The 245000-nt window shown below is 40.2% G+C and overlaps 10 protein-coding genes and 1 long non-coding RNA gene across 23 annotated transcripts in view; 6 read left to right on the top strand and 5 right to left on the bottom strand.

The window, feature by feature from the left end:
* Nucleotides 1–637, top strand: part of u2af1 (U2 small nuclear RNA auxiliary factor 1) — a 7852-nt gene extending 7215 nt beyond the window's left edge. Inside the window, exon 8 of the mRNA XM_029458999.1 lies at nucleotides 1–637. This exon is cut by the window's left edge and continues 125 nt beyond it. Coding sequence (XP_029314859.1) covers nucleotides 1–62 — 62 coding nt within the window. The 3' untranslated portion in view covers nucleotides 63–637.
* Nucleotides 638–9070: 8433 nt separating this feature from the next.
* On the bottom strand, nucleotides 9071–10407 carry LOC115026260 (uncharacterized). Its single transcript, XR_003834276.1, has 3 exons — nucleotides 9990–10407; nucleotides 9306–9428; nucleotides 9071–9123 (listed from the first exon to the last, which is right to left on the bottom strand). It is a non-coding gene; the product is annotated as an uncharacterized LOC115026260 (long non-coding RNA).
* A 19200-nt stretch (nucleotides 10408–29607) lies between these two features.
* Nucleotides 29608–40373, bottom strand: sik1 (salt-inducible kinase 1). Its single transcript, XM_029458963.1, has 14 exons — nucleotides 40093–40373; nucleotides 39372–39575; nucleotides 39154–39270; nucleotides 35537–35600; nucleotides 35228–35389; nucleotides 34767–34891; nucleotides 34546–34669; nucleotides 34220–34440; nucleotides 33828–33977; nucleotides 33468–33578; nucleotides 33138–33363; nucleotides 32765–33019; nucleotides 32481–32670; nucleotides 29608–32355 (listed from the first exon to the last, which is right to left on the bottom strand). The coding sequence occupies exons 2-14, from the start codon at nucleotides 39522–39524 to the stop codon at nucleotides 31842–31844; spliced, it is 2412 nt and encodes an 803-aa protein (XP_029314823.1). The 5' UTR covers nucleotides 39525–39575; nucleotides 40093–40373; the 3' UTR covers nucleotides 29608–31841.
* A 24412-nt stretch (nucleotides 40374–64785) lies between these two features.
* ankrd10b (ankyrin repeat domain 10b) lies at nucleotides 64786–80173 on the top strand. Its single transcript, XM_029458992.1, has 6 exons — nucleotides 64786–65205; nucleotides 66132–66284; nucleotides 67368–67459; nucleotides 76657–76922; nucleotides 77648–77755; nucleotides 79512–80173. The coding sequence occupies exons 1-6, from the start codon at nucleotides 65008–65010 to the stop codon at nucleotides 79739–79741; spliced, it is 1047 nt and encodes a 348-aa protein (XP_029314852.1). The 5' UTR covers nucleotides 64786–65007; the 3' UTR covers nucleotides 79742–80173.
* Nucleotides 80174–81424: 1251 nt separating this feature from the next.
* Nucleotides 81425–86010, top strand: ube2al (ubiquitin conjugating enzyme E2 A, like). Of its 2 annotated transcripts, XM_029459001.1 has the most exons (7): nucleotides 81425–81793; nucleotides 82608–82697; nucleotides 83683–83763; nucleotides 83886–83911; nucleotides 84031–84120; nucleotides 84200–84288; nucleotides 85221–86010. In XM_029459001.1, exons 3-7 carry the CDS (start codon nucleotides 83738–83740, stop codon nucleotides 85347–85349), a joined length of 360 nt encoding a protein of 119 aa, XP_029314861.1. In that variant the 5' UTR covers nucleotides 81425–81793; nucleotides 82608–82697; nucleotides 83683–83737; the 3' UTR covers nucleotides 85350–86010. The 2 variants fall into 2 exon arrangements, with proteins under 2 accessions (XP_029314861.1, XP_029314860.1); XM_029459000.1 differs by lacking the exon at nucleotides 82608–82697.
* Nucleotides 86011–87268: 1258 nt separating this feature from the next.
* ing1 (inhibitor of growth family, member 1) lies at nucleotides 87269–91781 on the bottom strand. The gene is made up of 4 exons (XM_029458993.1): nucleotides 91466–91781; nucleotides 90206–90385; nucleotides 89138–89286; nucleotides 87269–88236 (listed from the first exon to the last, which is right to left on the bottom strand). Exons 2-4 carry the CDS (start codon nucleotides 90342–90344, stop codon nucleotides 87595–87597), a joined length of 930 nt encoding a protein of 309 aa, XP_029314853.1. The 5' UTR covers nucleotides 90345–90385; nucleotides 91466–91781; the 3' UTR covers nucleotides 87269–87594.
* Nucleotides 91782–91920: 139 nt separating this feature from the next.
* On the bottom strand, nucleotides 91921–100380 carry naxd (NAD(P)HX dehydratase). 9 transcript variants are annotated; one of them, XM_029458972.1, is made up of 13 exons: nucleotides 100068–100339; nucleotides 99861–99935; nucleotides 98972–99600; nucleotides 98411–98851; nucleotides 98006–98156; nucleotides 97860–97905; nucleotides 97660–97748; nucleotides 96907–97015; nucleotides 96732–96782; nucleotides 96535–96639; nucleotides 96318–96438; nucleotides 96078–96201; nucleotides 91921–92439 (listed from the first exon to the last, which is right to left on the bottom strand). In XM_029458972.1, exons 3-13 carry the CDS (start codon nucleotides 99483–99485, stop codon nucleotides 92289–92291), a joined length of 1902 nt encoding a protein of 633 aa, XP_029314832.1. In that variant the 5' UTR covers nucleotides 99486–99600; nucleotides 99861–99935; nucleotides 100068–100339; the 3' UTR covers nucleotides 91921–92288. The 9 variants fall into 9 exon arrangements, with proteins under 9 accessions (XP_029314832.1, XP_029314833.1, XP_029314835.1 ...); XM_029458973.1 differs by lacking the exon at nucleotides 99861–99935 and having other exon boundaries at nucleotides 98972–99518; nucleotides 100197–100293; XM_029458975.1 differs by lacking the exons at nucleotides 98411–98851; nucleotides 98972–99600 and having other exon boundaries at nucleotides 100068–100380.
* Nucleotides 100381–101877: 1497 nt separating this feature from the next.
* On the top strand, nucleotides 101878–106216 carry rab20 (RAB20, member RAS oncogene family). Its single transcript, XM_029458998.1, has 2 exons — nucleotides 101878–102422; nucleotides 104969–106216. Exons 1-2 carry the CDS (start codon nucleotides 102233–102235, stop codon nucleotides 105568–105570), a joined length of 792 nt encoding a protein of 263 aa, XP_029314858.1. The 5' UTR covers nucleotides 101878–102232; the 3' UTR covers nucleotides 105571–106216.
* A 111-nt stretch (nucleotides 106217–106327) lies between these two features.
* col4a2 (collagen, type IV, alpha 2) lies at nucleotides 106328–177271 on the bottom strand. Of its 4 annotated transcripts, XM_029458955.1 has the most exons (49): nucleotides 177245–177267; nucleotides 177072–177148; nucleotides 176725–176863; nucleotides 176586–176637; nucleotides 150672–150752; nucleotides 130218–130352; nucleotides 130079–130123; nucleotides 129861–129977; nucleotides 129695–129763; nucleotides 129530–129565; nucleotides 129333–129386; nucleotides 129128–129163; nucleotides 128955–128996; nucleotides 127856–127927; nucleotides 127656–127700; nucleotides 127504–127551; nucleotides 127376–127411; nucleotides 127236–127280; nucleotides 126597–126660; nucleotides 125964–126077; nucleotides 125271–125420; nucleotides 123532–123603; nucleotides 123202–123353; nucleotides 123036–123108; nucleotides 122740–122846; nucleotides 122405–122588; nucleotides 121973–122014; nucleotides 121673–121747; nucleotides 121482–121580; nucleotides 121156–121377; nucleotides 120829–120990; nucleotides 120545–120715; nucleotides 119698–119841; nucleotides 116139–116264; nucleotides 115877–116058; nucleotides 114824–114887; nucleotides 114644–114718; nucleotides 114419–114526; nucleotides 114213–114320; nucleotides 114045–114116; nucleotides 113500–113625; nucleotides 113223–113339; nucleotides 112235–112396; nucleotides 111884–111982; nucleotides 111632–111778; nucleotides 111429–111545; nucleotides 110598–110789; nucleotides 108914–109200; nucleotides 107345–107599 (listed from the first exon to the last, which is right to left on the bottom strand). In XM_029458955.1, the coding sequence occupies exons 3-49, from the start codon at nucleotides 176772–176774 to the stop codon at nucleotides 107345–107347; spliced, it is 5031 nt and encodes a 1676-aa protein (XP_029314815.1). In that variant the 5' UTR covers nucleotides 176775–176863; nucleotides 177072–177148; nucleotides 177245–177267. The 4 variants fall into 4 exon arrangements, with proteins under 4 accessions (XP_029314816.1, XP_029314815.1, XP_029314817.1 ...); XM_029458956.1 differs by having other exon boundaries at nucleotides 106328–107599; nucleotides 176725–176845; nucleotides 177072–177270; XM_029458957.1 differs by having other exon boundaries at nucleotides 125271–125405; nucleotides 176725–176845; nucleotides 177072–177271.
* An 86-nt stretch (nucleotides 177272–177357) lies between these two features.
* col4a1 (collagen, type IV, alpha 1) lies at nucleotides 177358–217073 on the top strand. Its single transcript, XM_029458959.1, is given in 53 exon segments — nucleotides 177358–177597; nucleotides 195954–196007; nucleotides 198623–198712; nucleotides 198901–198945; nucleotides 199082–199126; nucleotides 199368–199430; nucleotides 199539–199592; nucleotides 199944–199970; nucleotides 200086–200160; nucleotides 200343–200405; nucleotides 200644–200679; nucleotides 200768–200806; nucleotides 202353–202448; nucleotides 202592–202627; nucleotides 202746–202805; nucleotides 202911–202946; nucleotides 203035–203079; nucleotides 203191–203223; nucleotides 203907–203967; nucleotides 204076–204111; nucleotides 204231–204377; nucleotides 204584–204667; nucleotides 204890–204964; nucleotides 205172–205242; nucleotides 205344–205535; nucleotides 205681–205849; nucleotides 206022–206114; nucleotides 206730–206834; nucleotides 206961–207058; nucleotides 207325–207475; nucleotides 207598–207711; nucleotides 208022–208189; nucleotides 208983–209072; nucleotides 209200–209352; nucleotides 209495–209571; nucleotides 209573–209594; nucleotides 209791–209880; nucleotides 210117–210256; nucleotides 210909–211035; nucleotides 211178–211258; nucleotides 211465–211563; nucleotides 211943–211993; nucleotides 212085–212270; nucleotides 212426–212559; nucleotides 212669–212741; nucleotides 212886–212957; nucleotides 213151–213279; nucleotides 213376–213474; nucleotides 213560–213772; nucleotides 213880–214057; nucleotides 214665–214779; nucleotides 215137–215309; nucleotides 215452–217073. Coding segments are annotated over 53 exon segments (4917 nt in total). The 5' UTR covers nucleotides 177358–177525; the 3' UTR covers nucleotides 215534–217073.
* A 20330-nt stretch (nucleotides 217074–237403) lies between these two features.
* The window catches only part of irs2b (insulin receptor substrate 2b), a 12772-nt gene continuing 5175 nt past the window's right edge, over nucleotides 237404–245000 (top strand). The window contains 2 exon segments of the mRNA XM_029458604.1: nucleotides 237404–240256; nucleotides 240258–241170. Coding sequence (XP_029314464.1) covers nucleotides 237815–240256; nucleotides 240258–241170 — 3355 coding nt within the window. The 5' untranslated portion in view covers nucleotides 237404–237814.

A 245000-nucleotide genomic window follows, 5' to 3' on the forward strand; every position in this document is an offset into this window, starting at 1 on the left:
GAGGTGGCCGTGACCACGAGAGACGTCGCTCCAGAGACAGAGAGCGCTCAGGAAGATTCTGAAGCACGAGCCTTGACTACTTGTCCTTCCCTCCCCGTATCCATCCCCAGTCTTTTTTTAAGTTTGTACCCTTCCAGAATTATTCTAGGACTTATTAAAAGGTACCTAATTTTGAAGCTGTGACAGCATTGATGAACATGTTTTTTCTTGATTTCTGAAAATGACTTTCGCCTCCATTAAATTTAACATTTTTACTTAATATGACTGATTCATGAATCGTGCTTATTACATAGCATAAATCATTTTCTTATACGCTGGCTACTTTATCGGACAAAGTTAACAGTCACTTAAAAAAACAGAAGACGGCCAAAGATTAATTTCTGTGGGTCTTGGCACTTTTGAAAAACACCAGATATTTTTGTGAACACGTCATCAGAGTAGGTTTAAACTTTAAATCAGAATAAATACACAACTGCTTTAGTTTCTTGTCCACTTGCACTGAACAAGCACGAATCATCTCTGCAGCCACAGTTTTTACTTTACATATTTGCTAAAGGTGCTGTGTTTGTTTTACATTTACACTCAGGTTTTATACTGTCTCAGATGTATGACTGAAATAAAATGATTTTCATGGCTATGGTGATTAATACAGACTAATATACACTCTGACAAACATAAACCATATAAATTGAAGTTAACGTGTAAGGTATAATGTATTTATCACTAAATGAATAGATCAATTTGAAGGGTTGATAAGCCGAGCAGCATGTGGACAGAAAAAACAAAGGTATAATAAAGCCACGTAAAGTACAATTAAATAACACGGGGATAAGATATGATAAATAACTTGTTAAGCGTAAAGTAAGTCATTTTCTGTAGATGTGTTTTCCCCCAAAACAAACGGACCTGCTAATTAAAACCGGTTAAAATACTGAATAGAAGGTTCACGTTAAAAATCGGTGTTTCTCTGGCGCAGTTCTGCAGACAATTGATGTACAGGTGCATCTCAATAAATTAGAATATCGTAGAAAAGTATTTGTAGATTCACGGTGTCACACTCTAATCAGCGATTGAACTCAAAACACCTGCAAAGGTTTCCTGAGCCTTTAAATGGTCTCAATCTGGTTCAGTTGGCTTCACAATCATGGGGAAGACTGCTGACGTGTCATTGACACTCCACAAGGAGGGGAAGCCTCAAAAGGTCGTTGCTAAAGAAGCTGGCTGTTCCCAGAGTGCTGTATCCAAACATATCCATAGAAGGTTGAGTGGAATGGAAAAAGTGTGGTAGGAAAAGGTGCACAAGCAACAGGGATAACCGCAGCCTTGAGAGGATTGTCAAGCAAAGGCCATTTAAAAATTTGGGGGAGCTTCACAAGGACTGAGGCTGGAGTCAGTGCATCAAGATCCTCCACGCACAGACGTATCCAGGACATGGGCTACAACTGTTGCATTCCTCGTGTCAAAGCCACTCCTGAACCAGAGACAACGTCAGAAGCGTCTTACCTGGGCTAAGGAAAAAGAACAGGTCTATTGCTCTGGTCCAAAGTCCTCTTCTCAGATGAAAGTACATTTTGCATTTCATTTGGAAATCAAGGTCCCAGACTCTGGAGGAAGAGCGGAGAGGCACAGAATCCAAGTTGCTTATAATCCATATATATATATATATATAGTCCAGTGTGAAGTTTCCACAGTCAGTAATGATTTGGGAGCCATGTCATCTGCTGGTGTTGGTCCACTGGGTTTTCTCAAGTTCAAAGTCAACGCAGCCTTCTACCAGGAAGTTTCTTCTTCTGACAAGCTTTATGGAGATGCAGGACTTTGCACCTGCCCACACTGCCAAAAGTGGTTTAATAACCATGGAATTACTGTACTTGATTGGCCAGCTGACTCGCCTGACCTGTACCCTATAGAGAGTCTCTGTCAAGAGGAAGATGAGAGACAAGAGACCCAACAATGCGGACGAGCTGAAGGCCGCTATCAAAGCTTCCATAACCCCTCAGCAATGCCACAGGCTGATCGCCTCCATGCCACGCCGCAGTGATGCAGTAATTCATGCAAAAGGAGGCCCAACCAAGTACTGAGTGCAGACACATGAACATACTTTTCAGAAGGCCGACATTTCTGGATTAAAAATCCTTTTTTTCATTGGTCTTATGTAATATTCAAATTTTCTGAGTTACTGATTTTTGGGTTTTCATTAGCTGTAAGCCGTAATCATGAAGATTAAAACAAATAAAGGCTTGAAATATTTCACTTTGTGTGTAATGAATCCATGTAATATATGAGTTTGACTTTTTTGAATTGAATTAGTGAAATAAACAAACTTTTCCACGATATTCTAATTTATTGAGATGCACCTGTATACTCGGCTTGTTCCTTTGATGACATAAGAAGCTGAAATTGGCACACATGGTTAATAAACATTACCTTCTTAATGCAGGATGTTCTTTGTGTATTTAGAAATATTTTTACTTTTCAATATTTCACAAACGTTCTTTGGGCCTAATAGTCGCTACATTTAGCATTACAGTAGTTGCTGTGCACACATAAAGACTTTATGACACATCTATTAAATTACTGATTCTTCCTTGTCCTCTTTTTTATTATGTATGAATCTTCAAAGTAACTTCAAATAAATGTAGTTGAGTAAAAAGGAAATGGAAAACGTGTAGCCTTAATCACTGAAGACATTTTGACATGTCACAGTAGAAGAAATCACAGGTGTAAATAATAATAATAATAATAATAATAATAATAATAAAAATAATAATAATTTAAGATGTCTGTATTTTATTTAGCTGCTTCAGTTTCAGGGTCCTAATGTGCATGCTGACAAAATGTGTCCTGGTTTACTTAATTTAAACAGGTCAGGCACAAGACCTTTCACTTTAATTAACCTCTTCTTTCATAATCTGCTTGACACAATTCTGGTTCACTTCCAAGTGGCTGAAATAGGCAAGAAGTGTAGTCCAGTGTGGACCTTTTTCAGAGCAGACGTTTTGACTTCGTAGGAGACGCACACATGAGCCTCTCAGAGTCTGGATCAAACACACAGCTGAAGAGATACTGGAGCAGTGTGGTGGTTTGTGCTTTTTGACAGATAAAATACATTTTAAGGTCCTCTGCAAGCATTACAAACAGGTCAGTCAGTAGAAACACAAACTGTGTGCTTGCTACACACATTACATGCATTCAAAGTGCATGTAATGTGTGTAGCATGTTTACATGATTGTCCAATCTCCCTACACTCCGGTTCCCAGGTACACTTGCAATACAACCTGGTGTAAAGTACTTTTTTCTTTTAGGTTGGAGTTAAGCGTGTTGCTTTTCTGCAGCTCATACAGGCAGATGGATGAAGACCTCCACCTAGTGGCTGAAAATGTCAAATTAGGCAAACTTGTGATTGTTTATCTAATGACAGGAATCTGTTGCACACTTACTGTAACATTTAAATAAAGGAATGTGACATCCTTGTTGTACAAAATATGTATGTATTGTTTAAATATCTGGATATGTTTAACCACACATAATAAGGCAACCTTTGGGTCAGTTTTTTTCATTACAATGTCTCCCTCCACTAAAAAATGTATTGCACCTTTTGTGACTTTGCATGGATGTTTGAGCTTCACCGGACAGAGTGATGTATGTGCTGAGTTTGATACTGTTTTTTTACATTCAGCTGTTGAAGGGGGAAAGTTTCTCTGCATTCACCATGTGTACATATGAGTATGATGTGGAAGCCAATTATGGTCCAATAGCATTTTCTTTGACATTTTGCATTTGATTGATTCAAGATAGTAGATGTAGGTGTCAGGAAATGAGGGGAGAGATGACATGCAACAAACGACCCAAGCTGATCAGAAGACACGATTCAGGTTTGAATGTGATACAATTGCTGCTTCATTTTGATAGTGTTGTCCACTTTAAAAGGTGCTTGTTGATTTTGTTGTCACATAAAATTAATTGAAAATAATGCACATATAAGCAAATAAATAACAATGTGATAATTCCCTTTTAATTTAAATCATATTATATATCACCCACAAATGGGTGTTTTATATACTCTTTCTAATTCAACATCATTTATCAATTTTGTTTAAAAAAAATGTAATGATAAGTTGTTAATATTAAATCATTAGAGCTTTCAATTCCCTTGAGCACCTGCTGCTCTGAATCATGTTTTTGTGGAAACATCTGTGCAGGTGATTCATTGACTTAAGCAACAATCTCTGTGTACTATTTAATATATAACATTCTGAAATCAAATTTAAAGGATACATTTGGCAATATTCTAAGTTTTCAACTTAAAAAAAAAAGACATACACTGCACTGCTGAACTTTTCTGCAAATGCACTATTTATTGATTATTGAGTAATTTGTACAGACTTCATTATTCTCAATCAATGTTATTAGATTATCATGAGTACATGATTTTCTCATCATCATTTTTAATGGTATTAATTATTTAAAATGCTTTTTAAACGTAGTGTTGTGGTCTTACCTTCTGTTTACCTTGCAGCTCTAATGGGTAGAGTAAGGCCAGCTTTCTTGATGGCTTTGTTGGAAACTTTGTACTTACTTTTGAAGTTAAGCTTGTCGCTTTTCTGCAGCTCAGTTGGTCTAAAGGCAGGTGGATGAAGCCCTCCACCTAGTGGCTGAAAATCTTAAACCAGGCAAATATGTCATTGTGTTCTAAATGACAGGAATCATTGAAAAACCATCAGGTTTTATAAAAGATCAAATGTTCAGCTCATTTACTGATACAGACCTAAAAACATGCATATTATCATACAATTGTCTGCACTTGGTCAAAAATACAAAAGTTCACCCGATGATGGCACTAAATACAATATTACAATTCAACCTTTCACAATGTACATTTCAAAGTTGATATCACAGGTAAAAGAAGTGCATATTGTAAAGACCAAGACCAACTCCACGGAGACGTAATTATGCTCCGTCCCTGCATTTCACCGCTTTGGTTGGAGACGAGACCACGACGAGTCAGCGCCAATTTTCTCTCCTCATGCAGTTAATAGGGTAAGTATAATTAGGTTATACTCCCTGAAACAATTATACATTGTTGATATGAACTGTATTCTTTACTGTGAAACATCTACAGGGAATCTATGCCTCGCAAAGCCTTGTTTGGCGGTCTGTGGTAGTTATCATAGATAGCTAGCTAACCTTTTGTGGTAGGTAGCTAACCTTTCGTGGGGGCTAGCTAACCTTTCGTGGTAGTTTGCTAACCCCTAACATTTTGTGGTAGCTAGCTAACCTTTTGTGGTAGCTAGCTAACCTTTCCTTTACTAAAACCATCTCTTAAACAACAGTTAACATGAAAATTCATAGCTACAATAAAATCCTGTTTGCGGCTGGAGCTAAACTGTGTTTATTTTACATCCCTCAAATTCTCTGAGATTGAAGTAACATAATAACATTTCTAAATGATAATAAATATAAAATTGTTAAAACAGTTTTTACCTTCAATTGCCCTAATATGCCATGTACCCACGGAGTACAAATGCAACGGTAAGACGTTTGAGATTCAAACTTTAATATAATCGGCGCCCCCCCTGAAATTCAAGGTGTTTATAATTTTTTATATATGTATCACTTTTCACATTGAACAGGTGCTCTTTTATTAAATAAACTAAACACTTGTGCACGTTTCAGTGTCTACTGCGTTGCTTTGCGCATTCACATTCTCTCCTCTGCTCTGGTTCGCGAAGGGCGGGGCTCCGCTCCCAACACACACACACACACACACATGTGCACACACACCCACAGTCAGAGACAGAGCGGAGGAGAGGAGAGGAGAGAACTACAAAGTGCAAAAAAGTAAAAAATCCAACACATTAATTATAAATGGAGCGACACGGGTGTCAAACTCAAGGCAATTATATCCGGCCCGTGAGAAAATATCATGTCTGTCATAACTGGCCCGCCGGTTTTGGTAATTAAATCAATGCATGGCACAAGCACGGGAAAAGACATATTTGAGGAAGTATCTAAATGTGTGAGAAATGAAAGTGCCCCAAACTGACGGGACTGACGACAGGTGGAGCGCCTGTGATGCGGTGAAAAGAGCAGATTAGTGGTGAGGATGCAGGAGAAGATGCAGCTGACGGTGTATCACTGCATCATACACCAGGAAGTGCTGTGTTGTAAAGCTCTGGAGATGGAACATGTGATAAGCACCGTAACACAGAAAGGAAACTTTATATGAGCCAATTAAATTATCTTCCTGAAGAGATACATTCTGAACATGGTGGTGCGATGGCTGAGTCGAGGGAAAGTGCTGAATAGATTTTTCGAGTTGCGTGAGGAAATCTGCCCGTTTTTGGAAAGCAAAGGGAAAGACACCACAGATCTCTGGGACGATGTGAGCTGGACTGTTTGTGCGACATAACGAAGCATCTCACTGTTAAACCTCCAGCTTCAGGGCCGTGTGATCACGGACATGTGTGATGCAGTGAGAGCTTTCCAAGCCGAGCTGCAGAAGGAAACTATGGTCACTACATGTTTCCAAACACTGACAAACCATCTCCACCGCTTGTTCCCCACCGCACATTCTGCCGATTATTATTATTATTATTATTATTATTATTATTATTATTATTATTATTATTATTATTATTATTATTATTATTATTATTATTATTATATCTTTTTGCACTTTATCCAATATGTGTATCCTGTTCAATGGACCGTGTTTGGCCCTCAACGTAGTCCCAGTTTTTAATTTTGGCCCTCTCTGTGATTGAGTTTGACACCCCTGGCTGCTTGCTTTGCGCAGTTTCTCCTCTGCTCGGTTTCGCAAAAGAATGGGCTTCACTGCCGACACACACATGTGCGAACACACTAGCACAGGAGGTTTTGGGCTGCTGGGAGGAGGAGGTTTCTAGGCCCAGAGTAGGGGGAATATTGGCGGGGAGCGGCGCCGTTGTCGTGCCGGAACCGGTTCTGGGCTAGCGTGCAACGGAACCGAGTTCAGGAGCCTCTACGGACTAGTAGGCTAAGTTATATTAACGGGCTTGCTATGTCTTGTGTTGTTGCACTTGCTTGATGGTTGGCTGTGTTAGCAAAGTTATCGACTTGCTGGTATTTGATTATTCGCTAGTAATGTATTTATAACAAATGCACTTGGAACATTACAGCGGTCCATATTTTTGACAGAGGTGTACACAATACCAAATGTTACAAAATACCAAATGTTACTGTGCAGAATGATGTTTAGAGTTTGACACCAGACATTGTTTTCACATTCAGCTGCTGAAGGGGGAAAGTTTCTCACCTTAAATCTCAGTTTAACATGTAAACATGGTTTGGTTTGGAAGCCAATCACGGTCCAAGATGCAAAAAGTGTGCTTTGGAAACTTGAACTTCCAGCTCACAAACACTGAAATCATCTTGTGTCCCACTTTTAAACATTTCAAATGAAAATGTATGCATATTCATAGATTTTGATTATTTAACGAGGCAGGAGATGCAATTGTATGAATTTCTAACTTTGTTGGTGGAAAAAAACCCACCAGACACAAATTATTTTTAGATTATAAGCACATTATTTTTATGTTTTAAAATAAGCCTGGAGGGGATTGTTAAATAAAAGCAGTGTGACAGAAGAGTAACCTTTTCTTAAATTAGCCAAAAAGAAAAATTGTAATTTGGCCGGTTGTTACCACGTGTAGTGTCTCAATAGACCAGAGGGAGGCAGTACTGACTCACTGCAGGGACACAGGCAGTACACAGTATGTAGTACATTACCAGTCCAGCTCTCAACACACTGTGCTGTATATTCAGTTCCTCATGAGAACATTGAGTTCTTGGAAACTGCCATGCAACGACACACTGTCTTCATCAGTAACAGCATTTATTCTTCTTTTAAGTACAACTTGATGCCTACATACACAATACCTCATAGCAAATAGGGGAACAATCCTTTTAATTATGGAGCTTTTAAAAGGCTTAGTGTAAAAACAGATTAAAGACGCAAAACACTTGAAATATTCTGGCATTAAAGACCCGTTTTAATTAAGACCTAATTTAGCTTCATCATCTTTTCTTGAATAACATTTTTTATTTAGAAGAAAATCACAGCATGTCACAGCATTGATGTTTATTTTATTTTAATATGACTAAGTATCCTTAGATGATAAGTTAAACCACATTTAGCTTAATTAAGTATAGATTCAATGTTTATAACAGGCTTCCCCATTTTATTCTGTAGTTTGAGTAAAAGCGTGAGTCGATTTAACTTTTAACTATCACCCTATTATTACAGAGGTATTGAAACATTGGTGAATGAAGCCACTGACAGAACTGAGGATACCTGTATGATCAGCGACCATCTATTGGACATCCACACTGGGGAGGAAGCTGTGTGTACACCAGTAAGTATACAGACTGTACGTCGTCTGTACATTACAGTTGTAGTACCAGTAGACCTGCACATGATGTGTTAAACATACAATCACCACATGCATGTACATAATTCATATATTTGTTTAATTTGATATCATTGCTCTCTCAATCAATTCAACCACATCTTTTATTATGAATGTTATTAGATATTTTCTTTACGCAGACATGTATAAACATGCAATACAATTCTGTACATTTCAGACATGTCAGAATGAAATTGCTGTGCAGACGGATCCCCTCTCCACAGTCACACCACACAAGTCCATGCAGGCGCAATATTGATATATAAGATACAGATACACATATACATACACATATTATATATTATATATAATGCTTGATTATAAAACATATTTTTTGCAGAGTATGTTACTGGACTCTTGACCGAGACTCTACTCTTCGTGTCAAGACAATGTTGATGAGGAACCTTTCAAAGTCCCAGCTCCACTCAGCAGTCGGTGGAAGAACCAAACAAGATGGATGCTGTTGTGCTGTATAGAAGCAGATTCAATCACTGAACTGACATTGTGTTTTGTTATTGACTCTAATAAAGTGCTGGATTCTTGAACGACAGTGTAGTTGTCAAGATGGAAACGTAGCACAGATCTTTTGAATGGCACATGATGGCAGTCTGTGGTTCTTACCAAGTATTCCCCGGCAGAATCTCACCGGCGGTATGTCATATAGTGATACATTCTGTAACATACAAGATAATACATGTACTCCAGTGAGGTAAGTATCAGCAGTAAAATGAGCTCATTATGTAGAAAATACTGTAAATCCTTAAATAAGAAATAAATAATTTAATAAAAATCCTCTGAATTGGTCGTAGGGAAGTAATTAAATAATGTTAAATGATAAATAATTGATCTTTTTACCTGTATGCTTGCTCGTTTTTTTGGATTAGTTTGCCTTCACTGATTGATTGTCTGCTCTTTTGCTAATTTTAACCCGCTTTGTCCTCAAGTCCAGCTCTTGAGTCAGAACATCAACTACCAAACCTGTAAGAGAAGGTTGAAAAAAATAAATGTAAGAAAAATAAATCTTCAGATAAAGTTTGAAATGCAGATTAGCCTCATCTCTTTGAAACTTCTCTTTAGCCTCTTGAAGCCTTGACATCTTGAAATTGTTGACCCCTTCACAACCCTTAAAACCACATAAAAGCAGAAAAACATCCTTGTACTTATTGACCTACAGTAATCAGGGGTGTAATTTAATCCTGTCAGAGGTCTGGCCGGGTTTAGCTAAGCCTGTCTGCCCTTTGGTTCCCTACAACCACAGATCCAACACCACAACAAACTGATTTACCTCTGCAGTCTGCACATAGTGATACTGCCTAGCCAAGCCTTACTACAACAAACAATACTTTGTTTATACTTCACATCTTTCAAATAACACACCTCTCTCTCCAACAGCATGACCGTATGTCACACAGTGTGTAATACATTTCTGCACCACTGCAAACACTACCACAACAACGGACGACACCAGATGCATTCCAAGCTGCATAAACAATTTAGTACATTAATGTTACAATAACAAGCATTAATTAACTGACTTACCCTTAGAAGTGGCTACGCCTGTTTTCTTTGCAGAAAGATTCCTGATGAACTCTTTGAAGTGCAGTTCCTGAATGGAAATTAGTGTCAGATGGCTCAGTCTCTCCTGTTGCATGGATGAGCACAATCTAGTCTTGACCAAGCATTAAGAGAACCATCCCTCCCCCTAGGCACTAGTCACAGGCATTGTTGGGAGTAATATATAATCCTTTTTTTATCTCAACCTTCTTGGATTTGTTCTCCAATCAATTGACACCAAACTGACTTATCAGTAGCCTACACAAGATTTATGACATTAACCCCCCCTTAGTATTCAAATGTTATTATAATAGTATTATATTATTAATAGACATCTCTCAGTCTGAAGCCTGGAGGCAAACAGTTCATCAAACTCGGCAGGCAGCTGTTTCTAAGCCTGAGCGCTGCTACTTCCTTTGTTGTGGAAACCATCACGTGATTTGTGACATCAGTGAGTCACATGAGTGGTACTTCTGAACTTGTGGTATTTTCTATTCAAAGTCATGAAACAAAACATCACACTAATTTTAGAATAATTGACTTGAATTAAATTGAATTATGTTTAACCAACCAGTTTAACCAAATGGTGATTTTCGCCTCAGAATGTTTAATTTAAATAGTTTTAGACCCCTGAAGTGGTGAAACTATCCAGAATGTCCCAATAAAAACAATAATAAAGTTAAATCAACAAAACATATACACTGTATAAATATGAACAAACTGAGAAACTGAATCTTTCTTAAACTGAATAAAGATTTTAATATTTTAGCATTTTACCTCTATTATTATACCTAGTACATGACGTTTACATGAACCGTGTTACAAAACCACACCTGCGTTCTATATACTGTGTAATAACTTAATCTCTATTTGTAAATCAGGCATCCCATTGTTTATACTTTATTTATTGCATTGGAGTCAGACTATATGCTATACAAGTAAAACACAATGTTATGTTCTTACACTTCAGTCAAATTTCAATTTGCAGAATGATGTATGTTTTCAAATCCCATTTCATAAATCTGCTTGTGTGTCACATATTCAAAGGTTGAACCTTCGAGGTCATGGTAACAAACTGTAGTTCTGCCCTTTTGATAATATTCAGCACACAGTGTCTGTGTTTCTCTACAGTGAATAAATGTTATATTTTCCCTCGCTTTGTATAACTCTATTCTGTCCTGGCTTAGTTTCTACCTTCTTTAAAGTGTTCTAACATAAAAAGGTAAATACAATTAATCTTTTTCTCATTTGGTCTGGGGTCTGATCACATCTGGCTGCTTCTTGACGCAATGAGAAAATTAAACCATTTTCAGAATCAACAGGCCACTCAAGGCGCCACAATTGCTGCCAGTGTATGACTGGCGACTGAAAACATTGGGTGCGTTTGGAAATTAAGTGTGACGCACGTCCAGGTCCTTCTCAGCCTTTCAATGCTTTCTTTGCTTGCTGAGAATAATTGCAAAATTAGAGGTTAATTATTTGCCTCAGGCCTGAAGCAATAAAGGAAGGCGAAGTCTCAGTTACTAAACAGCCCTTTAAAAGCTGGAAGCAGAGCCGGAGTTAAAACAATATTTATCTCTCAAATGTAGTGGAGTAGAAGTATAAAATAGTACAAAATAGATTCCCTCAAGTAAAGTACAAATACCTCAAAATGCTACTTAAGTGCAGTAGAGTAAAGTTACTTTCCACAACTGGAGAAGATGGATACCACTCTCTTGGTCTGTGTGGTCAATATATTATATTATGTTTATCTTACCACAAAGACTATAATCAGGGGGCTAAACGTTTGCCTGGCTCTGACCAAGGTAACATAATTTGCCTACCAGCTCCTCTAAAGCTCATTACTTACTAAATTACTTTAGCTTCTTTTGTGCTGGATTATTGTTTTTGCTGGGAGCATTTGCCAGGCAACTGACCAGTCGGTGACACAATCCCTTATAAAATGAGAATTGTAGTTTTTACACCCTAGCTTTTTCAGCTATTATTAATAAAGGTTTTCAAATGATCAAATCAGCCCATGACTCTTGACACAGGCCTCTCCATGTTGGAAAAAAAACATTCAGTCTTGCCATAGCTTTAACATGTCCGCACCACTTTTATCTCTTCTTCTGTTTTTTCATTCTTTCTCTCTCCTCCCTCTCCTCAGGCCTCACACTCTGGGAAACCACTGAGCCTGACCCTTAATGCTGGCTGACCGCTTTACATGCACATACAGCTACTGTTCAAACACTGGCTACATGCAAGAACACACAAACCTGTGTGAACCGAAGACTGTATGACATACACCACAATGTTTCTCCACAAAATATATTTTGAGAATAATATTTAATTGAGTCACACTAATTTACAAACATATACTTTAAAAAAAAGGTAGTAAGTATATGTACAAAGGGATGGCTTCTAGGGATGGCAATGTTGGTTGGTTGATCCACCAGTTTGATCCAGATTTATCTCAACAACTATTGCACGAATTAAGACATTTTGTACAGACATTCATGGTCCACAGAGGATGAACTATTCTGACTTTGGTGATAATCTGACTTTGCCAACATCTTCACATTTGAGCTTTTTTGTGAAATGTCTCAAGAACTGTTGAATGTGTCACCACAGCATTTGGTACTGACATTATTATCCCCCTCAGGATGACATCTAATAACTTCCTGTCTCTCTCATGTAGCACCATCAAACTTCTCATTTGTCAAATACTTTAGTTTATGACTGTGACTGTGACCTCTCTATGATCCTCAGCTGTAGTTTCCTGTTAATACTAATGAGCAAATGTTAAACATTTCGAGATAACATTTGGCTCAAAACCTCACAGAGCAGCTGTAACTTAAGACTCGTAGGCTGCGGTGGAAAAATCAAAGAAATTCTGTCTGGTCTTTTTCTAACAACTTCTCCTTGACATCACTGGAAAATGTCACAAGTTCTAGGAAAGATGTGAAGGAGAATTCATAAAGACTTAGGAAACGACAACCACAGTGCTGAGAAAGAAAGACAAAATATCAACACTTGCTTGAGAGTGACACACGCACACACACGCACTGTGGTGTGAATGACATGTCTCTGGCTAAGTGGCACAAATTGAACCCTCATCAGTTTCAAAGCCAGTGCACAGCTACTGGCAGTGACGGAGGACGCTTGTCACTGGGCTGTTGCCTACGGTTATGTCACCCAGTCGGACTCAGGCCTCTTGTCCCTCGCTGCCAGTGTCATTAACAGCCCTGCCGGTACCGCCCCTCACACCTCCCGTCCTGCGTCAGCGCTCCAAATGGTTCAAGCTCTGAGCTATTCTCATTGCCATTCCTCTCTGAGAAATCAATAGGTTTAAAAATGGCACAGTTCAGTGTTAAATGATGAAGAATACACAATGTCCAGAGAGCCACTACTGAACAATAAACTGTGTTGTGTTCCGCACTGAAGACCCCGCGGGTTTGTTCCAGCTGTTTAAAAACTGTAAAAGCTGCTAGCAAACTTCAGAACAACAAATTCTGAGAAATGAAAAGCGCAAAGAAAAAACTAAATTTGTTCCAGATGGAGATGTTTTCCTGTGCTGGATATACAAGTGTATGTATATAAATATATTGTAAATGTATTGTAACATTATAATATTCAAATATGCCTTTCTTTGCTTCCATGTTATGTACAATATACTGTAAGTAGAGATCCTGTAGCATCCTCTTCTTTTTGACCCACTTCCCAATTGTTCTTGTCTTTTTCTTCTTGTTGGGATCCTGCACATACACAGCTGTGTTGCTCCTCAAAGAGTTACATATGTAAGTACTCATAGTTGAGAGTGAAAGTGTAAAAGCTCCACAGTTATAATCTTGACCTTTGCACATGAATCATTTTCTTTTAAGAAGGAGTGAGGTGAGGTGAGGTAACTGCACCAGGTTAAGGTCAGATGATTTTCAGTTTTCTCTCAGGAAAAGGAGTCCAGGGAATCCTGTGCTTGACTCCTGATAGGAAATGCCTCTTTAGCCAACAGGAACAAAGCACAATGGAGGACATTGTGAGGAATCACAGGGTTATGATGAGTCTGTGCAGTTGGAACAGGAGGTGGCGAAGAGGAAGAACATGTTCTGGTTTTAATTTTCTCATTTTGCGTAATTTCTACGTCAAAATGTATAAATCAGAAGCCTGTCAGCTCGTGAAACTATGGAAACTCCTGACAGATAGCTGGAATAAATACAGATTTACAGACAGACATGCAAAGAGAGTACGTGATAAAATGACTGAATTAGAGAGAAGAAAGTCAAATGAATGGAGGGTAAAGCAGCTGTTTGCTCTGATTTCTCTCTTGCGTCACACTCAGGCCCCTCGGGGGGAGGACAGCAACTTGAAACTAACCTTTGCACTTTAGTGGAAGTTGCAGGGTGACACAGTTTGGTGTTGTGTTGGTTGCCAAAATGTGTTTATTGTTTCCCATATTTGTTTTACAGTGACCCTTTGGAGAGACTAAATGTTGAGTACTCATGTCTCTGTTTCTGTTTAGTGCTCTGATCTCTCTCCGAGCTACAGATATCAGCCAAGTGTTAAACTATTCCAGTGCTAAAGACACCACGGGTTGTTTTGGTCTATTGAAGTGATTTCATATGGAAGCGCAACCCATTCACTTCAAAACAACTCACAACACTGAGTACGAAGTGCTCAAATAACAGATGGGCCTAAGTAGTGTCTGTCCCCCTATAATAATAATAATAATAATAATAATAATAATAATAATAATAATAATAATAATAATAATAATAATAATAATAATAATAATAATAATAATAATAATAACAATAATAATAATAATTATAATTATAATAATTATAATAAAATAATAATACAAATAAAAATAATAATACAATAAAATAAATAATAATAATAATAATAAATAATAATAATAATAACAATAATAATAATAATAATAATAATAATAATAATAATAATAATAATACAAATAATAACAATAATAATATATGTGATATTATCAACTATTTTCAGTGTTCACCCACAGATTCGGCACCATTCAAATTACAGTGTGAACATAATCAGTCACTAATGTAGGGTTTTACCGGCCGTCTGACCCTTGCCTTTCTCTTTACTGGCTGTGCATGAGTGTGCTGGGCTAACTTACGCTTGCTCACGCCATAAGCTCCGCTGTAGCCTGCTCCGAAACTTACTCTGTCGCCTACGGTTGTAAGGTTGTCAAATGTTTGATGAATAGTTTTGAGCATCACAACCCTGAAATGTTCTCAATTTGTTCTGATAGGCTCCAGAGGTGACCAGTTTTAACAACAGCGTTGTAAACCAAAAGGAGGAACCAGCAAAATGCATACAAACGTACTGTCCCGTTCTTTGAAGTTAAACACCCACACCCACACCCACACCCACACCTACACCCACACCCACACCCATACACACAAGCTGCTAGACAAGAGAGAGGAATCTGGAAATGTGAAAATGATGGGTGGATACATTTACAGGTGCTTTCTTTGTGCTAATAATCAATCACAGGCACATACACACACACACACACACACACACACACACACACACACACACACACACACACACACACACACACACACACACACACACACACACACACACACACACACACGCACTAACACACTGCGGCCGTGCCTCTGAGAAGGGTTTGATGCTGATGTGCAGTGAAGGGCAGAGGTGGTGCATTAGATGGAGTTTAGAGCTGCTGTGAGTCAGACTGTGCTGCCGTGTCAGCTTGTCCAGACAGACGCTGCTCTCCAGGCTGTGTGTAGGTGTCTCTCAGGGGACAGTCCAGCTTTTCTGTTCCGAAAACCAGAGTTCAGGCCGAGCAGTTTTTCAATACTTCATGACATGCAAGGGGGCCGCCTGCCTGGTGACACAGCGGAGTCACAGTGACTTCAAATGTTTTTAAATCTGACATCCATCAACAGATTATCTCTGGCTCTCAGTGTTTTCGAATGGCTTTGTTGCATGATATAATCACAATAAGCATTTTAGTCTGTATTTCAATTATAGTTATCAAGGTCTTTCCTCAATCACAATTTAATACAACCTCCTGATGTTTGCTCTCTAAAATATCAATGGTTCGTATATATGTGACTTGATCCAAAACCATTTGTTGTGACTATGATTAGTAAGTCTGCAGTGACTCACTCAACCAACTCCTGTTTAATATTTACTTCCTGGCTTTCCCTGAAATGCGATGCTTGAAATGGTGTCAAATCTGCAACCATCAAAATTCAGTAAAATCTAATATTTCCTTGATTACTTTATTTGTTTATTTACCTTGCCATTGGCATGAAATGTGTAAAAAAGTAAGCATTAAGAAACAACATACAGTCAATTCAATTTAAAATGATGAGATATGTTGTTTATCATTCTGTGCAGTAATAGATACCAATACTAGGAAAGAAACCCCTTCTATGGGAAAATCCATTAAGTTTTGAAGCTAGCAGCTAGCTACTTTGTGTCTTGTTGCTCAAGCTGTTGTCTGTAGTGGGCTTTAGGGTTGCATGTACCGGACACTAACTCCTGCTCTTGCTCCAGTGGATCTTAATGTTTGTCAGTAACCTTATTCTGTACCACACTATGTACTCGGTATGAGCTCTGCGATCAGTGACCTTACATACAACAGGCTTAAAGTAACTGTAACAGTCTCTGTTTTCATAGACGTGTAACCAGTGGCGGGCCGTGCATTTCACACCTAGGCCTTCAGTGATGTCCTACACAGTCCTACCTGAATTATTCCCCCTCTTAATACCATCATTATGACGCCATGGCGCTAGAAACTATACATTTAGACAGAAACGCAGTATAACCGGGCGGTGCATCACCTTAACATAGTACAACAGAGTTATATTCATATTTCCGAAGCATTTATAATCAATAAATCCGCATTTACAATTAAGAGTGTTAAACTACCAGCTTTAGGATCGCTAGGATACTGTCAACACTTAAAAATAAAAGGCGCTTTTAAGGGATTAGTCTACAGTTTTATTAAGTCCACTAAAAGTAAGCTTTAACAAGTGTGTTCACTAAACAGCACATTGTCGTACCTAAAGCAGTTACATTTAAGAAACGTGACGATAAAGAATAAAGACACATCAACTATTCACTGAAAATAAAAGAAAACAAACAAATAATTTGCATTTGTTCATGAAGATATATTTGCGACAGTGGTGAAAGTGTATTCCTAGCCTTGAATGTCCACTTTGATAAAGGTTAAACCAAAACAATTCAACAAGTCTGCTTGAGTACTGTTACTGCACAGCTGAGCCAGTGCGCCACACACATCTCTACATCTCTTGCAGAAGCATCAAACATTTTATATATTTGTCAAAAAACAAAATGCTTGTTACCAAAACAACTGATTATTTGAACACAAAATCCATCCTCCTTTCTTTCCTCAAGAAGACTTCAATGACTCTGTTGTACAGTTTATCTGTGCGTTTCAGTTCCACCAATAAGTCCTTTTCTATAGACACGGAGGCTAATGCTGACTCTTTCTGTTCAATCAATTCAATTATATTGTACTTTTTACGCCACTACATTTATCTAACAGCTTTATTTACTTTACTCTCATACTGTTAATGTCCAGTGAAAACGGTGTCTCTCCAAACGTGTTGTTTCTGTTCAAATGAAGGAGCTAAAACAACTATTCAAAAACCCTCTTGGATCAGCTGGAAAATGCATCGTCACATAGCTGAAAACTGATGCATGGTTCTCACAGTACAGCAACACTTCAAACATATGGTGATCTTACAGAATTTGATGCCTGGCTGTAGATTTAACCATTAAAGAGTATATAAAGTAGTTCAAAAATAGCACAACCTTTATTATCTAAAATAAATGTAAAATGCAACAAACACATTAATGAAGCATTAATATAAATCCAGAAACATCACGTATAATAGTAAATACTGACGGGGAACATTTTACTGTACAATGACTCCTTTTACTTTTCATACTTAAAGTAAATGTTTCTGATAATCCTACCTTTACTAAAGTATGGGTTTGAATGGAAGAGTTTTACTTGTGGTAAAAGTTTAGTATTAGGCACTTCTTCCACCACTATGCTCCTGTATGTTTTAATATGTGCGCCAAGGTGTTTGTCGAGTTGTGTTTGTTCCAGATGATGGGAGAGATTGTTGTTCTGACTCAGGAGCTTTTCCATTTTGGGATCCCCTGTCCTCTCATGTGTTTTTTTCATCTCTTACGTCAATGCCTCCAGACTGTCACTGAGTGAAAGGGTTTTCCCGCTCGATGCCCCTTGAGAGCTGCTGCCAGCCCTGCTTTATTAATGCAGCCCCTTTTACAGGCAGCGCTGGAGAGAAAACTTCAGAGGAAAAACTGAATCAACTTCCTGACTAATCTAACCAACTTCCTTGTCTCCTTTGTTAGGGCCCTCATTTTCCAAACAGGTGTTGTTTGTCCAGTGACATAGTAAACTAACTTGTAATATTTTCCCTTCAGTGAAATGGCAAAAATGAACATAGGATCCTGACATCAACAGGATGTGCGTTCACTTCCTCGGAACTAAGTGCTTGTTCCTGTCATTTGACTCGCGGTCATGCAATAACTTTGTGCAACAGAAACGGGAAATGGCTGATATGTAACGGAGCCACTTTGAAGTGTGGGTCGAGTCTCGCAAATGAAACGAGACACAGCTGAGCAGAGGATTTTCAAAGTGACAGAGGATTTGGCCGAAAATAACAGCAGTGGACAAATGGGAAAGAAAAAAAGAGAAAAAGAAGAGCAAGAGGCACAAATCACTTTGACACGACTGTTAATTACCTCGACAAGTTCCCCCGGGCCTCATGACTGCCGGGCTGGAACAAAATATTGCTTCTTGTCTCAAACAATCGGCTCTACTAGTGCTAACCCATGCCCTCTACTCAACCCATTCCCCTGCCCTCTGCATGGTTGTGCAAACACACATGACCCACTTAGAGAAGCCCACACTCTCTCTGTCACACACACACACACACACACACACACACACACACACACACACACACACACACACACACACACACACACACACACACACACACACACACACGCTGCAATCTTGTATAACCAACAGTTCAGAGCAATGAAAGAAGGACTTGTGAACATCTTGCAGACTGTTGGCTGTATCGTGGAGCTTGAGTAGCTGACGTCAGTGCACAAGGATGACTTCATGTGTCCCCTGCAGGCTGGGGGGGGGGGGGTGACAGACAGAAAGGTGACACAGATAAACAGACAAGCTGCATCCAGACATTGCAGAAAGGAGAACATTGACAGAAGAGCGTGAGGTAGCAGTTTTGACCTATAACCTCCAGAAAAAACATGGCAGTTTATGTGCGTGTGTTTATATTGGAACAGACAAATGCTAATTTCTGCTGCACGACAAGGTGGAGATCCTGCTCACTACAACATTTGTTCACAACTCTTTAATGATTACATTTGAGGGGTTGTTATGAAAATGTGTTTATATCATGGAAAAAAAACACATTAAGATCTTATAATATATCATTTTTAGACTTTTGAACTCAAATATTGGTATCAGAATTAGCTTCAAAAGTCCAGTATCAGTCAGGCTCTAATCATTAGGCAAATAGTGGGATGCAGTAGGTAACTATTTGTGAAGTATGTTAAATGCAACAGGTATCATGTGGCATTAAAATTTGAAAGACAGAAAGTCAAATGCTGACAATTTCCAATGCCCAATTTTAAGTTCAAATGTTGTATTTTATTTATTTGCATTTGAATGCAAAAATAACTGTAGCATGTTTTTGTCATGCAATAGACTTATTTTATCTAATTATAACTGAAATACCAATACTGTAATCGTCCCAGGTCTCGAGGTGATGTACTGTACCTGCAATTAGCTGTTCGAACAAGCAGAATATTTACAGTATAAAGAAAGAAAAAAGAAAAGAAAAAAGACTACGACAGCAATGCTCGTGGCTCTGTGAGTTGCACTTGGTGTTTTAAGCTAAATGCTAAGTTTAGCATGCTGACGAGCTTGCAGTGTTATCATGCTAACGTCTAGCAAGTATAATGTTTACTATCTTAGTTTAGTGTGTTAGCTATTATTGGACACATTTAAATGTTTAATGACGTTAAAGGTGCTACATGAAAGTCTGAACCAACTTTAATGGCTATCTATCTAACAGTTGTTAAGACATTTATTTCCAAATCACAAATGTCTACTTCATGGTCGCACTAGAGGAAAAGTCAGCTGGATGATAAAAGGCATCAGGATTTCATGGTAATCCATTCATGGTATTCCAATTGTTGTCGAGGTTTTTCAAATATTTCAGTCTGGACCAACCATCCGACAGATCGTCCTTAGCCACGCCGCTGGGATGCTAAAATTTTCTATAAAGAGATTCGGTTATAAACCTTCTCAGAGGGTTTCTCTGTTGTGCATGAAGCAGGTGATAGTGTTGGTGAAAGCCATGATACCCATGATACCCACCTGCAATGTGTGGTCACGTAGCAACAAAGTAGTAGCACTATCTCTGGTGTCACAAGCCTAGTGTTACAGGAGCTGGAGGCCCTGGAGTCGGGCTCAGTGACGCACCCACCATCTGACTTCAAGTCCTCAAAGTTTCCACTGAGACACAACTTCTGACACTTTGTCATGATACAACCACATGGTGTAACCAGGCACTGTGACTCCTTTCTGATCATTGTTCCTCTTATTATTTCTCCTATGCATGTTGTTCAAAGTCCGTGCAGAGAGAGATCAAACACTGAAGTGAGAGATTAGAGGAGGAGGGTTTTACTGAACACCAGAGAAAGGTAGAAAACATGCAGTGAATCACATGATATAGAGACACAACTCTGCAGCTGCTCCACTGCAGCTAACCCAGAGAACACATGGAGTTGAAGGGTGGTGGTGGTCAAGTGGTTAAGTGGTTAGACTTCCAAATAAAGGTTGTGAGTTCAATGCCAGGGGCTGCCACCATTGTGGTAAGGCTCTTAACCCTGAGTTTCTCCAGGGGGACTGTGTCTGTAGTCCCTCACTAAATCGCTCCAGATAAGAGCGTCTGCATAATGACTAATGTAATAAGGCTGATAATATTCAAAATGTTGTCAACAAAATGAACAAATCCCATGAAAGGTTGTTTAGCGAGGTACTTGTATCCATCAGGTCATTTTTAGTCACAGCTACGGCTTTGAGGGAAAATGTGTTTACCATCTGTATAAAATGAAATGTATATATGTGCAATTGGCTGTTGGAAAGTTAAAGTTGTACATTTATGGGGAAAAACTTGAAAAAAGACAAGTCACAAAAACTAAATAAATTAAATTACATTTTTTGTCAAGGACCCATATCGCTCCACTTTGCAAGGTTTGATCAACCTCATCACATACCAGACACACGCCTCCGGTAAAATGGGAATGCCACACGCAAGTGAGGACATGCACAGTATGGAACATGAAGATGCACCTGTCCAGTTCCTGATACACAAAAGCTATCACCTCCTCCAAATCAGTATGTTGTGTTCTACTGAATAGGCCCAACTCAAGGCAATGTCTCTTTAAAGTCAAAATCCTTTATTGCAATATGGGGATCTGGCCTAAAATCACAAGTATATCCTTATTGCTCAATCTAATTGCAAAGTACAATCTGATTAGATCTACTGACAAAAACCTTCCACTAGTTTTTCTCCCAAATGTATCTCTATATAATCTCAGATAATATTTTTTCTCGTACATTTTTTACTTTAATCTCACATAATTTCTAAAAAAATTCTCGCAAATGTATGATAATCTCTGAGAATAAATCCCCTCCCCCTCCCCCTCCCCCTCCCCCTCCCCCGCTTCTGTATTTGTTTTTATTTGTACTTACCCTAATACCTTAGGGTTACCATGACCTGCTGCACTTTTCTCAAAAAGTAAATATTCTAGAGTGGCTGCAGAAAATAATTCTTTGTAAAGACAGGGTGAGAGTCTAAGCACACAGGCTCACACACTCACACATACACATGCACACACATACTCACACATACACACGCACACACGCACGCACACACACAGCTGCTTTGTGAACTGAGCATGAGAGAGTAATGGAATGGAATGCCTATAATGGAATGCTCACACAGACGCCAAAGCCTGCTGTACAATATCAACAGAGCCCAAAGTGCGTCATAGCTCTCACAGCTGACACTGTGTGTGTGTGTGTGTGTGTGTGTGTGTGTGTGTGTGTGTGTGTGTGTGTGTGTGTGTGTGTGTGTGTGTGTGTGTGTGTGTGTGTGTGTGTGTGTGTGTGTGTGTGTGCTATGCGCCTTCCTTTAATCTCTCTCTACTGTAGTGCCACACCAGTCTTGTTCTGATGAATGAGGCTCCAAATCAGGTCCAAGTCGTGGGTGGTGTCACCACAGTGAAGGAACAATAGCAGCACATTAACCTAATATGAAGTATGTAGTGTGAGTGGTATGTGGAAGATTAGTGTCATGAATGGAGCGTGAGAGTGAAGCCAATTTGTCATATGGTGTTTAGGTTCTTCAGGCCTCATTAATGACATAATAGTTTCTTGTTCATTTAAAACTTTTTGATGAGAACCAGTCAATTCACACAACATTATATTCAGGAGGATAAGTTTTAAGTCACTAATTCAAACCTTTTTAACAGGTGACACCTTTTGTTAAAATGCATTTATCAAGTAATACTAATGTACATATGTGTTTCAACACGGAGACAAAGTTGCAACACAATCTCCAGAGGTGGAAAGCAACTAACAGGCACTCCTTTTTTTACAAAACATGATGAATTTCTAAAATATGATACTGTGCTTGAGGTCAAACTATCCAACAGTATACAAAGTAGGTACAACGTACTCCACCTCCACGAGCTGTAACATTAAAATGCTGTTTACGTGTAAAAGCGTCAGTAATAATATTCCAATAATATAACTCTCTGAAATAGATCATCCTGCCCAACAAGTACTTTTACTTTAATACTTTCAGTACATTTTGCCGATAAAACTTTATTTTTACAGAGTTGAATTGCTGCTTTTACTTAAAATACATAAGTACTTCTTCCACCACTGACAAACTCAATAATAGCGAGAGATTCGTAGTATACCCCACATATTTGGTAACCACCACCAGGGCCATATCTACCATTGAGAACAGTGAGGTCGTGTTCTCAGAAATAATACTGTAAATTAAGTTGTTTTTTTTATTAAAATTGAAGAAATGTTGTATTTAGTACTATTTAATTTATTTGAAACAAATAAATAAATAGTAAATTGCTCAGAATTTGGTTGGTAGATAGTGAAAAAGAAAATCTTACGTGAGTTATGCTAGAGGGAATTTGTGATAATTACAGAAATCCTGATTACAGCCCTGGTCATCTGTAGGCGATAAGTAACTTGACAACCTCTTGTCAGACTTCTACAACACCCAGCAGTAATTACTAATTCTTTGTTACTTCAACGACATGATGCTGCTCAGCTACAGTCGTTAGCTCTGTCCTAATTTTGGTATGGGTGTGTGGATCTAAATGTCAGGCTGAACCTGCCCCTCCTCCACAAAATGAGACACTCAAGCTTCACAGAAACCAAAACTACTTGTGTGGTCATCATCAACAAGTGTGCTAAAAATTCCCCAAGTATACAATATAACCACAACGTTGCTCTCAAACATCCGACAAAGTGAAAAACAAGTCCAATGCTTGAGTTTACAGTGTCCTGACATTTTTCAACGAATGTCAAACTTCCATTCCTCGGCAGTACCATGTGATGCTGTTGACAAAAACAAACAAGAGAGTTCTTTTCATGCCTTTGTTATTCACTTCCTCCAGTGGTCCCATGAGCTCAGGTCAAGTCAGTTTTAATTTTACAGACCACAATCACAGATTTGTCAACAACATCCAACCCTCTCTATTCTTAGACACTCGATGTGGTTTAAAGAAACTAACTAAAAAATATATTTACGAGTGAACCAGGTTAAAACGGCTGGTAAACATGTAACATGATACTTTGTTTTGTATTTGGAGCTGTGTTTGTGGCCACCTGACATTCACTCTCTGTTAGCTCTGTCTTTGGTCTCTACCAGCTCCTGAGGGGAATATTGAACAAGTTTCTGACAGCGGAAACAGCTGATCAGTCAACTGAGTTGAACGTATGCTTCGTCAGAACTCATTTAACAAAGGCGTTTCCATATCCCATTTACCACATCATCTCTTTTTTCGGCAAATACTAAACATTTTCTAGCGCAATTTAGGAAGTTTTATCTAATTTTGCAATTTCCATAAAGCTTTTCTTCAATGTGTGCATACACATACGTTTAAGGAAACACGGCTAGTGTAATTTGATGAATCGTAGAAATATCGATTATGGCTGCTTAAATTAATTCTAGCACTAAGTTACTGTGGTCTCAGTACTATGACATCTTTTCCTCTCAGGTTTTCTGCAGATTAAGGTGGTGCTCTTTGTCTTCTATGGTCATACTAACTTCTCAGTCTTGGGAATGTTATTTTTAAAATGTGAAAACTAAAAGTTTACTCTAACTGCTGACTTTCCCAGAAAGATCAGTGAACTGACTGATGCAGCAGCAAACTGTTTTATGAGTTGTGTCGGGCACTTCCGAAAGTTGTTTATTTATTCGCTCTAAACCTCCACAAGTTCCACAATACACTGTTATTCATACTCGTCTTGCCAGAGAGCTTGATTATTGGCAGTGACGCATGTGTACAGTTTCTCACTCACGTTCACACAATTTGGAGGGTGCTAATCTCACATCGAGGGGACAGATCCAAAAAAGCCCACTACAGAGGCTTCCTGAGAATATTTCTGAGGGTGTTTTTATATGCTGTACATCAGGCCAGTGGGTTTATATGTACAGTGTCTGTGACACCACATAGTTTCTTATGCAACTGTTCTCGGGGCAAATACAATTCAATTGACCTCATGAGTCTGAATTTCCCTTTTGTCATCAGACCTTAACTTCCTCTCTCACCCGTGGCTGATCACTGAGATGGTATGTTGTTTTTCAAATGTTCACAGTTACTTGTTTCTTCCCAGCGTCTGCTTTTATTCCCCTAATCTTCCGTCTCTTCTGCTTTTTCGACAGAAATACATTCTGGAAAACCTCTCTGCTCAATGCACTCAACTTTTGATAACCCAAGTTACTTATTCAAAACACTCTGAATGTTTTATAGCGAGCTACGTGCAACCTTGGTTTCTCTTTACTTCCTGTGTGTGTGTGTGTGTGTGCGTGTGTGTGTGTGTGTGTGTGTGTGTGTGTGTGTGTGTGTGTGTGTGTGTGTGTGTGTGTGAGATCCATCAGAGTCACACTTGTGTGCGTAATAGTCACGTCCTAATCTCAAAATGCTTTGCAAGTTCAATTTTCTGAATGGGAACCTTTATCTAACCAAGTTGTGAATGTTTAATTTCCAAAGTACCGTGAATAAGGCTGCTATTATTCTGTTTCTTATCGTCTACCAATCCCATGAAAGACCAATAATGAATTGATCCTACTAACAAGTATCGTCTGTGTTTCCAAAGCCTAATGTACCTTATGGACTGTGTGCTACAGACCTCCATTGTTGTCCAAAAACAATTAAAAAACCATCAATGAGTCATATAATGCTCTGAGACTATGTTATTATAATACAAACTGTAGTTTATTTTAATTCAGTCGCACATTCACTGTACTGCTGCTGTAAATATTCCCTAGTACACCAAATGTGTATTCATCCACATTCATGAAAGTAGTTCCCAACAAATGCATTGTTTACTCCTCTTTGAGTAACGTTTGCTTAAAAAAACTACAATGACCAGCTGTTTTAGGAAAAAACCAATGAGACACTATATTTGTTAACATTTTTTAAAAATATATAACTTGAATGAAAGGGCTTGAAGTATTAGTCGTAAAGTATTGAGACAGACGGATTCATGTTTGTTTTGGTATTTTCCTGGAATTTGTCGACAAAAAGAAAAATTGTATAGAATAACAAGATTACAAAACATTAACACACAAAAATCATCAGTAAGCCAATATTAGTGTTCAAAAATGTAACATGCAAATAAAGTAAACTTTTATTAACGCCACCCCTCCTGGCTGTCTCTGCACTGGGTGACCCAGTGACAGACAAACACTGATTTGTCCAAGGACAGTTCAGGAAGGCTTAAGCCCAAGTGGAAGTACAACTAATCATCTTTGCAATGTGATTACATAAGCAAACAGCATATCAATTCACTCCAAGTGTGATAATGTCAGTACATCAGGTGTCAGTCTATGTCTAGATTTAACTGCAGCCTCTGACAGTCACAACACAGTCACTGATATGCATTAAAGAGACATCTCACTCACAGCTCTGGTTTGGTTTCAAACTGTGTTACGAGCTGGCTGACATGGAAATGGAGACACAGTATATGATGTTTTAACAAAATACACTTTATTAAACAAATTAAGCCAAATTAAAGGGTCAACTTCAATCATTTAAGTATGAGGTGTTGATATCAATAAAGTCAGTAATGTGTGGTGTGCATTAGTGGAAGATGTGGGTCCAAGTGTTGAAAATGTGCATAAAAGAAAAGCAAGAAACTAAAACAACATGACCAGAAAATGCCAGAAATGGGAGAGGAGCAAGGCAGCAGCATCTACTGCAGAGTGGAGGGTCAGCCAGAGAGAGGGCTGCAAGCTGCAACCAGACTTAAATAGGTTCCCAGTTGCTCTAACGGTAACCTGCCGAGAGCACAGAAATCCAAAGATGACGCCACAGGGGGTCACCACACTTGTTTTAGAAGTCTAGAATTCCTTGTGAGAATAAATGTTCCTGGTGGAGTGCCACAAGGCTCAAATTTAGGCCCACTACTCTTTATTTTTTTTATATGCTACTATTATTATCTTGCACAAGCTCACTATTCATTTTCATTGTTACATGGACGACACCAAACTGTATTTAATGATTGCTTCAAAGGTTCCTAGCCCTTTTGATGACCTAAAACCTGAATATCTGACATTTATGTGCAACATTTGTTTTACTGTTGGTATGCGTCTATATATAACAGACAATTGTTGGTTTTGGAGGGAAGAAAATGCAAAAATGTGGGTGTCATGAATAGAAATGTAACATATCTTTATCTTCCTCTCTTGTTACACAAAGACATTTATATTATTTTGTTACAAGAAGGCTTGATTACTGTACTGCACTTCTTTCAGGTCTGCTGAAAAGTCACACACACATTAAAAACTACTTCACTGAAAAGTCTGTAACACATTATAAACTCATTCACTAAGCTGCTTGTATCATGTTATACACATAACAGTGTAACATGAGCTGTTTACATGATGTACGTATGAGTGGTGTGTAGAAATGTGACATCATGAACCAAACCGTACATGGTTTTGGTTCACAACTCACCTATGTTAGCTTTTGAAAGAGCTCTCCTGTAGAATACAGTATTATTGAGGCAGATCACAATAGTAATAATAATAATAATAATATATTGCCATTAAAAAAACAATTTTTCCCATGATATGTAGCGATGTTACGTTGAAAAATAAGCCTATCACAAGTTACCTCAAACATATCTTTGGCATTTCTGTACTGACATTTCTTTTTACTCGTTAGTCCATATATACACTTTACACCAGTGGTCCCCAAACTAAGGCCTCCACATTTGGCCCGGCCCCCTGAACAATACCAGAGACGCATTATGATTTTTTTTTCAGTCTGGCCACGCGAATCCTAGACTAGCCCCTGTCAAATAGAACGGAATAATGGCGAAAAGGTTAGGTAAGAGAAAAATGGATTCAGAATGCAGGGTATTTAACCGATTATTTTTTTGTTCAATGCAAAGAAAAGGCTGTTTGTCTCACCTGTCAAGAGGCGGTGGCGGAATTCAAAGAATACAATCTGCGCCGACACTATGATTCCCGTCACAAAGACAAGTATGATAACTTGCAAGGCCAAATGCGAGCAGACAAACTCTCAAAGCTAAAAAGTGGACTGTTAGCTCAGCTTGATTATGTGTGGCTTTCTGGAAAACAGTAAATGTTTACGTTTAGGCACCCCTGCGATCGTCACACTTTTTCTGTTACAAACTGACCCCGGCCCCCATCAGAGAAGGGAAAAGTTATGTGGCCCTCACAGGAAAAAGTTTGGGGACCCCTGCTTTACACCAATACTGATATATCTGCAATATGCTAAAATTGGCGGATATCTTGGTCCAGCCAATTTATGGGTCTCGCTCCGTGAAAACCTGCAACGTTTCTTAAAAAGCAGTCACTTTTATTAGCAGTTTGCTGTTGCCTCCTGTTTAGTTCGATGTCAACTAAGCCTTTGAATTGTATTACTTACATCTTCTGTGACTAAATGTATTCAACGTTTTTTTTACATTTTGTTATAATGTAAATTTGTGTTAGTTTCCCTCCTAAGACGGTACCGTCTCACAATCAGTGGTTTTGAGTTTTCTGTTTTCTGTTGAACTCTTAGCTGATATTCATACATGACATATGCTATCACAACACACACACACACACATATTCATACATCTATAAATCAGATGGTCACACAATGTTGTTGAGAGCATGTTACAAAAAGCTTGTTAGCTAATACAAGGTCACGTCCGCAGCTGGCATTAGCTGATGACTGATGTGTTTGTGGCCTCTGTACTTTAAATGCATGACGTTCCTTTAACGCTCAATCCACACGAGCAACTGCCCCGAGGGTCATATGCCAAATGTCATGCCATATGTTACATGTGTATATGTGTACATGTGTGTGAGTGTGTACGTGTCAGTGAAGTGACCCCTCTGTGTAAATATGTACGTGTAGTGAGCCGCAAGTCAATACATTTGTACATTTGCAGGAATTAAAATGTTTATTTCCTTTCTCTTGTCTAACTGGAGATGACGAGCGAGCAGAAAGAGGAGAGCAGCAGAGTTCACTTGGCTCACGGATGGTTTGGCTCCTTATTTTGCTATTGCTTCACTTGACTCCCACGTAGCCTTTCCTGTTAGACGTCAGACACCTGTCCATTCTCAGTTTTATGAATAACCGGCCAGCAGGAAGGTCATCAGGGTCCAATGCATCATCACTCTGCATCACAGCATTATCATAGGGTGGCAGTGACTGCATCATCAGCGTGCCTTGTCATCAGTTAATGGAAGAGGACGAGGCATAATTAAAAGTGTTTTGTGCAGAAAATGCCAGTATTTTCTGCTCCTCTATTACCCCTGTAGTAGTGAAACTTAATCAAGCTGCTATCAAATTATTATAATGATAAATAAAACAGTATTTATGAATACATAATGGAGTTTGTGTTGCACCACAATTATTACAAGTGGTCTTTATTGATACTGATGATTACGAGTAATATTGACAGGTATTTATTTAAGAGACAGTATCACTTTTATGGACGTACTTTAGAATAAACTCACATGTTTTAGCATATGAAGGTTTTATTTGACACACATGCTCATGCAGCATGTGCAGTGAAATGCAGATTTGCATAAGGCTGTACTAAAAGATAATTAATAGAATTAAAGTAAAAACGAGTCAGTAAAAATTATATAGAGAATATAAATTCATAGATTAAAATAACGTATAATCCAAACATATATTTTAACAAATAAAAATATAAAATGGACTTTGCTTCAGTGGTAATTCTTTATTTAAGTAAAGTAAAGTTATCTGCAATTAATACATCAATAAATATATCCAATTTATGATAATAAAAAAAAAAGCTTTAAACAACAGACAGTTAAGGAAGTGAACTTTATTTAAATAAATAGCAACATAAATACACAATCGTTCTTTAACTAACATTCTCTCTCCTTTCTCTTCCTCCATCCACACACTCACACAGACATGCACATGCTCACACAATCAAGTAACAAATCAGGAAGTAAAAATGAAATACTTCTTATTATCCAAAGTCTTTTTAAAAAGGGTCATCTTACAGATTTGCATCAAGGGTCTTAGTGTTTCGATAGTTTGGTGAATTTCATCATGAGAAACAAAAAAATATGAATAAAGTGCAATTGTTGCTTCTGTTTACACAGAAAGCTCAAGGGTCAGATTCAGAGAAGAGAGAGAGGTCCGAGAAGATACCAAAAGGGCCATTTATCTTTCTTTCTTTAATGTAGAGATCGGAGAAGGAGACCTCTGATCGTGGGTTTGTTCAAAGGCACAAGTGTTGGTAGTGTGTGCAATCAACAAAAAACTGTTGGATAGAAGTATCAACACTGTTTCCAACGTAAAACTGGGTTTGAAAAAACAATGCTCTTCTACAAGTTGTTTCACAGATATGAGAGGACTTAATAAGCTTACAATACTACACATCTCTTGCAGCTTTCTAATGTGTCAAGTTCAACTTCCAGCACAACATGGTAGTGCTATGTTCAGATTTTTTCTTCTTTTCTAGAAAAGTAAAAAAATGAATACCACCATTGTCATAATATTAAAACCTATAGATATTGACAACTTATGTAGCGTTGGGATTTGGTGGCAGCGGGAGGTTTCTCATGGCAAAAGCTAAGGAGATCATGTGAAATATGCTCGCTAACCACCATGCTACATTTTGAGACAGCATTCAAAGTGAAAAGTCAGTAGTGTATCTGTGATAGATGACCCATCTCTTGTGCTGTTCGCTCTTTGGTAAAACCCAAATTCTTCCTTTCCTTTAGTTGAAGAACTACAAGCATGCTGTGAGAAGAAACAGCATTTTGAAATGTCTTGAGTATTTCCTCTCAATGTCTACAGTATCATGTTATTATGTTACATAACTAGTACCTGTTATAGTCAGCTAGCCAGCACAGCAAACAGACACATTAAACGTAATAACACAAAAACTAAATTTTGACCATCCTATGTAGAGACTCATGTAGAGACTCATCCTTCCTTTATATTTCAATGTGAAATATTTCACTATTCCCACTGTCTTTGTTCTGTTTGGATGAAAATCTTCATTCCTCTGATATTCTGAGATTGACGACATTTGTTAAGGGATTCTTTTTTTTACAGGTTTCCAAATTCTTGCCTGTGGAGGTAGTAAAAGCATCTAACAAGAAGGTGTTTATGAAACAAAGGAAATACAGATCAATGTATCCACATATGAAAGGCGCTACCAAGCTGACTGATGTACCTGTTGTGCTTTACCTAATCAGCGAGACACCATCGTCCTTCAATTTTGGCTAATGAGGATTTAGCAGTCTGTTTGCGGCTTGAGGTAAAAGCAGCATTTGCGTAGCTATAATAAACTTGCACAGAAAAAAAATCACAGTTTCAATACAAATCAACTCCTTCAGTGAAGCTTCGGGCACTATACTGCATGTTCATTGCACTGCTACAGAGAAATGTCTCTTTAAAAAGGCGAACAAAGTGGGAAAAATGTAACAGAAAAACTAAGGAATATTTGTCTTCTGTCCAGTCAATTGAAAAAACATAGAGAACAGGAAATGACACAAAAAGTGTCTACAATAAGAATAAGGAAGCGGGAGCCTTCCTGTATTCAACAAAATCAGTACTCAAAAACAGCATTAAAACATTGGACGAGTGTATTGTAGCGTCAGCTCTCATTTCATTCAAGTGAGTCCATCGGGGAGCTGAATGAGTCTTGAGTCTATTATTGCTTCTCTGGCTGTCTGATACGGGTTTACGGCCTTGTCCAGAGTTTGGTTATTGCTTAGTCTTTAGCTTATATGCTATCAAAAGTATACACAACATACACATTCTTCCATGTGTATAGCATGTTGTTAAATAATATGTGCATTTGTCGCTTGCATCTGCTTTTTGTTCTTCTCCTCAGTTGTGCTTTCTTTTCTTCTTGGCTCCAAATCAAGTGGAGGTTTTTTCTTCCACAGAGGAAACAAAATGGTCTCGATGGTTTTACTTCACCATCACACAGCTACTGAGCTGCTGCTGTGCAGACGGGCACAACTCCTGCATGTCAGGGTCTGTGCTGGAGGCCGAGGCCATGCTCCACGCCGCTGGCTTGGACATGGTGGGGAAGGTGCCTTGTGTTGTGGACTGGGGCTGCTGTTGGAGCCCGATGTGGGGGTGAGGGGGAGTTTGCTGGCTGATGTGCAGGCGAGCCTCGAGAAGGTAAGTAGCGGAGGCCACGGGGGACAGAGAAGACGAGTAGCAGGATGAGGACGATGATGAGGAGCAGCCAGAGGTCTTGAGGGTTTGTTTCCAGGGGCCGTGCTGTAAACCCATTGAAGCTTGCTGAGGAGGCAGAGCAGGGGGGGTGGGGTTGTCAAACATGGAGGAGGAAGCAAACACTGTAGTAGATGGAGGAGAGGGTGACTGCTGCTGGGCAAGAAAGAGCAGGGGATTCTGGGTAGGTCCTGTTGCAGCGGCCTGCACCTGAGGCTGGGGTTGGTGCTGGATCTGTAGCATCCTGGAACACAGAGACAGAAGATCAGACTCTCTATTTACATCAGGGCTTTTCAAAGTTTGACACTAGGGGCCCCCTAAGACAAAATCAACAGTGTGCTTTCGTGTAATAATGTTCACATGTCTCACCTTTGCTGGTGCAGCACCTCCTCCAGCATGCTGCGGTGCTCAGAGAGAGCCGGACCCAGAGATCCTCGGCTGCCTCGGTTACAGGAAGGAGGAGGAACAACCTGCCTGGTCAGACCCTTGATCTTATTTAATCCCAGAAGCCCTTTAGTGCGTGTGTTTTTCCTCAGCTGCTGGCGGAAAGCTTTGAGGCCTGTGGAAAGGCATAGGAAAGTGTTACACAATACTCCTTTGATGGTATAATATGACACATATAAAAGACGATGAAAGGGATCATGCTCCTGTACCTTGTGTGAGGGAGGTGTCGGAGGCTCTGCGACCCTCCTGGAAGCTGGCAGCAAGCAGGCTGCCCTGGACCTGGGGCAGGAGGTGGGATGAGAGGGTCAGGGGAACTCCAGCAGGCAGCAGAGCCCCACTTTCAGCTCCAGACGCCAGAAGTGTTGACATCTCACTCATAGCAGCCTGTAAAATGGGGGCTGGACTGGATGAGGACTTTAAACAGCCATCCGAAGAGGCACCTTCTGAGGGACAGACCACAATACCTACAGAAACAGAACAGGGAAGAAATTAAGACTCTGTATATGTAACGGAGTGGGGATCGATATGTGCTATTGTATAATTAGGCCTGTCAAACTAATGGTTTATTTGTAACATACTAACATGGAGGGCTGCACTGGTGAAAACGGGCAGACACCTCAGCCAGTGTATGTCTGCGGGAAGTAGTGGTTGGAGGGAGAAGAGGTGCAAAAGTCTGTGTTGCCTCCTCCTCCTCAAGGTCTCTGGGTCGCACCTCTTCACTGATGCTCGTCTCCAGCAGGCTGTTGGGTGAAATGGAGCGGTTCCAGAGCAGTCTGTTCAGGCTGGCCTCCACTGGAAACACCACACGCTGAGATAGAAGAAAGAGTCGGACTGTTAGTAGAAGATAATGGTGAAGGGTGAAGTCTCCTAACTCTGAGCTGCTGAATGCTGTCAAGTTTTATAGCCATTTACCTGGAACAATCCAGCTTGGTCATACTCCATCTCCGGGTACACTGGAGGAGGGCTTTTGGCAGAAATTGAAAATGGTGTGGTTCTAAAGCTGTCTGCGGACTCCATGGTCATCTAGAGGCAAGCAGAAAGCACACATCGTTTTAGACTTCAAGTATAAAGTTGCAGGTTCGATCACATCACAATGTACTAGTAGGCTACTGGAGATGGACAAGCCATAACAAGTCACCCTTAGCAAAAAAAGAAAGTGCATTTGTGATCTAAACTGAGATACGACATGATTTCAGTCTGAGGACGTTTCTATAAGGAAGCCCAAGGACTAGGTACATCTTGAAGCTCAATACACCCAGATGGAATGCTCACCTCTGGGCCGGGGGAGTCGGAGGTGCTCCTGGGTCTCTGGCTCCAGGTACCACACTGGCGGCTCAGCTGCTGAGTGCGATGCTCTCTCACTCTCTCCAGCAGCAGGTAGTAGATAGCAGAGAAGTGATTGTAGCTGCTGCTCTGCAGAGACTGAGGAAGAAGACATACAGCAGATTAGTGGTGTTGCTACTTCCGTGGGTCTTTATGCCAGCTTATATCCAGCTCTTCCTCGCCTTACAGCTTCCCTTTAACTCTTCCCCTCTATATTCTTTGAATGAAAGCCAGGTATGTGTTCAGCCTTGCTGCCCTTTAAGTATAATTTCTTTGGAGATGACAGAGTGAGAATTGAGTCTCCTGAAGCTTTTCATAAAAATGTTATTGCGTTCAGTCACCTCGATAGTCTTCTGGCGGTCGATGCCCAGTGTGTTCATGATGCCTAGCACTGGTTCACTGTAGTCCCCCAGGTTGGAATTGTACTCTGTCAGGGAATGGCTAAGGGTCTGGTGGGCGGCTGTTGGGTCTGCCAGCATCCAGCGGTGCTGCTTGATCTGGGCCATGCTGATCCTCCTGGCTGGGTCCACCACTAGCATCTTACGGATCAGGTTTTCACAGTCTGGAGGGTGTAAACAATGATTGAGTCTTGGATTCTGAGCACTTTAACATTTTTTGACAAAATTGGTAATTAGCATGAATATTTATGACTTTGTCGCCATTATACCTTGAGACATGAAGAAAGGGATTCTGAATCGTCCCTCTGTGACTCTCTGTCTGAGTGCAGGAAGGCTGGGTCCATCAAATGGAAGAGAGCCGCAGACGAGAACGTAAAGCACCACACCAAGGCTCTGTGAATAAAATGGCAAACAAGGAGAACTTTAGCATAAGAAAAAAATGAATGCTTGATTGAATAATTCGGTCTCTATTTTCCTTCTGTAAGCCTACCCAAATGTCCAGCTGAGGCCCCTCATACTCTTTCCCTTCAAACACTTCAGGGGCAGCATAAGGCGGGCTGCCACACCATGTAGCCAGTGGCTCTCCTGCATTGTAGAAGTTTCCAAATCCAAAGTCTGTAAGACACAGGAAGAGATACAAAACTATTTTGTTATTCAAGTTGTATTTGCTTTCAGTGTTTTATGTGATTTCCTTATCATCGTCATGATGTTCAGAGACAGTTTTAGACCAGATCTAATCAAGCCTTAACTTATCATCTTTCACACAAAAGACTAGTCTTTCAACAACAATCATTTCATTCAGAACAGTTGAAGAATCCCAAAGCTGCAAATATTGCCTCAGGCAAAAATTTACAGAAGAAACAGCTGGGAGGTACAAAGACATAATGTCGGATTCAAAACATTATTTTCTAATAAAAACAAGACTTTAATCTTGCAAAACACCAGACCTACCAGCTAGTTTGATGTTCATGTTGGCATCCAGCAACAGATTCTCGGTCTTAAGGTCACGGTGAACGATGTGGTGACGATGGCAATAGTCTACGGCTGTAAGAATCTGCCAAAACTTCTTTCGTGCCTCATCTTCACTCATGCGGCCATTTGAGGTCAGGTGGTCTGGAGGGAGAGAGGATGTTTTAATTCAAACCCATGTTTGAGACAGAAAAGTTGTGGTGTTTTATCTATTAGAGTATAATGATCAACTGAATTAGCCTACGTTCATTTTAAAAGTAGAACATAAATACATTTGAATGCTGAACTCACCAAACATTTCTCCATTCTTTGCATACTCTGTCACAATGTACAGCATGTCTTTGGTCTCCATGACCTAAGAGAAAAAAAGACAGAGTTTAAACAAACTAGGCCATTGGCAGCTGGTGATGACAGAGAGTAAAACTTGTTCCAAGTTCAGCCCGCTCCAGGCATCTATTGGCGAGGAATGTTCTAACCACAAAAATCCCCATCTCATTCTTCTCCATATACTTGTTCCAAACACACTAAACACCAACACCCTGACTTTCCTTGAATACCCTGTTGCATTAGCCAGCTGTCACTGACTTCCTGCATGCATATAAATCAGCTTTTAAAACACATTTATAGCACAAACCCTGAAGGGAAATGTGTAAATGCATGTCATAACCAGAGATAAACTACTATCAAATGGTTGAAAATGTTTACCCTGAGTTTGACCCTAGTTGGCAACGGATACAAGAGTTGAATTTCAAGCTCCCCCTATCTCTTCATTTCTATGAAACAGAGGGACAAATTCACATGGGCTGTGGCGACGTGTCCTTTCTAGTGTATCAAAACACCATAAGTGCAACCGCTTAATGCCTGAAGGACTATGTACGCCGGAAAGACGCAATTCCCAATTCTTTCCTGGAGCTCATAAAAAGCTTCCATTTTCCAGGAGAGCCCTCAGGGACAGGGAAGCTGAGCAGAAAGGTTGCAGAACAAAACAATTTTCGTCAGATGACAAAGCCCCGTCTTTGAATTAAATGTCACAAAATTCCACTGAATAGTGGAACCTATTTCTTTTCAGCAACAAGCACCTTTAGAAAACCAAGAGAAGAATGATTCAATACACCGACGCCTCAAAGCGGGAGTAGTCTTTATCTGTGCGATAGGGCAGCTCTCCAGGGCTCTGTCACCTTGAGGTGCAGCTGACGTCACGGCTCTAAAGGACAAGCACGGCACGTCAAAGACCCTCAAGCCAACCCAGAAACGAGATTAACTCCTTAACATCCATATAAGTAGTTTGAAATATTCAAACTCCATGTTTTTATGGCTGCACCTTTCCATCACATGCTAATATTTTATAAACATTTCTCATAATTCAGCCTCACATATTACATGTGTGTGGAGTTTGCATGTTCACCATGTGTCAGCATGGATTTTCTCCTGGTTCCCTGGCTTCCTCACACAGTTTAATGACATGCAAGATTATGGTTAGGTTAATTGTTGACTCTAAATTGTCTGTAGTTGTGAATGTGAGCCTGAGTGGTTTTCTGTCTTTATATATCATATTTGTCAGCCCTGTGATAGTTAAGACTCCAACTAACCATTATTTTCATTATTGATTAATATGCTGATTATTAGTTTCTCAAAGTCCAAGGTGATGTCTTTAAATGTCTTGTTTTGTCAGTCCAAAACCTAAAGATATTCAGTTTAATATTATACAAAAAGAGAAAAGCAGAAAGAAATCCATATTTGAGAATATGAAAACAGCATTTTCTGCCATCGATTATCTAGTTGGTTATTTTTCTGTGAATCGACTAATCAATTAGTAGGCTAATTACTGCAACTCTAGTGATAGTCTGGCGACATGTCCAGTGTGTAAAACCGCCTTCGCCCGCCTTCAGCTGGGATTGGCTGATACAGATAATGGATAGATGGATTTGTGTGTGTTTGAGAGCAGCAGCGTATGTAATGCCCCACGGTGTGGTGTTTAAGACGTTAAGAGGGGTGAGATTGATACAAGGTCAAAGAGAGGAGACAAGGAGAAAGGGAGAGGCTTCAATGATCCTCGACTAGAGAGGAAAAATAACATTTTACTCTCATGAGACGTGAGAGAAGCGGCAGCTGATTTATCAGGCCAGACTGCTTGCTTCCCTCATCGAGTACCAACCATCTGATTAGCATCCCCTCAGACAACACAAGGGCACGGAAAAAAAGGCTGAATCACATGAACGATACAAACAGAGGTCAACCATGTTAGATTTCAGAGCTATGATAGCACCTTTAACAGGGCCTGGGCGATGATAATCCAATCTTATTCAATTCATCTTTATCATTGTGTTGGCAAAAGATGTGGGATAAACCCTGATTGGAAATCAAATGAATCTATCTTCTCAGTTGGTGGAATATCTCTTTCCATTCAGTTTTTTTTACACATTGCACATATCCGAAAGTACACGTAGGGCTGGGATATACTAATGTAATATTGATTTTTGGCTATCACAACATTGTTATACTTTATTTCTTATATTACAGTTAATTGATTACATTTTCTTAACTAGATTGACTACTACAATATAAAAATGTTCTCACAGATCATTTCACCCATCCTTAATTTTGATCAAATTGCATTTAAGCACCATTACAGTAATATTAGTAATATTGTTGCATTATCAATATCCATATAATTCTTTTTTTCCTTTCCTCAATTAATCATTTGGTCTATAAAATGTCAAAATAGTGAAAAATGTCCATCATCTTTACCTAAAGCCCAGGGTCAGGTCTTTAAATGACTTGTTTTCTCTAAATGACTATACTATTACAATTACATTTAGTTCACTATCACATAACACAAAGAAAAGCAGCAAACTTTCACAACCGTTTTTTTGGCTCTACATGATGGAAAATACTGTTGGAGTTTCCAAGGAACAATGTCATGCTCTTCTTCTGATTGAGACATGATTTCACAGTACTAATACTAATACTGCTCAGCTGCTTGAAAAAGGAAAATGAAGTAGGCCTAATCTTTAAAAGTAGCACAGAGCTTAACATAGAACAGAAAAAGTCTGAAGGAAGAAAATACAAAGGGCATTGTGTGTGTGTGTGTGTGTGTGTGTGTGTGTGTGTGTGTGTGTGTGTGTGTGTGTGTGTGTGTGTGTGTGTTTGTTTGCGTGGATGTGGGTTTTTGTGTTTCTTGCCAGACGTGTGCAAGAAGTCAATTCTTTTCACTGAGTCTTCAATTTGATTTGCAGTTTGTTGAGGTGCCTTCATGTGACACGCGGACACATTGCACCGACCTTTAACAGCTGCTAATTGGGCTTGGCGTTCAGACCTGTGGATGCGTATTTAACCAGCAGCCTCCTGACTGTTGTGTGCTTCCCATTTCTCTGCACTCTACTATTTTACAACTGAAGACATCCTGCATGGCTTCCAACACTGACAGGTATCCATTAATATCCTCATCCTCTCGCTCTAAATCACACACAAATGCAGACACACACCGAGGGAGGTCAAACGGGATTGCCCTAATGCTGTTGTGCTGTATTTATGAGTCAATGTGCTCTGGGAGTCCGCAGCTCACCACACGCTGGTACAAAACTTAGATAAGAAATGCCCATTATTTGACATTGCTGCATCCACATATCAACAATAACGAGGCCCAATGCTCTGCACCACAACATCGTTACTGGGGGAAAATCAATGCATCCATCTTTCGCAAAGCTTTCCCCACCATTGCATTTTTACTCCCAGATTCATGCGTGCGTTCAGACTGGCTCCCTGCACTTGGAGCCGTCACATAACCAGGCTTCACACTTGAGGACGAATACAGGTTGAACGATCACTGCTGCACACACACGCCATTCTGCACACATGCAAACACATGCATGAAGCAACACTGCACAGAAATGAAAGATAATACACACCTGGTAGAGTTTGATGATATGAGGGTGGTTTAGCAGCTTCATAATCTGCACCTCCCTGTAAATTTTCTCCAGGTTGGAGGGGTTCAGTCTGGTCTTGTCAATGATCTTAATGGCCACCTAAAAAAAATGTTTTAATTTAAAATAATTTAGAATTTGAAAGATTATGCATCTTTAAGAAATCAGCAAATTCAGTCACAATTAGGAGGAGGGCTGCTGACCTGTGTTTTGGTGACTTTATGTTTGGCCAGTTTCACCACTGCAAAGTTTCCCTTCCCCAGTGTACGGATGATCTCGTAGAAGCCAACCTGCAGGGGCCTTCCCTGGGCAGGGCTGGACTGAACCCCCCTGCTGTTTTCTGTCATAATTACCATGGTGCATCAACGGTCTGGAGTTACAGCGTTTGGATAGGTTAAGGCTAGTATCTGCAGAGACAAAGACATTACTTTTTAATTAACGGCATATTAACAGATTACATTTTTGCATTAAATTAATTTGGGCAAATGATTTTGTGATAAGTACAAGTATGTATATGTGTACACCATAGATAGGCTTATACATCAGTGTGTAATGTGATGCATAGGCCTATCTATTGTGCAGCAATGTGAAAAGTTGCTTGTATAACAAATTAGTTCAGTGGAAGTGAGTCTGATCTTACTAGCCTGGAGTGAGGGAGGTGCTATCAAAATGTTCTTATTTTAAGCTAGTTCTTCATAAGGCTTACAAACTGATACCTTTCTCAAATTGTTAAATATAGGTATAATTCAATTACAAAATGTTAGTACATTTGTTACTGTGAAATAGAAAGTAAAACATAAAACGGCTCGACTAAAAACAAAAGCACCTTTGGGTTGTGTAAGAAAAACGCAAAATTACAGAAAAGGAAATTGCCTATCAGGTAGTAAAAAAGAGAGTGTATTGTAGAGAGGAGTCTTGTCTTACCTTAAAAAAAAGCCGACATAAACCACCTTCTCTCACAGTTCAGAAAGCTCTCAGAAGAAACGTAAACCATTCCACAAGCAGAGCGAAGAAACAACAACGACAGGGAGAAAAACACAGTAGAAAACACGCACGGAGCAACTTTTTATCTCCCCGTCTTTACTTAAAGTTCATACAACAAGTCTTTCTGCCCGGGACTCTGCTGCGGCCGGTGTGTGCCTGTGCGCTCCGCCGGAATGCAGAGCAGAGAGCTTCGGCACTCACAGGGGGAACTCCTCCTCCTCCTCCCCTCCCTCCGCCACCATAACAAATTGATACCCACCTTATTAACGTCACACTCACGTCAGAGCTCAGAGCTGGGTGCAGGGCAAGGCCGGGCTCGAGCGCAAGGCACGGTTGCCAAGCAACGGCGCGGCTCGGGCGCACAATGACGCGTGTGCTGATGGAGGGGTTGCTTGGAGATGGGGACGGTGACGTCAGTAGTAGAGATGTGTCACCACGTGATGTTTCCCTTCTGCCTCGCGCTCTCACTCCACACAGCCCCGGTGTGCGCGCGGTTCCAGGAGAAACAGAAACAGGAAGCAACTGGTGATCGTCAGTTAGGTTATTTTATTTTTTATTACGTAGCCTAAAACACATTTTATTTTACGTGAAAAGATTATCCAAACCATAAGGCACTCAAATATATATATTAATTCACATGTTTGTACTACATGTCTTGTGTTTTATTAAATATGTTTTATTTTGTTTTGTTCTATTCTATTCTGGTATAATATTCTAATCTATGTGAAAATAATCTAAACCAAGAAGTAGGCCTATGTATATTCATCATATTCATCTACATATATGTAATAAATGCATGTCATATGTTTTATTTAATCTGTTTTATTTAATTCTAATGTACATTAAGTTGTATTGTATTCTGTTTTAATTCTATTTGATCGATAGGCCTATTATTTATTAGCTATCTATCTTTGTCATCTACAACTCAAACTAAAGTTAATGTGTTCACAAATAAATCACAGAATAAGCCGTTAAGTGTAGGCATACTAAATCTTTCCGATTTCTCTCATTAAAACATGCAATCGTTTGCTGGCTCTGCCTGGCTCGTCTCATATTAGGAGAGGATTATTATAGCACAGAGAGTGCAAGAAAATATCTCCACTCTGAAATGACTGAAGTGAGGGAGGCAACACCTGAACACACAGAGGGAGAACAGCAGTTTGTGGCGGCAGTAAAATAAGGAAGGGGCGAATGTTACCAAATTATGAGAAAAAGAGTTGCACGAGAACCAGTAGGAGTCAGTTTCGATACAGACAACACCCCCCCCCCCCCCCCACACACACACACACACACACATGGAGATATTTCTCCATAAACTCAGTTAAGAAAGCATTGCAAGAATAGAGGCTAGGTATATCTGACTTTCTCTGTTAATAAACTGGACTATATTAACCTCTGAATCTGTATCTGGATTGCTTGCAAACCATTACTTACACTGTCAGACATCTAAACAAGCATCCTTGTTATTGATGCATCGAAACTAGCGGCTACATACTTCACGTGGAGCTGCCATTTTGCCAATCCAGATGAGGAGAAAACACAGCCATTAGTACAATATCAAAGAACACAGGTGATGTCCAGGAAATACAAGATTCATTACTTGAAACAGATGTAGAGAAATGCAAAGCAAACTGCTCCTAATTATTAAGCAGTCAAGCTGAGAACATATACAGGATTTCCAGGGACATCAAGTCACACAAAGATCTCTGGACTATCTGGTCAAGAGTTCAGACCAAAGAACAAATTACAAAATTAAAAAAACTAGTTATAACATGTTTCAGATGGAGGACATATAGTAACCTTCTATACCGTGTGAATAAAAGTAAATGCGGGTGAGTGTAAATACCAAACATCAACCTCAGTGGAGAGACAGATTGTACCCTCCCACAGTCTGAAATGTTAAAGGAATGCAAACTGCATGCAAAGTGCCTCAACTGAAAGGTCACGCAATATTTTGATGCATACTTACAACAAAACCACACAGCCCACTCGACTCCTTGTCTCACTGTTTCATAACCAAATGTCATTACCTGGTACCATGAGAATATTTGTCCCGAGAGTTGTTTTGTGTGCAAAGCAGACACAGTTATAAAAACTGTTTTTACTTGAGTACTTGAGATTGTCTGAGCATGATGGGAGACTTGTTTTAAAAATAAATTCCACTTTAAGTGGAAGATGAAAGTAAAAATCTTTCACTTTCACTCCTACCCGTAAACAAATGAACAATTATTTTAAATTGAAGAGAGCTACAGAGGTCTCAATAGTATAATTTAAATGACTGATGTACAAAAATAGGGGAAATCAAATCCACTGAGACATGTTTTAGAATAATTGTACAATACATAATTTGTTATGATGGAAATCCCCTTATTGTGTTTTTAATTATTTCCTTTTTCTTTACATTTCCATGACTTGCTAACTTTCCTTTTATTTCCCGCCTTCACATTATAATCTTTACTGGAGATACATTTTTTAAAAGTGCACACAAAGAAAATATTAAAGTCATATGTGTTTTTGCAGATAAAACATAAATGATAAAATATGAAGATAAAGAAACAACAACAATATGTCAGATGTAGGGCAAATCATTGTATCTGATTGGCTAGATTCTGCTTTAAGAACACGATCACTTAATATGTTGAACGTGAGCCAAACCACATTGAACCCAAACCAGTCTCACAGGCACAACCTCCTATTCCTGGTAATGTCATGAATACTGCCCTCCCACACTATCTCACTCTCACTTTCTGTCTCACACACACACACACACACACACACACACACACACACACACACACACACACACACACACACACACACACACACACACACACACACACACACACACACACACACACAAACCTCTGCATGACTTCTGATAATACCATTTGTTTGTTGGAGTCGCTTCACTACAGTCACAGTCTACGCACATTTTTAAATCTCTATAAGTGTGCGGATCTTCTTATATATTCATCAAAATGAACTGCTGACAACTTGTTGTAACAGTCAACAATAAAGCTGCGAAGGTTCAAGAATTTTTATGTGTTTGCAGAAAAGACAAGATTGTTATTTCAGCTATCAGTCATGTGCTGAGTATCTGCAAAGAAATACAAATATGTATGGTTCAGCAGTCATTGTTTTGGCTTCAAGAGTTATCAGCATTTACTAAAAACAGGTGACTTATCAGGCATGTTTCACTGCACATTCATCCACAGCCACAGAGAAGCCACAGGCCTTTTTGGTCTGTTGTTTGTGCACTTTGGGTGACATTTTATCATATGTGGGTGCACAAAGGTCAACTCAAAGTGTATTTTAGCCTCTTTTAACACTTAATTAAGTTGAGGAATCACACTTTCCTCTGTGGACTGACAGTAACAAGGGGTGTATGACAGGATGTAATGAGTCACGCTTTTCAACCGAGGACTTGCTGTTTACATAAACAAGCATATATTTACATCGCATCTTTTCACTAGTACTTGATGTCTACATTATTGAAAGTGTCAATAATGGCAGGAATGCAAGATTCAAAGATAACCAAAGAAGGAATTTCTTCAAAGTGAAGATTAAAACATTCACTTCTGTTAATATGGTTTCACACAGTTATGTCTAACTGTCAGTTCTAATTACTGTAAATGCACATGTCCCCTGGCTGCTCTTTTCAGACAATACATATCAAGGTCAGGATCACAAGGATCATAATTTAAATACAGCAACTATTCATACATCTAGCTACAACTGGACGACATTATTACCTTCGCCAAGGAGGTTACGTTTTTTGGTTTGGTTTGTTTATTTGTCAGGATTACCCAAAAAAACTACTGCTCCGATTTTTTTTAATAAACTTGGTGAAAGGGTGTACAATGGGCCAAGGAAGAACCCATTACACTTTTGGAGCTGATCCGGATCACAGGGCGGATACAAGAAAATCTTTCTCTTATGGAAACGGCCTTAGCGGAGGTCTGTGCTCTCTGAGTGCCTTTCCAGCTAAACATTAGGCTACAAAGGCTGTTTTTAAAATGTTACTTTTCACATCCACAGTGATACTGTGTGCTTTCACAACTATTGAAGCTGACCTTGACTTACCAAAGAGTCGTCGTGGCTCTTTTCTGAGTTAAAACACCCCTGCAACTCGTTCCATGCTGGCTGCACATGTTTGATTACATTTGATATATTGTATAATAAAAGTGCAAGGTCGATATTTTAGAACTACGTATCCGATTTATATATATATATAGATAGATACAGGTATAATTTGATTTACTAATCATTATGTTTAGTGATATTAGACAGGAGTAGAAACTGTAAATGTGGAATAACTGCAGATAATAACAACGCTGATGTTTTGCAAGGTATAATGTACCATGTTATATGGTAAACATTATACCTGCTGAACATGAGCATGTTAGTATTGTCAATGTTAGCATGTTAGCATTTAGCTCAACGCACAACTTCTGTATGCAGTACAATCTCACAATTCAATTATTCGTCACATAAAATATAGTGATTCAATTGGTAGTACTCTTACGATAGAGCTGTAAATGATTCGGCAGTTCTTGATCATCTTTATTATGGCATATTTACATACACGTCATCCTCAGATTACCTGGGGTTGATGTTCCTCTCACTGACCTGAGTCCATTTATTTGCTATTTGCTTTTGCAACCTTAGACGGTCTGTGAAAGGCTCCTTTGTCTAATCATTTGGTGTCATTGTGTCTCGTGGAGGACAGGGGTACCATTCTTCTTTAGAAATCAATATTGGTCTGTCTACACTTGTTGACTTATCAGGCGGAGGCTGTCCTCGTGAGCTTGTGCGTCAAGCTATCATCAACAGATCTACTCACAGATACTCACACAAGTGTTTTTCTCACTGATCAAAGCGGTTTGTGCTTTGAATTCCCATAACTATCATATTATCGATCATAATAAGTCCATGGTTTAGGATGTTCCAACGCCCATGTTTTATTTAGTTTGATAACTAGAAAATAATCCCATTAGCTTTTCCACAGCAGTAGTTTAGTGGTATGAGCCCCGAGGGTACCAGCAAGCTGGAAAATATTTGATTGATGTGAATGGTTTTCACAATGCCTTTTCCACTCGCAGAAAGAAGCATAACATGCAGATAAATAACCCTCATTTTCTTCAACTTTTGCTAAAAACAATAAACAGGCTAAAATGTTCTGCTAACTGGTTAATGATAGCAGACACGGCATTTAAATAAAAAAAAAGCAAATATTACATTATTTTATTACACCGCTTTGTTGAACACTTCTGATTAGTCAGTTATAGCATTTATGGTCTATTATTTCTTTATAACAGACGGTTGGTATAAATAATAAACCGTTGTTATGGGTACGTTCTGATCGCAGAAAACTGTGAGCGGATAATTGTTTTTAGCAGCAATCAAATCATATTTCAATAAATATTTTGTATTTCTTTAACTTAGTAAGTAACTAAGTACCTTTGCTCAAGTACTGTAGGCGACTTAAGCGCAGTTTTGAGGTAGAACCAAAAAGCTCTACCAGCTGCAACATTAGTTAATGCATCAATAATCATAATCCAATAATATAATATACATTATTCTGGAATGGGCCGTTGTGCAAAATGAGTTTGTTTACGTTTTGTACTTTAATTATATTTTGATGCTAATACTTTTGTACTCTTAATATAATTTGAAACAAAGCATTTCTACACTGTGGTATTATTTATTGGAATTTAAGTAAGATCTTAAGTACTTCGTCCACCCCTGTGCAAACTGAACCCCGACCACAGAGGTCCGCAGCTCCTGCTCACCCTGAATAATGACCGGCTCGCTCTACATGATCAATTACACATCGCAGGCTATGTGCACACAAAGCATTATGTTACAGAAACACTGCTCAGTAAACAGCAGGTTAGAACAGGTTGTTTCTTCTGGTTTATCTTTGAGTCGGCATTTGTAATTCCTTTAACAACTGAAGCTACATAAAAACAAAGTATGTCTGTATGTCAATATATGATCGGCTGCCGCGATCATATTAGTGCTTGTATTGCACTTCATTTTGATGCAAGTGATTTATTTGCTTTAAAATTAAAAGGTCATGCAAACTTGAAACACAGGGAAAATGTAAACTGATCTTCATATGCAACAGCAATCAAAACCCCTGGTGGCAATGCAATCTGTTTTTATGATCACTTTTCTTAAAAGTAACTAAAGCCTTTTCTGCTAAAGAATGCACAATGTATCAGCATAGTAATACAGTAATCCTGTGGTGCCAGTTATCTCAAGATGTAAATACCTGGCCACCGCCTGTGTCTGCACACCAGGCTACGCAGAGCCTTTATGAATGTTTGTGTGTGCAAAAGCCCCTTAGGAGACAGAGCCATGTGCGTCATACCACGGATCAGTCTATTATCCAGGGCTGAGGGTGGCTGGGGAAGGGGATGTGGGGTACCCAGAAAGGTGATTGTAAGCTTGACAAGGAAAATTAAATGAAAGGTAGATAAAGCACAGGAACAGATAGACTGATAAAATTCAAAAGATAAAAGAGGGAAAGCATTAAACAAAAGACACAAAGATGGAATGTAGAGGAGAAGGCACAAAAACAAAGAGAGCAACGAGCAAGACATTAGAAAGAGGTCAGCGTTGAGTGGATCAGGATGATGCAGATCTCATAGTGATTTAGGGATGTAATGCTCTCATTCTACCGCTCCAAAAACATTTAAAGCAAATTATTTTTAGCAAATTTTTTAAAGGATGTGTCCCTTTTATTAATATTTTCTCTCCACTCCATCCCCCGACACACACACACACACACACACACACACACACACACACAGTCTGAACCGACAGGGGATTTACAGAATTGAGCTGCTCTTGATGGAATTGATTTGATATATGGAACAGTGGAAAATCAGCAGAAGGGCAGCACCTGATTAAAATCATGTATAAAACAAAGAAAAAGCCATCACAGCTACACCAGGCTGCAGGATGTAGAGGGGGGGTAAGGGGTATTGTGGATTGAAAATAACTTAATGTGAACGAACAAGTCTAACAGTACATTATTTGGAGCTAACATGCTGATGTTTAGCAGGTATAATGTTTACTATATAGTTTAGCATGTTAAAGCTGCCAGTATGCTTCTTCAAAAGGATTTGTTGGATAGTCAAATAGCTTTGGAATTAGTGTAGGAATTAGGAGAGATATATAATCAACAAATAAAATATTTTATATTATTATTAGGGCTGTCGAATTAAAAATATATTAACGCAGATTAATCGCGCTCCAAGATGCTCCTGACTTTTGGTCCGACAGCACGGAGCACGGACCTCTGATAGCACCCGTCACAGACGTCTCAGACAGTATTACTACTTTTACTTAAGTAAAATATCTGAGTACTTCTTCCACCACTGCTGGTGTACCGACAATTGCCATCCCTATAGCCATGCTACCATGGCTAAAATATATATGCCACCTACTCTCTCCAACATGTTTATTTACTGAGGAGATGAATAACAAGTTATCCCTACAGGTGTTGCTTCATCTTGTGCTCCTGATCGTGATGCTCAATGACCATATGGTCTCTCAGCTGGGCCCCAAAAGCTGGATAACAGTCCTTAACTCACCAGAGGAAGAAAGTGATGAGAGAGTTCACAAAGGTCATCAAGGCAAAGGTAGTGAATGATGGTTGTCATTTGACTTAACTAGCCTGTGCTGAGCAGTAGTAGTCGTAGCACAGACACTTAAACATAATTGGCTTTATGATTTGGAGTGGGGAACAATATCAATTACTTGTCCTTGTGTATAACCAATCATTCCTTTGTTTACTCACTTTGCTCATTACATAATTTTCTTTGCTTAATCCCTTTCACCTAACTTCCATCGTCTCACTGTGCAGCTTTCAATTCAGAGCACAACATTGTTGAGTGCAACATAGTGTGTTTTTGATTTGGTGGTAGAGAGTTTGAGAGAAGTCAGCCAGAGAAAAGAGCAGCTAAGCGTGGATTAAGAGACCTAAGCTGGGTGACGGAGGCGGTTTGAGAGGACATTCAGTACATATATGTGTTCGCCTGCTCTTGCCATGTGATCACTGGACCTTCTACACTAAAGGGAAGGAGAGGAGGCGATCTTCCTCTGCACCAAAGCCAAATAAGGAAAGGTAGAACTAGGGTCAGGATGTTAGCCCTCATGATTTGTAAGATGAGTTTTATTGTGGTCTCTGGCACAACAAAACAGGTTCTTCCAACTTTACTTTCTATCCAATTAACAGCTAAGTAAATAAAAGTAAAAGTATATGTTGAAAAATACCATAATATTTACGGGCAAATAAATGACAGACTAATTTGTCTGAATGTATAACTAACAATTTAGTTAATGTGTATTTTCTTTTCTGTAACTTACTTTGGATAAATGAGACAGCGTGACAGAGAGTGATGTACTCATTATCACAAACCTTTCATATTCAGCTTCGCCTTTATCTTCTGCACAAAAGCACAAACACACACACACACACACACACACACACACGCACGCACGCACGCATGCACGCACGCACGCACGCACGCACGCACACAAACACAGTAAGTGCAGAACACATTGTTGTTTCTCTTCTCTCATATGCCAGTGATTTTGATGTGCCAGAACAATAAATCCAGAAAATCTGTCTCAGCTTCCCACAAAGCCGCAGAACTGCGAGATAATTTAGTCTCTGATACAGTTAATCTTTTCATTTTGCTGTTCTGTGCTCAGTGAGAGCTCTCTGATTTAGAGTATAAAAATGCACACGCTACAAAGAACAAATAGGGTAGAACACAGTGTACTAAAAACACCAGCAAGCATGTAAAGCTTTTGTGTGTGGTTGTGTGTATTATACATGTTGTTCATTTCAACAATGTAGGGACTATTTCCCTTTTGGGGGCAAACACGCCAAAGATCCACAATGTAAATCATCACATTTTAGGGTTAAGGCTTGGTTTGGGGTTAGAGCAAGTTTTGGGGTCAGACATTAGTAGGGGTGGGAGATATATCGAATATACTCGATATTTTGTGGCTTGTCGGATGTCACCGGCATTGAGTACAAATATTAATTGTCAAGTAATTTATTTTAAGCCACCGGCATGAGACCTGCTTTGGCGTTCTGTTTCTATTGCAGCTCTCCCCCTCTCACAGACACACTCTCCTGGCCGATTGTGTGTACAGATTAGCAAGGATGCAGGAAACAGGGAAAGAGCGTTGAGAGAGAACGAGTGTATACGTGTTGAGTTTGGAAACTGTGTGTGCAGCCCTGTAACACTTAAAGGTGTCTGTCTAATCTAGTTAGTAGTTCTATTTTAATTCAACAGCTGAGTTTTAAATTCTGACATTATGAAAATTGAGCGTGAACGCTGATAAATTACATTTTTAAACCATCCACTGCTATATTTGTCTAATTTGCACATTCTCTGTTGCAACTGTCTGAGATGTTGAAAGGCACTTCAACTGACAGAAAGCTTTAGAGCGGTCCCCTATTTGAGCCTCGAGAGAATGTTTTGCATTGTGTTTGATTTTGTTGCTAGGGCTGTTGTGAGATAAAAGCAGACAACAGATACTTTGACAAATACTTCTCCTCTGTTCTTCGTCCAACTTGACCTGCTCTCTTCATCCAACACCAGACCACCCACTGCCCACTTAATGATTAACCTCAGATTAACTGCAGCACAAAGACCCCTCTTGTTTCCATTCCCCCTCCCACTCTCCCTTTTTTCGTCCATAGTTTATCTTCTTCCACTACTTTCTCTGCAGCTAGTAAACGTCAGCCACTTAAGGCTGAAAATACATTTCTAAGAGAGTGAAGCAGCCAGAGGAGTCACCTGCCACACTGCGCAGCAGCATCTGCTCATCCCGCTTAAAGCGCACGATCTACAGTCAGACCATTTTTAGCAGCAGAGATAAGACAACTGCCTCACACTCACAACTGGCACAATTTTCTTTTTAGCACTCTTTATCACAAAACTATTATCAAATAAAAACGTAATATGTCTCTCAAACCTTTACTTGTTCTCTCTTTTGGCCACCTCCATCTATATGATGTATGACATCAGCCTTATATTATGCATATGCAGCTCTCTAGGAAAGTTTCCTTCGCTTTTCATGTTATCCATGCCTCCTACACTATGAGTCAAATATCATTATCTCAATGTGATACTCTCTGTAAATAATTAGCTTCAGGTTGATGGTGACATTTCTGCAGCCTTAATTATATATTGAAGGAGTGAAGAAGAAGGTGGTGGAAATGCTTCCTTGCAGGAGTGACAGTATAAATATCCTGGTAGCAGGGGTCAGGTGGGCGGTTGAGTGCCAATACCAGTTACATTTTTAATTAGCAACAGTACGAATTTCCTCCTCCATATAATATCTTCTTTGTCATTCTAGTTGGGCCACATGCATTTCTTAATATTCTTCTTCTACAATATAAATCCTTTAATCTCCCTTCCTTCACATACAAGCCTCCTCTTTTATAGATATGTGACTTACTGTCTCCTTTTCCCTCCTTTTCTCTCCCTCCCCTCCTCCTCCTCCTCCTCCTCCTCCATGGCAGTGAGCAGACTGCTTGGTCAAAAGGAGGTATGGGCAATGATGTCAGCAGCCTGCGTCAAACTCTCAGGGGTACATTTACAATCCCCTAAGCCTAACTGAGCCTTCCATCGAGATCATTGCGCTATAATCAAATCTGCACTGCCAGCGGTCTGTCTTTATGTATGCACGTTAATTTCCTCATCCAGTTCAATACCTCAATTTCATTGAAATGCAGAGTGTGGATTATCTGAAAACGTGCAGCACCTTCAGATAAACGAATGCAGGCACACATACACTCAGGGCATGTGTGTAAACAGGACGACAGACACGTTCATACAGACACAGTCCTCGGGGAAAACGATGTGTAACCTTGAAATGACTCATTACAGTTTTTTATTCAATCAATGGAGGTGACTGAATCCTTTCTGATCCATCTTAGTTGTCCCTGTGGGTCGTGAAAACTCTCCCTCATTAGAATTTTCCAGCAGAAGAGTGCAGTTCTGAGGCTTCCTGTGTTCATGGGCATGGATAATGTAGGATGTTCTCCTGCTGGATGTGTTGGGCTCCCAGTGAAATGAGTCAGCTGGACTGTGGTTTGCATTTATGCTTGACTGAATCATAAAGTGGCTTAAACACTGACCTCAGTGCAAGGGCACAGGTTTGGTTGCAAAGTTAGTAGAGGCAAAGGGTGGGGTGGAATACGTCAACAAGGTACATTTGCATCATCAAGGATGTTTAAAGGTTCAGTGTGTAATTCCGAGCCACCTGCTCCAAAGAAATAGGGAGCAGTATTTCACCTCTAAACTGGGTCCATACAATCTCTGATGTTCATATTTTAGTTGTAATAATTTGGCATATTTATAGTGTTCTAATTTATTATTTATATGTGTATTTCATTTACTCCTGTGTGATGCCTGTCAGTGAGTCAGTCAGTGGGAAAGAATACCAAAATTTAACCAAACTGCTGAAACTCTGAGAGCCGGTCAAAAAAACACTGCTGTTTTATAATCTTCACATAGAGCTGATCCATCTGTGTTTACTGGGGTGCTAATGTTAACCACGTTACGTCAGTTTGTTTATTGGACTAAATCTAAAGTGGCAGAAACTAGAAAACAACCATTGGTCTTGTCTTCCCAGTGGCTGGGCAGCCAGGAGAGCTGCTAACTAAAGCTACACCGTTTCCCGACAGCTGTACGCTCTGTGAAACTTTAAATGTAATCCAATAAACAAACTATAAAACAAACACGGAGCATGGCTGTAATATTTACAAGCCAGTCAGACCGTTATACTTCTTCTCCCTCTGGTCTGAGGGCAGACTGGAGCTACATGGACTCACTATCACCTCTAGAAGAACAATTGGTATTACAAGACTGGACGGAGCAGAGCTGTCAGTTAGACTTCTGATCTCAGTAGATATCTCTGCAACACAACACAAAGACGTCTTTGACATAACGTCAACACTGTTTCCTCTTCACACTCTGTTGATAATGTTAGTTCATTGTTTTAATGTTTTTAGTTGAAATTATTGAATATCTTACACATTGAACCTTTAAAAGGAAGGGTTTATTCACTTTTTTACCAAAAGTAATTACATTTTAATGTAGGGATATAGGATAGAAATTGAGTTGTTTGTTACTTATCAATATCATCCCATATCTAAATATATGCCTATGCTTTTGTCACTGACTTAAAGGGGTACTCTTTAGATGAATTTTAGTATTGAGCTTCATTAAAGATGTGACTTGTGTGATACAAATTTTGAAAAAGCAGTCAAAATGAACGCAGCCGAGGCTTAGTTATCCTGACTTAGTCCATAATATGGGTCAAGCTTCGTTCACTCCTATGAAAGTTGTTCAGTGGCGCATGAAGCCGAAATGATTCGACTGCCGAGCATAAATGACCCACGTCATGTGATCTTTCGCATCCATGGGACCATAGAAAGTGCACTAGCGTTTATTTAAACTTTGTCTCACAGCCGCTCGGTTGTTTACATGAACGGCAGCACAAAAAAAGCTCTTAGGATTTACGACACTTTCAGACAGGAAATAAGGGCACACATTTGCTTTGAATGCAGCCTAAGGCTTTGAGCTAAGTGCTAACACCAGCATGCTAACATGCTCACAATGACGATGCTAACATGCTGATGTTTGGAAATTAATGTTTACCATAATTTGCTAACTTAGTTTAGTGGGTTAGCATGCTAACATTTTCTAATTAGCACTAAACACAAAGTACAGCTGAGTCTTTGTAGATATTGAAGTATTGAACTTACGGATGGTGGCACTCAATGAAAAGTCAAGGGGTGAACAGAATTATCAGGATACATCATCTGGCATCTGGCAACTGTAAACGTTCAAAAATTTGTGCAAATCCTTCCAGTACAGTTTAGATATCCTACATGTTTAGATATTTCATGGGATAAGTACACATTTTGACCCGCCGGTGTCACTAGAAGGACCTTAGCGTATCACCAAAATGATATGGTTTATTCTTCTCTCCAAAGTAATAATAAGTAATAATAAAAAGCTAATAAGTAGTAAACTGAACTTCATTTGTAAAGTTGGTGAAGTACACCTAATTGAGTTTCGTCTGTGTCTTGGCTCAGCATGCACAATGACGTAAATCAGAAGTTTATATGTTCACAACAACCTTAACTGGCATCATTACAGACAGATGACAATCTGTTACTGTTTTTGTCAAAGTGCTCTTAACATCTGCTCAGACTTGACTGTAACAAGGTTTAGCGACACTGCAGAAGTGAGAGGAAGGGTGTGTGAGGTAAGCCATTAACTGGTTAGAGCTGTCAAAGGGGCTGTGACCACACAAACAGAGCATTTGTGCTGCATTTACGTCAGACAGCAGCTGTGGTTCATCCCTCCCCCCTGCAATACTATGAGAGTCAGCCAGACAGGCTTCGGGACTGGGAAAGAAAAACATTGCAGGAAGCCGTATGTTTGCTTTTGCAGACAAGCTGCTACGCTCTACAATTGGAACACACAACACACAGACACACAAATGAGATTAAAATGTTTGCCCATGGCATTTCCACAGAGGTGACAGGAAAAGATTAATCGATGTACATACATAAAGCTTCCATAATCCATGACATGACATCTGCTAAAATCCTCCTTGGCATTTAGCGCACATGGTTGAGTGATTATAACAGGTGCCATGTCATGTTTAAGACAGGCTTACACTGGCTTTAGCCTGCATGTGTCTACTAGCAAACGAAATTGTGCGTGAGGGTGTGAAATCACCGAGGTGCAGACTCGTAAATGACATTAATTGTTTTAATTAGGGATTGCGTAGAGCGGTGTCTACTATTTGGGATTTTAACTTCCCACTCTTAATTTTCTGGGAACTTGAGAAGTGCTGGGAACATGAGAAGACAAACGCAAAAGGGGAAATAAAACAGAATGTCCTGAAGCTGCTCATAGTTAATGGTTTCAACAGGGGGGGGGGGGGGGGGGGGGGGGGGGGATCACAAGGAGAACCAATCATTTCTACTATAGACAGTCATCTGTATAATTTTTACTTCATATTTCTCTCCTTACTTCTTAACTTTCCTCTCTCCGATGTCAAACTAGAGTCATGTAAGAGGAAAGAATACAGTACAATGAGTTTATGTCTGAGTTATTGACGTGTGTGCAGGCATCTGTGTGTGTGTGTGTGTGTGTGTGTGTGTGTGTGTGTGTGTGTGTGTGTGTGTGTGTGTGTGTTTATGTGTGTGTTGTGTGTACTGTTAAGTAGGTCAAACTACTGTTGTGTAGCTCTGCATGGTCACAGCATTAATAGTTATGCACAGATGTAGCTATGTAAATGTGTACCTTTGACGTTACATGGGGTTTATAGGACACAGTTTGTTTTCACACAAAGGTTAAAGCAAATGGGCTGCAAAATGACATGGGGACTTTTAAGGCTTGTGGTTTCTCTTGTTATAAATAAATGAAAAGACTAAAACCAGCAATGTTAGTTTTTGTTCCTCTCTGAGTACTTTCCGACTTCCCTACACTGTCTGTGGAACTCAAGTATTTTATCTTTCAACATTGAAGACAGACAACATAGACATTTCTTTTGTTTAATAATGGTCAGGAAATGTAGAGCTTTTGTCAGTGTATTGGTCGAATCAATCAAATAGTGTCAAATGTGCAGCCAAGTTTTGGTTGTTTAACATTAGTGTAGTGTAACCTTAGCTGCTAAATTGAATTGGGGACATTTCATACAATTTTTGTAGTGTACTGTATCCGCTTTCATCTTTTCCTGAACTTTTACATTTGCCCTAGTTCAGGGGTCGGCAAACTTTACTATCAAAAGAGCCATTTTACCCCCTTTTCCACCAAATTGTCTGGAGTTACAAAACATATTTGATAACACAGCTAATAAGTTTTATATATAGTTATACTATATTTGTTGCATTTATGAAATTACAGAATGACAATAAAGGAAACCGTTGAGATCGTATTTCTATTTTTACCTGTTTTAACAAAAGGAAAACACTTTGAAGAGAAGGAAAAAATACACGGGCATGTTTAGGCCTACTTTGAAATAAACAGAACTAAGCATGCCTATTTGAGTGCTCCCCATATTTGTTGAATCAAATAAAAATAAAATAAATATAATATAAAAATACACAAAACAATAAAAAATAGTTTGTATATAATTATGTATGTTTCAGTGTGTTTTCATCCACATGGTGGTGGTGTTCATTTCCTCACAAATCGGTCCACGCAGAATTAAACTCTATTTTCCTCCGAGACTTTTTGTTTTTTTGTTTTTATGCATGGTCAGCATAGTTAGACGGGGTCAGAAACTCAAGATCTACTGCGCTTATAGACGCAGTAAAATGTGACGCATTTTTTTCGTTGACGTAATATTTCAAAAATACATTTTATTTCAGTGTCCCTATATCACCTCAAACTCCACGATAAGAGGTGTCATTTAAAACTTCAGTTCACATTAAGTTGTTGGTGAACACATCAGACTGATGCAAACAGCTCCTATATAACCACACATTTTTGACCCAAATGGAACTTGATAATAATAATAAGGAAATGTTTTGTTGAATATGATTTTTCTGTCTTGACTGTAAAAGCTATAATGAATTAATTAATTTATATATAAGGTCAATATTTTTATTGAACTTTATTCTAACCACAGCACATTATCAAGCTTGTCATGTTCAAAGAGCTGCAATGTGACAGTTTTAAACATACTGTAAAAAGGCTTTTCCACTATGGTTGCCAGCATCTACCCCTTTGTGTTAGTGTAGACATTATTATAGTTTATGTCTGAAAATATGATATGCATACGTGTGCATTTTTATATGTACTGGAACAACTGAACTAAGCGTCTGTTATAAGAGCTTAAATGTTTTGAGATAAGATTAAGAGCCCATGCTAGCTGTTCTGAGCGGTACAGCTTTGAGCTAAATGCTAACATCAGCATGTTCACAATGACAATGCCAACATGCTGATGTTTACCATGTTCACAATCTTAGCTTAGCATGTTAGACTGCTAATGCAGCCTACGCATAAGCACTGAACCCAAAGTACAGGCTGATGGTAAAGCTGTTAGGTATTTGGACAAGTCTTTGCATCATCTTGAAACGTTGAATGTTTCAGTACAAGATCCATCCGGGGAGATGCTTTGCTAATCTGACGCTAGTGTGGCTACAACATAAATCCAAAGAGACGATAGAAAGACCTGTGTGTTTAAACCTCTTTAGAAATGTTAAATATACAAATGGCAATAAATAAAAAAGAAAATAAAGAACAAACAGTAATATCTCACCATGTTCAAATCCCAAATCAAAACCCACCCTCTTCAGATCTGCTTTTGATGTGTAATTACTTCCATGTATTTTTAATGTTGATGTCCTGTTTTTCTTAATGTCATTTTTAATGTTATATGTACATGTAAAGCGTCTTTGAGTACCTTTTAAAAGTGCTCTATAAATAAAATGTATTATTATTATTATTATTATTATTATTAATATGCATGTATGTAACTACTGGGAATATTGTCTCTGACATTTTATGGCATTCAAGCTCATTAAATTTAAATTAAAAGACTTAAGACAACAGACTTCGGATAGACAAGGAACAAAAATAAATAATCTGTTAATCATAATCTGTGTGTGTAAGAGATGATGCTGTGCTGGCGTCAGACGCAACCTCCAAAACTGCAGCCAGCCCCCCTCCTTCCTCTCCAGCATGCCCAGAAAGACTGCATCACCACTGGGCTTGATGATCGCCTTGCTTCTCCCTGGAGGGCACCACACTGGGTGCATAGGTGACTAATGACCTTCTCTTACCGGTATCTCCGTAGTCTTGTATTTTTTTAATAAATGGAGACAGGTGCAATGTGTTCCAATGAACATATGCTGCAGGTACAGTCTGTTGTAGACAAAAGACTTGTGTCATGCAGTAAAAAAACAAAACAATGTGGTGACAGAAAAATAAGGAGACAAAGAAAAAACAAAAGCAGATGGATACTTCGAATAACAGATGATATAACAGTGTGTGTGTGTGTGTGTGTGTGTGTGTGTGTGTGTGTGTGTGTGTGTGTGTGTGTGTGAGACTATATAGTGTACTTCCTCTCTGCAGTGACGCAATGAATCCCACAAAACCACAAATGGCACGGTACATATACCTCAATCCTATGCCATCCAATACATCTTCTTATGAGGGACCAATGTGGGGGAAGGTTAAACACGTCAGAGAAAAGAAGGATCAGCATGTGCTGCCCTGAGATAAGACAGTGAGCAAGAGAAAAGGAAGAGAAAAATCGTACATACACAAAATGAACAACTACAGAGAGATGTAGGAGAATCTCACATTATCATAGTAAATGATTTATAAACAGCCGTATGTGCTGAAAGCATTGAATCAACAGTCATTATGAACTTTTATTCCACAAACAACTGAGGAGGAAATTTTAAGTCACAGTGACGTCAAATTTCAATGATAATTGAATCTAATTAAATGCAATAACAAGATTGTTTAAACAAAAGAAATATCAAGATTCACAAAGAAAAAGAAAAAAAACACTGCAGTTTGATGTAAAGACCATAAAAGAACAAAAGCCCTTCACCAAGCTCCTGCTGCTAAACATTATGAGCAACACCAGTACGTTTCAAAGTGCTTTGTGGTTGTGTGAAGCAGTTATTGTGAACTGAGCAAACTCCATCTGCTGAGGAAGACTGTTAGATGCAAACTCTAGAAAATGCTAGTAAGTGGAGGTTGAGTTAGTTCATTGTCAACCTGAAGGATTTATTAACCTGATATTTCTGTGACATATATCAGTTGAGGATCACTGTCCTGTTGCATTGAGCTGTTCTATTTTTACACATATAGTCTGTATTTTATCGCTTGCTTGTATTTATCGTCTTTGATTGTGAAACTTTCTGTAACATCTGATCTACAATGACCTTGGCCGGCCACATGCTACTAGTAGAAGTCTCCCAATGGTTCGGAGCGTTGCGCCCAAAATAAAAGTAGAAAATGTCACCACATTACAGTTTCAGCTTCACTTCATTGGCTCCCTATCCATGTCAGATCGGACTTTAAGATACCTCTAATATCTTATAAAATTATAATGGTATAATCTTACATGTCTGATCTCCTTAAATCTCATACTGTTCTGCTCTCAGAGGACAGGGCTCCTGTCTGTCTGTCTCAGAGGGAAAATAAGTCAGCAGGCCACAGGGCCTTTTCATATAATTCCCTCGTCCTCTGGAATAATTTATTGTCTCAACTTTCAATTAATTGCTTATTCTTCATTATCTGGCTGCATAGCGAGTCGGTCTCAGCCACAATGAATCATTTAAGCCTAGTAGTCGCACGGACAAGAATAATATTAACTTTCTGAAAGCCACTGCTTCATTGGCCTATGGCCTCTCTCTCTCTCTCTCCCTCCTGGCTGCTGATGCCTCATTCCACATGTTGGATCCAGATCTCATTCATTTAGCTTCTTATGTACTTATATCTGTGTGGCGTCACCTGTAAACTGCTTGTAATCCTCCCTTTGAGGCAAATTTGTCCCATCAAACCTGTGCAAGTATAACAAACACAAATAGAGGCTGTTGAAGTGTTTGAACTGAACATACTGATGTAAATAATGTGTGAATGAGATGCTGTTCAAATACTGTTTAAACTTAACCTCCCACTGTTTGTAATCTTGACACCTACAATACTGGTCAGTCTGAGGCTGGGAAAAGCTTAACAGCAGGAGGAAGCTGTAATCTTAGGGGAAGGGTTTTTACCTTTGACCTAGATAAAGAAAGGCAGGAAGAGCGACACACTGTACTTGGAAAATACAAGGGCTTGTTGCAGCACATAGTGTGGATATTATCCTGTGATACTAAATGCTTTATGTAGTGAGAAAATGAACAACACGGGGGTTCTCTTACAGTGTCAGAAATATAAACACACACAAATGCACAAACATTCAACACACAGCATCTATAATCTAGTGACAATTCTACATGTGTTGACGTCTGCTGACTGCTTTAACTTTGGAAATCTGGCTGATACACTCAAACATGGTATGATTTAATTAATTTAATTTTCAATTCAAGTACTGAATACTACATATCTGAGATATACAGTAACACATCATCCACATACAGAGATATATATATCATGTTCATCATCAATAATTATTTGCTCTTGATATTTGAGTCTAATCTTACCCTTTGTGTAAAGTTCTTGACACTAGTCGCAACAGGAAACCATGAGGTACCCCTCCATTAATACTGAAAATGATCATTTTTGTGATACTCAAACCTCTCTCACAAGCTCTCTTTTTCACTTGTCGCATACACACAACGTCCTTTTCTGTGTGTACAAATGACTTCTACACTATGAATACTTTTAAGGAAAGATAATGTCCCCTCGCGTTCCAGTCTGGCTATTTCAAACAGCTAAAAACACCGCGGCCTTCAGACGTCGTTGAATGACAAATCATACAAACATGTTCGTTTTGAGTATACCCCCAGCTCTAGAAATGATCAGTGATTCTCTCCATCTGTAGAGTAGGGCCCCGGATTGAAAGACATGAAATGCTTTTAATAGTAATGAAGTCGTTTTTGAGAAGGTTTTCACTTCTGTAGCCCCCTGAACTTGGGCTTTTAATATTATAAAGATTAGACATTAGATTAAAAAATTTTTTATATATTTTTTAAAGGTTGGAAGATGGAGCGTATATCTCAATCAGAGTTGGTGTCAAAGAGTGCAGGTTCTTTAAAAATCCATAAACACATTTTAATATATAAAAGTGCAAAGACAAACTTTGTTGATACAATTACAGCAAAATGACACATCTTTAAACATCGGACCATGAGCAACAAATGTACATTTTTTAGGAAGTACAAATCATTACTTTGAGATTGAGAAAGAGGTAAAGCGTGTGTGTGTGCTTTTTCTGATGATCTCACTCATTTTCATGTAAGTCGAACATCTATGACACACCAAGCCCTTGCTGTCTACCACGGTGATACTTAACACCTTTGCGTCATTGCTCTTTCATCTGTGCAGAGATGACTCAGTGGTGTATTATCAGACGCCAGTACATAATCCTTTGTACTCCTATAACACAATGTGAAAGAAAGACTGGGAAGATCATGTTTGTATGCATGACAAATGGGATGTGCTGTGCCTCTTGAATGTCAAAAAGACACACTCACGCTTTGAATGTATCACATACAGTAGTCTAATCTAATTTGTCGGAGCTAAGGCAGAGCTCCCCTCACCTCAGCAGGATCATCAGTATCAGTGTTAAGGCAGGACTTAGTGGACAGAAGTGAACTTGTTTCGGGTCAGTCCTTCTGACCTGAGCAAACAGACAGTAGTCAGGTAGGATATTGACCCAGGCTGATAAACTGTCAGCGCACATTCCTGTGTAGATGTGCAATCAAGGTTCCAGAGATCAAGACTCAGGAACTGGCAGCTGGTCCATAAATTCACATTGGAGTGACGCATGAAGATACAGAAAGACAACTATTTGGACTGACTTTACACTCAACAGATTCACAAAAAGGCTTTAATGAACAGCTTTAACTTCTACCTACGGCCATCTATTATCGAAACTTTTCTTTTTCTTATTTGATTTCGAGATTTAACTCAGTCCCCTGGTGTCTGCTCAACTTGTATCACACTGGTTGAATGATAAGTGAAACTGTCTGTACAAAAGGCACGATCGGGAAACACTCTAAATATTGTGTTATTTTATTGCACTATGCCACAAATCTGTTGTCCTTTTGTATTATAAAGCTCATTTTAGCACTTACAGTGCTTTGAGGTGTTTACAGAAGAATGCAACTATTGCCTGACATGAATCACATTATATGATAAGGGTATGTATGTAAACTATGCACAAAGGACACTGTGCTCTGCTTATTGCGTGACAGCTTTATAGGATTTCTTGCCAATGCAACATTGCAATCTTACTGTTCATGTTACTCTGTAGGAGTATGTTCATCACAGGGATATGTAATGAGAAGTTTAAATGGATGCTCATATCAAGCATAAAAGAACACAATTAGATCTCACATTGTTACATTCCTGTAATAAAGCAAAGGACAAATGACTGTTTTATTCTGTATCAGCAGTACTATTTATTAATTACTTCCTTAGTATTCTAAAACATGACATGAGGGTGTTAATTCTGTTTTAAAGTTGTTGCATTGTAATGGTTGCATTGTGGGTAATGTATGCATTTTTACAGGGAAGAAGAATGCATGGAATAGAAAAGACAATACACCTGGATATATAAGAGTGTACTGCTAAATTGATGGAGTATGTTTTTATTTAGAGCGATAAATATAAATAAAAAACTGTAATATGTAATATGAGTGGAACATGTTCCTCTATGTGGCAATAAGTGATATACTCTGTATTTGGAACATCTGATATTTTTTTCATGCATAATTAGTCAATTGTGTGTGTGTGTGTGTGTGTGTGTGTGTGTGTGTGTGTGTGTGTGTGTGTGTGTGTGTGTGTGTGTGCGTGTGTGCGTGCGTGTGTGCGTGTGCGTGTGTGTGTGCGTGTGTGTGTGTTATACAAATAATTTCATATGATTAGGAGTGAGTGTCCAAAACTATAAACATTGACTTAGATGTGACTCGTTGAAGAGAGGGGAAGGAGGTGACTTTGGGAAACTGGGAGATGAAGTGTTCTCCACAGACCATGTTAAATGGTTGGCCAATGAAGTGGAACATGACATCATCACAGTAATATCAGTGTGACGCACGTCACTGAGGTTCATTAACATTCCCTTTGTTCTAAAGCCTTTCTCATAACAGAGAACAGCTCTGGAACTCGCCCAGTGCGTACTGTGGTAGACTCCAGCACACCGCAACCCCCCCCACCCCACAGGATAAACTGGTTTATAAAATAGGATGGGTGAATGGTTATCGCTTTGGAGTAATGAAACAGGACAGCAAGGGAAACTGTGTCCTTTACTATCTTTACCCATATTTCTGGAGAATTCAACCACTTACAGATGACACTGAAACCAGGAAAATACAAACCTCATAGCTTCACATATTATGTCAAAACTAAATCTAACACTGCTGATATTGATTGGTATTGAACCATAACTGGCTTCTTATAGCACAGGAGAGAAACCACCACTACGGCATAGAGTCGAGCTGTCCTACTACAGCCAATACCTCCCCCTTGTGTACGGAAAAGAAACTTCCCCCATGAAAACAATTTACGGCTACCAAAATGGTGTCTCCTGTACTGGAGATAGCTTATGTCCAGTGTAAAGGCTTAATTGTACATGCAGAGAGTAAGCCTCATTAAAAAAAAAACTATAGAATAATAATAATGATAATAAAATAAAAAAGTAGCTTTTCTGGTATCGCCACATGTAATCTCTTCCCTGTCTACACAGGTCAGAGCCTGCTTGTGCTTTTTCCTTTCTTGTTGTATACTCCCATCTTGTGGTTATAAAGAAACTTAACGGTTAACGTAACACTTAAATATAACTTAGATTTCCTTAGTGAGACAAGGCAACGGTAAATATTCTTTCTCTATGTCACTGGATGAGTCTGGCTGTAAGAGAGAAACTGTAAATGGATTATGGGCTGCAGATGACATTATGACAGTGATTTAAATGTAAAAGATAAGGGACAAAATTAAAAGTCTTTGTTTTGTGTCCACAATTACTTATATAGTTCATCTGAAGCTAATATGATCATTTAGGAGGCTGAGTCAGACAATTACATGGATATCTTACAAGTTACAGTCTTTTTAGTACAACATGTTTTCAACAGTTTCCACAGAGTTTCCTTGCTGAGACTTGATGGACAGATAGTAAAATAAAGATGAATTTAGTACTAAAAAAACAAATTTTTGCACAGAAATAGTAATTACACTGAAATTGCTTTGAGAATGAACTAGTTAGTATGAACATGAGGAACATTACAAGTGACCAACGGTGCTTGTATGTATCATTTATTGGCATGTTATTATTGTTTTGTTAAGCTTCCCATCAAATAAGATTTCAATTTATTTTTAACATGTAACAACTAAGTAAAAGAACAAACAAGAATAAGAAACACAATGAACAGTAAACGTATAGCAAATTCTCATAATCAACTTAAGTAAACAATATAAATAAATATTACATGTCCAAAAAGGAGTAGGAAAGAATATTCACTTATATAATACATAACTCAATATTTATTATATAGTCTATACATCTCACACACAAATATCCCAATGCGATTATACAACCCAAATATCTACCCAGTGTCAATCAAATATAACTAAAACCAGAGGTTCTCAAAAGTTTTTTGCCAAGGACAATTTAATAATTGTCTCCACATTTAAGAGTAGGCTAAAGACTTTCCTTTTTGATAAAGCTTATAGTTAGGGCTGGCTCAGGTTTGCCCTGGATCAGCCCCTAGTTATGCTGCTATAGGCTTAGACTGCCGGGGGACACCTCCCTGCTCTCTTCCTTCTCTTCCTCTCTCCTCCCCTCCTTCTCTTCTTCTCCCTCTCTATCTGTATGCATTTATGTAAATGTATGTTACTAACTCACCATCCGGGGTATCATCCCCGGAGTGTCTGTCTCTCATGTGGCAGGTTGCCACTGATAAAGTTTACGTCAGGATCATGAATCGTGACAGCGCCTCCTGACCTGGTCCTGCTGGACACCGGGAAGCCTTATTGACATTTTCCTGGATTCATCCATACTTTCTATTTTTTTTTTCCAACACAACATCATTTCTGTCAAATGTTGTATTTGTACTATGTTGTTTATCCTGTACACACGACATCTATTGCACGTCTGTCCGTCCTGGGAGAGGGATCCCTCCTCAGTTGCTCTCCCTGAGGTTTCTTCCATTTTTCCCACTTTAATTATGGGGTTTCTTTTAGGAAGTTTTTCCTTGTGCGATGCTGAGGGTCTAAGGACAGAGGGTGTCGTAACCTGTACAGTCTGTAAAGCACACTGAGACAAATGTATAATTTGTGATATTGGGCTATACAAATAAATTTGATTTGATTTGAATAATTTGGCTTAGTCTATTTTAAAAGGTTATAACCTTAGTCATGTGAAAGAAGAACACAATATAAATATTTTAGAAAGATATTACACATTTAGCCCAAATAAAGATATATGCACCATGTAGACACCAAAAGCCTATAACAATGCAATTTAAATCCATTTAATTAGCTGCAAGTATCACTCTACCTCAACAAAATATCAAAGGCAAATCAAGAGAAAATGGATAATTTGAAGTGCATTTCAGAACGTACACAACTTTTTTGTACATCTTGAATTGATTTGGAACAGTTTTTTTTACTTGAGATCTATAGCCAAACCATTTCACAAATTCACCCCACAAATTGAAATAAACACCAACAAACTGACACAGATTTAACCCGGGGCTTTCCGTGCCCCTAGGCCGTTTCTGTGCTGTGTCTACCAGCCTGTTTTCTTCTGCCCTCGGGTGGCCATCAAAACCATGAATTAAAAAAAGTCCATTCCGATCCGACGCACACTAATATCCAGAAGGGGGCGACAACGCTCCTAAAATGGTTTGCTAACCGTGGAAAACTCCAGGAGAAGAAGAAAAAAAAGCCCAGTGAAATCCAGTCCGCAGTTTGCAGCTCACTCGGAGTATCTCAAGTTTCACTCCGGCGCGTGCTCTGTCCATTCTGCTTTGTGTTGTCAGGCAGAAAGACATACCAGGCAGGGTGGCGCGTGTCCTGAAACAGGCACACCAACAACGACCAGAATCAAACAATAGATAGTCTTTTTTGTTGTCTGTTTTGGAGTAGTTAGGTATTATTTATAATTTGTGCTACAATGTCGGTGGGTCTGGAGTCTGGATTCTCGAGTGAGGAGGTCTTAAACAGCCGCTTCCCTCTTCACCGGGCATGCAGGGATGGAGATGTCGGTGCCTTGTGCTCCCTCCTTCAGTGCACCTCAAACCCGGCTGACCTCGCGGTGGAGGACACCTTCTACGGCTGGACGCCTATACACTGGGCCGCTCATTTCGGAAAGGTAGCTCGTTACTGGATGTTTGACGGACCAGGTTTCCTTGATATTTTCCAAAATGAGCGCCAACGGTCTGCGACATAAACCTAGTCTCGGCCATTTCCTGATGTTTGCCATAACTGTTCGCTGTTGAGACCATCGTTAACTGGATGCAGACAACGGACCATACATTTTGAATGTATAGCGTTCTCTAGCTAACGGTTTAAAAAGAAAAGAAAAATAAACTACCGATATCCATTAATGAGAAAGGCAGGGATGTCTATTACACTATTCTATTGTATTGTTAAAAAATAAATAAACATAAAATACCGATATCCATTATACGTTTTGATAGGTTACGTGTTCAATATAAAAAGCTTTCTATTTAAAAGCTTGCGTTTAATGGGAACAATTTGAACTTAATGGCCGTTAGATGAGACGTTGACAAAGAAACGGGAACGTTAGGGGACAAACAATTAAGCTTAACTGACGCCTGGCAACTTAAACGTTACTGGTATTACCTAACACTTAAAATTATTTGAATTATTATTTGAAAGAGAAAAAACTGTACCAATGGTCCGTATATATTTTCTTTTACTTTTTCAATAGCTTCTTAATGAAAACAAATCGGAACTTGCAAGTCAACTTTCAACGACCCATTTCTAACGAACTGACAACCAAAACAATCACATGGGCCAAGATTTGTTTTACACTAACTACACTTTGGGAAGGGCAGGCTTACAGTTTGCACATACATTGGATGCATGCCAACAGCAAGAGCTATGAAGACTGAGCCAGACCACACACTAGTGTTGCATTTTTGCCTTTGCTGTATACGCTTGTCTATACCTGCCCGATGTCTGGGAAGTAATGAATGAATGAATGAATCACTGTGCATACCTTTTTATAATCTGACGACGAACTTTCCATGCATTGCCCTTGTTTCTTCACAGCTGGAGTGTGTGACACGTCTGGTTCAGGTGGGCTGTGGTGTGAATGCGGTGACCTCCAGGTTTGCACAGACGCCCACTCACATTGCTGCCTTTGGGGGCCACCCTGAGTGTTTGTTATGGCTACTCCAAGCTGGTGCAGATATTAACAGACAGGTACGACATCAAGATGCACACTCAACAACACATGTCTGCATACTGTACACTAGGGGAATTAAACAATTCAGTTTGGCACTTTGAAAATGAGTCAAATTAGAATCCTGGAGAGATGCATGTAAACATGATCGTTCACAAAGTATGCTGATAATGCTACGGGGAAAACGGCACCTTACAAGGCGGGCGAAGACTATATGTGACTCAACATTTTAAAAAAATCACAAAACAACCCATAAATGTATAAAGGCAGAAATACATATGCATGAAAGAAAAAGAGTAGAGCAGTGTGAGAGGTTTAGCTTAGACTGATCCCATCAAGGAGGATCAAATTAAAGTGGGGTCACAACCTCGCTGTCTACTGTTGCTACTTACCCCTCGACCTGATTTACTCTGTATTCATTTTATGTTTATCCCATTTTCTAGTAATGCATTTGCTGTCGGACTGTTATGTGTTTTTAGTCGTCACATATTTTCATGCAGACTCATGCACTGGGGCTATATTTTATGCTCTGCTGCACTGCTGAGAGAAATGAGATTAGTAGGTCAGGATTACATAACGGTTGTCGTCATGATTAAACGCATTTCTATCAATTCAAGCCTTTGAATTTGCTCAGCACATGTTGGAATAAACACCTGGCAAAACTATGATTTGTTACTTTCCCTCTTTTAAAGACTTTCCCTAATATTTTGCCATGGCTGGTGTTGGACAGCAGAATAGCTCAGTATTTGAGCTCTGCCCACATTACATTGTGGTTAGAGACAGCCTTCTGGAGTATGTTCTCTCCCTCTCTCTCTCCCTCTCCCTCTCCCTCTCCCTCTCCCTAATGTGTAACTGTAGATGTGTGTGGGCGGTAGTGAAGTCTGGTTTAAAAGTTCAGGCTCTGCCATGCAGAGTTACGCCCTGTTGTCTGTTTTTTTAACCTTGGAAATGGAGAAAGGAGGGAGGCAGTTCGGGAGGGTTTATTTGATTTAAAAACCTACATATGTTTAGTATCTGAAGCTGTATTTTGGCTCCCACTACTGTCCTTCTGCAAAGCCCAGGCATGGTTTCTTGTGTAACTGCAGTCTTTTGTCATCAATCAGGACTATGTGGGCGAGTCGCCCATCCACAAGGCTGCTCGTGCAGGCAGTCTGGAGTGTATCAACACACTCTTGATTCATGGAGCGAAAGCTGAGTAAGTCCTGTGATCAGATCTGTGTCTTCATTTCTTTTCCTCTGTACTATCCAACATCTCAGTTACACCTTTGCAAGGGATCGCCACCAAACTCAAATCGGAGCAGTGATTACATTTTAAATGCGTTTTTTTTACAGTATTGTAAACTAAAGTCACAGGATCTGCAAATTAACTTCACAGGTCTGAACGTTAGATTAAACAAATGATCGATTTGAGAAACGCACAACTATGTAAGAACTTTTTCAGTAATTCTGAATTTCTTCATTTTTTATACTATGGCTTTTCTGCACATATGCAGCCAGAAGGAAGCTGTTCTATTAAATGCTATGCTATACTATGCATAACTCAATAGTGCTGGACATATTTTTCAAATTTCAGCACAACTTTCAAGAGAAGTGCAGACTTAGTCTTTTAAAGATCCTTACAATAAAACACCACCATGTCCTGCTAATATGTGTTTAATTCTGGTGTTAAAATTAAACTCCAAAGAATTGTGTGACACATTTATATCTCTTCCTCCAATGGCTTTTGATTTAATGGTTGTGTTCAGTTTATTAAATGGCAAAGAATTTTATCTTTACTTGTATTTAGCTTGAAACTTTCTTTCTTGCCAAATGCTAAAGTTTATAAGACAAACTATTGATGATTCAACCAGTCCAGCTTAAAACAGTTTCATCATGAGATGTATTGTATAATAGAATATATACAGAATTGGTGGTGTTCCCCTTGAAAACGTGACACTTTTTGTTAATTCTTAAAGTTGTTGTTTATCATTGCAACAATTTACATTAAGTTGCCCTCTGTATATAATAACATTGACAAATAAATATTGTTTTCTTAGGGAAGGATTTATAAGTACCTTTCATTCACATTCAGCAGACCCTTTCATACTACCTTTTTTGATTAAATGAAGAGCTGCATTGCTCTCTCAATAAAAGTAAATATCTCGGCACGGTGCCTTTTTGATATTAACAGTTTTGTAAATCCAGCACAATTATTTAACACACACACACGCACACAAAAGAGGACAACTTGATGTAAAGGTTGATAAACTGTTCTTAGTCTAGTAGGCCATATTGCATGATCTCTATTAACTCTAGAGTGTGGTTTTCTTTGTTATTAATATTTGTTTTGGTTTGTGTCTTACATATACAGCTTGACTGGATGACCAAATGCACATTGTCTCTTTATTTTCTGAAACCCTTTTACTGTTAGTATGAAAAGGCTATACTTATGTTGCATAAAATGAAAATGCATTTATCATCCATAATTGGTTGCTTACATTTTTCGGAGAGTACACATGAACTGAAAGATCATATTTCCAAGTTTTAATGAAACTACTTTGGCTGCTGCCATTGTTCCATTTATACATTTTTTGACAGAATAGATGTCATTTGACTTAAAGGATAGTATGGCATGTCACGAGATAAAAAAATGAAACGGACAATAAGATGTTACGTTATCTATGCAGCCCCCCCTGTGTCTGAGTGGTATTTTAGAAAGTGGATAGCTAAGTCTACTTAAATTTTAGTGCTTAGCCACACCTTTTTAGTTGGCAGTTCTTTTTGTGTGTTACCATTCATAGAATACGTTCTGTTATTGATTGTGCACCTGAAGCGTGAACAAAGGCAGAAGAGACACAACCCATCTTTCTTGTTTCTTAAATGCCGATCTTGTAAGACCCGCAGGGACACAAAACAATTACAAATAATTGTTACTTTTTGTGTTCCCTTGCATGTCTTAACAAATCATAGTAAGGTCATGCACGTCAGTCAACACAATGAAGTCAGCACTTAATTTACCTACTGCCATATTTTATACAAGTATGCAAATGTTACTTTTTGAGCTGCTTGTTACTCATACTTTTTCATACTTTCATTAATGAGTCAAGAGTAACAAATATTATTATAGGAAGCTGACATAAAATGTTGCAGCATATTTTATTTAAAGATTCATATTTTGATGAGAATTATTTTCTTTCTCAGCTAAACTATTGTTTTATACTTGCAGTTTCATTTTTTGCAACAAGCTGTATCCCTTTTTCTGATGCCATTGACGTCCAGAGACCCAAAACAACCAGGGGGTTCATAGATGCACAGCTTTCTGTGTGTAGCTTTAGTATGTTTTTATCCTCAAAGAAAATGGTCATTATGTGGTCTTTTTTTAATCTGAACTCTGCCAATTATTTAAGTGGAAAAGGTTGATTAGAGATACCATAATGAAATATTGCCACTTGTTAGAATAAGGATAGAAGGCATTAGTATTTGACATTATTGAACGAAGTTTGATACTAGTTCTACCGGCTTCTGGGCTTCCAGTTTCCTCTGGTCCCAATGAGGAATGCAAACAATGCAAACAATGCAAACACACATTTTCTTCAGTGTTGTTGAAACATGCATGTATAACCTCTTCCTTGTAGTTTTTAATGGACTACATGGTCTTAGTGACATGACACACACACACACACACACACACACTAGAAATAGCGACGTGGACAAATTCTAATTGCATGTAGGTTTTGTTAATCCTGACAGTTGAGACACATTGATTTTTATAAGTTGAACAGCAAACCAATGTGATTAGATTTATACTATTTGTTAAACCTTAATGTTCCATGAATCTCCTGGTTGATTTGGCTGTTTCAACAAATTATAACTTATGCGTTCATGTAGAAATGTTTAATATGTGCTTCATTTCTTGTTGATGTCTTGTAATGTGCATTTGGTTATCATCTGATGAGTAATATTTATGATGAAAATGACATGTGATTTCTTCCCCCCCTGCAGATTATAGATAGTGCATTTAGTTCAGTTTATTATCAGGTTATTTTCTTTATGACGCAGAAATGTATAGAGGCACAACTGGGAGGGAAACTATAAGAGGCACACTAGGTGGGAATGAGGCTCATGACAAAATAACTTTTAGACTAACTTCACAATTAAGTTGGTGTCAAATATCGGTTACCAATAACAATAAAAACAACTTCTCACAGATATTTACTTATTAATATAAATAAGTCTAACTTAAAAGAAAGGAAAAAGATTACCCAAAGCTTAAAAAATGTGAACGCCAAATGATCCTTCTGCACTTTGATATGGGCAACAAAAACTATCGTTTTGAATTTAAATCATATGTTTAATAAAATGTTATGTAAATACAAACTCTATTTTTATTTTATTGATTGTGTGATGTACATTGTGTTATCATTTTATGTAAACGAATTGACATATTCACATCGTCAATCATAAATCCAGGTCTAATTACTATTCTGCTTAATATTCTTTAGTAGTAGCACAAGTGCAAGACAAACGCTGAATATTCTGTAGATAATTGATTTTAAAATGATCATAATCCATTCTTGAATTCTAATATCAACACCAAATCAATATTATACATAATACATTACAGTTGTCTAAGTATTCACCTGCAAATAACCCATTACAATTTACAATGAACTTAAACTTTATTTCAGCTCCATGAATATTTCCTTCATTCTTGGTTCAAACCCAGGTCAGATTTTATGAGTCCTCATGCCAACATGAACATTTCAGTGGATACCTACAACATTCTCAATCTTCCCTCTTAAGATCTCTTGCCATTTTGCTGGCCACACATGTGTGGGGGTTTCTTTCATCTTTGAAGACGTCTTTACGCTCCACCTTGTCACACATCTAAGAACTTCCTGAACTACCGTCCACACCAAAATGGAGACGGCAGTGAACAGTCTACAGTGAATCCCTATTTTGTGCTGTATTTCAGGAGATAAACTCCAGAGAAGTATTTCCATTTGTTGTTCTTGATCCATTAAGTGGAGTATAATAATTGAGATTGCAGAATCATCCATAAGACACTAACATCAACGTAGGTAGTCATGTTTTCAAAGTCAAATGAAAACTTTGTACAAAAAACATTGAACTATAATTTTAACGATGATTCTATATTTGGTGCCTCATCAAAACAGGATTTGCTGCATCACATTAATGATATGGAAACTGAACTTTGTGTCAGTAATATTTGAATCCTTGCTATTATCAAGGATTTTTTTTAACTGCAAACCTCCTTTCCTAACTGCTCACCTTGTTGAGTTCCTTTTGTTAGTCAAAGACCTTCGTCTTCTGATCAAACGCTTTGCATCACCCCGCATCATCTGTTGCTCTTGAATACACCTCAAAGACTGCAAATGGCCAGCTGGATGTGTGCCTTCATCACGGAATATAATTAGCCTGTCAGATGTTTCTACCCTTAGACTTTATGCTTGGAATATATTTTACAACACTTTGTAGCTGTGACTTTACCTAATCTTCTTCAGACTGGCGTTGTCAGCCATTTGCTTGTTGAAGAAGAAGAAGAGAAGGAGAAGGAGAAGGAGAAGAAGAGAAGAAGGGGGGGTAAACTGGAGACAAAATGGATCCGTCTCTGATTCATTACACAGATCTGCCATTCTGAGAGCTCTCTGACCATCGGCTCCCAACACTGACTACAAATGAGTCAGATTGCCTGATCAATATTTGAAAGCATTTTATTGTCCAAAATATGAACTAAAGCTTTTACACTCACTTTTTTATTCATTTTCATGAAACGTTTGCTATGAAGAACTGTATGCAAGATCACCTGGAACTTGGGAGTTTTTACTATAGCTGGAGTGTCATGATTCTTATGGCCCAACCATCTGTGTCCTTGACACTAATGCCCCGATTTTTACAAATTTACAAAGGAAATTTCTCTTGCACATGCCTCGCCTGCACTGAAGAACCCCAGTTCCTGACGATGGGAAACATGTATTTGAATGACAGAAGAGGGAACTGCGCTGAATCCTCGTGTGATGCTTATCTCTGTCCCATTACAAAGTGAGAAGAACTTTCCATTTGGACGACAAGTACTACATCTGAATTATTTGAATTCAGTAAAACTGGAACAGTCTCCTGGTCTTACCCAGCCTTGATGAAGAAACGGGTCTTATTCGCTGACTTCTCTTATCTTCGATCCATTTAATGGTAATGGTCACAGTCCTTGTGTCAAAATGAAAAGTTACAACAAAAATGTTTTAAATACTTTAACTAAGCTACATTCTTATTAAAAGAAACATTATAAAATATCATTTAAATGCATTTGCCTCAACTAACAAAATTAGCTTAACTTGATATTATGCGATTTTAAAAATGCTAATTTCTAATATATAATAAATATCATTTGTATATCTTGTCCACAGTGCCCACTTCTAAATGTGATCTAGATTGGTTAAAAACATCTTATCATTCAAAAAATAGTAATAATAATTCAAATTTCTAACCAGTTTCTTAATCAAAAGTAGTTTTTTATCATTTGTCATGAGCTTCAAAGTGTTTAGGTGGTCCATTAGCGAGCTAGCAGCAGGCAGGAATGTGTTATGAGGCTGCCGGTGATGAGAGTAGTGCAGAGACAGAGGCTTAGAGCAGCTGAGAGAGTTAGATTTGCATACCATCATGTACTGAAATGTGTAATGCTAACAATCATCCTGTTGCAATGGTTATTCACTGTCATTTCACTGTACCAGATATTTTACTTCATACACAGAAATGTTTTATTTTGAATGTCACAGTATTAACCCTATACAATATCATAGTCTGTTTTGACATCTAATCCTTGTCACCTTTTCTTTTATGAAAGTGACAATAAGTTTAAAAAAAAAAATACTGAAACAGAACCGTACGTCTTAATGTTTTGCAGCCATTGAATTGGAAATGACTTGGTTTTTTCAAGTAATCCTAGAAAGGGGAAGAATAGACACTGCTGAGTCTGCCCCGTTCCCTGGGATAGCCGCACTGTTGTGGCATTGAGTGTTCTCACTATCGCTTCCTATCTACACACTGGCAAACTGTTGAGGTATTTCTTGCGGTGATTGGTTTTAATGCTAGGTTTTTATGAATCAAAACTAAAGTTTTAGACCTGCATGCTTTGCTTATTATCCATGATTGTTCCTGTATCTAGTCTTTTTGTTTTTATTTTATGACTTTGTTTTTTATTTTGTGAACTAACCATAGGAGCCCTTTATATGGACAGGTTTAATCACGTGAGTCCCATGTCAACATGTAGCATGATAATAGGCTGCCTCTGGAAGGTTAGACGATAGTTAGAGAAGATACATATTGTGTGCTTAGGACGGAAAAGCAAAGCATACCAGGCATTTACAAAAAATTAACGCTTCCTTTTCAAATTTCCATACCAAACCTGGGTTAATTAAATACTCTGTCATCCATTTTTTGGATCAGTGCTTACTATAGATGTCAGGTCTCACTAAAGGAATTCTGTTTTTAGGACTTTGTAAAGGGATTATTGATGTTACTATTATAAGGGTGCCATCTAGTTAGAGTAAGCAGAAGTTAGCAGCAGTGAGGTTGTCAACAAAAGTTTATTATTAGAATTTCCCTCTGATTTGAGCATAATTTGTGCGTTCAAATCAGTGTCTTATTTCAAAATGTCTAGCTTGTCTTTTTGTGGATCCAAAACATAAAACCTGTTTTACAACATCTGCTGTTGTAACTCTACAGCACTTAAAATCCTCCAAGCTTTTTTTTGATCCAACTTTGAAAAAGGCTTGGATAAGCAAAATTATGTGGGAATATTTACGAGTGCTTAGTCGGTGAAAACGAGATAGTATTCTCCCTAAAATGAGCGGATGATCCACCCTCAGGATCAACATTTTTTAAGATTGAAAAAACTGAGAGGGAGCCAGAGTTGGGGTGATGGGAAGGTTTGGTGGGATTAGATCTGAGGTCAGCACATGTGGCTCCAGAGGCTGCAGACTTAACCACTGGACTTCCTCTGGACAACAAATACATTGTGTAGAATATTTAACATGGAAACAATTATACTAAAGGTAGGTTGACAGTATTTGATTATTGCTTAAAGGATAAGATGACACAGTGAATTCCTTAAAATGTACTTTACTTACAGTAATGTTTTTATTCACTGGTGTCTCCTTCGTTCATACTGATTACTAAATTGTTGAAGTTATTTTTAAATTGTTTTGGTTTTAAAGAGTTTTTACAGAGTGACACCGCACTACTTTATAAATAACGTTTTCACCACAGTTAGATTCTTAGGCTTCCTTTGTTAAATTAATTCTAGATTTTATTTAGTCTTTGATTTTTAGATTTATATTCCTTAGAGTGAGACCAATCCATCTACCTTACCTTAAAAATGTTTTGATATAAAGGTAATCTATTGGAATAATCCTTTGGAAGCGTTAATTTGAAGGGGACGGGTAATGTGCAACAAGTTATTGTGTGATTTTAATATTTTCTTTTTCTTAAATTCTTTATGAAATGTTTTTCATGTGTACTAGCTGTTGAAATGTTTCTTTTTTGCACAACTGTTTAGATAAAAAAATGCAGAGAAAGAACAATTTATATACAAAATGAATGACCAAACGGCAACAGTGTCTTTTAAATTCACTCAATTGTTGTGTGGAAGTCAATGTCACTTGATTTTTTAACTTAACAGTAATTAAATAGAATAGAATAAAACATAGTGTGTATTAAACAGTTCCTAAAGCAGCCTCCAAGTATGCCATTTCTTTCACACAAAAAATGGAGGATACATATTATCTGGTACATTGATTGTACATAAAATAGCCTGCGAGTGATAAAGTTTTCATTGTTGTTTCTGCCACATTTTAATAGTAAATATAAGCTCGGATGTGGGCCAGAGTCCCAGTTCTTTGACAAAGACACAACTGTTTGCTTAGAGAACAAATTTTACAGTTTGGTGGCATTTCGACACAGAACAAGTGCAGTATTGTTGTGTAATTGTCCAATGGAGAGGAGAGAAATACTCATCATCAAGCTGAAAGGCCTCTATTGGTTAAGGCTGACAGACATTTGTTCCTGCACAATAATTTCACATCAGCATGAGAAAATTGTATGTGTTATATCTGGTAAATATATATATATATATATATAATATACAGAAATAGTTTATAATTAACGTAATATTGCTTATTCGCAATAATTCTCGTTATCTGTCATCCTTTTATTTTGCAGTGAAATTGCTTCCATACTCAAGTGCCATGGGCAAGTCTGAAAATGTTAAACTTATGACACAACACTGTTTGCTCATTCATTATTAAACTCAGAGAATCCTCTTATTCTTGCTGCAACTGGATATGATTAACACAACTGTACGTATTGCAAAGGCTAGTTGGAGATATGAATAGTTGTACAAACGCCTCTTGGAGTAGTACAGCTGCTTCTCTTGTTTTTCATTCTCTTGTTCATCTTTCTTGAAAGTCTTTACAGCTTCACCTTCCCAAAAGAAGACGTGTGGATTCCTAATGGTTGAAGATTGTAGTTTGTCCTTGTTTCATTCTCCTTCCTAACCCATGATTGGAGTTTCCTCTGAAGATGCAGCTTACATCAAAGCCTCCTTTTTGGATGATCAACGTGCACTTTTCTCAGAATTCTACAATCTTGATTTCCTGCTCTGCTGCATAACTTTTGTTTTCAGGAATACAGTTTATATTCCACTTGACACACACACTCGTATACAGCGTACATTCATGCGGTCATGAGCACCACTCCAGGTGTTTTTTTTTCTTTTGTTCTTTTGCAACTTTAAATTTGGGACTTGGCTCCATTATTGGCTTGGATTTGGATCCGGCTTTGCAGAAATCCTTGAGCAGTTTCTCCGCTGGAAATGTGAGATGACGGCGACCTTTCACCCTTTTCAAAATCCTCCTTGATTGTTGCTTTTCTCCTGCAGACAAGACGAAGCTCTTTACATCACATACAAAAATTCTCCTTTTGGATCAGCGGATCATTTCATAGAAATATCTTGATCATCTTGTCCAGTTTGTCACATTATTTCACGTTCTCATCAAAATAAACTGGTAGATACCTTCAGTTGTCCGAATCATGTCCTTTTGCAGCAGACAGGTTTCCCTAATTATTTGGAAACGGTGTCAAGATTTACGTTCTCTGGAAGATGCAAATGATCCAAAAGGATCAGTCGTCATCTCTCATGAGGATGACGAAGAAGATGTGAGAGGGTAGAGCAGTACAGGCTATTTCTATACATCTGTTTGTCTGTCTGCGTGTGCGAATACTTGCTTAATGAGTGTGTGTGCCTGTGAGAGTGCGTTTGGGCTTGTCTTATTTTGTTTTTTGTGTAAATCAAGCGTACAGTGAGTTTCTCTAACACTCCTCCTTCTCATTGTGCAGTATGAGGAATGCCAATGGGCTGACTGCTGCTGACCTGGCCCACGCCCAGGGATTCCAGGAGTGCGCTGAGATTCTCTCCAATGCCCAGAACTTCCAACAAAACCTGGCTCAGTCCCATAACGGGGCTTTTCTGAATGGCACCACCCAGAATGTGAGCCACGCTCGCCCCATTATCCAGGGACGCAGCTTCTTGAATGGCGTGCCCAACAGAAAGAGGTCGTTCGATGGCATGGAAGCAAACCCAGGGAAGAAGGCTAGACCTAACGGTAGGTCACTAAGATCATATAATCAGTTTCAGTTACTTTTAGATTGACTTTTTTCCCATTTTTTAAAATATTTTTTTAAGGATAAACCGTATCTGTATGCTCCAGCTGGAACATCTATTATTAGTTTATACTGCTGCACATGTAGTCATGCTGGACAAAATGACCAAACATGGCTGCGTAAGACAAATACAGACGACACTGTCCCATGTGGGATCTGTTTGTGTGCATGTATTTGACTCATAAAATGTTCCCTATATGTAGATTTAAAAACAAACAAAAAAGTCTGTACTTATCATACAACCCCACTTTACGCAGCGGTTGAACATATTTTATTTTAGTATCGGCATTAACTGTATTTAGTTTTTCTGTTCTAAAACAAACTATTAATTTAAGTGTGCAGTGTTGGAATCCATGTGTTAAAGAAGAAGAAGCTTCTGGTTGACTTTCTCAATGCAATACAGTGGGCTTGAAGTTCAGAACCATAGTTACCTAAAAGTGGATGACAAGAAACTTGGGAAAGGGTTTTTTTTGGAGCTTTGACAGTAAATGGTTAACATTATGTTACTAATATTTCTGCAGGGGTGATTTTTAGGACACAAAAGTAAAAATGTAAATTCACAAAAATCAAGTGTAGTCTCTTCAAAATGGATGCAGATGCAGCCTTAAATTGAAAAGTTTCTGTCATGTTTTGAAGTAAAAAAATTATATGCATCTCGCTCTCTTAGGTCTGGGCATGCCACCAGAATTGCTGAATGGGAATGGGCCACTGGGTGGCGCTGGAGAGACCCAGATGGAAAGCATGAACATGGAGTTGGCAGCGACTGTAACCTCAGGTGGGCCAGGTCCCTTTGCATTTGGGCTGAATGGGTTTGCACCACCACAAGGGCTGGGGCTCATGGATCAGTGTGAGGACCAGGGGGGACGGGACAGGTCAATCCCTACTAAAGAGCTGGAGGTCATCACTGTGGCATCAATGCACACCCCATGTCGCTGCACCAACTCTTATGCCTACCTGTAGAGGGCTCGTGTGTGTAGGCACATGCTAATGTTCCCATTTGTGCAGTATATCTTTTTTGGTATTGTCTGGCTATGTATTTTGCATAACACATGCATAAAGGAATACATTTATTTTGATTTGGTGGTAAGCTACATTTGAACAATGTATAGCAGTGTGTGTTGTATTTTCTACTTTTCCATGTCCCCCAAAAAAAAGAGATTTCTTTGTTATACTTCATGCATCCGTCCAGTTATACAGACAGTTGTTGTGTAAGCCTTTTTATTTTTTAGGTTTACAATAAAAGGAGTTTTGTTTTACACAATTATACAGCAGCGTCCCATATAACGCAAACTTATTGGCATTCCATCCACACTGTAGGGTCACCAGAGCAAACGTAGGTAATATTAGTTTAATGGGAAAAAATTAGTCTTGGTCATGTTTTAAATGTAATTGTGAAACTATGCATTGTTGCATAAAAGGAAAATGGTCATCTTTATTGGTCACCTGAAGATGTTACTGTTGTGCTGGGAACTTCAGAATGTTAGTATTGAATTGCTAAAGCTGTTAAATGCTCATCCCACACTGGCAATTATATTAAGAGAAATCCGTATACACATGACATGTAATATCTAAATGGTGATTATCTTCAGTAATATGTTGAGTTTATTTAGATTTTTAAATTATGCTAATTGGTTATAAGATTTATATAAACATTATGAGGGCCTAAGCCCTCTTACACACCGAGGAAATGTCTCCTGATTTTAACTGCTAACACACTTTATCTGACGCTGTTCAAGAATTTGTTTATGCCAAAGCATATCCCAACATGAATGTAGCTTGTAAAGTATAAACTATTCACTGTGCAGCTTTTTGGTAGTCTGTAGATGTCATGTACTAAGACATAGCGGTTCATGGGTTTGGAATTTGGTTATTCTTCTGTTTTACCTTTTATGTTAATTTTGGCTGTGTGCTGTGTTTACTGTTGGCCACGTTTTTTTAGGCAGCTAGCAGAGCTTGCACATCTGTTATATAGTAATACCCAGTCTGATTTTGAAATTGGTAATTGGCAATCAGTAGTTATGAATGAACATTACTGCTCAAGAAAGTTTGCATGGATTCACAAAAAAGCCTTATTTCTTGAGCTGTGTTGAGTAGTTGAACAATAACTTTGGTAAGAGAATATTTCTTTCTGTATTTTGTATTTCATGTTGCAGTTGGTTTTTGTTTATTTTGTTCTACATGACAGAAAGTTTGAGAATATAGTCATTCAATTGTGCTTAGTACTGAGCAGGTTTAGCTTTGTACTTGATTGTGTAAAATCATTAAATATTCATTCATTTTATAAAAGAGACTGGTCGACTTTTGTTTTCTTGATGTATTCTCATGCATCTGTAGTCATGTCTATATGGTATTTTTGGTACTAAACTTCTTTGTAGTTTGATGCTCGTAATGAGTCCCCTTCTAATAGTTGTGCAAAACAAACTCAATCCAGTGTTTTTTATTTTCCCTGTCTCTCTTTATATTTATAGAAGCAGGAATATGGTCACACATTAATTATGTATATCCCCTTTGACTATTTGTTTCATTTTCAGTGGCAGGTGAGAGACACTGTGAGGATTTTTTCTCAAATGGTCAAAATCAACCACAGCTTCCATTTGGGTGTGATCCAGCAGCAGAAATCATCCATGGCCAACTCGTCTACAGTGACTCTTCTGAGAACGGCACTGCAGGCAGCCAGGTGGAGCACCAGAAGTCTGTGAAAGCAGAGCAGTTGTATGACCATGCCTTCTTCACCACCATGCTTCTTTACCATGGATCCTAAAGTACAAAAGATCTAGTTGACAGGCTGTCCTTTTTTTGCTTGAATGTCATATAAACTTAAACATTTATTTGCCTTAAAGCCATTGAGTGGTGCAGTTCATTGAATGTTTTTTTTGAAAGGGCAGGCCCATTGTTGGATGGACTGAAATGTGTTACTGCTTGATTGTTGATTAAGAAGTGGATTTTTTTGTTTGTGTTGTTAAAGAGAAAGTGTTTGTTAGTTTATTATAAAGTTTAATTCAGCTGTAAATAGCCTTGTTCTGATATACATTAAACTAATCATCTGTATTGAACCACTGCCAATACTTACATTTTGTTTCTGTCTCAACTGGATGTGGGGCATCCCTACCTGTTGATGTTAATAAAAACAACAATCCAAGTACATCCCATGTTACTCAAAAATAATAATAAATTTCTTTTTGCAAAAGTTAAAGTTTGATTCAGTTCACTTTGACCACTTCACATGATGCCAAGTGGTATTTCAAGATCTTAAAGCTTTTTCATATATTTCTTCTTTTGTACGATAGAAAGCCAAAGAATTTTCTGTTTATCTTAAACTGTTGACCTTGTTTTATGACCCAACTACAATAATCAAGTGTTTGTTGCCCTGATTCATCCATAATACAAACTGAGGCTATCCCCTATGCACTCTAGCTTTTTAAATTATTTTCTAATTTAACAAACAATCAGCCATACCATTCCAATTTAAAAATAATAGTAGGTAGTATAACAAGAAATAGAGATTTAAAAAAAGGAAAAAGATGGGGTTGAGTTAAGAAATGTAGCTTATTATATTTATAATATTACATTCCTCTAATAAGATAAAAAGGTTACAATAGTACATACACTGTTAACACATTCAAAATAAGTGTCAATATGTTTAATCTTCAAAACTAATTGCATGTGTTTTGCTCAATATATAATTCTCAAAGTCTTTTCAAAAATGTAAAACAATATGGGCAATCAAAAAACAAATGAATTTTACTTTCTTGTTCAGTCTTGCAGAAAGTACATTTGTTATCAACATGTGGAACCATTGAAATATACTTTAGCTGGATATGTTATGTGTAATATTTTTTAATGCATTTCTCTAATGTTGTTTGTGATGCATAATCTAGAACAAGCTGTGCCTTATGCCAATTAAAGTCTAAAATGAGAGTTTAAAAAAATTCTAATATTGTAGATACATTTCCCAATATTTCTATTGGTGCATCTGTTGCTTCAATATATCAACACCATTTTTATAGAGTGCAGACACATCTGAGAACATGACTTTCACGTTAGTTTCGTAGCTTTTCATTCATTCTAATATACAATTGGGTATAGACTTGATTAAAAAACAAAATTATTTTAATTTATTAGGGAATGCTTTCTCTTTAAAAAAAACATTATTTAAAAAATATATTATTTCTGTCAACCTAAATTTGTAAATGAAATGACTTGTTCTTTTAAGTAATACATTCATTGTTCCATATGATAGACTTCAGTGGAGAAAAGATATACACTCCAGCCTCCACAGCTACAGTTGTGTACTTCGTCAACAGGCACCTGTCACTAGGGGCGACCTTCGTCATAGTTGCGCTGCACAAACAACACGTCACTGTGACCACGCCCCGTGACAGACGACGCCCTTAATTAGAATGGGGGGAGAAGAAAAACTGTTAAATAAAACAACGTAAGATACATGTATCATGTTGGTATATAGCATAATATATTTCTTAAAACATATATTTACAATGGCACCGGCTGCATGTACTGATATTCTAAAGCCAGAAAATGTTGTAAAACATAGAATTTGAAATTGTCTCCTCCTCTTTCCATGATGTGGTATCGTCCAGCAAACGTTGCTGGGCTAACCAGAGAGTCAGGATTATCGGCAGAACGACTGGCTGCTGATAGCAGGGTCGCTGTGAACTTGTCAAATAACCAGTAAATACAATATAGCGTTTAGATCAAATAAGCTACTGGTAACGTATAGTGTTATCAATACGTGTGTCACAAGTTACACCATGTCAACCCCGGCTAGAAGGAGACTTATGAGAGATTTTAAACGGTAAGTTGATGGTCAGAAATGATGCCGAAGCCGATAATGTTAGTTAGCTATGATTTGTCAAAAGCAGCTAACATTAGCCTAGCGTACGTTAGCTTGGCATAGCTAACCAATATGTTTTTTGTATTAACCTATTGGTTCACGCAATCTATACAGGAACCTATGAACGTAGCTCAAACAATGTGTAGTTAATCTCGTGTTTTTACCAACCTGGAACATTTAAGTGAAATAATGTTCATTTTGAAGAAGCGTTTCGTCCGTAGCTAGAAGCTAAGAGTGCTAGCTGAGACATGCTAGTCGGATGTTAGCAGGATAGTCGATATAGTTACTGTCACAGTTTACGGTTGTTGCTAACTCTATACACTGACTAGCATTTAAATGTGCGTGACAAACGACCTGTTGGTCCTTTTATCCATGGGTAAAATACATTTAATACAATGTCTCTTGCGTTAGTAGAATTTTAGCCAATCGTATATTTGGTATTGGCTAACTTGGTGTAAGTTACGTTGCTAACCAGCTTTGGCTAACGTTATGTTAAAAATCATAAGGTGTCTAAGTATATAAGTAATAAGTAACATAGTTAATTAAAGTTACAAATAACTAATTATTATACTGAAAATCCAGACGAATACATTGTGTTGAACGTCAGCAGAACAACATTACGCCATAGCTGAAGCCCAGAAAGTATACTTATTTTTCTGCAGTGACCATTAAACTGTCTTATTCTTCTAACAGAACACTTCTACAACAGTAAAGTTTTTTTTAAACTAAGGCTCCAAGCTCCATATCCCAATTTATATTACTTTGTTTACTTCAGGGTCTTCAAACATGTTTACATCTCACTGTAAATTTCAGCTGCTTCAGATCTTTTAACTTCATCGAGTATCAGCTCACATTTCCAGTTCTGGTAGGTCAAGTTAACCAGCAGGGATTTGGACAGGTCTTTGGGACAGGTCTTTGGACAAGTCTTTGGACAGGACTTTCTAGGTATTGTGATGGTATGAAGTGCAGCTATAGACGGGTCCTCAGGTTTAAGACATGTGAATGTGGTAAATGATTGCAATTTGGAACTAAGTTTTAGTCATGATAGGTGTTTCTAAGTAAGATATTCAAACCTTTCACAAGCTTCTATGGTCCATTAATGTAACATACTGTATTAGAATTATAGATATGTGTCCTAAAGTTTGTTGCAAAAGTTGTGAGAGATTAACAATTTTATCTTTTTAACATCAGTGTTCCTATTATGCTAGGGTCAATAAGGGAAGTATTGTACCACTACAGGCACAATGTTCTGAAACGTTATTTACCAATGTCAATGAGAACATAATAATAAAAACAAAAAAAATGTTCCCACTAAATTCAAAATTAGCTTGGACTTTAAGCTTCCACAATGTGAAGGTCTCAGGAGCACCCTTCGGTTGCTAACTAGTTATTAATGACATTTGTGTTTATCTCAGCTGATAAAACATTTAAGATGTTGCATTGTAGTTACTAAGAACTTACAATGCCCAATATTAACATGATTCATGGCACTGTCTTGATTGATTTACAGAGATAGTTGCTTAGATACTATCGTGATATCTATATATTTGTTCAAAGCAGAAGGCTGAATTGCATTTTGCAAAAATGCTCAACTTCACCAGGGTTAAATGTGTAAAGGGCACAAGCAAGGTGGTAAAGTAATCAATCAGTAATCATTTTAATGTGGCAATTGAGTCTGCTGTACTGCCACCAGCCCCGTTTGCAGGTATTTATGTTTATTTTAAATATTAAATTTGTCTGCAACCTAATGTGGAAAAAGGAAAGAAGCCATTTCATTCTAGTTTCCTGCTAGTGGAGTATAGTTTAGAAGTCCTGATAAAACCTTTTCCCTTTTTTCTTGTGTTATAAAGGCTACAAGAGGACCCTCCAGCGGGTGTCAGTGGTGCCCCATCTGAAAACAACATTATGGCGTGGAATGCAGTCATATTTGGGTAAGACATTGACTCTCATCCATAATTAAATGGACTGATTATTCTCCCCACAACAGATCTTGTAAATCTGTGTTTGAAGTGCAAAATTAATGACAAAATACAATTGTTCTTTAACCTTACAGCCCCGAAGGAACTCCCTTTGAGGACGGTAAGTTAAGGACTTAATATTTTGTGTAATAAACCTTAAAACTTTCTTAACCGCAAACACGCAGTCAGGTTTAAAGGCTCACTAATCTTCTTTTTTTTTTTGGTGTGTCTTTGTCACAGGTACATTTAAACTCATTGTAGAGTTCACAGAAGAATACCCCAACAAACCCCCCACAGTACGATTTGTGTCAAAGATGTTTCATCCAAATGGTAGGAACATTGTCTTATCTTTTGGCACATTAAAGTGTTGATATTTGTTTGTAGTGTATAATTATGTTTTCATCCACAGTCTATGCAGATGGCAGTATATGTTTGGACATCCTACAGAATCGTTGGAGTCCCACTTATGATGTGTCCTCTATTCTTACATCGATCCAGGTAGGAAGTGTCATTATATAATAATATATTAATAGATGCAGGTACGTCTTATTTTATTTTAACCAAGACTGAGAAAACTAAAAGGTTTTTAGTGATATAAAACAGAGAAAGCAAACTCTATCTATTGTACAAAACCCCTGTGCTAACATATACTCATGCAAATGTTTGCAAAAACAGTGAAATTCAGAATTTCATACCAATAGGTAGGGCTGCAACTACTGATTGTTTTCAATAGCGATTCAGTTAGTATTTTCTCTAATAATCAATACATTGTTTGGTCTACAAATTGTCATAAAATGGTGATAAATGCCCATCAAAAAACCCGTAGCTCAATCAATAGTCCAAAGATATTCAGTTACAATCACAGACAACGGAGGAAGCTATAATAACTTTAAAACTAAACAACAAAACAGTTACTAACATTTTTGCGTACTAATGTTCAGTCAATCAAATAAACCATTCATTGTCATTCGTGCAAAAAAATCGTTTTATATAGAGAAACTGTTGAACATGAAGTATTAGTATATAGTATATATAGTAGAGATGCACCGATTGCATATTTTATGGCTGATTCCGAATTTATCATTTTTAAGACAGAATACACAAACATTTTTGTAACTTTTATTTCATGGTGTATATACAAATTCAGTTGAATGTTAATAATAAAACATTGACTATTAAACAACTTTGTGTGTGTGTAAAGTAATTTGCTGCAAATTTTTAGAAAGTATGTTCATAAAGTCAGAAGTTTTGGTAATTAAAAATTCACCGCCCAAGTAGTCTGAAGTCCTTGTTTTAAAATGGATTTACTTGAAACCAAATGACAACGTGTGCATTTATGAAGGTGTGTGACTCACTAGATGAATGGGGTTGATGCAAGCTGGTTATTTTCCAAAAAAGTCTCATCTTCAGTGTTGTTCTTCTTCCCCCAGTCCCTGCTTGATGAACCAAACCCCAACAGTCCAGCCAACAGTCAGGCCGCTCAGCTGTACCAGGAGAACAAGCGGGAATACGAGAAGCGTGTGTCTGCCATTGTAGAACAAAGCTGGAGAGACAGTTGACCTGACAATCGTAATAGCTGCTCTCTTCATTGTTAAGCTGTGTGCTGCAAGTTTTAGTGGAGTACCTCTTAATTTTTGGGCCACCCCACCTTTTTTTGATTTTAAGCTTTTATGCACTTTACCTTCAACTTCCCTTCTTAGAATGTTTTTTGTTTTTTTGCCCGCCAAGAGGGATTTATCTTTTCTTTTCTATCCCCCCTTTTCATCAGGGGAGATGTGTTGAATCTTGCCTTGATGTTTTGTCAGTATGGACTTGTGGGCCATTACCCAAAAATTCTGGTGTGTTCTTACTTGCTGTAATAACTCTTCATGACTAATTATGTTAACTGTCTTGGAGGGTGAATTAAGTCATGGGTCCTCTTCTGTTGTGCTCCTTATCTGTTTTTGCCATTTTGTTGGCTCCAATGTGATCATCCAACCTTTCCTTGGGAGAATGAGCAGCCTGAGTGTCACGGACTAAATCAGACATATTTACACCGTGTCTTTTGCAGTGTTGTGAACTGTTACATGCATGACAGAAAAGAGTGTATTCACGTTCCTGTTCAGTACTCATGTATATAAGAAACCTGCATCTGAATTTATGTACAGATTTTGCACTGGTTGTTCCCCATGTCATTTTTTTTCAGCACTTGTAAATAATAATAAAAAAAAGGCAAATCCATTTTCATGTGGGAAGCTTTTTGTTGTGACTGCAAATTCAATGCCATTTTAACAAAAAACTAAAAATACTTTTCTTGCTTTGACAGCATTCTTGTGCTGCATCTCAGTTTTTGTAAGATTGATCGATCTCAAAATGACCCACAGATTAATCTGAGTTGTTTACTCATAAAGTAAACTGGTTTTGTATGCAAATCTAATAAATCTAAATTACATGGGAGTTAAATCCTCACTATAGCGACACAGAGGTGTCCTTTTGTTCCAGCCAAAGTCATAAAACATGAATATTCAAGGTCAAAGATAGGCTGCTGTTGTGAATAATTGGCAGTTTAAATATTGAACAGGTTAGAAATGCCACTATTTAAGGTTGTATCATTTGAAATGTGTAGTAGCTGAGAGAAAGCAGGGACCCCATATTACATATGTATACAATTGAGTTGCACATTAATCCGGGCCTACAATAACATGTGAGGCGACCTGAAGTGCCCTGTATAAACCTGCTTTATTATGGTGCATACAATACTAAACTATTATAATAGTACGTAGCTGTAGCCACAAGTTTACTGCTAAAAAGACCGTTTGAAACATTTGAATTGTACAACCTTTGACTGCTGGAGCCTCATATTAGCTTTTGCTGAATTTTAGAAGTCAGAATACAGAATGAGTATTTTGGGTTATGTCCCCAACGAATGCATCGAGAATGTTTTAGGAGGGAATCTGCACGGCCAGTGTTGTCATCGGGAACAATTAGTGACCAATAACCCTTTCAATGTGCATTGGGCCAATTTAGTTTGGTATTAAGATACGCATGAAGAACTATGGAACTAACCTTTAAACCTGTAATAACTGCAAACAGCTGCTTTTCTATACAGCCAGTAGCTATGACATTGTTTGGAATTGTTTCATCTGATGAATGCAAGTCCAATATTCACTCTTTTAGCCGTTTGTTGTCTCTACCAACTCCTGAGGGAAATATCTGGTTATTATGCTGCTAAATGCTCCACTATGTTCACCAGCAAGTGTCTGTTTGGTGCTGAGCAGGTAGCATATAGTGTGCTTTAGCCTGCTGTGGCTGGAACTCGCTGTAAAGTCATCTGGAGCTACTGATTCAGGTGATACTCCTCAGTAGCTTCTTCACTACTTTACGAGCAACCCTTTTGACATTGCCACTTGATAAATTGCTAGTTTAAAAGTCGTGCACGTCACGTACACTGCTTTCAATCCCACGAGTCACATTTGACAAAATATCTTTCACAACATGCTGGAATTGTCCTTTGTTTATTATCGTTTTATTTGTTAATCGAGCGTATATAACGGAGTGGGTTATGTTGCATGCATGATGAAAACAAAAGGGGATGCAAGTTACATGCAGGTTGTTCTGTACTGTGTCTATTCTTTAATAATCCCAACCATGAGGCAGCAAAATCGTGTTTCTCAACTAGGCAGCAGTTACAAAAATATCTATTTACAACATCCCTCTTATCGATTCATTGCTTATTTTAAACAGTGTTGACAGTAAATGGAAACACAGATGAGACATAAAATTAAATTTTGACGCAATAGTGTTCATTGGGCCAGACAGAGCGAGCTACCTGTTGTAAGCCTTCTCCTTCTTGGCCCTCTCTAAGGCCTTGTCTATGGTCTTCTCATTCTCGCCCCTACACTTGGGGCAGTACCACTTGCCCTTGGGCTTATGATGGAGCCCAACGCAGGAGAAATGAAACCACTCAATGGGACATTCATCGTTATCACAGCCAATCATCTCGCCATAGGACACCTGCTCACACAGGCAGTATGTCGGCTCATCTGGATCGATGGGCAGGTCTGGGGGTGACACTTCTCTTTCAGACTTTCCTTTTGATCTTTTCTTCTTCTTGGAAGATGTTTTGGCCCTCTTTTCCCGGGAAGCCCCCACTCCCACTTCCTCGGTGTGTTCCAGACCCCCGTAACTTTCCCGAGTGTCTCCATTTTTCTGACGTCTTGAGCGTTTCCCTCCAGCCTTGTCTCCACTACCCGAGCCTGGAGTAACCTCCTCACGTTTCTTTTCATGGTGGGAAGTTTTGCCGGGCGTAACGGTGGCTGATGATGTTGATGACGATGACGTCATGGATGCTGCAGTGGTTGTGACGGATGCCACTACGGGAACGTGACTCTCTGGGACTTCTTGAGAGGAAAGGAGAAGTTCAGAGTGCCAGTCTATTTGTCGCGTTCGGTTTTCGACCAACTCCACCTGAAACAAAGAACGTTCAGATTTTACTGTAAAGCTCTGCCATGGCATTCTTTTGATAAATCATGTTTTGATGATTGTGTAAGTGAAAACAAGTTAATCTCAGCAGGAAACATTCTTAAATAAGAAATATTGTTGCTTTAAAAAAAAAAAAAATACACATAATTCCTAATTTGCTCAGTTTAACAGACTAGAAGCTGAGGCATGCTGCTTGTTTATCCAAGCTAATAACCACAGGTGCAGCAACATAATTGGACACAACTTTATGATGTGTAACCACTTTTCTAGGACCTAAAAATAAAGATGAATGATTAAATTAATATAATATCCATTGTACTGTACAGTACATCGTCTTTCAAGCTTAAGTCAAAGGGGAAAGAAAAGATGTTTTTATGTTTCTGGTAACCCTCTACATTACATTACAGGACATTTAGCAGACGCTACTTGTCCAGAGCGACTTACATTAAACTAAGTACAGGGACAGTCTCCCTGGAGCAGCTCAGGGTTAAGTACCTTGCTCAGGGGTACAATGGTGGCAGCCTGGTATTGAACTCCCGACCTTCTAGTGTTTTGTTCAGAAGGCGTACCACTAGACCATCACCACCCACTCTAGCGTGTAACAATAATAGGACAAGTCAGTGTTTACTGCTGGAGTTCTGCAGATGTTCAAATACCTTTTCCTGGTACTGATTTCAGTGAAATTCAAACATCTGTTGGAGAACTTAATACAAAAAGCCCTTTTGGCAGGTCTATAAAACCTGTTTTTGTTTTATTTATTATTTACTCGGGGTAGATTTTCTGAGCACAAATGTTCCAGAAAAGCACTCCTCTGTACTCGCACAGTTGCAACCACTCAGACCTGGAAGTTTGCCACTGAAGCAGCTGCAGGGCGTTCATAACGTACCATTTGACCGGCAATCTGTATCTTCTCATCTCCGAGCTCTTGACTGCGGATCAGTGCCCTTTGAATGGATAACTGAAGCTTTCGCCTTTGAAGTGAGTCAGATTCCCGGCGATACCGTTCATAAGCATCATCAAGCTCCTTCAGAACATCTGCCAAAGAAGAAATCGAGGGGAGGGGGGGGGGGGATAAGAATACTGACATTTAACATATTCTCAAAAGGTACACACAAAATAATTTTAACGTTCAGCTTATTGCTTATAATACTAGATCATCTTCTTGACTTTGAAGGGTGTTTTGGGGAATAAGGAGTTAATAAACTTCAAAAAGGAGGCTAGTATAAAATAAGACTGCATTAGTTTTAGCTTGGTGTAGTTGATAAACTGATTGCAGTGGTTGGGCTCAGATATGTTTAACAGCTTAAGTATTTTTTTACTGCGTTAAAGTTCTTGTTAAGTTTAGAAAGGAGACAAATCTGTGATTTAAGCCTGCTGTTAAAGGACATAAAAAGTGCATCGTGTTGATCAAGATTGCCATGGGGATAAGACAGGATGGGACTGACTACTTTGGGGGATGGTAGTGAGGCTGGTGGGAGAGCAAAGTGGTAGCATTCAGGCTGTATCTAGTAAAATAGGTTATGAGCTAGTGGGTTCAGACATGCAGCTGCAATGTAGTGTGTAATTGCACATTATAAGCTACATGTCGGCAATGTACGATGCAATTTGTAAAGGGTTTAGTTCGTACACCAAGTGTCTCCTAATTTACTTGATTTAGTAAGAAAAAACATGTGAAAAATGTTTACTCTCCATATTTGCTGAATTGCATCAAGTAAAGCACAGTACCACAGGAAGACAAATAACTGCACACTTACTTTACCTTTGTAAAATGAGCCATGTGTAACAATACCTACATACACATTTCTGTATACAATCTTTGACATTTCTAAACAAGTTACTATGTTATACTATGGTTTTCATCACCTCCTAAGTATTTAGTTTTGAATAATTAAGAAAGATTTAAAAGGAGATTTGTGTCTTGCACACCAACATCCACACTGTCTAGCCTCTTTACCTTGATATTTGGCATCAATTTCCTTCATGAGGGACACACTCCTCTGCAAATCAAACGGTAGCGACTCCACCAGGTCCAAATACTCCTCAACATAATTCACAACAACGTGGCTTGGGTCGCCATTGGTCGGGTTCAACATTGCGGATCCCTCTTTAACCCGGGACACTCCAACACCTTCACCTGTTAACAATAAATCATTATTAAAAATGTGTATTGTCGCTGAAAGCAAGTTTAAATTCTGTTTTTTTGGCAACTATTACTTCATTTAGTTGCACCAGACTTCTGATATGATTGTGCATAATCGATCATTTCGCATTTTGCAGTAGTCCTATAGATGATCTGAAATCAGTCTTGAAATATAGACTATAATAGTAAACAATTGTGAAAGGGGGAGGGGTCAACTGAAAATTGCAACGTATGCTATAAATCTGCCAACAGAGCAAACTAGTTTGTGGCTTAATAAAAATAACTAAGAATATAACTAAATAAGTAGCAGGCAACTTCAGATGGACAACACAGTAGTTCCTAACGAGTGCACCCCAGAGTGCTCTTCTCCACACCGACGGAGAAGACAACAAAGCTACACACTGGCACAGCATCGTTAGCTAGGCAGCTACATTTCCCGGTGAATTAACGTTAAGGCTAGGAAACGTTAAATGAGTGATAAACCCACATATTAATGCAAAATCAAACAAAAACCATGTTCACTGATAAGCTTGAATATTTGCATCAACAACAGTTGAGTTCCGGTGTCTAATTTTAGTCGTGAATTACCGTCATCGTATCCTACTACGTCAAGTAGCGTTAACAAACTTCGCAAGTTTGAGATTATCTAAAAATGCATACAACAAAATCTGATTTTATTTACTATCTTTAATGGCTGACAACGCTGAATGTTATAGCAAAAGACAGCCTTTATGTGTCAAATACAAAGAGTCACGCTTAGAGACAGCCACTTCATTCAACCTCAAAGTAAACAATCACAGAATACTTAAATACATAAGCTAACGTTACACCGACAAAATACCTAAGTAAGAATCAATACAAACATTATAAATAATAATGTAGACACTGTAAGCTGTCTATTTTCAATCACATTTGCTTCATTGTAACGGTTAGCCAAATTAGCTTCGGTTAGCTTTGAACGCATAACGTTACTAAACGACTCTTTATTAGTAGCATCACTGCAAAAACATTCATCTGAGCTTTACTCAACTTATCTAATGTAGTTCTTAGCTAGGTGGCATGAAGAGAACTTACCTGTGTGGATATTAGTTGTTCTGTAGTGGACGTCTATCGTTAACCCTCCGTGATGCAGCTCTTGTTTGCTGTTGTTGCTAACGCTAGGTCGTGTGTAGTGGACAGCGCAGGTCCTAGCACTAGCAGCTAATGGTAACCGTTAGCCCAAAGTGCCTGAACAAATACTTTTAGCTATGAGCCAGAACAAAGCTGCTGTAGCTACCACAGATACAACTGGATTCATTGAATAAGATATACTTCATGGTGCTTCTTTTCTCATCATTACAATGCATGTACCACTGTGTGATACACGACAAACACCATCATTCTCCTTGTTTTGGCACGTACAGTATATTTCTCTGCTGTCATTGATAGTGCAGAAACAAACAACCATGCTCCAAGTCAATAATGCCCCCCTGTGGCAACAACAGTACGTTGCCATAATGGCTTTCAAGAACTTGGGTCAAAAAAGTCTCTCCCACACAATCTTATTTATTTCAACATTCAAAACATTTATATACAGTGCAAGCGTTTCTTACCATCTCAGTGTCTTTGGTGGGTTGTGAAAAATGTAGCTACCTCAGTATGTTTGGTGAATGCATTTATAATAAAACAAGAGATGGAAGAGATTTTTTCTTTTCTTTTCATTTTCTTATAAGGTTCATTTTAAAACACCTTTAACAAGTCAGTATTTTTTTTGCACCATATCTTTCAAAATTGATCATTCAAATTTAGCTTGATGACAACATTTTCCACTAGCCCACCCACAGGCTGTATTTACGTTTTTTTAAGAATGCAAAATTGAGTATGTTTGTATAGCTTTTAAAACAACAATGTGCCACTTTCAGCTTTCAAATAGCTTTTTGAAGGCTGGGCCAATCTCCTGGATCATGTCCGTTGTGGTGGTGGACCTGCCATGTCGCTGGAATGCTTGACTGTTGCACTGTCTTGTAAGAGAACAGGCCCCAAATGCTGCAATCATTGATGGATTCACACTAGAGGACAAAAATATTCAATTAGGAAACATAAAGACATATTTGGCATGTACTTATTCGTACAATATTAACATTTAAAATACCTTACTGGTGGTTTAACTCCTGATTGATTCAATATTTTTGTGAAAATAACAATACAAGAGGGATGTAATTAAGGGATTATTTTCTTTTATCAATCAGTATGGCGATTATTTTCTTTATTACTCGTTTAATCTTTGAAATGCTAAAATATAGTGGAAAAACTCCACCACAGTTTCAGTCCAATTTTCAATGGATTGTTTTTTTCCGACCAACAGTCCAAAACACAAAAGGTATCCAGTGTACTATGGCATAAAACAAAAACAAATAAAAACAGCAAATCATCGCAAAAGAGAAGTTTTGCTTGAAAAAGGATTAATCGATTATCAAAATAGTTGACAAATAATTTCATGTAGATTCCATCCATCGTCTACCGCTTATCCGGGATCGGGTCGCGGGGGCAGCAGCTCCAGTAAGGAACCCCAATCTTCCCTTCTCCGGGCCACATCCTCTAGCTCCGACTGGGGGACCCTGAGGCGTTCCCAGGCCAGTGAGGAGATATAATCCCTCCACCGAGTCCTGGGTCTTCCCCTGGGTCTCCTCCCAGCTGGACGTGCCTGGAACACCTCCCTAGGGAGGCGCCCAGGTGGCATCCTTACTAGATGCCCGAACCACCTCAACTGGCTCCTTTCAACATAAAGGAGCAGCGGCTCTATTCCGAATCTCTCACGGATGGCTGAGCTTCTCACCCCATCTCTAAGGGAGACGCCAGCCACCCGTCTGAGAAAACCCATTTCGGCCGCTTGTACCCGTGATCTCGTTCTTTCGGTCATGACCCAGCCTTCATGACCATAGGTGAGGGTAGGAACGAAGATCGACCGGTATATTGAGAGCTTTGCCTTCTGGCTCAGCTCTCTTTTCGTCACAACGGTGCGGTAAAGTGACTGTAATACCGCCCCCGCTGCTCCGATTCTCCGGCCAATCTCTCGCTCCATTGTCCCCTCACTCGCGAACAAGACCCCGAGGTACTTGAACTCCTTCACTTGGGGTAATGGCTCATTCCCTACCCGGAGTAGGCAATCCACCGGTTTCCTGCTGAGAGCCATGGCCTCAGATTTGGAGGTGCTGATCCTCATCCCAACCGCTGCACACTCGGCTGCGAACCGATCCAGTGACTGTTGAAGGTCACAGACCGATGATGCCATAAGGACCACATCATCTGCAAAGAGCAGCGATGAGATCCTCAGGTCACCGAACTGCAACCCCTCTCCTCCACGACTACGCCTCGATATCCTATCCATGAAAATCACGAACAGGATTGGTGATAAAGCGCAGCCCTGTCGGAGGCCAACATTCACGGGAAACGAGTCCGACTTACTGCTGAGTATCCGGACACAACTCTCGCTTTGGGCGTACAGGGATTGGATGGCCCTCAAAAGTGACCCCCTCACCCCATACTCCCGCAGCACCTCCCACAGTATCACCCGGGGGACCCGGTCATACGCCTTCTCCAGATCCACAAAACACATGTAGACCGGATGGGCGTACTCCCAGGCCCCCTCCAGGATCCTTGCAAGAGTAAAGAGTTGGTCTGTTGTTCCACAACCAGGACGGAATCCGCATTGTTCCTCTTCAATCAGTGGTTCGACTACCGGCCGAACCCTCCTTTCCAGTACCTTGGAGTAGACTTTACCAGGGAGGCTGAGAAGTGTGATACCCCTGTAGTTGGCACACACTCTCTGGTCCCCCTTTTTAAATAGGGGAACCACCACCCCGGTCTGCCAACCCCTAGGCACTGTCCCAGACTTCCACGCAATGTTGACGAGGCGTGTCAACCAAGACAGCCCCTCAACACCCAAAGCCTTCAGCATTTCTGGACGGATCTCATCAACCCCTGCGGCTTTGCCACTGTGGAGTTGTTTGACTACCTCAGTGACTTCCATCAGGGAAATTGACGATGATCCCCCATCAGCTTCCAGCTCTGCCTCAACCATAGAGGGCGTGTTAGTCGGATTCAGGAGTTCCTCAAAGTGCTCCTTCCAGCGGCCGATAACCTTCTCAGTTGAAGTCAGCAGGGTCCCACCCTTGCTGTACACAGCTTGGATGGTTCCTCGCTTCCCCCTCCTGAGGTGCCAGATGGTTTTCCAGAAGCACCTTGGTGCCGACCGAAAGCCCTTCTCCATAGCTTCTCCGAACTTCTCCCACACCCGCTGCTTTGCCTCTGACACGGCAGAAGCTGCCGCCCTTCTAGTCCTTTGATACCCTGCAACTGTTTCCGGAGTCCTCCCGGATAACATAACCCGGAAGGACTCCTTCTTCAGTCGGACGGCTTCCCTGACCACGAGGGTTACCGCCCCTTGAGGCACCTAAGACCTTGAGACCACAGCTCATCACCGCAGCTTCAGCAATAGAGGTTTTGAACATCGCCCACTCAGGTTCAATGCCCCCAACCTCCACAGGGATAGCTGAAAAGCTCCGCCGGAGGTGTGAGTTAAAGATCCCCAAGACAGGGGCTTCCTCCAGACGTTCCCAGTTCACCCGCACTACCCGTTTGGGTTTACCAGGTCTGTCCAGAGTCTTCCCCCATCCCTTGATCCAACTCACCACCAGATGGTGATCAGTCGACAGCTCCGCCCCTCTCTTCACCCGAGTGTCCAAAACATGCGGCCTCAGATCAGATGATACGATTACGAAATCGATCATTGACCTTTGGCCTAGGGTGCTCTGGTACCACGTGCACTTATGAGCATCCTTATGTTCGAACATGGTGTTTGTTATGGCCATTCCATGACTAGCACAGAAGTCCAACAACAAACGACCGTTCGGGTTTAGATCAGGGAGGCCCTTCCTCCCAATCATGCCTCTCCATCGTTTCCCACGTGTGCGTTGAAGTTTCCCAGCAAGACTACGGAGTCCCCTACTGGAGCCCCCTGCAGGGCTCCATTCAGGGTCTCCAAGAAGGCCGAATACTCAGAACTGCGGTTTGGGGCATAGGCACAAATAACAGTCAGAGTTTTCCCCCCCATAACCCGAAGGCGTAGGGAGGCGACCCTCTCGTCCACCGGGATAAACTCCAACGTAGCAGCGCTCAGCCGGGGACTAGTGAGTATCCCCACCCCGGCCCGACGCCTCACACCTTGGGCAACTCCGGAGAAGAATAGAGTCCAACCCCTATCCAGGAGTATGGTTCCAGAGCCAAGACTGTGCGTGGAGGTAAGCCCCACCAGATCCAACTGGTAGCGATCCACCTCCCGCACTAGTTCCGGCTCCTTCCCCCACAGAGAGGTGACGTTCCACGTCCCCAGAGCCATCCTCTGCTGCCCGGGTCTGGTCCGTCGAGGTCCCTGACCATCACTGCCACCCGTGTGACAGCGCACCCGACCCCAGCAGTTTTTCCCATGAGTGGTGGGCCCACAGGATGATTTCATGTAGATTAAATTGTTTAATTGACTAATCAGAATCACTTTATTCACCAAATGTACAATGCTCAGAGGAACTTGCCTAGGTGACACAGCGCATTAAAACAAACAAAAAGTTAAAAGGTTAAGTCAGTTCAAGAAAGTTAAATAAAATAATTATATATAGTTAGGAAAGATAGAAAAAGCCAATCAGGTCTTCACCTTCTGCCCATTCCAGCTGCAGAGGCAGTGTGAGCCCAGTGTGCGAAAACTCCCACAGATCCAGATAGAAGATCCCCCTGTCCTCCACATCTTCTCCCACTGCCCTCAATACTGCACGAGATCACTGAAACAAGAAGTCACTACATGACATCACAGTTACAGGGAAAAGGATGAAATAATGTCTGGAAAAGTTTGTCTCCTTAACATTGTTTTTATCCTGTTTAAGGACCTGACACTAACCTTTACTGCCGTCTGTAATGAGATCCTGTTCGCCTTTTAGCACCACAGTGAGGTTGCCCATGGCAACACTGAGCTGCATGATGCTGCGTTGAAGATCACTGATGTCCATGGGCTCATGATGCTGAGACAGCAAACACACAAATACATTAACACACAGAATTATATGTTATATGCCATCACTTGGTGACTGAATCAGCTCTGCAGAAAAAAGACCCACCAGTGCCTCATACAGTCGCGTGAACTCCATGAAGTTAGGTGTGAGGATGCCCTTCTTGTACCCTTGTATAACAGATGGTTGCTGTGCAACTAGCCATAATCCGTCCTTTTGAAAACAAACACACACACACATACTTATTGTGTACAGCTTTTATTTAGAAAATCCTATCTGTTCAACAGCTGGACATTGTGACTTACTGCATCAATGACTATAGGGATATCTCTTGCTTTAGACTTCTCGATCACCACCTAAAATAGAGGGGAAAATAAAAAAGTGAATCTTAAAATAAAGTAGAAAGATAGTGTTCATGCATAAGCAGCTGGCCTAAGAGACTGTTTAAAGGGCAAAGGAGAGTGAATATATTCCACGTGCCTTGGCTGTTTTCAGTAATACGTCCTCTCTGCCTAGACCTGGTCCCACCACAAGGCCGTGAAGTCTTGGGAGCCATTTTTCTATCTCTTCCACTGCATTAGGACTGTCCCTTGACACAGACAAAGACACAGACACAGACACACACAGACACAGACACACACACACACAGACTTTTGTAAGACATACCATCTATGATTTCTTTATGACGTACTACACTATGATGTTTTTTTTACATTTATAAAAGGCACACTCAACTATTTTTATGGCATACAATAGTATGACGTTTTATGACTTTTTAAGACATACTATACTGCACAGCATACATAGACAAAGCCAGAAGTTGAAAGGAAGGCTGTGTACATGTCTTTGAAGCTCAAATTAATTGTATGTTGCATGTACACTACTTGTATATGTACCAAAATCTGGAGGAGAGCTTGTCTGGGTTATTATCAGTGGGATATGGCACTACACTACTCATAAAACGTATATTAGCATTTATAAGGTTGCCAGTTGATCAGGTACACCTAGCTAAAAATGACGCTGTCTAATACAAGAGGTGTCGATTATTCAACTTCATTATCATTCTGGAGGATGTAGTTTGTAGTCCTGTAGAAGTGTGTTACATTATACAGAGAGGCGTCTCATAGCCTACTCTATTGATATTGTAGATAAATGAAAAGAAACACCCGTTGGAAAAGTTTCCTGACAAAATGATATTCAGATGATAATTGGTGCAGATGGATCTGTACTTACAGAACAGGATGAACTATGAGCTCAGGGCTGTATGATTTGATTACAGTTGCAGCATCTTTGGTGCAGAAGACATGAGACAAGTCAGCCCCCTGGAGACAAGACAAAGACACTGTCACTGCACCAGAACTTTAGCAAAGAAAGAAAGAGATCATTTCAGACAGGGTAACATTAATGATAAATCTGTCAGAATTACTGCTTACCGCTTTCAATGCTGAGATGGCGGCAAAGTATGGAGCTCCAGTATAGCTTCAGAGGGTGGAGAAGAAAATTATTATTCTACAGAACAACAAACTAAACTCACGTTTGGTGAATGATGTTTGTATTGAGGATGAGTTGTGTGACATACTCTTGGCATCCTCCAATGATCCCAATACGTCCGTCTTGTCCCTTGTGCTTTTTGGATGTCAGTGGAGGGACTATGCTCTTTACCAGTGAGAGGATGTCCTCATCCATTCCTCTGTGTGATGTAGACCCCAAACTGTAGTAGCGTTCAAACACTGAGGGATAAACAAAGGGACAGTTTTAAAGTGTGGGATACTTGCTTGGCCTAATCTAAGTTTTTACCTTCCACAGACACAAGATGACAACAAATACAGAGATAACAATGTACTGCAAATGTAGATAAATTAACAAACCACCTAACTAAAGAAAAACTGTGCTGGAGAGACAGCTCCATCACTGAGCCTTCACATTACAGCTGATATGCCTTTAATTTCCACCTCGAGGCTGCACACGACACCGAAACTAATACCTAATGCCTGAGGATCTGGGTTCAACAGTTGACTTTGTTGGGTGAAACAGTCTTTCTTGGGTGAAGGTCGTCTGAGATGAGTGGCCTGGCCTCGTGAACATGACGGGGAGACACTGGAAAAAACAGGGGCGCGGGCAGAGGGAGCTGTTTTGGAGGGAGTGGCAGAGGAACTGGGTCTGGCAGAGGAGATGCTGGAGAACATCTGACCGAGCATCTGAAGCATGTGCAGCTCTTTGGTGTGTTCGGCTTCCCTGCGGTGGTCTTCTGCCTGCAAGCGCTGCTCCTCGATCCGGTAGAAACTGTCCTCAGCCTGGGCGCTCTGCTCCAGGAACTGCTCCATTAGTTTCTCCATGGGGAAGTTAGCACGCCGCTTCCTCTGCCGTTTAGGTGTTCTGGCTGACAAGTTGCTGGCGGAGCTGTTATGCGGTCTTACTGAAGTGCCTAAAGTAGAGAGGGGTGAGATATTATGTGATGCATCTATGAGCATATACAATCAAAACATCATGGTAATAGAAATTATAAAAACATCCATCAAACACAGAAGAAGGAGGGAGGACTTACTGTTATTGCCCACTGTCACTTTAACTGGAATAGGGATGGGAATAGTTGGATATTCCAACTTCACTTCAGTCTCTGCAGGATAAGGACACTCCCCTGTACTCTCTGAGTATGCATCCAGAGCATCTTCTCCATCCTCCTCCAGGCCCTCCCCGGCCTCCTCTCCTCCCGCCCCACTGTCTATGAACTCCTGTGGGTCAAGAGCAGGCCGGTTGCTCAAAATCCTCTCCATTGTGTCATAAAACTTACAAATCTTATGATACTGCCCGTTGTTCCGTATATTTCCTTCCTTTGCTAACAAGTACTGTCTCTTGAGGCTTTTGATCCGCACCCTGCATTGCTCTGGCGTCCTTTCAAACCCCGTGGCACCCAGCCTCCGGGAAACGTCGCGGTACACAAAGCTGTTTCGGAAGTTTCCATCCAGCGCCGTCTGGATGTCCTGCTCCCCCCAAATATTCAACAAGGTCCTCGTCTCTACGTCCGACCACAAGAAGCCCCGTGTTGTGTTCACTTGCATAGCGGATCCAAACAGGCTTGCTTACAGAGTAACCTGCACCACAAGGAGTATGTTGACACTGCGGATTGTAATGGACGTCTGGATCTTTGCATCAAAGCCGCGGGGTGCCGCTATCCTAAACCGCAACAACTGGCCATTTAGGTAGCTTAGAAGGACATGTGGGGGTACACATTATAGTTTTCACCGTGCGAACCATTACAATATATTGTACAGATCAACTATTTGTATGCTAGCTAAAGCATAGTCGTCTATGTGTATCCTTTTACGTCGTTGGCAAAATGCGTAGCTTAGTACTTTAGAATGAACTGACTGGGGATCGGTGTCCCGAGTCCTTTTCAAAACCTCAACTGTCATTGGTGGGATTTATAAACTGACCTCTGATCAGTAGTCTGAGGGTAACTTCACCTTTCTCCGCCTGCTCCTCCGCCCATGCTATGTGTCTGCGGGGTCCTAGAGACCATGGGGACACAGCCAACAACTTGTCAACTCCTCGACCAACATGGAGAAAAGGCTACTAGCTTAACTAGCATAACAGCTAACGGCCGTTTAAATACAAATGTCTCACTGTTTCCTTCACTGTACCTTTCTCGTTCAAACAGACCAATGTGAACACAATCGACAGAGCAACTGGGATAAAGCCGAGCATCTGAACCTCTTGCGGCATGTTGTTATCATTCTTCAGCCCCCCTGGTTCTACACAGTTCTTCTTACCTACACTGGAACTGCGTTTCAACGCTGACAACTGTACACAAATTATCCTGATCATGAGCCCTGACCCAGTGCAGCAGTACAGGGAGAAACGATGCCTTTAAAGATGCCTCGGACACTCCTCTATCCGAGCAGGTTGAACTCTGTCAACAGTCAGGAACAGCCAACACAGCTAAACCAAACTGCACTTCTTCTAATGACCGCTATATGCTGTTTGGAGCATTGAGGGAATTGATATTCCACCAATATATATTTAATCAACATAATAACAACAATAAAATACAAAACAAGTTTTATGTCATAGCCTTTTCTAAAATAGATGAATAGCTATTACTTTACTAATAAAAGTTAAAGACAAACTATAATAATAATTATAATAACATTGATAATAATAATAATAATAATAATAATAATCATATAAATAATAATAATAAAGACACAGACGGTTCCTTTGCTTTTTTTCAATGTATTATATTTGATTACCTGTTAACTGTTTCTGTTTCTCATTTATCTCTGTCATATTGTACATATTTGCTATAGTACTTTTCATATTTTAATTGTCTTCTTTTAATTCTCATGTTTCTTGTTATTACTCAGAAATAATAACAAACATTTTACCAGTTTTCTTTTCCTTCTTTCTTTTCCTGCATTAGTTATTCGCAAGTGTGGCAACTAAATGTTGCAGTTAACAAAAGTAACACAATTTAAGAACACGAATATACAAGCATATACTTTTTACACAAAACCCTCTACAAAAACATTTGATTCTAAAGTGTTAATGGTAACAAATACAATTCTAACTTATTTTAAAATCATCATAAACAATTGTTGTCTAACAAGTTCAGAGAGGAAAGACATATCGCACGATTTTTCCCATTTACGACAGTACGTGAATGCAGCACTTGAGTTGCTGCAACTGTCCAACTGTCAAGTCAATTTAATGGAACAAAAAGGTCACATTAAATAAGAAAGTTTTCGCTTAATTGTTGCCTTAAAGAGTTAGGTCTACAGTCTGAGTGACCTCCAACAGACCCGATTTATCTCAATCAACAGCCTTTTTCCTCCGATAGAGGAACGTGTTACATGGTAAATATTCGAGTGTGATAACGAAAACTACCACCCGCCCACCGGGGCGATCCGATGGATGTATAAGGGTGATCCAGTATGACAAATCAGGCGTAAGAAGCCTGGGTATAATTCCACCCTGATTTTGGCCTTGAAGGCAAAAACAAAAACCCTCTACATTTTTTAAAGATAGACCAACTGGTTGTTCTCTAAAGTCGAAATGTTCCCCTAATCTTGACACAGTCATTTTCAGTAATATGAATATGAATCTTATTGGACAGTATAGAAATGGCATGCGACAAAGGTCCCATGGCCATAATCGAGACCAGGACAATGTGGTTAGGCCCAGGAACATTGAATTAAAATGTTTAATCTTCCATGGAAAACAAAAAAAACACTATAATTTATGGATGTTTCTTCATCTGAAATTATTTCCCCCTTTATTTCTTCTGTAATTCGTTATGTAGTAATAATAAAAAATAATAAAAAACGAGAGACTGCTAGGGGCGGTACACAGTTCTCTTAATACGTCCATGGGTACAGAGCCTGCCGATAGCTGAACCTGAAAGGCGCAGCACAGGGTAAAAAGCTCTTAAGTAAATCTTTAGCTCCTCACCTACTTCCGGTTTCACCTCAGTTACTTTTTGAAGTTCAGACTACAGATTGATAATGGCATGATGATGAATGATACACTGCAGGATTGTCACGCTGTCACAAATTAACTTTCGTTCCTAAAATGGCGTTTGTCAGATGATTTCGTGAGCAACTTGACATTAATTTTACGAGCTAGACCGAGTTTTTTCTGCGATAGAGAGAGAGAGAGAGAGAGAGAGAGAGAGCAGAGAGAGAGAGAGAGAGAGAGAGAGCAGAGAGAGAGAGAGAGAGAGAGAGAGAGAGAGAGAGAGAGAGAGAGCAGAGAGAGAGAGAGAGCAGAGAGAGAGAGAGAGAGAGAGACCGGGACCCGACCCAGCATCATGCCCGAGGTGTCGAAGATGAAGAAGCCTGACGTCAAGGTTGTTCTCCTGGGAGACATGAACGTGGGGAAGACGTCGCTTCTCCACAGGTACACGGAGAGGAAGTTCAAAGACACCATCAGCACCGTCGGAGGGGCATTTTTCCTCAAACAGTGGGGACCCTACAACATCTCAATATGGGACACTGCTGGTAATATGATCTTTGGACCTTTTCCACTGTTTATTTTAAACTCTTATCTCATTCCTCTTGTTATCAACTGCATGTACCTAATAACACGGGATCCCACCACCTGAGGCAATCACTGGCATATAAGGGCTCTGCTGTTTCATTCTCAAATAGAAACAGTATAGATTCAGTACTGAAACGAATAGCAATACCATGTCCTGAATAGCCTTGCACAATTAAAAGTTTAAGTTCAAAACGGGATAAAAAAACAACCTGATAATTCAAAACACTCAGGGGAAAAACAATTCACACTTAAACCTATTTGATAAACAATCTACAAGCAATCTACTGGTCAGAACCTGTAATCATTAACATGGCATTGTATTACAACCTTAGTTATATTAGCCCAGAGTTATTTGTTACAAGTTGCAACTCAGTTTTAGCAAATAAATCTCATATCAGGTTTAAGTTTTCTATCATTATAAATTTAACAATTAAGTTTCTGGCAACTGGTTAAACTCCTTAATTTGAAAGAATGAGTTTGGTTCTCTTGCGAAAATGCATTTGACACCCTTGTAAAGTTATGATTAAGCAAAGACCCCAAAATCACCCACCATGCAAACGCCTGCTTCCTTATAACAAACACTTTGAGGCCCTGTATATTATGTGCAGTGACCTTAATACCGTCAGTCACTTCACTTTGTTTTCTGCTGGCTGAACAACACAGATGTTAAAAAATCACTGTGTGCTTTGTCTTGTGCTAAATTGCTCAATCTTGGACTAATCTGAACCAATCAAAGCCTGAACTGTCATCTGTGTACTTATGCATTAACGCTCAGTCACACATACAGAGCACTTTTAGCCTCTTTTTTTCTAAATCTATGAACTTCTGCTTGAGATGGCTTGCTTAATAGCAGCTTGTGGCTTCATAAATGACAACCACTGTTAATGATTTGACAAAAGACGGACAATTCAAAGTTGATTTTACTACTTACAACTTAACGGAATGCCTCTAAAACTATAGTGCACAAAGTCTTACTTACAACGTGTAAGTATTGCTGTTTGGAGTTGTATCTCCATGATTGTTTGCACTTTTTGTACGTCGCTTTGGACAAAAGCGTCTGCTAAATGAACTGTAATGTAATGTAACATGTATCAGTTATATGAGTAGGTAAGCTTGTTTACTGTGCTGCAACCTATATTCTATCAGATAAATCAAATTAAACTTGAAATGCTATTAACAAAATGGATAAATAGATTTGTTCTTATTTTTAAGTTGCTGGAAAACAAACTTAAATGAGGTCGATATCAAACAGGGAAGGAAAACACTTTTTCAGTGACATTAGGTGTTGTTGTTTTTACTGTTGTACAGATTGAATTCTTCGTTGACAAATTCATTGGATTATAGATTATTTGTTTCAGCACTGAATGAGACTATTATTTGCCGCAGAAATCTGATGAGCAGTCTTTAAACTCTGTCCCTGGTAACACATGTGTTATAGAGAATACTGTTAATTTGCCTGGAAGATTTGTCCGTTATCTTTACCATTATATTGAATACATATAATACTTACACTTACAAAGTTGTGCTTTTCTACAACTTATGTCCCTAATTATCCCCAAGAATCACAATGACCTGGGATAACTTTGATCTTAAATACACTAATTTATTCATATTTATTTTGCCTGTGGCTGGAATAATTTGGTTTAGTTACTGCTGATGAATAAGCTTCTAACTGCACAATATTCCAGTATTGTGTAAACATGAATTAGATTAATCCCTCTTAGGCAAATACACACTGCATAGAGTTGGTGAGCCATAGAGATAAGAAAAGGCACCAGTAAGCCATTTCCTGCCTGTGTTCCCTGACTCCATGAGGTCTGACAGGAGGCTGCTGTTGTGCTCGTTTTATTTAGTCACTGTGGTAGAGAAATGCCGGATCAGCGCTGAGTCATTTCAGGGCTACTGCAGACCTAACTGTAGCGTCTGCATAAAGCTTGGGAAGAGTGGCAGTTACAAGGCTTGTACTAAAACCTGTCGGCTCTTTGGCTCAGCAGCACATTGAAAACAGTCTGTTGTTATTTTTCTACAGATAATGCCCCTCTTTAGTCTGGTTTAAAAGCTCCATGTATGGTGCTGCACACCCTGTTCCTCTTAATAGTCACATGACAGGGCTACTTGTCTCCCCTTGCTTCATCCTATCCATTCCGACAACAGAAAATTAATTGGAAACGGTTTCAGCTTCTCAACTATGCATTTGCTCTTTTTCTACGTATATAATAGTACAACACAATATCTTTGGGGGTTTTCTTCTCAGTTAATCAACAAAATAATCAGAGAATCATCCAAGAGATGCCCCCTGTGGCAAAATATTCACACATAATGTGCCTTTTCATGAAACCTGCATATTTCAACAACAAAGGTTGTTTCTGTTTTCAAACTGCTGACTGTCTTGCACAACTTCTCTCTGTACTGCGTGTCCTTCTGCTCTGCTGTTCTTACAGTAACTCTGCTTTAGTTTTGGGGGTTCATGTTGACAGATATTGTTGAACTCTCTCTGTCTCCACAGGTCGTGAACAGTTCCACGGGTTGGGCTCAATGTACTGTCGAGGTGCAGCCGCTGTCATCCTCACTTATGACGTCACCAACTGGCAGAGCCTAGCTGAGCTGGAGGAGCGCTTCCTGTCCCTGACTGATACTGCTAACCATGACTGCATTTACGCTGTAGTGGGCAACAAGGCCGATCTCACAGACCCTAAAGCCCAGCTGTCCCAGGTCTCGGATATGGCGTCTGAGGACCGAAGTGATTATGAGGAGAGCATAGAACCACAGGTGCTGTCTGCTTGCCCCACCCCCCCGGCCTCCCCTGCTTCCCTTTCTGGGATTACGCTACACAAACAGGTGACCCTCGAAGATGCAGTGGCTCTTTATGGGAGAATACTGCGCTACAAGGGCCTGGAGGAAAAGAGCAGCCTGCCTGCAGAGAAGATGTGCTTTGAGACGAGTGCCAAGACAGGCTACAATGTGGACACTCTGTTTGAGGCATTGTTTGATCTGGTGCTGCCGTCCATCCTGAGGAAGAGAAATGAAAACCAGGAGTCTCCCACAGTCGACCTGGAGGAGTGCAGGGGGGGCAGCAGCAACAAGCGGGCCAGATCTGCCTGCTGCTAGAGACTACTACCAGCAGAGACTTGTTTTTTACAAAAGGACAATCAAGAGGTTGGTCTGCGCACCAAATGTATACTGTGACTGTAATACGTATTTGCCTTGACTGAGACCCAAAAGCATGAATGACCTCCCGGTAACACAAACACACATTCTTGATTCTGTCAGAAAAAGCACGTAGCGTTCATCGTGTCCGCTGACATTTTAAGGAAGGGAAATAAACGTGTGGTGCGTTTTCACTCTAAGCTTCAAAGCCTTCAACCCCAACGACTGAAACTCCACTTGTAACCCAAAGATGAGTCAATCACAGCGTTTCAGATTGAGAATGTAACAGCACTAATTGTTAGGTGGGTGGCACGTTGCACTGTGTTTATTATATTTTTTAGGTTTCCTCAAATCACTATTATTTTATGCTCTGTTACTAGCATTGATACTGATCTTTATATTTTATAGGCACATTTTGAACATTTCAATGAGTGTAAATAGTTAATAAACCTGTCGAATTATTAAATACGCTGATTGTTTATTTAATCTAAGAAGGGACCATGCACATACATTAACATGAGCACTTGAGTCCGTCATGTGAATGTGCCAGATTGAGCCATACATGCTAATTTTCATCTGCTGTCATAATAAAGATTTTTATTTTGCAGTCTGTCTGGTCTGCCACATCTATAAAGTGCATGTAAAGGTGTTAATTTACCCTAAACCCTCTTTATATACAGTCTAAAGCCAGATTATGAGAGTAAAAAAACACAATCAGGAGTATAACAAACAACATTTAATCTTTACAATCCAATGAAATAATCATGTTATGAAAATGACCAATATTACATTACAGTTATTTGTCAGTATATTCCCCGTCTAATCAACGTTTGTTTTATTTGAATCCAGGTGAAGTAGAACATTTGACCTCTAAATTGTGTAAAATAGTCTAATCAGTTACTACAGCATGAATGTGCTGCAGTCAGACCTTTGATCTGAGCTGTTTACATTTTGTCCTTGCAGCTCGCGACAGTTTAATAATTAGTAGATTTGTAAAGGAAAATGAGTTGACATGAGTAGTATTAGATAAAATATGTTTAAACTCTTAAAGAGGGGGCTCAAGTTCATTCAGCTGGTATAAATACAAAGAGAATCAGTGCATTGTGTGAACATACGTATGGTGTATGAAAAATAAAGAGTTAGATGATTTTGCAATAGTTGATAAATGCATATAACGCTTGAAGAGACTGTCGTAATATAAAAATAAGTTTTGTAAAAGCAATGAAATAAAAGGAGGATAATACTGTCAAAAGTATCAACCAACGATTGTTCAGGAGCATTTCTTCAATTGGATGAGAAGCAGTGTTAGTGGCTTTATGGTGGGCTGTACACCCTAAACAATACAAACATCTAGATAAACTGAAGCAGTGCATACACACGGGCATCTTTGGTTCAGCTCTAGTGTACGGTCTCTGATCGTTAACAATGTGTCATCGTAGCTGAGGTAATAAGTTAATCAATAAGCACCAATCCACATTTAACACAAAATACTTGCATTCCCATAATGCTGTTGATTTCATTATAGGGCTTCTGTTTTATCTACAGTGGGACATTTCACTCAAGGCATCGGACAGTCATTGCATATCTGAGCTCTGGTTCGGGGAGAAGGTTTCCAATTTACATCAATCTAAATCGGTATTTCAGATCCCCCTTTGTTTGGTTTAGCACATGGATAGAGAGACTAGACCACTTTCATTGCAACAAACTCTTTGTGTCGGCGTTACTGTCGAGTCTCTCACAAGTTCTTCATGCAGACCTGGCAGCGGCTGATGCGTGACAGGAGCTGGCCTGCTTTGAGCGTCTCTGATGCCGCCTCAGTGTGGAACGACTGATCTATGGAGGTTAGCCAGAAGCTGTACTTGTTAGCAAAGTAGTGGCATGTGCCTTTGGCCCCGTTACACTCAAAGAACGGTGTTGCGCGGAAGTCCTCCAGGCAAGAGCCAGGCGATGACAATGACTGACCTCCACCTTCATTTCCTGCTGCTGTGTGCTGCGGAGACAAAAGTGAGAGGGGAAGAAATGAGACAGGTGTGAAGTCAAGTCTAATGATATTGTGTATTTTTCTTTTTGTCAACAAATCCCATGAAAAGATCTACACCACCAATAAGTAATTCAATAACTAACAAGTATTGTCTTTGTAGCCAAGCCTGACATTGCTTATCCCACTGTGGCATAGAACTCCATTGTTCAAAAACGATAAAAAACACTGCATTGAGTCACACTGTTGTGCTGGATAACATGTTCCTTACATTGAACATGAGTCCCGTAGTTAACTTTGAATAACGCATCGTCCTGCTGCCATAAATACTCATGAGCAATCCACAGCTGAAATAGTCTCCAACAAATATAGTTTACTCCTACTACAGTTTGCTAAAAACTACAGAGCGACTGGCTGTTTTGAGAAATTATTTGGCTTTTTTCAAAATACAAAAAATACAAATACCCATTTCAGACCCGTTTTTAAAGATTGTTTTGTCTGCTGTAGGAATGAATAGTGATTAGGGATCTTAGTGCCACAGAGAAGGACAAATGCAATGAGGTTGTTTTTTTTTCATGGGATTTGTTGATAACAAAAACCCTCACAAAAGTATTCGGCCTTGCCCGAAAAACTACACTGATTGTTAGCAGGACTGATTTTTCACAGAACTGCTTCATGTTGCAAAAACATATGGCACAAAGTAGTAAGAAGAGGATGTTCTTCCAGAACAAAGCTTTAACAGTTCTTATGCTATGGCAGATGACGTAGCCCAAGTGTATGAAAAATAGAAGAAAGAAAAACGTACATGCAGTACAATGGGAGGGTAGGGGGACTTTGTAACAAGAGGAAATGTTGTTTTGGGAAATGTAAACCTAAATGGGTCCCCAACAATTAAGTATTGTACTACCAAAAAGTTGAGGGACTAGGAAAAGAAAGCTTGAAAAATCAGAAGAAAGAAGAAAACACTGAATCCCAGACTTCCCACAGTACAACTTGACCGGGTCCTTTTCACGAGACCCTCTCTGTCTAGTTAACAAACACCCACATCTTGCAGTCTCCACATTCTTAGTTTGTAACTAAGGCGTTATGTTATAAATATATGTTACAAATGTCCCAAAACTCCTCCAGAGCCACAGCATACAAATGTTTTCACATGCTGAGTAGTAGTACCCATGATTACAAAGCAGATAGTGCCTAATATAAATCATATCGACCACTGTCTTTTGTTATGGTAGTTATATCAAGGTCTCACAATTGACAATGATGCATTACATCTTGCCCATAGCCATTAAAACCCATTTGTCTGGTAGGGAGACCAGAACTCACCATGAGGAAGGAGTATCCAATCCACATGCTGCGCCAGCCTGCAGGACACTGTGGGATGGTGATATCCTGGCTGTGGATTGCGATGGCAACTGATGGAGCTTCGCATACTGAGCAGCGGCTGATATACGGTTTGATCTCTCCCTCCTCTACGGGCATCATGGGAAGAGGAGCACTCGTCGACAGCCAGTAGGTCTTATCATTTCTGCTGGCATAGTAACAGATGTCTCCAGGATTGCAGTACAGGAAGGGCATGGTGTTGAACCGTCGGAGGCAGGAGCCTGCCAAACCTGAAAAGGACAAACAACCAAATAGTACTTTTAAAAAAAGAATTTAATTTTAAGTGTTTTTACACAATAAATAAATTACATTAAATAATAGTGATATAATTACAAATTTAAAACAGATTAAAAGTATGAGAAATATTAAGAAGAATTTTTAAAAAGTTGAGCGCTATGGAGTAAATGCTTTAACTTTAAAGTAAATCTAGCAGCCACTGTGCCACAACTGACAATTAAGAAAGTCATGCGTTGACCCAGTAGGCCTAACGTCCGTATTCAGCAAAGTCCACCATAAACTACATAATACCAGACCAAGTAAAGCTGTAGTAGCAAAACCCCTAAATCTATTCAGGAGAGCAATTTGAGTGCATTATTTGAATAACTTATTAATATAACAGTTCATTTGTAACAGGAAGTTATTAGATTGTTATTCCTTCTTTCAATAGTTATGGTGTGTGGTGTGACAAAGTAGTTTCTGTAAAACAGAAAAGGTTCAGAGTGCTCGGAGGTTCAAACAAGTGTATTGAAGGTGCTCTCTGGTAGGGAGAACAAAAGCTAAGAAAAGGAAAAAGGTCCAAAGCCACTCTTCTGACAAAAAGTTAAAAAGCTATTTTTTTTTACTTTTTGCCAGAAGAGTGCCTTGCACCTTTCTTCTTTTTTGAAAGTAGTTTTTGTCATGGAAATAGAACTTTGATGGTCCAACCGGTCTGTTCCGGTATTTATAGTTTTATTATATCATCTGTGGAAAAGCTGCACTAAAATAAGAGTGGGGATGAAATTTTGTTTTTAAGAAGTTCTCAGATTTAGTAAAATATGGTCAAATTTATAGCAGATCTTCAAAAAGGGAATTCTCTTTTCAGCTGTGCTTTGCCTCTCATGAATAGTTCATGCACTTAGAGACAAAATCGGATTACATGTCAAATAGTAAGTCAATAATTGAATAAAAGCAGGTTTGAACTGGAATACCCAATTGAATTAGATACACTCAGAGTTAACCACTGAAAAACAAGTCTGTCCTTTCTGCAGTCAATCAAGTCTTTTTATAGTATATTTTCACATGTGACATCTTTCTCTTTTTCAGCCCCATTATGCTATTATAGCTCTACTTGTAAATGCGAAATTCAAAAGTAAGCACACCGGCTGCTCTAAAGGCCCCAAAATCAAAGTCTGCCAGCAGTGAGATCAGATGAGCCCGACTGCTCAGGAATGTCTTCTGGTTCATTGGATCACAATGTCCGTTCTGACAGGACCTGTACTGTAACAAACTCACACAGGCACATGTCTAGAACATTTATTTTCCCAGTCTAAGGTATTAGCCAAATCATGTACCCTACAGAACTTTGAAACGGTAGTCACCAAGAACATTAACATACTGCAGAACAATTTCACAGTTCACCCAGACTTACCAAGATCCTGGTTGTGGGCCTTTTCCTGGCCCTCAAAGTACAGCAGACTGTAGCCGTCCCACAGTTTCGACATGCCAACAGGACACATGGGCGTCTGTTCTGATTGACTGTGTTTCACCAGCAAGTAACCCACACTGACGCTTCGGCCCGGCATACCAGGTAACCCAGGGCTACCAGGATTGCCACGGTGACCTATTGAGGAATGAACAAATGATCAATTAGCGTTCATGCATACTCATACTTATGCACGATCTGGTTATGGTCATGGATATGGTGGCCAAAACAATTGTTCACAATATTATCCTGATAATCATCAAAATCTGATGAAAACTCTTAAAATGGCACCAAAACATACTGGACTCACTTTCATTCATATTCACAATTCTCCCGATTATGGAAATTCACATACGATCAAATTATTGTGAGTTTTATGTCAAAATCGGCGATAGAATCCTATAACGTCGCATCACTACTCCTACTGTACACACTTGATACATGCAGAGCTGTGATGGATGGTTAAAATATGTGTAATACAACATATATCATATATCACTGCAGACTTTATTTATATATCTGAAAATAGGATGCCTTCATGCATGTCGCCTAATGCTGTGCTCAAACCCTGACAACTATCTAATAATTACATAATAACTCTCTACTCCCCAGCTCAATGCTAATAATGCTTATTTATTCACTAAACTGACTTCACAAACCTTTTCAATGAAAACCCTCTTGGTAACTGGCTTCCTACTTAAGACTCCACCTACTTTCGGTCCTTTAATCCAGGTTTATTAACTCCAATCCTAACCTGCCCCACAGTGTCATACGCACCTTCCATGCCTTGCAGACCAGGGTGGCCCATTTGTCCAAGCTCTCCACGGAATCCAGGTGTTCCTGATCTACCACCAATCCCAGGCATGCCCTTCTGCCCAATGGGTCCCATGAAACCTGTACAGAAAGTGGATAAGTGTATGTTGCTGCGCCGGACGCTTCACTTAGGCACGAACAACAAATGTTCAATTAGAATAACTAACCTGTATCACCAGGGGGGCCCTGTGGCCCTACTTCCCCGCTGATCCCCTGTGGTCCTTTTATACCCTGCGGTCCGTTAGGGCCTCTCTCTCCTGGGATTCTGATGGGAATGGGAAGAGGACCCTGGTTCCCTGGGTACCCCTGAAAACCTGCAGCACAGAAGAATCATGTAATGACCAAGACAAACAAAAAAAAAAGCTCACATCTGGTAACGAGTGAGCAGTCTGTGTATTGTGCGAAAGTGTATACTTTACCTGTAAGTCCAGTGTTTCCTTTTGGACCAGTTGGCCCTTTTTCTCCCTTCAAACCTATGGTACCAGGAACACCCATCACTCCTTGATCTCCTTTCACAGCTGTGAAAAAATAAGCATGTACACAGATCGTATTATTAAGATGTACAGTAAGGGCCTGTAGAGAGGTGACATTTTAAGGTGACATTAAAGCTGTCTAATATATTTAGGTTATTTGACGCTCATCATATTTGAGATATTTTGTGTATTTCAATATGTCTCATTGATGGTTTTATTAGTATGTGGCACTCGTCATTTAAACCAAGTCACTATTAAAGGATTATTCCTTGAAAATATCCATTACATCATGCTTACCTTTCTTCCCAGAAACACCATTTGGCCCCCTGTGTCCAAATGAACCTTGATCTCCTTTGAATCCTTTCCTACCAGGGACTCCAGGAAACCCACTTATTCCACGTACACCCTTTTCTCCAGGGAAAGCATCAGCACCAGGAAGCCCTTTGGGTCCAGGGAAGCCTGAGAAACAACTCATTTAGGTTTAATAAATATAGTTAGTATATTAGGTTCTCCAGCATCAAAACCAGTTTGCCTACATTGGTATCTTTGCTTATAGGGATGTAATTTCTTGGAGTATTTTCAAATGCTTGATATCCCTAAAGTCTTTACAACCTAAACTAAAAGGTTATGTAAGTCAATAAACTGTAATGAATAATAAAGTATCGAAATTGTTTCATAAATTAAAAAACATACAAAAATCGTGAATATTTCTTGACACTCCATAAGTTATTTAAGCTATGTACATGTTTTTGAAGTATGCCAATTTGTATTACATCTTGTGCAATTCCTCTGGCGCCACAGCACGCAATGTAACGTTATGACAACGTGATGAATCGGACAGAAGCCTTAGCTTTCTGCTGTAAAAAAATCAATGAATGCTCTAGTTATTATGGTTATTATTTTAAGTTCGATTTAAACAGGATCATGCAAACAACGATCCAGGTATGTTTTTAAAGGGGTAATGAATATTCTTGGTTTTAATCACTAACTTGCTGAACTGATTTAATTGCTGTTGAGCCACGAATTTAAACATTTATTTAACAGAAAACACAATACATGGTTAGTTATGAGATGGCTGTATCGAGTGTCTTTATTGTTATTATTTTCCAAAGAAGCTTTAAATAATAATTTAAAGCTATACATTTTATAATGTATACAGTATATGTTTATAAGGAGTAGTGAGTGATTTCAGACACACTCATAGTATAAAAGAAGTAAGGGGGAGAGAGATATAGCTTTGTTTGTTTTAACAATGGCTTTCTTTGATCCCACTGTATCCTCTCACCTTGGTACCCATTAGGTCCTCCAGAGCCAGGGTCCCCACTGTGTCCTGGTTTTTCAGCGGTCCCATTTGGTCCTACGGGGCCGCGAAATCCTGGCAGTCCAGGTTGACCACGGTCACCTGAACAGGTGAAACATGGGATTGTTTCAGGTCTCAAGATGGTTAAACCCAATAACATAATACATTATGTGTTGCTGTGCATCCCTGGTTCTTGTATTGATAGATCAGCAGGTTTCTTAAATGACTTGTGCAATATTAATGCAGAAGAGTAATGGCTAACCTAGAGGGCCCTGGAAACCTTTCAAACCCACTGTGCCAGGTAAACCTGGCTGGCTGTTGGGGTAACCTCCCTCTCCCTTCTCTCCTTTGATTCCTTGTTCTCCAGCTGGTCCAGTGGTATCCAGGCCTGATAAAAAGAAATAAGAACAAGAAACACGTATCTAACTTCTGAGGTCTTTATAGAAACAGAAAAACTAGGACACGGTTTCCACTCCACATGTAGTGAAGGATATACCTTGATTGACGTTACCAATTTTACAGTTAACTCACTGATAAAAGGATGGTAGGTGTTTATCCCATAACACAAAATATTCACACTAAATGGACAACAATCAAAGTAAAAAAATAAATACAAAGATTCCTAAGTCTTTAACCCATTTATTTAGCCCATTATTCATAGTAAGAAGCTAATTGAGAACATATGTTTTTAGGGTGTTTAAGCTGAAAGTAATCTATATACAAGTAGTAATTGACAAATTTTTAACTGGCAACATTCCTAGATATTTTTAGTCGTGAGAGATTGTTTAAATGAATCTGGTTGAATACCTGGTGTGCCGGGGATACCCTTCTGTCCTTTCAGTCCATGTAATCCATAAAGACCCTTCAGGCCAAGGAAACCTGCACACATTTGCATATATCAGATAGAGGAACATGGTACAACAAGTATGTAGTTTAAGGAGAAAGAAAGAGACGATGCTGGTCTGATCAGGTCACCTTTGTTTCCTGTGAAGCCACGAACACCCGGATATCCTTCTTTTCCAGGAGATCCAGGAAAGCCTTTTTGACCTTGGTTACCAGGAGTTCCCTTCTGACCATCAGAGCCTGCAGAAACCGAAACAACATTGCGTACAAGTTGCAATGTAATTCTGTTACAATGTACAGTATAACATTTACTAAGGAAGTGAATATGAGTCTCTTACCTGGGTACCCTAATATTCCTGGATCCCCCCACTCTCCTTTTTTTCCTTCAATTCCACCAAAACCTGGTATGCCCCTGTCCCCTGTTGGTCCAAATAATCCTTTCTGGCCTGTAAAGGAGGTATCAAAACATCTCATATCAGCCACAAATGAGCCTCTAGTTGTTGATTAGTGCTGATCAACACCCGAGGAGAAGTAACAAAAGCTGTATGAGCTACAGTTTGTACCTGGTTCTCCTGGAAGACCATGCTCTCCTCTCAAGCCGGTGGTTCCTGGAAGATCTATGCGTGGGCCTTTCTCCCCTGTAATCAAAATTCACTATAATTTAAAATATTTTCACCACAATACCTTATATGTAATTAGCATCTTGATTCCCATCTGTCTGGAGTATGAATTTGAGGTTGTACCTTTAAATCCACTCTTTCCTTTGTCTCCTGATGCACCGTAGGCACCAGGACTTCCTTTAATTCCCTGAAAAGTAATGAGCAATTTACATTAGAATATATCATGTTTGGTTGAGATGTTGCAATAAAAATAAATAATTTGAACATGTACATTATATGTAGCTACAAAACAACTAATATTACACAAACAATGGCACAGTCACAGAGTGAGTGTACTAATTGCTAATATAGTAGACGTAAAGGGGAAATTGAGTATTGCATGATCATAAAGTAGGGGGACATGCAAGAGACAGATAAAAAAAACAAGGGTCAAATTGAAGAGGTTGAGACATCTTGATTGTTATCACTGTATTCTACATTTTCCATATTGCAATTCATGTTTTATTGTCTGCCTGTGTCTGTAAAACGAGCACTTGAGCGCCATAAAAACATAAACCTGTAATAATTGATTTTAAGTTGAGTTTCTTCCAATGAAAACAGAAAATTGCCTATTTAAACATCCAGCAGATGCAGAGCAACATTATCCTTCATGTGGAGTCCTGTGTCTGGCCACCTAGCAAAGTCCGGTATTCACTCTTTTCTAGCTCTGGTGGAAGTAAATATCTCTTTAGCTTTATAAAAAAAAGCCATTTGGTGCTGAGCAGGTAGCATGGGGTAGCTTTCTATAGTTAATTATTTATTTTTCTATAGTTTGTTTTCTTCAGCTACGAGAGTGAAGCAGGATAGTAACGCTGTGGGCACTAAACACAGGAGGCCTGTAAAGCTGAGGGAAACTGAAGAGTTGGGTGATAATTCTCTGTGGGTTCATACGAACAACCTTTTTTTTTTACAAGTAGTCATGTGTATAATAATATTGATTATAGCCGCTTCAGGTCTCAAGGCCAAGCAGAGATACTTATTAACTTCTCTGTCCAGAAGACAGAAGACATTTTACAGCTGTTTTTACAAGGTCCTCGTGTACTCCTCTTGACGAGTAAACTGATGGAGTAGCTTTTCAGGGCATAATAATTAGCGTGGACTGAGTCACATGAATTTTCCCACTATGACTCCGCTCACCTTGTTGCCTGGCATTCCCTCAAAACCAGTAATTCCTTGATTTCCAGTTGGGCCGGGCATTCCTTTTATCCCCAGCAGTCCCTCTGCACCCGGATCTCCATGGTAACCTTTCTTATTGCTGGGCTCTCCAGGAAGACCGTGAGTTCCCTCGTAGCCCGGCACACCGGGCAAACCCTTAATACCTGTGGAACAGAGTAGGATGTGAGGAAGTGAAGTGTGAGAGGACAGAGAAAGTAGAAAGAAAAGAGTGACTGATGCCCACCTCTCTGCCCGGTGAAACCTTGATTTCCATATTGTCCATAGTCTCCCTTGGTTCCCTTCATGTCAAAAACCAACTGGCCGGGGATTTGAGGCTTGTCCCCGGATGGCCCTCTCAAACCCCGATCGCCTGGCACACAGAGATGATAAGTCAATGGTTTATAATAATAATAATAATAATAATAATAATAATAATAATAATAATAAATTGTATTTATAAAGCGCCTTTGAAAGCTAAAAGCAATCTCAAGGCGCTAAAATGCAGGACAAAAACAAAAACAACAACAACAACAACAGACATAAGATTTTACGGAAAGGCTTTTGTGAAAAGAAAGGTTTTTAGGCTCTTCTTGAAGGAGTCGGTGGCCTGTGGAGCCCTCAGGTGTTCTGGGAGGGAATTCCACAGGTGAGGAGCGGCTGAGCAGAAGGCCCGATCGCCCATGGTGCGGAGCTTGGTCCTGGAGGGGTGGAGCAAAGTTTTTTAGAGGAGCGGAGGTTGCGTGTGGAGGTTTGTTGGGGGAGGAGTTCCTTGAGGTACGGAGGAGCATTTCCATGTATGCACTGATGGGTGAGTAGGGAGATTTTGTATTCAATCCTGAATGCGACAGGAAGCCAGTGGAGGGAGTGGAGAATGGGTGTGATGTGGTTATATTTTCGCACCCTCATCAGGATCCTAGCGGCGCTGTTCTGGATGTATTGGAGATTCTGAAGGCTCCCGCTTGGAATCCCGATGAGGAGAGCGTTGCAGTAGTCCAACCTTGAGGAGACAAAGGCGTGGATGAGTTGTTCAGCATCTGACAGGGAGAGTGTGGGGCGGAGTTTTGCAATGTTCCTGAGGTGGTAGAAGGAGGTCTTGCACAGATGTTTGATGTGGGTGTCAAAGGTCAGATGAGGGTCAAATCTTACACCTAGGTTGGTGACTGATGGTGATAGGGGTATGTTTTGACCAGAAAAGGTGATGTGGGTTATGGGGGAAGACTGGACCTGGTGTGCCAACTAAAATAGCCTCTGTTTTTGAGCTATTTAATTGAAGGAAATTGTCTTTCATCCAAGCCTTTATTTCCTCAAGGCAGGTGTTCAATGACGATGATGATGATGATGATGATGAAGATGTCAACAGTGGGGCTGCATGTGGCATCGGGTCGGTTTTTATATATAGCTGTGTGTCATCAGCGTAGCAATGGAATGGTATTCCATGCTGGCTGATGACACGGCCAAGGGGCAGAGTGTAGAGGGTGAACAGAGTGGGGCCAAGAACCGACCCTTGAGGGACACCACAGGTTACTGGGTGTATCTGCGAACTTGCACCTCCCAAGGATACATACTCTGTTCTTCCAGAGAGGTAGGACTGGAATCAACTCAGCGCGGAGTCAGAGAGTCCGATGGTGTAGTGGAGGCGCTGAAGGAGGATCTGATGGTCGACCGTGTCGAACGCTGCAGTCAGATCCAGGAGGATGAGGAGAGATGGGGAGCCAGCGTCAGCCGCCATCAGCAGGTCGTTTGTGACCCTGAGTAATAAAGCTATTGTACTGCTCTTCTGTGGTGTCGGTGTGTGAAAGAGTTTGTGGCCTGAGGAGATGACTTATGGTGGAGAACAACTGCTTGGAGTTTCCAGGGTTTTTATTGATGATATTGGAGTAGGACTGTGTCCGTGCGTTTCTGAGTGACTCTGAGTAGGCTTTTTGGTGTTCTTGAAAGGCTAATTGAGTCCAGATTTTGTGAAACGCCTCTCCAGTACACGCCCAGCTGCCTTCATGTTCCGTAGCTCTGAAGTGAACCAGGGGGCTGAGCGTGAGAAGGTGACTGTCCGAGTTTTCACCGGAGCGTGGAGATCCAGGATATTGCTCAGTGTTCTATTGTAGAAATTCACTGATTCACTGACTGTTGTAAAGTATGCAGAGGGGATTTGCTGGAGGTCCAACGTCGTTAAGATTTCTGAAATGAATTTGGCGTTTGGGCTTGGTCTGGTGAGACAATTTCAACTCCATTGAGATGACCTTGTGATCAGACACTCCCAGATCGTACACCAACAAATTTTTAATGGGGAATGAGACCGAGGACTGAGGGGACTAACGTCGAGCGTGTGCCCCCCGGTGTGCGTGTCGCCGTGAATGTTCAAATCCCCAAGTATGACACTATTTGCAGATGTGGTACAGAGTGAAGTCAGAAGTTCATTTATCTCTGAGATGAAGGCCGGGTTTGGCTTGGGTGGGCGGTAGATGAGGAGAATAGTCATGGGGAAGGGGGGTTTGCATTTAAATGCAAGGCATTCAAATGAGGACAGGTCAGGCAGAGAGATGGGGGTCAATTTGAGGTCACTGCGGTGTATTATGGCTAAGCCGCCACCGCGACCAGTACGGCGGGCTTTCTCCAGGTAATTATAGCCAGGAGGGCAGGCTTCATTTAGGGAAAAATAGGCCTCAGGCTGATGCCAGGTCTCAGTAAGACACATGAAGTCAATCCCCTTGTCTTGGATGTGATCATGTATGAGACATGATTTATTTGTGAGAAATTGTGCGTTAAATAGTTTTATTTTGAGGCTTGACGGAGTGGTTGACTGTAGAGGCAGGAGTAGGCTAAAATCCACTCCGCGTTTTCTGTCCCACTTGGTGTGTAGCGATCTCACGGTGTTTCCCGGGCTACTAACACCGAGAGTGTCAGTCCTCTGATGGCGCGGCAGACGTGCGACAGTGGTCCAGATGGAAGGAATGGATGACACAGGCGGGCCAGGCTGGTGGTAAACAAACTTTCTACGGGAGCCTCTGTGGGTGTAACGAGGTCTGCGTAGGAGTCCAAGTTGTTTGATGGCTGAGATGCACGTTGGAGTTGTGTAGTTGTTGAGACTCAGCAGTTGCGGGATGGAATACGTGGACATCATGCCGGTTGCCACAGGTTTTAGTCGGGGGCTAGCCGTTAGCCATGGACAGAGATGGAGAACTGTTAGGCAAGGCAAGATGGTTATCCGTAGCATGGCAGGAGGAGATGAAGCAGGGAGAAGCAGTCCATTTCCAAGCAGTAGTTTAGCCGGCAAGCTAGTTGACGACTAGCTGTGGAGGCAGCGGCCCTAGCCAACAAGGGCTAATCGCACCGGGACAGCTGAAGGGCTGTCCAGGGGATACCTCACATTAGCAGTGGTGAAACAGTGGTGGACGTATTGTGGCCCACTGGCAACAGAAAGCTGACCGTAGGAGCTGACTGGCTCGTTGGAAGCCGACAGACTGCTAGCTAGCCAGCTAGCGTTCGTTGTCCGGGAGCTGTCGATAGCAGTGGAAAGTGCCAGCAGCAGGTAGCAGCGGTTATCCAAACATGGTTTGTAATTCAGTAGAAATGCAGTTAGCAGAATATATAAGTTAGATGTTTAAAGGTAACATCTAACAACAACAACAACAGACTTAAACTAGACTTAAACTAGAACTAGCAGGAGGAGAAGCGGCGAACAAGCAGCGCCAGCGTCCTCTCTCTCCTGCAGCAATCAATTTTTATATGGTGATCTCACTCTCAACAGAACTCAATAGACTTAAGACCCACTAGGACCCCATCCATTTTAAACAGGACAGTCTCACCTTTCGCTCCACTTTGACCCGTCACTCCTTTTGGACCACCTTGGCCCAGCACTCCAGGTTCCCCACTGAACCCACTGAAGCCCTTCCCCCCTAGATTGCCCCTGGTCCCCTCAAAGCCTGGCATGCCAGGAGACCCTTTGTATCCTGCGAAAGAGAGGGATCATCAGGCATCAAAGAAGACAAACCTTTCTGACCAAAACTGCTTGAATCATGGATACATTTCTTATTATTTGATGTTTAATTTGACACTATATATTTTAAGGAGTAATGATGAAAAAATGACACCGTAATAATATCAGGCCCTTTTTCCGGAACGATGCTATGACGCGAGTTGCTATGACTCGCGTTAAAGTTGATATATAATACATAAGATCGACAGAGATTTAGACAATTATTATAATATATTATATATACAATGAATATGTCCTCAAAGCCACCATACTCCATTGACAGAACCAATACCTTGTTGATTAGCGTAAAACACACTTCATTCAAACTCGACACATACAAAATACAACTCATCAAAACTGTATTTGTTGGTCTTTCCACAATTCTAACAAACATCAAATCTGGTTTGTAAGTTTGAAAGAGAACTGAATATCAGAACTGACAGATATAAAATAGAAGAAACACCCATAACATTTTCAGTGTTTGTTTACAGACCCTGCTTTCTGATGTGACACACCATAAAAAAAACAGGAAGGCATACTTGTCTACTGGCAATGGGAAAGCAGTCCATCGCCTACTTTTAGCGTGTTTTCCCACATTTAAAAACCCCCCTGCATATACCGTATACTCATTAAATATTGCTGGAAAAAGAGTATAGGTAAATGGCTAAGGAACAAACCCTTCATTCCTAGAACTCCTGGCCGTCCATCTGCACCAGTCTCTCCCGGTTGACCTGTTGGGCCATACTCTCCAACGGCACCATCATTACCAAATTGCCCTGGGAAGCCTTTTAATCCAACTGGACCTGGAGAGCCTGGTTCTCCTTCAGTTCCCCTCTCTCCAGTGAAACCTGGTGAGCAGAATGACGAGTCAGAAGGATGTTAGACATAAACAACAACAACAACAACAACAACAACAACAACAACAACTGAGAGAGTGTGTGGGTATGTATGTTTGTCTAACCTGGCTGTCCAGTAACACCTTGCGGCCCAGGTGTACCCGCTCGCCCAGGATCACCGGGGTAGCCGTACTTTCCCGCTGGCCCAGGCCTCCCTTCCTCCCCCTGCAGGCCTAAAGGGCCCCGCTCACCCTTGAAGCCGATCATACCAGGCATGCCGTCCATTCCTGGAGGAACGGATGAACAAGAACAATCAGGGAATAGCTTATTCTTTCAAATGATGCCACCAATGCTGAAAGTAAAGCAGGGCAACGCAAAATGAAGTGGTGATAAGGTTTATTAAACCATTGAGTTTGAATAAAAGTAAGTGAAAAGGTGAGGGTGTGTCTAACCTGAATAGCCTTGCTCTCCTGAATCACCGGTCTGGCCTTTATTCCCTTGAAGCCCAGGCAGCCCTGGGTCACCGGGGGATCCTGCCGATGCTCCGAAGATTTCTCCGTGAACACCCTTCTCACCTTGCGCACCGTATCGACCGGACACACCGGGCACACCTGGGACTCCGTCTGAACCTTTGCCGCCAGGAAACCCACGGTCTCCACGGGGGCCCGAAAAACCTGTATTGCAAGATTTGATAAATGGACTTAAGACAAATCTGGAATCAAACGTGATCAAGTCTATCTGACTATTGCTCAGCAAGTGTTTTTTTATCACTGCTTACCTGATGGTCCAGGACGGCCCCCTATGCCTTGATCTCCTGTGTCTCCTTTCACTCCATGTGCTCCAAGTGGACCCTGTGGTCCTGTTTGGCCGAGAGGACCTGTTGGTTCACAAAATATAAACAGGGCATCAAAAATGACTCAAAGCAGGTTCCCTGCGGCAAGATTCAGCACTAGTTTCTCATTGTGTTACCTGGGAAACCTGTTAATCCACTGGGACCTGGAGGTCCAGGCAGCCCAGGAGGTCCAGGAAAAGTATCACAAGGACCTGAGAGTAAAATAAAAAGTATTTAGGGCAACATCATGGTCATAAGTAAAACTGTTTATGTGGAAATGATTATTTGTCTGCTGCCAAGCATGGATTGTTTTCTCAAATCTCAAATGGTAAACAATTAAAATCGTCATGCACACAAGTTAAATAATTCCGAGGCAAAAGCACAACAATGTTGTTACAAAGGGAGCAATAAGGTGAAAACGTTATTATACCAGCTACCTGTTACATCCACCTGTCCTCCATCTCCTGGACTACAGCCGCCTTTCAGTTGCAAATGAGAGAATGAAAGAGAGAGAGAGGCATTCGGAACCAGAGTTACTCAAAAGCACAAGCATTATCTCAAACAAGCTTTCGCTGCAGCTTGTTTGAGGGATGCAGCACCTGCATCAAGGTGACAATATGAGGCAAAGAAAGAAAAGTAAATAAAATGTCAGAATATCCTCGTCATGCTTTCTCCGTTTTTAATCACAAGCTATTAATGTACATTCCCGATTCAGTGCTTTTGCATTTTGAGAAAGGCGCGGGAAAATGAAATACTTAGTAGAGTGAAAACAGGTCAAATCCCTTTGAAGACACAAAGTATTGAAGGAGAAATATGCAGCATCACATTGAGATTGAATTAAAGGACAGTGGCAGTCAGCCACCTCTCACCTGGGCTGCCAGGTGTTCCTGGAACTCCATTATAACCTGCCAGGCCGTCGTCACCAGGTAAACCCTGTTGGCCCTTGTGCCCTCCAAGGACTGTACCGTCTTGTCCACTTAGCCCGGTTGCACCGGGTCGACCGGGCGAACCTGGAAAACCTTTGTCTCCAAGTTCTCCTTTAGGACCTTCTCCCTGTTGACGTCAACCAGCACAATCACTATGCAGTAGGATACACTTAATTTAATGAGAAAAATGAACAAAAATAGATAATGTCGCTTTAGATGAAACCCTAAGTCAACAGAATATGTACAATATGAAACTGCATTATGACTGCTGGACTCACCGGAAGACCTCGGCTCCCAGGGATACCAGGAAAACCATTTCGGCCTGGAGCACCAAACACTCCCGACTCACCATCTCGCCCAGAAACCCCTGAGTCTCCAGGATATCCTGTAGCGATCACACACACACACACACACACACACACACACACACACACACACACACACACACACACACACACACACGCACAGACACACACACACACACACACAATCAGTACAGTATGCACTGCACACAGTGCCCACTTGTATCCCAGGTGCTGATCTGAAATAAGATGAGATAACAGGTACACTGCACCTCTCTCTGAGGACACTCTCTCTTCCCCTTTTCGACCCTTAAGGCCCGGCACACCGCTGAGCCCACGAGATCCCTGTGAGACGACACAGAAAAGTGTGAAGAAACAGGGAAGGGCTTTAAATGAACAACAGAAAAGAAAGAATGGAGTTATCTTGATTATTCTTACAGGGAATCCAGAGTCTCCTTCGGGACCTGGCTCTCCTAAATCACCCCTCTGACCAAACTCTCCAGTCATCCCAGCATCGCCGTGGTCACCGGCAGGTCCAGGTAGCCCCGGTGAAGAGTTTACAACAATGCATTCACACACCCCATGATTACCTAAATGAACAAACCAATGCGACCACAGGTTAGCAACATACTGAGTATATTATGAATTTAACTGACTCTTTATCTCAGGGCAAATTAAAGTACTTGAGGAAGTACTTCAGAAAACTATAACTTTCTGTGTTATTAACCATTATAATCCAAACAATCTTCTTTAGCATAACTACAGCACCTTTCACTCCTTTAAAGCCTGCATTGCCCGGCCTTCCTCTCCCACCAGGAGCCCCCTTGAAGAACTCAGCCCCTAGAGACGAATAGAAACAGAGACATATAGGAGTACAGTACAGGTACAGACACAAAGGTGAAAACATTTGAAAAGGAATAAACAAGAAAGGAAGATTAAATATGATAAACCTTAGCGTGAACATTTTAAACAAATGTTTACTCTCACTCACTCACTCACTCCCTCACTCACACACACACACACACACACACACACACACACACACACACACACACACACACACACACACACACACACACACACACACACACACACACACACACACCCTCACTCCCTCACTCACTCACACACTCACTAAAGTGCGAAGGGGCTCTGCGAGTGGTGCTTGGTCGTGTACCTCTGAAATTCTTTAACTACAGTACGTGCCCACAGTGCAGCAGTCTTCTCAGACATGACTGCCACCAATAACCTTCTGATAAAAGAAAAATACTTTAGTCTCAGAATTAAAAAAGAATGGCCGATTTGTTTTAAAATGTTTTAGAAACAGGAGGTCTTAAAAATGTACATTTGAGTAATTTATTTTCAAATTGTTTACAGGATTTTTGTTCCAAATACTCGTTCAAGTTCAGTTTGCTAGCTCTGCATAGCTCTACCTCTCAATAGTGCGTATCCAATCAAAAGACGTGGACGTGCTGACGTTATCGTAAGCCTGCTGGCTGGCCCCGGTGTCCCCAACTCGAAATCTGATTGGTTAACGCCACAGTTTTGTCTCTGTTCACTTTAAGCTACAGGCGCCCGCACTGTTGATTCTGAAGGCCTCAGGGCAGATTTCGTGGACCCTGGCAACACATGATGGCTGAAATATGATTGGATAAAAGCTCTAACATAAAGGCCAGCCCTCCAAATCTCGATCTGAGGCTGGAAGCAGCGCAACCAAGAGGAAAGCTATGAAATGAAGAGAATAGACTATGGTGAATAATTTAATACATATTTGTGGAAAAAATATATCAAAATTAAATTAATATTCTGATGATGTTTAGGCCAGCAGAGAAGGCCTTGCCCTGACGGTCTGCCACTGTGAAAAAGACCAATCTCGAGCGTCATTACAACACAAAACATGCCAAACTGCACGAGCTGAGAGGACGAGTGTGTTTGGATAAAGTTAACGCTCTTCGGCGGAGTTTGGCCCAACAAGCAGCTCTCCAGAGTATAACATAAAAACATAGAGCGATAGAGAGGTAGACCACCACACCAAGAACAGACTGTTACACCACTGCTGTGCAATTATCACTGCCACTTTACAATTTTCTATCAACCACTTGGTACTTATATTATTTTGTATTCTATTTAATTATTGTGTACTGCCACTTTACTTCATTTACTTCTTTTGCTGTAACAAGGTACATTTCCCCGTTGTGGGACTAATAAAGGATTTCTGATTTCTGATAAAACAGAAAGATACATGGATAGAAAAGTTGCTTTTTTGCACAGCATAAAAGAAAAGTGAAATGAATGGGCTGTGTCAGAGGTTGCAAATTGCAGAGGTTATGAGTTCAATAATTAGTATGGCTCTCGAAGGATGTTGTAAAAATTGTGAAATGGCCCTTGATAGGAAAAAGGTTCCCCACCCCTGGTATAAAGCAATGTATCAGCCTTGAGGAGTTTGTTTGTACAATCTCTGGTGTTTTGGAGAATACTGCAACAAACAACGCTTTGAGCTAACTCACATGTTCCTTTGGGTCCTGGAAGGCCTTTGGCCCCTGGGCGCCCGTCGGTGCCAGGGAGTCCTGCCCTGTCAGCAGGGAGTCCTGGATCACCTGATTGGCCCTTGTCTCCTGATTCCCCCTTTATACCAAATGGCCCTATGAAATCCAAAACTAACAGATTAAAAAATGTAAAGGTTTAGAATCTTAAGTTGATTTCAGAGGTGATTTTACTTTAAAATAGGATCCACATGCCTAATAGCCTCTTCTTCCTCCTTGTGAACAATATAATATATAAGTTTAAGGCTTATGTGTGTTTAGACTGTCCACCTTCCAGGTCATTGAAAAACAAAGAATGTCCACTTGGCACTAAATTCTTCAACATATGACACTGAATATTTACTTAATATATTATTTATTATGTACTTAAGTTAACATTGTCATTATGTGTCTTTATATTGTGATTCTACTGCTGTATGTACGGCATCTATTTCAGGTCTTTCTGTCTTGGAAAAGGGATCCCTCAGTTTTTATTTATCATTCCCGATTAATGTTTTTATTTATTTTTTCTTATCTTAGGCAAGGGTCCAAAGAAAAAACTAATTTTTGATTTTTGTAAATGTAATTAACCTCATAATTTGACCTTTGCAAGTTTCATATACTGGTCCCTTTACTTGTATGTGGATGAATCTCTTTTGATGGCTTCAGTTTACAGACCTTGTTGCTGTGTTTGCGAGGCGTAGCGTCCAGGGGGTCCGGGGATGCCTTGGTCTCCTACCGGTCCCCTCTCTCCCTCTGGGCCCTGCACACCAGGGGGACCGGGAGGACCACCTTATCAATGTCAAAACAAAATTAAAAGAAACAATTATCATAACAACAACTTATTGTCATACATCACTGACACTGCCTGTAACTGCTTTAATCCATTCGTATGCAGCTCTGTAACAGATAATGTATGAAGAGTTTCGAACTGATGTATTCCTCATTTGAATATACTGTAATATTACTACTAACTGTTCTGTTTGTTTAATACTTCTGGAATACAAACAAATTAGATTCTCTTCTTCTGCTTTGAGTAATAAATGGAAGATTTCTTTCCCACATTTGTCACTAGTCAAATGTGTTTTTACACCAATATGACTAACTTACTACTTAATGAATGTTTCCTCTGACGAGCTTGTGTGGTCTGTCAAAGTTATGTAATGTCACTAATTCCCCCACAGAGTTTCACTTCAGCAAATGTTTTTTTCTCAGGGTACATATTAGCATGCGTCCAGCAGTGGGTTTTATCTTCAAACTCTTTTCTTTTGGCTGATTATTTCATTGTTTCTTTGGTATTGATCAACGTACCTGCCGTAGACCAGGGCCATGAGGATCCTGATGAAATCAGTTGTCCTGGATCACCTCTTTCTCCCTAAAACACAGACTTAATGTCAGTCTTTTTTTCATGAATTAGATCACATGCTGCATGTGCACACATGGCTTGACACATATCCTGTTATTGTATTCTGTGTCTGTCTTATCTCTTGTTTGCTTTTAATTTCTGACCTTTGTCGCTGGATAAACTCTGAAAAGTTTGCAATAAGATTTTTGAAATCAGATAATACCATGAGCAAAATATTTTGAGGAGTGAAGTCGCCTAATTTCAGGTTAATTATACAATTTCCCTTGACTAATTGACTATTACATTACATTACATGTTATTTAGCAGACACTCTTGTCCACAGCATTTTACAGTGAACTAACTACAGAGACAGTCCCCCTGGAGCAACTCAGGTTTAAGTGCCTTGCTCAGGGGCTCAATGGTGGCAGCCCTGGCACTAAAGTCACAACCATCCAGTGTTGTATTTGGAAGCTTTACCACTAGACCATTAGGCCATCACCACCCTTAATATATAAAACCATATGTTGAACAGTCCAATCAGCTTGTGTTCTAGTGTCTGGGTGCATTGATGCATAAACAGGGATCACAATCAATTGCTTTCTCACCTTAGAACCACCTCGGCCTTTTGGTCCTTGTTCGCCGAAATCCCCCTGAAAGAGAGTTGTCATCATTAAGCTATACAATGATATTCAATGTGATAAATAAAGTAATGATGTAACATCTCTAATTTTTCACACAAACATACCCTTGGTCCAGGGCGCCCATCTTCACCAGCTGCACCCTAGGGTGGCATAAACAGCACATGATAGGAATTAGACACACAGATAGAGAACCGTATCTGGCTGAAACGTGAAGAAATGTGCCTGTGCTCACCCGGCCCCCATGGAATCCCATCACACCAGTTTCTCCTTTGTTGTCAGCCTGATATAAACCGAACAAAAGAAAAGATGAGAGGAGGAAACTATATGCTGAGGCGTTAATATTAATACGTGTATATGAGTTTATGATTGTTCAGGAATTCATACTGGATCTCCTGCTGTTCCTTTCAGACCATTCGGTCCACGAGGTCCCTAAAATAATAAAAGAACATGATATTATTGGTGCATGTGTCAGTGTCCGTAACACACAAAATTATATTTCATGTTTTAGAGACCATCTTTGAACATCACAGCAGGTTAATGTATAAGTAAATGTATAAAGATGAACATGATGAACATGTACAGACCGAGGGTCCATAGGGGGGCAGAACTTGCTGATGAGTAGAGTTTCCTTGCGGCCCTGGCTGTCCGCTTTCCCCCTGTGGTGAAAGTAGGAAATGCAACAAAATTTAGCCAACTCTCAGGGAAACAAATCATCATCCAGTTCTCAGATCCTTTACGTAACAAAGTGAGAGTACTCATTATGCAGAAAAATAGCTGCTGTCACTGACATGTTAATACAGTTTCAATAACATGGTTGTATTGTGACCCTCCAAATATTCACTAGATAAATCTGAGGCGTCATCAAGTTCTGATACATTTTGATTTTGTTATGCGCCATTGGATGATTTAATCTTTTTCAACAGTTATTTAAATGAAACCATGTGAGAAGGAAATATGTCTGTCCGTCCGTCCATCTGTCCGTCTGTCTATCTATAGCAAGCATAGCCAATGACAATGTGTTTGTATTGATGCAGTAAGGGCAGATAATATAGATATAAAAATAAAAGCGAAAAACCTTTTGTTTTCTGCTTTTGGTTTGACTTCTATTCCAATTGCCGATTTGAAGACGAAAATAGTGAAAAGTACTGACATTTTGCATTGTATATTTGTTTATCCTGTTACCAAAGAGTTTTAGACGGAGGGTACACTATTTTTTTGTAATTTCTAAAACTCTGATTTAATCTTTAGGATTGTATTTTATGAGAATTTTAAATAAATAATCTTACGCAGTCTTAAAATCTTAATAAAAAAGATAAATCAGATAAATGTAGTGGAGTAAAAAGTGCAATATTTGTTATTTTATTTTTTAATTTTCCACTGAAATGGACCTGAAAAGTAGTATTAAATCTAAAATACTCAAGTAAAGTAAAAGTAACTCAAAACTGAATTTAAGTACAGTACTTGTTAAATAAAGTAAAGCACATGTTAGTTACATTCCACCAATGCAAATCAATGCATGGGAAAGTACAGTTGTAGAGCTAAAACTGAAGTGGCCTAATTTATTCAGGATTTTCCGTGCAGCAACAGCAAGCCATTTTGTCGTCATAGCATTTGATTTACAGCAATGCAAGTAGACTTGACTAACAGAGATTAGCAATGCATTGGACAAACATGGTCACTCACTGGTTCTCCTCTGTGTCCCTTAAGCACTGTGGTCATAGTGCCCTGCCAAGAAAAACACAAAACACTTGAATTTGCATTCATAAATTCAAGTTTCTGTTTGATAACATTTTATGCAGTATATATACATCACATTTATATTATATAATATGAAATATATATTATTGTTGATTTACCTTTGGCCCACGGGGACCTGGAGTACCTTGGGGACCCTGCAAGAAGACACAACAGGATCCTAATTAGCACTTGGTTTCAAGCTTCAAGAACTTAAATGAAAATTGCACTTAAAACACACACACACACACGCACACACACAGACACAGACACACACACACACACACACACACACACACACACACACACACACACACACACACACACCTTTGGTCCTGTAAAGCCTCTGTTACCCTGCCAACCTTGGTTTCCTGGAAGCCCCTGCCGAAAATCAAATAAAGACGTTAGATAAGAAAGACTGCACAGACATTTAGAATTTGACAATATTGTATATAACAACAATTATCTGATCATGTCTCTATGATCAGCACACATTAATGAATAATTCAAACAATGTGCCTTACACATATTCCGTTGACCCCTGGTGTGCCTGGATCTCCCTGTGGAGAAATGGTCAGAGATTCATGAAGTTAGTGATGTGTGTTTTTTACAACAATATCAAGTTGCAAATGCAATTTTATGAAGCCAGGAGTTCTTCAAAGAAAAAGTGAGGCATGGTATGAACTCACCCTGAAGCGCTCCATGTACACACTCAGCTCCAGAGTGTCCCCCTTCTGCCCCTTCCATCCTGGTTGTCCCTGAGAGAAAAAAACAAAAAGACAGTCAGTAAAGGTCACTTCAAATCTCTATGTATTTTACAGATTGGTATCCGGGCAGGTTTGAAGTTGCACTTACAGGAAAACCAGGTGAGCCATTATAGCCGGGTTGTCCTGGTAGCCCTGAGTCTCCCTGTGTCCCGTTACAGCCGTCTGCACCGGGCCTTCCACGGGGTCCAGCTTGTCCTGGGTGGCCCTGCAGAGCAAACGTAAATTCACGACAGAACATTCAGAACACATCGCAAGCAGCAGAATCAAAACAGTGAGCTTCTCTTGCATTCATCCAGACTGACTTACAGGTATGCCATCGTTTCCAGAAAACCCAGGAATGCCGGTCATTCCCTGCGGAGCGACAAGAATCATACATTAAACAAGAAGACAAACAAGAGTGTTGTGGTTTTTCACAATTAGATTAACAAATAAAATGATATTTTACCACATTTCCTTTAGGACCTATGAATCCACCACGGCCGCGGTCACCTTTCTCCCCCTTTGGTCCTTGGATGCCTGCATCGCCTGGTCTCCCTGAAGGCCCCTGGTGACCCTGAGGACCTAGAGACCCAGGGTTACCCTGATATTGGATAGGTAGTAAAACATGTGTTGATTAACTTTAGGTCAAGAATGCAATATGCCAAATAAATTGTCACATGCTGCACATTGACTTAGAGTTTGACGCTAATTTACCAGAGTCCATTATCTATTGATTTTTATTCATCAGTAATGTCATGAGTGTTAGGAGTTAACAAAAGTTAGGCTAACAATGGTGATGTATGGGGTAACAAAACATTGTAAACTTACCTGTTAAAATGAGAGAAGAGAAGTTTTGAAATTAGGACAAGTGTAATCAAAGGCTTAGACCTAAAGCATCACAACAATGCAACAAGATAAACTATTCTCTATCAATTCCCTATCCCTACATTTCTGCTTGTATTTACTGTCTAATCTTGTACTAATTGTTATGTTTTTGCTGTGAAGCACTTTGGGCTGCAATTCTTGTATGAAAGGTGCTATACGAATAAAGCTTATTATTATTATTATTATTATTATTATTATTATTATTATTATTATTATTATTATTATTATTATTATTATTATTATTATTATTATTATTATTACTGATAGCGTCACAAGGGGGAGACACTTTCCTCCTGCACACCAGGCTCTCTACAGCCATCCAGTGGTCAAACAGTGTTCTTACAAATGTTAACGTTCAGCTGAAGACTGCCTGCCAGACTCAGGGACATAAAAGCCAACAAAAAAATACAACTAAATACATACATGTGAACAAACAGAAACATCGCAGGAATAAATGTATACCTCACTGAACTCTTTAAAAAATATATTTTATGGACACAACGAGCAGACAGAACGAGAGAAACAACAACAAATTACTTGTTTTAGAATCAACCTGGATACAGTTTAAAACCTGCATGATAAAAATATATTTTCCCTCTTTTTCTTACACATATATAAAAGACCCTCTAATATCTAAAAACACAAACATGTTATTCCAAGACATGCCAGATAGAACCGTGAGGAGATGAAGTAGATAGGTAGATAAAGCCAGACTCAGAATGAAAAACACTCAAAGTTGCCAAGCAAGCTTGACAGACAAAGCAAGGTGCTGACTGTTTAAGAGAGCAGACAGCTCCCTAATCTGCACGCTAAATATAACAATTTGATTATGATACTGACAGTGATGAAAGAAAGAAGACAGGGATGCAGATACGAAGAATAGCAAATGTGAGTCTGGCTGTGGTGGAAGTATGTTTCTGATCTCTGAACCGTAGCTAATGTTTAGATATCGAATTTGTATCTCCTAATAAATAGATAGAATCCATTATGAAAAGGAGATCCGCAGAATACAAACAAACACACTCACTCCAAGACAGGGTAGTGAATATTGAGGAGGTGTTCAGTCCAGGTGGGGTGTGTGAGGCCAATGAGCTTCAACCAAAAGATCAGGTCGAACAGGTGCCTTAAATCCAGACACACACTTGTATCTCAGTGTTGTGTGTGTCTGTGTGTCATTTACTTCACTGAGGGACTGGACACGGATAGGGGAGAAGCTCAAGGGGGGCAGAAAGCAGACGAGTGTTGGAGAGTTGGAAACAGAATACGTGGATGGCGCTTTTACAAGGGTTTACGTGAGAACATATCATGGGAATTGGGCATGTTTGCATCTTCTGGGAGTTCAAGCGGTTAGTAAGTGATGACCTCTGAGGTTTGGGGGCCTGACAGTGTTCCTGTGAGAAACCAACAAATAGTGATGTTGTTTGTCCTCAGACAAAAATGCTCTGGGACTTTTTATACGTAGTTTGAGCCAAGGGTCTCAAAGGCATTAATAAAGCTGCAGGGAGCCTAAACAATGTCAGACAACAATTCAAACAAGCTCACAGACAAATCAGATGCAGATAGTGTGAGATAAAGCCTCAGTTGAACTCACATCACTGGTGGTTACTAGACGTGTGTGCACTTGTACGTGCAGCCTGTGTGTGTGTGTGTGTGTACGTGTGTGTGTGTACGTGTGTGTGCGCGCGTGTGTGTGTGTGTGTGTGTGTGTATGTGTGTGTGTGTGCGTGTGTGTGTGGTAGTCAGAGCTTTATCTAAGAGTGGCTTTTTTAAACAGGAGGTGTGTGTTTTGTCTTCAATCTCGACCCTGCAGCTGTTGTCTATAATAGAGCAGACAACAGACTGTCCTGTCAAAACAACTCAATCCCCACATGAATAACGGATGATGTTTCATACTGTGTGCTGTCAACTCTTACATTTTCAGATGAAAACTGCAAGAGGACTAGACTGATTAGTCTGTCGCGATATAACATCAATATATCTTGCCATGGTCTCACCATTCTTACTGTTCTGCAATATGCAAAATATGATTTATGAGACATCATGGTGTCTAAGGTCTAATGTTGGTATCTAACTGGAAAAAAATCACAACCTATAATGAAAAAATAAAATATTTCTAAAGGCAGGGATCATATCATATACACTGATTCACTGCATTATGAGGAGCTTTCAATACTACAGAGCTTTTATAGACAGTTGGGATAAAACAGTGTGTGCCAGATTGCATTCAGTGTTTTTAAACTAGTTAAAAATAACATAGTCAGAATGAGTCATTTGCATCTTCTTGTCAAGATAATAGATGTGATTTAAAGGTCAGATCTGGAAAGAAATGACCTCCTCTTTCCTTTGCTATGAAACATCATGTTCTCTTGTTATAGTGATAGAAAAGCCCGTCAGGCACATGAATGAGATGAACTTTAGCAACACACACTTATAGTTGTAAATCATTCCTCCTCATAAAAAGGAAATCAATCAGGCTGGCTAATTTTCTGATGATAAATGGTTCTGTCAAAAGCGATAATTTAGCTATAATTCACATAGATGAAGAGGTAAAACAATGAGGTGAGCTGGAATGGAGTGTCATAATTCAAAAGTGACTTATTTTTTAAATAAACCGTGCATGTGTGTATGTGTGTGTATAAACATCTAGGTGCAAAAGAGATTCTTGTCTCGAGCACTTGCATGGTACACTATGTGCACTGGTCTTTATCTTTCAGCATGGCTTAAACAGAGGGCTGATAAAAACCAGCCTCCTTTCATAGCTGATAATGGAGATGTTTTTAAGTCCATACTTGTGTATGTATGTATGTATGTATGTGTGTGTGTGTGTGTGTGTGTGTGTGTGTGTGTGTGTGTGTGTGTGTGTGTGTGTGTGCGTGCGTGGGTGGGTGTGTGTGTGTGCGTGGACGTGTGTGCGTGGACGTGCAGCAACAAATGCTGCATCTGCTGTAAACACTCAAAAATATAAAAGGTCCAGCAGGAAACAGTTTAGTTAGACCTGAAAAGGAAATTTTCCACGGCTATACCATGAATGGTTTCCAGATGTGTAACTTTGGTTCCCACATTAAGGTATACAATAGTAGTAAGGTAGTAAGTAATACGTTAGGTAAACAATGTACCTATATGGCAACATAATGACGGGGCACCACCACAGGGACTCGGCAGCCCCTGACGGCAGGGCTTTTGGCTAGAGCCCATCAAAAACAGTGCGTTATTGGTTGGGAAGCCAGTGAGGGAGCATGTTTGTTTTAAAAAGCGACTTGCTTTGGTTAGTCTGTGTTGCCTGTGTCAAGAGTGGGAGTAATCAGAAGAAGGTGCAGGTGCAACTGACCGTTCCACATTGGAAGAAGAATACACTCCAAAGTCAATTCATTCGGTACAACTACACACTCTAATGCAATGCAATACAACAACTCGGCCACATATTCTACCCTTTGGAAGTATAAAAATGGTCTGTTTTTGTTAAAACATTTAGAGATCTTAATTCAGCTATTGTTGAGATCAGAGTTAGTGGTCATGTATTGGAGGGATTATATTGAAATGTGTTTCTAATATTAGGGTGGGAAACATTAGAAACACCTCTCACTACAATGTAGTCCAGTTCAACACCATAGCAAACTCAGAAATGAACATAAACTTAAAATCAATAAGTCTCTGACAGTCAATCAAAACTAACAATAATTGCCGACAATGAGACGTTGCAAGGCATTTGGCCTTTGGCATTCTCTGAGTGTCCTTCTACCTATCTTTGTAAAGTAAAAGTTAAGGCAGGGTTGTTGGATTGGATTGCATTAGATTTTTACAAGTGTGCCTAATAAATTGCCTTTAGATGTACTCATGAACTCTTTGTAATAACTATTTTGAACCCTCGAGAACATCTAGCAAACCAACCAGACCCGTTTCATACAGGAGGATATTGTATTGCTCCATTAGCACTCTCGTGTTCATCATTTATTTTCTCCTCTATTCTCTCCTGAGCTAAATATTTCTCCAGTCCTCCCCACGCTTTAATTACCAGTCCTCCGTAGCTTCACTTCCTTCATGCCTCCATACTTCCCCTTCTTATCTGCTCACACTACTTCCACCCAGTATTTCCTCCCCTCCGCTCTCCAAACTCTCGAGTGCTCCCACATCCCTTTGCATCTTTACTTTCCCTCCTTTTTTCTGCCTGTGTTCTTTCCCTTCCTGTCTCTACTGGGTGAAAAGTGACCACATGTAAGCCTTAAAATCAGGCAGCCACAGACTATGTGGGGAAAGAGATGACAAAACAGCATTGGGGGGGGGGGGGAGCATACATTGTTGTCTATAGACACTTAAGAAAAGAAAAAACATAAGTTTGAGTTGTGATGCAACTGCGAGTGGATGAACATATTGTAGAAATCACAAGACTGAACCTGAAATCTAGATCAGAGGAAGTTGATAGCTCTTCAAACAGACATGTCTTGAACACACATACATGAGTGTTTGTTTAGGTCGGAGTTCCTCTCTTTCTTTGAAGACCGGTCATGACTTTACCAGATTATGAAGCTCAGGAGACATATTCTGCCCTCTGGCTTTTCTCTGTAACTGAAGCTCCTTTATTTTTCTTTCTGTCACAGTGGGCTCACGTCATACCTTCAGCCTCATGTCTCGTGAGCTTCATAATGGGAAACGACGGGCCATCAATCAGCAGTCAAATCTACTAAAGTCACAGGGGGAAGAGAAGGAAATGAGGCAGGCAGAAGGTAGACCAATAATCTCCAGGAATTTCACAGAGTTGTTGTAGATAGTCGAGTCAATTTCATTTACTGTATACAGCCTCAAAAATGCTAATTTGTCTCAGAGGACACACACAGTCTACACAACCTACGACACGTTCTTCAGCCTTCAATTTGAATAAGGAAAAGCCCAACAGATACATTTCCAGCTCCTCAATTCTGAGGATTTGTTGCTTTTTTAGTTGGACAAAACAAGCTATTAGAAAACCTCAATTTGTGCTTTAGTAAACTGTACATTATTCACAATTTTCTTATATTTAATTGACGATTAATTATTAAGTGAAAATAATTGCCAAATGAATTGGTAATAAAAAATACAAGTGACCTTCTCCCAATAAGGCAATTACATTTTACAAGCCAAAACCAGACACTAGATCTGTGTGTGTGTTTGTGTGTGTGTGTGTGTGTGTGTGTGTGTGTGTGTGTGTGTGTGTGTGTTTGTGTGTGTGTGATGCTTTAGGAAGTTAAGCATTTCATAAATTAACTTAATTTTCACACTGATGACAATGAGTTTTTCAAAGCTACTGGACTTTCAATCACTTCATGGTTAAGCTCATAGTAGTCACTTCTGGTTATAACATACAATTATGTTCTCAGCCCCAGAGAAACAGGCATACCTCAGTGTTGGGCTATAATCATCAAACTTCCCCCAGTCAGATAAATAAATAAGAAGGACTAAAGAACAGACAGAGTTGTTTGTCAGGAGGAAATAAAAACGGACTAAAATAACACAATTAAACCACCCAGGGAAGTAGTAATACATGGCATTAAAACAAAGAGTGGCTCTAAATATATACAATACATCAGGGTTTTGTTAAAAAACAGACCATAGAAGACTGATTGTAAAAGAGCAATAAAACGCCAGCCCTTCCTACACAGGTCTGCCAACTGGTGTGTGCTTTTTATCCGATCACTTCTCACCTCATTTGAGGGCCATAAATGACCACACACACAAACACGCACATAAAAACACACAGACCCTGGCTAGATGATCAAAGTGACTGAAGCTAAGGTGTGGGATGATGTGATGCTGAGAGTGAACCAAATCCCTCTTTCTTTCTGCACCAACGCAGAAACAATAGCAAACACACAGCAGTTAAGATATCAAATCCTTAAATATCTTTAAGTCTTTTCTCGCTACTCCCATCTCTACTACAGAAATGTATTTTGTCTGTTCAAAGGATTAACCCCTTCTTTTCATATATCATGTCCAGCACTGACAAAGAGATGTCCCAGGTCCATCTCTTGCAGCTGTAGGAATGTGTTAGGTCTCCTCGTGTGAAACTTGACATGTGAGAGTCCAGATGAGGAGAGAGAACAATTACTATAGGATCCAGATATGCAGGTGATTTTGATTGTGCTGGTCTCCAGTAGTTTAACATCTTACCTTGTACCGGTGATGTGTACTACAGGGTGTGTCCGTGCACCATGACATCACTGTGGGGTGTGGTTACAAGCCCAAAAGAGTTTCTTTCTGACCACAAATGTTCAAATGTATCGAGTCTTTTCTACTTGTTTATTGGATATTTGTATAGTCACACATTGCCTAACAAAACCTAACGCACAGTTGTTAGTTTTTGGGAGTTGTCATTAAGACAGCGTCTTTTTTGGTTTGAAGTTATACATTTTTTTGATCGCTGCGTTACACTGAGAAAAAGTAGATTTAAGTTGTTTTTGTTTTATTGCAAGTTTGCTTGTAAAAGGAAGAAAAACATAATATGATGGAGTCTGAATGAGAAATTAAAAGTGACAAAGAATGCGGTGAACTCTGTGTAATGTTTGAGCGCGTCAACCAAGACGCATTCCAGAAAGGACAGGAAGGAGCAAATACGAGGAAAGAAGAGTTGCTCCAATACCCACCAACAACCTTTCAACCACAAACAGCAGTAAAACACTGCTTTCCAGCCTGGTACTGTGTTTAAATGTTAATCAGTCAGCGATATGTAGAATATATTTATCTTGTTTTTCCATTTTCCCTCTGCCTAAAACAATTTTTCCCCCCATAATACATGCTTATGAATCCACGATTTCCTACTAGGATACTAGGATTTCCTACATATTTACATTTCCAATTCATTGCCTTAATTCTGTAAACGTGCAAGTGATCTTCATGACATCTGACCTATATCAAGAAATCTCTGAGAAAATCCCTCCTCTTCACAATGTATAAGATGCAGTAACCATACTCTCTCTCTCTTTGTCCTCCCACTCTGTGCATGTGGGTGTGTTTGCATTTCTCATTCCTAAATCACAGATCTATTAAAAGTTCTTTCGTCTGACACCATAAATTTCATCTGGACCCAGACTGTCCCCTGGGGTGGACAGTTTGGGAATGGCCCGCTAAGAGCAGGATGGGAACCCACAGCCCAATGCGCAGACCTCTGACCTCAGAGGGGAATAAAATAAATTAATAAACAACTGGCCGGAAGCTTCCTCTGTTATTCCATCTGTCTGTCCGGAAAAACCGGAACATTTTGTAATTCTTGAGGCAAGAAATAAAAAGACTTGCAGAAAAACAGTTAACATGAACATATATATAGAACAAATATTTGGACTGTACCAGCTTGGGTTAAAAATGTTGTGTCTTCTACTTGTTGTCTTGTGATGTTGAAGCTTTAGCTTGAGAAAGATATGTACTGTTTAGTCCATGGCTAATCTCTGGAAAATAAGTTTTACAACCTTTCACTCACATAAGAACTAGGCTTCCCTGTCTCTTTTAGGATATTCAACTCTACATTTACTCTTGCAAACAATGTTAATACCTAACATGTCAGATGGCTTGCCCTGCTAGTGGTTGTATATACTGTATCTAATTATAAATAACAATGGAATCTAAATAGAAAGTGTTGCAGTGAGGGGAGGCTGATGCTATGCAGTGTGAACTTTATCCTCTGATGTCATCAATGTGGGGCAGGCCACTGACAGCCACAGAAACATCTACAGACCGGAGCGGGTGCATTTACATTCACACAACACTCACTTGTGTAAACTGTACAATCATGGTGAGTGTCTCTGTGAGCTGCCTGCTGAGGGTTTACAGTATGTGATGTCGACAAGGTGGATGGAAGGTTTGGGTTAGCTCAAAACTTAGTGTGTACGACATGTCATCCGAACACGTCAGAGGGAAAAAGTGTTTTGTGTTTGCTGTGGGACAAAGTCTGCTGTCATAGAGCTGCACCAGACGTGATATTTGAACAAATGCTGTTTTTGTTTCCTTGAAGGCATTCCTGGTGTTGGCCTCGTTTCGTAGATACGAAAAGAATAAAAAATGAGAGCTTGTGTAAGAAGTTAAAATCTTCCCACCTGGCCAAACACTGCGTGAGGAAAGTTACAAAATGTGTCAGATGTAGCTTCCCAGATTCAGAAAGTGTGGAGAGCGGTGGTTTATCCACCCAGTAAGTACTCGGTTTGAAGGGTATTGACATAACGGAGGAAATAAGAGAAAACATTGCAAAGATGAATGAAGGAAGGAAAGGTGGTATGAAAAGAGGAGGGAGAAGGGGGAGATGTTAAAGAATGATTAAAAAAAATAAAGAAATTAATAAAAGGAGGAAGCAAAGAAAGAATGATGTATCAAAAAAGATCAAAGTAAAGGAAGAAATTAAGAAAAGGAGAAAAGAAGGAAACAAGGAAGGAAGAAAAGAGACCAGGAAGGTGAATTACAGCATGTAAACACTAAATGTCGTTTCTCTCCCACTCCCACAATAGCGCTCAGACACTTGATGTATTTGGTTCCACTGCTCTGCGACCCAGTTCACATGTTTTTCTTGGATACATTTTTCCAGGGCTCATTTCCTGAAGATCCGCATCCCTTTCTGCATGATGCCCAGGGGGGAGATGGGGCTCTGCTCCCCTGGAGGCGTGGGGGGGGGGGGGGGGGGGTGAGAGGCTTCGCTTGGAGGACGAAGAGGGTCTTTAACTGGATGCCCTGAGGAGGACTCAGGAAGAATAAATAAACATCTGTAGATGATGTTTAGATATCTATTAGAGTGTGTTTAGATATACTGGCTCAAATCAGGAAGGTCAGCTTTCCCAATTCCCGGCTGGACGAAAATGTCCTACTTCTGAAAATCCTTGAAGACCGTGGTGGATCAGAGCGGTTATATAATGATACACTGAGTCACTGAAAAAGCAACAAGGCCATGCAGGCTACAGGTGGAACGGCGTCATATGAAAAACAGTATCTACTAAAGAATTATCCGTGAGAAAGTTAAAATGCTTTGTTGCTGTGGAGACAAACCTCCGGCCAGATTTGTGAAAACACAATTTGAAACTTCATCATCAGTTCCTCTGACTCATTCACTTAAAATGTTTCATATGCAAAGCGAGAGAGGGATGAAGTAGAGGGACGAAAAAACAGACGACATTTCTTGTCACTTGCGTTGTTTCTTATGGAGGTCTGCTGCTCTTTGTTTAGCCGTTTGTCACAGAGTGGTTTGGCTGCTTTGAGAGGTTTACATTAGAATGAATGTGTTTAGACTCTGGGCTAATTTCTGCATGCACGTGTGTCACTTTCACCGAGCACGTGCACACGCATTTGCCAGAAATCTGACAGCATCCAGCCCAGAGAAAAAGGGCTGTTAATGACTTGTTGGACTGAAGTGTGTGTGTGTGAGTCTTCATGTGAGGGTGTGTGTTGGACTCGAGGGGGGGATCCCAGGCTGAGAACAGAACAGCTTGGACCTCCAGCCATCCCAGGGGTCTCTGGGGCCCGACACCTGTGCTATTGCCTCACGTCAGAGGAATGAGACGTCTTAAGTCTGTGCTCCAAGCACATGTGTGTCTAAACAGGACACAGCTGCAGCCTGTGTGTGTGTGTGTGTGTGTGTGTGTGTGTGTGTGTGTGTGTGTGTGTGTGTGTGTGTGTGTGTGTGTGAGAAAGATCGAGAAATGGCCAGTCTCAATATGGTGTTGCCCTCACCTCAGAGACCAACCACCTGTGTGCCTGTATCGTATGTCTGCATGAGGGTAAGTCTGCGTGTAATGTGGTCCATCATGGGTGTGTTGGCTCTATGATACCACTGTTACATTTATCACTGTAATTATTATGCCTTTACTGCTTCCATACAGTGGATCGCCCAGGGCGCAGTGACCTTCTGTTTATAAAAGTCCACCAAGGATCACTCAATATCCTCAACAAAGCTGTTCTCTGACGTTGTACATCGCACCCAAGGGCACAAAGTTATGTATATTGACTTGGAAGGTTACAGTTTGAGAGGCCACATGAGCTGTGATGAAGTGCGAGGAAGTTTTTTCATATTTATTTTTTTATATATTAAGATATGTTATTTTGAAGATGGTTCCACGGATAAAAAATATTTTACTATTATTATTATTAATATTATTATTATTTTTTAGTAAAAACAATGATATCACTAGTAGGAGTATCAGTAAAAACAATAATGGTAGTGCTATAATGTTGATTGAATCTATTGGCAGAAAATTAATTAAAAGAAAATTAATTAAAAATTAAATTAAATTAATTAAAAGTAGCATTACAAAGCACTTTACAAATGTTTAAAACAAAAACAAAAAAACACAGCAATGGGAAAAACCCAAGTCTGTGAAATTAGATTTATAGTCAAATACCCAGCTGTGATCTTGACCCTGATTGAAATGCACTGCAGCTAGTCACATTAGTGTCGGGGATACCCATGATATCCTCAAGGTCTCTTTTTGTACCCACCGACTCATCCCAGCTGGCCCAGCCCACAGTCCAATTTTGCCAATCTGGAAAGTTTTTAATTTTCCCTCATGGGGATGCAACGCCTACAGCCATTCCAGCTAGTGCACATACCTGGAAATTTCGCAAGGGAGCAAATCGGTGCGAAGTTGCTTGTATGTATGTGGTAAATTGACTAAATTATTGGCTTCTCAGATGATTACCATGGGAATTAATGTAAATTACATCTAGTTGATATTCCTAATTACAGGAAGATGTTGAGGGCAGAGTTTTACTTTGACCTTGGCCATTGAATAAAATAAAATAAAAACTTTAGTCACATGTTACAATACATTTCCAAAATCACACAATTGCACCATTGCTCCTGAGAAAACAATCTGCTCTCAAAACATGTCTTTCTGAGAAAAGTGGAATAAATATGAGAGGACTTAGAGGAGATGTAATCGTTTCCTCTGCAGCCGGCCCCCGACGTAGGTTTCACAACAAGGCCTGATGGGGAACACATGGCGTTGCCGTGGTGACTCACAACTCTATCCACTTTTTTCTAAAGCCCCGAGGACCCTATTCGTCGACCATAACGTTTCTTGACTGCTGTCTGCAAATCAAAAGCATTCATCCCAGAGGACGTCCATCGTTAACACCTTATTTACCCAACTTTCCTATTGTGAGAATGCAGAGTTGACAGATTAGATTGATGTGGAAAACATGGTATGTGTCTGTATGTGTTTTCCAATGAGACGCTGAGGGAGATGGATTGAGCAGGAAACAGAAGGTGTCCGCAGGAGAAAAATGAGGGAAAAGTTCCACAAGGGAGGCTTGTAACGGGACATAAAATCGCCATATTTCTCAATGATCAGGGCTAAAGTATTCTTAAGTTAAGAGTCCCGTGAGGCTATAATCTTGAAGCCACAACATGAAACAGAATATCTAAGGCTTATTCTACTCATTTGGATCTTTGTTCACTTCCTTTGTCCTCGTTACAATCAACGCCATGTGCTCTGGCTGAAGATAACACATTCAGGCTACAGATGGTAGCACAAGGCCAATGTCTGCCACCTTCATACACACATAGTCGCACAAATACTGGACAACTGGCTGACTGTACTGTCAGTAGCAAAGTGTAACTAATCTCTTTGCCGCTGTAAAATGGATGAGGTGATGATGACAATATCGAGGTAATTGAATGATATAAAGAGTTCAATGTTAACTTTTATTTAATGTTGATTTTAGACAAAGTTAGACAAAAGGAGCTCCTCATTTCATACTTTGATCAGCTGTAACCAGATATATTATTAAGATGACGTTAACTTAGTTGGTTGAAAATGCAGTCTCCAGATGACGTCAACTTTGATGGCTACATCCTTAATCTCATAAAAGAAAGACTGAGACTAACGCTGCACGTCTCAGGCACAAAAGGTCAGCATCCTCACTCGAAGAAAAAAAGAAACACCATTGTCCTTGTATCGTAATGGAGAGGTAGTTCTTCCTACAGTAGTATTATAAGTGTGATAAGGAAAATCAGTAACATCAGGCTCTTATTTCATTCTAACATAAGCCTTGTTGGCCATCTTTAATGCTTGGAAGACCGGGGTTTGGATTTATGCTTAATTGTTTGCATTTTCAAACAGTATGTTCTACCTTTAAATATAAAAAAAGGCTTTTAGAATAAGGACTACCTGTGTTTGATGAACATATTGCTATCTCTGGCTGGGGTGTCTGGAGTGTAAACCTCCCCAAATCCAATAAAGAGCAGGACATAACGTCAGTGGGGAAATACAACATAGTGTTGAACACAACCTGTAACTCCACAAAATAAAGTTATCTAATGAAATGCTTCTCAGTCTGGGATTAAATTACTGCTGTGAGCTGGACATGCTAACTCAATTTAATCCAGCTGGACAAGCCTGTTGTGCTTAGTTACTGTTGCTGAATTATGATTGGGCAATTTCTGTTTGGGGGAGGAGTTCAGAGAAGGGTCAATATTCTCTTCCACGACTGAAGTACTTTATAATTACGACATCTTTAGTAAAAGTATATACCCATTTGTGCGTGTTCTCTTATGTTTGTGTATATATGTGTGTGTAATAGTGCGTGTATGACTTTTAAAGAGAGGTGCTTCTTTGTCCACACCAACAATAGTCCTCTTGTTCCAGAAACAGCACCCATCATCTTAAAATGTGAGAGTGAGACACTTTTATTGGCTTTTAAAGCCGGACCACAGCTGGGCGCAGGACAGAGGGTCAAACTCGGCTATAACAAAAAAAAGAGAAGGAGACGGTGAAAACTCAACTCTTTTGATTGAAGAGGCCGACGAAGATGTCATTGGAGAAATATGATGTGATCTTGTTATGTTAATTTAATAAATTATGGGGAATTATTTGTGTCTGAGAGCTGCAATGTGTCTGTCTTCTTGTTGGTTTGTCTTTCTGTAGTGCATCAAGGTAGCACATACGCACATTTAAAGGTGCTTTGATATTTTCTTTCTAATAACAATGGTTGTAAAGATAATGTATAATGTGAAAGTAGTCACTCATAGTGATGAACCAACAGAAAATGAACACTCTGAAGATGTCCTCGTCTCTATGGATCCTTTTAGCATCTTTCTGCTCATTGTTTTCAAAGTGAGTGACGGAGGATTTAGCAGCTAAAGAGCCAAATAAGAGCCAGGGGTTGGTGGAGACAAAAGTTAAACAGCTAAAATAATATTGAATATTAGATTTACATTCATTATGCGAAGAGAAACCTGGCTGTAAATAGATATTAATGTTAAACTATATCTGTTGGACGGGTAAATAGGCAACTGTTTGCAAATGTGTTCACCCTAACACCTTTTAAAGGTGTTAATATGTCAAGATTAAACTTTTCTTTTTCATTTTAAAGTGGTTGAGCCAAAGCTTGTTCATTTCATTCTTTACTCATTGATCTGTGTTCAGATTGTTCAGACTCTACGAGGAGTAGGAAAACAAAGAAACCACATGAGGAATGTGTAGAGATTTAACAGGCTAGTTAAGAGTCTGTGTTTCTTCTGGGCATGACTTCGAAGCCTTGCTAATTTTTAACAGGTTCACACAGTAGATGAGAGATATTTAAAAATCTCGACCCGTAGCAACAGCTATGACGTTTTGTTCCCCCTTTGCCTGATACATGGTGTATTACCACACAAACAGCTGGTGATTGTCTGTTTGTCTAAGCGTCTCCCCAGATATTTCTCCTGCTCCACAGCTTTAATTTTCATACCAGACAAAGCCAGCTGGTGATCCCCACTGAATTCCTCTTTCCAACAATCTTAAGTTTTTTAGTGATGGCAGCAGGTTTTTGCTTTCCTCCCCACCCTTCCACTTACACACACATGTACCATTGTTTTTTATCAATGCTCCACAGTTGGTAGTTCTTCCCTAATAGGCCCTGTAAAGGTCAGGGTCAGGAGAGAGGAACTACAGGGATGGATGAGGCTCCTGATTGCAGCTTTAGATTGAGGTGCTGAATGAAAACTGTCATTATGTATCATGTCTTCTGCTGATATGTGAAGCTACAACAGGCCCCTAATACAAACAGTCAGTGCCAGTAAATCAGTTCACTAATTTATCTCTCCTCTTCTACTGACAGACAATTAGTTTCTATCAGAGAAGATGAATCCTGTTTTATCAAAGTTACTGATGGAAATGCGGCTCTAATCAGTTGAGTTCAGCCTGATATAAGTTCAAACTTTATTCTTTATACACACACTATTTCATATTGAGACAGTTTTCAGGCCAAAATGTCTGCTTTGCATGCACATCATCACTGTCAGGTGAAAAATATGCATCTCAACATCAGAGACTAAGAAAAACAGCTTTTACTTCTTAAGATTTGCTTTGACAAGGTCGTATATACCAGGGGGTTGTAAACTGTCCTCATGGCCTCAAGAGGTTATGATCCTCCATACAAAGCCAGATCCTGAAAACTACCAGTACAGGCCTTTGGTAAAAATATATTCAAAGTGCTCTTTGATCTTTTCCAAACTTGCATTCCTCTCGGTGCCGTTATCCTGTCCCTGAGCAGAAAGGAAAGTACATGACAGTCATGGGCACTTGACTAAGAATGTAGGTATGGACTTGTTTTCATCAACACAGAGACCTTTGCCATTTATAGCTGCAGCCAAACACACAGACGATGTTGTTCCCACAAAAACAGAGAGCGTCTATATTAAAAAAAGATCAGTGGACTGTCATTGTGCTCAGCTTCCAGAGACATGTGTCATTTCCTGTTCTACATCAGCTGTAGCAGCTTTTCCCATGGTGGAAAGGACAGTGTCTTTCCATCTGCATAGTGTCTATTATGGTTGCACTTCCATGTCTTCTGTCTCTTTTTTCCTCTGGATGTTTCTTTATCTCTCCATATCCACTGTATAGGATGAGGCGAGACAGTGAGCTCATGCAGATGGACGCTACTGTTCTCTAAGCCAAAGTTTCTTTTTCTCCATAAAACTCGGTGCCACTCCCTGCTTCTGAGAACTGAAGACGGAAAGACTCCCAGCACAAAAGACAGCATTGATCTGCTAAACGTGTTTTCTGTTGAGGATGCAGGGTGCCTTGTTTCTGATGCTGCCCTGGTTTTTCATGCTTTAGATGCCACATACTGCCCTGCTTTACAACACCAGATACTGCAGCTTGCTGGACTTGGGATTCTTATCCCTTTATTTGACCATATTTTCTTTTCCTTGTAGAGATGCCAACTCTGTTGTGAGATTACGATTGCGCCCATGTCTTGTGAACTACTTCAGATGCTTTGTGTGCCTAATTTATTTTCTCGTAACCCCCTTTTAGTGTTGCTTGTTTTCTTTTTTAAGACCGAATCTCAGAAGTACAATCCACTAATGATGCAAAGGAACAATGAGGACTTTTGGAAGTGGGGAGCTTGATATTTTTCTGCCCACCTCAAATGCGCCCTATGCCAGTGACGTGGGTGGTGAGGCTGGAGAGTCAGCTTGCCAAATCTCCGCTCTCCACCCAAAGCAGAAAGCCCATGTAATTAATATACTATATATATATATTATATATATATACTATATATTCAGCCCCATTAAACAATCTGTTTCATTCTCTCTCTCTCTCTCTCTCTCTCTCTCTCTCTCTCTCTCTCTCTCTCTCTCTCTCTCTCTCTCTCTCTCTCTCTCTCTCTATATCCATCTTTTGGCTCAAAGTTTCACTTTGTCTATAATGGTACATAAAAATGGGGATTCTGGCATTCATTCATTCATAAAGTACCTCAAATGACCTCCTTTCCTCAGAAACATAATCCATTTCCAGTGCAACAAGCTATAAACACAAGGTTTTTTGGTTACAAACAATTGCTTATTCATCCATCCAACAGACAAAAAGCACTATCAGTCTTTATTCATAGTCAAGTGTTGGTTCACCTAATAAATAAAGTTCAATACTGTTGTGAACTCTAATTTGGTCTCCACCAACTCCTGAGGGATTATCTGGCTCTTAAATTGCTAAATATTAGTTAGTTGCTAACTTTGTCTGTCTGCTGTTTGGTGTTGTTGAGCTTTATGGGTTTTAGACCTTTCTTTTGCAGAAAATAGTTGCTGGCTGTGAAAGAAAATCCCACTGATGAGAGAGAAAATCAAAACAGTAAAGTTGCGGGCCAGAACACTACAACAATGGGTGGGAAAATGCTGAAATGTTCTGCAGAGCTGAGGTAAAATAATGAATTGGACATGGTACTGATGATACTCAAATAAAAGACTCCCACTAGCACGTAGAGTAGCCACACCAAGATGTTGACATGACTACACCATTTACCCATTAACAACCATCACCTAATCAGACAGCTGTGTCATGTCTCAGCCAATCCGGACAGCTGCAATGGATCAGTTTGACCCATTCAGTGAAGCGTACATCGCCAGGACTCTCCTCAGGGGAAAGATTTGGATGGAATGGAGATAGACGTAAAGCAGAGAGACACTAGAGGGATAAACACATCTGTGAGAATCCATCTCGGTTTCCATTATATTCACAAACAAGTACATGATTTGGGTCATGCATATACTGCAAGGGGAGAAGTTTATTTGGAGAAAGACTCTTAGGCCTTGGGAAGTGCAAACAATGCCAAGGTTTGATTGCTTACGGAGAGCTCTTCACTCTCGGGATTAATAAAGTATCTATCTATCTATCTATCTATCTATCTATCTATCTATCTATCTATCTATCTATCTATCTATCTATCTATCTATCTATCTGTCTATCTATCCATCCATCCATCCATCTATCTATCTATCTATCTATCTATCTATCTATCTATCTGTCTATCTATCTGTCTGTCTGTCTGTCTGTCTGTCTATCTATCTATCTATCTATCTATCTATCTATCTATCTATCTATCTATCTATCTATACATCTATCTGTCTATCTGTCTATCTATCTATCTGTCTATCTATCTATCTATCTATCTATCTGTCTATCTGTCTGTGTCATTATCACTTTGTCACTGAATGATCAAAATCCTTTTCTTCACATCCAGCTGATGCAGAGCAACAGTGAGAGAGAGAGAGAGAGAGAGAGAGAGAGAGATAGAGAGAGAGAGTGAGAGAGAGAGAGAGAGAGTGTGAGAGAGAGAGAGAGAGAGAGAGAGAGAGAGAGAGAGAGAGAGAGAGAGAGGGAGAGAGGGAGAGGGAGGAGGGGGAAGCGAAAGGTGGTCTGCTGATCCTGTCATCCGACTTTTGCATTCTTTAGATTTGGAATGTGGAACTTCCTCTCTCTGCGCCTCCTTACAGGGTTTCCTGCACCAAAAGGTCAGACCTACAGTAAAGTTGGTCCGGTACATTCTCAGTGCATGCCAAAGTACCATTCCTTTCGTCACTTCTGTATTTTTTTGCCTCCCTCAGGGGCTGCTCTTTACTGGCAGATGGGGACTTTTAGAAGAGTCCACTTTAGTCCTTGAGCTTAAAACATAACACGGCTGAACTGAGACATTTATAATTCCCATGAGCACTCTATTACAAGATAAAAGGAACAAAGGAAACGGGCTAGTTTATTATCTGAAAAGATTGTCTTTGAAACATACTGAAGGTCGCATTACTTCATATGTAAGATGTTCTGTCCCATAGAAATACAGTTTACATATTACTAAACATGCACAACAGGGTTCAGGACTGTGACCAGAGACCAGGTCCACATTCAGAGTTCTGTCTGTGGTTAGGTTAAGGCAATAAAAGCACTTTGGTTAGGGTTAGAGGAATATTGTGGTTTCAGTCAAATATTATAAATAAGTTTTTAAGTCTCTTCAGTCACTACAACCCTTCCTGAACATTATTAGTAAGTGCTACCAGTGCCTAAACATAACCATCCAAATGTAACAATGCTGTAGTCCGTAGGTCTTCAACAGAAGGTCCGCAACCCCCAGGGGGTCCGTGGAGATACTGCAGGGGGGGGTCGCAAAATAGTTTGTAGATAAAGCAACTTTGATTTATAAAAATTATTTTTTCTATAATCTTTTTTTTTTTTGTACATTCACATCCTCCCCACCCCCGTCGCACAGAACTCCGACAGCACCCCCCCCCCCTTCGTTTGAAGCAGGGGGTCCCTGCTCCATGCTACACCAGTTTGGGAGTCCTTGGCCTGAAAAACATTGAAGACCCCTGCTGTAGTTACTAGAAGCGGATATTGAATTGCAAAATCGAATATTTTTGGCGAAAAACTAATGAAATATGTCAATAAAAAGTTACTGAAGCATTTAGTTTAGTGTTAATTCATTTATGATTGATCAATATTTGACTTATCATGTCAATAGGAAACGTAATCCGGCCAACATTATGTTTACCTCAAAATGTTTCTGATGTTGCTAATTTTAGTTGTATATATTTCTAGGAGATATGATTGTTTTTACAACAGGTTGTTATTGTGGCCTTACTAACAGCAGGTTAATCGAATGATGACTTTAAATATGATATAATGCCTTCAGTTTCGAACATTTTTTAAGTTCCACGACTGCATTTTGCACAGTTGTGACGCCATCGCAGCCACAAACAAATCTTTTAAATAGCATGAAAATCAATGAAGAAACTACATTCTTCAGGGAGATATAAAGGGGTCCAAGCACTCAACCCAGTGCCAGAACCATACCAATCTGACTACTTTTTCTTGGTTTATATTATTGTGTTAGATCTTTGTTGAAAGTTAAACCTACTCCAATTCTTGTCCAGATGTTCTTCCATGCTCAGCCAGCAGGGGCAGCACAGTACTGAAGGCATGCTTAGTGTAGCTAAGATTTTGGAGGTCTTTATGTCAGCTCCTCTACAAGCCTGTGTGTACTTAGATTAGTCAGAACCCACTTCTCTATTCAAAGCACGTTTCATCACAGATGAAACCCTGTTTGTTTTTTCACTCCTAAACACGTCTGGCCAATTGTTGTAGAGAGTAGGCGTTGGCTGTCTGATTCTGAAAGTTACAACACTTTACGGATGTGGAAGCACCAGTCCAACGATGAGAAAGCTATCTGATGATCTTGGCAGCGCGTGTCTGAAGCATAAAGCAGCCTTTAGTCACGCAGAACCCCGGTCACTCACTCTCAGCTTGTTATCTCAATATGTTTAGTCTATGTCTGTGTCTTGAGTTCAAACCCCTGGTCCCTCTCTCTCCTTTCTGTCTTTCATTTGTCTATCTAATGGATCCCCCACACTCCAGAAACTCCTTCCACTCTGACCCCCTCTTTAGGGGGTTAATGGTGTGAATTACATCACTTAAACTGTACGGAAGTGTGATAAGCATTTCTAACTAATGAGTTTCAGCAGCACAGTCTTCCATATGGCTGAATGCCCATGACTCACACGTTCACATGATCCAACATATATATATTGCATTGTTGTGATACTTTAATTTCTTAGAAAAGGCCATGATCACACATGATGGATGCTCTCATATAATCTACATTTTCTTGCTGTTAACAAATACCATTAAAAGAATAAAACCATGACAATGTGTCAGTCCCTCTCTAAAAATGTTTTCAGACTTCCCAACACTGTCTGTGTCGCCAGGCACATTGGTTCCAACAGAAGTTTTATTTTTTGGAAAGAAGGCTACTTCCTCAGCTGATCACTGTAGTTTTTGAGTGTGAACATATTAGAATGAGCATATTTAAATATATTTGGTCTAATAAATAGCCTATTTGTATTGTTTGAAATATAACTGCAGGTGCATCCCCTTGTGAGAGCTTCGACGGCTCAATCTATTTTTAGAAATCATATGATGATGGACAGGTGTGCGCTGGTCGGCTTTGAGTCTGTTGTTATCATCAAGTATAACACAATTAAAAAAAATATATATGTATGTGTTGCAAATGGCTTATTATGTTCATTTAGGCTGCAGGTAGTGTGGCCGATTTAGTTAACGTGCATATTCCCCGACCACCGACCCCATCGACCAACTGATTTGTGAAGAGTGAGTATAATTTCCGTCGACCAAGATATATATGTGATCATGGCCTTGTTTGGTTTTATCAGGTAGAGCTGGTTAACACAGGTTAAGGAAGATATAGACAGAAATAGAGAGGGGGGGGGGGGGGGGGGAGAGGTTTTCAAAGCTATTTGAAACAGTAGTTACAGTAAGGGACTTACCCTGCCACCCTTCTCTGGGAAACATTTACAGCCTCCGCTGCAGTCTCTTCCTCCACATGGGCCACTGTGCTTCTTCCCACCCTGTCAGACACAAAACAGACAACATGAAGGTTAGAGTCGGGCTATTAGAGGTCACGGTATAGCTGTCCCATACACAGGAAATGTAAAACATTTTGCTCTCCACTTCATTCACAAAAACACAGTAGAGATGTGTCAATGTGTTGTTGCTTTCTTTCCCCTTTGTGCAATAAATGGGACACAGTGTGGGATAAATTGTTGTTTACTGTAGGTGAGACCGGCTGTGTTTGTGTACACTGTGGTTTGTAAATACACTTGTTGTTTATGTGTGGAAGATTGTTTAAGTGTTGTCTGCACTGTTGTGTATATTGGTCTGGTGTGCAGAGAGGATGTTTTGGATGTGGTTCGGATGACTCATGACGGACGTGCAGACATAATGGATGTGCATACAAGTCCTATTCATCAGATGGGCTGGGTCCAGCCATTGACGGGTACAATTTTTCTTTAGAGGTCTGCATACCAACAAAACCACCCACCATCACAAGCCGATCTGTGCTCGACATGATAAGCACACACACAGCCCGTCAGGGGTCAGTGTGGACATGACATGATCAAAGAGAGCAGTCACACAAACGGGGTTTCCCAACTCGCAGGTCAGAGGTGTCGAGATCCTAAGCTAGCTGAGATAGCTTGAGTCATTAATTAAGACAGAATGGCATCTTGGAGAATTTTTCTGTTCATGTGGTGTTTCAAATCAAAATCACATGCAAAACCCAAGTGATTCGGATCTTGTGCCACGACCGCATTTCTTACTCATCAGAAGCAGAAGCAAATCAGTTTGAACCCTTGACAAAACTCTAGCACAACATAGCACGTTGAGAGCCACACCTTTACCCTCAATGCTGCAAAACAGACGCACAAAAAGATATCAGCTCAAATTCATTGCTGAAACAAATCTGTGGGTTAATCAGTGACTGCTTCGACCCCCCAGCACAGTTTAAATGCTTTTGCACAGTTTTAGATGCTCCATTGAACTTTTCATCATTGTGCCTGAGAGTGATTAGTAATTAAACGGACACATACTGTAGATAGCGTGTATTCAACTCCATATTTCCAAAAGTTCAGGGGTTCTCAAATGTTTTGGGGCCAGGGACCCCTTACAGGGGATTAATACCATTAATCCCCTGTAAGGGGACTCTTAGATCTCAAACTAATTGTTTCATAAAACCTTTCAAGCTAAATACATCAGACTTGTTTAATAGTGATGAACAGAAACACATTTCAATTTGAATCATGTTAATACCACTTATATACTTTTAAACAGATGGTCATTTTATTAATTTTCAAATTGCATTTGGACTTGACAACATTTTAAAAGCTTTTAGAAAATGAACAGTATCAAGACTGACATAGTTCCCAAAGTGGGGTCCACTTTGGGAATCATTGGTTTAGAGAAGTGGGTGAAAAGGCCCTTTAGTGCCTTTCAATTAGCATGTATGAGTGAAACTTCAATACATTAGATTTGTATAGTGCTTTTCAGGGCACCCAAAGTCGCTTTGACTAGACATGCAGAGAGGCTCCATGTTTCTGGTTATGACGTCTCTCTCTTGTGTCTGCCTACGTGCTCCACCTACACAGCCATACCATAGCAAATGCCTCAATACGCTCTCCTCTCCCTTGTTAAAAACGGCCACTTTATGCCCACATTGGCAACAAAACGACGTATAAAGAATCAGAATAATTCTCCCTCCTCACTTTGACAGCAGATCCCAGCAGTCTCTCTTACAAAGGCCACATTGAGACTGTCCTCGCACACAAAGACCTTCTTTTACTATAGAGACGTCGTCCTTTAATGATCCCCTATCTCCAAAACAAAAAGACCCTCTTCCACTCCTTTAAGGAATGCACAAAGCTGCATTTCTTGGTTAACTACCAGTGGATCTGAGGGGTTCTTTTCAAACCACTGTTTGATATAGCTAAGACATGCTGCGATGGGTTTAATGTAGCCTGCATGCGATGGTGGAGGACTCAAACAGCATTCGTTACTTATATCCTTAGTATTGAAATTCTAAGTTATAAGAGGGTATCCAGACCAAGCCTCCTCTGCAGGGGGAATACCTTTCTGTTCATTTCATTTGGAGACAAAAAGAGAACGTCATATCGCCCCAATAAGGATGAAACAGAGTCACGGCATGACCTTTCTGCACAATGAGGTGGAAGTCTAAAAACCCAGACAATAGACTGCATCATCTCCGGACAGACACACAAAGGAATGGCTCCCATAAAGGCAATTACACATTATGGAGCTATGCAACATCAATTAAACAGTTTACAGGCTCAAAATAGATGATGGCTGTTTCAACAGAGGAAAATAGGAACGTGCTACAGTATCCTGTTTTCTCCACCCATCCTCACAATGACCCACTCTATGTCAAAATCACCTTTTCCAGAGATACTGCGTGGTACACCTTGGATGATTATGTGTGGCTGCATTTATTTGGATTATTGCAGCAAATCTGTAAAGAGTACAACAACAATCCGCAATGTCAAGAAAAAAACCAGTCAAATATTTATACAATTGATAAAGTTCACAAACTTGCAGCCTTATAGTTCAACCATTTTCTATCTCCTCTTTCTCAGGCATCACTGCAATTCTTCTCGTGTCTCTCGATCTCGTTTACGGTAAGGCTCCCCGGTGTTGATCATCTTTCATGTGCTGTGAACTACCTTCAGTGATCTGGAACGTCCACTGCAGTCATCTGCTATTCTTCAAAACTGCAATCATGTGCATAAACGTAAACATGCTTTCCACAAAAAAACCACCCACTCTTCATATATAAATTAACCTGTGCATTTGTGTAGACCACACACAAAAGCAAAATAAGTAATAAAAAACGTTCCATAGAAGATAAATTAGAAAAATAGGCCAAGAAACAACTTGTTGTTTTCCTCTTAGAGCCAAAATGATGTCTCCTGAGCCAAATCAAATCCTATTCCTCTCTTGCCAAGTTCCCCAGTTTTTAAGTGTGTTTGGGGTGTGCATACAAGTGTATCCGTCGCTATTAGCAGAGTTACAAGAAGGAAGCATTATTGTGAAAAACAATTAAGAGATGCATCATCAGGAGGAAATCTACCATTTCCCTTAAAGAAACTCCTTTAGGGAATTAAACTTATTTGCCGTCATAGAGTTCAGAGAGTTCAGCCAACCCACAGCGCCTTACCCTAAACACAAGTTAATATTTATAACTTAAATCAGTCTGTAAAAATAGAGCCAGTGAGGTCGTGTTTGTATGATAGATGTATGTTACTGATCTCTACGTGTGTGTGTGTGTGTGTGTGTGTGTGTGTGTGTGTGTGTGTGTACGTATGTATGTAGTTTGTGTAGGGGCGTATACTGTATACACAAGCCATTCTCATGTGATATTTTTGTATTTTCCATCTACCTGCCTTTAGTAGTGTTTCCTACTTGCACACTATCAGAGTGCTGTGAGAAGATAACCTTGACTGAGTTCTTTAAATAGTTCAAGGTCTTCAGGCCACAGTGCTCAGATTAATGCCTTTCTTAATGAGGAATGTTGTTTTTGTTTCCTCCCTGTTCTTTGTGGCTGCACTGGTGCCTTGCTCCAAATGTCCTTCAATGTACAGTAAATTACATAAAACCAGCTGGGTCAACAGAACACTCCGTTTCTTTTGGTCCTGCTCGTACATATACTAACATTATTGATATTAATGCTATTAGAGACTTATGACTATGACTATGACTTATGTATGTAGAGTTTATTTTGCTTAGTACAGAGACAAGTGATGCAGTATGCTGGTGATTGATTACATATATATATATACAAGTGATTTTATATGTTGTTATTGAGAAAAATGCATATTAAGATGTGCTGATATGAGAGAGTAATGGACCAGCTGGACACATTGCCATCTTGTCTACTATTCCATTATTATCTATTCCTGGATAATGTTCCTTAGCTCTTAAATCACTTGTCTACAAAGAACATGTCCCACAATATCTTTTATAATTTTATAGTACGTTGGATCATAATTGTTGCAGTGGTTAAATACAGTAACTGCAGTTTAATAGCATTCAATTATATTTATACTGATTTTATGTTTGAACTACACCAAAATAAGATTTTAATGAACAGTCAGCCAATCAGAGATGAGTATTTTCCATGAATTGGAGTTGAGATTGTTAAAATAATTCTGATTTATTGTTGTATAAATTGCTAAAGGCCCTGTCACACATGACAGAAATGTACGCCGGCGCATACGAAAATTTGTCAGTCCAAATACGTCCAACTTTTCATCGCATCGGAAAAGTGAACATATACAGATACGCATGTCTAACCTATTGATAGCGCATCACTTCCTAATACAAAATGTATCAGACGAATGCCCAACGAATGCATAAGATATACAAAAATATGGCGTGTACAAAATATCGGCAACACGCTGGTTTGCGTTGATATAAGATAAGGTATAAGTAGTATTCGTTAAGAGCTCACTGTGTTACGCTGATATTTTGAGCATGTTCAAAATGACCGGACGTACCCGACTTGTGCTTCATAAGATATGCAGACGTTACGTGACGTTAGACATACATGAATACGGAATACGTAGTTGAATATTTACCTACGTAAATATAGTTTGTGAATACCTACGTGACTACGTTAGAGGTACGTTAGATATAGGCTACGTCGGCTGACGGTGAACCCTACAGCCAACTTATTGATAACGAGTGGATACCCTATTCCTACCTTATGTTAAGATTATCCCTGACGACGGAGTAACTTATCAAACGTGTTTCTACAGTACAGCTAGCGTTTAGCATGTTACCCGTTCTCCAGCATCAGCATGACGTGAACCAGATGGCACTTTTCCAGCTCCGTTGGTCAGACGCTCTGATACGTTTTAAATAAGTAAGTGATACGCTATCAATGTCTGACATACGTATAATAATTCGTTATGTATTCGTTATGTATACGTCAGCTACAACACCGCTGTGGAAATGTTGGACGTATTTGGACTCTGACAAATCTTGAGCTAATTTTCATATATGCTGGCATGTTTCTGCCATACGGAGCTGTGTATGTCTGGCGTGTTCGGAGTAACATCTGCGTCCTTCAAACGATCACAACTTACCTTTAATTTATATCAACCTATTGCCGATATTTCGTATGCACCGGCATACGTTTCTGTCATACGGATATGTGTGACAGGGCCTTTAGTTTCCTGGACTAAAACAACAAATTGAGAAGGAGCACTTCATTTACTCTTGTCCAGTACGGAAGCTATAAAAAAATGTTTAATAATTAAATAATTGATAACTTTATAAAATGTCAATAAATGTCAAAATATGCTCAAGATCCAAGAGTCCAAAGAGATGTCTTTAAATGGCCTGTTTGTCAGAACATAAACGATATTCATTCATTTATACGACAAATGGATTTGTATAAATGCCTTTATAAATTACAAATTATGAATTGGTCTATTGCAGGGGTCACTAACAGGCGGACCACGGTCCGAGTCCGGACCCAGACGCTGACCTATCCGGACCCGGACCTATAATCACTAAATTATTAAGGGATTTTCAACTTTGACGGGGCGCTTCTATTTTAACCGGCGCAGCTTTTCTCGTTTTTAAGCCACTGGTTTAGCGGTTCAGGAAACTCACAGACCAATTACATGCGCGTTAAGCCATCCCACGTGATGCTACTCAGCCAATCAAATCTGTGCATTCCAATCGGCAAACATTACGACTCTAAATACAGACAGATGAGAAGTGAGAGGCGAGTGACAGACGAGTCAGCGATACAGGGAGAGAAGACGGAGAAAGGGAGAGAAACACTGACGAAGAGACGAGTGAGCGGCAGACAGGGAGAGAAAATAATGTTGCTGATGTTTGGTTTGTCTGTGGTCAGCTTGAGTCACTGTAATGTATACAGAAGGTTTACCAGAGACATTAACACTTCCTAACACTTCCTGTCGATGTCAAAAGCAGCAAAAACCAACACAGCATCTCAACCACAAGAAAAGGACGGAAAATTAAGTAAAAAAAAACTGAAGTCAAATGATAAATACAGATGCAGGGAAATAATGCCAGATTTTGAGAGGGAGGCTACTTATGGCTTTGGCCTTCAACTAGAGCCTACTAAACTCAAGAGACCGAAAACAGAAGGTTTAAAATATTGATGTTATACCAGAGCAATCAGGAAACCGCATGATGATAACTACAATCATTAGACGAAATGGACCCATAACACTTAAGGTTGAAATAAATCACAAATGCTACCAAGAGAGACACAAACAGAGAAATTGAGTTCAAAATATATTTTTTTACTTATGTTAATGCAGATTAGTGCATGAAACAACCATGAATGGAATCCAGAGAATGCATCGGGAAGCTTCTCGTCTATGAAATGAAACGGCAAACGGGGCATAAAACACACACATAAAAAGAGAAGGAGGCAGATTTGAGTCCATGATGTCGACACACAGCTGTACATTCCGCATCTCCCCCGGTAAATTACTCACTTAAACATCCCATGATCCCAAGAGATTAATAATAAACTAAAAACATAATTCAGAAATGTGCGTGAAGGCCTTGACTTAAAGGAGTGACGTTGTTGTGACACAGAAGGACGCATTTCAGACAAAGTCATTAAATCTCCTGTTTCCACCAGTCATTTTATTATAAAACCACCATGTTTTGTTTGCAGATCTGCAGCCAATGATTAGCACTCTATTTAGCACACAGCTAGTATTTCTTATTTACTGTTTTTTAAACATTCAATCATTCACCGATCAACCTTGGAAAGAAAGATCTCAGTTTCTGAGTTTTCACACATGAAACGAAACAGTAAAGCATAAACAGTGTTTGTGTGAACCCCCCCGTGTTTGAAGTATCAAATGAACAGAGATCACAGACTATTGCAGGTCAGGATGAGTGTTTGATCTACAATTGGTGATGACACCGTTTGTACCGTCAGTAACTCACCCTATAAGGAGTGGAGGACAGACTGAGGAGAGAGTATGAATCGGTAATGATGGCTCTGAAGGCTACTTGAGAAAACAGAAACCAAATCCAACTACAAGGAAACCTGTGATCATAAGTGGTTGATCTTTGGGCTTTTTTGTCAGAGGCTGTTGCTCATCCTTAATAAAGGATCTGACCTGCAGCCTTTCCACTTTGACCTTGGCCAAGAGGAATGCTTAATCCATGCCAGTTCCCTTTTACAACCACTTGTCGGGTATACTGAACCCTCAGAGGGCTGCTGCCGTCGTCACCTAACTTCAAAAGACATGACTAACATAAAGAAACCTCCGGACTCAAGAGGAGCAGGCATGGGAAAACCAATATGATGACGATACTGAAGAGTTGGAGGTATCTGGACAAAAGCAACTCTGATTAAATTAGTCATACCTGGTAAATTTGAGGGTTTCAGAGTAGAGGTTAGATCTAGCTGATGCACACACTGGTTGAGGTTTTCTGAACTCTCAAATAAGGATTACTATTGGTCACAAAGACCAAGTTTCCTCGTATTGTGCCAAAACTGTGCTTACAGTAATGGTGTAACCTTTTCTCGCTGGTCTTGTCAAGGAAATGGTACCATATCAAGGGCGTAACTTACACTGGGAATGGGGGGATTACATTTAAACATTCTGTTATTGAGTTCCCCTCCACTTTAGTTTCAGGTTAGTTTTCAAACAAAAACAAAGGAAGGAAAGAAGGGGAACTTTTATGGAATGAAACGGCAATCATTTTGATTGTGTGGGTCTGTGTGCGTATACATTCAGACACTGTATGTCAGACCATCTGTCACTGTTATGATGAGCGAAGGTAGCAGCTGCCCTTCTTCACACTAATGATAAGAAAGCGCAAACATGGTGAATTTGAAACACCTGGCCACTTTCAACAAGACGCTCTGAGAAGGGGAATTCATGTGATGGAAATACACTGTGTGATATGCCTTGATGCCTATCTGCACTACATCTCAATGTCAGTGGTGAGACTCAATCTGCACTGGGTGTGTGATACTCCCTTCGCCAGCTGAGAACGATCTCTGTAAGCATATAAGCCAGAGTTAACATCTGAATCAAGAAGCAACTGAAAATATTAGGTCAGTTTTAATCATAGAAAACATTTGTGGCCATGCTAGTGGTGAGGGAATTTGGATGACAATTTCAGTCAGTTGGTTGGTTAATCAACTACTTTGGTATGATAATGGATTATCATAACATTTGAGGATGGTTCCTAAAGACTTTTATGATCCCCTGACTTTGCATATTTTCGGTTTCTTACTGAAAAGTCTTGAGTATTGAGTGGATTGCCAGGAAACTTTGAACAGACATTCATGTTCTCCTCAGGATGAATTGTAGTAACTTTTAACTTTTTATCATCAGGTCAAAATCTTGATTTGTTTAATACTTGCCAAATATGTGCAAAACTAATGACATTTGTTACTAAAAAAAAATCTAATAACTTTCTTCACTGTAGAGTTGTTACATAGTTCCAAGTTTTTGTCCTCCCTTTAAAGCACTAGTTTCGGTTGATGACATCTGCCCAACAGTAAGGCCTTTATGCTGTGGTTCAAGGCCTGTTTTGTAAAAAAGAGAAAGATCTTGAACAATATCTTTGAATGACTTCACTGCACTGTTTGCAGCCTCCTCCTTTGTGGAATTTGTGTGAGGACATTCTTGTTTCGTTAGATAAAAAGAGGAAAGAAGCATGTCTAAATGATCACTGTGACTGTAAGTGGGAAGGGATAAACATAAAACTGCAAATGTGTGAGCGTACATATAGGAGTTGGAGACCAAATTGTGCCATCATTGTTAGTGTTAGAAATGTTTCCCTCACAGAATAAATCAAGAAAATGATGACAATACAGAGGAATATGTAGAAATGCTCGATAACTATTGTGCTTATTCAACAATCTATTTACTTATTCATTTATTTTAAACACAATAATTCCTCTTGTATTCTGCCTTTCAGATTGAGTCTTCATTTGAAAAAAAAAATGGCTAAACCAAAACGGCTTAAAAAGTAGGCTAGCGTGTCAAAAGGAGGAGTTTATACTCTCTGTGCTGCTTCAGCTTCCGGCAATAGTCCCACACAGAATTGAATCAAATAATCAAATTCCAAATGTAAAACAAACACACTCACAAAACAGTTAGAAAGACACACACACACACACATCTATACATACAGAAGCCAGAAAAACCAAACATAAAACATAACCGTGTTTGTGTTGGCCATTACTGAGCCGTGTCTTGATATAACACCAGATGTCCCAAAGGCCTCCATTATGTTGATAAGGGAAGTTCTCGTGCCGGCCATAATGGAGCTCACAGATTTCATACTTGATATTCAGTACAGCTTGTCGGCACCGTTGCTTCTTTACAGCTAATTCTGCTTCCTGTCACACCACCATCAACTTCCTGTTTGGAGAGGTTGAGTGCTACAATCTCTGTGAGCACTCATGAAAACAGCCCAAGACAAGTGCATTTACACAAACGGAAAATCGAAAGAAAAGTAGGAGAGAAAAAAGATGGAGGGAATGACAAGTGACAAAATGTTAACATGGGAACAGCTATGAGACTAAACACATCGAGATGTGATTTCTCACATTTATGTGGAGCAGCAACATTTTGAGTAATATCCAGAGATCTACAGAACATATCTTTACCGTGTGCACAGTATGGTTTCTGTAGCTCTACAAATTGAAATAAAGGAGGGAGAGTGGTGAGAGGGAACTGCAGAGACAGAGGGACAGGGTCACTAACTTTGAAGGAGAACATGAACTAGAGTCGAGGGACCTGAAAGAAGCAGGGCAGAGCAGAAACTCCTGTGGTGCTCCTCTGGCTAGGCTCCAGAGTAAACACAGCTCTGGTTTCTGCCCCGGGCCTGACACAGCTGGACCTTCCCTCTCCTTAACTGGCCTCAGGTCACAAAGAGTCTCCGTTTCCCAGTGAGACACACTTCTAATCTATGCTTCCTGCTACAGTCTGAGCTAAATTGAGGTGGGATTAGAGACATTCTAGGTTTTAGTGCTAACGGTCCAACCTGTCAGAGCGTGTTATGTTGATGGCCCTGCTGCTCACCTCTCTGATCAGATGATCAATCACATCCAGATGGGAGGATCTATTCAGTAAGAGAGAGGCCTGAGAACAGTCACGTCTGTTGTTTTATTTCTATTTATGAGCAGACAATGTCCTCACATGGAATAAAAGTGACGATTTACAGGGGTTAAGAGTAAAATTCATTGTCAGGTTGGATTTAGTTATTCATGTAGTGGACCTCAAACAGTATTGATTAGCATGGCAGGATTAGCTTCCAGAGACAGAGAAGGGGGAAATGGAATCTGGGTGGGATGGTCCATATATGTATAAAATTAAATAGCAATCAATCCGATTGTTTTTGAGATATTTCACTCAAAACCACAAATGTTAGCCTCATGGTGGCGGTATATGAAAAATCTGAGGATCACCAAAGTTACTAGGATTTATCCTCTGGGAACCATGGCTACCAGTAGCCTAACAAAAACTTCATGGCAATTCATCCTATAGTTGTTGAGATATAACTGTCTGGACCAAACAGCCGGCTGTTAGGCTGACATTGCCAAGCCTGTTTTAAAAAAAAAGAGGAAAAAGACAGAGGATAAGAAAGAGAGACGGAGAAATTTGACAAGGTCGTGTTATCACAAAGTGCGCACTTAACTTTGTTAACATTCTTCCCATGACAAGAAATAATTCAGTCTAATCAATTAGGCCACAGCTGGGATGGAAATGAATGTTCTTTTCTTCGGTCCGGTAGAAAAAATGTGCTAAGCCCCACAGTAGATCAGGAAATGGCCATGTTCCTACTTGATGAAATATCAAATGTGTGACATAATGGAGGACCTCCATACTGCAGGATATGTCTAGTTCCACTCTACATATCAGTGCATCACCAAAATAAGTACCCATAAATCAAATACAAACAAATGACTCCAGGAATGTAATCACTGTGTGGGCACCCGTTGAACCAAACGGCACATAATCTAACAAGCCCAGAGTCATTTTGTGAAAGTACGTATGGTCTTTGTGTAAACACAGCTGAAACAATCCTTCCATCTGAGCTCACTGAGAAAACTCACCTCTAGTGAGAAGAGACAGACGACCAGAGACACACGTGTAGAACGAGTGGGAGGAGGAGCTGAAATGTGAAGGAGACAAGCGGAGAGAAGTAGAGTAAAGCAGAGGAAGGACAGACCGTCTGCCAAGTGTCCCTTTCAGAGATAGATGGAGAGAGAGCGCGCGGGGACAGAAGACTGGGGCAGAACGAGGCTATAAAAGGAAGTGAGGGATGGAGCTGTACAGTGAGACTGAAGCCTGAGAGAACTGGGAGGAATTCTTTCAGCACAGCCTGATGGGACCCTTGTGTGCCTCCATTAATCACTGTGAGATGGAGTGAGGGAAAAGGACAAGGCGGATATATGTACAGTATATAGGGATTTTCCAGAGAAAATGTCCACAATTTATTTATTTCTGAACTTCATTCCAAGTAAAATAAAAGTCTGTTTAAATTGCTGGACTTTACTACAGAAATGTCCATTTAGACAAAGCACTAATTTACTGTTAAGTGGAGAGAATAAGATGCTATGTCTTTCAGCAAAGATGTATATAAACGACGAGTAGATTTCCATTATACATTCTACTGTATAAGAACATGTATTTCCAATTGAAGACAGAAGTACATGGGTAAATATGTATGGGCGAGGTGGAAGTACATAAGAAGGTATGTACTGTAGGATAAGCAGGTATCCTGTAGGAGGGGGCAATATGGATCCTTTATATGTCATTTTGTATTACATGAAATCTTTGGTTAAGCCAGGAAAATAAATACCTCCCAAATCAAAGCATTTCATAACACTGACACTGTCATAAGACATACGACAAAAAAAACAGTGAGTTTCAGCCCCTGAGAGATAGAGATGATGCCATATGGCATAATCTTTGACAGTAGACAAGTCACAGTATATATCGTTATAGTTCCAGAAAACTAGTACTGTACTACATTTCCAAGATGAAAGTACGTTGGTAAGTATGTACAGATAAGTACTATATCTATGAAGAAAGACACGCAGAGTGTGTGTGTGTGTGTGTGTGTGTGTGTGTGTGTGTGTGTGTGTGTGTGTGTGTGTGTGTGTGTGTGTGTGTGTGTGAGAGAGTGTGTGTGTGTGCACAGTACAGTGTGTACCAGGGCACTGCTGGCTGTCATACATGACTAAGAAAGAAAATGGAGCATAAAGAGTGATTATGCACAATCAAACCACTGGTATTCCTACTCCCCTGTGTCCTGGGATATTGAACTTGTTTATATTTTCACATCATTATAACGTCTAAATAATAAAATAATAATGTGTTTTAATGTCTGTATGCCAGCAAAAGAACTGATGGAGTGCTGTATACAAGCTTCAGTACACTGTATGCACAATTATGTCTGTGTGTAGATTAGCAGACATCTGCTCTTCTGATTTTATCTGAAACAGAATCACTACAAGTCCGGACCCAGACGCCGACCTATACGGACCCGGACCCGGTACTTCTATTTTAATGGCAAATTTTATTTTTTTAGCTTTGCGCATTCACATTCTCTCCGCTCTTTATCACGAAGGGCGGCGCTTCGCACACACCTACACACACAAACAGAGGGGAGGACAGGAGAGGAGTGAACTAGAGAATCACCGCACTCGTTTTTACGGCACTGGTTTAGCGGTTCAGGAAACACAACGTTTTTGACCAAACATACCCACTCAAGTCTGAACTGAGGTCACAGAAAATAAGCACTCAGAGCTCAATGTGATTTTGATTTGTGACTAAATAAATCAAATAGGCCACCTGTCAGCATCATCAGCCACAGAACAGTTTAACCCAGGATGTGGTAGCCTGCGTTAAACTGTTCAATTGTTAAGATGTGTTGAGACTGATTTATTCTAACATTGGTTGAGAGTTAAATCAAGATGTGAAACAGTTAAAGAAAAAGGGAAACTCAAGCTGCTGCTACACTATATTTAATTTTTCTAAGATTAAGCACTTTATTTTAAGATGCACAATTTTTCAAAAGCTATTTTATTTATTTCCTCAATTCTATTTTTAAATGCAGCCCGAGAAGAACACTATACATATCTACAGTATTATATATATCTGTATAGTTCAATGTTAAGTGACAATAAATATTGTCTAAATGTTTTTAAATGGTACTTTCTTTATTAGATTTAACAGTCAGCTGTTCATTACGTGCAGATGTTGATACAGCTACTGGGCTACTTCAATATATATCACACTAATTCATTACGCAAGTCAGACATTATGATGCTCCGGACCTTTGCTCGCGGAAATTTTCTCTAACTGGACCTCTTAGAATTTCAGTTGAATACCCCTGATGTACAGTATGAACCAGACCAAGTTCACATTGTGAATATACTGTACCACTCAGTAAACACTCTCTGGAGAAGTTGAACTATGTGGGGTCCAGTAGGGTTGTAAAGAAACTCTTGACACATTTAACTCCACCCCGTTTCCTTTTCCTGTTTAGGTAGCTTCTCTGGATAATCTATTTTCTCTTCACACAATACTGCAGTCAGGATGTTTCCCATAAAACAGAACTTCACTAACCCCAAAGTTAAACACAGCCCCCACACTTTGCATGTTGAAAAAAAAAATTAGGCTCACACACTTACACAACCTGACAATGAGGGAGAGCAAATTGGCTGACTAATTCAAGACATCTTTCAGTGCGCTACAAGAAACTCTAAACGAATCTCATGCAGATTTACTGAGCCATTAATCCTCTGCTTTCAACAGTGTTCATGATGTACATGAGTGCTTGTTTAAGGAGGCAATTTGCACACAAATGAGGGCAAACAGCCAAGCTCACCAGGCCTTTCCTTACCGTCACAATGCCGAACCACAGAGACTAATCAAATAATCACCACCAGAAGAAAGTCCCATTGCAAACAGCTGTTCCTGAGGAAAACAATACCTAAGCAAACAAAAGACACACATACTGTACATCCATTCACATGTGAGCATGCATGCACGTGCATCGACACAAACGTGACGCAGTAAAAATGCAGAAAGGTCAGAGAGGTCGGTCTCTGAGGTGAGGGCAACACCTCAGTGGAAAATGCACGTCACCACGCAACACACACACATCCATGCTTGCACACACCAGTGACAGGGAAGCCCCACACATGGGCTTCTCATCCGAGGCTGGGGCTTCCTGCAGCACGGTACAATGGGCTCTTCCCCTGATTGTTACAGCCAGGCATTCTCTATATCACAGCCAATATTTTGGCAGGGGATGTGCTGGCCATTTTTCTATCCTTATCACAGGCAGACATCTTCCCCCTCGCCCCGGACACACGCCTTCCTTAAACCATAAAATAATCCCATTCAAGAGGTCAGTCACGTGTCTGCTTTCCATCGGGTGACCCCATCACACAGCACTCATTCACATTTAGGCTCATTCTATAAAACTTTCCCAAGTGAACTGCCTGACGGTGTAACCAATGTTAACTGCATTTGCATATTTTTCCTATTCTCTTATGGATATTCATAACATACTCAGTGTGATTTAATTTGACCGTGTGGTTGCAAAGTGAACCTTGCCAAAAAGACACAAGGCAAATGCAGAAACAACATTTATCACAATCTTCCACTTAGCTGGTGATTGCCAAAGCAGATGTTGCTGCTGGGGTTCCAGGTACTGTACTGTAGGAATCTGTAGCCAAAAATGTCTCTTCCATGGTCAAAGACCAAACTCCTACAACTCAGACATACTCAGCCAGCATCATTCCCTCATTAAACAGTGCTCAAACACATCTTGAAATATATTCTCAAACACACGAGAATCAGAGCCTCTCAAAGGGTCCTATACGAAACATCCTGTTAACATTACCGCCTCAAGAGCCTTCCTTCCTTCGCCAATAGACACTGATAAACATTATTTGCGTGCAAAGTTTATGTGCGTGTGTGAAGGACGGGTGTACATGCATAGAATCATGTTTTTGGTCTCTTGTTCAATTTTAGTCTAGCCTCTTTATGTAGCATGCAGAGCAGGAAATACGATCCTCTAATGACCCCAAGGCCCTGTAATGTGGCACCTTGCAGTCAAGCAGGTATGACAGACAAAGCTGACTCTCAAGGTTCAGTCGCCTAAACACTAAAAGGAAAAGTATGTAGGGTTGAGAAGCTTGTCATGATGTCGTGATAGAGAGGGCTGAGACTAAATTAATCAATCAGTCAGTCAATTTCAGTGATTTTAAAAGAAAAATGCTAAATATTTGAAACAGTTTACCAAATGTTGGGATTTTAAACTTTTTTGTCATATTTGGTTTGTGTTTTGGACTGTCAGACAAAACAAGGCATTCAGAGAACTGGGAAACTGTGATTGGCATTTCTGACGATTTGCTCACATTTGATAGAAATTGATGGATGAATCGAGAAAGTAATTGGCACATTGAGCAATAATAAAAGTATTGTTAGTTGCAGCCCTAGTGTGTGCACTTGTCATTTTCAGTAACAATTTGAAATTCACAACCTTTTCACGCCGTGAAGGCCAGCAGTGCAGAGGTTATCACAGTTAATCCTAATCACAGAGGCTCTTGCGACTGACAGACTGAATCACATCACAACCTGTGGAGTCCCGCTTTTCAGAAAATAACTAATTAAATCTCACCTGCAACATATCTTTAGAATTATTTTATCAATAGAAAGTGGAATTCCAAATGTAAAACATCACGTGGAGATGGATGGTGGGAAACAGTTGTTCGGGGGAGAGGCTGGGGTCTGGTTCAAAGAACTGAAACTGTCCCGTGAGTCAGATTTTGGTTTGATATTAAACAGAAACACATTTTATGAGAAGCAGCCTGAGAACATTCTGTGTCACAAGGGAAACTGGATCGTGATGTTTGATTGGTTATTGCTTCCTTCACCATTTGTATATGTACAATCATTACCTCATTACCTGAAGCTCATAACTGCTGAAACTGGATCCTTATTACTCTTTCAACAGCTTCTTTAATGAGCACAGATGGGGTTGTTTTTTTAATCAAAAAGTCAGATGCTGGTTGTACTTCACACCCAGAAACTGAATATATTTTGTTTTAACTGGCTATTTATATAATCAATGTGAGCTGTTTCCTCATTTGACAGTTAACAGCACAGAGCACATGGATGGCGCCAAACTAAAATTAGACTGCTGTCTTCCAGTACCACCACCTTGGAGCAAAGCTGCACAATACACAGAGGAGCTAAGCTGTGTCACATGCTTCTAATTGAGGCTTGACCAAATCTGATAAAAGCGAGAGACAACAGGCCTTTTCATCACACCCAAGAAAAAAAACTTGTTGATCTGAACGCCTTAAATCTGATTTCAAATGTCTGACAGAACCACTGGCAATCTGACATTGTGCTGAAGCTGCAACAAACAGAAAAGCAAAACACACTCACACGCTGCACATTCAAACACTTTTGAGCTTGATGGAAGGAAAAATGTAAAATGTCACGCAAAGTCAGTACGTGTGGAGAGAGAGAGAGAGAGAGAGAGAGAGAGAGAGAGAGTCAATAATGAAGGACCATTTTTATGGGCTATTACATTGGCCCAGTCAAACATTATAATTGTTTAAAGAAACATCTGTATTCTCTCTTCCACTTAAACCTTTATGATAATTTAGTATAAACATCCAAGTGAAGGTCTTTTTGTATATGAGGAAAAACAATAAATCCATTTACGTCAACAGGAAGATTTTTTCCAAAGCAGGAACAGTGAACTTGTTATGTAAACAAACACATGGAGCTGCTCCACTGACTGAACATGTATTTTGTACAACAAGAAGGCATTCCTCTTCACTGTCACTATGACCGTGTTTCCACTGCATGGTACGGCTCTACTCGACTCAACTCGGCTCGCTGGTTTGGTTTTCGACTAGGGATAGTGCCTGGTACTTTTTTTTAGTACTACCTCAGCCAAGGTTCCAAGTGAGCTGAGCTGATACTAAACGGTGAAGTTAAAACACTGCAGAACACTGTTTGGTCATAGAGAATTGTCACTAGCACGTCACGGGACATCCTGCACACACTACCGTCAATAGTGATCGTATTTTTCTTTTTTTAAATGAACCCAGATTTAAAACAAAGGGCAGCCGGCAAAACTATGCCGTACACCACGCCTTCAAATTGATGAAGTGCAGACTTTTCTCTATTTGGTTGCCGATGAAACAATTCAGCAAATCTCCCGTCACTACGCCAAACAGCTGATCTGCAGTGGAAAACATAATTCTGTGTGGTGAGTCGTGTTGAGGCTAGTAGAGTCTACAATGCTGTTTTATTCCCATTTTCAATTTGCAAATAAAACCATCATAGCCACATGATAAATTAGAAAATAAGTCCAAATACCGCAAAAACATTTTTACACTTGACTGAGGTAGGAAACTTGGTGTATCAATAAAAGCAATATGCAAGAGTACAATAGAAACAGATGAAAATAGTGGCAAAAAGCAGAAGATCTGTGTGACGTGATTAGGACCTTACCGTTCCGCTAATGACCACATGAAAGAAACAAAAATGACATATTTCCATCACATCTTCGACATTGTTTTTGTTCGTTTGACGTTTGGCTGACGCTCTTTTAATTACGTCTCTTCTTCTGCAATGGATAAATGGTACTTGACTGGAGAATTAGCCACCAGCTGGTTGCCAATTTACTGCAAAATTGTTTAAAATGTGCACCTTTTTTGATGGAAACCTTGCGACTGTCACTGCTAATTTGCTAGTGACATCACGTAGTCATCAATCTAGTTTCCACAAAACTTTAAACAATTACTTTAAACAAGGGAGTAGAAACAGTTCAGCATCATGCTGTAGGACTTTCTGACAGGACATTAGGCTGTTGCAGGACCTGCCTTTTGACCTTTTGCTGACACAACTTTTTAAAGTAGGTAATAGTTTGGATTCAGGGACAAAACATCACAGCCCTGCTTTATACCATACAAGTGAAATTGTATATACCATACCAGTGTTTTCACATGTTTTATCTTCTTTGATTACAAAATTCCCTCTTTGTGTTTCCCTGGAGAGTGTCCTTGCTCAGCTACAGTGGAGGCATAGTATCACAAAGAGGGAATTTAATACTAAAAAAGACTGCAGCGACTTCCGGTTATGGCGGCTCGCTAGGAAGACGCAACTATCAGTGCTCCAACAATTTAAATCCTAATTTTACCCACGTTTTATGTCAACCCATCGTTTCTATTCCACAGAAAAGACGGTTAAATGCCGGCTGCAGCAGGGAAATCAGGCGACCAAAACCACTTCAGTCTAAGCTAAAAAACTTTGGAGCATCCAAGCTACACGTGGAAGCTAAAGAAAGTTATGCTAGCGCTAGCATTGCGCCAGCCATGACCTCTGGGGAAACTGGCTTGGAGGAAATCCTGATTGCCATAGGCTCTCTAAAGTCGGACTTTTCCACAAGACTTGATGGCATTCTAACAGCAATAGAGGGGATGAGAAAGGAGATACGGGAATGCTCAGAACGAATGGCAGAGGCTGAAGTAAGAATCTCATCTACCGAGGACGACGTGAGCTCCCTGCAAGCAAAAGTGAACACGCTTGAAGCTAAAAACACGAAGCTAGAGGATAAAGTTGAAGACTTGGAGGCAAGATCCAGGTTATCTAATTTGAGACTGGTGAACTTGCCAGAAGATGCTGAAAGAGGGAATGCTTGTGCTTTCCTTGAAAAATGGATTTGGCAGCGCTAAGTTCAAAGTTTATACTGGAGAGAGCTCACAGAATCGGCCAGAGGAGGGATGCAAATGCCCCACCAAGAACTTTGATCATGAAATTCCTAAACTACAGCGACAGGATGGTTGTAACGAAGGCAGCCAGGGCAAAACAACAGATCCTATTTAAAGACCAGCAGGTGAGATTTTATCCAGACTTGGCTGCAGGAGTGCACAAGCGGCAGAATATGTTCGATAATGTCCGTCAGAAACTACGGATCCTGGGGATTCGGTATGGCATGCTATTGCCGGATAGGCTCCTGGTGAACTACAAGGACAAGTCTCACACTTTTGAGAACCCGTCTGTTGTGGAGAACTTCATCGAGCGAATTGCAAGAGAGGAGGAAGAGGCTGAGTAACGTAACCTGTGGCTGCGACCGGCTAAAGGGCTAATATGGGCTAACTATGTGCAGGTATCATGACTTATTTTCTTTAAGTATTTGCGGTCGGGCATCTTGGATATGTCTGAACATATCGAACTACTTGAACTGAATGACTGACACTGACCAAATGTTCTGTTTATATGTTCTGGTGGTCACGAGTGTTTTCTAACCATATATAACATTGGGATCTGATACCACACATGGGATGCTAATTACGTTAGCCCTGACCTAGCACTTATTTCTGGGTTGTTTTAATTTAATTTGTATTTATTAGTAATGTAAAACAAAGGTTAGGAATAGAAGTATAGTCGAGCTGAAGCACATGCTGTATGAGTACAGTGACTGTCAGCTATAAGAGGAAGTATCAACATGGGGGGGGGGGGGGGGGGGGGCTGCCCATTAGGGTGGAGGCATTCGGGAAAGGGGTTAAAGGTTCACAGGGTTGGATGTGGTTTGTTATGTTATGTTATGTTTCTTAATGTATTTTAAATGTATTTTTTATTTTTATGTACATGTGGGTAACCTAATCTGTGTCAAAGGTCATGTCGCATGGTGTGGAGGTTAAATTTACTTCCTGGAATTGCAGAGGCCTGCAAAAACTTTAAAAAATCAAACAGGTTATGAATAGAGTTAAAAGTCTGCAATCTAAAATAGTTTTTTTACAAGAGACACATTTACTGCCAAAGGATGATATTAGAATTAGGAGGAGGTGGACGGGATGTGTGTATTCAGCAACATTTTCTACTCAGGCTAGGGGTGTTATGACGTTAATTCACAAATCGGTACCATTTCAGGTAACAAATGTAATCAAGGACAAGGCTGGTAGATACTTAATTGTACAGGGTAAGTCAAAACAGAAAACCTGAATCTAGTTAACATATATGCCCCCAATAATGATGATCCAAAGTTTTTCAGGGACCTGTTTTATACACTTTCAACATTTACTGCAGGGGATTTTAATTGTGTATTGGATCCAACAAAGGATTGGTCAGGGGCGCATAGATAAATCACACACCAAAAGCAGGGAACTTAATATTATGAAAGATTTCAATTTGAAGGACATCTGGAGAGAATTAAAGCCTGATGCTATAGACACACTCAAGACACACACAGTATAGGCCGGTTTACACTAGCAATGTCGGGCCGTTTTTGTGAGCAGTCAAAAAATTGGCTGCCGACAATTTGGCAACACACAATTTTTCTTCGCCGTGTTAGCTTACAAATATTTAGTTGCTTAGTAAAAATGTGTTACACAAAATAAATTCAGCCCACTCGTATTATTCGTGACGTCACGCTCCGCTTGGCCATCATTGGCTGCAGTTGATCACGCCACATTGCTTGGCTTTGATATCAATGCTGCAGGGAACTTGGTGCGCTCAGTAGTCGACTTGTGGCTGTTGTACGTCATTTGTGATTTTCTTTTAATCTTTCAATCACTTCATACTAACTATGTCGAGCAAAAGAAGAAAGTGGTTGGACGTACAATATGGATTCATGTGTATAAAGGAACGTGATGGGAGTCAGCGTCCTCAATGCATGTTTTGCAATGCCAAGTTAAGCAATTCTAGTCTAGCAACGGCAAACTGAAGAAACACTTCCTAAAGCTGAGATGGGATGACGTGATAAAGGAAGTTTTTTTATTTTGTAAATAACAACAACCAAGGCAGTCGATGTGAAGAAACTCCTGGATGACTTCTTCAGAGACAACGATCTTTCAGCGGAATATGGTTTCTGCAGTTTGTTCAGACGGAGCTCCAGCCATGCTGGGACGACACTCTGGTTTTGGAGCGCTGGTGAAATCCGATGCACCACACATCATCGTTACGCACTGTGTTCTACACAGGCATGCGTTGGCAACAAAAACCTTGCCTCCAAAACTGGCAGAAGTTTTAAAAATTGTAGTTGAATGTGTGAACTACGTGCGAAATAGTGCTATGAAGCACCACATCTTCAAAGAGCTGTGTAAGGAAATGGGCTCTGAATTCGAGGTACTTCTGTACCATTCTAACGTTCGGTGGTTATCCCGGGGAAAGGTGCAGAATCGTGTTTTTGCCATGCGTGTGGAATTAGCCCTGTTTTTGCGAGAGTGCCAACATTGTCACGCAAATTGCTTAGAAAATTCTGAGTTCATTTGCATTTTGGCGTACATGGCCGATATTTTCGATGCTCTCAATCATCTCAATCGACAGATGCAGGGCGGTGGAGTGAACATCATCGAAGCGGAAGAAAACCTGAAGGCGTTTAAAAAAAAGCTACCTTTATGTAAACGACGAACAGAGAATGATCACTTCGCAAACCTTCCCGTGCTGGACGACTGTGTAAGTACGATCGAAGACGTGTCTGGAATTGGAGACATTTCTGTACCTGGGGAGCTGAAGCAAGCAATTGCCATGCACTTAGATGAGCTCGCAAAGTTTCTCGACGGATACTTCCCCACCAGAGGGTCATATCCAGCATGGGTGAGACAGCAGATGTCAACGATGAATACCTCAACGAAATCATTGAACTTCAGCAGAGCCAGCTTCAACAGCAACTCTTCAGAACAACAACGCTCTCAACGTTTTGGTGTCACCAAATCATACCATACCCTCTTATTTCTAAGAAAGCCCTTGAGATACTCATACCGTTTGTTACAACGTATCTTTGCGAGCAATCCTTTTCAAGGATGGTAGACATGAAAACTAAGAAAAGGAACAGACTTTGTTGCGAAAATGATATGAGAGTGGCACTTGCCAAGGTGAAGCCGCGCATTTCTGAACTTGTATCTGAAAGGCAACAGCAAAAGTCACATTGATTTACAGTAAATATTCATTGAGTTATGTTTTTGGAAAGATATTAGCATGGAGCATTAAACAATTACAAACTGATTACAAAGATCCATTATTTTAATACAGAATAATAAGGGAGATAATATAGTCGATCCTATAGATATAAATGAGGCTTTTAAAAAATTCTATGAAAATGTATACGACTGACAAGTCAAAATAACTTCTTAGACACTCTCAATATACCTAGTATTCCAACAGAACTCAGACCTAGTCTGGAAGCTGAATTATCATTACAAGAGATCTCTGATGCAATTGCAAATATGAAATCTGGCCAGATGGCCTACCTATAGATATCTACAAAAGGTTTAAATATAAAGTACAAACACCCCTCTTAAATATGTTATTAGAATCTTTTAAAAATTAAATCCTTCCGCCATCACTGAGAGAAGCCTTGATTACATTGTTACCAAAACCAGGGAAACCCTGCAATAGATGTGAAAACCTAAGACCAATAAGCCTTCTCAACTCGGATGTAAAGGTGTTATGTAAAATCCTTGCAAAAAGGTTGGAAGGCCTGCTCCCAGGGATAATTAAGGAAGATCAGAATGGGTTTATTAAGGGGCGCCAAGGGTTTTATAATGTCAGGAGGGTACTGAACATTCTACATAGCCAAAAGGAAATGCCAGATACTGCTCTCTTATCGTTAGATGCCAAGAAGGCATTGGATAGGGTCGAATGGCCATATCTTTTTGATGTCCTCGAACGCTTTGGATGTGGTAAAATATTTTGTAAATGGGTTAAATTGTTGTACACTGACCCTGTTGCAGAAATACTTACAAATAATACAACCTCGAAAAAAATTAAGATCCACAAGGGGTGCCGTCAGGGGTGTCCTCTATCACCACTTTTGTTTATAATGGCAATAGACCCGCTGGCCATAGCTGTTCGGTCTCATCCAAAGATCTCTGCTATCACTATAGGTCAAACAGACCACCGCTTAGCTTTATATGCTGATGACGTCATAGTGTTTCTCAGGGAGTTGGAGAGTTCAATTCCAGTATTATTAGAAGTGATAGGAAAATTTGGTGAATTTTCCAGTTATAAAATTAATCATTCCAAATCTTCCATAATGTTATTAAATTCCAAAGAGAGAAGTAATCCAAATGCATCAGTCTCCCAGTTTAAAGTTGCATATACTTTTACATATTTGGGTGTAAAAATAGTGCCCAATATAACAGATGTGGTGAATTCTAATTACGATCCTATTATGGAGTCAATTACCAGCACAATTGAAAGATGGAAGCCGATGTCGATCTCCTTAATTGGGAGAATTAATATATTAAAAATTAACATACTCCCCAAGTTGCTGTATCTATTCCAAAACATCCCCCTGCCTCCTCCTCCAAACTTATTTTCAAAGTTAAGGAACAACAAACGAGCCCGCTTGCACTTAACCCTCCTGTACATGCCCTATGATAGAGGGGCCTTGCATGTCCTAATCCTCTCTGGTACTACTGGGCAACTTAGTTAAGGACTACTATGTTTTATTTTTCAAACGACAACTTTTAAAAATAAATTTAGAGCTACCTCTTCCCATGTATTTGTACTCAACTAGTCTTAAGAAACTTACAAAAAAACCCACTAACCCTATTACTAGGAACATGATTAGAGTCTGGCATGAAGTGAGGAAGTACTTGGGCGAGCCCCTTTCTCTCACGTTTTAGTCCAATTTGGGGAAATGATGACTGCAGGCAGAGCTCATAGTGGGTTTAAGGTTTGGTCAGATAAGGGTGTACAGGATCTATATAGGCTCAATGATGATAAACTGATGGCGTTTGAGGAGCTTGCAAGTAAACACAACATTCCACAGAAACATTTTTTAAAATTTTTACAAATTAGAAGCTTTATTGGAGCAAACCAAAAACAATTATTATCTATACCTCCATACTTACCATTAGAGAAAATATTATTAAAGGACTGTAGAGGGGAAAACTTAATTTCTGCACTTTATAACTTGCTTATATCTGCGTCCCCTTAGTCCTCTGAAGTGAAACTTAAAAATTGGAGGGAGGATTTGCAGGAAGACCTTTCAATTGATGAGTGGGAAGGTGCCTGCAAGAAAGCTCAATCACAAACAACGAATACCCGTCTTAAGCTCTTACAATATAACTGGCTAATGCGTACATATATTACTCCAGAAAAGCTAAACACATGTAATGGTAATATCCCAGACTTATGTTTTAAATGTGGACAATCCAAGGGAACGTTCTTCCATTGTGTTTGGGAGTGTACCAAGATAAAAACGTTTTGGGAGGAGGTTAAATGTATGATAGAAGATATTTTATCATTGCAGTTAAGCATGGAGCCCAGGCTTTTTTTGTTAGGGTGTTACCCTAAAGAACATAACATAAGGAAGAAAGAACAAATCTTTTTAAATGTATGTCTGCTACAGGCAAAACGCATGATAGCACTTTCATGGAAAAATGTAAACAGTCCAAGTATTGGTAAATGGCTAAAAGAATTGTCTGCATGTGTCTCATTAGAGAAAATAACCGATTCAATTAAAGGAAGACAAGAACTATTTAAAAAAGTATGGTGCCCGTTCCTTAATTATCTGGAACATGCGGATCTAGAGGGCACTCTGGGGCAGCAACTTGGAGATGATTAATGTTCCTATGCTGGGAGAAGGATTGAAGCCTTTCATATCTGCCTACATGTTTGTATATTTCCTTACATAGCCTACCCACATGTTTGTGTAGTTAATTTTATTAATTTATGTTATTTGTGCGACTTTTAATGTACTTTATTTTGTTATGTCTTGGATGTGGAAGTTTGTGTACTGTCTTATGTAGTGTCTATATATGCTAAAAAACAATAAAGAAAGTGTTAAAAAAAAAGAAAAGACTGCAGCTTTGGAAGATACTCGATTTGTCTAACTGAGACTGCTAAAATGTCATATTAGCATCATCTGAACTTTAAAAAGCTGTTTGCATGGAATCAGGACTGTGGATTTTGACCCCCATTTCTCAGTGGAGTTGTGATAGTAAAGGATCACTTCTTGGTCAGTATGGACAGAAGGAATGATTAGAGCACCAGTAGCACACGTAGATATGACCATGTGAGTATTGTCTTTTTAACTCCAAATCATGAATACTTACTTCTGATTGCATGCTGTAAAGATTCTGATTTTTTTAACCCCCCAGGCTATCAGAAAACTTTTGGTTTTGATTCATTTATGCACAATATGAATATCTGCAGCCTCTTCAGACAGGAAATCCACCAATCCATCATGTTAAGTCAAAATTAATTGTAGGGCCATAAGAGCAGTTTGAAAAGTGTCGACTTATTGTCTTGTAATGATGTTACTGCTCTTTGAATACTGACATGACTGACACACAAACATGAAAGAATGTGGCGCATGCCTTTGTCATTAAGGAGTTTAGTTATTTTGTATCAAATAAGGCCACCATGACAAATTTGTAGTCATAAAACGTAGCATCTTGTCATCATGCCTACAGAGATCATGACCCCGCCCCTCAATCACTGCCAGGTCAAAGGTCAAGTAAAGCAAAATGGTAGCTTTACATGAAACCCCATTTCTCTTTATTCAGTTTGAAAAGGCAAAACAAAGTGAATGCTCTAATTTAAACCACTCACATTTCAACATGATTCATTTCACAAGATTTGAGCTTTGCTGTCATTTACCAGCATGCAAAGCCAAGGACCCTCCTACAGGAGGAACTCCCCAAACCAGACACTCCCACGTTCTGCATGTGCATCTGGTGAGCAACTTTAGCAGAGAAAACCCAAACCCAGATAAACTATCAGGTTCATTTTCATCCTTTGATTACTAACTTCAGTTTGCAAGTGAAAGTTTACAAGAAAAAAAATCAAAAACACGTAATTGAGAAAACTTACCGCGTACACTCCTGAGGCGAGGATGGAAATGGAGAGGCACAGAAGCAAAAGCCTGTAGTCAATAAAAAATGACAGCGTTAGTAATGCTGCTGATCAATGAATCCTGTGGTGATGATTTGCAGTAAAATGTCCCGCTCACCTCAGATTATTCAGTCCTCTGTTGTGTTGTCCTTGCATGGTCCCACTCATGCGCACCGCAAATTTCAGTTTCACTCCGCTGTTTCACTTGTAGAGACACTTCTACAGCATGTCTGCCCGACCTGAGGCACACCAACACCCTAAACATAAATAATCACTTTCTACTAATGTGTCAATAAATCTGAACCGCATGGTTAGCGTCTAAAGATATTTACAACTTTATCAATTTCAATATTTCTGCTATAAATATATCCGTATTGAACCGCTCTCATGGAACAGCTGCAATGATACATTTTCACAAGTAAATGTCATTAATTTCCCATCACTTTAATAAAATATGTTACTTACAGTCACCCCAGTCTTGCGTGTGGTGTTAAGGTGAAGGGAATGGATATCACGGGGTAAGAGACGCGCGGGATCCCGGGCTGAAAAGTTTCAAAATAGGTACTTGTGGCACCAAAACCTGCTGAAATATTCTCACAAAAACACACCAAAGTGTGCCGAGTAGTCCCTCTCCTTACCGAGAAAAGTCAAAGTGTTTGTAACATCAGGGTTTGAGTCCGTTTGCATGGGCGAGGGTGGTCGTTTTGGGAGGGGGGTGTGGTGCAGGAGAAACAAGACCAAGTTGCATTGATCAGAACCTCATATCGTCTCGGACAAAGATGCAGCTTAACGTCCTGCCCGTGCTCTGCCGATAAACTCAAGAGTTACTAAAAGAAAGAGGACAAGAAGCGGCACACAGGTGGTTGTTTGCGGGCACTCTGCACTGTTGCGCATAAAGTTCCCACTGCGCACCGGCACAATGCTGTTACCGTCCGGCACCCTCTTACTGCTGGCGGCTCTCTACTCAAGTGTAGACCTGACATGGGCTGAGGTAAGTGGATGAAGCATCTATAACATTGTGGAGAGCTTAAACGTTTACTCAGACTTAAAAAGTATTACGTAAACTTGAAACTATTAAGTTTAAAGCAACTTTCAAACACAGTGCAGCATGATCTTAAACTTTCTTCGTGTACTTTGACAAAGCATGCACACGTGAAGTTGTATATATAGTATATATATATATATATATATATATATATATATATATATATATATATATATATATATATATATATATATATATATATATATATAGTATGTCCGTCTGTTGCCACCAGCTGTTTTTCTGTGACAAATTCAATCTCTTTAAACAAATAATTAACTGTGCTCATTTGTAATTAGCTTTAGTCGTTGAAATAGACACGTTTTTAGCAGGGTCACGTTCTTTATTCCAGATTTTTTATTTCATTTTTTTTTCTTAGCACTGTAAATAAAGCTGTTTTTATGTGTCTTTTCAAGCACTTGTCTGTTTGGCTCTATGAGGCAGTTCTAAATACTTTGAGTTGAATCTACTCAGTCCAGCCTCCTGCACTGTTGGAGAGAAGAAGAGAGGGAGAGGGAGGGTGGGACAGACTGCCTACAGAAACTGAAGTGTGTGTGTGTGTGTGTGTGTGTGTGTGTGTGTGTGTGTGTGTGTGTGTGTGTGTGTGTGTGTGTGTGTGTGTGTGTGTGTGTGTGTGTGCAGTGATATGGACTTTTTCCACAGTCCAGCAGCCAGTGGAGATATAACTGTTCATCTCTAGTCATCAGATTGTTTCCCTGTTAGCTATTGTTGCTGTTGAGGAATTTACGCCTCCATGATGCAAAGTTGTGAACTTCCATTGCAAATTCATATGAGATATGAGAAAAATAAAGCTGTTCTTGTGGACAGACTGATGGAGCCTGTATCTCTTCTCTCAATTTACAAAGAAAAATGTTTACTGTTTGACATGAAGCATGTTTAGAAAATGAAATGTAAGGAATCTAAGAAATTTTACCCCAAACATTTAGAAAAATGTCCACTTGTAACCGTAAGTCTAATGGAAGTTGAACTATACCATCTATGTTGTACACCACATTAGTATTAAGTTACATAATAACAAAGCCACGTTTTTGGTCTGTAAATCTTTCTCAGAGCAAATATTTGACATATGGGAATTTCACAGCTGGGGGTGGTGTCCTCCATGAAGATGGAATTAGCCATTTTTAAATATTATTCCAGACACAGTTACCCGCCTCAAAAGTAGATCATCTCCATGAGTTTAATGGAAAACAGGAAAACAACTGGTACTTCAAGCCTCCCCTGAGAACAGTTGAGAGTTAAGAGGTGCTCTGTGTGTTCATGTGTGTAGATCCTCATTTGGGCTTCTTGTTGAAATAAACATAACTACAGCGGTCACCTTCTGCTAAAAGACTTGTTAGATGTGGTGGTTCATTTTGAAGCGTGGGTGGACAAAATTACTTTGCAGCGGAAACATCTCTCACACAAGAGGAGCGGAAATCCAGGTGAGGGGGAGGAACTCTTGGTGGATTGGGTCACATGTAAAGTTGAGGAAGAACAGGCTGTTAACCAGTTAGTATTTTTGCGCAATGGAGGATGTGTGATGTTTCAGAGAACATTGACACCTCTCAAGGGAGCCTGGTATCATCATGTGGGGAGTTTCTCCAACTTCCGGGGGTTTTTAAGGATATATTGTCAGCTGTGATGGATTGTAGCTGCGAGCTCTCATCATAAAAGGCCAAAGGATAAAATAAATGAGAATGACTTGTGATTAAAAAATGTCACCAGAGCTTTTCCCCTCTAGCTTGTCTCCTTTACTGGCAACAAACTGGACGAGTAGCTTTGACATCCCTTTCCTCAGATATTTTTATCAACAAAACAATCGTTATTCGCTTTATTAATGGTTCGCATTTCTCCATGCAGAGTGAGGTTTGACTCAGGGAGCTGTGTAGGATGGAAATGTATGATGTTGGGAGCCGACATATCAGGTCAAACAAAGCAGCAGAGGGAACTTTTGTCCACTGCCTGCCTGCAATTAGAAGCACAAACACGAGACAGACATAAAACATCTGGACAGAGGAGAAGATGTTTGAGGAGGTGTATATCTGGGCTGAACATCTTGTTACTGATCAGATGACGCCAATGAAATCTGAGTATTTCAACGTTCTGGATTTATTGTTGGCAGTAGTATATTTTCCTATCCACCCACGGGAGGTCTACAACAGGAAGTTTGCGTTCCTGTCATCCATCCAAAGCTGCATGGTGAACAGAATGAGGCTTTCCTCTTCAGTTATAGTATATCCCAGAACAATGACGCAGATACTAGGCTGAAATGCAGTGCTATTTATCTCTTTACTCAATGCCTTCTTGCTTTTGTGTCCTGCACCTTCATAAATATGAATGTGGTAAAATCAATCAGTGTTTGGCCGATGTCCACAGAGCGCTTCGGAGTGTTTATCTCTTCTTTGTCTCCACATACACAGGGATGTGAGGTTGACTGAGTATCAGAGCATCCTGTTTGGGCTCCTTCACAATTAGTGGGGCCTAAACTGAGGCCAGGAGTGAATATACAGTATAAACAATTCACAGTCAACCACTGCAATTACCCTCAAATGTCATAACTCTGAGCCTCGTAGGGGTCAGGCTGACTTAAATAGAAAGGTCATAATGATAAGATAATGTAAGATTGCCTTTACCCTCTACAATTAAGGATGAAGCAACAATCTAATATTTAGACCAATGTAGACCTTTGCTCCCAATATTTTCACCGCAGCATCTGATCCTGAGTATATTTCCCCACTGTTTATATGTTATTAACAGAATAGAGTCGCTTTCCCTTGGCAGTTATTTAATCCGGTTAGAATGAGTCATTAGTAATTCCTAGAGCTGTTTGGAGTAGGAGGAGGAAGAAGGGTAGATTAGCAGATTCCTGGAGGGAGAGTTTGTGTGTGGGATGTTGGATGGAGGGATTGGGAAAGGCGTTAGTTGGATGGGAAAGACAAGTTTCACTGTGCTGCCAGGTTCCTGCTCCTGGCTTGTCCATGATGTTCCAGGACAGGGTGAACCCCAGGGAGGATGAACACAACTCGTATATGGAGGAAGCAGCACTGATAGCTGCTAATTCCTGTACAGCCTGAGGAATATGTGTGTATTGTCTGTTTAAGCTAAGAATCAGTATCAAGACTTGATATGTTGGTCATGCTGCCCAACGTGCCGACAAGGCTGCTTGTAGTTTGGTTTGAGTCTGATCCTGTACAGCAACCACATCAACCCTGTCAAGTAGGTTGAGAATCAGTAGGCCTGTTCATCTCTCGGCCTTTCCATTCTAAGTATTGGAGGATAAAGTAAATGACCATATGCGCAATGTGTGTAAATTACTTAAAGATATATTAACAAAGGATAAAAACACGTAACTTACTAATGAAAGGTTAAACTATGTTATGGAATGTACCAGAATGCTCTTTTACTGACACAAGAGTGTGTAACTAAGGAGGGTATCAACATGGACGGGAAGTATAGCTAGAAATGAGAAGTATGAGGTCAAGAGCTACAAAAAATAGAAGTAACACCCCCCAGAGAGACAACAGCTGACCCTGTCACTGTGATCGGCCACCAACCGAGCAATGCACCCTGGTAAGGCACAACCTGCCTGACCCCTATCCTCAAGTGTTGTAAAAATGCCTACGTTTGGAAGAGTTGTGATTGTGTTTGTGTCCCCGTATTTTGACAGGCTCTGTCTCTGGGTGGCAAAGCTAATTCTTCCCTGGCCTTGAAACTCAAGTAGCGTGGCAGGTATGCCCCACTTTCTGCCTGTGTGTGTTTCTTTCTGTGTGTTCCCTGTCTGTACCAAATCAGGAGAGGATTAAGTGGAAGTTAAGCACAGTAAAGCCCTTTTAGATTCCCTGTGGTCCAAACATTACTGAAAAGGCATTTCATTGAGATGTGTCACATTTTCATTTTCACACACATCTTTTGTTCCACGGTAATATTTTCCGCACTTAATGTACCTCAAGATCAGCTTGTGTTTATCCTCGAGATCGGTTACTTCCCAGAGGTGTATTGTTATGGTGAAAGTGCTATTTAACTGTGAAATTGGCGAGTCATAAATGTCATTTGTGGTTTGGACGGAGATGGCGTAATGGATACGTCGGTCTGACAGGGAAGTGGGAGGTGGAGAGTGATGGAGGGATGGAGGGAGAGGCTGCTAGGGGAGGGAGAGAAGGAGTTGGTGAGCTTGTGAGCCCGAGAAGTGGAGGAATGTGGTTCGGAGACAGAGATGATACCCCGTAGCAAATCTTTTAGTCTCACTCTCCGGACCTTGACCTGCTCTTTCACCCGCCACTGCCAAATTGTCCAACTGATGGAGGATAATAAAGACATTGATGATGATATCATTAGATTTATGACTTTCTGTTTTCGTTTTTTTTATTGGTCCACATAAAGTAAAGAGTTAACATTTTGGCTGGCTCTTCCTTCAGCTGTCCTCTCCGTCAGTTGTTTGCCTGAACATCTTTCTTCTTAGTGTCTCATTTTAGACACAAACGAGAGGCAAAAGACTAAAGAATAGTGTTTAGTGAAGGTTTCCGTACAATACAAATGTTAGACTACTTTATCATTATAACCCTTCCAGACAACATAGACAACATTACAGTTGGTGGTTATTCTGTATGTAGTGTTCTGGGTCTGGGCGTGTCTGTAAATGGATTGTTGTGTGTTTGCTAGAATCAATTATCTGGATAAGGAGAAGTTTTGCTTTGCGTTGATGACCTGACCAAATTCCTCTGTGAGATTGCAGAAAAAAGTCTATTAAAGATATACATCTTTAACGGCACCATGCGTGCGTGGCGCACATTTCTTTTAGTTCACCCCTCTCCTTTCCTCCGCTCTGTCTCTGACTGTAGGTGTGTGTGCCAGGAGCGAAGTCCCGCAGAGAAGGGAATGTGAATGCACAAAGCATAAAAGAAAATAAATAAATAAATGTTTTCTTTGTTTTTTTTTATAAAATTTACTTTATCAACAAACCATTTTGCAACCCCTAACCCTGACCCCCTGTTGAAGACCTATGACATAGAGTGATCATGAATGCAACTCAGCCTGAGCATCTTATTACACAGAAAATCAGTCTCTTTCTCCTGCATTCTCCTGTGTGTGTGTGTGTGTGTGTGTGTGTGTGTGTGCGTGCGTGTGTGCGTGCGTGCGTGTGCGTGTGTGTGTGCGTGCGTGCGTGTAAATATATAATACAACATACCAATGATGGCAACAATCAAATTGGAGAAGCAACTACTTCTATTTTTGGATTAAAGTGCCCCTCTTCTTCCTCTAATATAAATACACATGTAGAGCTGGATCTTCTCGGATAAACATCATAGAGTTTGTCCCTTCTCCCTCTGTCAACATGATGACATAGTTATCTACATGAATTATTTGCCTTTTTAAGTCATTAATCTGCCTCTCATGCAGAAGAAGAACACCTCAGGGTAACTGTAAGAAAAAGACCGTTTCAAATCATTCAAATCAAATGTAGATCAAATCTGAGGGGGCTCAAATTAATAGCTGTTTGTTCATATCACACTGCAGAACTGAATGTTCCTGAACTGATGTTACACCAGCAGGTCTGTCAGGGTGTTTGTGGTTTGGCCAATGATAAAAGATCCCTGCAGATAACAGATTGAGGTGTAGCAATTACAAAATAAATCCATGACAAATTCAATTGTTCATGGAAGTGGATGTGGAAAGAGTTTTAATTTCACTTTAATACAGCCTGTCATCATCTAAGTAGTTCAATCACAGAGCTAAGGAAACATAATAAAGTTAGGAGGGCATTTGAGAAAAAGTGAAAACATGGGTAGAGAAATGACACAGTTGGACAGGTTCATGGTAGTTCCCTCTCAACACATGCAACTAAAACCATGGCAGGTCATGAAGACTTCTTTCTTCATTAGCAAACAACTAATTTCTAACTTTGAAAACCTACAACGATCATCTGCGCTAGTTGCACATCACCTCAAACACGGTCCAAGTACAATGCCCTGTTCATTACACCCTCCTCATTATAGTACGACCCTGTCCAAGAACGATCTCCAGCTATTTTTTTGGGTTGAAGTCCACGCTCGCATTATAACGATTTTAAAATCCTATGTGCTCGTTTCTCGCAAATCAGCAGCATACTCACATTAGAAGATTTGATTAACAAATGAGGCATCACATGCTACACAGTGTCTTGCCAGAGGGAGCTACACGCCTACAGATTCCTCTCTCACACACACTTGAGATCAAGGTTAGTATGTGTGTTGAGTGTGTATCTGATGCAGTTAGTGATGGTACATTCAACCAGGAAACTGAACGTCGCCGGTGCTGAGACACTTACAGTAAGACCACATGATATTACAGATGACACAGGCACATGCTTCATATTTGTCCCATTAACAGTGAACCGATTAATGCTCTTGCCAGAATGTGCTGTGTGGCGCCTTTCAACAAGTCTGAGCATTAGAATGGAGACATTTCTTATTTCTGTCAGATGAACATGACAGTGATTTCTAAAGTGGTGCAATCTGGTTTTTAACGCTATCTGTACGTTACAGCTCTCACTGCAGACCTCACATATTCCTACACACTCTTAACTGAGCTACAGTTACTAAGTGTTTTCACCAGACACGGTAGTTCTGGACTGTTAGGGCACTAAATTTACAAAGGATTGATAGAAATAGCAGACTATAATTCAGAGGACCTGAGAGTGCCTGTGTATCCATACCCAGAGCTTTGAACCTATTTCCTGGAAGAACAGATGCTTCATCCATCTTCTCCTTGTGTTGCTGCTGGTGGTCGTGCTCTGTCAACTTGCTGGACAATGAAGATTGTTCATTAGGTGTTATTTTACGAAAGCATTTCAGAAACAAAGGGCTTAATCAAATAACTGGAAATGAGCTAAGCCAGTCACATCCCGTGGCTCACATCAGGAGAAGATGAGATATGCTAATCTTTCAATGCATAGCTGAGTTGAGATATTTTTTACTGATACGGGCGCAGATCTGTTGTCATGGTTCGGCATCTCTAAGGCATCAAAACGGGGAAATCTTTAAATTCCAGTCTCCATATGCCCAGACGGATGTGATGTAAAGTTGATGGAAGAGATAAGGCCTGACATGGAAATAGCAGAACAATAGAGAGCCGCTCTGTCTATCAGCTATCATCTAAAGTGTATGGTAATGGGCCTAAAGAGCTCCATTATTAGTCCCAATTAGTTTGTTGCAGAGAAGTGCAGGGATAAAGGCTGTCTTTCTCTTGTCCCTGGAATTTCCTCTCGCTCTCACACTTATTCCTACTCCTGTAGTGCCTCGATTATGTGTTTCTGATGAGGGGTAATTTCCTCATTGGGAAGAAACAACACCAACATATGTGGAGCATGCACAAATGGAAAAGCCTTTGTTAAAAAGGGTGTGAAATAGAGCTTACATGCGCACACATTTCCTGTATATGCATACTCCCTGATGGATGCATTGTGTCGCCCTGTATAACAGTGATGGTAATGCTTCTTTGTATAAATTATTAACACAAATCCCAGATGCTTACATGTAACGTGTGTTTTTTTTAAAGAGAAAGCTAGAGACTTGATTTTCTTTTCAGTTTAAGTTTTTATGGGATGACGATGTTGGTCTGTCTGTCTGAAATATCTCAACAACTACTGGATGGGTTGTCAAAAACATTTGTGTTCCCCGCAGGATGAGTCCTAATTTAGTGATTCCCTGGTCTTACCTCTTGTGCCACCAGCAGCAGTTATCAGTTCCTGTGAAATGTCTCATTATCTATTTAATGGATTGGCACAACATTTTAATACTGACATTCATTGATGAAGTATATACTACTAGCATATAACCCAATGCACCGCTGTCCCTATAAGTACAGATTCACAGATCAGCTATAATGGCTGAAGACTCTTTGTCTTATAAAACTTTCAAACTAATGCGGTGAAATTACTTCTTTCATGTAAATTTACGAAACAAGCCGAGTAGCAAAACTAAGGGGAATAAGTGAGTGTGAGAATATTCCTAGTTGGAATTTCTGGTTGGTACAAAGTCACAGAGGTCATTCCTTGCCCTCGTGCTGACGCTATCCCAGATACCAGAGCACTCCTGAGAGAGACGCGAGGCTGACCCAACCCCTTCTTGTCTTTGTGAGCATAAAAGGCAAGGAAGAGGCCTTCCTCCTTAGAGAAAGAATGACTTCCTACATCCTACATCCTGTGGCACAGTGCTGCACATTCAAAGGAGCGACAGGCAGAGCTGAAGTCCTCAGAGCTCTACAGCCGCTCACATGAACTGAACTGGCAGTTTCTCAGAGAAAACAAACGTCTTAACAAAGTAGTTGTTACTTTCTCTCCCCTACTCTATCGGTGTCCACCAGCCCCTGACCATGTTCTCCCTCTCACTGCCTCAATACCAGATTTGTTAGCAGTGACAAAATGCAAACTCTGTTCCAGATTATTGTCAGTTATTATTTATGTCAGAGGCATCCAAAACTGATGCAGCTGCAAACAATATGAAGTTATGCAGAGAGAGCTTTTGATTTGATGTTTTTGTGTAGTTGCCTACCTATCCTGTTCCTGTGGGATTGTAGAGGAATGTTTTTTTTTTACTTTGTGGAACAATAACCGCTCAGACCAGTGATGTGTGGGCACGTGAACAGAGCCCTGCACACAAACCAAAAAGCCCCTCTCTCCCACTGGCTGAGACAACACAACTGTAACATGATCAATCTCAGTTAGCTCACCAGATTTCTGACTTCTCACATGCATGTTTTCTATGAAAGGAACACAGCATCTCCTGCATTTGAGTACTAAAGTGTCTTGTATCCTCAACAAAGAGTCGGCTAGAGGGCAAAACTGCATCAGCTGTTCTTGGGAGGAGTGATTGAGTGTGCATGTGTGTCTTTGTGCAGTAGTTAGAGCAGGAAAGTCGCTTCTGAGGCCAATAGCAGTCTTGCTTAATTTGTTAACAAGGTATCATTTCATTCACACTCAGACACTGAAGAAGAGCAGAGTTATCAAGATGACCCAAGCTCTGTTTGAATGTCTAAATCCCCTCTAATGGCCTGACCAGAGGTTACAGGTCGACAGGATGAGTCTGTGAGAGTCATTTGTTCCTGGTCAGAATGGGGTGCAGATCGACTAGTTGATTAGGAGGGGTCAGGGACCTTTGTAATCTAAGGCAGGATTATTGTATTGGGTATGTTGTAAGCACTAACATGCTTTGGAATTTGCCTAAATGCAGTTTAGTGAAAGGGCACCAATTGTGTTAAGCGTTGTCATGATAACTAAAGCATTTTTTAAAATTATAATGATATTGTTTTATTGAATTTGTGGACTTCTTAGGGCTCTTTTTCTTAAATCTAATCCAAACAACAGTTTCACAATGTCCACACGTCTTGTTTTCTTAACATGTACAGTGAGTGATCTGTAAAGAACAGTTTGGAGCCTGGAGTTATCCAACTAGCTCTTGAAGATCAGCCAGGTTTTCATATTAGTACACACACATACAGTACAATAGCACACAGACAAACACACGCACAACATTGTGCAGCAGGTCCTGAGAAATTGTCTAAAACAATTTTCCCATTTGTTGAGTTAGTTTTGCATGTGACACTTCCTGGTTGGACTGTTTACATGGCTGGTTCTGTTCTGCTGAAGAAGACTGTACAGTGTTCTTTTCTCATGTTGCATGTCTGCTGACATGTTCAACAGCTTCTGCAGTCTCAGAGGATGAGCGTTGTTTGCAGTTCTGTTCACAGTTGGCTACTGAATCATAGTAGACACGGCTCATGTTAGGTCATGTTAGAGTTTGTTGAGATTCTGATTTGATAAGTGACTAATATACTTGATGTTAATTTTGTTTGGGATGCAGTTTTTATAAGTTTTATACCCCCCCCCCACTTACATCTGTTCTGGTCTCCTGGTCTAACATTTGATGACAGGCAGCATTGATCTTGTCACACTTGGTCATCTGTGTTTACATCCATTGTAGGTGTGTATTTCTGCACATGTACTGTTTTGTGCAGATATGCATTTGGGCCTGTCTATGTGTGTGAACAGTTTTCTGAAGATGCATCTGCTTTTGGTTATAGAAGCCCTGAATTATTTCTGTGGTGTAGATGGAAAGCAGCTGCCTGCAGTCAGAATGTTTTACATCAAGTTGGTCTGAGCAAATGAACACTACAGGACTCCTTAAATAAAGGAAACAGAAAACATAGCCCTGTTATTGCATGTATAATACGTCTCGAGGTATAGGACTCTCAACTTGGCCTTGGGTCTCTCTGGAGAATTGAAGTGTAACCACTGTGTGTATAAATTATGTGTAATGAAAAATGCGATGAGACTTTATCTCTTTTAGGAATTTTGATCAGTCAAGTGGTGCATTTGTTAATGGAGCAGTTTGACATTTTTGGAAATACGCCTTTTTCACTTCCTTGCCGAGTTAAATGATTGATTAGATCAATGCCACTCTCACGTCTGTACGCTAAATATGAAGCTACTGGAAACAAGGAAACAGCTATACCTGGCTCTGTCCCCCTGCAATCCCCTTTAAAACCCCAACATGTCCTTTTTACTTTTTGTTTTTTTGTGAGGATTAAACACATATGATACAATGTGCTAATTATTGAGCTTTAGAGGTGCTAGTAAGCAGAATTTACTGTCGGCAAAGCGAATGAGTGTATTTCTAAAGATATCTAACTAGTCCCTTAAGTACATCCAACAAAACCTATATTTATCTCCAACAGGGAGCCTATGTTTTCGGCTATGTTTATCTGTCTGTCAGCAGGATTATGGAAAAACTACCGGCCCGATTTTCATGAAACTTGGTGTAAGAATTGTCGCATGGGCCAAGGAAGAACCCATTACTTTTTGTAGTGGCTCTGAATTACGGGGCAGATACACAAACTAAGTTTTACTTAATTTACATTGCGAGATAGGGAACTTTGTGCTGTATTCAGGTGATTGTCGGAATAATAAAAATAGTAAAAATTAAATCCAGACTACGAAAATTCATGTGAATGCCCCCTCAGGTCAAAAATGTTAGTACACATTTTCATGGTTCACCTGATCCGTTTCCTTTGCTCTTCATTGTAACGCAAATACTGGAAACAGTGAGCAATAAAATAGATCTACAAAACATATTCTTTGTCCATGATGTTTCCACATTCCACGACCTCCCAACAATGGGACCATCCGAGGAGCATGTGAATGCACCATTGGCCTTGGTAGAGGCTGCCATTCTAGTTTAATGTTAATTTCAGTGCATGTCCTTTAGATCTAACTGTTCTTATTAAATTAATGCAACAAAAAGCCACTTCAGTTGGATATTCTGGTCTATTAGGGTTTGATTTAAGGCTGAATTTCTCCCCCAATTTGCTCTAATGTTAAATTGTGCTTTACATTAATTGTATGCACTGAAATCAAGAGAATATTAAATATATTCAGATAATCATGCGCAGGAGCACTTAACATGAAACATTGTTTCGCTTAATCTCTCTTCTTGGAATATAAACTTTTTTTCACATCATATCATTCCAGTTTGTACATGTGCAGCTCACACACCCACACACACACACACACACACACACACACACACACACACGCGCGCACACACACGCACACAGTCATGCTGTTTACAGAGCAAGTTGCACAAGGAGACTTGTCTTCCAAGTATGGCAGTCAGACAGAAAATTCCCCTCCTCCACTTCTATTCTCTCATCCCAGCCTCTCAGTACCAGAGAAGGCCAGGAATGTCAGAGCAGCACAGTTCAACCAAGCACAGTTTGAAATAACTTATCTATCCTCCTCCACTCATCTTTTATTATTTTAGTTTTTTTCTTTATCTCACTCTCTCTCCTGTTTCAGTGTGTGTAACAGAGGACGGTTGTGGGAACAGCACAGTTGTGGTCAGTAGCACCTGTGAACTTATTGGCCATGAAAAGAAGCCACAAATAAAAGCCTCAAACCACAAAAAGCTGGAATAAGTAAACAGTGCCGAGAGACTGATCTATATGTTGCTGCTACATTTATCACAAGGTATTGTATTGCCTGAATCGCAATGTGCTCCATAACTGTCTCATTTTGTGTTGCTTAATGAGCCCTGCTGCCAAGTGAGATCCTTCTGACGTTTATGGAGTAAAACTATCCTGATTGTCTCCATATGGAAGCCATGATCTCTGGTTTAACGCCATGAGCATGTCTTTATAGGGTGACTTACACAGGTTAAGCATCTTAGACGTACTACACCACTGTGGTAAAAGGACACAGGAGCTTGTCAAACTCACTTCAATGCAGGAAAAAAGTAAAGAAAGAAAAAAGAAGCTGCATAACTCTATTTGTTATTTCGGTGTGACTCACTGAGTACACAAAAGAACCCAGATGTTTATGTGAAATTTCATGGATAGGTTCAATTTAACAAAGTTACACAATATTGTGTGGGAAACAAAGCCAACATTTCATTGGATGTCATCAAGATTAATTAGATGAGCCAACTTGAAATCAACCCAAACAGCCGAACCCCCGAAACATAGAGCAACATGTAAACATAAACTAAGTGATGCAACAATATGGCTAACTTGTGTACTTCTCCTCACATGGTGAGGCTGGTGTTTGTGGTACACATGGTCGAGAAGTCTTGTGACATTTTATGGAGACAGTTTAATTTCCAACTGAGTCAGAGGGACAGACTTAACCTCAGAGACTTTGGGGCTGAAACAAAGTAGTTCTGTGGCAATATGGTTGCACTGTTGGTCGCATGAAACCCTGGATTCCTGAAAGTTATTGGGGTAGAACTATACAACTAACACTGACATACTATGTTCACCAGCTAGTCGCTAACTTTGTTTGCTGTTTGGTGCTTGGTGTGTAGCTTAGTTTAGCAGAGATTTCTTTTATCAGCACCAGCACTCTCACTCTCTTGGAGTTCACACCGGACTCTTGTTAAGCTGCCAGTATACTCCATGAGAACGGCTTAGATGCTTGGATGTGTAAGAAGAAAAACTCCAGAATACAAAGTAAAAATGGTACAACTGAGTTAGCATGGTTATCTGTTTTCCCCCTCAGTGAAACCCATATCAGTGTGGAAGGAAGGCTCCTCTCACAGCGGAGCAGATAAACTGAGAGGGATCTTTTCAGTGAAATAATGTTCTCTGGCTCTATAAACCGGCACTTTAACATTTCTGGGGCAGGAAAACATTTGTTTTGTTTTCTGAAAACAATGACAAAAACAACAGCCTTCCACAGCACTTGTTTCCTGATAAGAGCAGCCAGAACCTTTGTGCATGACTTAGAATGTCAGCTAACAAAGTGTGTGTGTGTGTGTGTGTGTGTGTGTGTGTGTGTGTGTGTGTGTGTGTGTGTGTGTGTGTGTGTGTGTTTGAATTAATTTAATCCAATCCATACAGTTATACCATAATTGCAATGTCGTGACTGAATCTCATGATGCTTGTCTGATAACCATTACTGTATGTTAGGAGGTTTTCTCAATGTGTTTAATTTGTTTGCGTGTGTGTTGGTGTAAAGAGAGGGATGAGGGGATGTGATATTAGCATATCCTCCCACACTTTACGTGCTCAGTCGCTCCAGGAGACCCCAGAGGTTTGTGAGATACTTCAGTCGTGGTGGGAGGTCATGGCAGGAATGTGCTGGGAATGTGATGTCGTTTTTCGAAATGTCTGTAGATGACATTGACCAGATGTTTGCGAGATCTTCAGTTTCCCTTAACATGGTACAAAGACACATCCAGCTGTTTTAAATGTGGAGCAAGGCAGTGATGGGAACGTTTCCACCCCCATGTGGTTTAAACCAGTACTGCTGCCGCACTGTTCATGAAACCTGTGAACAAAATATATGCAGTAGGCCAAAATTTGTGAAAATATTGTAATTGTTTCACAAAAATTAAAAGAGTTGAACATTTAAGGAAACATTTAAGCACACTTGCCATGTTTGGAGGTTGGCTAAAATGGGCCTACATGAGGGGTGGATTTGCCCTCTTTGGTAAGAAGAACAGAGGCAGTGAGTCATGCAGCCACTTTACCTCGCGGGCTGCAAATAAAGAGACCCTATTTGCAGGTTTGGGAAAATCCAGTTGCCTTTTCCGATCATTGTTTACTCTCTTTACAAAATGTTGTTAAGATGCCTCAAGTCTCTAACAGGATATTTTATGAGACCCGCGAGCAGTTTGATTTTGTGTGGTGGTGCTGTATTGATTGGTTGTGGAAAAGTTAGGAAATCATTTCCCTGAAGGCCCCCTGGATCTATTTAATCTAATAAAGTACTGAAACTGATTATAAGTAAGACTTGTGACGCCCAATGAGCGCTCAGGCAGGTTGTGTGCAGGTAGGCAGGCAGATCAACTTTTTACAGTCCTTTTTTTTTACAGTCAGATATTTTTTGATTGCTGTCGGGATGTAGAGAGTATTTCAACAAATATAACAAAATGTGTTTCTAAACACCTAAATACCCACCCTTAACTTTAAAGCATGGTATGTTCTTTATTTCTGTCCAGTCAGGTGAGGTTAATGTCTACACTAAATTCTGGGAAACTTCATAGAAATGTATAATGCCCAATCCAAAGGTAACAGGCAGTGCTTGCCTCAGCCACGAAAGTGCAGCTATGGTTCATTTTAGGATCCAGTTATGCAACAGGTCTGTACACTCACCCTTGGTTTACATTAACAGGCTTTTCTCGCTGACCGGGGTCCATAATCTCTTGAGAAAACCTTACTCATCACTTCCTCTCACCTGGGCGCATCCTATGTATCTAATGATGTCAGATATATTGAGTATGTGTTTTTTTTTTTGGATGAGGCTTGAACTGATGTAACCCCCAGCACCTCTGACACATAACACCAAGCACTGAGATACAGAGGTCTTCATTGATCTGTGTACCATGCCACAGGGAAAGCCCCATCCTCCTTTTCTTTTTGAATTTCATGCTTCTATCTCAGATTGTGTCAAAGAAATCCCTTCAGGCCTGTGTTTCCCTGCCTACTCCAGTCACAGTAAACAATCACAAACACTCTGTCATACACACACAGTTATGATGAGGCACTGTTTTTCCGCAGCACCCAGGAAACGTAAACACTCTGCCAGCGCATGTTATATTGATTTTTCACAGTTTGGAGACTTCCAGTCATGCCATCCAGACTTAGGAATGACATAAACACTTGTCGAGAGACACTTGAGGCTGTCTGCTGCGGAGCGTTGCTGGATCTCGTACAGTTTCTCAAGAGCTCAGTGACTCATTGCCAGCCACTGTATATTCACTGTGGACAGTAACACTCCTGCTCAGTCTGTTTGCTCTGTGGAAGATCAGGCTATGGGGAGAGTATCATCATCTTCATCTCCTCATTTTCTCACAATCTGACGCTCCAGGAGACTCTCACACGTGCATGCCACATACTGTGAGGGTAGTGATGCACCTTAACTTTAATTTTGGAGTCAAGGAGGATCTAATTAGATATTTTGTTGACTGTTGGATAGTTTATACAGATACCCAATACAAAAACTCAGGGAAACTGAGTACCAATCCGATAGTAATGCTCATCTGTTTTACATACAATTTAAACTTGCATGTCGCTACCTTACTGTGATGAACTGATGGATCATTGATCATTTAATGTAAGGTAAGGAAGCCAGTAACTGTATTACAGCTAAATTAAAATGAGCTCACCTCATATGAATAAATCCTCAAAGCAGAACAGAAAACTATATTTGATGTGGGTCGGTCAGTTTTAAGGTCTGAATGTAGTGGGGTAAAAACCCTCCGACATGTAGTGAACTAGAATGGAAGGACTCAAGTATCTAAACCAAAGTACAGCCGAGTAAATGTACATTTTGTTCCACCACTGTCCATACGTTCTTTAGATATTTATTTATTTTGACCTCATTTACAATAGTGCCTAGAACAATGCTTTAAATACAGGATAATTACATGCTATTGAGTAGATAATGAAATCGAAGAGATAAATACAGTGACGTATAAAAATATAATTAATTAATCACAGTATAGTTAAAAGCATTAACAATCGAATAAAACACGCTCTAAAATAAAGCCTTTGAACAGCCGGAGTGGCGGCTTTTTATCTCCGACTTGTGTGTAAACCGGTTATGCTATCATCCTCCATGATGTAGGCCTTTAGAAATGGTATACATCGTATTCATGGTGGATAATCAGACTTCTCATCTTACGATATACCCTGGGATCTGTATGATAAGGTCCTCCTTAGATCCTTTTTCTTGCAAAGCCCAGATACTGACAGACATAGCTTCAAGACTCATTAGCACGATGCTCTCTTATTGTGCCAGTTAAGTCTTTGTGCCACCTTTTCCATTTGGTGTTTGGATTTATGGTAGTGCAGAACGGACGTAGAAGGAAAACAAACAGGAGAAATAAGAGAAATTACTTTGAGCTACCTGCAGATTACTGAGCTTTGTTTGGAGATCCAACAGTAGACATCACAGCGTGGTGGCTTTTCATTACACACACGAGTGCACATAGCAGCTCCATCATTGTGTGTTTGAGGCTTGGCTCATGAACTCCAACATGCAAGGAATGTCTGCCCATCTTTATTGCGCCTTAAAGAGGATGGAGAAAAGAAAATCAGAGACAGAGAGCGACAGGTGACCGAGGGAAGGCTTAAACACGAGCAGCTGTGATTGACCTGAGTGGTGCTGACAATATGCAAGTGTGCTCCCTCATTGCATTAGCGTGCCTGAACTCCCTTGGTGAATTGTCAAATGAAAAGGATTTATGTTAATCCAGCACCAGGAGTTCTTATTGCTGCGTGTCAGGTTTGCCATAATAAAACACACATGTGCTTCATTCTGAGAGTTAATTTTTCTTTTCCTCTGTTTGTCTTATGACACTAATGTGATCTGAAGCAGGTGCTCCTTAAGTTTCCTTTAAGTTGCATAACAGAAAAGAATCCTGTGAAAAACAAACTTTAGGAACCAGGAGTGGAGAGGTGATATAGAGTGAGTTAGAGGTGTTTGAGAGAGCAAGAATGGGAAATGAAGCATGCCACACATGTTATATACTACAAAAGAGGAGAACAAGTGCACTTGGACAGGGTGGGGGCAGTCAGGGCTGGGGGTCCTGAGAGTGAGGCCCTTTTTTTGTAGTTTCCCATGGTATTAGAGCCACATATTGATTCAGTTATCAGATATGTTGTGAGAATTGCGTGTAAGAAGGAAGACAGGGGATATGTTTAAGGGCTTGGACAGGATGTTGAGTTGTAAAGAGTATAACATTAAGAATTACTTATGTATGAGTTGTCGGGTTTCGAAAGGTGGGAACCAGTCACGTTGAATGGAAATATAGCCATTTATTTGTTGGAACAATAGGCAGACTGAGAGAAATATTTGTGGGTGGTGTAGCTGTACACTCTCTGCCCAAGTCTGCAGAGCCTGTCCAAAGCCCTGACAGACTGTTGGCTGGTCGCCTTGCACGTGAGTCGAGCAACAGCTGGATGATGGAGGGAAAAGGAGCAATGGAAAAGAGAGCCAAGGCGGTGCAGGCCAGTTCCCAGGCTAAATCCTCGGGAGACCCCAGAGGAGAGGAAGCAGGACGGGGTGGGTGGGGGGGACTGAAAGGGCTGAGAACAGCTGCACTGACGATGATTCTGCCTGCATGTAGTTTTACAAAGCTAATATATTACGGAAATAAAGCCTTTCTTCATTGTCAATCAAATTAAAGCTGTTACACACAGTGTGTGCATATTTGTTTTTTATTAACAGTGGATGAAATGACTAAGTGTATGTGAACTGGGTCGCTTGGAGTGACAAACCCACAGAGAATATTCACCCGACTCTGCAGTTCTCTTTTGCTCTATTGGGCATCATAGAGAGAATATTGACCCAACAGGATGGCGGGAAACAAAACAGTTTGTTTTTTCTGCCCCCAAGTGCTCAAAGAAAAGAATCTGCTTATACCTGTTTGCAAATCAGATCATCCATCTTTGTTTTTTTAATAAAAAATGTGGTTTAGATCATGAAAACACTTAGCAGTGTTTTCATGTTTCATCTCACAGATGGAAATTGATCTGTCCACTCACTGTGGTGATTTACAGTGTCTGTGGGGATGTCTATGAGCCAGTTGACAGAGGCAGGACATTTACATGCTATAAAAGAAAGAAGAGTTTGTAACGCGGTTCACACACCTGATGGATAACATCAAGAGATCCTCAGCAGATGTCTGTTATAACGTCCAGCTGGCAAACACTATCTCTACTCCCGATGGTTATTTTCTTGTTTTGTCAAACACAAACTTATGTTCTTTCTGAATGTTTTGTCTTCCAAGTGACGGATGATTCATTTTTATGTTTCTCCTCATCCTCAGGGCTGCGGGGCATCATGTGGAAAATGTGACTGCAGTGGTGTGAAAGGAACAAAGGTGAGATTTCTATTTGTCACTGTCAATCAATCCTTGTGCATTTCTTCCCAATTATTTGAAATCAGACGGCCATGTTAGTTTGCAGTTGATGCAAAGGGCTTTTTGAGTTCATAGCGGGCCGAAGCAGCCGTGACAGTGCTTCCTATGTTTTGACTAATGGGGTCAGCTCAGTGGGACAGACTAGAGCTGGATCTGGGTGGAAAAGCAGTGGATGGGGCTCAGTCACGGAGCAGAGACCAGGACAGGAACAAAGATCGGTTTGAATTAGAGCATGTCCGGACACACAGCTGGGCTGAAGGTCTTATTCCCATCAGAGGGAGGCTCTCAGATACAGATGCAGAAGCGGTGGGGACACTAGCCATGAACTGGCGGTGAGCCTTTGAGCTGTCAGCACTCTAGCATGAAAGTTAATCACTGACCTGAAACATGAAAAGTTGGTATTAACTGACATGGGCAAAGGTGGTTTTGCTGTAACTACATTTTCTTTTCTCTAAAGATGCTTACTGAGACACTTTTCTCTGTTTTATTGCATTTAACAAATAGCAAATACACAGTATTCTTATTGTCAACAGTTCCCTATAAAAGACCGAAAACCGACAATAAATTCATCCTCCTAACAAGTATTGCATTTGTAGCCAAAGCCTAATATATCTTATTAAATCAGAAACAAGTATTTTATATGACCGTAGTCTAAAGATAAATTCATATTGCACTTTTATATTTAATACTACTTAGCTACTTGGTTGCCAAACTGGGGTTCAGGATCCCTACAAGGGGTTGATGGTTAACTATATAAGTGTAGTCCATTTGTGAAATGATTAACAGGATATGAACCAAAAAAACATATTTTAGCCTCACAAAATGAAGTTTATTTTTACAGACTTTCCTCTTATTTTTGTCTTTTTGCAAGTTAATTATGGGATAAAAAAAATACATTTTAAGCACTTTCAGATTAAAATGAAGACAAATCACTGTTTGGTTAGAAGAAAATGTATACAACGTGTAATGAGGGGTCACATGTAAACAATACTTTGCTTTATGTTGTCATAACCAAAGAGAGGAACCACTGCTCTATGGTAGGTTTATTTTTCTCTGCTGTTTGAGAGTCCATGCGTATTATTGGCTCAGTTATATCAGACGACTGCAGGGTGTTATCTATCCTCATAGTGAAACAATCTGGCCTTTTATGGCTCATTCTTACAGCAACAGTAGCCAAACATTCAGCTACCCCGACAACAACAGATGTACTGACTGTGTTCCATGGAGCGTGGCCAATCCACTGTGGATTCAAAGCACTTCTGTGTTTTGAAAGTTTCTGAAAGGCCCCAAACAGCTTTCCTAAAATCTCATGTGAGCTTTATTTCCAATGATATCACTCCCTTGTGTTGCACAACAGGAGTTGCCGTGGTAACCCTATTGGTGATTTTCCATGGTTCAAAATGTAGAGTTTCTCCCGCCTGATGGGAGTCAGATGTGTTGTGGTCAGGGAATGCAAAGTGATCCAAAAAGTTTCAGTACGTTACACTTCACTCTCTCACGCTTGGGCAGCTCCTCAGAGAAGGTTGCGAAGATTACTGTGTCTTGACTCTCACCACAAAGCAATGCTTCTATCTAGTGGCAGATAGTGGGAACAACATTCATCTGTTTTAGGTCAATGTGAAGGACACAGACACTTTTAACATTGTGCATAAACAATATTAAAATAAATAGCCTTATGTGTCTTCAGTATGAAGTAAAATGCAATGAAATACATTTTTTAAATGAAGATATGTGTCTATGATTGGTTGTTTTTGGCACTGGTTTGTTTTCTATGTAAACTTGAAGAAGAGAGAATGAAATGTTTGCTTTAAAATAAATTTACAAACAAGAACTTACAAACCATTTTGCATTTTCAAATTAAACAGATTTGTATGTCAATTTCACAGTGATGATGGACAACATCATAAACCGATAAACTCTAAATAATAAACTCTATAATTTACCTAAATGGGTGAAATGCACTTTTTTTTGTGACGCAATCTAATAGCTTCAAAAGTGTCTGAACCATGATCTGACCTCGGTTAAGATAAAATGATCTTTTATTCTTCCAGGATTCATTCAAAGGAGCAGTGTGTGTGATTTAGGGTGATTTATTGGCATAATTTGAATATAATATTCTTTATTATGCTTTCATTTGTGTATAATCACCTGAGACTCAGAATCGTTGTGTTTCGGTTAGCTTAGAATGAGCCCTTCATATCTACTATCAGGAGCACAGCCATGTTTTTACAGTAGCCTAGAATGGACAAATCAACACTGGCTTTCGGTAAGGCCTTTCACAAGTTTTGTTTACGGGAAGGCCACTGTAGGTCCTGGACATGCTTAGAAAAGGGAGCGGTCTAGTTGGTTACAATCTGCAACCTCACCACTAGATGCCACTAAATCCTACACACTGGTCCTTTTCAATCCCTTATAGATTATTTAGTAATGTTACTACAGTAACAGATACATTAACACTAACTCAGTCTTAGACGGTTTCCCATAAATGTTTCTTTGAATATATTTATGAAATCATAATGTCTTGAAATCTGTTTTACAATCATTGTATCATTAACCCGACGGCCTGTGCTACGCAGGGTGAGCGTGGATTTCCTGGTCTTCAAGGTAATATGGGATTTCCAGGGATGCAGGGACCTGAAGGTCCTCCAGGACCAATGGGCCCCATGGTCAGTACACACATACACACACACACACACACGCGCACAGATTAAATTAATAATTATAAATAACCTAACCTGACTTAATTGATCTTCTCCAGTCCAGAGATTGTGAACTAATGTATACCCATAGATATGAAGATTAAGAACACTTTTTTCTTTTTTATGATGATCATGTTTTTATTTGTTTCTTTCAGGGAGGTCTTGGTGACACTGGAACTCCTGGACTGAAAGGAGTGCGGGTAAGTAACTAACCGCCATAATTATGACATACAGAATGATATGATGTATGAGACAGACCTCTATCCGTCAAATGATTGCTTATGTTGCAGTATTGTCATGAGTGAGTAATGCTGATATATGGTTGTCATCTTGCAGGGTCCTTCTGGTCTGCCAGGTTTCCCAGGAAACCCAGGACTACCAGTAAGTTCCTTTGATCTGTCTCACATCCTGTAACAATCCAGTAAATTCCCCCCATAACAATAACAATGTTGTCTGAGATGCAATCACCAACTTAACATTAATACCCTCTAAATAACACGGTTTTGGATGATGGGAGTTTAGTTGTTAAGACACGGTAGACTGGTCAGGAAGCTGTGGAGACTTTGTCACTCTGTAACGGTAAATTGTCTCAGATTGTCTATTTGTGCGCTCCTGCTCTTAGGGCATCAATGGAAACGACGGCCCACCTGGTTCACACGGTATCCCAGGATGCAATGGGACCAAAGTAAGCCACTTCTAAAAGTTCTACTGTGTTTCGAAGCAGATTTGTTTCCTGTATGTACCTTCTGACCGTGTGTGTGTGTGTGTGTGTGTGTGTGTGTGTGTGTTTCAGGGAGACAGAGGAAGGGATGGCACTTCTGGTTTTTCCGGTCTTCAAGGACCTCCTGTAAGCAAACGTGACTCACATGACAACAAACCCCCACCCCACTGACCAGCAAACATTTCAGTTATTGCCACTGATCTGTAGAAAAAATATAAAAAAACATCAGAATTTTAATAAAAGCTTTCTTGTTTGTATACCGACTGGCAAACTGTTTTAAGAATGGTCCCGTTGGTTTTGAGCAGCTCTCAGCTCATACACAACTTCAGTAAACAACTTAAGTTAAAACAAATCAACCATAATACGATTTCTAAATGACAAAGCACTACAATGCCTAAGCAGTATCTCAAAATGCAAACAATTATCCTCCCATAACAAGTACAGTACAGATATGTAACTACTGTCCTCTCTTCTCAGGGCATCCCAGGACTTCATGGAATGAAGGTCAGCTGATATTTTTATTGTATTGCATTTTATATGTAAATAATGTCCAATTTTCAAATATGATGAGACACACGTGTTCTACCAAACCATTTATATTTTATTTCGTCTCACACAGGGTGACCCTGGTGGTGTGATCGGGATTGTTCCGCTGAAAGGAGACAGAGGATTACCTGGCACACCTGGATTACCTGTAGGTTGTGTGCGTGTGTGTGTGTGTGTGTGTGCGTGTGTGTGTGGTGTGTGTGTGTGTGTGGGTGTTTGTGTGGGTCTGTGTGTGTTGCTACACAACAACAAAAATAGACAAACTGATTAAATGTTATTTGAATTTTCATGTAAATCCATGTTGTTCCCCCACGCGTCTTTCTCTGCCAGGGATCAAGTGGAAATGTTGGAGTTACTGGACCTCCAGGAAATCGAGGCTTTCAAGGACCCAAAGTGAGTCACAGTGATGGACTGTTCATCATCATACAGAGTCAGTGATAAACCCTATGAGATATGGAATATTGGTTATACAGAGACACATGATTATCATTGACTATAACACTAATCTCTACTGGAAAGGGCACACATTAAAAAGTATAATCTGTGTAGATTTTTAAACCTGGCACATAATGTTGGATGATTTGTTGATCAGTTATCAGTTTGTTTGACTAATTGTGTAACCGTTTGATAGGGTGATCCTGGCCTCGCTGGCCCTCCTGGAGAGAAGGTAAGATTAATCATATAAGCATTTTACAGTTGTAAAACAAAATCTAACATTGTCTGATTTATAAATATTTTGTGGTACTTCCCTGCAGGGTGACAAGCTGGCCTTTGTGAGTGAGAAAGGAGCTAAGGTGAGAATCTTTTTGTTTTTATATGTCTGCAAAAAAGGCAACATATAAAATGCTTTTAGTCGAAATACCTGCAGGAGCACTTTATGTTTCAGTAATAAAACTGTAAGAATGGATGAATATCGTTGTTACCATTTTCAGGTAAGAAATATAATATAATATATAATATAATGCGGTAAGAAGGTTGCTCCTGCTACACATGCCGCGTAATATCATTCATAAAAATAAAAATAAACATATTTTGAGACAAGGGATATGTTTGGGGTTTGTTGAACCTAAATAAATTGCATTTTGTCCTCTGTGAAAGCTATGCATTTCCAAAATGTCAACTTTTCATGAGCTAAGAATAAAAGCACTGGCCAGCCCTTCAAATTTGCAGGATTGCATTTTTCATATAATCCAATGAATTATGAATTTTCTCAACCCTCTAAAGCAGGGGTGGGGAACCTTTTTCCTATCAAGGGCCATTTTTTTTTACAACATCCTTCAATGGCCATACTAATTATTGACTCATAACCTCTGCAAAAAAAATGTAAGACAGCCCATTCATTTCACTTTTCATTAATGCTGTGCAAAAAAGCAACTTTTCTATCCATGTATCTTTCTGTTTTATCAGAAATCAGAAATCCTTTATTAGTCCCACAACGGGGAAATGTATCTTGTCACAGCAACAGAACATATGAAGTAAAAAGGCAGTACACAATAATTAAATAGAATACAAAATAATATAAGTACCAAGTGGTTGATAGAAAATAAAGTGAGTATTGTAAATGGCAGTGATAATTGCACAGCAGTGGTGGAACAGTCTGTTCTTGGTGTGGTGGTCTACCTCTCTATCTGTCCATGTTTGTATGTTACGCTCTGCAGAGAGCTGCTTGTTGGTCCAAACTCCGCCGAAGAGTGTTAACTTTATCCAAACTTCGTTAACTTTGTCCTTTCAGCTCGTGCAGTTCGGCATGTTTCGTGCTGTAATGAAGGTCGAGATTATTTTTCATCACCGCAAGCTAACTAGACACACCAACTAGTCTACAACTACGCACAAACTAGACACACTGGCCTTTTACTTCCACAAAAAAATAATCGTTCGTCCATTTCTCCTGAAAAGTGCGACATTCTGCATCAGGCTGTTTTACGCTCGCCATGCTGCGTTCACTGATGTCAATGACCGTCTCGTTTAATATTGAAGTGTTTTGACAGGACGTGACCACGTGATGACACGTTCCACTCGTGTTGTGTTCAAGGACCCTGACCTTGGCCAGGAAAAACGCCCAATTTATTCTATTGCAGTCTAGTTTTTTTTTCTTGTGGATTTATTTGCATTTATGAATTACGTCGAGGGCCGGATCAAATGGTCTCCCGGAGACCGGAGGTTCCCCACCCCTGCTCTAAAGAACACTTAGTTCATCAGTTTATTTAAAAAAGAAGTGGAGATTTTTGACTGTATGATTTTCTTTTTCAATTTAAGTTTGTGACCAATTGTTAACACATTGTTCTTGTGAAAATGTATTTGGTTGTGGCTGTTGTTGTGATCATTACAATCTCTTTGCAGGGTGATCAAGGATATCGTGGCCCACCCGGCCCTCCTGGACCTCCATCACTCGGAGTGGAAGGAGTACGTCCCACAGTGCATTTACCTGGACCACAGGTACTCACTCAGCTCTTTTAAAACTGACAGCAAATTGTGCTATGCTCATGTATAAATAAATCACAATGGCTCAATGTCTGTCTTTATGTAAACGATGGCTTGAATTCTGTGTTATTTCCTAAATGTGTTTTTTATTCCTATAGGGTGAAAGAGGACTTACAGGAGACAAAGGAGACACAGTTAGTATTTTGCTATCAAATATTGAGGTGTATGATTTACATTACTGTGCACACAGGCTGTTTGTTATCTTTTCGTTCAACTTTCTACTTTTTTGAAACGCCTGATTTACTTTTGCAGGGTCAATGCATCCCTCATGCATTTGGTGTCAAAGGTGAACAAGGCCCGCCTGGACCAAGTGTAAGTGGCAAAAACACATCTGGAATGGTATAATGGTACAATAAATGGAGAAAGAAGTTCAAGTGAAAACAAAACTAATCCAAGTGAGTGTTTCTGTAATTTTAGGGTAAATCTGGCAAGGATGGAGTAGAAGGGCTGAAGGTAACGTTATATCACTGTATTGTCCACCTGCTGTACTCTACCACCCAACTGTTGCTCATCGCTAAAGTACGTACATACTTCTATACAGGGAGAAAAAGGCCTTCAAGGATCTATTGGATACATTGGTTCCCAGGTAAATAATGCACCTATTATTTACTCCGCACATATTTAAGTCTTTAACTGAAACTTGAATTATCTTGGAGGTGTTATGGTCAAACAGACTAAACTCTTTGTCTTGTTTCAGGGTGAAAAGGGAGAAAGTGGACCACCAGGTTACGTAAGTGATCTCTCTCCTCCATCTATCCCAATCAGCTACAAAGTGGAGGGATTCTAAAAAACTACCAGCAGATGTCACCACATATTGATTCAGTTAAATGTGAGAGCATGTTAAAGGGGCAATCCACAACTTTGAACGTAGTATAATGGGAAATTCTTACCACACCCATACATATCCTTCAGTGATCAACTAAAGAAGGCAATAAGTGAAACACTGCTTTTCAGCCTGGACTTTCATTGCCAACAACTACACTGTAGCTGTTGTGCATATGACACATTGAGTCTGGTGTTAAGTTTATTCATTGCAGTCAGGATATCTTTGCCTTTTCTACTTAGATTTTGATCATTTTGTTAATATCTCTTTCGCAAGACCCCCGTCTTTTAGGAAGTTGGAGTAGGAATAGGAGTTGCTGGAGTGCCCCTTTAAATTAGAGATGATGACACAATCTATTATAGTCTGTGAGACACAGAGGCATGTAATCCTACCAGAGTGTAATTGTTTTCTTCAATGTTATTCAAACACAAATGATTTGTATTTAATTTGTGCATTAGAATGATAGATGACAGGTAAAAGGTTTAGCAGTCAACTGATCTGAGTTTAGGTAGATTGGGGTAAGAAACATAAACATAAACAATGGCCATGCATCCTTAATCTTTCTATATAATATATCTATACAATTTTAGGGTGATGGCGGCTCTGGTCGTCCTGGTTCTCCTGGTTTCCCAGGGTTACAAGGACAAAAGGGTAAAATAAGGCCACATTATGCCATCAAATATGTATACGCATATGCAAACACATCTATTTTGATATGATATGTCTTCTTTCCTTTGTTGGTTTCCTTTTGATACACAGGTTTTGCTGGTCCTCAGGGAGAGGCAGGTCCACCAGGTATAATAACACAATATTTCCAAAGTAATATAACAACACTGCATTAGGGCTGCATATGTCAGTCAGGCACATGTTAACCTGGATAATGCACTAAATGGCTTTCTTGACTTGTACTTCAGGCCAGCACATTGAAGGGCCTCGTGGAGAGAGTGGTCAGAAGGGAAACATTGGTGAGAAAGGAGACAGGGGCATTGAAGGAGAGTCTCTCGTTGGTCCTCCAGGACAACCAGGAACCCCTGGACTCTCTGGACCACCTGGACAACCGAGTATGCCTTGTCTTTGTATATTATAATCATTTCAATAATTCACAACAAGGGACACCTACATCAAGTGTGTATCTACTAAGGTTTTAATAACCTAGTGTGTGTGTGTGTGTGTGTGTGTGTGTGTGTGTGTGTGTGTGTGTGTGTGTGTGTGTGCGTGTGCGTGTGCGTGTTCGTGTGTGTGTATGTGCTATGACATGGCCCCACAGTTGACCGTAATGAATGTAACATAAAGAAAGGAGCTCCTGGCCCACCTGGACCTCCAGGGTTATTAGGAGAATTTGGACAGAAAGGTAAGATGTCTACAATGAATGTTGATCAATACGCGTCATCAATATATTAAATCATTGATAATGATAATATATCATTGACAATATAATGTATCTATCTTCAAGTTGTTGTGAGGCCTTTGTGGGCATGTGCATCACATGCATCAATGCTGCAGCTGGACTACAAGTTAAGCACATCTATGTATATCTTAATCTTTTAATGGATGTTACTGTGCCTCCTTTCAGGTGACACAGGGGATAACTGTGTTAAATGTGAAGGTTTCGGCCCACCTGGCCCCCTTGGCCCTAAAGGAGATCGAGGTGAGTGAACATTGGTCACATTCAAATGAAGTAGTGGTGACTAGTCACAGAACCATTGGGGCTATGAGCTAAATATGATTACAGCTCTTTGCAGTTTTCACTGCCCAAACACTACCAATTGGATATTCTTTTCTGTGTTTTGAAACCCACTATGATTAATATTAAAAGAATATGAAGTATGAACAACTGTCCATTTTCACCTGGCAGGACCTCCGGGGCCAGTAGGAGGCAAGGGAGAAAAGGGTGGGGATGGCTCTTCTGGACAACCTGGGAATCCTGTGAGTAGAATAATGTCTGAAACACTTGGGACAAGAAGTTTTCACAGTTTATATCTTATTCCATTGAGGAAAATGTATACATATTTTTGACCTGTGTGCAGGGTTTTCAAGGTATTCCTGGGTTAATGGGAGCCCCTGGTGCTGTTGGCGAGCCTGGGGACATTGTCGGAGTTGATGGTTTGAAAGGGGAGAAAGGTCTGCCTGGCATTTCTGGTTCGCCGGGGCAGCCAGGGCTGGATGGACCGCAAGGGAGAGATGGCCTCCCGGGTATACCTGGCTTTAAAGGGGAATCGGTAAGTGTGTGTGGTTTGTTTGTTAGGCAATTTATCAGGATATCAGGACACCATGAGCTCCACTAGTTTATCATTTAGTTTAGAAATGTATTGTCAACCTTGAATCAAAGTAGATTGGACATTGACTTTCTCTACTTTTATTCAGGACAAAGAGGGCATCAAGGGTGACCGTGGACCAGTTGGAGACCCTGGTCATATTGGGCCTCAGGGAGAGAGTGGTCCACCTGGCCTGCCAGGCTTTGGTCGACCAGGAGAACACGGAGAGAAGGGCAGTCAAGGGAGACCAGGCATTCCTGGAACTCCAGGACCATCTGGTAAGCATGAGATGTACACAGAGAGAGAGACCTACAGACACCCATATATTCAAAGAGAAGTTAAATCAAACTTTATCTCAACAGCACATCTAAACAAACACTCACTGATATTGCACACATACAAACCTACTTTACATGAATTAATTGATAACATATACCTTGCATCCACCAGGTGCTAAAGGTGATCCAGGTAAAGGTGTGAGCACTCCTGGACCTCAGGGAGGACCTGGAACACATGGAGAAACCGGCATACCTGGACTTCAAGGTGAGCAACACCGCTGTCAGCATGTTTTCATTTACACTTTGTATAAAAATATGAATTGCTTTATTTGTTTTGTTTTTTTCTTTATTTACACATATAACAAAATATAAAGATGCATAAGTAATTTGCAAGGCAATGTGAAGAAGAATTGCCTAAAAACCCTCCAGTGGCTTGAAAAGTAGCATTCTCCAGGCAACATATTACAGGAAATAATACAGTAATGCAAAATACACAATTTGTATGTATCTAAAAAAATATTTTAGACATAGTAAAAAACATAAACATAGTTTAGCATAGTACTTGACAACAATGCATCCCAAAAACATCCATCTGTTACACAAGTACAATGGATCAGTTATAGTCATAAGACCCACTCACACGCACCCGCCAATAAAACCCAATCATAATACATCATTTGAAATAAGTCACGTGAGGATAAATCAGTGAACCTAACCTTGTCTTTGATCAATGAAATAACTATTTAATTGGGTGGAGGAGCATCAGCATGTAATTACAAAACAAAACAAAATATTGTGTTTCGCACGTATTCACATATAGAGTATGTGAAGATTGTTGGTGATTGGTCCTGTTTACCATGCAACGTGTTGTTGGTTACAGGTGACAGAGGCCTTCCGGGAGACCCAGGGTTGCCAGGTTTCCCTGGACTGAAGGGTGAACATGGACCCTCTGGAATTGGATTTCCAGGCCTAACTGGTTCTAAAGGTAAGTTACTCCATGTTGACCCTATTCCTCTTCTCCGTGGATGCGTCCCAGAAAGTCAATAGATACTTAAGGACTAATAAAGTGCATGTACATGAACAAAACAAAACTGTTTGTCCATGTTTCTAGGAAACAGTGGCGTTCCAGGAGCTTCAGGATTATCAGGAGAGCCAGGAAGACCAGGACAGGATGGCTTGACTGGACAATCTGGTACACCTGGACAAAAAGTGTGTATTCTTTCTGCATATGTATTATTAATTTAATGACATATTGATAGATGTGTAGGTATATGCTGCCACACACTGTGGAAATGACTCAACAAGCGACCTGAAGAATTCTGGTTTTGACGACAGGGCTTTAGTGTTCTGTGCAACTTTCAAAAAGTTTTGGTGTGGATGGTGTTTCTTTCTTTGGATGCTGCATTCAAATATCTATTTGGGAGGACTTGGCTTAGGAATATTAAACAATCAGTGCTTATTTCTATAATCTGCAGGGTGAACCAGGGCAGGGTCTTCCAGGCCCAAAAGGTTCGCAAGGCCTCCAAGGAATTACTGGCTTCCAGGGAGACAAGGGTACCATTGGACTACCTGGTGTTCCTGGACGAGAAGGCCAGACAGGACCACCGGGACATCAGGGAATCAAAGGTACTGCAAGACACTTAAAACAACTCTCGTGTGGAGCATGGTTGGATTTAGTCCATACCACTGAGTTAAAAGGCCCACCACCTGTACCAAATACATTGCTTTTCTTTGGTCTTCAAAATTAGGTGGGGTGGGACCCCCAGGACCTCATGGACAGATTGGCTTACCAGGTTCTCCAGGGAAAGGTTCGCCCGGAGTCCCCGGACCACAAGGACCAGCTGGAGAGACTGGACCATATGGTGAGCACAAACTCAGCATCCAAAAATGTTGACATGTCACTGAAGGAAAAGCACAGGTGTAAATAATAAGATTAATGATGCCTTAAATCCATTTAGTTGCTTCAGTTTCAGGGTCCTGATATTGTAAATACATGGACACTTGAATGGCCACTTGAAAGGAACAGAGTCAATGTAATGTTATCAGTAACACCAGAGATATTCCTACTTTGTTAGGTCAAAATGTCTGCTGTAAGATTGTGAAACATACTCTTGATTTATCTCACCTGACTGTATATATGGGCATATATTTGAATGTGTGCATGTTGAACAGGTGGGGAAGGTGTAAAGGGAGAAAGGGGCTACCCAGGCTCTCCTGGTCTGGACATGCCGGGGCCTCAGGGAGAAAAGGGAACATCCGGGTTCCCAGGAAACCAAGGTTCTAATGGACTGCCAGGGCAACCAGGTCTACCCGGCAGGGACGGATTAATCGGAAACCAAGGTGAGACTGAGCGATATGTTCTTCTTTTGTTATTGTTGCACTTGCTCAATAGATAAAGGTCAGTCCTTAATACAATCAACCAAATCTACAACATTCATTTATTCAAGATATAGTATTGTTTCTTCTCTATTTTGCTGTTTTGAGTTTCTATTTTTATCAGAAAAGTCATTTCAATGCATCTAATATGCTATTCTTTCGTTTAGTGTTAAGATATTGTCAATTAAACACTTCCTCGACGGGTGGGATTATGCCCTTTTTAGCTGATGGAAGGATTTTCACGTGAAATATCTTTGCAGGAAGTGCCAAAATGAAAGAAATGATATAATTATTTATTAATTATGGATATTAACACAATATTTATGTTATAAAGAGAAACTCGGAGCAGCAGAGTTGTAAGTATGACATAACGCAGTTGTTGTTTAATAATATGGTAGAAATGTAGATTATCTTTGTATCCATATGTAAGCCTGTTTTAAAACATCGTCATCCTTTTTGCAGTCGATGTACTGTTTTGAGAATTGACTGTCTTTATTTATTTTTGCCTTTTTACTACACACATTTCTCTTACCACTGGGGCAGTATTGTAAAAGGTTGAGTATTCGCCATTCCAAGAAATTAAAATGAGGAGGGGGCAGGGTTGACTTTTAGTGAATTCTCTGAATTTCCCTCCAATGGTGCAGTCCTTGGGAGGCTGCATTGTATTTTCTTTTTAGATATTTGAATCCTTTATCTCTCTCTACCTCTATTTTTTTTCATTTAGAGTAATCTCACTATGTGTGTATTTGTTTACCAGGTTTTAAAGGTGAAATGGGGGTCATAGGAACACCGGGAGTACCAGGATTTCCTGGACCAACTGGTACAGCTGGATCTCCTGGACTGAGAGGTGAGGAAAACCTTTCTTTCTTCAACCTCTCTAATTCTGGTCATACAGTGCATGCTTTACAGGTTTAAAAGAAAAAAAAGATTTATTAGCAGCAATAACAATTTCTCTTTCCCACCGTCACTTTCAGGTGATTCTGGTATAACTGGACCAAGAGGTATTATTGGAGAAACTGGAGTTAAAGGAGAAAGGGGAGATCAAGGTCTTCAGGGACCTGCTGGCAACATGAGTGATGTTGACATGGAGCACATGAAGGGGGAGAAGGGAGACCACGGAAACAGAGGTATAAAACAACATACTGGCCTTTGGCTCAATAAAAAATATATGCATCGATTTACTACAAACGGGTCCATTGTTGATTCTGTTTGTTGATCCATAGTTTAAAAAATATCTCAAAGTGATTTTTTAATGTAATTTCCTATCAGGTAACACTGGGTCCACTGGAGATAAAGGCCACCGTGGACTTCCTGGTAACCCTGGAATGCCAGGCAAACATGGAGAGGCCTGGATTAGCTGGACAACCAGGTGACCACATGACCACAACCTAAATTGTGTTAAAATGTCTTTATAGGATATTCAAACCATGTAGACTTTATGCGGTAATCATCTCTGCAATTTAACTCTTATTTTAGTCAATTCTCTGCACTTACTTCATCACCTGATGAAAATGGAAGGAAAATAAAATGGATATTAATTTTTCAATCTCACTGATGTGTCTCAGGTGAGAAAGGAGACTCTGGTTTTGCCGGAGATCCTGGCAGTATGGGACCACCTGGACAGAAAGGCACTGGAGGAGAGATGGGAATACCAGGTAAGATTGCACAAAAAAAGAAAAGTTAATGTGTATTTGTGTGTGGGTGCAAACATGTATTATGTGTATTACAAACATAAAATGTTGTCCTACTAAGACAGAGGTGTAAACAGCTGAGAATATTCCAAGCAAGGGAAAACCTACATTTCACTTTAAATTGTGAGAAACACTAATTTAATGCAAGTTAAATGCAGCTCTTGTAAATATCTGCATTTTGTCGGCTTGTGTGTTTGCAGGTGTGGTTGGTCCATCGGGTCCTAGAGGAAATATTGGTACACCGGGACACACCGGATTCAGAGGCACAGATGGACTGAAAGGAGACAAGGGAACAGCTGGCGATCCAGGTATTGGGCTACCAGGACATTCAGGAGAAAAGGTAATCCACTGGCTATAACAACAATTATAATGTTTTATAACACAAGCTTTACTCCTCATCTTGTATGTACAGCACATTGGTAGTTTGAGCACTTGCAAGGCTTGGCTGTCCATGAAATAATACTATAATACTAATAAAAGATAAAACACTATCTTGCAAAATCCATATAGCCACTATAAGATTCTAATTTAACAAAACCTATGGATAGACTTTAGACAGAGATGGAAATAAAAATGTTTTTTGTAGCGTTGAACAATTAATAAAAAACATATCTAAATTGCAATATGGCCTACTGCAATTTTCAAATCGCGGGAGGCTCAATATTTGCTAAAGGCAACTGAAATATTGTTGCGCTGCATAGATGTCCAGGCCTACAAATTGTATTCTACAGACTTTAGAAAGCATCATTGTCGGTAAAATGGGGCTCACATCATAATCATTTTAACATGTTTTTTAATGAAAATAAGAATAATGATGTTAAATTGACCATTCCCTCTTATAAGGAAAATCATATCGCAATTGCAATATCATAAAAAAAGTTGCAATAATCGTACAGCCCTATTTTTTTGTCAGTTTTAATGTCATATACACTGTTAACAATCATCAGTGCCTACCTGTCTTTACATAGTATCCCACTCCTCTACTCTCACAGGGGCAGATAGGCCTGCCAGGATTCCCAGGATCAACAGGAGAGAGGGGTCTGAAGGGTCATGAGGGTATGTCCGGCACACCAGGACTGCAAGGAACAAAGGGAGACAAAGGAACCATCGGGTATTCAGGTCAGATTTCAGTCTGTGTTGTCGCATTTAACCTATTTGTCTAAAACATTGGATAGAGTCATCATACTGTGTGTGTGTGTGTGTGTGTGTGTGTGTGTGTGTGTGTGTGTGTGTGTGTGTGTGTGTGTGTGTGTGTGTACAGGTCAGCCAGGGAGACCAGGCGATAAGGGTACCACTGGGCTGCTGGGGTCTGAAGGAGAATCTGGTCAGGACGGTCGCCCTGGTAAGTAACAGGATTATTTACTCTGCTAGTCAGACAATTGGCCACACGTTGATCACTGTAATCATTTCATTCATTTGTTCAAGATTTAGTATACCATTAACTTCACAAAGATCTTGTGAGATCAGTTTGTGTCGACTGAGAATTTAACGTGCCTCTGCCATCCTTGTAAACTGTAACAAATAGTATGTAAACATGTACTATTTTAGGTGAAGGTGGCTTGCAGGGACCTCCTGGTGTTTCTGGAGAGAAGGGAGATCCTGGAGTGGATGGTATCCCTGGATCCTCAGGGGAGAGAGGAGACCCAGGTTAGTGTCAGAGGAGTTAGGAGGAGGCTAAAGAATTTACTTGTTTGTTGATAAGCTGTCACGTACTATAGGCTCCTCTATATATATCCTACAGCGACACTCTGGCTTGGGACACTTAAATTATGCTTCACTCAACACTCTCAACCACTACAAGCACATTTTATTTGAAGAAACAAACTCTTGCTTGAGTAGTCAAACACCACCCAGCAGCTACAATCAGGGCTTCAGGTAGAAGCGCCTTCTCCAAATATAGTGACAACTAATAACTGCAGACACGGGGCAGGTTTAGGTCTTTTTCTGAGGCAGACCTAACATCTGCATACCCCTCACTGCTGATGAGACTGCCTGTAATGTTCTCTTTCAATGTCCTTCCCTGCAGGTATACCCGGTCGAGGTTTCTCCGGAACACCTGGAGTGCTTGGTAGCAAAGGTTAGAGCCCTTCAATCATTGATCCATATAATCCTTCAGTTACTGGAGCCAAACAGAGTTTCATCATGTGGCATTGTCTTTCCCTCTCCAGGTGACATAGGTATTCCTGGCTTCCCTGGCACTCCAGGTCATCCAGGTGTCCCTGGTATCAAAGGTGACAAGGGACTTTTAGGCTCACATGGACCCCAGGGTGTGACAGGAGAGAGGGGGTACACGGGTATGTCCATTGAGGGCCCCAAGGGAGAGACGGGAGTGACGGGACAACCCGGTGAAGCAGGTATACCATTTACACGACAGGCCAGCAATTTGTTATGTATGAAGATCTGCCGCCTTATGAAGTACAGTGTCGAACCACTGTTACATGCGGAAAGTGTTTTGAATAGAAAAACATTATTTGTTGTATTATGTGTTTTTCTTATCTTTATCAAACAGGATCCCCAGGAGGACCAGGACCCTCTGGTGTGCCAGGCAGAGATGGCTTTAAGGGAGACATAGGAGATCAGGGTCTCCCTGGTTTCCAGGGAGAGTCAGGACATAAGGGTGACCCTGGAGTTTCTGGACTTCCTGTACGTCATGAGGCTGTTTTTCATAACTTAAGCATTTTTACTGTACATGTTATATGTTGGTTAATGTGCATGTCAGGGCTGCTTTCATTCTTCATACTTTGTGTTACAGGGACAAACTGGCCTTCCCGGTATCGATGGACAGAAGGGAGTGAGGGGATTGCAGGGTGTCCCCGGCTTCCCAGGTGAGTACATTCAGTGTGATAGTACTGAATGTGTGTGTGTGTGTGTGTTTGTGTTCATCTGTGAAAGACATCATTTATTTTGAGGAAATATGTGTTTTTATTCCCATTGTTGACACTAAAAAAATGTTTTAATGCAAATTCTAGGTGCAAGGGGTCATTTTGGGGACATTGGAGTCAAAGGAGAAGTTGGAGACAATGGATTTCCAGGAGAAAAGGGTAAACAAAAGGGAGGGGACACCCTTCAGTATGTTGATCAGCAAAACCATCTCACCTTCTAGAATCATTATAATATATAATTCAGTCAGTGCTTACTCATGTCTCTGGTAATCATATAACTTGACCTGCACATACTGCTAAAAATCTAAATGAGCAACTGGAAAAGGTTGTCTAAAGATACTATATATTTCAGGCATTGATGGCCCCCCTGGTCCCCCCGGCCCCCACACCTTCACCAAAGGAGACATCGGGTTTCAAGGTACTCAAGGATTACAGGGACCCCAGGGGCCATCTGGGTACCTTGGACAAAAAGGACAGCAAGGTGACGTTTTGTTTCAAATTGTGTTATCCCAACAATTCACCTGTCCTCCGCATCCCATTTTCTTATTGCTATATCATCTTTGTTATTTTGTCTCAGGTGTGACAGGTATTCGAGGGCCAAAGGGTGAAGACGGTATTCCTGGATATCACGGTCAGTCCGGATCCAAAGGAGATCTTGGCCTTCCAGGCCCACAGGGTGAGAGGCACAAAGGGATAAAAAGTGTGGGTAAGAGCTGCTGACTTGTCGCTGTTATTACTCATTAATTACTCCATGTCTTTAGGACCCAGAGGACACCCTGGCCCCCCAGGACCCGACGGTGTTCCAGGTCAAGTGGGTCACACTGGCCCCTCCTCCATGGATCACGGGTTCCTGGTAACCCGTCACAGCCAAACGGTGGAGGTTCCAACTTGTCCTGAGGGAACCTCGCTCATATATGATGGCTACTCCTTGCTCTACATACAAGGCAACGAGCGTTCCCATGGACAGGACTTAGGTGAGAAACACAGCATGAGAAAGAAAGAATAAAAGAACGAAGTAAGATAGAGGAAAGCACAAATCGTTTGTGGGATGAATTACATGTCTTCTTGCTCTGTGTTTTAGGTACGGCAGGCAGCTGTCTAAGGAAGTTTAGCCCCATGCCGTTCCTGTTCTGTAACATCAACAACGTGTGCAACTTTGCCTCCCGTAACGACTACTCCTACTGGCTCACCTCCCCTGAGCCCATGCCCATGACTATGGCACCCATCACTGGCCAAGGCATCAAACCCTTCATCAGCAGGTATGTCAGCATTACTATCCATTAGAGGTGTACAGGGGCGTATTTATCTGTATCTGTTCAACCAACAAATGATATGTCTCTGTATCTGTATTCGGATATAAGGTGGGAAGTGGGCTTGGTTTTTACCAGAAGTCTTGTTAAATGAGGGAAATGTTGTATTTTCTGACCTAATATTCACTGGCAATGAAATGTTTGTGCCTTTAGAGCCTCAAATTGATTTAACATTTGAAAATAATGAATTATGAAATATACTTCCACATGCTCATACTTTACTTTTTTATTTTTAACTAAAAATATTTTTTATATATATTTTATTTTTATAAACTGTCTGAATGGTGAGCTCTTAGCCCCTGCTGTACGCTGACTCAGTGGGGATGACGACAGAATATATTAATCACTTTTCAAAAATGTGTCGTAAATTAAACGACTCAGGGGTAGAAGAAATATCTGTTTCCATCTTTCATGAATATCTAACCATCCATACTGTTCTGTTTATATGATACGTATTTGACCTTCACATACTGTGCTCTTCTTGTGTGTGTGTGTGTGTGTGTGTGTGTGTGTGTGTGTGTGTGTGTGTGTGTGTGGTGTGTGTGTGTGTGGACAGGTGTTCTGTGTGTGAAGCTCCAGCCATGGTCATAGCAATTCACAGTCAGACCATCATGATCCCAGCATGCCCTCACGGCTGGGACTCTCTATGGATTGGTTACTCCTTTGTCATGGTAAGACAGACAGGATCAGATCTCAAGAATACAATCAGTTCTTCCGTACACCACCGATACGCCAACCAAGCCAGAGTTATGATGATTCAGTAACATCTGGGAAGCAAAATCATGCAGAATTGTTCATACACATTATAAAAAAGGTTTGTTCATTAGTTTTCAAGGTCAATGTTTTGCAAGAAAGGAACAGTTAATGTACACATACACAAGTATCTGTGGAAGAAACTCCCCCTCCAAATTACCCTCTTTTGCATTTACACATGCACAACTTTCAGAAGTCAAACAATAACTCTTTCCAAAATGTTGCAAATTTGGTCAATGAGGTGTTTGAGGTGTTGTCATTGTGTGTTTGTGTAGCACACCAGTGCTGGTGCTGAGGGCTCCGGCCAGGCTCTGGCCTCTCCTGGTTCCTGCCTGGAGGAATTCCGCAGTGCTCCCTTCATCGAGTGTCACGGTCGTGGAACCTGCAACTACTACGCCAACTCCTACAGCTTTTGGCTCGCTACCATTGAAGACAGTGAGATGTTTACGTAAGAAACTTTTTTACTTTTTATCTTGTGGCACTTATGTTACCCTTTAACCTTTTGCGATTATCCCATTTCCTCCACATTTACATTATGAGATTGGTAATAAAGGTGGACTTCTGATGTTTTTATCTCTACTTCGTTCCAGGAAACCTGTCCCCACAACGCTAAAAGCAGGCAGTCTTCGAACACACATAAGCCGCTGTCAGGTGTGCATGAAGAGGACATAAACCCCGACACCAAAGTCCTTCCTAACCTGCGAGCAAAACTGTGTGTGCTGACGTCCTTGACTTGCTTAACTTGCTGTTTTCAAACGATGGTGCTATTTGCCTGCATGTGACAGGAGAGGGACAGAGGTGTGGTTTGCAAAACAGCTGGAGATTGAACATTATAAACCAGTAAACAAAGACCAAGCAGCCTTTTGCTTCATGCAGAACAAGATAATCACAACATGTCTCTAAAGAATTGCACCCAGTTTACCACTGCACTGAGTACATGCCCCCTAAACTGGTAAACTTGTGTTCATTTTGTGTGAGTCAGGTGCTACTCAATCTTCCTTATCTGCCTTATCTGTCTTATTCCATTTAGTTTTTTCCTTCTCCATATCAGCGCCACAGCATTCAAAGATATAGCCACATTTTATTCTAGATTTTAACTTGTGTAAACATACTAATGTAAATGATGGGACTTACCACTGGTTGCAGACACTTGTCATTTGCTAAATCACCATAACGTTGCAGACACAGATATATAACAATCACTCTGTTGTAAATATAATGCATTCCTCTCTAACATAGTTCAACATACTCTCCTCAGGTTATTATTGAAATACTTTGTGTGTTAGTAAGTCCATTTTTATTTATAAGATTTATGAGAATATGTTGGACTTGAGTGTATCTGAGATTCCCTTGATCCAAAAAAACCAGTGTTTCAACATCTGACTATCAGCGCCTTATTAACATACAAAACAGCACTGAAGGAGCATTGACCTGCGTGTGTGTGTGTGTGTGTGTGTGTGTGTGTGTGTGTGTGTGTGTGTGTGTGTGTGTGTGTGTGTGTGTGTGTGTGTGTGCGCGTGTGTGTGTGTGTGTGTGTGTGTGTGTATGAGTATACATATATGAATGGATTTGAGCTGCTTCTGCTTGGAATTGGGGTGTGTTTTGTGATATCTGCATACACATTGTTGCACCACCCTATGTTGTTAAAAAAATCCCAAACAGATGCATAAAAAGAAATAGACCAAAAAAAGAAAATCACCTTTGTGTTTAACAGCTGTGTGCTAAAGGATTTCCTCTTCTCACATTACGTGAACCAAATGTTTCTGATCCCAAAGAAATGCACATGTATATATACTTACTCATAACATATACTTGACTGTTCCCCTTTGTGAATTACTTTTCTTATCCCTGTTGATTTCATGAAAATTACGAGTGAAGGTCACACATTTGTTTATCCCTAATATACATTTTTGTATAACCTCAGACAATGTTTTTACATCCCTTTCACAACTATTTAAAGATGCAAGCTATTTCTACTGTTAAAGTTACAGCAGTTACTCTACACTGACCGTAACCTGTTTTTGTTTGTGTTGTGTGCATGGTTGTGAGGAAATGCTCCATGAAGTATATACAATATCAGTAAACAAACCTGATTACAGTGGAAATAATCTTAACTAATAAACAAACAGAGAAAAACATACTTCCTCAACATTTTATATTTTCCAGATCCCATACTGTGTAATTCCTGCAATAAAGTCATTTGTAGAATTTTCTTCTTCATTTATGATAGGAGTTATTTTTATGTTTCAACTGTGAAGATTTATAATGCAGTACTTTAAGAAGGCCACAAGAGGGCAGCCTCAGCACACTTTGTAAGTAAGTTGCTGATGATTCATGATCTCAAAGTTCTCCATTCATGTGGTTCACAAGCTCTCTGTGTTTTTTATTGCCACTTGCTATTATTCCAATAAGAAGCAGCAAAAGCTCACCTCAAATTCTTAAACCCTCATTTAAATGCAGCCTCTGCACCATCACCGTGTACCTCAGCACTTCTGCCAGGACTGCGGCCAACAAACCCATTCACCCCATGAAAACACAAACAGATCGATGCGCTCTGCGGAGAACCAGATAACCCCTCCTTTCATCTCCACTCTCGTCTTTCACCTATTAATGGAATCCTATCCCTTGTTTCCTCTCTTGTCACCAGACAGACAAACACAGTCCTTGACCCCTGGCTATCTTCATAAACATGTCTAACAAGGCCTTGACCTTTGACCGGCGACTGCGAGGTCACTCAGGTGGGAGTTGCACTGGATGTCCATACAACCCCAAAAGGCCAAATGGTCAAATGACAGGTACAACTGAGAGCAATGGCCTAATGACCACGATCAAGATCATTTGCTGCACGGCTGAGATGTCTGCTGGGGGGGCAAAGGCTACATTTACATACAAGTGGCTGAAAGCTGTTCCTCTGCCTATGTTAAGGGTCACCTGTAACACAAGAAACAGTTGATGCATTTACCTGAAAAGGGCAATTAGTATTTGTTTTGAACTACATTATTTTTTCTGAAGTGATGCTTGAAAATGTAAAAATATTTCACAGTTGCATTTACAGAAATTACTGATGCAAAACTTCGATTTAGTTGTTGTCGTTAGTGCTTACAATTTGTCTAATAAGAAATTCATTTGAAAGGTTATTCACTTATAGATATCATGCAGCACTTTTTCCATTATAGAGCTCTGATACTTGAAATGCTTCAATTAAGCAGAACAGATGAACAGTTTTGTGGCAGTAAGGATGAAAGAAAATTTACATTTTAACTTTACAAACTTATATTTAGAGTCAACAAAATAAAAGTAAAAAGGCTTTCAGGGGCTTTTTAACTTAGTTTATTCAGTTGGACATACAAATGAACTATTTTAATAGTGAAAAAGTAGCTCACACAGCTGATACCCTGACAACAAAGAGAAGTCCCATTAAAACTTTAGTATATAACATTATAAAATCATCAGTAACACTATTGCTCTTTGAGAATAATTTTGCTAAGCGATTATTACGTAGAAGTAGGCCTTCAGAAATGTGTCTCATTTATTGTTGCCATTAACACAAGTCTTAAAATAAGTAAAACAGTAGGTTGCTGTTTTGAATGCTCTTTTCTTTTTGTTGCAAAGGTCATTTAGAGTTTGGAATCTTGAAACCTGCTTGCATTAGGAGGTGGTTTTCACTTACTGATTTAACAAATTAAGCTAAATGCAGACACAACATAAATGCCATGTGATTAGAGTCAACTTCGGCCTTGCTTAGGGGCTTTGGAGGTCAAAAACATTAACCTTTAAATGTTTTAATCCTATTTGTTGTTTGCTAACAATACTAAATTGAGACCTGATTTAAGAACTAAACTCACCTTTAGAGGATTATGGAGGTAATAAATGAGTGCAATAATCTGGCCATCTAATTGCCTATGTACTATACTGTACTGTACTGTAATAGTGTACTAGTATTGTAGAAATTTGTAGATTTTCTCATACTAGGTTGCGACAAACAAACAGCATTTTAATTAGGGACTGGACTTGAGCCTTGCCTAAATTTGAAAAGAGTTCATTAATATATCAAACTGACAATGAGAACTTAATTTAATATGGCATGCTTTCCAGAATAGGTTTACGATATGCGCAGGAATGCGTCAGGAGGTTAGTATGACCCTGACATTTCTTCTGAGTGGATCAAGCACAGAGGTCACAACAGCCACACTACACCCCTCTGACCTGAGCCAAATACAGATTAGCTTGCAACAAAGCACGTTACGCAAAATGTAACAGAAGCCACACGGGGCAAACCACCACAAACATACTCTCTCACAATAGAGAGGGACTTTGCATAGCAGTGCTTTCTGCATCAGTTTGGGATAACACAAACAGCTACAATCAGAGCTTGAGTAAAACATCTTTACTTTCTTACACACAGGATGAGAAGTACTCAGTTTCAATTTTTTGTACAATTCTCTGTCCATTTTAATTTAAAGCAGAATATGTCTCAGTAACTACGGGTACCTGCAGCCCTGTAGTTGGAGAGAAACGAATAACATTGATTGTCTCTTTCTTCCCTCTAATGAAACGCACATCATGCTGAAAGGACACTGAAATGGTGAACAAAAATCACCATAATCCAAAATTATAATATTATACCATACATCCTGATGTTATTGTGAGTGCAGTACCTTACCTGCCAACAGTTAAGATAATTAATAGGTCATTGGTTGTTGGTAAGTCGACAGTTACAAGACAGTTTTTTACAACAGGTGATAAACAAGAAAGAACTTTGAACTTTACAGTTTTAAAAACTTTATTTTATCTGGTTTTAGTTAAAGTCCCTGCACACCTACAAGGATATTTCATTTTATATACATATGTATTATTTAACAAGGGTACAAACAATCAAACTGACTGGACATTGGATTTTGTGTGTCAAAGTTCAATTTGTGATCAAAAGCAAACACGTCTCACTCAAATTGAGAAATTGCCCTGATGTTTGGCAATATAAACTGATGTAAAGTGATTAGTCATTAGTCTGCAAAGGTTAGATAGAGTTGAGTCGAAGTAGCAAACATCTACACCAAAACAACCTTATATTGTTAACTTGAGGTCCTTTTTATTATTGCTCTGGTTTAGATTCCCTTTATGTGACCTCACATTACAGGCTCGTAGTTGACAAATTGCTTTTAAAGATACAGATTAATAGTGGATGCTTTATTGTTTCCTTCACATGCCAGACATGTTGGGACCCGGCACACATACTTGTCTTACACCTTTTTCACTGCTGACTGCAGCTAATTTTCTGAAAAGATGAGCGTAATACACATCTAGCCTTTTAGTTATTTTTTTGAAGGATAATACGGGTGTAATCCCCTCATCATCATCATCATCATCATCATTGTAAAAACAGCCTGTCTGTTCTGCTGGTTGCCTTTAAAACAATGCCCCAATTGTTTTCAAAAAAGCATTCACAATCTCACCATGTGGAGACATACTGCTGCTTTTACATCCTGCTAGACATGATTAAAATGAATGATATCACTAATTATATGCTCGCTCACTATATTGCTAATTATGATGTGTAATGTAACTGTTGTCTATGTTATTTATGCTTTGTTACTTCAGCTGGTGAAGAGGTAAAAAAAGGAAGAAAATCCTAAAAGGCTTTAAACCTTCACTTCAGTCCTTCCTTTGCTTGATGTGTCCATCCTTCTGCAGCTCCATGATTAGCTCTCACACACAGACCATTAGCAGCTCCTTTGAAATGGGTTCCTCCCTTGTTTCCCATCCAGCTGGTTTATGAGTAAAGGATCATGTGTTGTTGTGTTGTGTTGTGGTTTTTTTCTGAATGGACATGGTGCTGACATAGGTTTATGCTGGACCTTTTAAGCTTCCATGTGGTTTTCTTTGTGGAGGTTACAGGCTAATTTTAGCCACATTTACAAAGGAAAGTGGTATTAAATACAGTGGAGGTAAATGGATACACATACCTCATTGTGAGCAGTTATTATTAGAACTTCTTTAAACTGAAGAAATACTTTCTGTGATAATGTGGCCTTGAATGGTGACTGCAGTGCAGTGCTGTTGTATACTAGGAAATTTGGTTTCTTATAATTATAAACTTTTTATTCAGTTTAATATGTTGTGCTTTTTCTATTTCCCCCCCAACATTTTATGACCTAATAGAGCAGGGGTGTCAAACATGCGGCCCGCGGCCCGCCAGAGGGTCCAGTCCGGCCGGGTCTGCGGGATGACTTTGCAAAGTGTAAAAATGAGTTGTTTTGATCATAAAGTAAAATACTGTTCCAGATACCTGTGAGGAAATGTTTTGTGCCTTTGTAGATACACTGTGATCTGTACGTTGTAATGCACATGTGTAAATGATAAACTGAGGCATACTATTGTTGAAATTGCACCTTTTTATCTTAAGAAATTTCAGGTTCATAATGTTTTGTAAAAAGATAGTTCATTGAATTTGAACATTTTCAGAATGTACGTGTATTTTTTTGCACTAAAACGAAGGGGAACATTTGGAGTTGTCGTTATTTATAGGTTATTATGCTATGATTTTACTGGTCCGGCCCAATTTGTGCTGTATGTGGCCCCTGAACTAAAATGAGTTTGACACCCCTGCTCCACGAATTAATAGCAGATTCGTCATTCAGTCGGTTCCTCTATGGAACCGTCTGAATGACGAATCTGCTATTAATTCGCCTTGGAAAGAGAAAAAATTGTATTAATTCCTAAATGCATCCTATAAAGAAATGTTGTTTCGAGTGTGGACGCACGTTCATATGTTCAATAAAAAATGAAGAATCATTAGCATTTAAATTAAGTTCTTCAGTCATCAGTGTCAAAATTGCATTTTTTTCTTTTTCCTTTTTCATTTGTGTTTTTCTTTTTCTTTTTTACATATAGAAGATTTAATAGATTGTTACTGAGTAAGCCAGAATAAAAAACATCCCCCTTTTCTCAATGTACTTTTCAGATCTGGATGTCCCATCAAGTGCCAAAGGGTAAGATATGCGTGCAATGTATTGCACACAATAACATACCATTAGGAACACACTGCTCTCATTGACTATAATTGTAGTAGCTTAAGCAGTTCTCAGTACACGTCCTCCCTAAACTTGAAAATGAAAATAATACCCAAGAGTTTACTGACAGCAAAGTTATGTGGCACAGCATACATACTTGTTTCTCAGAATTATTGCTGGAAAGTGGCCTAGGGACCATTCTGGTGACATAAATCCTGGTGATAACATGGACCTGGGAGGGAGAAAGTTTAAAATGCATGAAGCTTTGTACTATTTTTGTAATATGAGAGACTGTAGCGATCGGAAATTATGACTGTATAATGGCTTGCCTCAATTTCCCATTTACAAAGATGACATAATTCCATCTGTAGAGCTTGGCTCTCATGTGAGGTCTTATCATGATCCCAGCATGATTGGGAATCTGATCGGATAAAGCCAAAAATGGTGCTTCCTCCTCCTCCTCCTCCTACTCCTCCTCCTCCTCTTCCTCCACAGAAATTTCAACTCAATGCACACTGTCCACTCAGAAATATGGAAATAGCGTGGCAGTGTATGAATGAGGGAGAACAGAACGCCTCCACAGCCGAGCGGAGGAGTAAAAAGGAAGAGTGGACGTCACAGTAACAGAGAGTGCGTAGGCACAAGAGGAAGAGTGGGAGCGAACTTGTGGGAGACATTCCAGTATAACTCTCAATCTGTCTTTCCTGGTTATTCATCTCAACGATATTACTCTTAATCTCTCTCTATAGTTCTCTCAGTACCTTCTTCTTGATTTATAGGCAAATCAGCACTGTCCCGTACTACTGCACTGTTATGTATACATGAAATGACGCATTGAATATTACCACCATTAGCACCAGTTCATATTTTCTGTCGCCCAGCCTCTTGTTTTGAAGCAACTCGTCCATCTGCTGAGACCTCACCAGGGAAGAAGATACGACTAAAAAGACACTGGCTTATCTCTTGCAGGGAGTAACACTAAAGGAAAAGAGAAACGATGTCATGAGAAAAAGATCAGATCAAAGCTAACAGCCAACAACTGCCCTTGTACTTTTTCTTACAACAATTATTTGACTTTGACTTGTTCGCTTTCTTGCCCAGATTTAGAAGAAAATATTTCTAACACTGACATGTTTGTCCATTAAATAGAAGGCTTCAGCCACCTGACAGTTAGCTTAGCTTAGCATTAAGACTGGAAACTGCTAGCCTGGCTCGGTCCAAAGGTAATCAATTCACCTCTAAAGCTCACTAATACATATGTTATATCTGTTCAAAAGCAAAGATGTATAACTGACAAGTGGTGGTTTTATGTTTTGTTTTGTTTTTATCCGGAATTTCCTAAAAATCTTGTTTGAGGTTGCCAGGCAACTAGTGGCCATTCTTCAGAAAACCACTGATGGTTGTTTCCCCTCTTTAGCAAAGGGAACAGACTGCTGGCTTTCATATCTAACTCAGAAAAGTCTCATCTAACTCTTGGCAAGAAAGTGAACAAGATTCGTTTCACAAAATGTCACACTGTTGTTTTGAATACTGAGGAAGTTGTGGAAGTGTATTCAGGTATCTCAGAATTGAATCTGTAGCAGAAAGAAGCATAGCATTTAGTACTAGTATTTACTACTGTGGTAAAATGACAGTCAGCTCAGCACAGGAGGGTCTGCCCGAGCTTTCTGGATCGTTAGTACGATCAGATGGTTGGCATTCATGGACTGCTCATGTCTAGTGGAAACTGAGCATGAAAATGGGACATAGTGTGTGTGTCAGACAAAAAGGGAACCATAGAAACCGTCCATAGACATGCAGGCGTAACTGCCAGACGGAAGAGAGAGGTCGAAAATGTGATAAAATACATTGTGTGAAATGACATCCCATCCCATTACAACATGGCTTTGACCTCTTGTCTGTCAAAACTACACATGAAGAAATCAAACAGTTTCTTAATATGTGGAGGAAGCAGAGCTGCAATGTGGATATCTGGTGTGGCATAAATTAATTTATCTGCACAGAGCATATGTTCTTTCAGATAGGGAGAGCAGCACATGAGTCTGGATGTATGGATCCTTACTCTATAGTTATACATGCAGTTCATGTTTGTGGTGTTAAACCACCGAGACAAAGGTACACTTTGTACGGTCCAGTCTTCACACCATTGAGGAATAGTGATTAGGTACTGTTCTTTCCGAGAGCAAGAAGAGGATTGTGGGTGTTGTGTGAACATTAGCAGCTAAGGGTGTGAAGATTCATAGTTAAAATTATATTTTTAGGACAACACAACTTTTCCTTCTTGTTATTAACTAAATATGTCAATAAAAAACAGACATGATAAGATGGAAATCTTATCTGTATTGTAGTGTAAGCACAAATATGGATTGAAATATCTCATCCATGACTGACCAGTATTTCACGTCACGTTTTGTGCTTTTGTCACATCCTAATGTAAATGGCCAACTAATGATTATTAAACTATATGTTGAGAAGAAATGCACAATTGATTATGCGGGACACTGCCATCTATCTTAATGTCACTTCATTGTGTAATTGGTCGGCTCACTGCACAGTTTACATTGGCTGTGTTTCAAAGATCACACCGTAACTTACATTTTAATTTACACAGCAGACAAATCTATAACGGCACATCATACTTAGTAAATAACCTTTTACCGTGTTTCATGCTAAATTACCTCAGTTAATATTACAAGCTGGATGAAGGAATCTCTCACTGACTGGGCTGCTTCATTTACATGCTGAGTGAAGTCATCACTTACCACAAGCACCATTAACAAACCACTAAAAATGCATAGTGAGGCTAACCAGCTTCATCTACTGACGCTGAGAATGCTCAACAACTAAGTGGAGGGTGAGGTTGTCAATGAAAAAAGTTTTTAAGGCCGAACTGAACCTCGGAGTAGATCTATGCACACCGCACATAATCTATTGTGCTCTATGTGAGCTGTGCCCCTAGTTATCTGATGACATTGTCTACAATGTTGTTTTCTCTTTTAGAAAACAGGATTGTTGATTTTCTCAGCAGCTGCTGAATTATTAAAGAAGGCTATCATCACACCAGCAGACCAAGTATTTACAGTACTATTAGGCTTGTTGTGGTGTTAATGGGCCATTCCATTAGCCTCTGTGAAGGCCGGAGTGACACCTGCATCAACAAAAACACACACACACACACACACACACACACACACACACACACACACACACACACACACACACACACACACACACACATGTACACACACGCAAATGCTGTCACACAGTTTTTTTGGGGGGGGGGGCGGCGCTGCCTCGTGGGAGTTAGTTGTTTTTCAGCAGTGGTCCGGACACGTCAGAAAATGTGCTTACACCATGGCAACACATGCTGGCTCAACAGTAATACGGAGCGTGGCTGTCCTTCAATGTCTCAGGAGACTCCAGATTAAACTCAAAATCACATACATGAAGCCTTATGGTGACAGCATGTGTGAAGGATGTCACAGAGCTCTAAAGACTTTACCTTTCTTGGTCACCTTCTGCTTGTGTATGCATGTCTGTTGCCAACCATGTATATGTGTGTGCCATGAGTATTTTCCATCATCATGGGCAATGAGGGCAAAGCTATAATGAGTGTAACTGTGAACCCCTCCTGACAGATTGGAGAAGAACTTTGGCCTTTCACTTTGCACTGCAAACGTCCATGTTTACTGTCTCTGTCACTGAGTCATCTGCTCCTCTATCAGCTGACAAACTGTTATGTTAAGGAACATAGTAGCAACAACATGGTTTGCCAGTATTTGATTCACCTGACCCAGTCGCCCTCATCATTTCACTCCTCCCACCTCAAACAATAATATGCACATTCACACTGCCAGAAGCAAATTTGATCAGCTGTAGCAAGCTAGCTAATCAATGCATATTCAGTGAGCTGGCAAAAAACTTACTTATCAATGCAACAGGGTCTTGAATATATACACCTGGCTACTTATGATATAATGCTAAACAAAAGTGTGCATCCTCACCGGCTTTATGTAAATAAAGGTTATTGTATCAGAGGGTAGACAAAAATGTAATTTGTTTCAAAATAACTCTATTTGACTTCATTGTTATTTGATGAGGACTAACCAGTGAGTTAACAAGTGTTACTCTTATATAGCAGTCTCAGCTCCCAGTAAATGTGTCAGTACTTAACAGGGCTACAGTGTTGTACAATGCTGCAGTTTTAGACTTCTTTTCCCCTCCTGCTGGCAGATGTTCCTTTCACTCATGTTCATGTGTTTGTCTCCTCATGTGTCCATGTCTGTCCTTTGTCACAGCCACTTCCTTCAGGTCTGCAGCAGCTACTGTGGACATATTAAGACAGGGGTGTCAAACTCATTTTAGTTCAGGGGCCACATGCAGCACAATTTGATCTCAAGTGGGCCGGAACAGTAAAATCACAGCATAATAACCTATAAACAACAACAACTCAAAATCTTTCCCTTCGTTTTAGTGCAAAGAAGTACAAGTACATTCTGAAAATGTTCAAACGTAATCCTTTTACAAAACATTATGAACAACTTCAAATTTAGTAAGAAAAAAAGGTGAAATTTCAACAGTAGCATTAGTTTATCATTTACACATTACAACTGTACAACTTACAGTGTATCTACAAAGGCTTTTACTTTATGATCAAAACAACTCATTTTTACACTTTGCAAAGTCATCCCGCGGGCCGGATTGGACCCTCTGGCGCCAGAGGGTCCAATCCGGCCGCATGTTTGACACCCCTGTATTAAGAGTTCAGGATTATCAATGTGTCTCTGTTTTAGGCGTGGAAGAGATGAAGCAAGACTCAGCTTTGTTGTTGCCAGTGCATGTGAGGCCTGATTATTAACTGTGAGCCTTTCCTGACTGAAATGATTTGAATTGAGGCTGACAGACCCATGCTGTGTCTAGTCTGTATTTATTAAAGGTTGACAGTGTGTAACTAAAGAAAATACATTGCTGCTGATGAAGACAAGTGAAACCGTGGAAAGCAATGGTACAGTAAACTTTCCTATTTCAGTACTGTCACACATGAAAGCTTAGATTGTCAACCAATCAATTTATTGCATATCAAAGCTCCTCCCACCCACACTATCATTGTCAAGGCCCATCTCATGAAGCCAAAACCTACAAGGCCACTATTTCTAAAATCCCAAAGGTCTCCAAATGCAAATATATGTATAATGATTCTCCCCTATATCCTTTCAAGATATAATTTATTCTGTACACAAGGGCAGCCATGCGTTGACCAAATGCCTTTGGAGGTTTAATACTTCTTTCACACATAGCTATTAGCATTTCCACTGCCATTGGTGATTTCATTAGTCTTGGTTGTAATTTAATGTCATATATGGTGGGTCTTGCTAGAACATCTAAAGCAAATCCAAGCAGATTAAACTCACTTAAATATCTGTTCTAGGTCTTCCAACACTGTATACTGTACAGTATGTGGGAATATACATCCCATCAACCACATACACACATATGTCCATGCACAATAACACAATATGTGTACCTTGTTGAAATCCCATTAAACAGAGAATGTCACAAGTAAAATGTTGGTATATAAATGTATGTAAATGAAGAGCTCTGCTACAGCGTCAGTATCACTGAATGGCGAAAGAGCATTTCCTTATTGCAGTAGCTACAGGAACAAAACCTCAAGGCCATGGTCCTCGGGATCCCTTCCCCCCCAAATCAAACCCCAGTTTTCATTATTCAGTGCACTGCCCTCTTAATTGTCTAAGAAAATCATTATATCTGAAATGTATAATTGTGCTTAATGTATGCACAATTAGTGCCCATCTTAATCTATAACGGCCATCTAAATTAAACCAAGGATTCATTATTGGGTGAATGATCACTTAATGCTTCTCTATAGCCTGTTCCTTTTTGCTGCACTGCTGGAGGTATAATGTGTTTAAAAAGTGATAATAACATAAAACCATATAGTCTCTATTTCTCATTAATGTTGTTTTATTTAGATTTGGAATACAGCCAAGTGTGTTTAAGGATAAGGCTGGAAATATATTTTTGTAATTGTCAACAAATCCAATATAAAGACATAAACCAGCGACACGTTAGTCTCTGTAAATACTTTCCAATACCCTACCCTGTCTGTGCCTCTCAAGCCCACACGCTCCTAATGAAGATGTAAGTCTTTAAAAACAGATCACAAATGTATAGTTTGTTGAAAAATGCTTATTACATTTCTATAGCAGCTGGGCACTGTAGCGTTTTACAAACATTACTTAAGCTGTACTAAATTGTTAATTTGTTGGGGACTATGTTCAGTTGCGAATTAATAGACATTTGGTGTTCTAGTGAGTATTTGCAACATCAATACTGTTTACTTGTGTATGGGAAATTGCAAGCTTTGGCTACACACACACAATACTTTTTAGTAGGATTAAATAAGTGTCGGTTTTGGTCATTTGTTGGCAGCAAGGACACTTTTGAATATCACTACCAGCCTCATCATGCACCTTCAGTGTTTTGGTGTATGTGGGTGGATTCATTCAGAATTTGGTGCATTGAACTAAAGCTTGACAAAATAAAAATCTAATTTTACTGAACAAGAATTAATTTATCGGCTTGAAGCAGTACGTTGAGGATTCTGAGCTTGTTTTACGTCTTTGAAGGAATCAGATTTCAAGGGATGAAAGATGAACAGACTTCTCTCTAAAACTTAAATACAGTTGTTGATGGCTCAGTGTGTGAAGAGGTTTTGTTCCAATATTGTTGATTCAGGATGCAGACAACCATAGTTGTCTGTCCCACAGGGGGTGTCCAGTACATGAGGAGGATATTTCCTGTGTTCTCTGGCAATCTTTCCACCCCCTCACATCCTCCCACCCCCATGGTTGCCAAAACCACTCCACTACTCTTCTATCCACTACCCACACAGTCAGCCCCCTGACTGATGAATGTGCAAGTAGACAGTGTATTTTACCCTACTATATAATACACATGTGATCTTCTGTGATCTCCACCCACAACACCAGCACCAACATCTTCCAGACTACATGACCATAACCTACGAGAGACAGCTTTTTTCTCAATATGGAGATATGTCTGATTCACTGTGAAAGAGGAAGATGGACGCAGATCATTCTGAAATATTAAATATTTAAGAGCTGCAGGATGGAAGTGAGGGAGGAGAGGAGAGAGGATGGGGGAAGAGGACTGAAAGTGAGAAGGATGAGGAAGGAGAGGGGAGAACGATATAAAACTCCATCCTTCTAATGTCAGTGGACTTTATTACATATTCATGTGATGGTAACCATTATGTATGTATGTGCTGCGCAGCCAGTGATCATACATATTTCCTATCACTTCCACTTTAATTGCACATGAGAGGGTGGGCTCATATCAATAATTCTAATAATATATGGAAGCAAATATTCTCATTTTTCCAATTATTTGCATGAACGCTCTCTCTGGAATGTTGGATGAATATGTTTATGTATGTAGATGTGTCTGGGATATACTATCATGACTGATTCTTTCATTAGCGTAGCCTGTGTGAATTCATGGCCTGTCTGTGTATGTGCGAATGTAGCTTTGTATCTGTGTGCATGTTCATGTGTGTGCCTTTGCCAACATATAGATTTTCATTAGGACCTCTATCAACCTACACTTTATTAGATATCATGTCTCAACTTGTAGCATGTTGCACTTCAGATAAATGTGATTAGGGTGCTGTTGTGTGTGTATGTAAGGGCCATTCAACAAATTATTTGAAGTTTATGTAGCCTGACTAATAAGGTTTTAAAACCATTATAAAACAAATCAGATTAATTTAAGAACAAAAAGAGAGTCAGCTGGTACACTTCCACCTTTATTACTTTGTGTATACAATGATGAAGAATGAGAAAATACAGTAAATCATAGATTATGACAAGTAAATTATGAGCTTAATAGTACGTTAAGATCATATTTTGCTTTCGTGGCTACACCAGGGATGTTGCAATTACATGGTATGTATAGACCACTAGACAATGAGTTGTTTTTCAATGTGAAGTAAAATCAATACAACCTGCATGGGGACATTGGTGAATGAGTTCTAAATTGCTGGACATATACAGTTTGACGATGACGATGTAATTAAAGCAGTATGTCAGATAAGCTAATAACCTATTCATAGCACCATTAGAAAACAAATAAATACAAAGGCTCATTTTAGATAAACAAGCATACTTCATAACCACAATAAACCGGGGGGGGGGGGGTTTGTGCACAGGAATTGAGTGGCAGTCCTTTTTTGATTGTGGAAAGCCCTCGATGACCTGGGGGAGTGTCCTCTTCTCATTTGTAGCAAAGAGTCGTCAACATCTAATTTACACACTTGATTGGCTAATCACACTACATGCATAATTTAACTTTGTGACCTCTCTCGCTTTCTTTTCTGTCTTCATTAGTATTGTACCACACCCACCCATGCACACATGTATGCTGGAATTTACTGCACGGTAACACCATTGTCTCTCATATTGATACAGTAGCACGCACACGCACACGCACACACACGCACGCATGAACAATACGTGAAATCATAGTCATGTATTATGTACATGTTATTACAACCATGGAAGTATTAAGGAGAACTGAATACCACGATCAATGATGGCGCCCAGTTAATTTTTTTAGGAAAGTGGCTCACTGGGGCATTTGCCAAAAAAGCCTCCGCTGGCTACTTCCTGTTGGATCCCACACATGAAAGGGATACAATAATTGAATCATATGTCTCTTCTAGACTTTCCAAATGTTATTACACAGAATGGATCAAATTCTGATAAAAATAAATAAAGGGAAGGGGTTGTGACGCTCAGAATTTTCTTCTCAGTGTTTTACAGTCACTCCCTTTCTACTGATAGTGTATGGGGAAACTGCTTTTTGGGCTGATATGGATATCGGTGTCCATCGTTTGCAGTCATTATGACAAAGCTCAGTTCGGAAAGGTCCCGAGATGACATCTACTTAGAACAACACACTTTTTTGTGGTGATGCACCTCTTTATGCGATCCTCTATTTCCTATATCTCATCTTTATTCATCTTTTTCATTTATCATCCAACCTTTGATAAGTCGCTGTTATGATATCAAGTGACAAAAGGGGGAGGCCGTACCAAGCCCTCACCAGTCATTCGAAAGCATTCATATAAACCCTGACCTTTAACATCATGTGATGTGGCAGCTGAGATCATCCTTAATCAGCGGTGTGTTTATCTTCCCAGTCTTAGCAGCAACTTTTTTTTTTTAAACATCCTGTGGCACTGACAAAAATAGTACGGACAGACTTTCATTCAGTCTGTGTTTAACTTGTGGCCATCACACAAAGCAACGATTAAGCATGTAATCCACGTGGAACAATGTGATAGCCTTGCAATGTGTCTGTGTCTGCGCGATTTATGGAAACTGGCATATGGTCAAGAAGTAGTGAAATATGAAACAGACCCTCTAATGCAGGGGTGTCAAAACATGTGGCCCGGGGGCCAAAACCGGTCCGCCAGAGGGTCCAGTCCGGCCCGCGGGATGACTTTGCAAAGTGTAAAGATTAGTTGTTTTGATGATAAAGTAAAGAACTGTTCCAGATACCTGTGACACAATGTTTTGTGCCTTTGTAGATACACTGTGATCTGTATGTTGTAATGCACATGTGTAAATGATAAACTGAGGCATACTATTGTTGAAATTGCACCTTTTTATCTTAAGAAATTTCAGGTTCATAATGTTTTGTAAAAAGATATGTTCAGAATGTACGTGTATTTTTTTGCACTAAAACGAAGGGGAAAATTTGGAGTTGTCGTTATTTATATTATGCTATAATTTTACTGGTCCGGCCCACTAAAATGAGTTTGACACCCCTGCTCTAATGCGTTACTTACAACAGTGAGACCTGAATTACAGTTTCCTCTGTGAATCCTACAGCTCTTGTGTACTGTACCAATCTATTTATTCAGATTGTTCCTACAGCCAGTGGATTATAGTTCACTTCTGAAAAGGGGAATGCATATCAACTGTGTCAAGTGGCCATTGGTAATCGGATGTAGCTTCCCTCCTCCCATTTGACTTTATCTGTGGGAAAATGGAAGTGTAGCTGTTGGCACTTTGAGTTTTGTTCACGCAAATGAAAAGTGCGCCTATAAATACAATTTATTATTATTATATTATATTAAAGAGAAAAGAAAATACACATTTGCTAAAGTTTTGTTTGTCAGGGTTTAATTACCTTTTGATTATCGAGAAGTCATTTGTTTTCACACTATACTGGAATATGGTCACATACACCCTTGACCACCTCTCAATGTGACACCAGAGGTGATCAGACCAGTTTATTACGTGAGGCCTGAGACAGCTAGTGAAGAAGAGAAAGACGTAATGTGTGTGTTTTGCAGAATGGAATGAATATTAGATCAGCGGGTCAGATGTGGCAAAGTCACAGCAAAAAATCAATGTACGATTAAACCACACACACACACACACACACACACACACACACACACACACACACACACACACTCACACACACACACACACACACACACACACATACACACACACACACACACACACACACACACACACACACACACACACACACACACACAGAAGGAATGGGTAACTTCCTACACACTCCCACTTAGGTCCAATACAAATACTGTACATGCCACCCACCTTCCTTTAATCTTGTTTCCGCTGCCGTGTGGATAAACTCTAAGGGAAAAACATCTACGCATTGATTATTAACTGTGGTATAAAAATATAACTATGGACAAAAATACAACCACCCTGTTCCAGACATTGCCTACATTTCCCGATAATCAATTAGCTGACATATATTATATGAGTCCTGTGATAGCCTGAGTTGTCCACATGTAAACTCTTGGTGTTAACTTTAAACTCATTCTGTTTGAACATAGACACGCTTGAGATTCATATTTCATGCTCTCTTTCTGTCACATATTCCTCTTCTGTCTAAAGCAGAAAGGGAGCTCATGTATCATTGTCATTTATAACAAAGGTTGTGACAGAAAACGCATAATTATTACAAATGACTGATGATGGTATTATGGAGCCTGAATATCATATGCATTCATATATGTGTAATTAAAGTTAAAGAGAGCTAAAATTTCAGATGACCCTCTGCCGTGCTTTTACATCTCTCTGTGTTGCAAGGAGAGTAATTTGTTATGGGAAGACGTGCTCATGAATAAATATGTTGTCTCTGTATGACAGCCGACATAAACATATTATCATTGGTCCTTCCTGGTCAAATGAACATACTACGGCTGCGGCGGCCCAATATGTCTCCGTGTCCCTTCTAATGAGCATATCAAATAAATATCTGTGAAACCCAAGTCATTTTGAGTGTCACAGTACAAAAAAGTCTTTGGTCGAAAACCTCTGCAGCTCCACAGTTGTTCGTCAAACATGCACAACCAGTATTACACAATGCAGGGAGGGCACTGAATGTAACACACCAACCACTGTAATTGACTTACTTGTACCATTCTATACAACTGCACGTTCCCTGTGTCCAATTTACAAATTAATCAAAAATAGATTATGTCCCTTCCAATGAGTTGGTTAACTGAAGTCATCAAAACTGTAATCACTTTTGCTGTTGCTCAATATAGGCGCATGCAATCATGTCCAATAACATGAAGATCTTTATCGGCACATGCTGCCTTTCCTCCAGGTCAGCTCGCCTGTGATCAATCAGCACAAAAATTAAGTCGAAGAGGAATTTCAATTTCATGTTTGTTGTATTGATTAGAGAATTGAGTCAATTATGGGTGACAACATGATATTGAACTAAGCAATCTATATTGGATGTGCTCAAGAGCACAGAAAATCGCCTCCATTAGCATTACCTGGTTACAATGTTGGCTTATAGTAGAAAATGTTGTTAAAATGATTGAAGAAAAACAAAAGACTGGTCATACATATCCAGCCACGGTTTCCTCATTGTGCTGTTTTAATGCTTGTGTTTTGCTCAGCTTTACTACCTCATTCTTTGGAGTCTGTTTGTTTTTTGTTTTTACTGGTACTGAGCTTTTCATTTGCAACAAACTCAGCTTGCATTTGGTAAAGATAACAAAATATGAAAATGACCATAAACCATTGTCATTAATACAAATAAGGAACAGTTAATGTTTTATATGATATATGGGTAGAAAATAAAGCCTCTCAGACAAAGAAATTATCAGTATGTTATCGTTTAGTGATGTTACTTATGTTCGGGGTCAGTTAGACCTCAGAAAGGCCAAACTCTCTCTTAGAAATCCTATTAACAAACTGTTATAAAACTCCAAAAACAGAAATTCTAATATACAACATTTGGTTTGGGAGGGGTACGGCTGCATTAAAACTCCAATCATAGATATTGAACACATTTTTCATTGCATTTAACAATGTTTTACAGCTTGGATTTAGTTATCTTTGATACCAATTTAACTTATTTAACTTTATCATGTCAGTAAGATAGTTCATTCCTCTTTATCAACTTTGAATGCTTTCAAAAATTCAATAATTTGCATCATTCTCTGACTTGGAGAAAGTTATTAATGCGTTCATTTTCTTAAAAATGTAATATTGTAATGAACTGTTTACCTGCCTTAACAATAAAGCAGGCCCATGCCTTCAAGTTGCACAACATTCTGCAGCCAGACTGTTATCTGGATCAAACAAAAGAGATCACATAACCTGTATTTTAGCCTCCCAGCATTGGCTTTTCCAGTTCACTTCAGAATTGATTTTAAGGTTTTACTTTTAAAGCATTACATGGTCTAACCCCAGCTGTCTCTAGGACCCCTGACAGAAAATGAATAAGTTGCCATTGCAACAAAGATTGACCTGTCCTAAACAATCCTGAAAAATAAAAAACACAAAATATCCCCAGCTCCAGACAATAAATAATAACAGGATGATATTCAGATCCACTCAGGAGTTGGGGCGAGGAGTGTGTGTGATGTTTGGATGCCAACAATACATGTTTGTGCTGTTCATTTGATGGCCCCTTGTGTAGCAGTGAGTGGCGTACGAGTCTAATCCTTACCCCCAGTCCTTAATCTTATCTCGTCAAATCGGCTATTCTAATCTGCTTTATGAAAGCTTGTGGAACTAATCGCTGCACACGGTGACAGTGGTTGAGTGAGACATTACATACTTGTGACTCAGCAAATGGGGCAAGAGAGGCTGTTTGTATTTAAAGGCCAGCTTTAAGAGCCTGATGAGATTAGGTCTTCAAAGCTACAAGCTTGTGAGTGAATTTATACAATCTATTATAATTTGCTTAATTAACCATATTTGATTGTTTGCTAACATTTAACATTTGAGCATTAACTTCATTTACACTATCGAATGAAATAATGTAAATCTAGAGAGCAAGAAGGATCAATCTGTTTCGAGAGGATGCCTCACACCCCAATTCTTTCTCTGAATAAGTAAACCTATAAAGACCTAATGAGTTCATACCAGGAGCCGATGAGATGGCCCATTTAAAGCCATGTAAATCGGGTTCAGCTGGCTCTTTAATTAACTTGTAAATTAATGCACCATGTTGTGTAAATTGGAGGATGATAAATATTCATGTAGTTACCTAAGAAAAGGGCAAGGACGTATCACAGTCCCACCCAGATTGAGTTTGCAAGAAACACAGTTTATGGGACAATCGTCCACCTTATGGTATTTTATAGACAGCTGATTTGCATTTCTTATGCTTCATGGATTATGCAAAAAGAAAGGGTCGCTCCTTCATCCTCTGCTTTCACTTCACAGTACCCCCACTCAGTTTCTGTTTATCAGTGTCAGGTCATGGTATTATACAAAGCAAGCTGTTATGGACTTCAAACGCTTCTTTACGGGTACAGACATTTATCACTTTTAGTAACTGTATACTGTAAATGTTACATAAAGCACCACATTCACAAAAGAGGCATTCTGCAGTTCTACAGTTGTTTGTTATAAGAGAGGGTGAAGTCCATGCCCACGTCTGTCATGTAGGAAACCTAATATCAACAGACAGGGAACCCTCCTCATCCTACAGGGAGATATCTGAGCCTTGGAGGTTTAGGCAGCTAGCTCTGCTACATCTATTTATATCAATATGCCTTCATAGCACTTTAGGTAAGGCTGAGGTAAACACAGTTGCGGGAAAATGAAATGAAAACAACTGCACAGAACAGGAAATCTACTCATCACTGCACATTTTTTAAGCTAAAGGTTATTTGAGAGACAGATCAGAAGAGGTCATTGCCTGATTTGATTCTTTTTCATGATGGCAGTAGTCAAATCATTGCTTCTGGTGGCATAATTGACCTGCACAGGGCATAGTAATTGACCTTGTCTCTGAGGGCTGGGGGATTTGGTGCTGAGCCAGCACTGTGGGATCTGAGGGAAAATAGGGATATTAAGTGTTCGTGTGTGTGCGTGCGTGTGCGTGTGCGTGCACGCGCGTGCAGTTCTCAACATATTATCATCATGGGACAAGTGCCACTGCAGTGATATGACTGATTATTGACAGATCACTATGTTTAAGTGGCAATGTATATTAATCCCAATTTAATTACAGTTCAGGATTCAGTTTGATTTATATGTCTGCCTCCGTTTACTGTGTCTACATTTGAGTTCAGCTACACACTCTCATCATCACCACCGCACCACGGTACCCTGTTGGCTGCCGCATTTCATCATTACGCACGTTACCAGCATTGACGCATCAGGAGAATGTTTTGCGTCATCATGATTTTTTTTTTTACATAACCGTAAATGGGTCATTCGTTCGTTTTGCTGATAGGGGAGGTCTATTTTTTGTAAATTCAGCTGTAACCCTAAATAATTTGACATCCTGAGTACGCACCGTCATACACTGTTTCTGAATGGGGAAACACATATAGGCTACAGATAAAGCAGTCGGAAACTGAGCAGTTATCCTGGGAGCTCCGGGAAAACATGAATAGAGCGCGTTACACTATATCAGCACTCTTCCCCGATTCATGTGCGAGTTGTTTATCATGAACACTTTGATGCTTTCTCTGAAGACTAAAAAAAGAAAAGAGGGTCTATCCCATTTTAAGCCGTGGTTGTATTCTGGCTGGGCGACGCACAGGGAATATTACACTCCTGTCACAGAGCTGCAGTCTCGACTAGGTGTTGCTTGTTTACCAGTTGGGGAAGACTGGAAGGACTCCCTCTACAGTCGTGTTAAAATATGGTCATGGGGTTGTAAAAAAAACATCACTGCGAATGAAAATGGACTATGGGAATAAAACAATAACAGTGTAATATTTAAGGGAAAATAAACAAATATCTAATTATAATGTGCTCCTTAAATCTGTGCATAGTCTATATGCAGGTTACTATTTATTCTAATATGTTTTATAATCCACCCTAACTCCATGACGCAAATGTGGGCATTCTGGTCAGGAGCATTTCGTTTGGTAAATTTAGATTGACTAAAATCTTCACAGCGGTCCAATGTTGGATCGCAGGACCAGAGCTGCTATAAATAAAGTCCTGACTGACTACGCTCAAATGAGTCGGAAGAGGGCAGAGTGATAGTAGGAGGGCGTTTTCTTTCTCTCTCTCTCTCCTTTGAACGGGGCCATCTCACTCCAGCATTCATCCCGTTTCCACCAATAAGCCCAATGAGCTGAGTGCGAACCGCCCACTGTCGGTGTGTGTGTATTTTTTTCTCCTCCTTTCCGTTCCTTTTTTTTTTTTTTACACAGAGGTGGATGTGTAGATCGTCACATGTTGTTTCCCCTCTACAGTCCGGACACTAGCAGACATGTGTTATTTATTGCTTAGCTGTGGGAGAAGACGAACGCTCGCGCAACCGGCTCTGGAAATAGAGGATTAAAATAAAGAGCGTCGTTTCTTCAGCAACTCGAGGAAAGGAAGCATTGTGTCTGATAGCGAAGGACACGAGAATGGCGAGTCCGCCAAACACGGGAGACCAGCCGTTATTGCCAAGTAATACGAACGCGAACAACAATATCAGGAAATGCGGATATCTAAAGAAGCAGAAACACGGACACAAGCGCTTTTTCGTTTTAAAAGAGTCGAGCGAAGGTTCCCCTGCCCGGCTGGAGTACTACGAGAGTGAGAAGAAATGGAAAAACAAATCGGCCGCCAAGAGAGTTATTCCTCTGGACTGCTGTCTAAATATCAACAAGAGAGCAGACGCAAAACACAAATATCTTATTGCTCTTTATACCAAGGACGAGTATTTTGCCGTGGCGGCAGAAAACGAGCAGGAACAGGAGAGCTGGTACCGGGTACTGACGGATTTAATGGCAGAGGGGAAAGTATACGACGGCTCTGCGTCCTCGCTGGTTGGCTTCGACGAGGCGAGCTACGGTGTAATAACGCCGGTTACCGCCGCCTACAAGGAGGTCTGGCAAGTAAATCTGAAATCCAAAGGCCTGGGACAAAGCAGAAATGTGACGGGAGTGTATAGGCTCTGTCTCTCCAGCCGTACTATCAGCTTTGTCAAGCTGAATTCAGAGGTTGCCTCCGTCGTTTTACAGCTGATGAATATCCGGAGGTGCGGTCATTCTGACAGTTTTTTCTTCATTGAGGTTGGTCGATCTGCAGCCACGGGTCCGGGGGAGTTCTGGATGCAGGCTGATGACTCTGTGGTCGCGCAAAATATCCACGAAACGATCTTGGAGGCGATGAAAGCCATGAAGGAGCTGTCGGAATTCCGTCCGCGCAGCAAAAGCCAGTCGTCTGGTACAAACCCCATCTCTGTCCCCTCACGGAGGCACCTGAACAATCTCCCCCCCAGCCAGACCGGGCTTCCCCGGCGGTCGCGCACCGACAGCATGGCTCTGACCTCTCCTGTGAGCAAATTTTCCTCCTGTCGAATACGCACAGCCAGCGAGGGCGATGGCAGCATGGCACGCCCCATGTCAGTGACTGGCAGCCCCCTTAGCCCAGGGATCCACCGGACCCTCCTGAGCAGATCTCACACAATTTCAATGCGCCCATGTCGGACATTTGAATCTTCTTCCCTCCAGCACAGTAAGTCCATGTCTATGCCCCTGTCTCCTTCCCCACCCATAGCCTCCCCTAGCCTAGGGAATCTGTCCTCCTGCCCAGACAGCAGTGCTCCTCGGCCCTCCAGCTGCAGTGCCTGCTTCTCAGGCTCCCCCAGTGATGCTGGTTTTATATCTTGTGAGGAGTATGGCTCTAGCCCTGCGGACGCACGGGACCTGAGGCTACCGCTCTCCCTCCGAAGCAACACTCCAGAGTCTCTCAAAGCTGACACTCCCCCCTCCCGGGACGGCAGTGAGCTTGATGGTTACATGTTGATGGAGAGGCAGAATGGTTACCGCCGGTTACCGGAGCTGGACAAGGCTTATCGAAAGCGCACATACTCCCTCACTACCCCCCGCCAGCAGAGGGGTCCCCCGCAAGTATCTTCAGCCTCCTTGGATGAGTATACTCTTATGAAGGCCACTTACAGCAGTGGAAGCCAGCCTTCTCGCAGGTGTCACACAGCCTCCCCTAAAGGGATCTATCCTGAGGATTACAGGGACGTTCAGATCAACTTTAGCAATCTCCAAGGTGACAGTGGCTATATGCCCATGATGCTAGGTGTGGCACCACATACACCAGGGTCCAAGCATGACTTCTACATGCCCATGAGCCCCATGTGTGTTTCTGCTCCAAAACAGATTATCAACCCCCGTTCACACTCTTCAGCGGGACTGGCCCCACATATAGACTCTCCTGGGAGTGTTTCTCTGGAGGACAGTGGCTATATGCGGATGTGGTGCGGAACCAAGATGTCAGTGGAGAGCACTGATGGAAAGCTCACCAATGGAGAGTACCTGAACTTGTCTCCAGTTGACCCATTGGTGTCTCTCACACCCCCTGAGTACATCCTCAGTCCTACAGGGGGAGATCCCCATCTCCAGCATCATCACAGACAGCCTTATTTTTACAGCTCTCTACCACGCTTACTTAAAGGTCAGTTGCAGCGCAGCGGGTCCACAGACAAAGATCAGTATGTGCTGATGAGTTTACAGAGAGAGCGGATAGAAGAGGAGTCAAACTATTGTCCTATCTCTCCAGGAGACTCTGTGGCCAGCAGCTCTCTGGGGACACCAAGCACCCCTTCCTCTGCCCCATCTCCTGTCAGAGTGGCTCGGGTAGATGGAGGTCTTGTACATCGGAGTAAGGTGAGTCGGCCCACCCGCCTGGCTCTTGAATCCCTCAGAACACTACCATGTATGAGCGAACACCCGCTTCCCTCAGTGCCACGGAGCCCTGGAGAGTACATCGACATTGACTTCAGTAGTGCTACTCGAGACCTGCTGGAATCTACAGTGTCAGAGAGCTCTGAGTCCTCTGTGAGTTTTATATGTGCAGAGAGGGGAATCCCTGCCACTCTCAGACTATGCTAATGTTGACGTCAGCTCCCCGGGTCACCTTGGCTCACACCAACAGGGTTCCCTCCCTGCAGGGTGCCTAAACCACACACCTGAAGTGTTGACGTGTCCTAGTCTGGTGAATGCCCAGCAGAACATACAGAGAGTCGAGAAGGGAGAAGAGAAAAGAAGCATAGAGAGACAGGCAGAGGAGAGGGGGATGGTAGAAGAATATCCTCTCCAACAGCAGGTGAGCGTGGTGTGTCAGCCTGCTCCAGTCAAGGATGACTACACTGAAATGTCTTTCAGTCCTCCTGCCCCTCTACCTGCTCTCTGCTCCACTGATGATGCCCCCCTCCCCACCAGCCTTACTGCCTGTGTCCAGAGACTCAGCCTTGAGAGCAGCCTTGTGGATGTGGTGCTCCCTGTGCCAGTGGAGTCTTTTCTCCTGGGGGGTCCTTCGTTATCTGTCCCCCTTGTGGATCCACACAGAGGGGCCAAAGTTATCCGAGCTGACCCTCAGGGGCGCCGGCGGCACAGTTCTGAGACCTTCTCCTCCACCACCACTGTCACACCAGTGTGCCCATCCTTTGCCCACGACACCAAGCGACACAGCTCTGCCTCTGTGGAGAATGTATCCCACACTGTTTGCAGCTCTGAGGGCTCTGACGAGGACAATGGCAGCAACAGCCCCATGTGCAGGGAGATGTCAGCTGGTTATCAAAATGGACTTAATTACATTGCCTTAAACTTGATGGAGGGAAGCCTTGGAGGATCCAGGTTAGGGGGCTGTGATGGACTCCTGAGGTTCAAGACGACAGCCTGTGGCTGTAAAGGGGGCATGAATGGTTTCAACACTAGTCCCTACGCCAGCATGGGATTCAAGGAGACTGCTGCTGCTGTTAAAGGTGAGTGTTTTAATATTTGTCACACACACACACACACTCATTCATTCAGTAGATTCATCCATAAAGGGAGTGGTGTCAGGGCTTAGGAGTAGGATAGATATCCGCCTCAGAGCTACTGTATACTCTGCAGAGATAGGATACTCGTTGCTAAGCAGCACTTCTGAGCAAATTTTCATTCCAAAATTGAGAATAACGATAATCTTCTAGAGAACATGCTGTAAACAAACCGCTTCATTTATGTTTTCACACCAACTACCAACGGGAGTCCAGGGAAGTAAACTTGTTATGAACATTGCTGTTGGGTGTAGGCTGCGATGTTTAGATAGGATTAGTCACCTACTCGTCACACCCATGACACATCGACAAATCTCAAGGCTGTTCGATGCTGAGGAGGGCAAGTTTGCTCTGTATTTCATCTGCTTTCATATTCAAGCAGAAACACCGGAACACAAGACTGTAAATAAATCCAAATAAAAGCTTAGAAATAAAGCAGTGAAGTAGGCAAAACAACACAAGTACATCCATATTCTCTGGAGCATACTGTGTTTGCAACCCCTTGGCTGCTGCTCTCCTTAAAGGGAAACAACAACAGCATTTCAATTCAGCATTCAATTGACTTCAAATATTTTATTTTGCAACCATCTTATTTTGAAAAGCAAGGCCGGACTTGTTATATTTTATTCTGGCTTGCTTGATACTGCTGTGGTGTTTGTGTGAATGGTCTCTCCCCTCGGTGACGCAGTTTTATTCCACGTCAGTGTTTAAAAAAACATCTACTCTGATCCAGTGACTCTGACTCATGCAGCACTACACATGATGCGCACATGGAAGTAGCTAGAACAGAAAAAATTATTATGTTCCCTTTTATAACAGTGTATTGTAGCTATTATAAGGCTGGTATGTGTGTGAATAAGCCATGAAATCCTTATGAGTAAGTGTATTTTAAGTAGGAAGGAACAATTACCATCCAAATATTACCTTTCACCTCATTTTGTTCATTGGTGGCTTTTCATGCATATCTAAATAGAAGCGGTTATTTACAAGGATAGATGACCTAGCAGGGGCATGTCAGAAGTCGCTGCTGTTCTAAGAAAACACACTGTGTCAGGATCCTCGTGAGTCAGGAGGCAGTGTTCCTGATGGTGAAATATAAGAGTTTAATTGCTGTTTGTGGTTTTTACAACCAGATTGTCTCTCTTTGTCTCCGTCTTTGCTGGCTCTCATGCTGTGAGCGCAGCCAGTGTGGGGATTGGTGCAAGTCATCGAGTTCCCCAGAAAAACAAGTGAGTCAGTTGTTTATCAATTGTCAGGTACTAGGTTTCAGGACTGGAATGCGGGCAGTGTGCAAAGGTTGCTGGGAGAGGTGAATGCTCACTTGTTTTTCTAACCTGGTGGGATGGACTCAGAGGGAGGATTCTTTTTTTCCCCTTTTCTTTATATACTGTGAGCAACTTTACAAACACGTTAATTAAACCGTTCTACACAGGAGTGGGCGCCCACTCATTTTTGTAAGAACACGGAAGTAAAGATGACTTGTTCTGTTTTTCATCTACAATAAAAAAGACAATTGAGCTGTTGGGAGGGAGGAATAGAGTAACAAGGCAAGGAAGAAAATAAATGCAGAAAGAGATAGAGATCAGTGTAGGCCTTTACTACTACCTTGATTACATAAGCCCTTCCTAGCAAACAAATATCCTTATACATAGTAGTGAATGAGTCGGCTCTCTGAACAGGAATGTGACCAGTGTGACAGGTCATTGATACTCATCAAAACACAAAAGCACTTGCTGTATGTTCCTTGTGTGTGCGTGTGTGTGTAAGGTAAAATAAGGGCATGCTTGTTTACTACAAGACGACAGGCTTTACTACATTCTCTTGTTATCAAAACGTGAACTATAGTTTGCCCTCTTTGCAGTACACATATTTTATATTAGATTAGGATCAGGAAATGAAATCGCCTGTCCTCATTTGGCATCTGAAGTTATTGGGAAGAGAGGGAGAGGGAGTGGGAGGGAGACGTTGCTCTTCAGCTCCTAAGCAGATCCTCCCAGTCTGTATATGGATTTTCATGTGGCTCAGTGAGGAGTGGTGTGTTAGTTGAGAGGCTACACTGTTGTTGTTTGGGTTTTGGTCCTGACATGACGTGCATGGAGAGGGGGGGTGATGGGGCAGAGAAGAGGGCTGTTTATCTTTCTGTGCATGCCTTCTGGCCCTGTCGACAATGTCAGTTTCTTGACCTTTGAACTAGAAGTATTTGAGGGAGAGACTCTGAGTAGGGGGAGGGATATTTCCAGAAATCCATACACCTCCATCTCTGTGGTGAAAACTAAACAGGGGAGTGTACTATTTTTACATTGTCTTACTCCCACCCCTTTTAGAGTAAATCTCTCTGGCCACTTCTCTATTATTTCATTAAAGCTTCTTTATCATCCTACTGTCACCTTTTTCTCCCACTTCTGTCCTTCTCTAGCTAATGTTTATCTCTCTGACTAAAAGCATGGTTGCAGACAGGGGGGAGAAGACTGACTCACACTCTCTATGACTTTCATTTGTAGACCTAGACTGCTCCACAACCAGCACCCAAACACACACACATTTCCACTTTGTCTGCGCGTCTTCCTCTCTTGTGTGCGTACATTTACACGCAGCCATAAGCAGATGGTGAAGTGGTGGGTGGGGGTGGGGGGGGATGGGGGGTCAGGGGTTTTGCACCTGCCCTGCAAAGCAGTGCTCACTGGTTATCTGGCCCTTCAGAGGAGAGTGACAATACGCTAATGACTGGCCACCATCTGCCACAACAACAACCGGGAGAAGGTGGGGGTGTGGCGAGGCAGTTTCAAGAAGCCATACACCAACCCAAAACCCTTCCCCCCCTTTCTCTTCTGCATCCTCCCCCCCCCCCCCCCCCCCCCCGTTTCTCCACCTTCTTCTTTCCAGGCATTGGTTTCTGTTTTACAGAAATCATGTGATCCGACTCCCCTCCTCCCCTCCGCACACTCACACCTTCTCCACACCGGTGCGCTTGCCTTGTGTTTTTCCTGTAATTATCTGACCTCGGACGGTCTCTGATTGGCTTTTCACACTAGAGGCCAAAGAGGATTGTCTAACGATGCATTAAACAATTAGGTGGTCATATGTGATCATAGCCACTAACAAGACTCTTACTCCTATTGCTGCTTTATTTATCTCACACTTTGAACAACACAACCCACAACTAATGGCTGACTAGTTATTTGATAACCGATTTATGGTTAAACATGTCCAAACCTTCTATAGTTCCAGCTTAACATATTTGATGGTATGTTGCTTATTTTTGGTTTATGTCATTGAATTGTTTTGGACTATTGGTCTGACAAGACATTTGAAAATGTAATTTTGGGTTCTTCTAAATTATGGCATTTTGTGGCAAAACAATTTTTGTAGACAAAACAATTACCTTAAACAATACCCTTTTAAATGCAAGAGAAAGCTGAATTAACATGTTTGATATTTAACAAATGCAGTGATTGTATGCACATATCATCACCATATATACAGTATGTACTGCATAAAGTGCACTTTTCAAGTCAACTAATATGCTTGTACATAACTGTGCAACCAAATAGCATGTTTTAAGTCTGGAACATTTAACTCCTCACACAATGCCTCATTATTTGATTATGTTCTTGATTTTGAGGAACATTCAGTCTTTGTCCTCATCTGTCCTGTACACCCCTCCCCTACAGGCAAATACACACAGTGCTCCTGGCTGACTGATACATAACTCTTTGAGTAAAGTAGGGCGGGATGTTCCAGTCTTAGATAATAAAAAAAATCAGCCTACCATATCC

Source organism: Cottoperca gobio, chromosome 21 (assembly GCF_900634415.1).
Source record: "Cottoperca gobio chromosome 21, fCotGob3.1, whole genome shotgun sequence".
Classification (NCBI taxonomy): Eukaryota; Metazoa; Chordata; class Actinopteri; order Perciformes; family Bovichtidae; genus Cottoperca; species Cottoperca gobio.

Coding starts and splice junctions, on each gene's coding strand:
- sik1 (XM_029458963.1), bottom strand. CDS start 39,524: ATGGTAATTATGACAGAAAACAGCAGGGGGGTTCAGTCCAGCCCTGCC. Junction 39,271..39,371: donor ATAAAGTCACCAAAACACAG/GTCAGCAGCCCT, acceptor CATTTTTTTTAG/GTGGCCATTAAGATCATTGA. Junction 33,364..33,467: donor ACCAAGCTGGATTGTTCCAG/GTAAATGGCTAT, acceptor CTTCTATCTCAG/CGTGTGGTGTTTCCAGTGGA.
- ankrd10b (XM_029458992.1), top strand. CDS start 65,008: ATGTCGGTGGGTCTGGAGTCTGGATTCTCGAGTGAGGAGGTCTTAAAC. Junction 76,923..77,647: donor GAAGAAGGCTAGACCTAACG/GTAGGTCACTAA, acceptor TCGCTCTCTTAG/GTCTGGGCATGCCACCAGAA. Junction 77,756..79,511: donor GGCAGCGACTGTAACCTCAG/GTGGGCCAGGTC, acceptor TTTCATTTTCAG/TGGCAGGTGAGAGACACTGT.
- ube2al (XM_029459000.1), top strand. CDS start 81,750: ATGTCAACCCCGGCTAGAAGGAGACTTATGAGAGATTTTAAACG. Junction 84,121..84,199: donor AAAGATGTTTCATCCAAATG/GTAGGAACATTG, acceptor TTTCATCCACAG/TCTATGCAGATGGCAGTATA. Junction 84,289..85,220: donor CTATTCTTACATCGATCCAG/GTAGGAAGTGTC, acceptor TTCTTCCCCCAG/TCCCTGCTTGATGAACCAAA.
- ing1 (XM_029458993.1), bottom strand. CDS start 90,344: ATGTTGAACCCGACCAATGGCGACCCAAGCCACGTTGTTGTGAATTAT. Junction 89,287..90,205: donor AATTGATGCCAAATATCAAG/GTAAAGAGGCTA, acceptor CTTCTTTGGCAG/ATGTTCTGAAGGAGCTTGAT. Junction 88,237..89,137: donor TACAGATTGCCGGTCAAATG/GTACGTTATGAA, acceptor TCTTTGTTTCAG/GTGGAGTTGGTCGAAAACCG.
- naxd (XM_029458972.1), bottom strand. CDS start 99,485: ATGCAAGTGAACACAACACGGGGCTTCTTGTGGTCGGACGTAGAGACG. Junction 98,852..98,971: donor AGTGACAGTGGGCAATAACA/GTAAGTCCTCCC, acceptor TCTCTACTTTAG/GCACTTCAGTAAGACCGCAT. Junction 96,640..96,731: donor TCCCTATAGTCATTGATGCA/GTAAGTCACAAT, acceptor TGTTTTCAAAAG/GACGGATTATGGCTAGTTGC.
- rab20 (XM_029458998.1), top strand. CDS start 102,233: ATGCCCGAGGTGTCGAAGATGAAGAAGCCTGACGTCAAGGTTGTTCTC. Junction 102,423..104,968: donor CTCAATATGGGACACTGCTG/GTAATATGATCT, acceptor CTGTCTCCACAG/GTCGTGAACAGTTCCACGGG.
- col4a2 (XM_029458956.1), bottom strand. CDS start 176,774: ATGAGTGGGACCATGCAAGGACAACACAACAGAGGACTGAATAATCTG. Junction 123,109..123,201: donor AAGGAGACTCTGGATTCCCT/GTAAGAATAATC, acceptor GTCGTCTCACAG/GGATCTCGTGGGCTCAGCGG. Junction 111,779..111,883: donor AGGAAACACTGGACTTACAG/GTAAAGTATACA, acceptor TCTGTGCTGCAG/GTTTTCAGGGGTACCCAGGG.